General features: G+C 36.0%; 15 protein-coding genes and 7 long non-coding RNA genes across 38 annotated transcripts; 7 read left to right on the top strand and 15 right to left on the bottom strand.

Annotated features, from left to right (window-relative positions):
- The first annotated feature begins 19,345 nt into the window (after window positions 1–19,345).
- LOC6641965 lies at window positions 19,346–90,713 on the top strand. The gene is made up of 10 exons (XM_023175576.2): window positions 19,346–20,342; window positions 26,183–27,392; window positions 30,032–30,130; window positions 30,380–30,506; window positions 30,584–30,680; window positions 42,095–42,227; window positions 50,425–50,645; window positions 84,365–84,626; window positions 85,757–85,832; window positions 90,485–90,713. The coding sequence occupies exons 1-10, from the start codon at window positions 19,587–19,589 to the stop codon at window positions 90,711–90,713; spliced, it is 3,210 nt and encodes a 1,069-aa protein (XP_023031344.1). The 5' UTR covers window positions 19,346–19,586.
- LOC6641966 (caltractin) lies at window positions 20,520–21,345 on the top strand. The gene has a single exon (XM_002065575.4). The coding sequence runs from the start codon at window positions 20,649–20,651 to the stop codon at window positions 21,213–21,215; it is 567 nt and encodes a 188-aa protein (XP_002065611.2). The 5' UTR covers window positions 20,520–20,648; the 3' UTR covers window positions 21,216–21,345.
- Window positions 47,174–48,337, bottom strand: LOC111518538. Of its 2 annotated transcripts, none has more exons than XR_002723993.2 (3): window positions 47,914–48,337; window positions 47,613–47,830; window positions 47,174–47,543 (listed from the first exon to the last, which is right to left on the bottom strand). It is a non-coding gene; the product is annotated as an uncharacterized LOC111518538 (long non-coding RNA). The 2 variants fall into 2 exon arrangements; XR_002723992.2 differs by having other exon boundaries at window positions 47,613–47,850; window positions 47,914–48,336.
- On the top strand, window positions 53,830–56,876 carry LOC6641964 (receptor-type tyrosine-protein phosphatase kappa). Of its 3 annotated transcripts, none has more exons than XM_023175578.2 (2): window positions 53,830–53,855; window positions 54,013–56,876. In XM_023175578.2, the coding sequence occupies exon 2, from the start codon at window positions 54,115–54,117 to the stop codon at window positions 56,170–56,172; it is 2,058 nt and encodes a 685-aa protein (XP_023031346.1). In that variant the 5' UTR covers window positions 53,830–53,855; window positions 54,013–54,114; the 3' UTR covers window positions 56,173–56,876. The 3 variants fall into 3 exon arrangements, with proteins under 3 accessions (XP_023031346.1, XP_023031345.1, XP_002065609.3); XM_023175577.2 differs by having other exon boundaries at window positions 53,831–53,855; window positions 54,010–56,876; XM_002065573.4 differs by lacking the exon at window positions 53,830–53,855 and having other exon boundaries at window positions 53,887–56,876.
- Window positions 61,317–63,049, bottom strand: LOC6641963 (luciferin 4-monooxygenase). Its single transcript, XM_002065572.2, has 3 exons — window positions 62,903–63,049; window positions 62,334–62,845; window positions 61,317–62,274 (listed from the first exon to the last, which is right to left on the bottom strand). The coding sequence occupies exons 1-3, from the start codon at window positions 63,047–63,049 to the stop codon at window positions 61,317–61,319; spliced, it is 1,617 nt and encodes a 538-aa protein (XP_002065608.2).
- Window positions 66,663–69,132, bottom strand: LOC111518539. Of its 2 annotated transcripts, none has more exons than XR_002723994.2 (4): window positions 69,118–69,132; window positions 68,265–68,417; window positions 67,533–68,199; window positions 66,663–66,769 (listed from the first exon to the last, which is right to left on the bottom strand). It is a non-coding gene; the product is annotated as an uncharacterized LOC111518539 (long non-coding RNA). The 2 variants fall into 2 exon arrangements; XR_006954272.1 differs by lacking the exon at window positions 69,118–69,132 and adding an exon at window positions 68,724–68,738.
- A 3,234-nt stretch (window positions 90,714–93,947) lies between the features above and the next one.
- LOC111518644 lies at window positions 93,948–95,921 on the bottom strand. Its single transcript, XR_002724040.2, has 4 exons — window positions 95,804–95,921; window positions 94,815–95,725; window positions 94,151–94,752; window positions 93,948–94,087 (listed from the first exon to the last, which is right to left on the bottom strand). It is a non-coding gene; the product is annotated as an uncharacterized LOC111518644 (long non-coding RNA).
- A 254-nt stretch (window positions 95,922–96,175) lies between these two features.
- Window positions 96,176–96,721, bottom strand: LOC111518653. Its single transcript, XR_002724047.2, has 2 exons — window positions 96,593–96,721; window positions 96,176–96,518 (listed from the first exon to the last, which is right to left on the bottom strand). It is a non-coding gene; the product is annotated as an uncharacterized LOC111518653 (long non-coding RNA).
- A 352-nt stretch (window positions 96,722–97,073) lies between these two features.
- On the bottom strand, window positions 97,074–97,959 carry LOC111518643. Of its 2 annotated transcripts, XR_006954143.1 has the most exons (3): window positions 97,636–97,650; window positions 97,459–97,581; window positions 97,074–97,395 (listed from the first exon to the last, which is right to left on the bottom strand). It is a non-coding gene; the product is annotated as an uncharacterized LOC111518643 (long non-coding RNA). The 2 variants fall into 2 exon arrangements; XR_002724039.2 differs by having other exon boundaries at window positions 97,459–97,959.
- Window positions 97,960–99,782: 1,823 nt separating this feature from the next.
- Window positions 99,783–101,999, bottom strand: LOC6642060 (epsilon-sarcoglycan). Of its 3 annotated transcripts, XM_002065570.4 has the most exons (5): window positions 101,072–101,996; window positions 100,614–101,003; window positions 100,422–100,517; window positions 100,193–100,330; window positions 99,783–100,129 (listed from the first exon to the last, which is right to left on the bottom strand). In XM_002065570.4, the coding sequence occupies exons 1-5, from the start codon at window positions 101,638–101,640 to the stop codon at window positions 100,015–100,017; spliced, it is 1,308 nt and encodes a 435-aa protein (XP_002065606.3). In that variant the 5' UTR covers window positions 101,641–101,996; the 3' UTR covers window positions 99,783–100,014. The 3 variants fall into 3 exon arrangements, with proteins under 3 accessions (XP_002065606.3, XP_023031524.1, XP_023031525.1); XM_023175756.2 differs by lacking the exon at window positions 100,422–100,517 and having other exon boundaries at window positions 101,072–101,998; XM_023175757.2 differs by lacking the exons at window positions 99,783–100,129; window positions 100,193–100,330 and adding an exon at window positions 100,339–100,363 and having other exon boundaries at window positions 101,072–101,999.
- A 234-nt stretch (window positions 102,000–102,233) lies between these two features.
- Window positions 102,234–104,361, top strand: LOC6642059 (2-oxoglutarate and iron-dependent oxygenase JMJD4 homolog). The gene is made up of 3 exons (XM_002065569.4): window positions 102,234–102,444; window positions 102,991–103,525; window positions 103,586–104,361. The coding sequence occupies exons 1-3, from the start codon at window positions 102,360–102,362 to the stop codon at window positions 104,235–104,237; spliced, it is 1,272 nt and encodes a 423-aa protein (XP_002065605.1). The 5' UTR covers window positions 102,234–102,359; the 3' UTR covers window positions 104,238–104,361.
- On the bottom strand, window positions 104,311–105,510 carry LOC6642058. The gene is made up of 4 exons (XM_002065568.3): window positions 105,271–105,510; window positions 104,969–105,198; window positions 104,732–104,908; window positions 104,311–104,611 (listed from the first exon to the last, which is right to left on the bottom strand). The coding sequence occupies exons 1-4, from the start codon at window positions 105,475–105,477 to the stop codon at window positions 104,359–104,361; spliced, it is 867 nt and encodes a 288-aa protein (XP_002065604.1). The 5' UTR covers window positions 105,478–105,510; the 3' UTR covers window positions 104,311–104,358.
- Window positions 105,511–106,462: 952 nt separating this feature from the next.
- Window positions 106,463–107,534, bottom strand: LOC6642057. Its single transcript, XM_015178398.3, has 4 exons — window positions 107,328–107,534; window positions 107,042–107,274; window positions 106,811–106,987; window positions 106,463–106,756 (listed from the first exon to the last, which is right to left on the bottom strand). The coding sequence occupies exons 1-4, from the start codon at window positions 107,520–107,522 to the stop codon at window positions 106,504–106,506; spliced, it is 858 nt and encodes a 285-aa protein (XP_015033884.2). The 5' UTR covers window positions 107,523–107,534; the 3' UTR covers window positions 106,463–106,503.
- A 155-nt stretch (window positions 107,535–107,689) lies between these two features.
- On the bottom strand, window positions 107,690–108,979 carry LOC6642056. Its single transcript, XM_002065566.4, has 3 exons — window positions 108,725–108,979; window positions 108,247–108,650; window positions 107,690–108,183 (listed from the first exon to the last, which is right to left on the bottom strand). The coding sequence occupies exons 1-3, from the start codon at window positions 108,923–108,925 to the stop codon at window positions 107,919–107,921; spliced, it is 870 nt and encodes a 289-aa protein (XP_002065602.1). The 5' UTR covers window positions 108,926–108,979; the 3' UTR covers window positions 107,690–107,918.
- A 1,701-nt stretch (window positions 108,980–110,680) lies between these two features.
- On the bottom strand, window positions 110,681–133,573 carry LOC6642055 (protein sister of odd and bowel). 5 transcript variants are annotated; one of them, XM_047010801.1, is made up of 3 exons: window positions 113,108–113,246; window positions 112,861–113,052; window positions 110,681–112,703 (listed from the first exon to the last, which is right to left on the bottom strand). In XM_047010801.1, the coding sequence occupies exon 3, from the start codon at window positions 112,551–112,553 to the stop codon at window positions 110,868–110,870; it is 1,686 nt and encodes a 561-aa protein (XP_046866757.1). In that variant the 5' UTR covers window positions 112,554–112,703; window positions 112,861–113,052; window positions 113,108–113,246; the 3' UTR covers window positions 110,681–110,867. The 5 variants fall into 5 exon arrangements, with proteins under 5 accessions (XP_046866757.1, XP_023031608.1, XP_046866758.1 ...); XM_023175840.2 differs by having other exon boundaries at window positions 112,861–113,020; XM_047010802.1 differs by having other exon boundaries at window positions 112,861–113,073; window positions 113,124–113,246.
- A 12,822-nt stretch (window positions 133,574–146,395) lies between these two features.
- On the top strand, window positions 146,396–146,937 carry LOC6642473. Its single transcript, XM_002065563.3, has one exon. The coding sequence runs from the start codon at window positions 146,485–146,487 to the stop codon at window positions 146,812–146,814; it is 330 nt and encodes a 109-aa protein (XP_002065599.1). The 5' UTR covers window positions 146,396–146,484; the 3' UTR covers window positions 146,815–146,937.
- Window positions 146,938–168,207: 21,270 nt separating this feature from the next.
- Window positions 168,208–170,252, bottom strand: LOC111518600. 5 transcript variants are annotated; one of them, XR_006954224.1, is made up of 4 exons: window positions 168,974–170,252; window positions 168,822–168,895; window positions 168,628–168,699; window positions 168,208–168,559 (listed from the first exon to the last, which is right to left on the bottom strand). It is a non-coding gene; the product is annotated as an uncharacterized LOC111518600 (long non-coding RNA). The 5 variants fall into 5 exon arrangements; XR_002724014.2 differs by lacking the exon at window positions 168,822–168,895 and having other exon boundaries at window positions 168,974–169,108; window positions 169,165–170,252; XR_002724015.2 differs by lacking the exon at window positions 168,822–168,895 and having other exon boundaries at window positions 168,974–169,121; window positions 169,169–170,252.
- Window positions 170,253–172,331: 2,079 nt separating this feature from the next.
- LOC6642470 (peptidyl-prolyl cis-trans isomerase) lies at window positions 172,332–173,101 on the top strand. Its single transcript, XM_002065560.4, has 2 exons — window positions 172,332–172,954; window positions 173,036–173,101. Exon 1 carries the CDS (start codon window positions 172,440–172,442, stop codon window positions 172,935–172,937), a length of 498 nt encoding a protein of 165 aa, XP_002065596.1. The 5' UTR covers window positions 172,332–172,439; the 3' UTR covers window positions 172,938–172,954; window positions 173,036–173,101.
- A 12,203-nt stretch (window positions 173,102–185,304) lies between these two features.
- LOC6642468 (transcription factor hamlet) lies at window positions 185,305–209,601 on the bottom strand. Of its 2 annotated transcripts, none has more exons than XM_047010619.1 (8): window positions 209,544–209,601; window positions 205,120–205,631; window positions 200,376–200,507; window positions 200,002–200,254; window positions 193,614–193,758; window positions 191,076–191,232; window positions 186,751–187,746; window positions 185,305–186,681 (listed from the first exon to the last, which is right to left on the bottom strand). In XM_047010619.1, exons 1-8 carry the CDS (start codon window positions 209,569–209,571, stop codon window positions 185,380–185,382), a joined length of 3,525 nt encoding a protein of 1,174 aa, XP_046866575.1. In that variant the 5' UTR covers window positions 209,572–209,601; the 3' UTR covers window positions 185,305–185,379. The 2 variants fall into 2 exon arrangements, with proteins under 2 accessions (XP_046866575.1, XP_046866576.1); XM_047010620.1 differs by lacking the exon at window positions 209,544–209,601 and adding an exon at window positions 207,800–207,981.
- On the top strand, window positions 189,610–192,083 carry LOC124460200. Its single transcript, XR_006954137.1, has 3 exons — window positions 189,610–189,819; window positions 189,887–191,243; window positions 191,318–192,083. It is a non-coding gene; the product is annotated as an uncharacterized LOC124460200 (long non-coding RNA).
- Window positions 209,602–244,861: 35,260 nt separating the features above from the next.
- LOC124460183 lies at window positions 244,862–250,909 on the bottom strand. Its single transcript, XM_047010574.1, has 2 exons — window positions 250,680–250,909; window positions 244,862–245,835 (listed from the first exon to the last, which is right to left on the bottom strand). The coding sequence occupies exon 2, from the start codon at window positions 245,799–245,801 to the stop codon at window positions 244,935–244,937; it is 867 nt and encodes a 288-aa protein (XP_046866530.1). The 5' UTR covers window positions 245,802–245,835; window positions 250,680–250,909; the 3' UTR covers window positions 244,862–244,934.
- Window positions 245,945–248,974, bottom strand: LOC124460211. Its single transcript, XM_047010642.1, has 2 exons — window positions 248,846–248,974; window positions 245,945–247,975 (listed from the first exon to the last, which is right to left on the bottom strand). Exons 1-2 carry the CDS (start codon window positions 248,972–248,974, stop codon window positions 245,945–245,947), a joined length of 2,160 nt encoding a protein of 719 aa, XP_046866598.1.
- Window positions 250,910–258,930: the final 8,021 nt, after the last annotated feature.

Genomic DNA, 258,930 nt, shown 5'->3' with positions numbered 1-258,930 from the left:
GAAGGGAAAAACTTTCCTCGAGCAGCATGAGATGAAAAATTACAACAAATATTAACAACAACAATGACAATAGCAAATAGTAATGGTATTGCTAAACTAAGGGAACAACAACAACAACAACAACAATAACAATGTCAGAACTATTTGGAACAACAACAACAACAAAAGGGGAGAAGAGAAAAGATTTTTGAAGCTTGCCAAAATAAGAAAAAAACCAAAAAAAAAACAGAAAACCAAAGAAAAGAAAACCTAGAAGAAATGAAGGAAATCCAAAGGAACAATGTGACAAACGATGTGTGAAAGAGTCGCTGATGTTGCTGCTGCTGCTGAAAGCGTGAAGTGCTGTGAAGTGAATGAGGAGTTGAGTTGGTGGTGGTGGTGGTGGAGGGCAGTGGAGAAACAAATCTAACCACACGATTGTCATAGGGCCTTTACCAAGATTCAAGGCATTACGTATACGCAACGTTAGACTTGGTCATTTTTCATTCCAAGCAACGACGACGACGACGATGACGATGACTACAAATCGTGACAAATTCTTGATGCGGGTTAAGTTACACAATTTTTTTTGTACTTTTTTTTCTATCCGCCTTCATTTCATGCTCAAGCAAAATCCCAATTCCAAGTTCTTTGCCAACTTTTTGGCATTTGACTTAAAATACATGCTAAAATATTTTTGCCGTCTCTACGCATACATTTTCAAAAAAGGACATTGCCTAAGTCTGTATTTGTTTGAGTGTGTGTGTGTGTGCATGTCTCTGTGTATATCTAACTTTTGGCCCTTTTCTAAAGGGATGACTTTGACTTGTGTGTCTCGGTTATCCTTTATTCAATTCGCCTGCATGCAAAACCCATTAGCATGGCCGAGCCATAAAAATTGAGCAGGGAAGACGAAAGGACATCGTCAAGCGACAATAAAATGAAACTTTACGAAATTCAAAACCCACTGGAAAATGAATTTTAAATATATTTCGTATAAATTTACGCATTTTGTTGTCAACATCTTTGTCTATTTTTATTTGTTTCATACATCCAACAATTTAATATATCTAAAGAATAAAAAAAAATGTGGCAATAAATTAAATGAATGAGCGAGGACGAATGTGAGGTCAGAAAGTAACAGTGAGTCTTCGCTATAACAGCTAGATTTTTTAAAAGTATTCAAATATATTTTTCTAAATATCGAAGGTATATTAACTAATTTCGAATTTGAGAGTTTAGTTTCAATAGTTTACGAGTAATCGAAAAATTAAACTATTTTGGTGAAACTTGAAAACAATTCTACTTTTTGAAGGCAAAAGTCAAAGACCGTACTCAGAAATATCCCTTTTCAAATCCTGTTCTACAATTTGCCATAGCTTAATGCGTTATAGTCAGCCGGAAACTCATATTTTATGTTCTTAACAATATTACCTATACAAATTTCATAGATTTAACTTCGTTTAATGGAACTCCGTTAAAATTGTATTGACTATATCAAATTTCACAACATTCCCAGTAATGTAAAGTTCAAAAAACCGTAGATATCATTTTTTACCGTGAATTTATCTATTAAATCACTAGTTATTACTGGACTTATTTACAATATTCAATTATTGTTTAGCTTTACTGTAGGTAGACGGGACATGGTAGCTCAGGTCTTGGTGCCACGTCCCATTATCTCATCGGAGAAGCCGATTCAATGACAGCTTTTTTAATGCAATTTATGGTCGTTAAGGCGACAAAATATAATAAAAATGAATAATATGCCAACCAGAAACAAGCAAAAACCGCGAACCAAACGATGTACATATACTATGATACGTAGGCAAACATACGTTCATATGCCCGTACAGACATAAATACGCGTGGTTGCCTCTGAGCAACACGTGACAGAGTCCTGCCACAGGACTCGCGCACACATACACACACACACACACAAACACCCACAGAAGTCGAATTTATGGTACGTTGTAAATAAATCGACGCACCAAATGTGCGAAACAATGCATAACTCAAAAGGTTTTTGAACGGAAAAATATTGGTAATATATTTATGGAATGTTAGCCTTCATTAATAGAATTTAAACAGGAATTTCTGTTGATACCCGCAACGAGCATTCTGTGAAAATATGTCAAACAAACCAAAATGGCGGTTGACCAAAAGAGTTGAGGACCAATAATTGACAAAAATTTATATTAATGAATATTAAATGATAAATTCTACATAACGTGTGCACTTAAACACATTAAACTCCTCACTTTTGTAATGAAACTCGACATTAGTTTTGCCATTTAAGCTTCAGCAGCAACGAGACAATCCATCAATCCAACGCCCTTAAAGTAAATCAATAATGCATTTGCTTTGAAATAACACACATAAGCCTTTTGCTAAACATTATGAATATTTTATGCCTTACTCGTTCTGGAATGGGTATAACAAAGTGGGCTTGAATATCCTAAACCTGAAGAAGTTGTAGGGCAAGAGAAAATAAATCAATTTATTATAATAAGTTTTAAAAGATTTCATATTTCAAAAATGAAATCATTATAATTATTACAATGCTTAAGTATTTTGAATAATAGATATATATTTTGCATATCAAAGTTGCTGTCTTAAGCAATTTATTTATTACAAAAATAGGTATATGAATACTTTAAAGAGACATATTTTTTGGAGCTCTCATCTTTAATAATCGCACACAGTAAGTCTCAGTTATATACTTGGAATGAGCTAGAAATAATTGAACTTTTAATAGCATAAATTATTAGGGAAAGTCCCAATAAGCCATTTGATAGACAATTGCAACTAACCAGTCTTTGAACGCATTTTTCAATAGATATTTTTCTATTTTCTACAGATAGTGAGTGAAACCACATACTACTTTCAATCAATGCCTGACTTAATTTAAAGAAAATATATGACAATGAATTCCGTAGGAAAATTTGTAGAAAATTGATTGAAATAAGTAAAAGCAATTTTGATTTTTTCAACTGGCCAATACTATTAAATTTACGACACTTTTTCTACCACTTAACACTTTCCCTTTTTTCTTTAACTTTAGAGACATATCTCTCTCTCTCTCTCATTTCAAGTGACAACGGAAAAAAAAGCTTATGCTTATTTGCCTTGAGGCTTTAAAAAAAAAGGTTCACCAAGTCCCTGGGTGCTTTTTGGGGAGTGACTGTCGCTTTGTTGTGTGGGTTCCCTTTTATTTTTGTGTCTGTCTCATTCGTTCGGTCTATTTATCTGTCTCTTTTTCAGAGCGGCAGCCATTTTGGGCGAACTCCACTTACTTGCTTTTCGCAGGCTCATAAAATTTTATGATTTCGATCAACTCGAGTGCGGAAATTATTAAGAGTCGAATCTGTTTCAGCATCCTGCCGACTCCCCTGACGCCTTGTTACTGTAGTGTAGGCTCTGCTCTACAGACACACAGACACATACAGATACATACATGCATAGCTATCTATGTATATGTATGTCGTAATATCGTATGGCAGCTGCCAGAAGCCAAAGTGCAGGCAAAAGGCAGCCACAAAGAGAGGCAGAGCCAAAGCGACGCGTAAAGTGCGCAACATATAAACTTCATTGCCTTCCCCCGCCCCACGCCACACGCCACCATTCCACTCCCTTCCACTCACCTGGAGTGGCTGCCATTTTAATTTATATTGTAGCCATGTTAAAGTTCAACAATAATAATAAAAAAAAAAAAACGAAAACGAAAGTAAGAAAATAAAACCATGTGCATGTGTTTCTGCCTCTTGTTATTTTTTTTTGTTTTGAGGGCGCCTGCCACCTGTAAAGTGCGTTTTTATCTTTTGGCAGCTGGAAATGGAAAACTGAACAACGAAGAAACTTTTGCCAATTTCTTAGGGTCCACACATTTTATGGGGCAGCTGCAATAACTGACATTTCCACATTGCACAATACAAAGTTTTTATTACAAAAGAACTGAACTAGAGCGTTATATAACCGAAACTAATCAGCATTACGAAACGAAAATTCTAGTAAATGTTTAGCAACAAGCAAAAACCTTAAAGAGCAAAAACTTCTGTCGAATTGTTGATAATTTTAAAACTTGGGATAATCTCCAGAAATTCGTATTTTTAGAGTACTTTTTGAGATTCCACTAACTTTGATTTTAACTGAGGCAACATCCGTATGATGTCTACCATAACTATTTGAAAGTTTATTTGAGGTTTTGCTTATGCAATTTTAATTTCGCTTATGTAACTTTAATGTATACTGGGGCATGACCCGTGAAAATGAAATTAACGCTGCTATTTTAAAATGTCGCTGGGATTTACACACTCGGCAAACAGAAACCACAATAAATAACTTTGAGGGCGATTCGTTCATCCTTCCCCTCCGTCCCACTCGCCGGTTTGCAGACTAGCCTTCAAAAAAGTAAAACAAAATTGGACCCAAAAACCGAAAAACCAGTTGAAGCAGAAAATGTAACAACAAGTTCTCTGCCACCCTCCAGTCATCTCATCTCCTCTTTTGGAGGAGGGGCGGCCGGATGTTCCTGATAGGGACTGGTTGTTGCTAAGCCTGACCTATAAATTTTACACTGCCGAAGTTCACATTTGTATAACCCTTATCCTCACTCTCACTCACTCCCACTCTATCTCTCTCTCTTTCGGCTCAATGCCCCTTGTCTGAAGTTCCTGTTTTGCCTTTGTACCTTCCCGCAGCATTTAGTAAAATGACCGCAAAAGTTATTTTTAAAATCATTTTCAAAACACACAAAGTTTCGGTGAAAGATAAGCGAGGAGCAGCTGTAAAAAGCACATAAACATGCGTGTCGGGTCAGTTCAAACAAGCTGCTGACTTCCATCTCCTGCTCCTTCTAATGCCACTCCCACCCACCCATTTTCCTTTAACTTCATCCAACATTTTAGCCGTGTGTACTTTTCACTTTCGTTTTGCTGTTTGCGTTTTTTTTTTTTGTGTGCTTTTTTCTTGTGCTACTTTGAAGCTACTTAAGCCGTTTTGAATTTTTTATGAGCGCTTCCTTTTGGTCATAATGTTTTCTCTTGTATATTGATATAAATGTTTATACTCACATCAAGGTATGTGTGGGTGTGAGTGTGTGGGTGTGTGTGTGTGTGTGCACATGTGAGTACAGAGAGTCACTTACTCATATTTACATACTCACATGGAAAAGCGTCTTCTTTCAAATGGAAAGGAGCTAAAGGAAAAAGGTAACAATCAGAATTAGATTAGACTTAACTGAATTTTTGAATTTCCTAATTCATATTTCCCTTCTGAAGTTTTTTTGTGTACGGCCTATACCAAATAAAAAGTATAGTAAATAAACATGAAACCCGATTCCTTTTCCTTTAAATGTACTTTGCTGTATGACAAGTCACTTTTGGGGTTGGAAACTCTTAAAATTTCTATCAAATTGCACCAATTGCAAATTAAATTTTCACATGACTTAAGCTAACATTTAACTTAAGCTTTCATCACCATTTTTTATGTGATTTTAAATCATAAGACTCTTATTTTTTGAGCTATTCGACGGCAGCTGTTGGCTTTTGATTTGTCTTTTGTTGACCATAAAAGAACGCCTACACACTCATGGTTCATGAGTGAAGTCATTCATTTATTTGGTGCTTGTATTATTTTTTGTGTTCTCCAAAATGTTTGGCTACAAATTTTTTGCCATTACGTCGATTTATGCCCTGCTGGGAGTCAACTCAAACTGAAGGAGCAACTGCCCTTGCAAATAATGCACTTGGGAAATTAATTTTCCGGCTTCAACTTCAATTCGAAAAGAAAAGAAAAGATGCCAAGACAGAGACAAGGAGAAAGACAGCTAGAAGAGTAGAGAGGGGACGTCTATTTTTTTCCATTTGTAAATCATAAAGTTATTATTTCTTTTTAGGTAAAATGCTTTAAGTGGCTTAAGGAAATGTATAATTTAATTGTTCGTATACAGATGCCTCTTGCCTCTTTGCTTCTTGGGTCTCTCTCAGTCGCACAAGTCTCTCAATTAGCCACGTACTCAGACTCAAACTCCTTGGGTAACTAATTATGTTGTTTGTGCATTGGTTTCGATTCCGTTTTCAAGCTCCCAAGATGAAGGACTACAAGTTTTTGCCATTTTCTTACATGCTTGTGCCGCTCCAGGCGATATGCCAGCAATCCCAGAGCTAGAGTTAAAGCAAAAGTCAAAGAGAAAAACATGTTAACCGGGCTAGTGGCAGTAGATGCAAGCAAGCAGGAGCAGATGGTGAGGGTAGAGAGGGCTTTTCAGCTAAAAAGCATACACAAAAGTCAGTTCCAAGAAGCAACGTTATGTTTATTATGCCAGGCATGTGAGTTAATTCTTTGTATTGTTCTTGTTGTAGCTCCTACTGCTTCTTCTCCTTTTGACAGGCAACAGGAAAAGCCACAAAATGCCTCAACTCCACCCTAATCTCTCTTTCTCTCTCTGTCTCTATCTCTCTCTCTTATCTATCCTTGCTCGTTGCTCCTCTTTGTTGCTTCATGCTCATTATTTTTATTTCAGTCGCGTGCTTGTAACACGAAAAATGTTTGATAAAGATGTTAAGGCCAAAAGTTGAACATAGATAGAGATATAGGGGATAGGTAATGCAAAACCAGATCCTTCAGGGAGTTGAGACAACTACTTTAAGATGTTCATTATCATCGTCATTCTAGGCGAATTTCTCATAAACTACGATAAACATGAAATAAACCAGTTCACATTGTTGAATTGGTCATAAATTTCTGCATAAATTTTATTCAGTTGGAATAAGAAATAATTTCAGTCAATTAACATAGACAAGCTATTTTATTTAGATAATTTTAAGGAGACTTTAAGTTACTCTATTTGTCACACTTACCATTTAAGAATAGTCAATTTGGTTTTAACCTTCCTTAGTTCTATATTTCTTTCAATTTGACACTGAATGAGGAAAACTGAGCCACTGAGCAAGATATCTACAATCTTTATGTTATTATGATCCTAGATTAAATTCACACAAAACCGATTAGGGACTACACCTTTTACCGCCAATGAACATTATAAAAACAAACGATATGGCATATCGTTAGATAATCCCATTTCAGAATCTAATTAAAATGGTTATCACAAGTACTCGCGTTGTGTCTATATACCAAAATAAGAAGCTCATCAGTTTTACTTTCCCAGAAAGCGTTTTCAACCTCAACATCACTTTAAAGAACCAAGTCAATTTCTACGCTAACGACCGCATCGTTAACCCTCCCACCAGAAAAGAAAAGGACTTACTTATTACCATCGGAGAACAACCCTAACGGGGGAATCTCATTATCTCAACCAAAAACCAAGTCGAATTATCGACACGATGACTCCGCCTACCCCCCTTGTGTATCTGTAGCTCGGTTTGTGTCTGTGTTCGCTGGCCTAAACGAAAATTCAACTTAACTGATACATTTAATTTTATTTATAACGCACGCATGGACTGCTCTCTGGTAGTCCCAGAGACTGTCTTGGCTACAATCAACTGTAATACGCATATAAATATTAATGCACTCTCTCTCGCACTGCCGACGCTCTATGTGCTATGATGACGAGCAGGATGTGTGGGTGATGTGAATGCGGAACAGGTTCTTGGGCATACCTGCGAGAGCAAACTTATTGGCTTATTAAAATCTAATGCCATTTTTTTCTACACACTTCTGTCTATATCTCTGACTTGGTGTGTGTGTGTGTGTGTGTGAAGATGATAATGGCAGCCAACAACACCTTAGACAGGACATGGCCTCCATCAAGCCCCAGTTATCTCACCTTTGAGCCATCTTCAGACAAGTTCAACACTGCATATTAATGCCCCAAAAATTTTCTCTCTTCGGCTATTTACTATCAATGCGGATTATTACATGGCCCCATGTCCAAGGAGCTTATAAATATAACAAACTTTTCTTTCGTTTGGTTCATTTTTATACCCTGTGATTCAAAAAGTATAGAGTATATTAGACACACACAATTTACTATTTTCCATATTAACTAGTCAGTGTCTTATATCAAAGCAGCAAACATTCAGATTTCATTTAACTATAATAAATTTGACTTTGCCTTCAATGCTCAAATCGAAAAACAGTAGAAATTACACTCATTTATCTGATGTAGATCAGGAAGTAAGATTATATAGTCTACTTTTTAGAGGGTATAGAAAAGATCATCCTCTCCCCAATTCCAAAACATACCCAACTTTTCATCAAAAAAAAAAAAATGAAATAAAATAATGTAAGACACAGGGGAAACAAAGAAAAACACAGCAGCAGCTCTCGAGTAGCTCACAAAATGGTCAAAACTGTTTAAGCCGAGGCCAATATTGAGCATTAAGTAGGCTTTGATAGGCATTCATGAATAAGCAAGCAACTGCCAACTTTCTCTCTCTCTCTCTCTCTCTTTTGCTGCCTTTTATGATGGCCAAAAATCAAGCCAATAAAGTTTCCCGAACACATGCTGGCAGCAGACGGTCAAAACTTTTCAACTCAATTTTCTTTCTCTCTTGAATATTATGCTTATGTATAGTCACTTCTTCTTATTTTCTTCGTCGTTTTTTCCTTATTTTAAATATTTATGTTATTATGATGTGCTTAAATTTATGAATTTGCCAAAGTATTTAGTCAATAGCTTAAAAAAGAATACAACAAAAAAAACCGAATAACAAAAAGTTGGCACTTTTCCTGCCACTGCATATTTAATGTCCGGGTCTCTCTCTCTCTAATCGAGAATATGCATACTATAAGTGGAGAGCCCCATATTTATGAGTACGAGGTCTTGAATTTATGTCGAAAGTTTTTTGCTTAATGTTCGTCGAGTTCTTCAGAGTTTTGCTTTTGGCATCATGAAACGTTAGTGGTTAAGAATGGTCATACCCTCCTGTAGTTTGTTTCAATTTTTTTCTCCAAAAATGAGTTAAAGATTTATTTCTTTGAAAATTACAATTAAAATTTCTTTCTCGTTAACGTAAACCAGATTAACAAACATCAAAAAAGTAAATATCAAAAGATGTCAATAATTTTTGCCCAAGTAAATACACATTAAGCAACTGCCTTAAGAAAAAATTGTGACAAAATTCTGATACATACATATCTCAAACGAAAACAAAATCGAACAAAATGGAAATCAACTCAAAAATGAAATTCAATTAAATTAACGATGTCTTTGATGTTGTCCCAGTGCCACCAGAAGCGAAAGCAAACAAATGGAGAGGCTAATTGGGCAACAAGGCTTTTCGAATACCCTGCAAAAATTTCTTTAGCACTGGCTTCAAATATATTTAGATCAAGGATGGCCACGTAGTGGCTCTTTTGGCTCCCGTGGCTCTTTACCGGCAGAGGCTGGGCAGAGAAAAAGGTCACTTTTGCGAGTCGACGCACACAAAAATTTGTGTGCCTCGAGTTTTATGACGGGTCATAAAACGACCTTTTTTGGGTCGAGCGAGCGATCGTCGTCGAACTTGTGGGCAGAGAGACGGACAAGTCCCGAATTTTACGGGGAGGGGGAAAAAGGACCGCGATCTCGAGCACTCATCAAAAACAACCCTTATTTTTACTTGTCCCTCACTCCCTCTGCCCACAAGTTGCGAGCTCGAGATCGCGACCTTTTTCCCCCTCCCCGTAAAATTCGGGACTTGTCCGTCTCTCTGCCCACAAGTTCGACGACGATCGCTCGCTCGACCCAAAAAACGTCGTTTTATGACCCGTCATAAAACACGAGGCACACAAATTTTTGAGTGCGTCGACTCGCAAAAGTGACCTTTTTCTCTGCCAAGCCTCTGCCGGTAAAGAGCCGGCTCCCAAGTTAAATTTCCGTGGCCACCCTTGATTTAGATGATGGTCTTAAAATATCAGAATTTAATCATATTTATTTGAATATTTAATTAAAATAAATTTTTCTAGATAAAGTGATTTAAATATTTGCAATATTAATCATTATTAATTATTAGTCAATATTTCTTTATTGAAAAACTCACTTCTGTTCTATTTTCTCACTTTATAAAATTGCTTTAGAAGACAAATTTCATGATTTTATATCTATATTCTAAACTTTCGATACAAATTATCATACCTTATCTTTTAAAGAGCAGACTTTTGATGTGAATAAGAAGTAAAACATTGGGAAAAACGCATCTCTAACTTTTTAAATGCAATATTTTGTTTGGGAATGACAAGAATATTGAGCAATCTTACATTTAGAGGAGTTTATATGGTAAATTAGGTGTTAATGTCTTCGCTGTATTTTCTCTACCTCTGTTTTATTAAGCCAAAAGTATATTGTTACATATATATTAGATAAGATCGACATGTTTTCTACAGAATACAGGGTAACAATGAATGCAGAGTAGCAGCAAAAGTTGTTGGCCTCCCATTTGGTTAAGGGGACACAAAATTCTATTTACTAAGCTCGACCATTTGGAATTGAAATAATTTAAATGAAGCACTGGCACCACTACCACATTTTCACACACACATACCCACACACACACATGGTTGTGCCCTCGAGCGAGCCTTGCACTGAGAGGCTGAGTCCATTGTTTTCGTCCTTCTTCGACTCTAGAGCAGCATCAGCAGCAGCAACAGCAGCAATTTCCGCTCCAAATACTCGCCCTGGCAAGGGAAATTATTAAAAGCGAAAACGGGAGCGCTATTATTTTTGACACTGATAAATTTACAGCGCAGACCTTGGAATTCTAACCTCACCGCCCATGTGCTTGTGCTTGTGTTTGTGCTTGTGTTTGTGCTTGTGTTGTGGAGTGTGTAAGTGTGTGCTGTCTATGGCAGTTGCCTTCATGGCTAACGGGGAAGTAATATAAATCGAGCCCAAGGGATAAATAAGTTTGTGTTAGCTATCGCAATGTGTAATGCCACTGGCTGCTGTCCTGTCCTGCATAAAATGCATTTCTGTTATGGCTAACACACACACACACACACACACACACACGCACACGCATTGAGTATGTAGTTTTCATAATTGTTGGCCAACATTTCTTCATGGCTAGCATAATTATGCTAATTAATTTTATGCAAATTATAGGAAGCCATCGTTAAAAGGCAAAAGTATATTAAATTCCATTTAATATAAAATGAACAACAAGAATAATAATTATAAAATATAGATACAAAAAATAAAAAAAAATTAATTTATTCTTTATATTGCAAATTATTGGCAAAAAAGATAATATTTTTTTAATAAAAATAAAAAAAATTAAAAGATAGTCAAGAAGACTCGTCAGTTCATTTAAGATTAGGTTTTTGAGTCAATAATAACTATCTTAAAAAATATATTTATTTTTTACACAAAGATTGAAATAACTGGAGAATATGATGCTTTTGGAACTGAAAGTCAAAACTAAAGAAAGTCTCCTTTTTACGATTCTATTGTAAAAGTTTTTATTATGAAGTTTTTTGATTGTAAAAGTTCTAGTTTTAAATAGAAATTTTAACAACAATAAACAAATAAGTGTTTGTTGCTTAAATTGATAAATTTATGGTATCATGCTAAAATTTATTTGATCAATATAATGACTTTTTCAATTTATTATGACGCCTTTAGGACCAATAAAAAAATTTTGACAATTTTATTGTTATCTCTAAATATTTTGAGTTTTTAATGCAAGATTTTTTTTAATGGTCTTTTTCTTAAAGTTCTAAAGTTTTGCAATTTTGATTGATTTATTGTATAATAATTTTTTGATTCAACGATTTATCGTATTATTTAATGGATACTGGATATAGATCTTATTGGCTTAGAAAAATCATTAGAAAGTTAATGCATATATATTAAAAATTTATTTCTTGTTTCTTTACAGCTGCGACAAAGAAAACATTTTAAGCAAGTGGAAGCCAAAGTAAAAAGTCTGTGGAAACCGCAACGGAAGTGCAAGGTATGTAGCTAAATAAGTCACAATGCACTCGAAATGCGTGGACCATAAATAAAATAATAACAACGATTAAAGCTCAGCTTCTGCCACAAAATATGGCTAAAACAAAGCACAACAAGAAAGAAAACTTTATAAAGAAGAAAAAACTCTTAGCTACAATGACTTTGATATACTCTTATCTGCCAAGAAAACCAATAAAACTACATTTTTAAATAGGCTAACTGGAAATGATATTAATTAGTATCATTTATTAATGACTAGTTCATGAGTTTAGATACATTTCCTGAAATCCTTTCTATCAAAATCTCAGCCCAACAAACAAAACCAAAAATTTCTTATAACCTTTTCAAAGGGTGTTTAGAAAGCGGAACAAAAAGTGAAGCGACAAAAAAATTGTAAGTGCTAAACTTTTGTCGCCGACTGTCAAAAAAAGGGCAGAGGCAAAGCGAGAGACAAGGGATAATATAAAAAATGCAAAACTTGTGCTAAAGCCACGCCTATAGAATGCCCTAGCCCAGCCAACTCTTTTGTGGCGAAGTCAAGCTCTTGAAATATATATATATAAATGTCTCTATATATATGTACATAGATCTATATAGATATATCTGTATATATAAAAGCGTATTCATGTTAAATTCTAGTGCAAACGCGGCGCATTGTTCGACTTGAACTATTCGCAAGTTATTTCTTTATTTAAAGTCACGCGCATAGCCCATTGTTAACTTGTTTTTTGACCCGCCCACATACACACATACACAAATATATGTATATATATTTGTACTTATACACGCACAATTTTTATGCAAGGATTTTTTTTTAGTAAAGTCAAAAGAGGAAACCCTTTTCCTTCTTTCCTTTTTGTTCTTTTTTTGCATTTTTTGTTTTTTTTTCTGACATGCTTAAGCTCAAGCTTTATGAGGCCACTAAAAGGGAAGTGTATGAAGACAGGAAGAGGGACAATATATTAGTATGTGTTTGTGTGGTATATGTGAAATTGTGTGTGCGAGTGTGTAAGTCAGCTAAAAGCCTTTTGCCCCACCACTTGAATTTGCAAATGCAGCGTAACTTTTTAGAAACGGATGCAAGCCGAATTACCCAAAAACGACACAGAAAGATAGACCCCCTAGGAAAAGCAGAAAAAGGGGGGCAATGAGAGAAGGACAGAGTTAGCAACAGTGAGAGTCAGAGATTTTCTGCAGATAGCCAGTTGACTCCTTTTTGGGGGTTTTTTTTCCTTTTTGGCTTTCGCTAAAAGTTTTTTCGCTCACGCCAAAAAGTGCAGTCAACGCACTTAGCGTAAGTCTAGAAATATGAGTTGTGAATGGAATTGCATCGAAAGAAAGTACACACACACACACACACACAGACAAGGCTAAATAGAAGAGTGGGAAAAGTTTTTTTTTAAATAAATTTCGTTTGGTTTGACTCTCGAAGTTGAAGCCAAGATGCTGCCGCTATAATAGGTTAAATGTGGTGAAAATGACTTTGAAATTAATTAGAAAAATTTGTTTTTCAACATTTATGCATTCAATGAAAATTGAGAAAAATTTTTAATGGTGAAAATATATTTAGATGATTTTTAATGAAGGCCCAAAAGAAAAGCACAAGTGTAAGTGAGTGATGGAATGGAATGTGCCCAACTTGAGTTAAAAGAAAGACATTTTCAATGCAGACTTTTTATGTCTAGTGTTTGCCATAAGCTAACCTCCAGGCCAATGCTTTTTTACTAACAATTAACAAATTCTTGTCAATTTATTCATCGGAAAAAAATTTAATTACGAAGTGTCAATTGCATTTTTAGTTGATGTTTGTTTTCATTTGCCTTAAAGCCGATTTAAATTGAACCAATTATTGAAAACAGTTGAAAAATAAAAGCTAAAAAGAAGATTTTGTATAATTAATATTTTAAATTATTTATGAGAATACTTAGGACAAGCAAACAGAACTAATTTGTGTAGCATTTCAGTTTTACATTTCAAATTACAAAAAATGAAATTCAATCAATAATTAAACAAAATGTGTTTGTAATAATTGTTGAAATACAAACCAATTAGGAATATTCGTTTGACATTGATACCTATTTTTAAGCACAGATCAAAAAAAAAAACATAAGAAAGATCAGCTAAGCTTCTATACCTAATTTAAATTATTTAATAAAAATTTTTAATTTACAATATTTAAATAAATATGAGTTTTTTGTTTAAAAATTAGTAACAGTTTGAATCGAAAGTCAGAAAGATCAGAAAATTAAAAAAAAAGTAGAATGAGGCATTTCTTTTTACTTAAAAAACGACTTAAAAGATAAATATTAGTAATTAAGATATATAAAACTTTGTTTTTGGTAACAGAACAAAGTAGAATTGTTCTGTGAAAACTTCATGTTTTATATAAATTATTAAATGTTTCTGTTTCAATTCCTCATGGAATAATCAAGTCAGAAGATTTAGAATTGCTTTTCCGTTAATTGTTTAGCTTGACCACTTTTCCCTTAATAAATAGAATGCAAAAAACTAATTTTAATTTAATTCAAAATATATGTACAAACATATGTATAATCAATTAAAAGTTTTGTTGTAAATGATTCAAATTTATTTAGCTTTAAAAGTTCAGAAGTTTGCTGGTCAAAATGGAAAACATTTTTGTTGAACTCTTTCAGCTTTTTCCATGATGTAATATTTAGTTTTGGTTTTATGACTACTCGAGCTCTCGCTTTAGTTGGATTAATTAATTTTGTGTATTGATTTTATTTTTGGGCTAGTAAATGAATCGTCAAAAAGGGTTTTATATCCAGGTCATAAATTCTATGTAGGGCTTGAAATTGGCCAGAGAAACCCTCAAAAACCATCTCAATCTGACAACTAGCACCAAAAGCAAGAGGACAGCAAAACGAGCGACATACATAGAACGCCCACGCAAATGAAAATCTAATTTAGAGCAACACGCACTCAGCGAAGGATGAGAGAAAGGGAGAGATAGAAGCAGATGATGGGAATAAGGATAGGCGACACATACACACACACACACAAGCAAATGATACATGAGTTAATGGGTGGCAGTAAAAGCTTCAGTTCGCCTTTCATTTGCGTTTAAAGACCTCAAAAGGACTTCCGCTTGCAGTGGCCTACAAATTAACATGCCCCAATCTGTGACTCTGTGTGAGTGTGTGTGTGTATATGTGTGTGTGAGTGTCTCTGTATGTGCGTGAGTGTCAGCCTCATGAATTATGACGAAAGCAGTTGCAGACTTAATGGAAAATGCTCAACCCGGGCCAAATATTTGCTTGTTTTTTTGCTTTGCACGCAAGGCGTAAATTAGAAAAGAAAAAAAACGAAGCGAATGAAACGAAGTTCTTCTCTTGGGCTATAGCATACTTATTTGGGCACCCATACTGCGTATGTGTAATAAGTTGCTGTAATTCTCGCGTCGCTCATAAATTAGACGCGATCTATTACGATGAATTTTTATGCACGACCGAGAGCCAAAACGTCGGCACAGACACCACGGCCCTCCCCCTATTACTGCCCCTTCCCCTGCCCTATGGCAGAGTTGGGATAACTTGATAAACCCGCCAAACATTGTTGCATTTTCATTTTTGACACGTAGCAACCTCGAAAAACATGTGTTCTTGACATTGTGTATACGTGTGTGTGTGTGTGTGTGTGTGCTATGTGTAACAACGGGCGCTTGAAAATATTTTAAAATTCCAATTGCCAAACGGTGTGGAGAAAACATCGTATAATGAGTTCCTACTCTTGTGTTCTCTTCTGCTGGTGGCAAGCCATAAATACCATGTATGTGTGTCGCGCCCATAGGTAGGCTATAAAAATTTGTTTAACACCAATGCGTCGGGTACACACACACACACGCACACATACCCACACAGACATGCATACAGACAGTCTCTGACACACGCGCAAATCAAATTTATTTTATTTCATTTTTTCTGTGCTCGTAGCTGTCGTTTTTATGACAGCGCACCAAATTAATGAAATTTATGCAATAAATCATTTCCAAAGAAAAGTAAAATAAAGCAAAAACCAAAATGTAAAAATAACAACAAAAAAAAAAAAAGATTCCCATATAAATATAGAAAAGTGCACTAGGTAAACATTACAGACGGTAATTTAATATGCTCAATATTTGCAGTTGCAGTCAGCAAATCATTTAAAACAATTGTTTTGCCTTTGAAATCTGAGTAACTAGAGCAAAAAAGACAAAAAAAGCGAGAGACGCTTAAAAAAATAACATGGAATTAGCAAAAAAACATTTGATATCTTTTACCGTAAATGATCTGCAGAATGAATATGGAATTTAATTTTCAAACCAATTTAACATTTTTTAGTATTAAATTTTAAATGTGTTTTTTAACATCAAACGAATGGTCAGACCTCTTAAACACAAGTATTTAGTGAGATGGCTTGGGAAGCCGGGCAGGTAACCTATCAAACAACATAAATTTATGCAGGGCATTTAATACTTTATTTGGATATCTTTATTTTTTGAATTATTTATTAATGCCCACTATATAGTAGCGTTGGCACTAACTAATGACATAATGGCTTAAGCTGGACTAATAAGGTAATATTTGATTATAGCAAACAAAGAAATGCTTCTTTTCAAATAACAATCACAAAAATCAACCTAAAATATTCATTTGTATTACGCTCTAAGAAAGAAAGTAAGAAATTCGCCCTTTTAATACGTATTTCTCATATGCAACATAAATTCATTACTTTTCGTACGTCATGTACTGGTTTGATGATTGTTTTTAATCAACAGAATATTCCAAGATATCTTTTAATGTCTAAAATAATGAAGAATTATACTGCTTATTGCATCCTTTTGCAAAACAATTTCCCAACCCATTGAAATACCTTTATAAAATTCTATGTCTTACACCAAATTTATTAAGTTGCAGAAACTTATTTCTTTTGATATATATTAAATATTCCATGTCAAGCGTTCAAATCTGTAACAGAAAGCAATAACTTAAAATCTAGTACGCTTTAAAAAAGAATACAAAATTAAATAAATATATGTTCGAACATGTGTATAAGGGACATTATAAGGTCCAAACTGACCAATAAAATTTAATTACGCCTTAAATTCTCTTCCCTCTAATATTAAAGCCATAATTCAGTTCAAGTCTTATTCCTTTCCTTACGTTTATCGTTGCGAACGCAACAGTTTTCTTTTTTTGTTCCACTTCTCTCTGCTAAAGCCAATGTTAAACAATTAACTCATTACTCGCGCTCGTTAAACTTAATACGAAGAAGTTGATTAAAGCCTTCAAAACTTGCAAAAAGAATGCCGTGAAGGGTGTTTTTAGGGACCGCTGTCATGGCGCGAACGAGACGACAAACGAGACTTGTGTGACAAGTGAAGTGCCACTCGAAATATGCCAAAGATAAAAATGTTGGTGTTGTCGGTGTTGTTTCTTGTCGCCGAGGCGAGGAAAGTAAAAGTTACCGTGGCAAAAGTTCTTAAAAATACTTAAGAAGCGATAAATATCACAAATACACACTGACACACACCCATTTTCCCATACATGCACATGAGATTGACAAAAGCAGGCAGTTTGGGCGGGCAAATGTTTTGACTCTTGAAAGTTTACTCAAGTTGCCTATTTGTTACTCCTTCCACCGACATTCCTTTTTGCCTCTTGTTCTTGTTGTTGCTCTTGGTATTTGATTTAGGAAGGGGGGATTGGGCGGAACGTAGCCAAAGATGGGGTTGGGGTAGAAACTTCATCTGCCAAAAACACACAAAAATGTCAGCCACTTGTTGTTGCTGTTGTTGTTGTTCGGGCTGCCGCTGCTGTTGCTCATTATCTTTTAACGTTATTATTACATTGCATACTTTTAGGCTTTCCGCTTAGAGTCGTAGAAAGAATTCCTTGCCTGGCCAAGACCTTGTTGCTTGATTATATTTGTTTTGCTTTCTGTTCGTTTTTTTTCCCCATCGCCAAAGCTTTGCCTTATTAAAAAGTTGCCATCATCGATTATGTAAAAAGTTTGCTATTAAATGTTTCAAGAGAGAAAAAATCGTTGCCTAGCATAAGGCGCCATCGAATGAAAACTTTTTCCTTCTTTTTTTTTTGTTTCGTTGGTCGGCAACAGAAACAACATCAAGAATTTCGTTATGAGTCAAATATAAAAATAAGAGAAAACGAAATGGAAAAAAAAACAAGCAGAAATCAATACAAAAATAATGCAAATGATTGGCATAGAAGGAGGATTATGTCTTATTTGAATCAAATTCATTGACGTCAGCACGTGAAAACTTTCAACAAAATCAACAATTTGTTTTTATTTTCGAAACGTAAACACGTGGCTATTAAATTTCGATGTTGTTGCTATATTTCTGATTAAGTTTTTAGTAGCCTTGAGGCAAATGTTGTCACGCATCTTTGCCGTCAAGAAACTTCTTAAAAATCGCAGTTATGTCTTGTTTTGATTTCAAGTTTTGCTTTGATCTTACGGTACGAGCTTTAATATCTAAAAACAAAGTATTTTAGATCCTGGCACGTGGCAAAGTGTTTGATTTTGGGCACCAAGAGAATAGCGTTTGGTTAGTTAACTAGTAAAAGATTACACGCTTAGATTTACATAATAGAACAGCAGAGATTTTAATGGAATGTCGAAGGTTAAGGATGTTACACACACACATACACAATCATACATGCAAATATCCTACTTCTACATCATGATTTATCTAATCACGTTTCCAAGAGCTTGTCCACAAGGGTTCATCTTGAACGAAAATGATATCACCAAATAAAAATTTGACAGTTTTATAAAGAGAAATTGAACTTTTATTTAAAAGTGAACATTAACACCCTTTTATCTAGTTTAATGCTTAAAATGTACACAACCCCAAATTCGAAAAACAAATAAATTACAATTTTGACTTGGCACAAACTTGAAGCCCCAATTTTTTATACACTTCCGGTTTCTTTTTCTTGGCAAAACTCCTTCAAGAAAACACCAAAACAAACAAAAAAAAAGCCAACAATAAAAATCAATTTACCATTTACTTCAATAACAATTTCGCCTTTTTTTTTTTGCTTTGCTCTCTTTGCAGTTATTAGAAACAAACAAAGTAACTAAGCCAAGTCTATTAACAAAACAAACATACTTGGAAAACAACTGAGAGAGATTCTTAGCAAAAAGAATGAAAATGTAAGCGAATGCGAAAAGGGCGTCCTGCCAATGAGATGTCAGCGATTTAAGCCAAAAGCAACACCCACTGGAAGCACTGGAGGACTGGGAGTTCTACACAATTGAAACAGTTAGCTGGCAAATCGGATTGAGAATTTGCTGTATTGACATAAGGAAATCGTTAGCCGGCTTAGCCTCAGCCTGAGCTTCACTCGGAACAGAAATAGAGGAGCACAGGGGAAAAATTTTAAATTAAAAATAAAATAAATCAAAGAACGGCGCACACAAAGTGATATGCTAATGCCCGTGGAGTGGGCCACAGAGGCGTTTCTACATATATATATGTATATGTATGTGTGTGTACGGCATGAATATTTCATGAGCTACCAGCTAAGCCAGCCCCAAAAAACAGTGATGACAATAAGTACCAGCAACATGGCGGCAAGTCACTAGAGAAAACAAGAGTAAAAGTGAGAGTGAAAGAAAAACACTTCCTCCAAGTGGAAGAGAGAAAAAATAAAAACGCAAAAAGACGGGAAAAATACCTATACTTAAAATGACAGAGCTGAGAAAAAGCAACGGCCTGGACACGTCTACGCCCCGTCTGCATAAGCAACATTCGTTCCGAGAACGTGATCGACATCCAGGCCATCCTCTGCTGCATTCACTAGCTGATCATGGCTGCAATTTAAGCAGCGGTGGCAACAGTGCAGCCAGCACCACTAGCAGCAGTACGGCCACAGCAACCACAGCTCTGAATGGTGGTGCTGGTGGTGTTTTAACAGCAGCGGCCGCAGGTATTAGTATATCCTCGCAGCGTAGCGTTGAATTCGATGAGCATGACATCTTCTATGTTTCGCCATCGAAGCGAAAAGGCGGCAGCACTGGCATTGGAGTGGGCGTGGGCGTCGGTGTGGGTGGTGTGGTGGCACCCAGCTGCCCCACAATACGCCCCACAAACGCCTACGAGAGCAACAACCACAATGTGGTCACTTTCTCGAACTTTGTGAGCGAGCAGCGTGTTACACCAGCTTCTTCGCATCGCGGCTCGCTCAAGCGCAGCAAAGGACGTAGCAATCAATCGCTTTGCAGTTGTGATGCTGGCGATGAGGCACAACTTCAGCCAGATGCCGCACGACCGCTCTATGAATACAGCCTGGAGCGTCGTCGGAAAACCCATACCTACACCTGCGAGCAAAACGCACAAATACTCATGAGACTGGAACGCGAGCGTAATCGCAAATTATCGCTCACACTGACTGGAACTGGGACTGGGATTGGTGGAGAGGCAGGAGGTGAAGACCTTTTACAGGTGAGTTGCAATCAACATTCAAGTTTGTAGAGTAACTTTGTAGACATGAACAGCTGACGGCAGATTGAACGAAGTAACATATTGAAACTTGTTTGCTGAATAGAATCTTCTATAGACTTTTTTATTATTACCTTAAAAAACTCCTCATCATCGACTCAGTCAACACGTCAACTGTCACTGTTTAGTTTTGAAATTCATACTGCCTCATACACTATCCAGATTCAGATGTAAAAACATCGAGAGAAATAGGAATTTTCTGAAAGGGAAATATTTTTCAAGAACACAAAGGGAGAAAACAAACAAAAGATGGAACTGACCAATAGCAACTTGGGTAGCGTGATCTCAACGACCACAGTGATGCAATCGATGCAGTCGTTGAATAAGGTTCGCCAGAAGAAACGCACCAAGGGTTTGCCCACCTTCGATTTGTCATTGGAGCAGAAAATCGATATTAAGAAAGCCTTCGATCTATTTGATACCGAATGCACAGGATTTATAGAGGTAAAAGAACTTCGTGTGGCCATACGCGCATTAGGTTTTGAGCCCAAGAAGGAAGAAATTCGTCGCATGATGGAAGAAATCGATAAAGATAAAACGGGTCGTATAGCTTTCAATGATTTCTTGTATCTGATGCGTCTGAAGATGGCCGAGAAGGATACCAAACAGGACATTATGAAAGCATTCTCATTCTTCGACGATGATCGCACTGGCAGAATCTCGTTTGACAATCTGAAACGCGTGGCCCAAGAGTTGGGGGAAAATCTAACCGATGAGGAATTACAAGAGATGATTGATGAGGCCGATTTGGATGGCGATGGAGAGGTCGGTCGCGATGAGTTCTTGGCTGTCATGAAGAAGACCAATTTGATTTAGTACTAAACAAAAGTTAGTCCCACTTACAATGCAGACTCGTACACACACAAAACATACAGATAGGCAACTTCTATAACAACCTAATTTGAAATGGCACAATACATAAATGTCGAATGCAGCACAAAGCAAATAATAAGTTTTTTTATTCTGTAAAATCTCCAAATCAGATACAGATTTTAATAGTTTTAGTGAAAGAAAGTAAAGAGTCAATTGCGATAGAAATTTGACACCTTTTTCCATAGGTTTTTAATCAAATTCGAATACTTAGTGTTGGCTTAAGCCGTATGTTCTTAGGCTATGCTCAAAAACTAACCAGCTTAAAGTGTTAATCTTTATTACGATTTATGGCAATTTTCATCAGAAATATCTTTTTCCTAGTTGCAAAAAATATTTCTTAATTCTCCCTTTAGGCAAAACAAACAAAAAACATATTTTAAAATGTTTCTTTCACCACATTTTCGCTTATTTTGCAATATTTGCATAAAAAAATCTATATTACACTTACATAATTACCTTTTTCAAATACAAAATATTTCACAAAAAAAAGTCGCCTAGCATTAAATGAGGGCAAGAAAATATCAACAAATTGGCCATCCTGTAAAATATGCAACTCACGCCACTGTTAAATATTTGCATAAATTATTTGCGACAGGCGACAGCAAAAGAATTATACTAAAGTCTGCCCCGCTCTTGTCCTGTACCCATCCCTACCCTCCTAACAGTCTCTCGATTTATGTAATGAAAATATGAAAATTTCAATTTCCACTTAACATTGGACAAGACAAAGTAAATAAAAAATAATCATCGGCATGGGGGAAAAGGACACTGGGCACAGGAAGAGACAACAATAACAGGCCACGACTAAGGGCGCAGAATGAGGGGGGCGTGGTTGGGAATTTGAGGTAGAACATAAAGCAATCAAAATTCAAAGGAAATTTTTATTAATGGCAATGCGTTTCATACCCCAAGACCAGATCAGGCCAGACGACGCATCCAAATAAGAGAAAAGAGCAAATCAATGCAAATGTCTTTTACCGTAACAGAATTCAATTTCCAAATCCCAAGAGCGCGGCACAAGATACTGGGCAGGAGATGATGATGATGATGCTGATGGTGATGGTAATGGTAATGCTGTTCATGCTGATGATGAAGAATACGACAATGCTCATGATGAAGTCAAAGTCGATGCTGCTGACCGTAGCAAATTCAATTAGGGCGTCAACGAAAGCTACGCACTTGGAATGGGCTACTGGGGTTCCGACCAAGAAGATAAACCTTTTTCTTTGACCTTTTCGCACGCCCTTTATGGGCTTCCTCTTTTTTTTGTTTGTGAGTTCCTATTCTGAGATGCGTATATGGTGTCTATGGCATAATTAAATTTAATGTGGCCGAAGGCCAAAGGCACTGCATGTGCTAGTTACAGGAGCGGATCTGCATATCCAAGGTTTTGTAGGCCTCTGCAAGAAGTAAAGAAAAATGGGAAAAATGCGTTTCAAAAAATAGTTAATGCGCTTCTTGAGCAAAGAACATAATTTAAAGAGTAAACAGTTAAAATTAGCTAGAAATATTAAAGGCGTCTGAATTGTTCAGGCTACTCAAATGATTTAAATACGCTCCTGTTGAACCGAAAATCTTTTTGCGTATAAATTTAGTTTGGTTCGAATATCGAATTGATAAATTCAAGTCAAGCACTTTAAGAATATATGTTTGTAGCTTTTTTCTGCTGCAGAGTCATTAATTCAGTTTCGCTTGAAGAAGTCGGAGATGAATTTAAAGTCAGTCTGTCGAGCTTAGACAGAGACTAACAACTAAATGGGCGCTAAATGTAACGCATAGCGTAAATAAAAACCCTAAAAACGATGCTACTAAATTATGTTTGCTGTTTGAACCCGGCTTGTACAGTGGCATAACATTCACGCAGCCTCCAGGCCAAAAGACCCATGGACCACAATTTGGTAGCAACAACTCAAAGTGGAGCAGCTGCAGCTGCTGCTGCTGCAGAAATGCATACATCAAATGTGTCAAAGAGATTTGTTATGCATGACAGCGGGGCTTGTGTATGTGACTCTGCCTCAGTCGCTGCCTCTGTCACTGGCTGCAAAATAACGACAGTTCCGAACAAAAGCAACAAAGGGGTGAATAAAAAAGCAAGCGCTAAAACAACAGCAAAAACAACATCAAACAGTAACTGAAACTAGCACAAACTGGGCTGGGAGTTGGTAGTTGGATAGCATAGATAATGCGGGGGGTGGGGGAGTAAGTGGCCATCATTCCCAACCATTTCGTAATTGCCGAGCTCTGCTTCACATGCATGGAGTGATTCGTGTTAATTGTGACAAATGCCAGGTTAATTTCCAGTTTGAAATTTAAATTAATCTTTATTTACTTTTTGCTTCATTCTCCTTTTTTTTATAGTCCAAGGTCATTTTAATCTTGGCTTACAAATTTAAGAGAAGGCAAAAGCTTAGGTGAATACCATTTCACATAGTTTTATCTTTGCATTATAGCAACTTATGGATATCAATCTGGGTTGAGCTGTTTGTTTTTTTGAAATTCTATCTCCACCGAACCTCAAAAGAGTATCAAAAACCTTGTCCAAGTTCTTTTTTTGTTCCTTCATTTGTGCCATTATTATTTCTTTTATGTCCACATGACTACGTTCATATCAAAATGTAATATTTTCCCTTTTAAACCGTTTTTTTCAAACTCTTACTCAAAGAATATTCAAATTAGAATTTCTGATGTCATAAATACTCTTGTAGCTAGCTTAAAACGGATTTTAACTACAGTTATTCACGCAAAGCTCGCATATTTGCGGTATTCTCGTTTCAAGCTCGTTAAAATGCAGCCATTTTTTTCCCTGCGTCTGCTCTAACAGCAAATCACACACTAATTAAATGAATACTAGAACAAAACCATCCACTTTTGCATACACTATGCGCTGTACGCATTCGTGGGTATCTTTAGCTTCAAATAGCACTAAACCCCTTTGTATGTGCTCCAAAAAGTATGCAACAGTATATGGTTATTTGGCATTTATGTCGCAAATTTGACGTCATATTTATGTGGGATAGCAGCAGTGGCAAAACCATGAAATGGATTTCAGTTGCCAAAGGTCCCAACGGGAAGGGATATGAAGCTATGCTTAAGCTCGTTGGCTCTGCTTTTTGAGCATTAAATTGCTTGATATATCGTTTCAGTTTTTTTCTTTCAGTTTTTCCTGCAGTTTCCCGCGACTTTTAGCTATGCGGGTCGTCTACCCTTTCATTTCATTCTTCCTTCCATCTTTTTTGCATGAGAGCTTGAGCTCTTGTTCTGGTACTTTGGCTCATCTTCGTCCATGAATTATGCGTTGCGTCTTTGTCTCGCTTTAAATTTCATAATGCACATTTTATAATAATTTTTCGTCTACTTTGCTGCAATTTTGTGCAATTTTTTACCATAATTTATATGCGCGTATGTGTGTGTGTGTGTATGCAGCATCCATCTTTGTTGTTGCTGGGTTTCTTCCCTTTACTTTACTCTATATTTTTTGGTTCAACTTTCTTGTTACATTTACAAAAATTTTGCAGCGTTTCGAATATGCTATGTTTGTGTGTGTATGTGTGTGTGTGTGAGTGCGTGTGTGTGAGTGTCCGGGCGTAATGTTGAGTTATGGCAGTTTTGTAGTTTCGAGCAAAACTTTTTTCCAAACGTTTTTCGTAGTTGGAATGCTATCGCTCTCCCTCTCTCTCTCTCTCTCACTGGCTCTTGGCTGTCTAGGGACTAGCTCCATTCCGGGTATTTAGTTAAATGTTCGTAAAATTGAGTGTTGGTTATATTTTACTTGAAGTTTGGCTCTCCCCTCTGTCCAACTCTTTGAACACAATCGCCTTTAATCGATTCAGTAAAAGCAATAAGCAAAAACTTTTATAAATGTGCAAGTTTGTTTTAGTTTTTTATGTTGCCCTCCTCCTACCTACTTTTTTTTCGATATACCCTCCTATTTTGTAATTATCCATCAGCCTTTTAACTTTACGACTTTATCAATGGCCATTTCAGCTTTAGTTCGTTTTTGTTTCTGTTTTCCTACTTTTTTTTTACAAATTGGCCAAAAAGTTTGTAATTATTAGAGCTGTAAATGTTTTTAGAAAAAGTTTGTTTTCAAGATGGTCTAACGGCGCTCATAAGTAGGCAATAAAAATTCCCAAAGTAATTTGTCAATATGTTGAGCAACTCTTTGGAGCTCTTTTATGTTTCTCCTGTTGTGTTTATTGTTGGCAAAGTTATATATAAATAAATATATATGTATCATATAAATGCGATCATAAAAAACACTCAAACTCACAAAACTTTTCTAATTGGTTTGCTCTATTTAAGTGAAATATTCGGGTCAATTTGGTTAATAAATTTATTTCCTCAACCTGTGTGAAGTTAATTTTGGTTGAAAAGTTATAAAAAAAAACTTTTTGAGAAAACAAAGCATATGAGATTAAAGTTTTGGCAAAGGAAGCTTCAGCTAGAGACTCTCTAAGTCGTTAAATCCTTCAAACACAATTCCTATCTTAAATATCTTGAATAAAAGGCGTTTTAGATATCAAAATAGTTGAAATTATTATAAATAACTTTTGAATAGTTTAAGAAATTCAAAAAATCGACAAGTTGTATATACAAACATTTGAAACATTTTTCTAGATAGCCTTCTGCTACATTTAGTAGGTTAGGGATTTTATTTGATTAACTTCGACTTTTTCTATATTTATGTCAAAGATGGAATTGCATTCCTTTCGGTGTTTCCTTTTCAGCAAAACAAGTTTAAAGATCTTACTCTGGGAAGCACAAGTTATGTTGTCAAACCATCCTTGCCGGAAGTTGTTGATGTCTATTGATTTAATACGATTTCCTTTTGTCAACAGATGGTTAGCTATCAATTGATATGACTTTCTTTCAACTCTCTCTCTCTTTCGTTCTCTTTATGTTTGTTGCAGCAGTGCGATGCGAACAGCTTGTCGGATGTGGATATTATACCGCCAGTGCCGCCACCGCCAGCCATGAAACGAAATGGCAGCATGCGTAGTTTGCGTCTGTTGCAGCAGCTGCAACAGCACGCATCATCAGTTAGCAGCAACAGCGGTAGTAACACCATCAACAACAACAACAACAGCAATTTGGCTCAATTGTGTAGCAGTGATCTGTTACAAGATTGCACTAAATCAGCTTTAGATGAATGCACTGCCACGCTATTGCAATGCACCACCAGCAATGGCAGCACGAGCACCAACAGCAACAGCAACAACATCAACAACAACAACATTAAGCCTGATCTGTGCCAACCCACGGGTCACTCATACACCCTAAATAGGCCACAAAAGCAGCAGCCCCCGCCCCCGCCTTTTACTGCCCACGAGGAGGATGCAATATTTACACCGCATTCAAAGAAATCGGACCCAAGTCTATGTTTTCTAACCACAGCTACACCGCTATCCACCGCCTCTGCCTCCAAATACAATACAATCGGACCGAGTAGCGATTATGCACGCCACTTGGCGCATTATAGTCGCTACCTGCAGAAGCAACATCAGCAACAGCAGTTGGCTCACTTCCAGCAGCAACGTTGTCGTTGCTTTTCCCAATCGCTGCTTACGTTTCCCAGCAATCAGCAGCAGCAGCAGCAGCAACAGCACCACCACCACCAGCAGCCGCAGGGGGCTCAACAGCAACCCCCTGTCCAACAACAGCATTTCCAGCACCCACAAGACCCAACAAGACAGGCCATCTTTCATACGAGCAGCATGGATTGGTCGCTGCCAATTAATAGTCGCAGCTTTGGCAATTTAGCGGACATCGATGGTCCAAGTGGCTGTCGTTTGCCATATCAGAAAATGTCGCAGCATCAGTCAGCATCGGGGCCCGGTTTGGCCTCATCCACCTTTACCATGTCCTCGTTCGATAGCGATGGCGGCCTCAAAGACCGAGAGTCGTCACAGACACCGATTGGACTGCATAAAAGCCATCAACTCCACGCTCATTCGCATCATTATCATCCGCATCACCATCATGCGGTTGTCGGTGGAGTATCCGGTTCAAATACTCCCCAGAAACATCACCAACTGCATTCTAGTGTTACCAGCATCATGCCCTGGAAGCATCGTCAGTGTCCCAGTCGCGGTTCATCCAGTTCGGGAACGAATTCATTCCGTAAGTACTTTTTACAATATTTAATATTAAAAGAGTTATTTACTATTTACCCGACAACCTGCCATACAAAAGAATAAAGAGAAAATAATATGAAACGATAAATCCTTAAATAAAATGCCTAATTTCGATTTCTTTTACCTCGTTTCAAAAGAAATACCAAAAAAACCTACCACATGTGGCTTTAGGCACTTGGATAGGACTAAAACTAATGTAAAACAAAACTCTTATCCATAACAAGAAAAAACTGAACTTAAGTGACCAAATCCATTTGCCAAATCACTTAATCAATCAAATGAGATTATTTGAAGAACTTATTGATACATGCATATATTGTATGAGTTCATCTCGTTAGTTAGTCAGTTAGTTGCCAATGTCTTACAAAAGCAAATCAAATGAAAGCATTACCAATGCAATGGAATGTAAATGCAAATCTCATTATCGGATGTTGATCAAGTCTTTATATAGACATGGATATAGAAATATATATAGGTGGAGCTATCAATGGCAATGTCTGGCCATTTTAATTGCAAACCAAATTTGATTATGCAACCAAAAACGATTGATAAAGGCTAACTGAAAAGCCACCATTGCAGCTGGCAAAGACAGAGAGACAGACAGACAGACAGATGGAGGGAGGAGCTAAGCAAATAAACCAACTGAAGCGAAAAACTAGCTTGAGTTTAGTTTTGGGTTTCCCTTTGATTACTGTGCTTTGAGGGTAATAGTAGTAGTAGTCGTAGTAGCATGAGTCCAAAGTGAATTACCGATAAGCATGTGCAGACAGGGAAAGAGTCAGCTGCGATTTGCATAAATTCAGCACAGAACTTGGCGCTGGACAGGACAAGGACCGTACCGAACCGGACATGGATGGCGGTTGAGAGTTACGAGTTACGCAGTTTTTGATTGCTAACGAATTGCCAGTTGCCAAGAGACATGACGTGGATGATGAGTACAATGTTGGACGGACAATGATGCCGCGAACGACAGCAGCGACGACGACGACATGATGGCGATTGCAACGTGGACAACGTTGGCAAAGTTGTCGCTGATGGTGATGCTGATGAGCCCAAAGACTGTAGGGAATTGGCAACGTTTAACATTTAGCAGCCATGTAACGTGGAACGCAATCAAACGGTTAACGACTAAATGGCAGTGCCCCAAAGGGGGAATAGAAAATGGCTGGCAAAATATAAGTGCAATGCCATGTAACGTCTAAGCATCATGGCATGACTAGCAGTACATACATATACCTATATATATGTATGTGAATAAGTGTGTATAAGTGTACATAACTATATAAATGTCATAAACCGTCGCCCGTATCCCAAATATGAGTGTGCAATTTTACGTTTCGTGCCCCGGGGGAGGAGCTAAAATGACATTTTTGGAGCACTCAAATGAGGATTTTAAGCAAACGGCATTGCATTGCATTGATAGATACATTTCGATTATGAAAGCATAAATACATCGAAGCAAATGGGCTTTAGTGTGGATCAATAATCATAAAATAAATCTCTTTAAGTAATGCAAATTTAAAAAAACGATTGAGAAATGTCGACTTAGAAGAAAATTAAAATGAAAAGAGCATTTTGAGCAATAAAAAGTAGAATTCTTAAATAAGTACTGTAAAATCTCTTTTAATCGTTACTTCAGCACATGAATGGAGTGAATTCAGAATTCGAATAGAAGAGACAAAAATGGATGGAAATGATATTAGAATGCCAAAATGAGTGAAAAAAAGTTACCATAGCAATGTAAAGGAACAGAATGTCCTAGTCGGTCTCATTAATTGAATTTCTTTGTATTAAACAACTATATTAGAACCCGTGGAAAAAAGGGGATATGTTGTTGGAATTTTGCTGGAAGAGTGCCAACAGCTCATCCCTAGAAAATCCAAAACTTACACGTTTAATCCAAGAATATTTAGTTCAAAGAACTATCAAAAGATGAAATGAAAAACTTTAATTCCACCTTCGGTTATTTACGAAACTTCGACAATTTGATTTATCCTTTATTTGCCAATATTTCTAGATTGCTTGATTTATTTTTGCTATACAAACTGAAAAGAAAGCCAGCAAGAAATCAAACTCTTCTACTTCTTGAGGGCAAAAAAAGAAGAAGAAGAAGAAGAGAAACACAACTCTGAACAATTCAATTTTAAACGTTTAACTAACCATATTTCCTTATTATCTTTTTTCTCATTCTTTGCCCTTTTGTGCTTATACACAATGCTGGGGAAAAAACAACACCACAACTTGATGCTCTGTTGCTGATGCCGGTTACTGCTCGGGGTACTCCTTCTGTTCGTGCTTCTGGCTGTTCCTGATGCTGCTCCTGATGCTACTCCTGGTCCATTGTTGTTGTAATCAATGCCACTGTCACGGCAATTTGCACACACACAAAATGCAACACAAAACAACCAACAACAACAACGATGACGACGACGACGCTGCTGCTGCTGACGACGACGACGATGATATTGGTACAAACGACTTGGCATTGAACTGCCAATACCAACAACAACAACAACAACATCTACACCAACAATCCATGGTCATCATCAATGCTGATGTTGTTGCTCTTCCTTTCATTGCGCCCTTTTACGTCGTGGTCCTCTGGCTCTGATGCTGCTCTCTCAGGATTTGATGCGGCCAAGCATTGGCTGGCAGTCAGCTCGATACTCTTGATAATTGGCGCTGCCAGTGTGGCCGTGCCTTTGGCTCTACGTGTGGCAGCAAGTGAGTATCTTTCGCTCTCTCTCTCTTTTTCTCCCGCTGTATCTGTAGTAACCCAAGAACGAAAGTCCAGAGACAATAAATCAATTACCATAACGCATACGACACGTTGGTCAACACACGCTCGCACTCCCAAATGTGCGAGTGTGTGCGTGTTGTGTTAATGCATTTAAGTTAGTTACGAGCTACTACTACTAGATGGCTTTTCCTCTATGCTCCTCTCTACATACGTATATGGCATTGCTATTGCAGGTGCTCCGTTTGAAGAACGTTTGCGTGTGGCTGTTCAACTGCTGGATCAAGTGCCTTTAATCGATGGGCATAATGATTTACCGTGGAATATACGCAAGTTCCTGCACAACAAACTCAATGATTTTAAGTGAGTACATTTTCCGTCCGATTCATTGTAAGGAAATTAAATTAATTTTTTCGAGCGATTATTAATTTACTTTACAGTTTTGATGAGGATTTGCGCAACGTTATGCCCTGGGGACGAAGTCACTGGAGTCACACGGATCTCACGCGACTGAAGAAGGGCCGCATATCAGCACAGGTAAAAAAACGACAAAAATAAAAAATCTAATGAAACTTACGACAAGAATCTTAAAGTCGTAATTATTTTCAAACGTAGTTTAATAACCAAACTGCTGCTATACTCTATCTGAAAGTTAGACGTTAAAAAAGAAGACTGCGAAATAGCTATAAGCATAGTGAATTTGAAAAATCGTACTTATTTACATGATTTATTGATCTTAAAAAATTTAATTGAAACCATACCGTAGAATTAAAACTGTACTAGGAATCCGTTCCCAGACCTCAGATCGGATCACGTAGAACAGGATAAATAACGAAATTTATTACTAGTTGACTAGTTTAAGGTAAATGAGCGAAATCAAACTAAAACCACTAACCATAGAACACATAGATAGGACAAACTCATGATTTTTTGATTGCAAACGCTAGCCTAGTCATGGAACCCCAGAGAACTTCGGGAAAACCCGAAGGGGGAGAGGGCAAAGCAACTACGGAAAAATTTCAGTCTAGCACAGACTACAGAACGACGAAGGCAGGCCTACGTCGCTTGTGATTTCGTTCTGTCTATGTATGTGTACACTCGTCGGTACATGCTCAAGCTTCGTAGTGTGTGTGTGACGTGAAGTTGTACAACATCGCATTTCAATAGCTCGCTCGACCAAAATTTTTAATTTTCGACAAAACAGCGACAATGCGAATAAGAAATGCCCCTGTGGAAAGAATATCAAGAAATATTGCCATCTTCTTCGTATGTATCCCGGTGGCTGTGCCGATAGAGTGTTCGCTTGGGGATCTGAATGTCGCTGGTTCGATTCCCACTTTTTTTTTTCTATTTTTTAATAAATAAAAAATAAATAAATAATAAATGAATAAAAAAGAAAAATAAACAAAAAATAAAGAAACAAAAAATCCACAATAAAAAACAAAATTATAAAATAGAAAAAAACATTATATAAGCCAATGATTTCGAGTGGGGAATCGAACCAGGGACATTCCCCAAGTCACATCACGAAGCGAGCACTCTATTGTTACAGCCACCGGGATACATACGAAGAAGATGGCAATATTTCTTGATATTCTTTCCACAGGGGCATTTCTTATTCGCATTGTCGCTGTTTTGTCGAAAATTAAAAATTTTGGTCGAGCGAGCTATTGAAATGCGATGTTGTACAACTTCACGTCACACACACACTACGAAGCCTGAGCATGTACCGACGAGTGTACACATACATAGACAGAACGAAATCACAAGCGACGTAGGCCTGCCTTCGTCGTTCTGTAGTCTGTGCTAGACTGAAATTTTTTCGTAGCTGCTTTGCCCTCTCCCCATTTTACGCTCTCATTGAGAGTGAGAGCGTTCGGGTTTTTTCGAAGTTCTCTGGGGTTCCATGACTAGGCTAGCGTTTGCAATCAAAAAATCATGAGTTTGTCCTATCTATGTGTTCTATGGTTAGTGCTAAAACTCATTTGCCGGAAAGTAAAAAAAAAATGATTTTATAGATCTAGCAAACTTTTTTTATATTATTTGTTTTTTTCTCATGAAACATATCTATTATAATAGATAAGACCCTTTATCCTCTAAACAGGGATACAAATTTCATGGAATTTTAATGAATAGTTTCGAAAAAATCGGACAAAAGAGTTCTGTAATAAATAATTGGAAATGATTCTTTACATGTCTTTAAACATGGAATCTTTTCTTCTAGTTCCATTCATCGAAAGCAACAGTTATTTCCATTTTCGTGTCTTTCTGACTAAAATTCAAAGAATTTTATTTATATATTTACAATATAAGACGAAGTACTAAAACTTAACCTAAACCAAAATGTTATTACTAGGTACAAAACTCTAAAAAACACCGAAGTGCGACGGATTCACCAAGTTTTTTAATAAATTTGTTTAATCATAAACTAAAAACTGCATAACCAAATTCAAACAAAATCCAATGACTATGCATAAAATGTTATCGCCATCTTCGTTTTTTTCGTAACTTATAAACGAATGAAGAGAAAAATAGAACAAATTTTAGAGACTCAATATCCATAAACATTTTACTTATCATTTTCTTCTTTATACTGTTTTATAGTTTCATGTATAATAAATTTGCATTGTAAGTGATTTTTTAAGGCTAAAATAGATTTCATATGGACTTACTTGGCCTTTAAGTATAAATAAATTCAAACATAAATAAATTTTTTGCGCCAGATGGAGAGAATAAGCTTTGACAGCCTTGGGGTTTATGTAAACTATCAAGTTTTCCACAAATTGCAAATGAAATCCTATTGTAGGGTATTTGGACTTTACCATCTATTGAGGAAATGTTCATTTGTGTTTTTATCCGCGTCTAAGTCGTTGTCCTGGAGACACAGAGACTCATTGCACCGGTGGCTCCTGCCATTTGGCTTTTCATTCTGTCCGAGATGCTTATACTTATTCAGTTTACAGTCTTGAAAAAATATTAATTATGGTCCACTCCACACAAAAGCGATGAGCGAAAGCCAAAGATAGCTTTGCTTAGACGTTAATGATGATGAAGATGATGATACTGGTAATTAATTTTGCCATGGCTTCCCCCCACTTGAAGCACTTGACGATGATTTTATTGATTTGTCGTGCATGAGGTTTCAGGTGAATTTTTCAAGTGGTTCTAATAAGCAGATCAAATGAATGCCAAGTGTTTAAGCATTCTAGCTAATTGCCAACAGAAGAGAAGGTAACTTCAGAATGTATACATACTTGCTGGGCAGACATCAATCAATCAGTAGAGTTACCAATAGCTACGTGTGAGGCTTAAAGACACTGGGCAAAACTGTTCATAAATCAACTAAAAGCCACTGGAAAATCATTTTTCAATGGCTTATGCAGACAAAGAAAAGCGTTTCATCGCAACGATTTCTCAACTATAATGAAAATTAACTTTACCCATGCGTTTCGCACGTACAACATCCTACTTTAACATCATTGTTGCCACAACACTACGTTGCCCATACGGTGCACCACCTGTCCCCGTACATTTTATGCGTTTCGGTTTCAATGCCATAAATTTGATGTTGCATTTCTTGCAGTTTTCTTTTTTGCGGTGGTAATTGCTGTTTGCCAACAATATTGTAAAAGTTCGTGAAAAGCCGTACGAGAAATTCACCTGCACTCAATTTAATTATGCCCGCCAAATGGCGACAGCAATGCCGCGGCGTGACGTTCGATCCCGGCGTTTAATGGCGCAAAAAGTCGATGGCTTATTAAAACTTACCCCCACTTTTGCCCCTGGAATTCGATTTGAACTGAAAGTTCTTGATTTTCATGTTCGATAGCCGATATTGAGGTAATTTCTGGTTTTTGGCGCTGTGGCTAATTGAACTTGTTGATAGAAATTTTGGCGGCAAATGCAGTCAGCCATCAACATGACTTCCGTTGCCGCAATTGCACCACATTTGCACAGCGGTGTGCAAAATATTACGCAAGTCGTGTTAAGTATCAAGTGCCTCAAGTGTGCACGAGTTGGCAAAGTGAACTTATGTTGCATAATAAGCATAAGCAAGTAGGTAGTAAATGGAAGTGGTTAATGAAAAATGGCCAAATGAAAGATGCAGTTATTGGAACTAATTTCCTATGTTTGCAATAAAGGTGGAATTAAAGAGAGTTTTTCCGTGCTATAAGAGAATGCTTTTCCATATAGTCAAACACACTTTTTTTGATTTGAAATGTATCTCTTTCCGATTTTGAAGTTCCTTCTTATTGACATATCAATTATCCTATAGCTGAACTTCTTCCTATTAATATCATTATTCATGAGTTAACTCAATCCTTATTGAAAATATTTTTAAAAATTATGGTTTAACGAAACTTGTTTGAATTTCAAAGCATTTAAAAGAAATATCAATAAAATTTGTTAGAGTTACATTAGTGTCATTCTCGCAAAGTTAATAGTTTTTTCTCAGTATTATGAATCAATGTTTTAGTGATCAAAAATCTTTTTACAATTATCTGCAAAAGCAGAGTTCATAGCAATTGCTTATCCCACGAAATGGCTAATTTTTGAAGCAGCCCATACATTCGAGAGATAATAATTCTCATTATTATAATCATCTCTATCATTTGGATTATAGTTTATTTCTTTAATTAGCAGCATTGCCAATTTGAGAGAATTTGTATAGATTTATTTGTAGAGAATTTGTATTTGTCTTCTGCAAAATGTTTTACTTTGGTTGCTGACAAGTTTCTACTAATCTATTCGAAAATGAATGAACTGCACAATGAAATTTCACAATAATTGATATCAAAACTATTTCGAACAACTTTGGTCACATAGATTTTCGACAAAGATAAACTCAACTTAATTTATTTGAAATTCGAAATAGTTTTAAATTAAATTTGAATAATAAGGATTCTCAAAGTATTCAAAAACTTCGACTCTTTAACAAATTTCCTAAACTTTTGTGGCAATTATTATGAGTTTTTCAAAAAAATACATAACTATAATTTTTCCAATTATTTTAATTGCCATTATGAAGTTGTTTTGGTTGCCTCGCTCACAGTCTCTGCGAAAAACAAGTTTCCACACTGAATTCCCAAACAATAAGTAAACTCAATAATGCGAGTTTTTCTCTGCGAGAGTAACAACCAGGACAACAACTAACTAACTAACTAGTTGACAACATGTTTCAACAATTGTTGCCCAAAATGCCAAACGTGCTACGAATAAGCCAACGAAGAACAAAAAAAAAAAAAGAAGCAAAGTGAGAGGGAATGAAGTAAGCCGAAAATATATGGACCCAAAGCATAAAAAGAGAGAGAACGTTTAATAGACAAGCTGAAAATCACGTTTAGACCATAAAGTGCTCAAAAGCGTGTTGCAACATTTTTTAGCAATTTTAACGATTGCAAGCAACATCTGTGTGTGAGTGTGTGAGTGTGTATGTAGTATGTGTGAGTCTTAAGAGAGCTGGAGCTCGAGCTCGAGCAGGAGCTGAAACTGGAATCTGGCCTGGTCGAGTTTGCCTGGTCTGGTCTAGGCCGCATGTTTGTATTTGGCTAGGAAAAGAAGAAACAACCGAAAAGTTGATGAGCAGAGAAAACAACAGAACAATGCAGGTAACTAGTAAGCAACAATGTTGAAACATCATGCTAGTACCGAAAAAGTTAGCTGACTCTGGCATACTCTGGTCCTGTAGCAGGCCAGGCACCAGGACACGGAAACGTCATGTTACGGTTGTCCGGCTGCATGGCTGGCTGCATTTTCCTCTGCATTTCTATCTCTCCCTGGCTCACTGGTACTCGTTGGCATTTCGGGGAGCTGACTCCTCGTGCTCTCTAATGGAAAGCGCAGACACAGCAGTCAGAGGGCGGAAGTGGCCGCAACGATCCAACTAGCTGGAGGATAAGGACGCGACCGTGTTGTAATCTGGGCCAGGACACACTGACAGGATGGGACAAGACCGGGCGAGAACATGACCATAGTCCATAGGACAGAGCTGAAGAGCATAGCAGCAATGGGTTTGCCATGTTGTGTAGGGAATTTTAGAGTGCGGTTGGGAAATTGCAGCCAGCTTATCTTGTTGTAGCCTAGACTAGAAATTTATATTTACTTTTAAAAAGTATTTAGTGTTGGTTAGACAACACGCACACACTCACACACAAACACAAGTACACCGTCAGCTTACAAGAGCGGAAACCAGACAGACATCAGGCAGATAGACCAAGACTTTGGTCAACAGGCATTTTTCCAGGAACTTCCATTTGGCCCATTTCCTCAGTTTGGGCCTATGCTTAAATGATTTTTAGTCGTAGATTTACTCGACTGCATGTTGCCTTTTATTGTTGCATACTTTTGGGGGGTCTTCAAGGTGTTAGATTTGCGGCTTTTGTCTTGGCATCTGCAACCACAAGACTTATGAATGTGTGTGTGTGTGCAACATGCCTTGTCTAATCTTGAAGGCATTTTCAATTATGAATTGCATAACTTTGACCTCAAACCCAAGGCACAACCATTGGAATTTAACTAAAGTCGGAACGGTGCCGCACGGGTATTTGTGTAAGCAAATTTAACAGAAACATTTTGCAAAAGCAAATAAACCATTCTGAAGTTTGTCTTCATTTATTTAATAAGGATTTCAATCAGTTCAGCAAAACAAAACGGAGCTTAAGATGAAGTTAAAGGGTGAAAGAAGAGTTTCTATTTATGGGAAATGTTATTTTTTTAAAGAAATTTTTGCTTTAAATATTTTTTGTGGAAAACAACACTTAAAAGCCTGTTTACACTTGCAACTGAATATTGAGAAAACTTCTTCTTTACTGCATCCTTTAATCAACTATTGATTATTGTTTGCTGCTGAAATAAAATGCCTTTTCTTTATTTTTTTTATAGCCTTTTACTTTTCATTATCGAGTACACTTAATGCCCATTCATTTTACACTCAAGAAAAGTAATTTGCCATGAATGTGAATCGACAATGTAGATAAGTAAAAAATGCCAAAAGGCAGACAGAAAAACTCTTTATTTTTCTCTCAATTTTTCTTCATTTTTGTTTTCTTTGTAGGTGCTTTTAAGAATTTTCGTCGCTTTGCGTCATTATGGCGCGTTCTTAACGTTTCGTTGGGCCTTTTTTTTGTTGTGGTTGTGTGTAAGTGTGTGTGTGTGTGCTTTGTTAATTTTTTCTTTTTTTGTTTTGTTTTTGCTGTCGAGTGTGGTAAATCCTCTTAAAAAACACTGTCCGTGTGAGTTTTTTCGCTCGCTTTTCCCTCTCTTTCTCACTCTGTCTGTCTGTCTGTGAGGGTTTGATTGAAACCGCAGGAACTCGGACGTAGAAAGAGCAACAGGTGAATATGCTTCTAGATGAAGGTGCGATGCAATGCGCGTTGTATGCCGACATACATACAGACAAATGTGTTGAGCATTGTTCTGTCGCTGGGCAAATTTTCACCGAAGCTTAAGCCACTTTTTTTTTTCATTTGCAGCTTTCATCAAAGAAAATATTTCACTTATGCGCTACCTGTTGACGTCTATATATATAAATATACGTAGACCATGTATTTAACGTATGAGTGGTTAAAGGTGTGAATTTTACAATGCCAAAGTGCCATTGTTTGTTGTGGCATGGCATCAGAAGGAAGGAAGGTTATAGCGAGGAATGGGGTTTTGACTCTGGAGTGGCTCTGTTTTGTGTGTATTTGCTTTCAAAGACCTTCAAGTGTGTTTAAGCATGGCACTTTGCCATTAGCATAGCGCTACGCCCACCTGCTGGGCCATCATCAGTGTCGCCAAAGTGTCGTCAACATCTCAATGGCGTCGCCTTTGGTATCTCAGTGTGTGTTTGTGTGTGTGGATATGGGTGTCTGTGTATTGTCCTGTCCCCATGCCCATCAGCCTCGTCGTCGTCGTCATCATTATCATCATCATCATCATCATCATCATCATCAACGTCTCTGTTGTTGTACTTCGTCACAAAGCATATTAATATTTAAAGTTGTTTGGCGGCAGCAACACAACACAGGAACAACAATGGTTAGAGTCCCCTAAGGACAACATTTTGGCTTCAAGTTAATTGTGAATGCTTTAGCGTTGTTGCTCTTGCTGCGGTGTCCCTGGCTATATGCGTGATTTGTTGTCAATGGGTTGCACGTGCGAATGTCCTTCTGTATGTATATACATAAATGTTAATGTGTACGTGTGTGTGTGTGTGTGTGTGTGTGTGAATGTTTGCGTTTGTGGTTGTTTATACAATTGCGAACATTCATTTATTAAATGGCCATACAAGAATGCAGCTGTTGCTTGAGGTTCGCCATGGTCCAGATTTATGGTGTGAATACATAAATAGAATATTCAAATTCAAGATTTTCTTACAACCTTACCCTTCCCATACATATTCAATTGATTTAAACTACACAAATGGTTTATAATTTCAATTCAAGCAAATAAACATTTAATATCCCTAAAACAATCTTAGCAAATAAACGTTTTTGATAACCTTGAAAAGTAGGCAACAGTTTTTATTTTTCTTTCTGCTAACAAAGAAAATCAGTCAATTGAATTGATAATATTGGCGGATATGGTGGAAAAAGCTACAAAAGTAAATTAAATAGAGTTTAATATTTTTTTTTAAATTTCTAAAGGGAAATACAGATTTTTTTTGCTGATGAGAGTTTTTATCTTATATCATAAATTTTTTATACATAGTTTTCCAAAAGAATGCAAAACATTCTTAAAAACCTCCGATAAATCTAGTTTAAGAAAATTATTAGTTTTTATTAAAGTTTTTACAAAAACAAGGAAAAATTTAAATATTACCTTCATTCTATCTGCTTAAAGTGTAAATTAAATAAAGATGTTGAATTTAAAACTTGAAACTATTAAGCTCAAAACTAATTTAAGCACAAAAGGATAATAGACATACTTGAGGCATCTTTACAAACTCAATAATAGCAACATTTTATAAGAATGTTCGCTCTTTGTTTTTCCTAGAAGGCTACTTCTATAATTTTCCAAGAAGAGTTTACCACAAACACCGTAGAGACTGTTAACCTCTAGCATTTGAATTTGTGTGGTTAGGCATTCAAATAATGTAGCAAACCGTAACAATATTGAAAACAAAGGCTTAAAACAACTCCAGATATCAAAAAGTTAAGCAGTTTGGACATTTTACTTGCAAAATAAAAAACCTTCAACGAAAACGTAGAACTTTTTGAGAGAATTAGGAACAAACGCTTAATAGCAAAGATGATAATTGATTAAATTTGGTGGCTTGTGCCTTACAAATTCCTCAATCTCATTTAATTTAATGCGTTTTAAGAATTCTTCAAGAATCGTGTGGTGAATTCAAATTAAAATAGTTTTATTTACCAAGTTCCGGGGGAAAAAAAAGCTTTTTAATTGTACATTTGAAAAGAGAAAACATGGTTTCATGTACATTATAGGTAAATATATATAAATGTGTATATAAGTATTGCTATAAACAGGCAAAACTTTTGAGAAAAAGGCAGAAAAAGAAACTCTGGAAAAACCGTCTATCACGTTATATCATTAGACCAAAATAAAAGCACGTACGTGTCTCCTTGGACCAGGAAAAACAAGGAACCTTGTTGAGTGGGAAAAACAATTCCGAACATATAAAAAACAGAAGGAAAAAAAAAATAAAGAACAAAAAAAAAAATAAAAACAAGAAGAGAAAAGAAGAGCAATTAAAAAGTTTTGGCTTTTTGCTGGGCACACAAATAACAACAACCACATCAGCAGCAGAAAGAGAAGCACTGGAGCAGCCAGAGGTGGAGCAGGAGAAAAAGCTATGGCAAATGTAATAAATAATTTTTAATATAAATTCGTGAGCAGCTCTCTCTCGCTCTGTAGCTGGGTAAAGCCTCCTGGACAAGTGCCAGGAGGAAGCAGCATTTGGGCTAAGCACGTAGTCCAAAAAAGTATTCCAAGGCAGTAAATTAAAAGCAAAACAACACAAAACATTGCAAATGTTCATTTGCAGTTTTCCCCCAAAAATGATCATCTTCATGATAATGATGATGATAATGATGAGTATGCTCCAAGGATGCTCATGATGATGATGATAAAGTGCATACATTTAGGCGTAATTCATAGAGAAAATTTACGTCTCGTATCTAGAGACGACAAACGCTATGAAAAATGTAAAACTTTTCAATAAACGAAACGAAAATTTTTGTGTGGTCTAAAAAACAATTTGTAAAATCCCACAGACCAGCACAGGCAGACAGACAGACAGAGATGGAGAGAAAAGGGCAGAGGGAGATGGTCTCTTCCGCTTTCGGCAAGGTGTTGAGTGTTTGCCTGTTTAGTTGTGCAATTGCATTTTGTGAGTTTTTCGGGTCTGTGGAGGGTCAACTCGTTGACTTAGCATTTGTGCAATTTTAATTGTAGGTACAACAGACATAGAAATTTGTGGGGGGGGGGGAGACGAAGCCTCATGGACGACTGTAACATTCCATTTGCACAAAGCAGCGCAAAGTTTATCTTCCTGGAATTCCCAGTGTCGATTTTTAGTTAGTGTTTGTTTTTCTGTTTTTGTTTTATTCAACATCCTCTCATTTATGCAGAGTCCAAAATGGGGGGCAAACAGGAGAAGGGAAAAACGAGAGCTGAGTCCGGCGGTCGCTTGTTCCGGTCGTTGTTCGTAGTGTCAGCTTATCAGGGTTGAAAAGTACATGAACATTAGTTCAATTTGGGTTAATTGCACACACACACACACACACACACACACACACACACACACACACACACACACACACACACATTCACATACACACACACACACAAATTCACATACAGTGGCAATTCTGACTACTGACTACCTTCATTATCGTTTACGTTCATTTACCTGTCTCTCTCTGTGTATGTTCCATAAGGTATTTTTCGGCAAAATTCGGTTGGTATGTATCGTTATTGTTGCTGGGACTCATTTTCTTTCTCTCTCTCTCCCACTCTCTGCCTCTCTTTCACTCAGCTCTGCTGGATGCCTGGGAACTTTGGTCGAAATAATGAAATGCAACGATAAATGATAACTGCTGCAATGGGTTTTTCGGGTGCTAGGACATTTTGTGGGTGTCTTTCTCCCTCTCTCTCTCTCTCCCTCTCTTCCTCTCTCTCTCTCTCTCTTTCTCTCTTGTTCGGTTTGGCATGGTAAATGCGGTTGCAAGGTTGCCTGCTGAACACATGTCTGATAATCGTGTAAAACTTTAACCAAACTCACTTACAACTTAAGTCCTCTTTTTTTTTGCAAAAACATTTTACTTTCAGCCCAAAATTTCTTTAGGTGTCACATTTATATCGCATTTATTTATATTGCTACAAATTTTACTGTCTTTGGATTCTTAAAGAAGAAACTATTTTTCATAGCTTTTCGTTTTTAATTACATACTTATTTAGTAAAGAATAGTATATAGACTACGTTAGGGACATAAATTATATATGTATACTGGAAGGATCTCTCCCTTTAAACTTTAATACATTATTTTTCTCATTATTTCTTCTTTATGTAATAAGGTTCTCCTATATCGTTAGTTAGTGTCCATGTTTAATACTAATAAATAACGCCAGATTCCGCAGAGATTTTAGTCTAGAACAACAGCATTTAAAATAAATCATTTTAGATCATATTTATGTAGCTAAAAACTGCAAAACCTAGAGAACTGTAACCTGTAGGATCTTAGAAAAAAATGCAAATTTCCTAAATTTTTAAACAAATACTAATTAGCCCACCAACTAGTGACTAATGATTGTGTGCCATCATATGCTTGTAATAATAAGGCCTCAAAATCAAAAGTAATTTAATAAAATGTAACAGAAAGTCAGATGCATGGAATCATAAGAATTTCTGAGTCATCAAGGATCCTAAATAGCTCTAAGATAAATTGAAAATCTTTTATATAATCAATAACTCATTATGCTTATCAACTTGTATTCTTCTCTTACAGTTCTGGGCAGCTTATGTGCCCTGCGAAGCTCAGCATCGTGATGCAGTTCAGTTAACCCTTGAACAAATTGATGTGATTAAAAGACTAACCGATCGCTATTCACCGCAACTAACCACATGTACATCGGCGCAGGGTAAGTTTTTCTCAGCTTAACTAAAGAGAAGTTAAGAAGATAACTAAAAGGAAATGCCGAAAACCAACGAGAAAATTGTTTCTTAAAGTGAAACTATGCCGACAAACAAATACCACAGGCCACGCATGCTAGTTTACATTCCGTTCATGCGAGCGGGTTCTTTTTTATTTTGTGTGAAACTTTTCAGAGGAAAGAGTTTCTCTCCCACTCTCTTTGCTAGTTGTTAAAAGTATCTTGGCTGTCTAAAAAACAAAAAACAAAAAAAAAAAAACATCACATTTGCTAGTTTTTGCTAGGACTCTTGAGGTAGCTGCTTACTGCGTGCCATATTTTTGCGGCATTTCCTTTGATATACCGCCACTCACCTAGTTCCTTTTTTTTGCGGACCTCGTTTACACGAAACAGTTCATATTTCTTGCCTCCAAGGGGGAGAGGCCCAAAAAGCAACCAGGGGCCTTGTGGGAACAACGAGAATGAGAACTGCAACTTCTTCTTGTGACTTATGTTGCAAGACTCCGACTCCCCGGCCAGCATTCGAGTTTCCTTGTTTGTTCGGTTTGTTTTCCGTTTTGCATTTTGATTTGCACTACTCCTTCTGGAGTGGAGGCTGCATCGGTTCGACTCTTGGCAATCTTTTAGTGTGTTTTCTTATACGTTTTTCCTTCTATTTCTATTTATTTCTTTTTAGTGCAACAAATCGCTTCCGGCATTTGCGATGAAACATTTATGTGGCCGTAAATGGAAATGTCAATAAATCATGTTGAAAAAATATGAGAAGAAATATGAAACAGGAAAACTTTTAGCATGAAATATTATGGTAGAGTAGAGAGAACATTTTCTGATAAGAGTTTCCATACATATGTTTGTTTGTTTTCCAGTTTGTTGGTTTGCCTGAAAGTAGACAGAGAAGAGAAAAAGTGCAACACAAAACAAATGCAAAAAGCAAACAATTCCCACTCTCCACTCATGTTTACTTCCAATTTGCCATTTCTTAAGAGGTTCAAAGAGGGATTGCATTTTTCATTTAGTCAGCAGACAAAAAAAAATTCGTTTTAATTGTTGAAAATCCATAGGTAAAGATTGGAGAAAATGAATGCCTCAAATCTTTGGCAAATTGAGCAATGCTTGATTTGAAAGCTTAATGCAAAGCAGAGGACAAAACAAGAGGAAAATCATGCATGGAAATATCCGACAAAATTCAAGAAAGATGAAGTTATCAAGAGTCAAAAATGTTTTTAATATTCGTTCATTCGATCATAAGATGGTTGGATACGTAGATTAAGGAAACAACCTGCCAACCTTAAGTAACAGATCCTTTTGATGTTGGTCCTTGAATTTTTCTTGGTCTTTTAGAACATAACTTAAAACAAACCAGAAGAATTGCCACACAAATCTTTAACTGGTTAGAGAATAAGTTACTTTCAATTCATAAATCTATCCAAAAGTATTTAATTTCTCTTTCATTTTGAAATCACAAAAGTGTTTATCAATAAATATTAAACAAAGGCCATCCGATTTTTATATACGTTTTCATTGGATGGATATTTTACAACCTTGTTTAAACATATTTTCGTATAATCAAACACAATTCCCTTTGAGCTAACCGTAAACATGTCCGAATCAAAGGAACAAGCACAAAAATCAACCCAACACTTAAAAAAAAAATAACAAAAATAAAAAGACCAGAAAAATCAGAAACATATACTACAAAGAAATCAGAGCAAACAACCAGACATCATGCCAATACATTCTGTTTTTTCTCTCTCTCTCTCTCTCTCTCTCTCTCTCTTTCTTGTTCCCAACACGGCCGAAATCCCAGCTGCTGTTGCATAAAATAAAACCCAACATTTTATTTTAACTACTGCAAATAAATTCACATCAAATTGTTCTGCGCTCGTTCACATGTCGTGTAAATACAAAAGGGAAAACCAGCAAAGCGGGGGAAGCGGGGGGGAATATACCAAATGCAACTGACTATTGAGCAAATGCAGCAGGGCATGATTACGCCCTTTACACTCTTCTTACTTTACTCTATTGCTGTAGTGTTACGGCAACTGCTGCCGAGCAGAGTGATTGTAAAAAATTGAAAGCTAACGAACCGAAACACAACGCGACGAATGACGTGGCGTGTCAGTAGTCCCCTCGTCCATTCGTCAGTTAGTCCGAAAACAACTGCCAGTCCTTGTCCAAGTGCAAGACCAAATCCTTGTCTGTATTCAACTTTTGACTCCTTGCTTACAGCGACGACTAAACAAATGAGCGTTGCATCCTAGGATGGAAGGATATGCTGTTAAGTGCCTCCCACTTCTCGTCTCGGTCACCTGGCCAGCATTTTGCTACTTTACATTTTCCACTACAAATGTGCCAATGCTTTTTTTATTTGCCATTTTCAATTTTCACCTGCGAAAGTGTAAACTTCAATTTACACTCCAACAAAAAGAGACAGCATTCACAGTGAAATAGAAGTAAAAGTAGGGAGATAACAAAAGAATATTGAGAAAATTGCATTCTGTTTGAAAGAAAATGCTTTTCAGTCCCATTAAGCTTTGGACTTTGGATACACTTACTTCAAATGGGGTATGACGGAATGTTTCACATGCATTTAATATTCATTTTTAACAAGGTCAGGATTGTTAAGAGAGAGAACTACTGGCATGCTATATATGGGAATAGGGAGAGTGTTTTGAAATCTTAAACAAGTATTAACTTGCCTCATTTGTTCATATCTAACTTCGAATTAAGCCTGGCTAAAAAACATTCTACTCTCTCTCATTAATAATCCATTTTTCTATCCTCCTGTATGTGACAAAAATGGTTCGAAATTAATTTACATTTTCCAAAATTTAAAACATTTTTAGTCTCAGCTTTTGTTTTCGAAAAGATTCCAATCACCAAATAATGATTCTGATTGAGTCACCAATTTTTAAATACCAAAATGCTACAAGCAAACAAAGTTTTAAAAACAATAAAGCTGGAATCGAAATATTAAAAACTCTACCAGAATTTTCCAACTTCTCCAAATTTACATTTTGAAATTTGTATATTTTGTTTTATTTGGAATTTCATGTTGCAATTTTTGTAGAAAGCGTTGCACACTTTTCTTAAACTTATTGAATAAAATGCTTTAATCCCTAGTTTAAAGATGATTAGTATTATTTACAACAACACCAAATAAACATGAAAACACAAATGAATTTTTACCAAGTAGCTGTTATTTTGCAAATGCATTTGTCTGGCATTTGAAGAGCATCAAAATGCAACTATCTCAATATTTTGTGTTATTTTTTTATGGTTTGTATTTTTGGTTTTTTCTTTTTTTTTTTACTGCTGTTGTAAATTCTTCATATTGCTTCTGAGCTGGCTCCTCTTTGGGTTCTGCCGGCTTTGGTTTATTGCGTCAAGTGGCATTTGGTTGGGGATTTTCATTTTGAAATGTATTGGAAGCATTTTCCGTGCCATGGAGTATTGCCTCAATTCGCATCCGATACATGGGGCCATCTATTATACATTACAGCCAGCCATTGGTCGTCGTCCATCGGCAGTGGCAAAGTCACAGACAATTACATGCAGGACCAAAGAGTCAGCAAAGAATGGGCGAAGGTAACTGGCAAGAAGAGAAGTTCCCTGCCGTAGTCGTCGCATTCGTTGCGTTCACAAAATTGAACTTCTGCTCACGTGGCGCATTTTAGTGCCTTTGGTTTGCTTTCCTTTTCAATGCCACAGAGCACACAGCAGCAGCAACAGCAGCAGCAACAGAAATGGCAACAGCAACCAATAGTTGGCTCTGAACATTTGTTTATTTGCTCCATATTTTAGGGTTTTACGGCTTTGACGATGACTCCAAGTCTCGAGACTTCGACATCGAACAGGTTCTTGTGGCAGGTATTTGGCTGGCGGAAGAAATGGAGCAAAGAAACAGGGAGAGGGAGAGAGGGAGGGAAAGTAACAACAGCATTGAGAACAATTCCAGAGCTCCCTTTTTGATTTTGCGCAGCTTATTTGCTTATTGCCTGAAAACTTGCAAGCGGATTTTAGGTCCTTTTCCTGTTTCACTTTTCGTTTCCTTTTTGCTTACATTCTTCCCTCATTCTTCCTCTTGGCTGTGGAAAATTTATTGACTCGATTTTCTTTTGGTTTTCCTTTATATTCTTGTTATTGTATGTGTGTGTGACATTTGAAATGTTATTAAAATGGGGCGAACAAAATACTGAATTTGAATAGCTGCGACAAATTATGGCAACCTCATTGTGATTTCATGATAAGCGAACAGAACGAGAGAAACAGGGAAATTATGGAGGGAGGAAAAAGAGAAGCATAAATTGTCCATTAGTTTTTAAGTGTTTGATAGATTAATCGTACTCGATTTGTAATAATAAAAACAAAAATATAAGTATTTCTAGAGGAGAATTGATGCAATATCTTTATGTTCTTTTTTAGGCTATGCTCAAAAAGGTGGTCTTAGGGCTTTATTCGCTTCATTTAGTTGTAATTCCCCCCCAACTAGTTCTAGCTCTGAAGACATGATATAGCTACACTAATTCTATAGTTATTTAGCAGAATCTGCTGGTAAAATACAGACAACCCGCTGACATTTTGTGCTATGATTAAAAAACTTATAATTTAGATAGATTTACCGGCTGAAGCACAGTTTTGATTTTTCATCATATTTATTTGCTAACCGATTTTGACTCCAGTATGCTAATGTCAAATTAAATTTACAATATACAAATATACACATTTTTGGTAGGAATAAAATACCCTACAAGACAATAATTTTGACTATTGAAATTATTTCATTTAACATTATAAATTTTTCGCAATATAGTTATTTTTCATATCTTGCTGCAATTTACATTTACTGAAGGAAAGGTGAAGAATTCCTGATTTTAACAGAAATTAAACTCGCGCCATAAAAAGGATCAAAATATAGACTGAAAGACATTCACGACTTTTGACATTTTGAAATATTTATTTTATACAATTCTATAATTTGTGGCAATATCGTGCCTATGTTCCTTCTCATCTCGCGCCGTCATACAAAAAAATTACATATAATGACAAAATTCAGCAAGAACAAAATTTACGCCGCACTCGCCGAATACGATGGAGAATCTGTTTTCCCGTAGTACAGCGAGGACATCTTGTCATTGTGACCACCGTGTCAGCGAAAGCGAAGACAACGTCGACATTCAGGCAACTAAACCAAATTGATTGGAACCAAATTTGAAGCGCATAAAGGACTTGTGCTCTTAACGTCTTTTATCCGTGGTCTATCAAAACGGAGTCCTCGTCGAGAATAGATTGGGCGAAATATCTCTGAAATTATTGAAGGCCAAGGATGAAGTTTTGCAATATTGGGACTCTCTTTAAGGCAGTTTTGCTTACCTTGGTTTGCCTTTTGATGTCCTTGGTTGGCGATTCTATTTGGTTGATTGCCGTCCTTTTAGCTCCCACTAAATGGTTTTTTCCCCCCTTCTTTATAATGCGGAAGAATCGCCTCTTAGCCTGCAGTTAAGATGGCGACTCTTTATCCTGGCCAAGTAGCCGTCTTTATAATGCGGAAGAATCACCTTATGCAGTTTTTAACATGGCGACTATTTATCCTGGCCAAAAGTTAATTTAACTGGACAATGCATTGAATTGCATCGGGTGAGGGTGCTTTGAATTTCCAAATAAAAATACATACCACATCAAAAAAAAACTGCAATCGCTAGGCTCCTTTCCCTGGATCCCATCTCAAGGATACTTTACGCTATGGCGCCGATACGGAACCCTTTCCGTTTTCGTCCACTTCTCCGTCGGTATTTCCCGTCATTCTGCATTGTAGTTAAGGTGAAATTTGGAATCCGATCCTTGTGGCTCCTTTTCGGTTAGCAGCATTCCACACATCAGAGTTTCCGCTTTCGCCCGCACGGAAGGTACAATTACAGGAGATCCTCGCAGTACTAAGAACTAAATGATTGACTTAAATTTTTTGTCATAATTTGGATTGTTGAGATCTAAAAAGGACTTTTGTCTTTATTTTAATTTTTATAACATTTTCTAAAGCAGCACGAGATGAGATGAACGACCGTATCGAACTGAATGTTTTTACACACTGAATAAGAGCTCTCGGTGAGATTAGGTAGTCGAATTTTTCCATTTTCCAAATTGGCATTGCCTACTTGATTTGCATTTCTCATAGTAATGGAATTTTTCATAACTTCTTTGCTTACTTGATTTTAATTCATGCGATTTTTTTCTATCGTTATCGTTATCGAATGCGAAATGTAGAGTGACCGTTTAAAAAGAAATGTATTTGAATTCGCTAACCCTCTAATGCTCTTGACAAATAATGATGAATGAATCCTGAATAATGCTGTTTTCAAAATTTTGAAAATTTATTTAACTTGGGAATAAACATACAATTTTTTAACATAAATAAATGTCCCAAATATTTAGAAAAATGTTATTAGTATCGATATGAATGCACTTTTTTTAAAACAAATTAAATTACATTCTTGATAAAGCACAAAGAATTTGGTTTTCTAATTTAAAAAAAAAGGCCAACATTTTTCCGAAAAGAAAAGATATAATCTCATTAAAAATAAGTAAAACTGCTCACAGTCAAAGAGACTTATATTTATTTACTCCAATTAACTTTGTTGCTTAATTTTATCGTTTTGATAGCTAATTGCCATTCATAACTCTTAAAAAGTTTTCCTTATTAGCCCTTCGATTAATTTTGTCACCCAGACCTCGTATTAAATTTTCCACAATCAGCACTTTGCCATCCATATGCTTATAGCTTTCTTCCACATCTTCCTTTACATAATCCACCACATCTTGGGACTGAAGCCTGCAACCTTTCTTTTTTACTACAACAGCAGCAGGTGTATCAGCATTGGCATCTATACACAAGCCAAAGACACAGACTTCAATTACATCAGATATTTGTTCAATGACGTTTTGAATTTCATTGGGAAAATACGTCGATAAGTTGTATCTTAGCATATCCTCTTTTCGATCAATTATATATAGAAATCCATCTTCTTCTATTCCGACTTCGTTGTTTCCCAAGATATTGACCTGTTCGTCGAGTATCTTAACTTTGTAGCCAACTTGTAGACATCCAACCGAAGTGGATTTTATGTCCAAATGCAAGTTTGTGGTGACCATAAACCCAAACTCACTGAGTCCATATGTGCCTTTATATGGTCGGAGATGCTTCCTTCTATGCGTTGTACACTTCTGACCAAAATAAATATACCCTTTTTCCAAGGTTACAAAAAAAATACTTCAGCAATCAAAGCAATCGCAACAAAAGGAAGCTACTTTTCGCCAGATTGTTACTATGAGACAATTCTTTATTCTACGTTAATCAAATCATGCAGATCCACACAAATGTGGATATATTGACTCAGCTTATAATGCTGATTCAGAATATATATTTATTACTAAAAAGGCTTCTCTACGAATTCACAAAATGTACAAACAAAGAAGAAAATTAGATAGATTACGAAATAGATTTAATAAAATGAAAATATATATCCAATTTGATTGTGCAATTTCTTTCATTCCTAAAGTATGTCAAAGACCAACAATTTGAACTAAATAAATTTCTTTTTATAAAGAATTTGGAATAAAAATACTTTTATTCACTTGAATAAATAAGAAAAAAATTAAATTGTTTGAAAAAAGTTGCGTGTGACTTGTGAAAAAACTTTATGCAAACATTATTCTAGCTTGTTGACTGGAAAATAATAAAATAATGACAACTACTTGCAAAACAAAAGAACGCGGAGGAGCAAAATGTCAAGGAGAAGATCAAAGCTCTTTGGCCAAGACAAGCGTAAATATTGCACAACACAGCAAAACTGTCAGGCAAGGAGAGTTTCTTTTGGTCGTGGTGGTGGGGAGGGAGAGGGGAAATACTGACAGGACTATTGTACAAAGGGAGGGACAGGCGAGTTGGACAGACAGACAGACAGTTGGACAGACAGAGCGACATGGAGCTAGATAGAAAAACCACAATGAACAGAGAGCTCAACGGGGCAGCAAAACAAAATGACAGACCAGAAAACAACAAATGTTACTTTTGCTTTGCTTGCCAAAAACAATGCAAAGCCAAAGTTTAAACTGACTCAACCGCTGCACCACCCCCACCCTCTCACTCTCTCGTCACTCATATCCTTTATTCCTTTTCGACTATTTGCAGACATCATTGAGGCGCACAAGAACCAACAACTTTGCTCCTTAACCGGCGTCGAAGGCGGACACTCGTTGGGCGGCTCCCTGGCTGTATTGCGCACACTATATGCAATTGGAGTCCGATACATGACATTAACTTCCACTTGCCACACCCCTTGGGCCGATTCAAGTTATGCGGACGCGCCGACCTTCAATATGAAACACGGTGGCCTCACCATATTCGGCAAGGTAAGTGCCCCAGCTAAAATGTCTGTTACAGCTGATTTAATGCTAATTAGTTGAACGTCGGCAAGAGGTCCCAGATCCAAGAACCCCACCCCACAACCAGACACAAGGCCGGGGCTTACATGGGGATTTGGTTTGCTGATGATGACGCAAAACCTGGAGCTGGGGCTCGCTCGTTGTCCTCACTCATTGTGTAGTAACTGCGGTCAACCGCAGTCAACGCTTTGTTGGCTTAGTCATAAACATGTGCGGAACGGCAGCGGGCCACACTACTTAAGTACCCTGAGTGTTGGCCACTGCGAACTTTGGGGAGGGTTTTGCACGCTTAATGGGTCAACAGTTCTCAAATTAGGTGCCTACTACAATTTACAATTGCCAAGCGCTTTGCCTTTGCCTGTTGGATTTTCGTGCGACCTGAGAACCGTCTCGTATATTAAATTAGCTGTCGCAAGCAATTCGTGTGGTCGCCCTCTGAGTGGGCATCACATGTACATATTTTAGCATTACAAACGAATTTCCTATGCTTTTAGTTTGAATATTCCAAATTGTTAAAGATTTTACTTAAATTGTGGACGAGAGAGTTTCGAATATTTATAGTTATCGTTTGAAAACTAAAGTATGTAATGAGATTTAGAAATCCCGAGGATAATAAGTCTCAGTTAATGTTACAATTTAATAGATATTTTTTATTCGTGTCTGTAATTGTTGGACACATGACAAAGAAACACCAAAATAGTTTAAAGTCCTGAGTCTAATAAACATTTTTGCCTGAAATGCAAGATTATATTCTAGCTTAGAATTGTTGATATAGGTAAAAGTTTACAGTCATCTCTCTCGATAAAACACGCCAGGGATTCCCTGCTTAAGAATTATTTTATCACTTGCAAGCATCAAACTTAGTTTTTGTCATTAGGGAAACAAACAATAAATGAGTTTATTTAACGATGTTAAGAGTCAAAACTAATAATTTTGTTGCTTTTTTCTAAAATGTGCTTCATTGGGCTATATATTGTATTAAATGGATTGACATCAATAAGAACTTTATTAACAATATTAATAAGTGATAACAGCCCTTTTAATCCTCCAGGACCCAGCAAGTTGGAGAACTTCTTGTAGAATTTATTAAATTCATATATGACTTCTAATTTATTATAGTTAACTCTTAACAACTTCCCTTATGATCCAAAATTATTTTACAATTCAATATTTGTTTGCACTTTATAGTAGAAATTCATTCCTTTTGTAAACTGTCATAAGATATTTAACTTAAAAAATCATTCTCAATTGCTATGAAATGGCATGATCTTGAATTAATCTAAAATATTAAGTATACGACCAGCAATCTACAATTTGAGGTCATCAAACTCAAGTCAAGGCCATCCGATTGCATTGAGTGTGCTTCAACCATACCAACTATTCATATTCAATTACTTGATTCTATTTATTGTGTCTTTTTTTTTGCTTTTGTTTTGGCTTTTGTGACAAATTTTTCATGTAATTATTTTGCAATTTGAAATTACCTCGAGCGCCAGCTAAAACAACAATCACAATAATGATGATGATCATCATCATGATGATGAAGAGCATGGGGTTACGTTGTATCTGTTTGTTCTTCATGGCATGGCATGTCTCGACGGGCCACTGTCCGCTTCCTCTTTGGCTATGGGCTATTGCCAAATGCTATTTAGAGCGTCCCACAATGTGCACGCAAAGTGCATACGGAAATCAAATAGCAACCACAAAAAAAAAGAACACAACAGCAACAAATACTACAATAGCATCAGCTGTTCGCACGGTCGGTCATAACAGGAAATTGTAATAAGTTAACTGTGTACAAAATTTATAAAATATTTATGTAAGTATACAAATGAAGAATGTGATTTATGCATAATTTGACGTTGCCCAGTGACTGATCCAGGGAGCCCTGCCAATTAAATATGGAAAATACGTTCAAATTAAGCAAAAATTCAACGTCACTTCCTCATTTAACTTGCGGAATTTTCAATTACACATCTCAAAACAATAGCAACAACACCCAAAAGAAAAACACCAACAAAATAATGAATAATAATGTGAAAAGTGAAAAGCTTGCAAGGCGCAGGCGCCCAGAGAATTATACAAAATATATATTATATATATATATGTATATGTAGGGAATACACCAAAAAGGCGACAGAGATAAAGAGACAGAGTCGTGAGAGAGAACAAGCAAGAATTTGAGAGACCCTACCAAATGGGCGCTGTTTTGTGGTAAATGGAATTTTTTTCTTCCTCTGTTCTGTTTTCGCCGCAATGAAATGGCCAGGCAATGGGAAAATCGAAATTTTCATTCATACTATAAGGTGAATTGCACAGTGGCACGACACACAAATATACAGAAGTGAAAAGGAATTTTGAAGCAATTAGAAGAGGGAACAAATGTCTTAAATCAACTTATTAATAAATAATAAAAGCTTATATATTTGGGTTATTCTGACTTAACTCATTTATCATTCTCTTAAGTGTATTATAAGGTTTCCTAAGTCTGCGAATGCTAGATAATAATTTTTTACCTTGAGTTTACTTCGATACCCCTCATAACAGTTTATAGAGAATCTAAGTTGTGTCGTGATAATATTTATGATGAATTTCGAAACTGTAATTTACGGTTTAATGTGTGTTTACTGTTTAATGATAAAAAGTGCTACCCAGCACCTAAAAAAAAAAGAAAGCGATATAAATTTATGATAATAACTTAATTACACGCACATCAACTCGATTTTGGAGCACTGTGCCCACTTAGTGCTGTCCGCCCGCGCTGCTAAAAATACCCGTCGCTAGCACCCACGAAGGCGCCAGTTAGTCACATGTGCCATGGTGAAAATGGGAAATGCTGCCGGAGAGTTTTCTCTCTCTCGGACAACCACTTGGAGGTGATTTTGTAGAAAATTTTCATTCGGATGGCTGTTTCGTTTCGATTTTTCGGTGAATTGCCGTTCAGTCGACGAACGAGTTTCGCCCCAACGAGGCAGCTGAAAATGCTAGAGATACAAACACACGCCAGGCAGCAGCAGCAGTTGTCGTCGTCGTCGTCGCAGCAGTCGTGAAGTGTAGTGAAGAAGAATAAACGAGAAACGAATATACACAAAATAGCAAAAGAAAATAAAAAGGCGAGGAAAAAAAATATAAAAATTCTTTTGCCATTATATTTATAACAAACAAACATTGGAAAAGGTGAACAAATAGCTTACGAATACTACTAACCAAAAATCCATAAAAATGCAATACTAACCAAAGAATAAGAAATATGATGAGCCAAATGGACTAATCGACTACTTCCTCCTATACGACGCACTCTCTCATACCGTGATTGATGATGACAACGCAGCAGCTAACGGCAGCGGGTGAAGAAGGCACGTCTACGGGAACGGCGGCAACGGCAGCGGCAGGGGGTGTTGGGGGCTACGTTGACAACAAAGCAGAAGCTCTAGCCATGACAGCAGCAGCCACAACAACAACTACAACATCAGGTGGTGGTGGAGGAGGAAAGCAAAGCAAACCCAGGTCGAGGTCATCTGCTCGCTACGATGACGTGGAGAAGCAGCAAAGGAAAAGTCGTACCATTGTCTCCATACCGAACACCATCAAGCTGAGCATGCTAAACAGTGGTTTATTATCCTTTGAACGCATCAAATTGGAGGCACGCGATGCAAACAATTCGTTATCGAAAACCATACCCATGGGACCCATCGATATACGTCATTTTCTCAAACTGTGCGATCTGCGTCGCAAATTTCCCGTATTGTATAAATTGGAATTTCAAACGGCTGCCAAAGTGGAGACCAACACCTGCCGGCATGCCATGAAAAAGAACAATCAGGAAAAGAATCAGAATCCCAAGTGCATTCCATACGATTACAATCGTGTTGTTCTAGAGAAGCTTGGCGGACTACAGGACTCGGACTATGTGAATGCATCCTACGTAGATAGTTTACTCAAGCCCAATGCGTATATCGTGACCCAGGGACCCGTGGAAGAGACTGTGAATGCATATTGGCGAATGGTGTGGCAGGAGAATATCAGCGCCATTGTGATGCTAACGAAGACCTTTGACTTCGCCAAGGTCATGTGTGTGCAGTATTGGCCACCGAATATGGAGGTCCACGAGACATACGGGGACATACACATAAATATCGTAAGAGAAGAGCAACTGGCCAATTTCCATATACGCACATTTAGGCTCTACAAGAAGAACGAGCAGGGCGAGGTTAGCGATGAACGTTTAATTCTGCAATTTCACTACACCGAATGGTATTCCCATTCATGCCCATTTTCCAATGCTCTGCTTGAGTTTCGTCGACGAGTACGTTTGGTTGTGGGTAATATCATCAAAGACGAAGATGATATGCGGGGACCCATTCTGGTGCACTGTAGTGACGGAGGCGGACGCTCGGGCGTTTATATGTCCATCGATGCCAATCTGGAACTGGCCGAGGAGGAGGAATGTTTCAATGTTTTTGGCTATCTAAAGAAATTGCGGCAATCGCGCAAAGGCCTTGTCGAGAATGTGGAGCAATACAAGTTCATCTACGACACACTGGAGGAGCATATTATTTGTGGCAAGACATGGTTTCCCGTTTCCGAACTCTCAGATCGCCTTAAGGCCAAAGCTCGCCGCAATTCTGGCACCAAGATGAACGAGTATCAGTCGGAATACGATCAGATATGCAAGCAAACGCCCCGCTTTACCATTGGGGATTGTGCTGGCGGCCATCGAGCGGATAATCGTGAGAAGAATCGCGATGTTTTATGTGTGCCACCTGATAATTTCCGGCCGTATCTCACCTCGTTTCAAGGCAATGCCTTCACCGACTACATCAACTCGGTTTTCGTTGATGGGTATACAAAGCCAAGGGAATACATTGTAACCGAATGGCCCATGAAACATACATTGGGTGAGTTCTGGTCCCTGGTGTACGATCAAGAATGCTCCGCTGTGGTAGTTCTCTGCCAGCCGCCATCTCAATCGCAGCAGTATCCCTCATTCTGGCCAAACAAATCGAAAATGGAGAAATATGGCCCAGTTTTCTCTGTGCACTATGTGATGTCGAAGAGCTATACCAACATCAAGCAGTGGGAATTCAAGATCAATAAGAAAATCGTATCGCTCACCGAGATGATGGCTGGCGTTAAGGCACCCACTCGAACCGTCCAATTGTTTCAGTTAACATGCTGGCCAATGGGCCATAAAGTGCCTAGCTCCACCAATTCGTTGGTCTATCTGATGAATATGGTTGAGATATGGCGGAATAAGGTCGACTACGGGCCCGTCTGTGTTGTCTCGCCCGATGGACGCAGTCGTGCGGGGGTTTATTGTGCGGCGAATGCGTGCATCGAGCAGGTCATTCAGCACGGGGAGGTCGATGTCTTTCAGGCGGTCAAAACGGTGCGTCGTCATCGTCCGCAATTGGTTGAGAATATGACCGAATATAAGTACTGCTACGATCTAGTGCTTCACTACGTCCTCCATTTTCTCAACAAAAAGGATTGAGGAGACGATGCTGATGATGAGAGGAGAAACTTTTACTTCAAATGGTTAACACACATACAAATTGTAACTAAATCTTGTCCAAGTGGTCCACATTTTATGCCTCTTATTACTTAACATATATATTTACATATATATATATATAATTTTAGGGTTTGGCACCGCCTTAAAGCAATAATACTGAGTATTTTGTTTGTCCACAAAACTGAACGAAATGAAATTTCGACCAAAAAAAAACAAAAAAAGGAACCAACAATATAAATGGAGCACAAAACAAGATGTTAACAAATATTTGAGTTTTTATTATTTTTGTCAGGTCCCAAAAACGATCACAAATGATCTCATCTGGACCTTAAAATGAAATGAAATAGAATTGAAATCTATATACCTATATACCAGATATCTATATCTATATACTATATATATATATACTGTGTTTATGATCTGAACTGTATGTGCCATTCGTAATACCCTAGTTGTTGTTGAAATGAAACTATTACTATTAAAAACTAATATTTATTATAATTAATATTATAACGTTTACTCTTAAAAAAACAAAAAAGAAAAAAAGAAAAGAAGAAAACTTGCTACCTGGGCAATTGTTGATATATACATATATATCGACATATATATGTATATGTATATATATACCTATTTATATTTATGAATGTTATGTACTATATAATGAAAAGTCGCATTGTTTTTAACTGTTGGAAATTGTATTTTTTATTCATGTTAAAAACGCAACAAAATGAAATGAAACAAACAAATTTCGCAAAACAAATATTTATTGAAACGAAACATCAAAGCAAAAATTGAAGGATAACTTCAAAGAGATCAAATGAAACTCTTTTTACAGATTGTTTATTTATACAAATTTACACACACACACAAGCTCACACATATGCACACACACACACACACACTCATACACTCTGATAATTCTTCTCTTGTATTTTCGCATTTATGCATTCGAATGAATAATTAAAATTTTTTGTGTATTAAACATGATAATTGAAAATGGAAAGGAATTCATATATATTTATGTATATGTATGTACATAAATATATATAATTTGAATCCTCCATATACATATATACTACATACAAACAAACAAATCAAACAAATTCATATATTCTTGTAAATGTAATGAAATTATTTTTTTAAATGTGAATAAATGTGCTCATGTATTTTTGATCGATTCGGTTAACCAATATTGAAATGCAAAAATGTATTGCATTGAGTTCTCAAAACAAAACGAAAAGCGAACAACAACCATGAACCAGAAACAAAGAAACAAGTCGAAAAAAAAAAACAAATAATAATTTAAATGTGTTTTATTTCGATTTGCGGTTGAGGGTTTTCATTTGTGTGCAGAAGGGGGGAAATTGGAAAAGGGGTCGGCTACATAGACAACATTAATAATATAATTCCGTCATTTACATTTTCATTAGCTAATCAATGTCTATAATATTTTTAAAAAGTTTTCAATTTATTTTTTGAAATCTGTTCAAGTTCTCTTTGAACACCTTTTTTGCTTCCCTTCAAGAAGAAATTTTACGAACCGATAGACAATTTTCACAGTAAAGTAATTACCTCATCTGTAATTATAGATAATTTAGGTTTTAAGCCTTGTGTTAAAAAAATATATTGCAAAAATTGTGAAACTGCATATATTAATGCCCAACTTCAAGTGGACCATAAACATAAATAAATTTAATGAGATGCAAAATCAAATTTTTAAACCAAAAGAGCATAGAAATTTTTTTCTTATTTGAAGAAAGATTTTGTTCACTTATCATAAACTAGGTAATCGTTTCTCGAGATTTAACTAAGCTTGTTTAATTAAGGATTTTCAGGTTCAGGATTGAAAATGATCTTTCTTTAATAAACGATCTCTGGGCATAATATTTTCTTGAGTGCATCTGACAAGGGAAAAATCAATTACAATTTTGTTGTTCAACAGAAAATATTTAGCTGAGTCATAAAACCCAAAAAGATCAATCAAAATATTTGAGCATCGAAAATAAAAATCCATATTGAGTTGAATAATCCAAAATATACGCTTCGATATACGAATTGAAAAGTAATAAACAACAAAAAATATTTGGGAAAAAAATACATATTTACCTTGACCAGATTAATGCGTGCAAATCAAACAATAGAGATGTTCAAATGTATTTCAAATATATATTGTATCTATATATGTATTTGAGCAGGGCAGATATTGCGTTAGCGATAAGGAACGGGACGCTTAAAGTGAGGGAAGTGACGGGAGGTGGTTATGTAGGTGTGGTTACTATAAAATCGATAAATGACAGCACACTTTGCTTTAGTCAGCAATAAAATCAACAGCAATAATAATAAAACTTGGCCGCTAGCAATGACATCAGCAAAAAAAAAAAAAACACACACACATAGAGTCGAAGGAAAAGCTGGAAAATAGAAAAACCCAACCAAATAAAAACAAAAACACTAAACAGAAATATATGATATGGAAAAACTGGAAAATTGAGTAAAAACTAGTAAAACTGATTTAAAGCAAAACAAATTGGTAACTATCAACAATTTCGAGTACTTGCCATATTTTAGATTACCATTCCATTTGTCTTTTATAAGGGTATATGCGGTTAAGGATAATAGCAAATGTAAATATAATTCTTGAAAATTAGCAAAGTGGTTTTTCTTAGTCCAAATTGTCTATTCTTGATCCCTATAGCCAAGAAATTTAAATTTAACATCCAAGGAGGATGTTTTTAATGCTTATGTAAACTTCTTTCAAAGTAAGATATGAAACTAAAATGAAAAGCAAGCAAAGTAGGGTATCCATCAGTCGAAAAAAAAATAAATTGGCTTTACTCTCGTCGTATCGGAACTCATGCAGTGCTGCCATGAGGCAACCAAACAAATTTATGCCAAATACGTAACACAAATAAACCAATTAGATTTTCATTTTTCTTTATTTTTTTTGTTTTTGTATTGTGTTTTTGGAAAATTTTTATTTACGAGCTATAAATATGAAATTCAACGCGTGGCAAAATACAACAACAAGAGAAAAAGTTGTCAGAGTTTTTGTGTACACTGTGAGTGAGGGAATAGGCAATAACCGGGCTTAGTTTTAGTTAATTAAAAAGTCAGTGGCAATTAATTTAAGAACTATGTGTAAAATTTATGGCATATAAATTTGTAGTTGGTATACCAACCATAAATTAGAAATTTTTTTGCCGCGATTTAGATATTGCTAAAAAAAAACAACGATAGATTTTGTTATATTTATGCTGTACAAAATTTGTCAAAATTAGGGTTTATATAATTTAAATTGATAAATTCATCATCTTTAGAATAGAGATCTGATTGATCCCTAGAATCTGATTATTGAAAAATTGCATTATGACGGTAGTAAGAATAAGTATTAGATCATACTCTTCTTATATTGAAGAGTTTTATAACTTAATTTTTAGTGGGTCTAATGCAAGTGATCTAAATTATAAAAGTGTTATGGATTACATTTGAGAAGGGAACCTATGGACCCCAAACGGCCTTATCATCCTTAATTTTTTCACCACAGCCAATCTGCCTTCAACTCTGACTCCCAAGAAAAATATTTGGTAACTCCCCACATACAAGATCTATAAGCAGATTAATCAGATATACAGATGAATCAATAGGTAAACATACTGATATGCCTCTTTCGACTCAGCTTCTCATGCTGATCAAACTTTATAATTAAAAAAAATATTTTAAAATGTTTAAATTTCTCTTTTAGTACAACAAATCATATATATAGCAAATATATGTATATGTACGAATGTTTCCATATTCAATGTAGTCGAATTTTCGTGTTATATTTCTTGATCTAGTTAGCCTTCGCAAAGCAAATTGCTTGACGTCATTTACAATAAATGAAACCATTGATGTGGTTTATTGTATTGCACAAACTGAATGCAAACTGATTTCATTCACTATATCATTGTTTTAATGCTCGGACATTCTTCTAGTATGTGTCTACTATATACTATTTGTTTTATTGTCCAACACAGAGATATAAGAGTATATTTAGGTACATAGATGGATGGTTGAGTGGTTGAGGGCAGAAAGGTTTCAAGATGTTCGCACAGTTGTTTACAATAAGCCAAGCTAGTCGTCAACAGAGTGAGTGCCAACTAACCAAATGGCTGTTGCACAACCACATGCACATAAATGCAACTATATACCAATACATTTATATATATATATATCGATATAGGTAGGTACATACAGACATATGTGTGTATATATGTACTTATGCACTTTAAGTAAATACATACAACATCTGGCCACAGAGTCAGAGTCAGAGAACCCAAAGTCAGTCACTTAGTCAACTAGACGCCCGTTTCAATTTGTCAGCCATCAACAGAATGCAGTCTGCCTGCTTTGCTGTGTGTGTCTGTGCGTGTATGTGTGTGTGTGTTCTTGCTATTTGTATTGTGTGCATGTCAAAGTCTTCGTGTTAACATTAATTAAATCTACAGCAGGGCATGTCATTTCCCTCCTTCCCCCTTAGCCACTCTCTCTCTGTTTCTGTGATTGTTTGGCACTCATTGAATTATTGGTTTTGATTCGAATTTTTCATTAACTATATTCTCCTTTCATTTGCCATGGCAGAACATGGCAAATAACTCGACATATGTATATGGAATATTAAATTCCCATTAAGCAAATATTTATGGCCAACTTTTGTTCACTTAATACGACGCTGAAAAGTATGCTAATGCCCTAAAGTCACAGTTAACACAGTTAATATCGAATAGCATGATGAAAAACTCATTCTCTTAACACCAACACATTGAATCGAATTGAATAGTAAGCTACAAATTATAATCATTTCAAATTGGGCAATAATAGTTCAGTACGTTTAATTGAATTAAACTATGGTTTATAATCATAGAATAGTCTTACAGTGCCCTCTGCAGGACTTTACTAGCCCACTAAGATATATGAAGTAGAATCCTTAAATTGTTAAGACAAAACTACCAAGTCCAATTCATTTTTAATACTTTCAAATTCAGAGCATATATACACCGAATCAATTTTTAAATAATACCATATTTTATTTAATATGCAAATACAAGTTTATTATTATACATAGACCCTACTTATTGAGGGGTCTAGTTTGCTTTTCTTACTTTCAAGAAATACTCCTTGTTGGCTCTTCGATTCGTTTTGCCATTCGGACTTCGCTTTAGATCATCGACAATTAGAACTCCACCAAGCAATTGCTTGTAACTGGCTTTAACATGTTTCCTTACATAGTCCACTACATCTTGGGATTTTAGAGTACTGCCGATCCTTTTGATAACCGCTGCAGCTGGTTCATCTCCATTGACATCAGACCACACGCCAAAAACACAGACTTCGGCTACATCAGGCATTTGTGCGATGACAGTTTCAAGCTCATGAGGATAATACATAATGTGGTGGCATTTCAGCATATCCTTCTTACGATCGACTATGTACAAAAATCCATCTTCATCCATGTAACCCAAGTCGCCACTATGAAACCATCCATCAGAGTCACACATATTTCGCGTCTCCTGAGGGTTTCCATAATAACCAGCCCAATACTGACCATTACTCATGCACACCTCGCCCACTTCACTGGGTCCCAAAGATTCGCCTTGTTCATTGAGTATCTTCATCTTAAATCCTCCTAACAAACGACCCGATGAATCGGGTTTCTTGTCAAAATGGGAATTTGCAGTTGCCACACTGCCCAACTCAGTGAACCCATAGGTGAAATGCATGCAATCCTTTGATAAACGACTGCGTAAAAGCTGTTGTGACTGTAGTGAACACCGCGATCCTCCGTAGAGATAATGCTGTACACTAGAGAATTCGGCCTTGGGAAACTCTTCTGAATTCACCAATAAACTCATATGTGAGGGAGCCTGATGGAGCCAGGTAACTTTGTATTTCTCAACGATTCGCATTACCCGAATAGGATCGTAATCATTGTCGGCGATGATGCGAGTGGGATTAAATATTCCACAAAATATAGTCATGCCAAGACCCGCCAACCAATCCAATGTGCTGTGCGTGTATACGACATCGGCCGAGGTAAGTTGACTGCGATAAACACAAATGATGAAAAGCTTAAAACTAAAAAAATTGGTATCTGCACTTACTCGCTGAACTTGAACAAAGAATGACTATTTGATATAGTTACTGCTTTCGGATCACCAGTAGTTCCCGAAGAACAGAGTATGGCCAAATTCTGATTGGTTCCTTGCTCAAGGCGCACTGGTTTAAAGCCCTCTACTATGGGAGTAGTAAGCACTTCTTCTATAGTTACTGATTCACTTGTATGATTACGCATTGTGATAATTTTCACATTCAAATCCTTGGTCGCCGTTTGAACTTTCTCGTACTCATCGCCATCGCAGAAGATTAGAGAAGGCTTAGTTATTTTATAGAGGTTTTCAATTGTCTTTTCTTCATACTTGATGTTAAGTGAATGGAAGGCAATGCCATTGAAAAAACAGGCATAGACTACTGCAAATATGTGTGTCGTATTTCTGCCTATAATGCCAACAATATCCGATTGTTTTAAGCCCAATTGTCGCATATAGCTGGCCACTCTCATGGAGTTCAGGCAAAGTTCATTACACGTTAAAATTGTGTTCTCGGTGTCCGAAACCTATTGAAAGGCAAAACAACTTATTCAACAATTTCCCTAGTTATTTCTGATTCTCACCTGAGCTATAAGTTGAGGATGTCTACGCATTTCGTTAAAGATAATTTCTCCGACAGACAAATCCGGGGAAAAATAATTTTTCTGAGATAGCGGACCACTCCAAATTTTGCTTTCCGGATCGTAGGTATTTTCTGGTACGAAAGACATGTTGACGACTTTTAGCTAACGGTGTAACTGATAAAGTAATTCGACTGCAGGTGGCTTTTTATAGGATTCTTATATTACGTTCTTTATCTTTGTATTATAGTCTTATCTTTTTGAACTTTTCGATTGATCTACTTAGTCAGAGGTTAAGCAGAGGTAAACTGAGATTATTGATCTGAAACGTGCCAAAAATCTTTATAGACCTTTCGCGTTGGCGATCTTATCTTTATCGTTAATTGTTTAAAATTAAACATTTTGTGATAGAAGTTTAATTGTTATTTATCAGAGGTTAATGCTCAGTTGCAATTGTTTTTTCGGCAGATAAGGAATCAAAAAGAAATATCAACTTTCTTCCATAAGCAAGAGAGATTAAAAATCAACTTGTTAGCGCCGCCTGCAAGTATGCTATAAAAAAAATTTTAAATTTTAAATTTAGTTCATTTATTTTGCTTTCGCTTATTCGTTGATTGAACAAAAAGTATCAACAAATTCATAATATTTTTATTATTTATCTTAGGTCTTAAAAAGTGCTCCTTATTGGCCCTTGGATTGGACCTTTGAGGTCTTTTCGATGGTTTTAATACGTTCCTTCAAGTCAACATCTTAATTTTCGATTAAGAAACCGATTATATTTTGAAAACGATTTTAACTATATACTCATAGTCTACAGAATGAAAGTTAATTCTTTCAGTTTCTCTTTTTAGTTCAAACTTTTGACAATAATTAAATAACAAATATGTTTACCCATTCACTTGTCTTAACGAGTTTGAATTTTGCTTGGTTTTCATTGCTTATGGCATAAACACGGACATTATTTTTAACCATTCTAAAGCCTTATCCCAGCAAATCCATAAGTGACATTTTACAGACACATTTTTCATTAGACTTGAGTGTTGAAAATTGGTCAAAATACCTTTTAAAATATCCAGATAGTGAGAATAACAAATAAAGTAATTTTATCACTCACAATTAACTTTGAATTGAATTCCAACCACAAATTTTCTTGCTATAAATTAATTGAAATTATTTATTTGTGATGCTTTTTGCTATGCTTTATCGGCAAGACATTAAAGAGCAAAAACACAAAAAGCATTTGTTTAATTATTTAAATTTAATTTCATGTCATATCAAATTAGTGCCACTCATTTTCACTCCGAGCACGTGGAACATACAAAATACCCAGGGCCATGTAATATGCCATGTGTAGAGATGATTGTGCTTGTGTGAAAGGCTAAAGGCCAACACTTTTTTAACTCATTTCCATTACGTGCCCAAAGCCTCATTCAGTCACCAGGGACGGGTTGTGGCAGCAGACAGTTGATCCTTAGAGTCATAAGAAGACCATTTCTAAAGATGAGTCTTTAAAATTTTACAATCTTAGGCAACAATAATAAATGAGTTGGTATCCAGATTTTAGACCTCAGATTTCTATTATAGAAAAGGCGAATTTTTACTTAGGACGTTAGTTAGTAGGTAGTAGCTAGTAATTTGTATAAAATAAGGACTAAATTATGAAATATTATTATTTTGAGTTTATGGAGTTTCCTCACAGAAATTATTTGCTATGGTTATGACTTCGTTGAACTTTGAAAACTCGGGCTTAAGGAAGAGCTTGAGGAAGTCGTACTCCCTTCTAAAACTAAAGCGGTAGGGTTCGATCTGCAGAGTTAATATGTGATTCTCAAATCTCAACAATCTGTAACCAAATTCCTACTTCTTTCTTAGTCCGCCCCTGGTTCTTGTTGTTATTTGTGTCCCTCTTGTTCCTGCCTGGCGTAAATAAATGGCAAAATGTTTTTGCATTATGCCAGCTACCTAGATGTTATATATACATAATATAAACATATACTCATGCAGTCGTTTTGTCGCTTAACATTAATGATGGTGCTGCTAGTAAGGCAGTTGAGAACCGTCCATATGCGTGACTGACTGCGAACAAGTGTGTGTGTGTGTGTATGTGTGTGTGTGTGTGTAATGCAATTGTAGGCATCACTGGCATTGCAATTGCATTTGAGAGCACAAGGTACAAGCACACACGTAGACCAGATGCATAATTGAATTAGCTGAACAACAAAATGCTTCAAACAAAAGGGCTAATAATGCCAAGCTGAATGCCTGACAAAAATGCGGGATCCGCGCAAGGGGAATGTGGCATATAGAAATGTTGGAGAGCTTTGGGGAATAGTCTGGCCTTGCCTCTTGGGCCAGAACAATAAATTTATTTCCATAGGACTATACAATGAGTCTTTAGTATACAAAAGCAAACAAGAAGTGCAAAGAAAGCAACTAAAATTAAAGAAAAACTAAAAGAGTTGCCAACACCATTAAACTTGGTCGAAATTTAAAATCTTTTGTGTTTTTGGTTGCCTAACTCTTTAATTTATTCAAACCTATTCCGATTTGTTCAGTTTTTTGTGATATTCTTTGCTGTATTGGACTTAACAACAAAGTAAAGGACTTTTAAGGATTTTCTTATGAGTAAAATTAATAGTCGAAGAGTAACTTCAAATATTGATACGATCGTGTCGTAAGTAACTAATTTGAGGACTCGTCTTGTTGCAAATACAAATAATATTCGCCGCTTAGCCAAGATGATACTCTATGAAAAAGGTCTCAACTCCTAAAAAAGTCTCCAAGTTATAGATTTTATGTCAATTAAATTAATGATGTATCCTACACTTATTCCAAATGTTCTTTGTAACTATAACTGGTAGGCCAACCCTCTTGTCCTGTTATCCCTTACCATTGGGACTATTTACTTTTGAAAATTATAATCAAAATTGCATAATCAGAGTGCCAGCAGCTGGCATTTTGTATACAATATTTTACCACCCATATTGTGATGTAGTATAATTTATTCATGATATACGTCTAAATAATTGTAAATCAACAATTGTAATCAAATATTTATTGATTTGCCTAATGGCCAAGCCGTATCGACATATTGGCCTCGGCGAAAAGCAAAAACAAAAACAATATAAAACCAACTAATTATGTAAGGCAATTGCATTTGCAATTGCATAAAAACCCAACCACTAACGAAATGGTCAACGGGGGCCCACTAAAATGCCATTCGCAGCCAATGGCGCATAATTTAATTATAAATGAGATTTGACCATTTCACCCTGTAATTATAATATAAAAGAAGTATGTAAATGTTTGTCAAAATCAACGAGCCTTTAAGAAAATTAAAATACTTTTACTTATTCTACTAGACACTTTAATTCAGTCAGAGTAAATGTGAAAATGTTGTTTATAACATGGCCAATAACTTATGATGTAATGCCATAAGATTAAGGAATCTGTTTGTAAAAAGTTTCACTTTTAAAAATCGTGAAACTTATTACCTTGATCAGATCGTGCTTATTACCTTGGGTACTTCGCTCGTGAGCTTCAGGTACACTCAATTTTTTCCTAAATAAAATTATATGTTGCCTAATGGCCTCTGAAACAAACTAATTAAATATCATCTAGTTTTGTTTTCCTGTTAATAAGGTGTTAGTTTTTAGTTTTAGTTTTGGTCATTTTTTAAAGGAAATATGACTGTATATAGTTATAAGTACTTACTTACAGGCTAAATCATCGGGCTTTATTTTAAACAAGCGTATTTTTTATTTATTTTAAATCAAGTCATAATAATTTTTAAATACCAATAAATCATTAATTCAATTACGCTTACGGGTTCCCAGGTCTTTGGTGTTCGGTCGAACTTCAAGCATGAGCCTATTAAGGACACTCATTTAATATGATAAAAAAAAATATCAAAGAAGCTAACTTCGGCTATGCCGAAGTTAATATACCCTTGCAGTATACTTGGCAATAATATTTTTCCTTTTTGAAATTTCTTTCCCTGCAACTCAATTCATCAATACACAAACAAAATATTATTTCTCTTTTTACCACAAGTTTTTCTTCTTCCATCATTTTCTAAGCAAAGCACGGCACGCATACACATACAGTTCATGTAGCGTTGCGTCTGTGTGTGTATGCGTGTGCTCTGTTGATTTGATGATGGCAGTAGTAGGCAGCAAGCAGCGCTGCCGGCAGCGTTTGAACCGATTTATATTGACTGTAACTTGTGTTCTATTTATCGGATCAGATTCAAATTTTGGGATCTGAGATTTTATATCTATTACTATCATATTGGTAAATTTCATGGGGATACTCCAATTTTTGCAAAAATGTTTCTTCTAGAGCTATATGATATAGTGGTCCGATCCCAAAGATTTTCATACTTTATCTCACCCGGGTAAAAAAAAGCTCCCAAAAAAAATTTCATCCCGATAGCTCTTAAGATGGCTGAGTAAAACGCGTACGCACCGACGGACAGACGGACAGACGGACATGGCTATATCGACTAGCTTCTCATGCTGATCAAGAATATATATACTTTATGGGGTCGGAAACGTCTCCTTCTGTGCGTTACAAACATCTGACCAATTTTATAATACCCTCTGCAAGGGTATAATAAATATAGTTTACTTACCTTACCCCATCGCGGGGAATGGATAACAAAAGTCATAATCAGAAAAAGTGGCAAAATTATCTGGAAGTGCATTTTTAATATGTTTACTTTGTAAAACTTTTCAAGATTTATTAACAAGATATCAAATTTTGTGTGTTTTCAAGAGTGTGAGATTGGATTAGTTATGGAAACGATAAATTAGTGTCAGTCAACTTACATAATCAAACGAATGTATTTCATTTAGTTACGGGGTAACCTAAACTAGTTAGTTAACAAGGTTAACTAAGTCTATGATCGTATGAATTCAGATCACTAGTGGATATTGAGTGTCCAAAAAATTTAGGTCCTTTAATATATGTTTATTACTTTCTTTCAGTAGTTTGGTGGCTTTAGCTTTTAAGACCTTAATACGTATCAAAATAAATGAACAGAAAGACTAAAGACAGAGCGAGGTCGATTCGGCTTGTGATGCTGGATTAAGAATATACATATGTATGTTCCTTATGGAGTCGGAAAAGCTATTTAAAAATAAGATGACCGGTTTATCTTTTTAACAAGTTTATTTTTAATTTAATTGGAAAAACAACATTTTAAAAAAGACATCTGTTATACGATGATAAAAGAAATTGTTTATTTTTTTAGATTACGACTTGAAAGCATTTGAAAAACACTCAATCCTTTTGAGAGCCTGAAAAAGAATTATGATTAATTAATTAATTAATTGGAAAAAATACTGTACTGTACTGTACTTACCATGTTTCGGGGCATGGATAATGAAAATTAAAAACAGGATTAATGCTAACTTCATCTCGATGAACTCTTTTTACTTTATACTAAGTCTTGAAGGTTTATATAGGGGTTCCGACATTTGATTGGCAATGGAACATTCAAATTAGTTGCAGTCGACTTATATAATTGGAAAAAATCAAACAAATGTAATTCCATTAGTTATGGGATAACTTCACTCAAGGTTAGCTAAGTCCATGACTGAATGAATTGAAATATTATTGAAATATGCCTCTAAAAATGACTGAAGAAATCCAAAGTTGGAAAATTTCTAAACTTCGTACTGGGCATCGCTTAGTCGACTTTTCATTTATTATATTGCAACACAATACAAGGATATAGAATATGTGAAGGGGGTGTAGAAAAGCTGTCGACTAAGCTGCAAAATATTTAATTAAATATTAAACTATAATTTTATTATATTACACGTAAAGTTTCAAGTTGCTGCCGCCTTGCAAAAATTGTTAATGACATTTGGGATGGCATGGCTAAAAGGGATGTGGGATGTGCGTTGCGGATGACGTTACGGAGATGGCTGGGAAAGGGGAAGAAGACAATGCACGGGGTGCGACGAAAAAAACTTTTTCTCACTACTCCAACTTTTTGTGGCTTAGAGTTCATGTGTGTATTGCGAGTGTTGTAATATGCACAAAAGCGTAATTAAATACATAATGAACAACGAAACAATATAAACACAGAGGCAACAAGCAACCAACGAGGCATCCACACCGTGTGGCAGTGCAGCATGTCAAACATTTTCGTATATGTTGAATGCGAACACAAAAAAAGAACCTCTACACAAATTTGTTGAACAACCAACCAAGCTCAGCACAGGAAGCTCATTATGACTACAACTACAACTATTAACAGGCAAACTGTAGCTGCTGCATCAGAAATGTTCGTTTTTTTCTTCTTCGCTTGCAAATTAACTCAAGAACAAAAGATTTTGTTTGCTATTTCTGTTTTTGCTACAGGAATAATCAAAAAAAAAAAAAGAAAAATGTTGTTTTCTGTTTGAGGTGTAAAAACGTCAGCGCACTCTTGGGGTTTTACTCTGTTTCAAACTCATCAAGAGTATTACAAAATTTAATTAGTTTGAGAAGTAAATAAACAACACTTTGTGAATTTTTTGAAGGCAATTTAAGTCTAAACCTAGATACAAGAATGTGTGTTTGTTAAAGCCTTTGTCAAAAAAAATATTTTAAAGTCATTTGACTTTTGGCGGCAAACTTATCCACTTATCAAACTCGTCTCAGATCCATTCCGGCTTCAACTGTCTTAGGCTGCCTTTGTCTAGAGTTAAATACATTTTGAATTGCCTTTGGTCTTGCCGTTAGCTTTGGGCCTGCTGTCAGTTCCCACTATCAATCATCATCATGGGGGCCACATGCATATTTCATGGTTCAGTCTTCTACTACCACCACATGGTGCAGCTAACGGTAACTGAGAGTACCAAACTGGATACTGGATGCTTTGTTCTTAGTCCTTAGATTCACCCACTTAATTAAAGTTACAGAGCTTAACTTGCCAGAGCAGGCAAACCAGCCAGACATTGTGTTTGGGCCAAGCTGTCTAACAATCTGACCAGGATTGAGAGACCTAAATTGGCAGCATATTTAGTGAAGTTGTTGTTCTTGCTGTTGTCCTGTTTATCGTATATCAAAACACTTTGGATTTTAATTGAAAATTATTGTGTATTTTGAGTCAAGCTTGAGGGCAATTATAATGCTATGGCCGAGCATCGATTACCTTTCCGGAAAGTGCAAAAAGGGCGCTGGTAAGAGAAGGCATAGAGGTCCTTATTGATAGGTCTATTCCCTCTGGTCAGTAATTGTTTCATGCAAATCACGTTTTCATTGGACGCCAACTCACAAATAATAAGACCAGAATTTCTTGTTATTATATGTACATTCATGTGCATCTACGAGTATCCACCTGTACGATATTTAATGAAGTGTTTGACATGTTAGCTGACCATTATTGTTTGCAAATTTGACAAGGGCCAGAGGGTGGGCAATCAGTATTGAACATGCGTATGCATTGCAGTGTATTATTATCCATTGTATAAATGTAAGTACATTACAGTACATTACAGGAGCCCTTTGTTGCCAAGAGCCCTGAGAAGGACAGGGTAAGGATTTCTCAATATTGTTCAATATGTATACATATCTTAAGATAGCAATTTTGTATTTAATATGACATTATGTAAAGACTTGCATACAAATTAAAGACGAAAGTCCAAACTAGGCTACTTAAAAACAGCAATTCTCCTTCCAATTCAAGTCGTTTAGTTTCAGGTACCTCACTTTAAAGTTTTGGAAACGAATGAAAACAGTTTAAGATTTTTATTAATCTTTTAGTTACTGCACTAACTGACTCTTATCTTCCAAACTTTTATAATTTATTCTATTCAAAACTTCTAAATTATGTTATAATCGTTACTCTGTTTAGCCTTTGGGCAGTTTTGGGTCAAGCAAAGCTATGTTATATATACTGCAAGTGGTGCTATTTTTAGTTTCGGGTATTTTTTGAGTATTTGAAGAAAATCCCTGAAAAACTTTGAATACGTTAGATATTATTAAAATTTTTTTTGCTTCCATTAGTAGTAAACATTGAAACATTCAAAAACGTATTCACATGTTCTTTGAGCCTTAAATTGAAGCCAAGAATCCTTTGAACACATAACCTCAGCAAGTGGTGCTATTTTTAAGTTCGCAGCTGTATATGTATATATGATAGAAGACAAAGCTCTTCAGCATCACCAGTATCATTGCGTTTCCCCTGGAAAATTCTGAGTTGCACTAATTTCATTAAACATTTTGCTATTCCCTAACATGAAATACAGATCCAACCTTACCTTAAGCCCTTATGCAAATCTAAAGTTGCTTATGCAAACATTTCATAGGAAATTTTGAACCCCAAAATAATGAAAATCGGCTTAAAGGTTTTCATTTTACATTGGAATTAATTTCATGAGAATTCGACGTGGTACATGAATCTCACAAACTAGAGATGCTGTAAAGAAAAACTAAGAGCAGATTTGGGATCAGCCCACTGAAATTATCAGGAAAAAAATGCAGAAAAACTTCATGCAACCAACGAGATGTTTTGCTGTGTTTTTACTAGGAATTTTCGAAGGTTTTCATGTCTGTAATCTGCTTGAGAATTAAAAACGAAACGCCATGAAAATGTTCTCTTTAGCCTGGTCGCTACTAATGAGTATTTATCATGCACGCGTACCACATGTTGCCCAAAAAAAAAAGAGAACGTTATAGGTGAAGCCCACAGAGATAGAGGAGAGGAAAACAAAAATTCGCCAAAAAAATAATAATAATTTACATATCACAGATCAAAAACAAGAAACCCAACTGTGAAACACGCAGTCTACATACATATGCATAAATTTTACGCACAACTGGAGATGCGATGCGAATGCGGTTGATATGGCTAAGAATCAGCTGAAGAAGCTGAAGCTGATGTAGCCTAGTCATGGATGTTGTGCGATGTATGTACTGTAATATGTTTTTTTTTTTTTTTTTGCTTCGGCTGGATACGGAAATCAACACAAAAGAAGCTTGGGAAAACCAAAAAACAGACAGAGAGGGCGAGTTGGAAGACAATGAATGCCATAGAGAGTGTGTGTGTGTGTGTGGGTGTGGAAGTCGGGTAAGGGGTTATGAGGGGAGATGGAGAGACAGCTAAATAGACAGTCCTGACAGGTTGGTCTGGTTGGGTTTTGCAAAATTCAGCAATGCCGTCATTAATCTTTATTTGCGCCCCGGCGAACGCGTGAATAATTTAGCTACCTAATAATAAATCATTGCAGCCTGTGCATTAGTTGACTGTCGCTCATGTTGGCACACACACTCACACAGTCACACACACACATACTCAAACACACACAAACTTGTACGCGCACTTTATATCTCTCATCATCTCTTTATGCCCCAGCGGAAGTGCAGAGTTACATGCCTAAATGCTTATCAAATTTTATGTACACCTCTTATCCCACCCCACCCCATCTCACCTCACCTATCCACCTAACCTTGTCGCTTCGTTTTTCGACAAGAGCGGAAAGGGTGGGGGGGGGGGCCGTAGGACGGGCGGTTCCACAACTAATGAGCATTAATTAATTGCCAAGTCTACAATGGGCCAAAACCCAGGATATGCCACGCCTACACTAACTCATTGTCTGACTGAAAGAAGATATTATTATGGCGAATGACTATGTATATGCTTGTGTGTGTGTGTGTAGGTGTAAGTGTGGGTGGATGTGCGTGAATGCTTAAAATTTAATTTTCATAAATGAATCTTACACTTGGTTAAATATTACCTTAACTGATTTAACAAGAATCAAATATGTAATGAAAATTGTTCATCAAGATTCGTCTGACACGAATTCTCATTCTTAATTGTTAAATTAATAAAAACTTTTAGCAAGCGGCAATCAGTAAATAGATAGACTGAAATTCCCTGGAATAAAGAGTCATTTTATTCACAAGAAACTTTTTTGAAATATTAAAAAAAAAAATTCAAAAACCTCAAAATATTGATTCCAATTAAGTTTTTGAAAGGTGTTAAAAACTCCCAACAAAAATCGTATAATTCTGATTTATATATTTAAAGTATTTTGAAGTCTCATTTCTTGCAACTGATTTGAAACTCAACAGAAATGTATGGTAAAAGCGCTAAGAGTTATATTTTTAAAGTTAAAAAAACGTTCCGTAACATAACTTTTGCAGACAAAACTATCTAAGCAATCTATCTTACCAGAAAATCTATCTTAGGCTGCTAGTTATTTCTTACAGTGCCTCAGAATAGGACGTATCTCAAATGTTTTTATATCGTACCAAAAAGTTACCAACATTATTTCACGAACTTCTTATATTAAACATTGTCCGATTTCAGAGGGATCTCTTAAACTCTTTTAATTACTCTTATATATAAAAATAATAGACATAATAAAATTTAGCAACGAAACTTGTAAATTATTGGTAAATATTAAATCAGTTAAACCAATTTCAGGGCTTTTTGCGATCGTATTTCCAAGTTCCAGTGACTAAGAAGTATTGAGTCAACCATAGTTACTTTTTGTTACCATGCCAATATTCGATTTCAATCTTTTAGCTTAAATATTAGACTTGCCATTGAAAGTTCGTTGAAATATTTGGTGAAACAATAAAGTCAATTTCTGGTATGTTCAACCAACATAATTTGATTACATTGCAAATTGTTCATAGCAACAAAAAAAAAAAAGAATTCACCAACTAACAAATAAATTCGGAAAAAAAAATGAAATCTACTGAAAATAGATTGAAAATTCATTTTACAACTACCTACTATAAATAGGAATTTTAATTAAACTATGCAAAGAGAGAGAGTAGGCAACAAATTATTGCCTTAAAATTGTTTCTAGTCAGGTGGAATTTCAGTTGCAAGATGGACAAACTAACAAATAAAGTGTGAGAGTTAAAATAAGAGGACGGAAAAGTGTAAATGGTATCATAAAATATGCCAAAATGTTTTGGCATATGTTAGAGAAACACACAGAGAGAGAGAGACGGAGAGAGAGAAAGAGAGTTTTTGCGAGAAATGCAATAAAATATTTAAATGCCCAATCAACAAATTGTGTTGAAATATTCGTTGTTAAACCCAAACTCAAAGCACCTTTTTAGCCCCAAAGGAATTTTGTTGTTGCACATTTTTTAAATTGATATACTGGACATCCTTCTTGCAGATGCAATTGCAATTGCAGATCCACTTGCATTGCGGTCAATTGCAGTGTCAAAGTTGCAAATATTTTCAATTAAAAATGTTTTTTTCTCATCTCTCTCTCTCTCTCTCACAGTCTTCCTATCAGTTTTATGCCGATTTAATTGTGTGTGTCCCAGTGTATGAATATCCTATATATATGCGTATGTGTGTATTGGTTAGACAAATTGCACATTGCCCACTTGTGGTCAAAAATGGGCTTGGCAGTAAGTGTGTGTGTGTGTGTGTGTGTGTATGTGTGTTTGTGGTATGACAATTTTCGGAATATTCGTGTTTAAATGTATTTTTTCAACAAGAAACACAAATTGTTACCAATTTCCATGATGCATAATCAACTGAAATGCCTTAACATTCGAGTTTGTCATTCAATTACAATATATACTGTAAATTCAACCAGCTAAAGAATCCAAAAGACATTTTATTTTACAGCATTCTCAACTGTTATAAACCTAAATTAATTCATTTTCTAAAATTACTATGTTTTAGCCTTAATAGTAGATCAGAAATCTTTATGGCTAACCTCTTTTCAGTTCGGTATAGTGAAAGAGGGCTTGAAACCTTCGTGGCTCAAAGGAATAGTGGCATCAAAGTGGTAAAACCTTAGTCAAAAAGTTTACAGCAAAGATTAATCAAAAAAGAAAAGCAAAAGAAATCGAAGAAAGGTTCGCAAATTCTAATAATTTTTAATTTCTCCTTAAATTTTCAAATACGACACTTTCTTAGATCAATCCATCCCGTATTCGTTATACCAACAATACCATAACAATTACAAGAATTTGGCCCAAAGCAGAGAGTTAAGTTTGAACTTGCTCAACATCTGCGACTGCTCACACTTTCTAAATAAGTATTAAACCATAATTTGTCAAACGGATCTTAATTTTAGTCAAGTCATACTTTTGTTCTATTAGATATTGAAACCCCTGATTTAAAAGTCAGTAGAATCTGAAATACTAAAACCTAAATGAAATTCCTTGTTAAAATTTAGCTACCAACTCTTTAGTTTGCGCTTAGCATGGGTTTTGCCTAAAAATTTTCCAAGAAAAGATTTACCAAGCAAAAAACAAATTCTAAATTAAGAGCGAGAGCAGCAACAACAATCTGTTGAGCCACAAAAATACCTAGGGATTTAAATGCTATTTACACAGCTTTTGTTTGGCCAATAACATGCGCCAAAAGCAAGAAATGAAACTCCAAATCCAAGCCTAGAAAACGGAAACCTCATTTTGTATACTCCCCCACAAACGGCCCCCCTCTCACTCGGTGTCCCTTAAAAGTGCCTCGCCCAATTGTGTTGGCATTAGCCAGAATAGTTGGTGTTGACCTTTTTGGTATTGTTTTGGGGCGCACGTAGGTAAAAGGGCTAAAAATGTGACACTTGGGGAATGGGCAGCTTAGTTCCCTCACCAAACCCATCAAAGCTGGCTGAGATTCAACTGGAAAAAGTGCACACCTGTCGACACGAGCAGAAGGAGAAGGAAAAGAGAAAAAACGGGGCACGCTGAGCTGGGTGGGTGGCTGGTGGGTTGAAAAGCTTCCGACGACCTATTCCCGGTTAGGGTCTCCAGCTTGGGCACTGTTATTACCTTGACACATGTGTAACGGCTTTGTTTTCTTTGTATTGTTGTATTCAACTGTGGGCAACACCAACACCCACAGCAACGGCACAGACACAGAAACAGCAAAAGCAGAAGCAATAGAAAAAGGAAAAGCGGCTTTTCTCTTACGAAGGATTTTGCTTATTTCTCCTTCTCCTTCTCCTCTCCCTCTCGCTCACTCTTCGCATATTCAACGCATCCATCCATACCATTTCGTGTTGCTAATGCATGTTGAGTCTAGCTTAAGACACAATTTCAGTCTTTTGGCCATGATTTTTTTCTTGTTTGATGTTGTACAAGAAAAAAAACAAACGAAATAACCAGACGCCACAAGACAACAAAAATCCATATAAAAACCATTGTTCCACTTATCGAACTTCAATCAAACGTGTTGAACCGTTTACCAACACTTTTTATAAAAGTGTGAACACAATACATTTTAAAGTAATATTCCCTTTAGTTTTGCCCTTTCTACATTTTTTCAAATTTCATTTTTACAATCAAAGATTCCCATATTTTTACCTAGTTTTTATATATCCAACCAAATGTTGCATATTTCATATTATTTTCATAATTTCGATATTAAAAAAGCATTAACTTTCTCTCTAATTTTAAAGCCCGCCAGCGAATTCGTGTCGAGTGCATTAAAGCGCTATTTTCTCAAAAGGAGGAACAGTTCATCATTTCACCTAGATTGATTTTTTCAGATAGGTTCCTGCCATTTGGCAGGCCGTCTGACTGACAGGCAACGTGCCAACTGTCGTTTGCCTTAAGCAGCATCCAAAAAAACCAAAAACTAAAACCAACCAGGAGTCAAAGAGAGGTAGCTGAGAGACATCTCCTGACAAACTGTAGCACTATGGAATCATGTATTCATATATGTATATGTACGAATACCGACATCAAGCACTGTCTGCCACACTTCATAGCTCCACGTTCAACATGGCGTATGCATAATTTAGTATTTGAATGTGTGGTGAGATGTTGGCTGCTAGTTGAGTTAAAGTTACAGTTTTTACACTGAAACTCATTCCCTTTTTTGGAAATTAACTTCAATAGTTTTGTTTTAACTAGTTCGAAAACCTATTCCTACCACAACACTCATGTAATTAAGTTTCTAAAAGGGGCAACAGCTGGCATAACTGTGAAATATTTATCCAATTAATTTCTACCTGGTTGAAAAGCAATTTATTGCAACATTTTCAACATGCTTTCGTTCTTCTTCTCGCATATTTTCACTTGGCTTGTTTGCTTTCGTCTCGCTTATATCTTATTTCCCTCACTATCATCCGCTATATATGTATATATATATCGTTATTCCCTATGCTTATCCTGCCTTTCAACAACTGCAGTTGCCCTTGGGTTGTAATTTCAGTTGCAGTTTTCTTTGCTCTTTGATTGCTGCCTTTACACCTCTCCTTGCACCATTCTCCAAACTAAACGCCTCAATTATAGACTCCGACAGGCAGACAGACTCTGACAGTCAGGAATCTAAGGAACGCGAAACGCATCTGCCGCGACAAGCAAACATTTTTCTATGTGGATTCAAAGGGGAATTCTGAGAGCGGAAAAATGTGAGAAAGTGGTTATAACTTCGCGTATAAGTATAAGTCTACATAGATATCCTGCAGTCAGCTTGTTATATGTCCTGCCATTGAGCATTAGGTAAATAGTTAGTTACATTTCACATTTGATTGGTAATCATGGCCAATGCCCAGCGGCTATAATAACTAAGCAGCTTTATTTATCTACTTAATATTGACTGATTTTCAATTTCTCTTCAAAATTATCAAAACTTGTAATCAGGTAAGCTGCTTTGTGTTATTTTGAAGCCATTGAAGACTAAAACATAGTAAATGTAATGAATTTCACTAAATGTTCATCCTTATATTTGCTTAGATGGAATCTCAAATTAATGAAAAACATTTATTAGTTTTGTTAAATTTATAAAATGAAATTCTACTGCACTTGTACTGAATGAAGATTGGAATGTAAATCGAGGAAACTGTGTATATAAATTTATTTAATACTGGGCATTTCATAAGAATAATGTTTTCCGATTGACCAAGTTCAGTTGAACAATTTTGTTCGTTGTTATTTAATGCATTTTTCAACTAAAAGTGACTTCGATTAGCTTGCTAAAAAATTCATTAAAAACTTTTAGCTGCCAAGATAGTGAAGCTAGCTGCCGTTGAGTAGCTACGGTTACACGGGTTTAGGTTAAATATTTTATAAACTGTCGTTAGTGCGCATATCATGCCACTCCCCTCTCGTCCCACTTACGCCCAACCAACCAACCAACCAACCAACACTATCCTTTACACAAATTGTTGCAAGGAACAAGAAAAAGAAGTAAAAATAAATATATACATATATATAAAAGAAGAAAAATGAAAAAGAAGTAAACGTGCAGCAAAAGAAGAAGTAGAAGAAGAAAAAAAATCACTTGGCCAGACCAGAGAGTTGCAATCTCCAAGAGAAGAGAGATTGAGTCTGGCAAAGTGGGTGGAAGGAGGAGGTTTTCGGAGCTCCATGTTTGTGTTGATGGCGACGTCTAAGCCCCCAGGGCGAAAGCAAGAACGTGAACGTTTCGGCCAAGATGGATGACAAAATGTTTGGCCAAAGTATTTATCGGTGGGTGAAAGAGAACGGTAGAGAGAGTAAAGGAGAGAGTTATAGGTCAGCCAGTTGCAGTTGTCAGGTGCAAACGTGAGCCAGCTTAGAAAATTGCCAATGTGGAAATCAATTTCATCAATTTTCTCTTTCTCCTATTACCCCATGGGCAAGCAGGGCAAAGCACTAAAGTTCAAAAGACCAAAACTTGGAATATTATGTGAAAGATGGCACAGAGGAGGCCTTTAAATAGTTTTCAAGGTTCTTAAAGATTCAATTATGGAAATTTTGATGGTAATTGCAGACAGACCCAAAGCAAATTCCTATTGGATAGAAATTTATCTTAAGGCGGAGAGATATATATGAATTCTCTGTTGATTCTTTTGGTAATATCTTTATATTACATATTTATAATAACTTTATATTATATCTGGATGCCAAAAATAAAACTTTACTTATTTTTTTTTATCCCCAAAAGAAGTCAGGTTAAGAATCTACACTTATAAAGAGAAATGTCTTATCTCTCTGTTGCAAAATGGTATGAGATAGATATAAACGTCATAGCATGTTTTGTAAGATCAGAAAACAAATTCACTTAACATTGATGACTTCCCGTTTAAACAAACTTTGGAATTAATCTAAAACTTATCCAGTTGGTTATAGAGTGGTTATACTTATTATAGTCTCTTTATATATTACATAAAGGGTATATAATTGTCGACATTTTCATGGGGAGTATTTAGTTCTTGCTTGGATTTTATCTAGTTTATGGTGGTTTGTTTCTTTCCTTTTTTTCAATTTGTAAATAAGGTTTCATTGTCAGCAAAGTTTGTTTTGGCATTTTGCACAAATTATTAGCCAAAATAATGAGATGGCCAAAACTCGCAGTTGATAACCAAAGACCAATGCTTACACAGCACTCATCCCCCTCGATACCCTTCAGAAATGACCTAATAAATCCATTTTATGTCTTGCCTTGGCGCCGCCTTCAATTCGTCTGGCAAATGGATGGAAATGCCAGCAGCATTACCGCGCCTCGCCACGCGCTATTCGATTTATATTCAAATTCAAATTCAAATTGTGGGCGTGGCATGGCCATTTATTGTCTGGGCCATTAGCTGCACTAATGATCCGATCCATTCAGATGGCATAGAAGGCACGAAGAAGGATGGGGAGTACATACAAATATACGAGAGGTGCTGAGAGCTGGAGGACAAAAAGAAAACTCGGCCCATATTTAGCTGGCAGTCGGAATGCAAAACCAGACACACACCCACTCTTACACACACACATACACACAAAGCACTCGTGCACACAGACAGGCAGGCATACATCGGCATTGTCAATATGCTTAATGGATTTTCAAATATTTATACAGCATCGAGTAGTTGAGAACTGCGGTTACCCTTTACATTTAGTCAAGTCGGACCAAAGTCCTTTAAGTGATTCTTCTTCTTCTTTATCCTGATTCTCTGCTAAATGCATTTAAGCACATTTACACAATTTATAAATGCAAATAAATCGAACGTTATCTTAGTTTAGTTAGTTCCAAACAGTCAGGGGTAGAGTAATGCCTTATTGAAGACACATTGTTTGCCCATCCATTGGCTAATTGATAATAATTGGACCATTGATCTAGATTCACTTATACTTAACAATGTTTTTTTATAAATGAGTTGAACACAATTGCAGTTTGAGGCATTCAGAAGTAATACTTACTGACCTCAACTTCTATGACTGACTATAACTACTTAAATTCTGTTGGTAGTTATACGAATACTTTTAAAGTAAACCGACTATTTGAATGCGTTTTTTTCATTATAAAAAGTAAGTTAATACAGCCTTGCAAAGTGATAAAAAGAGAGAATTTTAAAAAATAAAAAGCATTAAGCATTCTATTTGTAAATGTTTCCTTAAGGTCAAAAATTTCGTCAATCAACAGTAAATAAGTAAACAGCAATTATTATTACTTGCCTAACAGATATCCTGATGTTAATTTCTCTTTAATTGTCTATTGTTGAAATAATAAAATAAAAAATATTTCAAAAATTTAATTTGTTTTAGTAATTTGTTGCGTTTCATTGCTGTCGCGAGTTGTTAACTTTTACATATTTTTATACATTTTTTTTCCTTCGCTTTTGTCTCGTTTCCGTTTGCTGAATTGTTAAATGCATTTTGACATTTAAATGAACAGAAATGCATATAAATATGTATTTTATTTTATTTCAATTTAAAGTTTTAATGAGTTTTTCCATTGTGCCCTAATGCCTTACGTATAAGTCTCTGTGTGTGTGTGTGTGTGTGTTTGTGTGTTTGTTGTGTGTCTGTGGGTAAAGGGCTGCCAACTTGCTATTCCGGCTTGGCAGTTGTTTCGCTCGCCCAGTTTATTTATGAACTTTTTCTGTTGCGCCGATTATTTTTTGGCAGAGGTTTTATTTAAACAATTCGTTTCACCCGTTTTTTTTTTTTGTTTTTCACTTCTTGCGGAGATTTGAACAAATTTTAAATTAATTTGCAAATAAATTCAATTTAAATGCGGCTTAGTTGTTATATTCGCCTTTGATTCTCAGCTCCATGGTTTCAACTAATTGCATTTTGCATGCAACTTTTATTTATGATTTTGAATAGAAATGAATCCATGTTAAATATTTTTGGTAATTTGTTGCATTTTTTTTTATTTTTTGGCAATTTATTTGCACTGAATACAAATCCAGAGGCTCGGGGCTAATCTATGTGAGAGTTAATTAAACAATGGCATGCAAAAATTAATAACAATTGCACACAATCTCTGTTCCAAATGGCTAACAATGAACAAACTGGCCAATAAGTATGTACCACAAAAAATGCTTCATGTCCACTCATTGTCAATGTGTCACTCCCAGAGCTATTGTTGATTCAGAGAATGAACGAGCAAGAGATGGGACTTCCCGCTGACAGACAGACATACCGAACCTATCGATAAAAACCAAAATGGCCGAAGGGCCACATGACATTAATGAGCATTTTGTGAAAACTTTCGTCCTCGCAATTTGTCCTGTCACTCAAATTGTTGCCCATTGTTACTTTCTGACTCTATTGTTCAGCATTTGAAGTTCTTACGGGAACAATGAAAGTACTATCCAATACATAAGTCATATATAAGTAATATCTCATAAAGTACACAGGAATTTTTGTATTATGTAAGTTTCAAAGAACGAGAGTTAAAGTGAGAAAGCATCTTTCCTATTAAAACAAGATATAATACAAAATATATTTCTAGTTGATGATTGCACATTCGTTTTGAGGTAGTTTTAAAGTATTTTGAAATCATCTTTTACCAAAAACGATATAACTGAATACATTTACATAGCCCGAGCACTTTTTTGGAATCAATGTGATTAGTTTTTGAATATTGTCATAGTCGAATTTTACAAAACGGTTCAACATATTCTTTCCCTTATTTATATGAACCCAACTAAATATTTGTGTTGCATACACAAATCATTTTATAATTTTTTGGATTGATTTTTATTCTGATTTTAAATCTGTATGCACAATATTGAAGACCTCATGCAAAAATAGAAAAAAAAAGATAATAGAACGGAGTTTCTTTAAAAAAATTAATTTAAGAACTTCGTAACTTACATCATTCAATGTTTCATTGAAAAATAAACAATAAAAAATACTTTTTAAGTAAATACATGAAACCTTTAATATTTCATTTAAAAAATTATACATGTTTTGGTTGTATATTGTAACGATCAATATACGTACATATGTACATATGGTATACAAACCATACGCCACTTTAAAGTTAAGACCATAATAATCAATGGAAGGCGGAGGGGAGGGTGGAAAGCCTCAATTAAAATTGCAATTAAGTGCACTTCTTTTGCCGAGCGACCGTCTGACTGACTGACTGACTGAGGAGCGAACAAAAAATAATATATTTCAATTGAATTGATTATAATTTATATTATTATTGTATAAACAAATACAAAAAGTGCTGCGAGGCGTGAAATTTAAATGCCATATGAATAAAATGCATATGGGCGGACACAAACTATTCAAATACATATAATTATATATGTATGTACATGTGTGTGTGCTTATAATTATAATTATTGATATATGAAACGTTTGACAAATTATTTTGATGACTATATGATGACTATGGACTAAGCAATTAATCACCAAATAATTTGGTAATTTTAATTTACTGCTATGAGAGCCATAAACAGTTCAATGAGCACACACACACACACACACACACTCACACACACGCGCAATCCCATGAATGCATGTGAGTGCGCAGGTGTGTATGCACCTTTAATTAAGATTTAGTATCCTACTGCCACCCACTCGATCAACCCCGCCCTTTATAAAACAACCATTCCCTCCCACCGTTCCCCCTTCTCTCTGTCTGCATCCCTTTTGACATTTTGTGTACGCAATTAAGCGACAATAAGCATTTAATACACATTTTCTCTCTAATTCAGACACAAACACACAGAAACAAACACCCTTCATTTGTTTATATTCGCTCTTAATGCCACGCCTATTGAGCATACAGCGCCGCCCCTTCTAGCGAAATAACAACAATTTGTTAGCTAATTTAAGGCCCACGAAAATGCCGCAGTCGCGTCTCAATGACCAACATTGCCCTGGATATTTATTTGCAAACACACACACACACACGAACAAGTAAACTTGTATAAGTATACACACATTTCAACACACACACAGAGCAATTAAAAAATTATCTGCCAGTCGGCATCGACCATAAAATACACTGAAAAATTAACATTTGCCAACGTTTTAATGGCGATTTGAAGGAGAATTTCAAAAGGCTTTTCGATGTCCAAGCCCAGAATATTGAGTCATATATGAATTTATATTAGATCGGATCGATATACAATGGGTTATCTAATCCATTTATGGGTTTCAAATGTTTCATTGTAAGATATTTGACCGCTCCATCATACAATTTTTTTCCAAACTAAAATATTTCTTGTAAGAAAATCAGCCTCAAGAAATTAAAAGAATTAATTTTCCTTTTTTGGTGAAAATTATTAACCCAATTCTTTAAAAACGACAATTTGCAATCAAAAAAAATCAACCTAAAAATATAAAATACCTATATTTCTTTGCCTCAAATAATTTTTCTCTATACTAGTGTTGGATCAATTAAATAATTCAGTAATTAAAAATGTAGGATGTGACTCATCCACTTACTCTGTTTTTTTTTTGTTTCCTCCTTCTCTACAAAAGACTCATAAAGTCAATTCAATTGTTATAAAACTAAGAAATCAATAGTTGAATCAAATAGTTTTTAGCTTAGAGTTTTATATAATGAATATATCAACCCATTACATAACAAAATCTTAAGCCCTAAAGATCCAATTCAAATCTGTTTAAACTTACCTAAAACGTGGACCAATTGTCAGTGACCCAACAAAAAAACCAAATATTTGCTGGTAAAAGTCAAAAAGTTTTAAAATCGACTTCTATTTGCCATTTTTCTTTGCGAAAAGAGCTTCGGTCTATGTTTGTAATTTGCTGATTTCAATGTCTAAATAGATTTCATTAATTTAATGTCCATGAAGTGTAATAAATTTTCTTACATAATTTGTCTTTTGCGGTTGGGGGCGCACACAACTTGCATCAGATTAGTAATTATGTAACAGACACACACATACATACACACAGAGCCACTACCCAATCCCATAAATCCGCGCATAAATACAAATTACACAAGGATTCATCCTCACATAGCTAAAGGGTCCTTTCTGTCCCTCTCTTTTACTCTTACTCACTGGGTCCAATATCAATTTACTTTCGACAGTCAAAGGTTAAATAAAAGTTCATGCATAATGAAACTGTTTAGTGTAGAGGCTTATTGTTGTTGTTTTTTTTTTTTGCTGTAGTGGCCTCATTACTTATGTTTTATGACATCGAGGACTTGGTTTATACTTTGGCCTTTTGATATGGAAGCCATTTAAGGACATTGTGATGATGCGTGATGCGTGGGGGATTAGCCTGCCACGGGGAAGCCATAGTTTTAATGCATTTTCACTAATGAGCTTGTTACCTTCTCTTTCGTTACAGACAATCATACGCGAAATGAATCGCCTGGGCATGATGGTTGATCTCTCACACGTCTCCAAGGGAACCATGCGCGATGCTTTGGAGGTGAGCGAAGCTCCTGTGATATTCTCACACTCATCGGCCTACGAATTGTGCAATACAAGTCGCAATGTCCAGGATGACATTCTGCAGGCATTGGCCAAGAATGGTGGCCTAGTGATGGTTAATTTCTATTCCAAATTTTTATCATGCAGCGACAATTCAACGGTTCATGATGCAGTTGGTAAGTTGTTTTAACTTATGTATATTTCTTACCAACAACAAAATCTTGGTAGTAAGCAAACTTTTTCCCAAGTTTAAAATTCTCGTAAGAAACTTATCCATAACAAACTAGTTTAAAACGAAAAAGTGAAAGATGTCCTAGCCAGACTTTGTAACCTTTTGACTGACATCAAAATTCAACGTCCGTTTCATATCCTATCTTCTCCCTAGGTACATACATACATAGTTGCTCACCATTAAATCCATCTTTGAAAGACACTCATTCATGGCTTCTTTTTTGTGCTTGAAAATCAATCAAAACCACTGACTTTGCCGCTGTCTTTTGTGTCCCTGATTGTTAGTCTATTGTTTCAGTTACATAGTTCATTATTGCCTCCCTCCATTTTTCTGCCCTTTCTCTCATTGAGATTCCTTTTTGGTGCTTTTTTCGCTTTGGATACGCCAGCAAAATGGGTCTTGTAATCACTTCCTGTTTCACTGACTTGATTTTTATATCCAACACGCACAGTGGCCCAAAATAATACAAACATTGACTTCGGAAATGTGAAAAACATGTTGGAAAACAAATTTTACAATCTTTCAGCTATCATATTATTAGTTTTGGTTTCATAAAATAATAAATACAATCCATGATATAAGGCGATATTTTTCCTATCCAAACTATAAGAAGTCGAATAAACATATTTTAATTTATAAATAAGTATTTGCAAAAAAAAGGTTGAGGTTTTTCGTAGCTTTTAATTTTGTATACCTACATTATATTATCCCATCCCTGTTTGGTTGTTTTGAACCACTGTGCCGATACTTTGCTTTCTGCATAGTGTGTTGTACCTATATTTAAATAATGGAATATTCTGATGAAGTTGTCTAATGCCATGTGATTTTACTCTTTCTCTTTTCATGCTCCATTGTTCTGGACGACACATTTCAAATTCGGTAAATTTTAATAACGCTGGATTATGGCAACAACAACAACAATGATAAACAAAACAACAACAATGGCAATGCTCACTTAACAATGGCCCTTAATGAACTTAACAACAATTCTGGTATCCGATATCCTGCTGCTGCTGCTCCTTCTCCTGCTCCTGCTCCTCCTCCTGTTGCTGACCAACACAAAAACAAACACAGCGCATATTAATCACATTAAGCGCGTAGCTGGCATCGATCACGTTGGCCTGGGAGCCGGCTACGACGGCATTAATTAGTAAGTAAAAGTCATTTATTTCACTTAAATGCGCATTTTCATCGGCCACACGGTTTACAGTGTGTACCCAAAAAAAAAAAAAGAAAAAAACAAAAGCCAAAAATGACCAACATACAAAAAGGCCACTGTGCCAGGTGGCCTTTTCCTTACACTATATATATGTATGTATTTGTATGTATGTATTTTTTAAAAGTTATTAATTGATTCTATTTAAGTCGTGGGTCTTATACAGTGGCATATTGTGAAAGGTGAAGCCATCGGCATCAATTTACCGCTCATTATGGCCACTTCTTTTCACAACTCCGCCACAAATAAGTGAAAGAGGGCGGAAAAATACATTTCCATTTTGCGCTTCATCTTTGTCTTCGTGTAATCAGTGTCAAAAGGAAGTCGCCATAGACATATTAAGTTCTCTGCTCTGATCTGATAAAGTTTATCTCACTAATTGGTTAGATTAAAAATTAAAATCAAGTAAAAATTGTTATATTTTCTCTTAACAGTTTTTAATTGCAAAAGTTACAAAATAAATAGCTTAAAAATTTATATTATAAATTATAAAAATAATTTCTTATTAGCAACATTTTGAGGCTGTAAAAATTTGGCCCTCTAAAGTATGCAAGAAACAGCACTAGAAAATAACCAGCTTGTTGCATACTTAAAAGGGCAACGTTCTCCCATTTTGTGGCTCTAGGTCTGCATATGGATTTATTTTAAATTCTTTTTAGCTAAAAACTTAATTACCTTTATTGAAAGTCCAAAATGAGCTTAACTAATTTGTAACATTTTAAGACTTTAATTTTGTAGTTAAAAGCTGTTAAATCATTTATTTTCTTTTTAGTTTTGTTTGCATTTTTTGAGGAATTAATGAAACAAATATTGTTATTCCTTTTTAATTTTTTCCTAAGAAATCATTATACGGACTTTATTTATTTGTTATTTATCGAAAAGACGTGTCAATTTATTTATTTATTTAATGTTATCGAATTTGTTCAAGAAAATTTATGCCACTGATAAACAAAAAGGTGACAAAGAATGTAAGGAAACACAAATAACTAAAAACAAATGGAATTCTGTCAAAATTGAAGGAAATTCCAACTCGTAACTAAAAACAAATGAAATTCTTTGTAAATTGTATTGCTTTTAAGTCATAATGATACGGATTCATGGTCCAACCACACACATAATACACCTTCATCATATTCTGGCCTAATCAGTTGAGAATTTTCTATCAGATTGTTGTCAATTATAATCAAATTCCCAACAAACAGCAGCCATGCCAAAATATCATGGACTTCATTAACCTAAATTTGGCAGGCTTCATTAGTATCTGAGGACAACAAGAGGACAACAAATATTGCAGCTGTAACTATAACCATCATCAGGCTCGGCATTATTATAATAATTATTATCATGATGTTGAGGGACAATGAATTTGCATAGATTTCCGATTGATTGCCTCATGGACACGTTGGAAAAACAAACAAATGTTTTTGCTCTGAAAATTTTGGATAACACTTCTTTCGTTCCCACAAATATGTGACCACCTCCCTGGCCTGGCCAATCCTTTCCTGATTCATGGACACGGCGTGTTTTTCAATTAAATATTTTTTCTACATATCGTACACATGCCACATTGTTGCCAGCATTTTGTTGTAGGTATATGAAAATTTTCCACAATTTTCATGTAAATCAATTTCCAGCGAAATGAACTTCATTTTCCTGGTTTAGTTTTTTAAATGGGTGTTTTGGTTTTTGCTAACGCGCCCACAGTGAGCAAACTACAAAAAAAAAAGAATTGGACCAAATAGAAACAGAAACAACATTCAAAAAACAACAAGAAAACTGAAATTGCGTGTATGAATATTTGTTCAGGCCACTCCCAGAAGGACATCCGTTAAGGGGCAAGGTAGCAGCATGGACATGAACACAATAAATAATCTAAAATTCTATAAAATTACAAAGTGTCAAATGGTCGTGTGTCGGTACACTCGAAACCACACACATGCATATTTATGTAGTAATCGCATACCCTAACAAAAAATAGGTATAACCACATATACAATTGAGAGTTCATTTGACCAAATGAAACATAAAGTCAGCCATTCTTCTATATCACAACCATTTGGTATCTATGTCGATTAACACATTAAAATGACCATCAGTCTTAAGCATAGAAATGCTATTAAGTCCAAGATGTTTCTCACATGGTATAACCTTTTCCTGTCAACGGAATGTTCTTAGTCGAAAAGTCTAACAATTCTTTCTATTACTTTAAGTTTAAAAAATTTGGTGCCTATAGATAAATTTCAGGCAAGCTGTAATGCTATAATCAATCACTCGTCTAAAATGCAGTAAAGGCAATCAGAATTTTTACCTCTTTTTATTTTTAGATAGCCAGCAATCTGAATCAAATTTTTCATGTCTATCGATGTTTCTTTTCAGAAAATATTAACATTTTTTATTATAATGAAACTGTTCCAAACTAAATTTGACTTTGATTTTATTAAATTAAAACAAATATGTATTAACATATTGAAAAATATATATTTCGAATGTGTTTCTAATCGTACTAAAGGATATAAGTCCTAAGTCCTTTACATATAGGATATAGAGTATTCCGTAGTCCATGAATCTAACAGGGAACAGAATGAAAGCTTGGTGACGACAAATTTATGCACTTTTAAATTGTTACATTTAATTATTGAACGAAATTTCCGAATGTTATTTCAATAGTTACGACAACTGTATCAACTCTTTTATATGTATATACATAGTATAAATCGATAGGCTTCATATAAATTTCTTAGTATAAAAAAAAAATGTTTTTTAATCAATTTGCATTTTAAAAATAGACAATAATTCGAAACAAACTCTTTGAAATAAACCCTCAAATGCAGATAGAAGACCATTTACAATCAAAATTTTAAAAAAGGAAAATTTTCTGCCAAAAATTTGCATTTAAGCCGGCTCGAGAAATATTTTTTCTATGGTATTTGACAGATGTTTGGTTAAAATAAATTTTATTTTTACCCATTTCAAGTTATTTAATTAAATTGCCATTACGATTGCGACAGGTTGATTATTGTGATAAATATATTTTGTGTGTTCCTGTGTGTGTGTGTGTGTGTGTGTGGAAATGTGAATTGAATGTTAAGTTCTGGTCAGCCACAAGCCACAAAATGAGTGCTATTAATTTGTTTGGAAAAAACAATTTTCAAAAATGGAATAGGAAGCCCAACAACTCAATGCTAGAGAAGGCACAACAAAATGCTGCTAACCAGAAATTGGGAATAGCCAAGGCAAATGACATAAATTGTTTTTGTTATGGCACTCTTATTTTGAAAAATGATTTCAATCTGAAGGAGGCTTGAAATATTTCATTAACTGCCCATAATATACAGGGTGTTTTGTGGCAATAAAATACAGTTCCAAGATGTGATGAAAAACAGAAGTCCCCTGAAAATATGTGTATCTATTCCAATGGTATTTGTATACCCTTAAAAAGGGTATTATAATTTTAGTCAAATGTTTGTAACGCAACGAAAGAATATAGTTTCTTGATCAGTATGAGAAGTCGAATCGATATAGCTTTTCGTCTGTCCGTCCGTCCATATAAACATTAGTTTATATTATCCATTAGAAAGTTAATTGATTGAAACATGGTATTGATTGTCCTAATTAAGTTGGACAGTTCATAGAATCGGATCTCTTTATCCTTTATATAGCTTTCACAGAAATTATCGATCCAAAAGCCTTTTTATATTCAGTAGGAATAGAACCCTATTAAAGTAAAATTAGTTTGTACCATGGATTTATTTGCTAAATAACTTAAATCAAATTGAATGTTTAAGTCAACCCATAAATAAATAATAACAAGTGACTTTTTCACATTATTGCACACCCTGTATTTTGGCATAATATATATATATTTGTTTATATGCAATAGAAAGGCATTTGTAGATGTCATTTAAATCCTGTTTTTCTAAAACGACTACAAATAAAAGTAAATTATTATTTATTTGTTGTACAATATAAATGCCTGTTCATAAAATATGATTACCGAGCACTTGAAGCGTGGACCAGAAATGTTTATTTATTATTTATTTTCCTTTGTGTTATTTATTATTTATTTGTTTTAGGTTTTTTTTTTTGTTCTGAATTGTTTGTTGTGGTCTTTTGCATAGTTTGCAACTTACTTTGAAACTGAAAATGAAGAATAAACTAGACTATGGTCACCAGAGTATAGGACCCTCTGGCCAAAGTCAAGTCCAAATTGCATACAACATACAACTTAATTTATTTTTTATGACAGTTTTGCACCAATTACCAGAAATTAAATTAAATTGTGCAGAATGTTTGAACAAATTTGTTGAAAGAAGGGATTGCATAAAGATAATATTTTTGTTTCGTTTTAAGACAAAAATAATTGGTTATGACAACGGGAAAACTATAAAATTCTTAATATTAAATACAAAATAAATAATTTAACTAATGCAATATTTTAGTTTATTTAATTTCTCAACTTTACCACAAGTTTTCTAGAATTTTAATTTCTAAAAAAGAAGGAAACTAGGAAATTTTTAAATGCTATTCTAGACTAGTTAATGGACTTTCTTAACATAACATTAATTTTTGTTCTTTCTCCTTTGCAGTACACCAAAAGGATTGGAGGATGTGTCCTCGTATCCAACATTATTTGCTGAACTTTTGGGCGGTGGATGGACCATCGATGAGCTAACCAAATTGGCCGGTGGCAATTTTTTGCGTGTTATGCAACAGGTTGAAAAACTGCGAGACGATAAAAAGGCTGCTGGGATCAAACCCTTTGAAGATCATCCAAATTTCCGCACTGACGATCCATACAATTGTACTTCCAGCTAATTACATTTTGGCCCCAAACTAGCAGAGGTTGTACAATAGGCCAGATCTTGAAATCTCAAACTGGAACTGGAACTGGAACTGGGACTGGAGCATATATGCAACGAAAGAAACTTAATTTGCTGCATAGATGAAATATATAGGAAATATTTATAATACATATTATATATAAACTATAGCATTAAGATTCTTAAGTGGCCTAGCTAAGATTTATATAAGCTTTACAAGAACTCTACATACTAAATAGTTTATAAATTCAATTTATGGCTAAATCCAATTTGGTTATTCTGTTACAAATACGAATTTCTCTTTTTTTCTTGGTGACAATCCACAGACTGCCAAATCAGATTTTTCCGAAAACTATATCTAACCACCCACAAATAAAAATGAAAGGAAATTTTCGAATACATTTATTCCAATATTTCTTGATATTTCATTTCAACCATAAAGAATTGTTCCATCTATATCTTGGACCAAGCGGTAATTCACAAGTTTTTACATATATAATTCTAGTTTTGTTTTTGTAATGAAAACTACATATCAATTTAAATGGAAAAAGAAAACAAAAATCATAATTATAATTAATTTTTCTTGCAAGCATAGTTAATGCAAAATGTTTAAAGAGTGGGAAAGCATACACTTAAATACAATATAAAACGGACAACAAAAAAGTAAATCAGAATTAATTATTTATAAACAAAATATCTTATATATACGTATATATGCATACCTACCTATATAAGAGTAATTAATAAATTATTTATATAATTAAATATTTAGTTGAATTTTTAAGCAGTTTGTAAAACATTGCATAGCGTAACGAAAACTAAATTAGAACTTAAGATCGGTGGACTATAAAGGCACTTGGTATGAATACAGAATATTTGAATAGGAAAGGATCAAGACAGGGAATTCCTATTTTAATGAAATTACAATATTTTTGCCTCACCTTCCACTTTTCAACACTTTCTTTATGGTTTTTGGTTTGGAGACACAAAATTTATTTAGTTTAATAAACCTTTTGTCATTTATCTATCTCGAATTTTTCACTAAAGTCTTGACGAAGAAGCTGATAAACCTATATATCCCAGACAGATTGTCACCCCAAATGTAATTTTTACTTTTCCATCTCCCTCTGAGTAGTCGAAATAATTACTGAGCCGAAAATCTGTACTTTTTTTATTGGTCCTTTCTTACTTGGGATAATTATTTTGTCTTTCGCTTCCATACTTCTAAAGATTCTTGAATAGATATTTGTTTTTTGAGAGAGTTTAGCAAATTAGTCTTGTTTTTTTTGAAAAGATTTCTGCTCTCGAATAATTTCAAATCATTTTCAAATGCATTTATGTATATTCTAGACGGATAGACTATGAATATAGTTTCACATTTTTTTATCAACCATGAAATCAACCATGATATATGCAATTGTTTCGTATTAAAGTAGAAAATTAAAATTTAATGAAAAATTTATTTAATATCTTACTTAATTTTTGTTTGTATAAGATAATGAAACACTTTGTAAATTACAGAAAAGTCCTTGAATCCTGTCCTAAAGTATTTCGTTTGTGCTGAGTGCCTGCCCTCCCTAAAGGATTATTGTATAAATGATAAGTATAAAATGTTAGGATATTGTATAATCGATATCACACAATATTCCCAGAACTTCCATTACGACAAAACCAATTTTCCCCCTTCAAATCCCTTCCAAGTAAACACATACACACAAATACTCACACACACACATACAAAAAACCAACCTTATATGAAAACGCTCTGTCAGTCTCTCTGTACCTTTTAAAAAGCACAACAAAATCTAGTCGAATGCATATTAAATTAGTAAATAAATATACAATAACTATAACTTGTAACTAAATTTAAGCCAGTTCAATAATTGTATAAAACCCAAAAAAAAGAAACCAAAAACACACACACTCACACACACATAACATTGTCTACATATGTGTATGTGGGGCAAGAAAAACTATTGTTACGTTTTTTATGACGTATTTTATACGAATTTTGTATATGTAAATAGCGTTTTTACCTTTAAAAACTTAAAACAATATTGCTCTAATTTATTTTCTAGCCTAAATAGAAAACAAAACAAAAAATACCAGAAAAAAATGGAAACTTTACTTAAAAATTTTGAATGAAAGGATTGTCGAATGTTAGTGGCCAATATAGTTAATAGATCTAATGTTTACGCCTATAAGGTGAAGGCATGCAATATCTGTAAAGATTATAAATATATAGTATATATACACATATATAGAAATTGCATATAAATACATATACCACACACACACACACATGAACGGATTACATGACACAAAGTTAAGCAATTATTTAAAAAATGTTTTTTTCATTATTATTAACCCCAACACATACCCAACACATACCCAAAACACAATCAACACACACTCACACACTCACACTAAGTCACACACACACTCACACATAATGCATACATACATATGTAAACCAAATTGTAGTTAAAACTTGAAAATGGTAAAATGTTTAGCAAATAAAATTCAATGAATAAAATGAGAAGCAGTGTATTAAAAAAAAAAAAAGACAAACCAAATAAATAAAACTATCCAAATCGAATTTTTATTTAATTACATTTTAATCGTTAACAGATTTACATACTAAACAAAATTAATTGCATATGTTTAGGCAGTGGTTTAGAATGAAATATAACCAATACTTATAGACTGGTTGTAAATTGTGGCTAAATTTCAACTGAAATAAAATTGCCACTCAAATCATATTATATTTTGGTTCATATCAACTAATGACTGTGTGTAGAAAATTATCTTTTTAGAAGACTTTCCAAAATGCAGACTCCCTTTAAAAAAAAATAAATCAACTAGATTTCTGTCATTACAACTGACATTGAGGATATTATGGCCAAGTTCTTACCAATTTATATAGTCAAAATAATAATTATAATAATTAGACACTTTGTGGAGATATATTCCTCTTAAGTCCTTGTCAGAGAATGCGAAATCAAAAGCTTAAAATGGAATGGCTCTAATAAAGGACTCTTCTTCTCCTTATATCAATTGTATTGAATAAAGGAATCGTAGAAGCAGAGACAGAAGAAAATTGAATTGTAGCAATTTGTTTTGCTTACGTAAAAACAATAATAAACTTAATTTCTTTCGGCCACGTATTCATAGTGGAAATCATTTCTTTTGCTCCCTTCTACCAGAAGTTATATTACGAGAATAAAGCTCACATTATGAAACAAATTCACTTTGTTTTCTGTTTATTTCCATTATTTGCTTCTAACTTTATCCTGCACTTGCAGAAAATATTCATAATTTATTTTCCATTTCCAGATTTAGGGGGTCGACTTTGATTGCTTTCATGTCCTAGAACAGATTTAGAAATATTTTTTACTGACGAACAACATTTTTATCAAATACTTTGCTTACCTGGCGGAAGATAAACTATTAAAGAAAACATCAACAGGAGACAGGCTGTATATACATTGAACCACATTTTTTAAGGTCAATATTTAATTTTTGAAAAGTAACTATAATCCAAACGTATTGATCTTGCCTATTTATAGCAGTTGTAAATTTACAATTACTAATTTACATTACTAATTAGTAATGGAACGAATTTACATTAAATACTTATAATCAAAAGCGAAATGAATTTGTTGTGGCTATTAGAAATGCATTCTTATGCATATGAGTATTCGCTCGAAAAAGATCTAGAACTTTGTTTCTTCTTCCTCTAGGATCTTTTCTTCCTCAAGTGTACGAAAAAAGTAAAAGCAAGTAAGTATATACATTTATGAAATTTGGAAGCTAATTGTTCTTGTAATAGTTCTCTAATTGTTCCAAATTGATACCCAAAACCATGAATGGAAAGCAAGGAAAGAATATATGAATTTCCTGAGGCTTTAGTTATGTCTTGATAAAGCGATTTTTTATTTCCATTATTTGCTTTATCATGCACTTTCAGAAAATATACATAATTTATTTTCCATTTCCAAATTTGGGGGGTCGACTTTGATTGCTTTCATGTCCTAGAACAGATTTTCAAATATTTTTACTGACGAATAACATTTTTATCAAATACTTTGCTTACCTGGCGGAAGAACTGCTATTATAGAAAACATCAACAGGAGACAGGCTGTATATAGATTGTACCACATTTTTAAGGTCAATATTTAATTTTTGAAAAGTAACTATAATCGAAACGTATTGATCTTGCCTATTTATGGCAGTTGTAAATTAGTAATGGAACGTATTTACATTAAATACTTATAATCAAGAGCGAAATGAATTTGTTGTGGCTATTAGAAATGCAATGAGTAATCGAGTAATCGTCTGAAAAAGATCTGGAACCTTGTATCTTCTTCCTTCAGGATATTTTCATCCTCAAGTTCAGGAAATAATTATTGGCACTATTGTCACTCCTTCTTACTAAAACCTTCAACCAAAAAAAGAAAACCAAAAAATTTGTTTCTTAAATTATGTATGTTTATTTATTTGTTATCATAACTAAAAGCAAGCAAAGGATATATGTGGGGTTGGGTGGGTAACGCCGAATGGCCAGACCACCTCAGAACAGCTGTTAAACGACGGTGTGGCAAGCGACCCACAAAACGACGATGTGGCAATGCTGCTACGAGACGACGAGGAAGAACAACTTTTAAGACGAGTCAAAGACGAGAAGACGTGTATTAATGAAGTTAAAAAGTATTAAGGACGCTCTCATTAAAAACCTAAAGACGAAACAATTACCATTCAATTCAATCATTTGTATAGTTACTAAAACCTAATTATAATCTAAAATAAAACCTATTACCATATAACTAAATATAAATCTAAACGGGGCTACACATTTCTACGGAATCGGAACCCAGTCCCACATATATGTACATCTAAAATAGTTATTCTTTATTTTCATTATTTGCTTTATTCTGTACTTGCAGAAAATATACATAATTTATTTTCCACCCCATAAATCCGGTCCCGGATTGTCGCTATTATGTCCTAGAACAGATTTTCATAAATTTTATGTTGGAGAAAAAAACAAAGTAAACATTGTGATAAAATAAATACTTTGCTTACCTGGCGGAATATATGCGATTATAGAAAACATCAACAGGAGACAGGTTGTATATAGATTAAACCACATTTTTTGAAGTTATTATTCAATCTTCTATAAGTAAATATAATCCAAACTTTTAGATCTTGCCTATTTATAGCAGCTGTAAATTAGTAATGGAACGAATTTACATTAAATACTTATAATCAAAAGCGAAATGAATTTGTTGTGGCTATTAGAAATACATTTGACTAATCGTCTGAAAAAAGATCTGGAACCTTGTATCTTCTTCCTTCAGGATATTTTCATCCTTAAGTTCAGGAAATAATTATTGGCACTATTGTCACTCCTTCTTACTAAAACCTTCAACCAAAAAATATTTTCACTAGGAAAAATTCAAATTTATAAATTATGTATGTATGTTTATTTATTTGTTATCATAACTATGGAACCTACATTAAAAACCTATTATCAATGACGAAATGAATTAGTTAAGGCTATTAGATATACTTATTTATCTATGAATTATCGGCTAAACAAGTTTTGGAAGCTTGTCTCCCTCCTTTGTCAAGGACTTCTAAACGTCCAATAGAGGAGCTGATATTTTGAATGGCAAGCAAGGAAATGATATATGATAAAGTTATTGTTTTTTTATTATTTGCTTTATTCTGTACTTGCAGAAAATATACATAATTTAATTTCCACCCCATAAAGACAGTCCCGGCTTATTATTATGTCCTAGAACAGATTTTCATAAATTTTATGTTGGAGAAAAAAACAAAATAAACATTGTTGTAGAATACTTTGCTTACCTGGAATAGATGCGATTATGGAAAGCATCAACATGAGATTGGTTGTATATAGATTAAACCACATTTTTTGAAGTAAATATTTAATCTTTTAGAAGTAAATATATTCCAAACTTTTAGATCTTGCCTATTTATAGCAGTTGTTAATTATTAATGGAACATACATATAATACTTATAATCAAGCCTGGAATAAATTTGTTGCGGTTATTAGAAATGCATTCTTATGCATATGAGTAATCGCTCGAAAAAGATCTAGAACTTTGTTTCTTCTTCCTCTAGGATCTTTCCTTCCTAAAGTGCACGAAAAAAGTATAAGTAAGTAAGTATATACATTTAAGAAATTTGGAAGCTAATTGTTTTTGTATTTGACGACTATTGTAACTACTTCTTACTAAATTTTATTTCGTTCGGCCCTTTTCTACCTTTTCTTTTTACCAGAAATCAGTTCACTTTAAAAAAGTTCAAGTTTTTAAATCCAGAAAATATGTTTTTAAATTGTTTTTATTTATTTCTTATTATTTTGTTATTCTGCACTTGCAGAATTTGTGATTCAAAATGGTGAAAGCCCATGAGGTCCATTCTAGAGGAGGTTTTAAAATACTGTGCATGATAATGGAATCCACATTGATACCAAATACCATGAATGGAAAGCAAGGAAAGAATATATGAATTTCCTGAGGCTTTAGTTATGTCTTGATAAAGTGATTGTTTATTTCCATTACTTGCTTTATCATGCACTTGCAGAAAATATACATAGTTTATTTTCTCTTATCAAATGGCCGGTGAAGTTGACTGTTGTCATATCCTAGAACAGATTTTCAAATATTTGATATTGGAGAACAACATTGTTATCAAATACTTTGCTTACCTGGTGGAATATATGGTATTATAGCAAACATCAACAGGAGACAAGTTGTGTATAGGTTAAACCACATTTTTTTAAGGTCAATACTCAATTTTTTATAAGTGAATATAATCCAATCTTGCTTATCTATTTATAGCAGTTGTAAATTAGTTATGGAACGAACCTACTTGAAATACTTACAATTAAGGGTGAAATGAATTTGTTAAGGCTATTAGAGATGCGTTCTTATGCAAAAGATCTGGAGCATTGATTCTTCTTCCTTCCGGATTTTCCATTCTCAAGGGCAGGAAAAAACATTTTGTATCTTTCTTGTACACTTGTCTATTGGAATTGTTTGTATGATTATTATAAAATTTATGATCGAAAGATTCTTTTGATCACAGGTAGTCGAATTATTGACTACATTCTCTAATGGATCTGATGAAAAGGTGGCGACGCATCTACGAGAAATGTTATCACGAGAAAAAATACAAATTTTAAACTCTTAAAAGTTTGTTTCATTTATTTATTTCTTCTTGTAGGTTTTTAAATTTTGTTTATTCCTTTCGCATTTTAGGTCCTGCAACTGATTTTAGAACTTTGTATTTAATAATGGAAACAATATTGTTAGCAAATAATTTTCCTACCGTTAGGTTCCCATAGCAGTATAGAAAACATTAACAGAAGACTCTTGTGTAGGTTGAACCATTTGAAACATTTTTGTATGGTCAATTTCCAATCTTTTATAAGTGAATATAATCCAAACTTATTGATCTTTATTATATATAGCAAATACAGTTATAAATTAGAAATGGAACGAACCTGCATTAAAGCAATCAATTACCAAAAGAATTAGTTGAGGCTATTAGATATACTTATTCATCTATGAATAATCGGCTGGAAAAGAGGTGAAGATTGTCTCTTTCTTCTGTCAACGTCTTTTAATCCTCCAAGAGAAGATGAGATTTAAAAATGTAAGTGAGAAATGGATATATGTATTTTCTGCGGCTTTAGTTATGTCTGGATGAAGTTATTCTTTATTTCTAATATTTTCTCTATCCTGTACTTGCAGAAAATATACATAGCTTATTTTCTATTTTTGAAGTTTTGGCTAGCGATATGGATTGATTTCAAGTTCTAGAACAGATTTTCAAATATATTTTATATTGGAGAACAACATTGTTATTAAATACTTTGCTTACCTATTGGAATATATGGTATTATAATAAACATCAACAGGAGAGAAGCTGCATATAAGTTAAACCACATTTTTGTAAGGTCAATATTCAATTTTTTATAAGTGAACATAATCCAATCTTGTTGGTTTTGCCTATTTATAGCAAATATAGTTGTAAATTAGTAATGGAACGAACGTACATACATTAAATACTTATAATCAAGGATGAAATGAATTAGTTGAGGCTATTAGATATGCATACTTATGCACTTGCAAGGGGATAGCCAGGTACCCTAGAGCGATAAATTTAGTAGGAATTTAAATTAAGATGTACTAAAAGAATTTAAGTAAGGATACAGCCCGTTATTCTAAGCCAATCGACGCAGAATGACTAGTGATCTGTTCCTGACCTCATTCAGAATTTTACGATTTTTGTTACTATTTCATTCTTGGTTTCTTTAAGCTTAATTTGTTCATAATTGAATGAAAAAACGTAATTCTAATAGCCCTTTTGGTTTTCCAATGTTAATTTCCTTTTCAAGGGATCAAAAAAATGAATTTTTTTTTATTTCTCCATTATTGGCTTTTTTCTGCACTAATAAATAGTTCATCAGAGGAGCGCTGCTTTCATAGCTATCCAGATTCTACAATATGTTTTAAAATATTATACAAGATAGTTCCCGTATCCGATTGAGCTATAGAAAACATCAACAGAAGACTCGCTGTGTATACACTGGACCACATTTTTAAGTCAATATCATCTAAACGTATTATTCTTGCCTATTTATAGCAAATACAGTCATAGTTTACATTAAATAATTATAACCATGGTTGAAAAGAATCTGTTGCGGTTATTAAAAACTTATTTATCTATGAATAATCGGAGCTGAGAATTCGAATGGACGGCAAAAACCAAGAACAAATGTCAAATTAATTAGTTAATGCAACTAGAAGTGGCATGACAAATGTCCAAGGCGATACTTTTTGTTCTGTCTTGATTGAGTGATTATATAATAAAATAATTATGATTTCGCATCTTCTTAAACTTACTACGTATACGCAATGTTGGCGTTTTCAGTTGCTAAACTATTTGTTTTGTTTTTAACTCGATGACATGTTATACTTTATGTCAAAAAATCGGACACAATTAACAGACATTTCCACAAAGTTATTCAAATATTAATAATTTATTTATGGCCACTAATTGAAACAGCAAACTAGATTATTATTGATTATTGTTAATTTGTAGAGTATTTATAAGTCCCATTATCGATATGGTTTATGCGCGTGTCTATATGCGTGATATAATAAGTTTCAATATTGCTTTGAAATTTTTTACTTTTTGGTTTTATTCTCCCGAAGTGTCCGTAGTCTTAGCAATAGAGCACTCTGGGCGATGTTTGTCATATATCCACACCGAGTCCATTGTTACCCTTATAGGGTGGAGGCTTGGGACGAGCATAGAGGCTGCCCCCAACAGAAGTGCCGCAGTCCAACTGATAGAAACTATTATTGGGACTAGAAGAGATAAAGAAAAATTAAATTTAATCAAGGGAAACCTTTTGGTAATGTCGGGCAAACCTTTGAGAACGAATGCTAGTGTTGTCCAAAAGGAAATTAGGATCCTTGAGACTCTTTAGAGTGGTGATCGGTTGAGCTGTCTTGGTATCCGAGCATTGTACCATTTGCACCGTCGACGACATGTCCAAATGGAGTGAACTGCAAGAAAGGCACAGGGAAAATTAATTCCATCTAAGTAAGGTAAGTGATTAAGTCTAAACAATTATTTTTAACACTAATAATAATTCACCTGTTCGAGCTGGTGACACTACTTGACTTTCGGTGGCAAGACTCTTCACAGATGTGAAAAATGTTTGCAAAGAAAAATTCCGAATGTGGATCATAACTACAAAAACAACAAAATACAACAAAAGAAATCAAAGAAAAGGAAAAAAACTCAAAGTCATGAAAATATTAATTGTAATACCGACTCAAGACTCACAACTTCTCATGATGGAAGCAAAGTACGGCCGATAGCATGCCCACAAGGATGGCAAAGATCACTCCCGGAATGGCAAAGGCGAAGGCAAACTCATCGATATAATTCCGCACGGGGACATCGTCACGGGAAATGCCCATCCAACGATCGATTGGCTGACGCTGTTGCTCCTCGTTCTGTTTGCCACTATGATAGAGTATCTCGGTGGGTGATTCCACGCCGACCATCTTGAAGGCACACCAATCCAGCTTGAAACCCACATTCTCGAAAATCTTCTGCACAGATGTCCGTTTGTAAGTGCAAGTGGGCAATTTATACAAAGGACGGACTTCCTCTTGCAGCTCCTGGAGGCGTGGAGAAAACTGAGCAAAGCTGCCTACATGAACAATGACCCTAGGAAAAATCAAAAGGAATTACATAGGGAAAGCCCATTTTTCCTTCTCTTTATCTATTTTGCTTACCCCTCTCGTTGCTGCGGCCGTAGGGGTAATCTTCCGCCCATATTGACCGCCGACTCCATAAATATAACACTCAGATCCTCTTTGCTACCCGGCCATAGATCTTTGCGGAATATATTTCTCAAATTCTCAACTCTGCCGGGATCCATGAAGTGCACCCAATTGAGATTATCAATTTTCATTTGCACCACATTCGGAGTGGGAAACTTGTGGGCCACAAATAACGAGATTACCACATGACGCGTCTCATAGTTCTGACGATTCAAGGCCACCACATCGAGATGAATGTGTCCGCCCGCAATGGATTTGGGTGGTGTCCCGTAAAGGAAGCCCGCGTGATACTCATGACTGTACATATAACGTAACCAACTGGGCAAATCCGGATAGCTCTTCAACGAGGGACGATAGCGAAACTGTTCGCTGATCACCTGGTGGGTCCAATTGAACAATTGTGGCTCAATTTTATAGGTGAACAATTCGCCCACATTGGCCTCCAGTTTGGTGGTGGTGTCCACCACAGTTGCCAGGCCAAAGGCAGCTAAACCAGCTATAATTATCAGTTCCAAGTGCATTTCGGAATATATTATTTAAAGATTTACATTGACCAGAATTACTTTTTGGCTTTTGTGTAAAAAGAAAACTTTTCTTCTTCTTGCAGATACATACATTCCAGGGAGAGCGCAGGCGCATTAGAAATCGCTCCGTTGCCACCTGTTGACTTAGGTCAGTTTTGTTTATCCATAAAATATATTTAAACAACTTAAATAAAACTTTAAATCTTAAAAGTAATTGCCAAAATTATATCGTTTTTGAATTTTTCATTAATGTAAACGTATAAATTTAATTTGCGTTTTACTCGCGCCTTTTAGTGTGAAACTTGAATTCACTGCGTTTGTTGGTTATGGCAATTCGCCCCTACTTAACCGGCGAAAAACAGAATGCACTGAGAAAAATCATTGCATCATATTTTATGGAAAATTATCCTAAATTTTGCCCTATGTTTATTCATTTATTTCTGTTTAACTAATGTTGAAGTAATATTTTAAAATTTCTATTTATATTGTATATATAATATGTATGGATAATAATGCTCCGCTCTAGAAAATATCGATGGTTTGGAGCGAAAATATCGAACTATCGAATAGCTTCAACGAAATTTTGCTCAGCTCTAGGAAAAAGTGGAAAGCAAAACATAAAGGAAAATAATTCAAATGAAATTAATATTAAAGTCATTTTAAGTTAAATCAACTTTGAGAGGTGTCTGCATGTGCGAAGCCTCGTTGGAAGTTTCATGGCAACAGAGGAAAGGCCGGGAGCGACATTTGAGCTCTTGGCCCTGCGACCAGCAACAGGCACCGGAATCGCAAGGACTACGGGTTTGTTTATTATTGAAATAAGGAAAAATAAATGTTAAAGTGAAGAGGATCTTGTTACTTCGATTATCCACATTTTCTGAACTTAAGTCAGGTGTGTGTATGCATGGCAATAGTTAAAAAAGTACAACTATTTCGCGGACAGGTGGCAATGGCCTTGGAGGTGACCCACTTGCTTTTCATTATCAAATGCAAGGTTTTCTATTGATCTTATGTACTTCTCATATATCTATCTAGGGATATATCTAGGGATCCCGTAGGGAGAATTTATCCTGCATTTTATAGTAAAAGAAATTCCGAAGACGTTAAGCACATTCCCGATCCGTTTTAGTCCTTTCATGACTCCCGGAGTGGCCTGGAGAGGCCCTTTTCTTTTCCTATATCTGGTGTGTTTAATTTAACAAACAATTTTATAACTCTTCTGATCAATTCAAACCACAACTTAGAAAGAGATCTATATATAGATTGATCGTGTGATTATTTAAATTTAAGTGTCGAATCTATTCTTATTGCTAGATTTTTACATTAATGTTTCTTCTTTTCCCACAGATTGTCTCGAGATTCTGCGTCGCTCCGCCCGTGATTTAGGCTACAATGATTTCTACTGGCAGTATATGAAACCCAATTGGCCAGTCATTATCACAGAAGTATCAAATGATTGGGAATGCCAGAATTGGACAAGCTTGAACGATGCCAGGAATGACAACAACACTACACAGACTGCCGGTATTAATTTTAACTACCTCAGGAAACACATAGACGATCGTCCAGTGCCCATTGCCGATTGCAATTCCATTTACTTCAATAGTCATGCCAAATTGGAATTGAAATTTCACGACTTTCTGAAGCGTTGGGAGCAAACAATTGAAGCTACCGAATCGGAGACGCAGAAGGATCAGAATAGCAATGAAACAAATCAAAGGGATAATCTCTACCTCAAAGACTGGCATCTGGCGGCGCAATTGCCCGACTATAAATTCTATAAGGTGCCCAAATACTTTGCCTCCGATTGGCTAAATGAGCAGCTGATCAATGAGCAACGAGATGACTATCGATTTGTTTATATGGGACCGAAGGACTCTTGGTTTGTTAGAGACTCGACTAGAATTTCTCATTGTGTACTAACGAATTCTTCTCTTTTTAGGACCTCATTCCATAGCGATGTCTTTGGCTCATTCAGTTGGTCCACCAATATAGTGGGACACAAGAAATGGCTGATAATGCCCCCAGGAGAAGAACTCAAACTGAGTGATTCTTTGGGCAATTTGCCATTTAGCATCGATGAAGAAGTGCTCAATGGCCTGAACATACGATATTTCACCATCAATCAGACGGCAAATGAAGCTGTCTTTGTGCCAAGTGGCTGGTATCATCAGGTTTGGAATCTCACCGATACCATCTCAGTGAATCACAATTGGTTCAATGCCTGCAACATCGAAATGGTGTGGATTAACTTACTCGCCAACATGCAGGCTGTGCGTAAAGAGATTTCCGATTGCCGCCAAATGGATAACTTTGAGGCCCATTGTCAGACAATGTTGCGGGCCAGCTTCGGCATCAACTACCTCGATTTTATAGAACTTTTGGAATATATAGCCGCACGCCGCATGGCAGCGGCCATCAACAACGGAGAAACGGAGACCACCAGATTTTTACTTTTTGATAGCTATAAAATGAATGATTATCATATTCAATCAGATCTCGAGTGTTTAAAGCACTTGCTCACAACAATGCTAAAGGAGACTAGTGAGGAGCAGCTGACAGAGCGTTGTCAGCGTTTACTCCACAAATTGTAGATAAAGTCATGGCATATTTTTTTACACCAAAGTTGTATTCATATACAAGTAAAAACCAACAAAAATTACTATAATATTTTATGAAAAATTTATGTTTAAAATATACGAAATATTTTAATAACTACTCGCCCTCGGGCCAAGTGAATTCACCATTTGTGGGCTCCGTCCGCAGCCAAAGACACTGATCGATCACCTTGAAGCCAAGTTTGTCAAACATGCCACAGGAAGCTGTGTTTAAGGGATTTACCAGGGCCATAACATCTTGCCCCAGACTAGCAATACGATGGGAAATTTCTCTTGTGACTAGGCTGCCAAAACCGCGTCTTTTGTGGCTCTCTTTCACCTGTAAAGCACCCAAATAACCGCCTTGTAATCTGAAAAAGGATTCATTAATTGAGTCAAAGCTTTAGACTACTTTTAGGAAGATTGATTGAATATTTGTTATGTTGAGTAACTTTTTAATATCAAATGAAACGTAGTGTGCTCTCACTCACCTTATACACCAGGCCAACAACTCTTCTGTATCGTCAGCATATAGGCCAACATTTACTGATAAGCGTATCTGACGTTGAATAAAATACAATGAACCCAAATGACGATTTGGCCATGCTTCGTTAACCAACTGAGCATCTTTTACATCAAGGGTTTTGAAATGGAATCCACGTGGAGGTCTGCATCATTCAAAATCTAATTAAATATCCTGAATCCGATTCAATAAACACTTTACTTACTCCACTTTTAGTTTGAGGGCCTCTTCTGCTTTAAGATAATATAAATTTGTTGGATCTTTGAATATTATTTTTAGATCTTTTTCTTTAATGACATTTTCCAGGGCTTGGGCATGTCGCATGGGGATGGAGCTGCACTTTAAGCCCTTCGACCAGTCCAGGACTTCCAAAGCCCGTTGAACTAGGCCATTTGTGTTGTTGTTTAAGCCACCAACAAACAACTGATAGCGATCCTATAAGTCGATAAAGTCGTAGTATTAATTTTATATATTTAAGTAGGGGAAATGTGTTTTTCTCTGTCTCACCACAATTAAAAACACGCCCTCTGTCTTGGCCTTCTCTTGTGTTAGTGTGTAGGCTTTTAGGTTTTGAATATTTGGTTGGCTTTTTAGAAAATTTATAAAGTTATCCAGACAATAATATTCCTGGCAATATTTGGGCCAGTCTTTGGTGAAATGTCTCTGATACTCCTGAAGTTCTGGCAAACCGATCTCAATTAATGACACAGACATTTTTGAAACGTACTAAAAAAACAATTCTTACTCAATGAGCCACCAAAATACAACTGAAGATTACAAACATCGTATATATAGACTTGTTTTCATTTTTGACAGGGTATTAAAGGGTATATACATTAAATTGTGATAAATATTGGAATATTTAATCAAAGATCTACATCTCTAAGATAAATTCCATTTGTGTAAATATCAGATTAGAAATGGAAATATCTAAGTGAGTTGAGAATATTTAACTTTACTGTGTATATCTATTATTCTTGATCTAGGGCAACCATAATTCGTATTCGTATTTACACTATGAATTTGAGATTAAGGGGTTACTCCCTCATGAGTGAATACGTTTCTCTTTGAGGTCGGTCAGTTTCGCTCTTAAATTAACAAACAATATCACAAGAGAAATACTCTCAAATTCTTCTTGATTACAATGATTTCTCCTTAATACTCTCTCTCTGTCTCTAAACAAGGACATCTGTCAATTACTTATGAACTCAATTTGTTGATTATTCTGAAAGACCATCAGCCAGAAGGCATCAGGATCTATTTAACCAATATTTTTTGATTCGGTCAAATTTATCCAGAACTAACAACAATAAAACATTTTTTAAACAATCACAAAAAGGACAAAAAATATTTTAAATATTTCCCACCGCGTTTTGGAAATTTTTCAAAAAATGGTTGATTGTGTTTCTAAAATATTTAAATTTGTTATATTTTAAAAACATTTAAGTAAATTGATCAAATATAATCTAATCTATAAACTGAGAAAAAGATTAAAAAAAATTTCCACTTTCTTTTTTCTTCTAATTAAGCATAGAAGAAACAGCTTACTAAAGGAAAAATAGATAATATTTCTTATGTAGAGTAAGCCCAATTCGTATTTATTCTTTCCCTTTGAGGTAAAGATAAACGAGTTCTTCTCTTAAGAATTAACTCAGTTCTCTTTGATTTCGCTCAGTTTGCTCTTAATTAAAACATATGGTCAATATACAAATACTCTTTAATCTTTATTGATTACAACCATCACTCGCCATCGGGCCAGGAAACATCCTTGATGGTAGACTTAGTACTCAACCAATGACATTGATCAATCACTCGAAAGCCCAACTTATTAAATAAACTGACCGATGCCTTGTTATAGGCATAGACCTCTGCGGTGACATCCTGACCCAACTGGGCTATACGTCTGGCGAGTTCTCGAGCCACCAGAACGCCAAAGCCACGACGTTGATAAGCTTCCTTGACGTGTAGAGCGGCCAGAAAACCATCCTGTGATCTATTTAACCCAAAAATTGAATTTTATGTGGTGAAAATATATTAAACAAGTTACCTAATGCACCAGGCCACCAGCTCGTGGGTCTCTTCATGATATAAGCCCACACTCGGACACATGGAAATCTGTCGTTGAATATAATACAGAGATCCCGGATGACTCCATTGCCACATTTCATCTATAAGTTGAGCATTTTGAATATCTAGAGCTTTCAAGTAGAAGCCAATTGGTGGGCTGTAAGGGTTTGTATTTAGTTAAATTGTTTCTTATTTTAATTTAATGACTTACTCAACAGTTAGATATAAGGCATCTTCGTGTTTAAGATGGTACAAATTGCTAGTGTGTTTAAAGTCAATAGGCAATTGCTTTTCCTGAACCACTTGAGCGGCGGCATTCAAGTATCTAGAGCGCAGGGAACTGCATTGTAGACCTCTTGACCAATCCAATTGACGCAAAGCCTGCTCCAAAATAAGCTGAGCCTTTTCACCCTCCAGACAGCCCACAAATAATTGATAGCGATCCTAGTTAAATAATATTAAAATAGGTAAAAAATCGGATAAAAGTGTTTACTTACCACAATGAGAAATAGACCCAATTCCTGATCCTTTATGGTATAGGCCTTAACATTTCTTGTATTGGGATATTTTTTTAAAAGATCTATAAAAAAATTCAAACTAAATACTTCTGTGCAATATTTGGGCCAATCTTGGCTATAGAGTTTTCTCAACTCTTCCAGATCGACAAAATCCAATGATTGCAACAGCTTCATTTTGAGATGATGTTGAATATCTGACTATCCAAATTTCTCGCAAAACTTCTGAATTTATAGAATTCACCTAATCTAAATTGTGGACTCAGTAAGGTTTCAAAAGATTAAGGTATTCCGGAATATTACTATGATATGTAAAATAATAATCTTTAGGTTTAGATAAGTAATTTCGTTCAAAGGGTTGTTTTTATTTTGAAAGTCTTTATCATTTCACAACTCTTAAACATGACTTTACTTTCACTGACATGTATCACAGCTTATTCTAGGATATAGCTCAGTCGATGCTAACCGTTTGATGTGATAACGTAATTTAAGTAAACATATATGTAATCCGTTTAGGAACAAATTGATAAATAAAGTACCCAAAGTTATCTCTGTTGCTATTTGCTATGCATTTTACTCGTTTGCTGGCCAGTTTATTGCATTACTGTCTTTTGGCAAACTCATGCTCCAGAAGTAATGCTCTTCTTGTTGCAATTGGAAATTCAACTTCTGAAAGATCTTGCCAGCTGATATATTATTCATATTAACCAAAGCTGTGACATCTTGATTCAACTGTTGGGCTATAAGGTGAGAAATCGCAGCCGCTACCACTAAACCTAAGCCACGTCGTTGATGGGTTTCCAAGACCTCCAGGGCGCCCAGAAAACCACTTTGTAGTCTAGAAAAATAAAAAGATTTTGACTATTTTCCTAAGAAATCATAGTTGTAATTTTCGTTCTACCTTAAACACCAAGCACAGAGTTTGCCAGAATCCTTCTCATAGAGACCAACATTTGTATTCTTGGTTATCAGTAGTTCAATAAGCCTCAGGGATCCTGGATGACGAGCCGACCACAGATTGTTGATCATCTCTGCATGCTCCAGACGCACTTTATCGAAATAGTAACCAGTTGGGCAGTTAATTTGTAGTTTCTTGGCTTCCTCACAGGATAGATAATACATATTGGTGTTCAGTTCTCGATCCATGCGAACTGGCAGGTCATTTAACAAGTCCTTGTAGATCTTGTGATGTCTTTCATGAATGGCACTCACTTTGTAGCCCCCTGACCAATCCAGCAGACTCAAAGCTTCTTGAAGCCGTTTTCCGCCATCATTCAGAGTGCCGAAGAAGAGTTGATAACGATGCTAAAAGCAGATCGTTTTAAATTATGTAATTATATAGAAACATTCATCATAATATTTTTATTTATTTACTATACCACCAATATAAAAAGTCCATCATCTTGCCAATTGTTGTCCAGTGTATAGAAACTCAAGTGCTTCGTATCCATCCATCGTAAGTAGTTGTCCAGCCAAAAGTATCCAACACAATGTTTGGGCCAATCTTTCAGATATAGTTTTTGTAGCTCTTTCAGTTCATGGAAATCTGTTATTTCTTTCAATCTGTGGGACACTGACATTTCTGTATATGTTTTTGCGGCAGAGTAGAGGATGTGTTAGTGGAATATTCCACAATACGAAAGCTTATCGATATCAGCAAAGCAAAGCAAATACATTTACTTTGTAACAGCAAAAAATTATTAGGGTGGACATTGTTAATTACAAATTATCGTAAATCTATAAAAATCTTTTGATTCATCGAAAGGGCCTTTCAAAATTCCTAAGTGAATCTTTATCTTAAATAACTCTTACATAGGGATAGTCCCTGAGAATATATGTAGTTTTCGAATAATTAAGATATATAGTAGTATCTCAAGCTAAATATTTTTAATTAATTTTTTATATTTTACAAGTATTTTTTACAAAATATATAAATCTAATTTTATTGACTCATTATTCATTTTTTAGAAAATCCATTTTTTCAACCTCATTAAACATTGCCAAGATTTATCTAACAATAAGCCAAAATAGTTTCGGTTTGAAAATATATATCCCAAAATTTCAGCTTTAAAATAAAATCATTCTATAAATAACTCACTTCAAAAGGTTTTAATTTTAAAATTTTAGATATTTTGTTCTTAATTACAATTAATCGAAATATTGTCAGATCTGAAAAGTGATCTATTAAATTTATTTTCAAAGATACTTTTGAACATTTCACTGTTAACTCAGCGAATTATTTTAAGTTCTGTTATCGCAATTAAAGCTTTGGTTCATAGCAACATTTACTGTTAAGTTATTTAGAGCTTTAAGCTGTGCACAACTTTGGAAGCCGTTGCTATGTAAACGGCATTGGATTTTCAAAAGAAGAATATTGTTGTTTTTAAAAGATAGTAAACAAAATTTAATTTATTTAATATTCTTTTGTAAAAATTTTCCATTAATTTTGATTTTATTTTCGTAAGTTTTTAAGAAATTCAAAAGTAAAAACTTAAAAAATCTTCATCTAAGTCATTTGCAATATCGAAACGTTTTCGAAGGCACACTCAAATCATATCAAGTATCTTTAATATTACCTATACAACAAACTTCATATGTTCCTCTGAACAAATTGGCGAGCTAAAACATGATTAACCCATTTTCATTCTTTGCCGTCCGTCGGCTTTTCGAACAGCTGATTAAGACATATTTCAACAACATTTTGTTATAAAAAAGGAAGTTTGTTAAATTAACTTTTATTAAATGAGCCAATTTACTAAGTTTTATGAGCTTTAGTCCGCTTACTTTACTTTCATAAGTGTGCCAATATGTGACTAGATGGCTAAAAGAAGTCAAAACTTTGAATATATCAAAATTGGAAAGTTTTTGTAGCGAAAAGTAACTCTTACCATCTTTTTGTCTACTATACATAGATTGGAAAATTCCTTTTGAATGTCCTCTCATGAACTGCTTAATGGGTGCAGACACCATAAAAGGAATGAATATAAGCCAATGTTGAACTTAATCTCTATAAATTAGAGAAATTTTTGGGATTTAAAAACTTAACAAAAACTTATTAACTGTTTCTTTTAAATTTGCCTTTTTAACATTCCAAATAACTATAAACAATTGAATTTTTAAAAACTTGTAACTTTTTATTTAAACAGTGGGTGCCGTTCATTAGCATACATTTTCAATTCACATTTTCTCGGTTTACATATACACATGCTACACATATACATATACATATGTACAAAAAACGAATACCAATGCTTAATAACTAATAATAATTATTAGGTGTATAGTATATTTATATATATAATAATTTGCCAATTCTCAATGTTTTTATTTTTGTTTTTGTACAAGATACATTCACATTTACATATACAACATTTATGATTTAAGTATTTACATCTAGACGATATTAAAGACGAAACATGTGGTTAGACATATTTTTGTTGTTGTTTTAGGGATACATGTTTTTTAGATAGGAAAAAGAGTTGTGTGTGTGTGTTTGTTTGTTTGTTTGTGTAGTAGGATTGATTAGGGCTCCTCTTCGAGCAGGGAGTTTGTTAAGTTGGACGTTGCCGCAGTAGTGGATGGTGGCATGGGAAATAGTTTAGAAGTCAGAGTCTTCTTTAGCTCTAGTATGGGCTTTGAGTCTTCCTCATCGTCGGCGAGAGAAGATGTTCTGGCGGCAGGATGTTCGCTGATATCATCGGCAGGCATTGTGCGTCGTCCTAGTTGATGATTGTCTGGTGATTCGGATTGCGTGGGCGTCAGTGAGGATGTCGGCGTATGCGAGGAGGATGAGCAAGAGGCGCTCGAAGGCGCCGAACTGCGAGGCGTGGCCACTGACTGAATCTGTTGGTGCTGTTGCTGCTGCTGCTGTTGATGTTGCTGCTGCTGCTGCTGCTGCTGTTGCTGGGTGACCTTGCCCATAAACGAGCGTATCTCCTCGAAATAGGACTCTTCCGTAGGATTCTCACAGAAACGACGTATGCAATGCATGCGATCGCTCACACCACTCAGAGCACTCAACGACACGGCATCCGATTCATGTTTCTTCAGATGCCTATCGAGATTCGTTTGCTGGCCAAAGCAGCGCTCACAGATCTCGCATTTGAAGGGTCGCTCTTTGTTGTGAATGTTGCGCACATGGCGCTGCAAATTCGACGATATGCTAAAGGAACGTTCGCAATACTTGCACTTGTAGGGTTGTTCGCCCGTGTGAGTTCGCAGGTGACGCGTCAAATTGGCGGATCGCGGAAAAACTTTGCCACAGAATTTGCACGTGTAACGATCCTTATTCCGCTGCGGCAGTGAACTTCCGCCTGAGGCACCACCTGCGTTGGTTAGGCCACTTCCACCGCCACCACCACCACGCGTTTTCGTCTTGCGTGCCTGCTGACGACTCTGGAAATCCTGCAGTTGTGTATGCCCCGTCAGGGGGCTGGGCTTACTGCTAATGGCAGTATTGACATTTGCTTGCAGTTGCTCATTCGTTGGCGGCCACGATAATTCACATTTTTTGAGTGCATGCCGAAAGGGAAAATCTCCGCCTGGACCTCCTCCTCCTCCTCCCCCTGGGCCGGGACTTAACGTTGCGGGTGCAAAAACATTTCGATATTGCAAAGGCAATGTCTTGGTCATGGCCTCTAAGAGTGTAGGATTCACAACTGGCGGACCGGAGGGTAAGGATGCAGCTCCACTTCCGAGGGTTGCTGTGGCCGCTGCCGCCACTGCTGCTCCCTCGCGCAGAGCTCGCAACATCTTGCGACTCATATCGAATCCCAAATCGGCCAAAGAGGCAGCTATATGATTGTTATTCATTTCCTTATCCTTCTGTTGGGCAGCGGCGGCAAACATTATCAGATTACTATTTTCATCTTCCATGGGACTTGCCGCCTCTTTGTCCAGTTTCTCCGTATCCGTGTCCGATCCGCCCATATCCGTTTTTCGTTTGTGGGCCAAACGTAAATCCAGTGGTTGATCATAGCTACTCCTTCGTTTGGCTTTCTGTTGTCTGGTTGCTGCTGATGCTGTTGTTGTCGTTGTTGTTGTCGTGTTGCTGAGCATCGACGATGTTGCTGTGGTCGCTGATGCTGCTGACAAATCATAAGGTACATGTGATATATACGATGTGGGTATTAATCCTAAGGCAGGGTAAACACAGCCCTGTTTCGGGCTAGGAAGCATCTTTCTTGGTGAGTGGTCTTTCTCTCTCATAACTGTGTTAACTCTTGTTCTGGCTGCAATTGCTGTTGCTGTCGTCGTTGCTGTTGCTGTTGCTATTGCTGTCGTTCTCGTTGCTACGATAAGATCTTTTGTTAAAGTTGCTTTCGATATTTTAAATAGTCGTCGACCGGTTTTATGTACCTATAAAGAAAAAAATGCAATATATACACAAATAAATTAGAATATGTTGGCCATTAAATAATGTTACTTTCAAAAAAACTAAAGTATATGTATATGTATGAGTGTGTTTTTTTTTTTTTTTGTGTGTGTGTGTGTGGGTCCTTTTGTTTGCACTTACAATTAAGTATTTTAATGAAGGTCTTTGAGATACTCAAGCATAAGCTTGTTGATCAATAGGTGGCAAAAAGATGTTTCTTTCTATTATTTCGCTTATTCGATTGTGAATGAAATTGAGAGTGACAACTGCTTTTCGGGGCCTTTGTGCTTCGAATGACGTACTACAGAAATTCCAGAAACCCATAAGAATCATCTTTTTATTAGACTATAAAGGCTGTAGATATTGGTTAAACAAGAGACTGACTTACAATTGACTTTGTTTACTTTCTTAGATCAGCAATAAGCCGTTGGCGTTATTTAAAAGCTTGCTTGGGGAAACCCCTCTAAGTAATTTAATATCATTCGATTTTGAATTCAAACTAGTAGATTTAAGGAAATGAATAAATTGTTATGACTGATTTCTCATAGGTCACAAGTTTGCTAGCCGTAAATATCTTCTCCGAAGGAATTACTAACCTGGGAACTATTTTCTGAGAGCTGAGAAAACACAACAATGGCAACAGAAAGGGCAATGATCATAATTTCAAACGTATTTGTAGATTTTTTCTTCAAATTTAATAAAAATTATCTTTGGCGGCTTGACGTTCAGAATGAATTTAATATGTTTATAATATTTGATTTTCATCAAAGATTTCTTCAAAAGATTTTTGCTTTTGTTTGTCTACAAATTCGAAATCTTCGTTTCTTTACTTTTATTTATTAAAAGCTAGTTTTAAAATGTAGTTCAAAATATACATGGACGGATCTCCAAAACTTCTTTATATGTTTCATTTCACCCTCTAGATCCGCCCATGGATTGGCAGAACAGCAAATTCAAAGTCAAAGTAAAAAGACTCCAAAAATTGAATTCAGAGTCTGATTTGGACTTACGCATGGACAAGAGTCCAAGGTATATATATTATTAATTTAATCACATTTTTTCTTCCAGTTTTCTATTAAACAATATACTTTTAACGTAATAAAAACTATTTTTTTAAATTACTAAAACGTAACAAAGCAATTGAACTGATGAGTTCACCTCGAAATCTTCTTTGTGGGGTGTTTCATAATAAAAAGTATTGATTGGCTTAGAACCCTTTTAAGGGGTAAAAAACAACTGAATTTAAATCTTTTATTTTCCACCTTTAGCAAAAATTTGAGACTCGCAGCGGCTTTTTCGTTTTGTATGAGATTTATTTTCTGTTAACGCTAAATCAAAGGCAGCAAAATGCGGCTAATTAACTTTTTGGCAACAATCAACAACACCAACAACAACAACAATAATAGCAAGAATAATAATAGCAACAACAACAAATGGCAAATGGCAATTTGTTGTTGCCATATCTTGTTAAATGCTGCAACAACAACAACAACAACAAAGTCTGTCAACAGACAACCGACAACCCACGAAAATGTCTCATGAAAAATTCTGTTCTAGATAGGAGAAACAGCTCCATAGATCAACTCGCCCACTCGGCAATGTGGCAGGCAGTTGGAGTCGGAGTCGGAGTTGGAGTTGCAGTTGGATGTTGGCAAATATCTACACTTTGTACTTGGTTCACATGGACATGGATGATGTTGATGATGGGCTGGTTGGCTGGTTGGCTGGCTGGCTGCTTTGTAAGCCATCTGCCAAGAGTTAACTCCGTTTGCTGAACTGCAACCTACGCAGTTATTTTTTTGTTTTTGTTTTTGTTTTTCTCTTCGCCTTGTCTACGCACCTTCAAGACAGTGCGGCTTGTTGCCAGTTGCTTCGACCTCCATTAGATGCCACTGCAACATAACACTCCTCTCCCTCTCCCCCTCCCAGCTAAGTGGGCTCTTTACATGTGTGTTTAGATGTTTGTCTTACTGTCTGCTCATCTGTTTGTCTTACATAATCGTCACTCTAGATAAAAAAAAAATTGACGAAAAAAAAAACTTTTTCAAGTATTTTTCCGTCCTAAAACAACACACAATAGAACAATTGTTTAAACTTCTGTGTGTCTCTGACGCTTTTGGCATTGCGCCCAAAAAACAAAAAAAAAATATATATATATATCTACAACAACAAAGCTGAAATAAAAAAAATTGAAGAAAAGATGTTATATGGAAATTGAAGTTCTTTATAACCGCAATTATCTTTTTTGGACCAGACCAGCATTTGCCGTTTCTATTATTAGAATAAAAATAAAACTCTTGGTCGGAATGTCAGATCATAAAGCATGACGTAGATGGAAATTACCCTAGATGTTACCCACATTGATCCATTATAAGACCCTCCATTGAATTGAATCTGGAACAGCTGTGGGAATCAAATATGTGACGCACCACAATTGAAAGAGTGGTAACTCGAATTGAGGGTTGGCAAACGGAAATTTTTATTTCTTATTTCTTCTTTTGGTTTTTTAACTGCAGTAGCCAATAGGAAGTTTATTTGTATACACCCAAATAAGTGTGTTTAGTTATATGCGAAGAAGTCGAAAGACTTGGCATGTGCAGCACTACTTATTTGTTGTTAAAACAAATTGAAAATAGAACACATCGACCAAACAAATGTTTCAATTAGTCCACGGAAGTTCTAAAGAAGAGAGCCAAGAGAAGAAACTTGGCAAAAGAGGTAAACATTTGACGGAGAAGAGAAGAAACTTGGCAAAGGAAGTAAACATTTGAAGAAGAGAAGAAACTTGGCAATAGAAGTAAACTTTAGAAGAAGTTTCATCTAAACAGAAAAGTTCAATAGGTACATGGGGCGTATGAGTGTTTTGAGTCGTAGGAAGAAGCATTAAGACCCAGGAAAGTTTGATTATCCTGTGAAGTACTTTAGGTGAAGCAATCCCATAAGGACTAGACAATTAACATATGATTTAAACAGAATACATAATGTTGGTCTCACTTTTCCAGTTTTGAAGATGATTAACTTTATGGTTTATCCCAAGTTCATCTTGAGATATTTTTATAAATTTAATTATAAACTTAACTTCCCTTGGGAAGATAAATTTTTCCTGTTGTGGGTTGAACCACCAATTATAATTGGTGAAAATTAATTTAACGCCAAAACTTGCCAACACAGATTGGGTAGTTGTGTATGTGTGCGTTTTCCTTTCAACTTGCACCTGAACTGTCAAGCAGCCAAGCTGAATCATATCAATTGAAATTTGAAATTTCACATGCACCCAAATCCCATGTGTTTTATAATTTGTTGCAAACGTGCCAGAGCGGTTGACAATTATGGCCAACGCTAAAGCTGGACGATATAGCATCATCATGTTGATGATCATCGTCATCCAAACGGATGCTGAAAGCAGATGAAGATGATGATGATCAAGCTGAGCGGTGAGGTAAAGTCAAGTAAGAAGAAAGAAGCACACAAAAAAAAAAACCAATTAAAGAGTAACAAAGTTTAAGCGGACCGACAACGAGAGCAATGAAGCACAAACGGTTCAAAAAACGGACGCAAACCATGGTGAAGGTACGACCAATGTTGTTGGAAGTCGTCGCATGTTGCAAAGAAAAGTGAAATCAAAGTTGTAAAACCGCGAAAAACGCAGTGAGCAAGCCAGCCAGCCAGCCAGTCAGTCAGTCAGACCGACAAACAGACAGACCAAAGAGATATAACAGCAGACGACCGTCGCTTCGCTCCAGATTGGAAAATGTCCAGTGGATGGTGGATGGTTGTTGACAATGTTGCTTGCGCTATCTCTTTAAAGTGCTCCGAACTGAACCGAGCTGATCTCCATGAAACTGTGGACAATAGTTTGCCAGTGTAAGGCAAAAATTAACTTTGTCATATTTTAAATGAACCCAATATACCCCCAGAAAACCCATCATCATAGTCATCATCATCATCATCATCATCATGACCAGCAGCAACAACAACATTTGCATCCAGCAGCTGCATAATTATCATTTATAATCATCATAATCATTGGCTTTGGTCTCGCTTGAGTGTCGCGGCCGAGAAGAGCATAATCAACCGCAACTAAAGCCAAAACAAAAACTAAAACCAAAGCTAAAGCTAAAGCCGGCTTTGGCGACATCATGAAAAACGAGAGTAAAAATCTGCAAAGCAAAAGCCGCTCACTGAAATGGAAAATTAAACCTTGTTACATCAGTTCTGCAGCAGCAGCAGCAGCAGCGGCAGCAACTAACGGGCAACGCGGCGACAACACTTTGTGCGGCAGTCAGGATCTCCCCGCGCATCTGCAAGCCATCCAATACCAAAGTGGATGGCTCTCTCAAAACGATGGCAACATGCAACCTGATACCAAAATCGTCACAGAAAACAAAACAAACACAACAAACACGCACATTCATGCTATATAAAGAAAAGCAAAAGAAAGAGATTTAGTCGATCGATCGAACTCTCAGTCGAGGATGGCTAATGAAGAAATGCATCTTGAGCCACCATTCGCATGGAATATCATTCACATTGTCCATGAACATATGTGTGGGACAACATAATGAGCCAACTCTCATATGCTAACCCAACTAGTCTTTTGAATAGATAGTTATTCAATTAACTGTTGGTGCCCTCTCTAATAATTTTACGAGAATACTATAAGATGATTTTAAGAAATCTTTAAAAAAACTGCTTTAATTTTAGTCTAATTATTTAAAGTCTAAATATTCCTTTTTCTTTAAAAAAACTGCTTTAATTTTAAATCTAATAACATAAGTCTAAATATTCTTTTTTCGAGTATTTATTTTGGTATTTACTAAGTCATTGAGCAACAAGCAATGACAAATCATAGGATTCGTAGCTAATAGACCAAATCTATTAAGTCTTTACATTGAGAACTTTACCAATTCTCAACAAAAAAAAAAGCAGAAGTTGATAGAAATTTAACTGCTAATTTGCAAATATTTATATAAAAGAAAAGAAAATGCAAAAGCATTTATTGAAATTCTAACTTTAGCCTAATGACTTAAGTTATTCACATTAGAAAAATTCACATAAAGAAAAATTACTAAATCATTTCAAAAACGTCTGTGTAAATCCTCCCTCAAAAGTACCTACAAAAAACTCTGAGTTGATAACAAATCTGAGGCAAGTTTGAACTATATTTTTATGGCAGCCATATATTACGAGAGTACAATCGGTAGCATCTCTATATCACAAAGATTTAAGGCAGACGTGACAGTAGACAGCACTTGACAAAAAAGAAAACTGAACTCATTTGTTACACAAACGAATGTATTACATTTGATGACATCTTTCGTTTAACTAAAGTTGTTACAATGAGCGACTTGAATGTATGAACTATTCATCTGGATGTCTATTGTGTTTCAAGTTAATTTTAGGAAGAAATCTTCTACACAATTTTAAATAATTATCTTAATATATATAAATCTCGTGTCAAAATGTTTGTCCTTAATGGACTTCTAAACCACTTAACCGATTATAATAAAATTCGCACACCATGCGCAGTTCGATCTAACCTGAAAGATAGGATGGTTTAAATCTCAAATTATAGTCGTAATTTTAATTTTTCAAAAGCGGGCACAGCGAAGCGTGGCAGGGTTTCTAGTATTTTTATATATTTAACAAATTCAGAATTCAATCATTTATAATTGAAAATAGTGTTGAAATTATTTTCAATACGTTGGATAGAAAACGAAGAAAAATTCATCAACATTTTGCAAACTAAATCCTTGCAGATGAATAAATTTCATAGATGTGTGTGTAAAATAAAAAAGGTTTTTGACTTTTGAATTAAACAAGCAAAAAAGCATGTAATAAACTAAATTTTTTTATAATGACTTAAAAATGTTTTTAGCTTGGCTTGTCCTTTTTTGTTGAATAAAAGTTTCTTACTGATGCAATCTATTCTTTATAGAGCAGCAAAAGACTTCAATCTAAAATCGTTTTATATGTAATTCAAGTGAGTTTTACTTGATGAAAGAGAAACTAAGAATCGGTACATTTAGTATTCGGATTTCTTTTGGGTAAGCGGCCATTAAATATTTATCCATAGTCCGAATAAATGAAGGATATAGACTAGTATATCTAAATATAAAGAATATTTGCCTACTCATCTCCCTTTTTCGTTGTAATTATAACGAATTTATTTAGACCTAAACATATAGTGATAGTCAAATGGATTGCCATTTATTAACTCTTTTTTATATGCCGAAATAATTAATAAGCATATGTCCTTTTCCGCTTTTGAAGTCGATAGAATCTTTTCTCTTTATTATTAGAATTGGTCAAATATTTTAAACGTTTTTGGTAAGAATTAGCGTTCTGCAAAAAACTAAATGCTGCGTTTCTCCCAATGAGACTTGCTTCCAGTTTAAAAAGAAGAAAATTTTAAAACGCAAACTTATTTTTGGAAACTTTATAAACATATCAATCGAATTAAATTGAAGTTAAAAAAATAATCATTGAAAATCCATACAATTTGATACCAATGTGACTCTTCTATTTCCTGTATTTCAGCCAAACTTCCAATACCAATTAGAAATTTGAAACAGACTAAAGAGGATTATAACTTGTGAACAATTGTTGAATTGTTGAAGGACTGTTTTGAGATCTAAAGATATTCGATATAGTAGTTGACAAAGTACAAAGTGTCGACTATATTCGATAATTGACATTACACTAAGGTAGTAATTAAATGAATATTCTACTCAAAACGACTTTCAATTACGTCTTTTTATCTAGTACGAGAAGTTGTTCATCATTTTAAGCGGATTACATTAAATCAAATTGATTATATTATTATTATGCAAAAAGTTGTTGTAATATTTTCCATTTTTTTTTAGGGTTTCGCTTTCAGTTGTAAATTGAGAATGATTTACTTTAAACTACGTCTGTGTGTATGTTTGTGTGTGTGTGTGTGTGTGTTTAGGTGTGTGCGTGTGTTGCAGCTGTTAATAATTAGTCAGAAAAGACGAACAGGTTAAAGAAATTGTCAACACATCATCAGAGTTGGATGCGTTTTGGTTAGCTTGAGATGATGGCGTTGATGACGATCATAATGATAATGATGATGATGATGATGATGATGATGCAGTTTGTTGTGACTGTTGCAGCAGCAGCAGCAGTGCAATCTGTACCACTTTTTCCTTCACTGGACACCATTGCAACAAGTGTAGCAGCAGAGGCAGCAGCAACAACAGTTGCAATTGCAACAGAGCAAACACATCTCCAAATCACGTCTTGCTTGTTGTTAGTGTTGTTTGTTGCCTGTTTGCGTTACATATCTCGTCGTCGACGTAGTCGTCGTCGTCTAGATTGGCTGGACGGCCGTCAAGTGAAATAAAAAGTGAGAGTGACATCGGAAATTGTTTCAATTTTCCAAACGAAACCCAACCAACTAGCAAACAGCCAGGCAGGCAGGCAGGCAGGCAGGCGAGCAGTCAGGCAGTCAGCTAAAGTTGCCGCAATTGCCATCGTCATCATCATCATCATCATCTCCAGAGTTAGAGCTCAGTCTGCAGAGCTGCGGTCGTTGGTCGCTGAATGAATGAATGTCGAAAACTGTATTGAAAACAATTTTTCTACGTATGCCCCACCGCCAAACTCAAATGCTTTCCAAATATGCTCCAAAAAGCAAGCCAATCGTTAGATGGACCAGTTGCCAGTCAGCCATCCAGTCAGCCTAGCCGCTGGCTGCATCCTGTTTTTTTTTTTGTTTGTTATACTTTGCCTTGTTTTATTTCTTAGTTTGATCTTTTATGTAACAAAAAAAAAATAATAATAATAAAACCTCACATGCAGACGACCGAGGTCCGTCGTCCATTCAGCTAAATGCCTATCGAAAATAATTGAAATATTTTTTTCGAGGTGCAAAATTTGGTTTAGAGCCTAAGCTTAAGCAGCGTTGCTTGTTGTGCAATTTGTGGTTAAAGTATATATAGTTTTTATTTTCAAATATCTTTTCGATATTAACCCAAATATTCCTAATTGCGATATCTAACGATATAAAGAAAACTCGCTTTAAAGGAAGCTATTTTAAATTAATTGTTCACTTTGTCTTTTGTAATAATTACTTTAAAAGGTTAACAAGAATTGCTACTTATAACCTACTTATAAATCGATCAATCTATTATAAAGTAATTGTTGAATGATGTGTCGTTTGCTCATATATTTTAGTAAGGATTGTAGTTGGTATATGAGTGCACAAGAGAAGTCCCTTCAAAAGTGTTTGGTTGGGAATTTAACTTGATTAGAGTGCGAATTACAGACAAGTGGTCGCACTTTTGACCAACTAATTATGGGCAGCAGTCGCAGGACAAAACGGTAAAAGAAAATCAGTAAACTTAAAATTAATAACCAAGCAAAGGACTATACACTTCTTTGATCTTAGTTGAAAAGGGAAGCCCAACTTGTATAACACTCCCAACAACTTTAGACCAGAAACATAATGATTGATGTGATTATAATATCGACTAAGTCAGCTGCAGAACTGCCCTATAGATAAATCCTTTCCTAGACTAAGAAAGACAATTCAAACATTGAAATTTGCCTCAACTTTCCAGGTTAATACCTTAAAATTTCTAGTAACTATGTTGATTTTTAATCCAAAGAAATATTAAAGGACTAAAATTATGTTTGTTCTTTGTATCTACGTGAAGTCGACTAGAAGGTTGAGCGGTTAGTTTTATAAGTTTAGGGTATAGCATTTGGTTGCATTGATTTAACGAAGAATTAATTTACTTTAAGATGAAACTTCCTTAGTTTCTTTTTGTTTTTAATAACTTAGTTGTACTTTATTTAACGAAGAAAATCTATTTACCTTTTCTTTTATTCGCCCAAACTAATTTTCATCTCGGCAAGACAGCAGTAAAAGATTATTTGTCGAGAAGGGATACCAGCTAGCTCTGGCTTAAAAGATCGTTAAATATAACTGATACTCATCAGAGAAAATAAAGCAACCTAATTTCTCATGAAAAAAAAATCGATTAAAATGGCGTTGGAATATCCTTTTTTGTTTTGCTTTTAGCTTCATCATTGTAAAAACTTTAAATACTGCCAATGTAAAGTCGAACTACATATTCAAGAGTGAATGGCGAAATTTGAAAGTATGGTAAATGGGGGAAAAAAAAACATACATACATATATGAGAAGGCTAACAAAAAACAAGCAAAATTGAACTAACCGCCGGCAGTAGGCATAATAATAACAACAAAAACAACAACACTCATCCGTAAAGTATTCGAATATATTTAATTGAAAAAATAGTAAAAACAACAACAAGAAATAATTCACATTTCACGACTTCATCAGTGCGAATGAATGAGTGAGTGAGTGAGTTAACCAAGTTAAGCCGATCTGAGACACTGAAAGAGTTCACAAATCAGCTACTACTCCATTTGATTGCCTAAACGTTTCAACAGCTCAGCATTTTTGATGCAATTAATTAGATTTTTATTTCTTCATTGAAATCGAACTGAGAGTACACACACACAGATGAGTGTGTGTGAGTGTGATGTGTGTGTGTTTGTGTTGGCTGGAAGCAACCCATTTGATTTCGATTTATTACCACACACTCCAGCAAATGATACAATTATTTTATTTATATGCGAGACGTCAACCCAAGAGCCAGAGAGGTGGCAAGCAAACAGGCAACTGGCTGTTAGCCAGGCAAAGAGCCAGTTAAGCTTGTTCTAGTTGAAAGCGATAGCCAAGCCTGGTTTTCTGTTTTGTTTTCTTTCATTTTTTGGTCTCGATATTGGCCAGCAGCTCCTTCTGGCTAGTTTTGTCGCCAGATCTCCGCGCATATATAAACGCTATTAAAAATAACGAAATAGAAGCAACTCAGTTAACAGAGAGAGCAAAAAAAACTAAAGAAAAAAAGCTAGCAGAAAAAGAAACCATATCAACATTCACATCATAAGTAAACCAGTTTGCACCTGAGAGAGGAAGAAGAAAGTTGTCTTGGCCATTTTTGTGTGAGTATGTGTGTGTGTGTGTTGGGGTAGACTTTTTTCTATTTTTTTCTCCTCTTCATATATCTACCTATGTATATATATATATATAGATTGCAATTTATATATAAATTTGAAGGAGTTTGGCCAGGCTAGCGGGCGTTGAACAATGGCCAAAACTAACTGTAACATGGCAGACAACGAACATATTTTTTCGTCCGTTTTTTTATTTTGGTCATAAGCATGAAATATTGCGCACATCTAAAAAGTCCACATATCCCTCTTCTCCCTCCTCCTTCTCCTCACCCTCGTGCAACCACCTGACATCCTCCACCATCATGTCCAAAAAAAAACAACAACAAAAAATATCCGCCACAGGCCTAATTATATTGCCTGAACGGAGTTGGAACCTCCAACCTATCATTCCCTGACACATGCTACCGTTCGAACACGTGCGGACTAACTAACAAGTAGGAGTAGGAAATATTATTTAACCATATTGACTAATAGGATACTCTAAGTATATATTAAACCAACATAAGTATAAATCAATTTATGTAAATTATTGGAGAGCAAGTAGCTTTTAGGCAATTTCCTTTGCTTAATTAACACAGCTTTCTTTAGTAGATCTTATTACTTTTAATCCAGTATGGAAAGGGTCTTTCTATTCTATATCTAGGATGTCATAAGCTATCTTCCATGTAGTACGATATTCAATTGTTGCCTTTGACTTTTCCCTACAATCAGTTGTTTGATTTCTTTAAGAGCAGAAATTAATATAATAATCAGAAATTATTAAGGCCTTTTTTTGGAGACAACTTAACCTAAACCTAAGACTAAGACTAAGCTAAGATTACTGAAGAAAATAACAAACAAAACAAAGAATTTGTTACAAACTAACTTTTACTTCAACAAATTTGTCTTTGATATTTAAGAATCATTTAATAGCTTTAACAGATTTTCTAGGAAAGTGAAATATTTGTGAAAAAAGCAAACATAAATATACAAATATAAGATTCGATTTCAAATAGTTTAAAGCCTACCAAAGAAATGCGAAAATAAAGCTTTGTATTCCTTTGAAATCTTTATTCATTTAATTTTTTTTCTATATTTATACAAAATATTTAAAGAGAAGATACATATAAGTCATATAAGTAAAACCATATGACCCTTAGTAAGTGTATAAACGGCTAAATCAATCGAGATGAATGATAAGTTTTAATACCATTAAAAATAAAATGCTTAAAATTTATCGCTTGGCTTACTTAAAATTAAGATGCACTTTGATGCCTGAAGAGTGATAATAAAAGAAACAAAATCGTTTCACAAAATGAGCTTTTATAAATAAAGGTGATGGTTTTTAGAATCCAATCTAAATTGGTTTGTTTCAGATTTTTAGTAAAAGTATTGTGACTTGTATAATATATTGAAAGATTATATAGAAGGCTAGAAAATGTTTCTAGAGCAGCAAGTTGCTACTAAGAGCTGACTCTTCAGGTAAATACTATACAAAATTTCTATATAAATCCAGATTTCTGAAAAGAAAATACATATATGCTTTCGTTATGTCAAGCCTTGCCTTAGATTCGACTGATCTCGAGAATGATAAGAAACGTTTTATTTAAGTTCATGAAATTCTATTATCGGTAGTTTTTGGCAAATTAAAGGTCCGACGTATACTTTAATGCCAAAACTAATTGAGAATTATCGTATCGCCCTATAAGCTTTTTTCTGTCTCCTTGTAAACATTGAGAATAAAAATCATAATAATCTATCGTAGTTTTCAATTCCACATCTAAAAGAGCGTCAAAAACTGTTTACATGCAGTAGTAAACATAGAAACAATCAAAGTAATGAAATTGGAATACCCACAACTTAAAGGGTATGTGGCTAGCAACCAACAACAAGAGCAACAAAAACAACGGCTAACAATCAATGAGCAAATTCCGAGGCTGGCTTAAAGTGAAAGTGCTCCAATTGCTGACATCGTCAGCGCAGCAAACTGCAACCGCGGATGCAACCAAGTGCTTTGACTCCTCCTCAGTCAAACATATACACGCTACGAATCGATTTAGATAAATGTATATATATGTATGTACATATATACATATGTATATTGGTAGAGTCATCCTTTTTACTGTGGCTCCACTTGTTGATAAGTTGTTTTGCTGCACCCCGTGCAGCCACGCCTTCCATTTCTCGCCAGTGTTCACATTGCAGAATAATTGCTATGACCAAGCTAAATTGGCCCACAGAGAGTGTTTGGAGGGGAGAGGACAAGGTGTGGAAGGGAAGCCTACGATTAGCTTTTCCTTGGCCAATTACTTTGGATTCAGTTGGATAGAGAGACAGAGAGAGCACCAAATGAGACTTCCTTCCGCAATTTGCAATTGACCATCAGAATTGCTTAATTCACAACTTTACTTACTCGCTAAATGTTCTTTAAACACTCCAACTAATTGCCTAAAACAAATCAATTAGGTTTTAAACAAAAATTCTAATGCCGCACCCTCTCAGCATCTCTCATTATCGTTTGGTTTATTCTTTTTTTGGTTTCACAATCATCGATCATTATAAGGGGAATTCTCCAGCACCATCAATCCATCCATCCATCCAACCATCCATCTATACATCTGTATTTCAGTCCCAGTAAATCGACTTAAATAACTTAATGATTACCCCACCCATTTATAAGGCAGGTAGAAAATGTTGTATGCGTATTTTGAAAGCAAAAGTAAAGTGTTTTGAAAGTAAACTACACTAATTTAAAGCTGTAAATTAACCAACTAAACAACAATAAGACCAACAACAACAACAACAATAACAACAACAGAAACAACAATACATTTAATGCAGAGCTCGCTCCAAGCCATAGATAACCTTGAATGCAATGAGAGCTTTAATTAATTGTGTGCTCACAATTAAAAAGGTGTAAAAAATACAACGAAGAAATAATTCAAAAGCCCAAATGGAAACCTTAACAAAAGGGGCGGACCACATTGGATTTTGTTAAGGGGGAGGAGGATAGGGAACTTGAACGGGGAGATGGCAAATTAAGTTGTATATAAATTGTCTTTCTTTCTAGTCAAATAAACGATAACTTAGAATTGAGGAATATAATCGTACCAAATATCCAATAGAGAGTGATATATTGGTTATTTTTAAAGCAAGAAATCAAAAAATTACATATTGTTCTTCTATTTATTTAAATTAGTTAAGCGATTAAGAAGTAAGAAGACTTTAACCTTTATGTTTGTCACATTAAACAGAAGCCAATTTAGAATTCCTTCTACCATTTTACACTCTTTACACAAAATTTTTGGATACACTGGCAGAAAATTAGACCCCTTTCTCAATTTCGATTACAAAAGTTGATTTTTGATTTAATGATTTTTTGTTTCACATATCGCTTTTACCCTTTAAGTCTGACTCAGACTAAACAGTTTGAGCGTTTAGAAAAAGGTTTAAAAGACGTGAAAATCAAAAGTCGGATTAATCTTGTTGTCTGCTTTAGAAAATTTTTTAAAAATTAATGACATTGTTGATGAAGTGCTGGAACTACACTAAGGGCAATAAAAATATATATCTAAGTTTCTAAAAACATGAGGAAAAACGTATTTTTTTGACGCTTTTCCTTTATAATTTAACAGAAATTTGTAAAGTTGGACTGTTCTGGGAGTTTATTATATAACTAATTTTATATAGACAAAATATAAATCATATTTTAAGATTTTGTGTTTGATTGAAAAGTAATCAAAAATATTCACAAATGTCACCTGTTCTTTTGTTGTACTATTAATTTGAAAAAGTTTTTAAAAGTTGGTAACCAAATAATAAACTGGAATTTTTTTTATGAGAGATTAATATATTTATCCACAAAATTGCATTAAAGACGTTAATTCATCTACCTTAAATTATATTTAGGCCAACTTGGATTAGTTACTAGTGAGAGTTTATTATATAAAAAACTAAAAATCTGGTTTTATGCAAAATATGCAAAATATATATTTTCGTTTGAACTTGTTGGATAAAATCGTTATAGTAAAAAGTGTCAAAATGTTAAAAAACTCTCCCACAAAGATAAAGAGGATTAAAAATTAAGTTTTTCATAACATAAATTGTTTTAGAACTTGTATTATTTTTTCGCTGAGTGTAAAATCAAATTGGAGCAATTGTCACGCTAACTAGATGAAAATGAAAACTAAATGAATAAATGTAATTTTGACATAATAAAAATGAGACATGGCTGGGTATGACTCCACATATAAGCCCAACACCTTTTCAGCCAACAAAATGCATGGCCCAGCGTCATTGTCGCGTTTGTCGCGTTTGTCGTGTTTGTCTCTTCCATCGTCAAAGTTTGTACTTGAAAATGAGTTGCCCAAAAAGACACACTCAAGATACAACAACAACAGCAGCAACAGCGGATGAAACGGTAGGCAGACCGACCCACCAACTACTCCTCCTCCTACTGCCTCTTCGACCTAAGCTATTCGTTAGACTCTGATGAGTAAACACAACCGTTGATTACAATAGGAAATAATCCCACAAATTGCTTTAATATTCACTGCAAATCAAATGAAGTTGTACTGCTGCCGCCGCGACACAAAAGTCGCAAAGTTTCTCAGTTTTTGGTTTGGTTTGAAGTTTTTTTTATTTTTTGCCTTTTCTCTCTTTTTTTTTCAAGTCAAAGCTTTTAACCTTGGACCATAAAACTCTGCAGACAACAACAACAAAAACAACAACAATAATATGTAATCATCGCATTGTATCTTAAACTCGTACTCCCCATATGAGTGTGTGTGTGTGTGTGTGTGTGAGTATCTGTATCTGAACAATTTCTGATTTTTTGTCTTCTCTTCTTTTTGCGCAAAAAAAGGAAACAACAGAAAAAAATTGTCTCGGCCTTTGATAATTGTTTCGCATTTAGCTTTTGGCATATTGTTTAGTATGCGTTGATATATGGGAACCCACGATAGGAAAATAAAGCGGAAAGCAGGTGTACATTACATTGCCATTGCCTGGCAGCGGCCGGCATTTTGCGGTCCATTGTCTAATCCAAAGTGGGCTAGTTTGTGGCCAATTTTGAAGAATTTGCCCAGATTACCAGGGTCTTTTTTTCTGCGTATGTGTGTGTGGGTTAAATGGTGGGTTGACATGAAAGTGCCTCATTTGCGGTCTTCTTTTTTTTATTGCCCCCCTCTCCTCGCTGTGGTCGGGAGTGTGTGGGCAAAGGAGGGCGTCAATGATAGTTAGGAGAGATGATGGGTTGATGAAATTAATTTTAGACGAAAAAGAGAAGAAAATGGGAGCAAAGAAATAAATTTCATAATTATCTTGAATTGTACAGCTTGAGGTGGAATTTTAAAGATCTTCAATTTAATTAAATAGGCCTCAAGAGAAATGAATTTATGAAGCTTGGCAGTTAAGGATGTGGTTTTAAATTATCTATGGAAGTTTTTTTTAACTTCGATGTACTATCAAAATATATATAATTAATATGCGAAGTCGCTAGAGTTCATATGGAATGTAAGTCGATTATAATAAAGGGTTCTTGATCTCATTTATAAGTGAGCCATTTTGAAAGATTAGATAGTATCTCATTTCAGAAATATTCTTATCAGATCACCAAATCGATTATTTTGTAAAAAGGATGTCATTGACATTGCAACAATCATTAAATAATTGTTACAGATTAGAATGATATTCCATAATATGTCCATAGAGAGATGAAAAACTATAACTAATTTTTAACTTTAACGAAATATATTACTAAAATATTATTTACAGAAGACATGCAACTTAACCCTCTAAGATTTAAGAGTGCCTCAAGGCACATATCGATACTTAATAAAATCATTAATTTTGATTATTATCTAAATCATTTGGGAAATTATTTAATGTAAAAAGTTTAATTTGTTTATTCCTAACTTAAATAAATTATCAAAACAGCATTAGTTTTCATTGTTTGTTATATTTTATGACAATCGATTAAAAACTCACGAGCTTTAGAGGGTTAACTAAGTTCTTTCAACAACTTCCAGGAGAAAATGGATGTTAAATGGTTTCAATTCGAGATATTGGCAAATCATAAGGACCAGGTTAGACATATCGTTTTGATATATATTATATTAACTACAAAGTACTTCCTTTTTACCAGGCGACACAAATTGGCAATATAAATTAGACCGGTTAGAGAGGTTCTTGATTCGTAGTTCATGGAAACTCAAGTCTCTTCAAGGAACTACTTTTTACCTAAGGCCTTTAAATATTATAAAACTGTACTTTAAAATATATAAAATTAAGGTTGAAAGAAAAACATTGAAATAAACTTTCCAAACTAATTAATAATTAAAAATTTTGCTCGCAGGAGTTATTAAGTTGTAAAGTTGTTGATGATTAAAAATAAAGTATGCCAAAAAAGTAGAAAGAAAACCAATTGTTTGATTACTTTCGAAAATCGATAATAGACAGAATATAAAAAGATTTAAAAAAAAAAGGAAGGTAGCTTTAGAAAATAATTGGTAAAGTTAACCAAAGGCAAAATCTCCCAACGACATGTGAATGGCATTGAGTTAATGTTCAAAGAGGATCTCTAGCCTTCTTTTTCAAAGCATTCAAAATAAAAGTGTTTGTCGAATTTGAAAAGCCTTTCTATACTGCTGCATTTGCGAATGATCAACTTGTATTTTGCCCAGATTGATATAAAAGATTTAACGACTTTCTTTTTATCACCATTTACAGTTAATGATTTTATATAGCTGGTAATAAATCCGAAACTGTCTTCATTATAACGTACCAAAAATATATGTACAGCGATCCATTTTCCCGAATTTATCATTGCAGAACATTGTTGTAGTCGCACACTGTGTCCAAATGAGTTAATGCCTTTCGATTTCGAAAATAAGGCAATATTTTATATCGATATACATATATTTGGCGGTGAAATTTCTGAACTTTTCATTGGTCTGAAATTGGAAATTATGGTTCATAAACTGAAATTTCTAAGAGACCAAAAAGACCATCAATAAAAAAGTCTTGAATTCAAAAACAAAAGTTTAACTGAATAAATTATTAATGAGTATAAAGATAGAAAATTTATATCTAAGAATTCTTATCTTTGCTGGAATTCGACAGTTTATTGAACGCTTCAAAAGTAGATCACAAAAGTTTAACTTTGAAAACGTAACTTTAGAAAACAACCCACTGTGCGTTTTTCTTTGTCCCCCTTGTTCCAGTTCAAATACAACTCATCTCCTGAATTGCATTTGCAAGAAACGACAGAGAAATAACGTTGTTGCATTGCAAATTGCAGCTTACATAAGTCGGGCGAGGCAGCAGCAGCAGCGACATCGAGATATATATATAGGTATATATGTACTATAGAGAGGGGACTGCTGTTTGTCGCTGCTTTTTTCCTGTGCTGCAAAATGCTTTTCATTTAATCGATTTGCGTATTTCGGGCAGCGTTGTAATTGTAATTGCTCGACGAACTCGGCGCAACTTTCATTGCGAGGCCGCCAATTGCCTCCGCCATCACCATTCCCATCCCCATCACCATCACCGTCACCCGCCGCCTCCTTCACCCCTTCTGGTGTCTCTGATGAATGTGGATTAAGCGTATGCCAAGGCATAAAGCCTTTGTCTTGATTTGTAGCATTCGAAGTTTTGGTTTGGCATAGCCTAAAGTGATTTGTTTTTTAGATTTTCGAAAAGCGATTGCGGTTATCGCTGACTCGCTTGGACTCGAATTGGAATTGGAGTCATCATCATCATCATCTCGATCATCATTGTGATCCTCATCATGAGCATCTTGGCTCACACAACGAAAATAAAGTTAAAAATTGAAAAAAAATCAGCGCACATTCCAGCACACAAAATAAAAAAGAAGAAAAAAAATGTGTAACGCAATCAAAGCCATCGCTTCCGGTTTAAGGCGCAATTAACTACCTTGGATTACGTTGTGCCAGTGGGCATCGTGGGGCTCTCCACTGCGGTCCACTACGTTCACCTCTCACCTTCTTTTCCCCCGCACTGCACCCCCCCTCAATTGCAATTGGCGCCCGACGGCAGTTAGATTTTCTGTCCATATTTAGGAGTCATGGTCATCATTTTGCAGATTATCTACAGCATTTCACTTATTTCCTCTACTACTCACACCGTAATTGGCATTTTAATGTTGTAAACAAATTTTGTTTTTGTGTTTTTTTTTTCGGTAGTTGAAATGATGAAATGTCATAATTTTCTCTCACTCAATCGGCCCAAGCGGCATCTCGTAAATGTGCGATTTTTTACTTTTTTCTTTTCAGAGGTCTTTGGGAATTTATTTGAAAGTATTTTTTTGATGAGTCCGAGACCATGAAATGAGAAATTTTCGGACTAATTGCAAACATTTCTTGAAAGAGTTTTCTTGGAAAATGTTTGAGATATGAACATATAATTCAAAAGATTTCCTGAGCAATATTTAGGTGTGGTCTATATAGGTCAGTGAATCTTTATCCACATAATAGAAGCTCATTGCTAATAGTAAAAGCATAGAAGAAAATTGTGATAGGTGCCAATATTTTGTAATATTTCTACATAAAATTGTAATAAGGAAATATTCTTTATGTTTCTATAAATAACTCAATTAAACTCATTATCAGAGTGTTTGTTTTTAATGGTTCTGCATCAATTATCTGAATTAGCATGCACAAACATAACATATAATAAATCTCATGTTAGTAGGGCTTTTTTAATGCTGGATTTTAAGTGTCTTTGCCCCTGAAGGTCGTATGTAACACAGTGTTTTAATCTAAGCACCCTCCATAAACTTAATAGACGTGGAGATTATTTTATTATATTTACTTTTAGATAGAATTTTTATGTTTTTTTACAAGGCATACATATAAATTTCTTGATTGAATAGTCCAATATAATTTATCATAGTTAAATCTTTATCGAATTCGAGACTGCATACAAAATATTTCAATAAAGTTAAAGTTAGTCGCAAGTTAAATCCTTAGGGAAAATAAGTGTTAACTTTTGTGAGGATGCTTTTAATGTCCTTCTTAATTGTGATTATCAATATTATGAAATTTGTAATTCTCTATAATTTTATTTTTAGGGAGTAACAAAAAAGAAGACAGTTTTATGTTTAGAAGTTAACAAGTATTAACTTATTGATATCAAATCGAAGACATAATATAGTATTTCAAAAATATAATGTTTTTAAAAGATATTTGCATACTAAAATATAAATTTTTCAAATGACTACAACACAAAATTTGTTGATGATATTCATTTCATTTCAAATGATGTTCTATATAAATATTAAAACGTGGATTAATGGGAAATAAACACCAAAACCTTATAATACTAATGCAAATTAAATGCAAGTCTAATAAGCAGGAAGATACTCTCTTTAAAACTCAATCTTTAACTTACTAAATAGCTGAACCTCCCTTTAAACCAATATAAGATGACCATGATATGATACTGAAACTATTTAGTTGACTTTTAATTTTGAAAACTGTGTAAAATAATCTAATGAACTTTTCAAGGATTGTTTCTTAGAAATTAATTTAAAAATTTGCGTTCTTCTTTGTCAGATAAATCACTCCAAACAGTTGTGCAATTGTATCTAAGAAACCCTCCTCAAAATGTACGAATAGTACATTCAATTCTTGTCTTGTCTTCCAATTCAATTTGTTTTATGTTCTGCGGCTAATGATGTCTACTTCAAGCTTCATTATTCGCTCTATCAACCTGTCCATTTGTTGGAGCCACTCACTAACCTCCAAAAACTTGAGAAAAAAAAAACGTTTAATTAATGATCCATTTCCATTTTTGTTGGTTCCTGTGTTTTGTATGAAGCTTCTTCTACGCCCATCTGCCACCGCACACCCATCGACTTCTATTTAAAATTAAATTAACCTGCTTAATTTGCCTCTCCTCCTCCTCCTTCTCCACAAGACGCGCCCAAAAAAAAAAAAACACATTCACTCGAAAAATGAAGGAAAATCGAAAGGCGCTACTAATCGCTTCAATGCCTGAAAAATATGCCCACTATACCATGCATCTATGTGTATCTATGGGATACATTCGAATAAACGCATAATTGGACAGTTTAGGTTTTTTTTTTCTTTCTTTTCTTTTCTTTCTCTCTTTCTTTCTATTTTTTATAACTTTTGGGATACCCTTTCACCCTTCACCGGGACTGAAGGCTGCTGCCACATTTAGCAAAATTTGATTTTGATCGCTCAATTAGCGTAAAAGTAACATGTCAAAGCTATTAATCACTTTCGAAAACAAAACGCAACTTTAGAAGAGATCTCCAACTGAAAAAATTTATATTGTTTCCAATTGTTGGTGATGGGGGAAGGGGGTGAAAAAAGTGCGTGCATTTCAAATATAGTTATATAATTGTAATTTTTTTTTTTCGTTTCTTTTCTTTTGATTGCTAAATTAAAAAGTATCTGTTAGATAGACAACTTTATTTACCCCATCATACCCTTCACCGCCCGCCGAAAAATTGTGCTGTGTCATTACTCGAACTTCAATTTCATTCATTCATCAATTACAATAGCCAGAGAAGCCTTGAAACGCGGCAAGCGAAAATGTTACGGTTACGATTACGGTTATATACAGAGATGGAAACGGTTTTGCCTGTCGAATGACATTAACTTTAATATTATAATGGACCTGCGATCCTGACTGATTGAACGATTGGACGATTGGACGTTTCCATTACATTACTTACATGCTTGAAGACGTGTGCTGGAGATGATGTTGTTGCCGCTGTTGCTGCTGGTCGTGGTGCATCAATTTGCCAACTTCTCCTAACTCTGCTTGTGCTCTAATTGCACAACTAGTTGTTGTTGGTGTTGTTGGTGTTGTGGTTGCTGGTTGTGTTGCTGCTGCTGCTGCTGCTATAAAATCCGCACGGATATCCGTTGGCCGGCAGGAAGAAATCACCATTTGAACACCGTTGTTGAAGCGATTTTTGCTTTTTTTCTTTTTTTTATGATTTTTTACGGATGTCGATAACTTATATGGCATTGGCTATACAAAGTAGATCTTGTTTGTGGAGCCTGTTGTTGTTGTTGGCACTGTCGAGCGTAAGTCATCCTGCAATCCAGCCAACAACAACAACAACGACACTAGCCGACGGTCGCGTGGGAAATCGAATTGAACTTTATTTGCCAAATAGATCAAAATTCTATTAACCATATATATTGAAATTTATACAATTTTCACTTGAATAAAATAATCTTTTTCTTTTCTTTAATTTATATTGTGATTTTCGATTGTTTATATCAAAGATGATATGATATTTCATATTCTATAGTTAATAAAATCAAAATTTTATCAACATTTGTTCCATATTAGGAGTTGTTATTTCAGTTTTTTAATTTTATTATTTGAATTTTTGTCTTTGATTTTTGTATTCAGTAATTTCAAATACCATAAAAAGTTTCGTCTTATATTTTATAGTAAGTTTTGTTTTATTTAAAAACTTTTGTTGCTGTTGTATTATTTTGTTTTTAAATTTTGTTTAGTTTATACACAGTTACTTGAATTTTAGTATTTGTATTACAGATGCCAAGTAAATTCACTATTTATATTATTTTCTAGTATTTTATTAAACAACTCGCCATATTTTTCAAAAAGTTGTATTAAGTTTTTCTTAGATTTTTGATTGATTTTCAGTTATATATTTTTATGCCTTTAGTTTAGCTTCAATTTGGTTAAAATTCCGTTTGTATTAATTTTAAAACAATTAAATTAGATTTTTTGGAAAATTTAGTTATTACTTTAAATAGATTTATTTAACGTTTTGATTCTGCACCTTTTTCTAAGTTGTTTTTTGTACACTTTTCACATTAAACTTTGATTTATGATTCCAGTTATTAATTTAGTTTATCATATGTATTAATTAAGTCTGATTGGAGCCCAGTTTTTAATTCCACTTGGTTGACATCAATCCAATCACAATCTGAGCACTTCCCAGTTTCTTGTTCGTTCTTCCTCTGACACACTCAGGCTATCTCTTTTCCGTGTCTCAGGTGAGGCAGTGAGCTTTTCATATTATATTTCTTTTTTATAATTTCATTATGGATTGTCTTTTAATGCCTGCCCATAATGATGATCAACCCGTACACATGGCTCCAATGTGTGCCTGTCTCTTAATACAGTTTCGCATTTACGCGCTGTCACAATTTGCATTAATTGCATTTAAGTATGTAGTTATCATTGATTTAGCTCCGATCCATATACAATACATGCCAGACACATGTAGTATATAATCCATATAGATGATGTCGCTACTGGACATGCGATCATTCGATTTGATCTATTTAGGTGATCAGAATGTAGGAGCTTTTCGTTAGGAATTGGTTTAGTTAGAAAAGGAATTGTTCTAGTTAGTTGAAACGATTATGTACACATTCTGGAATTGAAGATCCTTTTTGAGTTTACTTTGCACTTTAATCACTTCACCTTAATTAGCGTTAGATTTGAATATTTTACCGTTATCATTACGCGCCCGCGCGGACGTTTTGTTTGTTGTGGTTTTTGTTTCTTTTGTTTCGCCTAGAAATGTAGTATCTGATTTGGGTTCGGTTTTGTATTGTGGACCGAGAGACCAGCGACAACACGACCAATAGCTTTGAGACCGTCTCACGGACTGATGATAGGCGGCAGAGCCGATGCTTTAGACCCAGGCTTAGAGTCAGAGTCAGAGCCAAAGCCAAAGCGTTTTCGATTTCCTAATAATAAACGCAAAATAGACGCGCAGCGCGACGTCTTTCCACCAGTATATCCATGTATAGGTGCTCTGAATGAATACACAACTAGGCAGCGATGACTCCAAAACGAAGAAAAACGACAACAACATCAACATCACAAAAACATAAGAAACAACAACACACGATCCACAATAGAGCACTAAAGTCGCTGTTGGAGCAGAAGCAGCGACAGCGACAACAGCAGCAGCAACAGCAGCAGCAGCAGAGTGTTGAGGAAGTCTAGGCTGGCTAGGCTAGCGGAGACGATGCAATAAATCGAAGCTAATACACTTCTTTCTTAATGTAGAGCGATCCACACAATACGAGCTCGATCGCCGATCGCCTGACGATCGTACGAGCCTCACTCACGTAGCTGCTGCCTAGACAAGTTTCGTCGATGCTCAAACGGTAAATGAGGGGCAAACAAGATCGACGCAGCAGCAGCAGCAACAGCAGCAATTGCCAGCGTCGACGTCAGCAGAGTTGCATCCTGCACCGATCTGCCGAGCAAAGGCTGTTTTACTCAATGAAAAATAGTGGGACTGCAGCGAGCAGCGGCGTCGACGTCCAGACAACATTCCAAAAAGCTAAGCTTGCATCCGAAAACTGGGTGGAGATCTTCCGCCCCGGCCATAGACGACTACAACGACGACGACGACGACGACTCCAACAAGCCGAACTCACTCACACACACACTTAAACAAACGATCGTTGGCGTTCGTTTGCCATCCACTTGGAGTCCACAAAAAAAGAAAAAAGTGAGCGTTTTTGAGTCATAGGCAACAGTCGCAGGCAGCAGCTCAAGGCGGCAACATGTTGCTTGACCATCATCAGAAAGAGATAACACGTACTTGTACGTAATTAAGAGACCTACGTCATCAAGAGAGACAGAGAAGAGAATGGTGATGGAAAGTCTTTCACCAATGGTCTTTCACCCATTGCAATGGGGTGATTAACATACGACGATGTACGTTTAGTGATTCTACTAAATACATACATACTCTATAACTCGTCGTCTATGCCAAAAAGGAGAAGGGTCTTTGTGTCCTACTTCTTCTCGTTGGTTGTCGAGTGCCGTGTGGCACGAGGCTATGCCAATGGCCACTGCTCCTGCTGCTGCCACATTGCTATCTTCAGCTTCATCTCAATGTATGTAAAGACCTCCATGTCCATGTCCACTTTATGTCTGCGGTTGGGTTTTATTTTTCTACTGCTCTTGCTGCACGAAATCGATCAAATCAAAAATGACTTTGTGAAGTGACTAACTGCCTGAATGCCAGCTGCTGTAGTTGCCTTTGGTTGCAGCAGTGCCTTGGCCATCACCACCATCATCATCATCGTCAGCATGATCATCGTCATCGTCGTCGTCGTCGTCGTCGTCCGTGGCTGTCTAACAGTAGCTTTGCTTCAACGATTGCTTTGATTTTTCGGCCTCTCCAAAAAAACACATTCAGCTGTTTGTTGTTGTATGAGTTTGAGTACAGTTCATGTCCATGGACTTGGCCGTTGCAAATACACAACACTTCAAAATAAAAGCACATTCCCTTGTAGAAATTTTACCGTTACGCGGCAAGGTAGCTGCCAGCAGGTAAGAGTCATAGCCACCAGATAGAGCCAGAGCCAGAGCTAGAGCTAGAGCAACAGGTACCATCCAGGCTATGCCACAGGTCGTTTGTCCATTTTGACTGACTAACTGACTGACTGACTAGCGTCCTCCTCATCATCATCATCTAACATCCAACATCATCCAACACTTGGCAGCTTTATGGCTTAGATATTTGCAAATCTCGCGTTCCGTTTCGTTCCGCTTCAGTCTTATTATTGTAGCTGTTTGCTGTTTGGTTGTTATTGTTGCTGATGATCTACCATCATCTTTTTTTCTTCTTTTTTCGAGTGAAGAGAGAAGAGTCCAAGTGGAGCTCGTGATGCCGCCTGCTTCTGCCTCTGCCTCTGCTGCTGCCGCTGCCGCGTGCCATGGCTGTTATTTATTTGAGTCAATGAGTTCACAACTATTTTTCTATTTTTCCTTAATGGCTTTTTTTCCCCCGCTCTCCCCTTTCCCCAGCACTCTTTTCCACCTCGTGTTGTTGTTGTTGTTGTTAGTGATGTGGAGGTTGCAAGGAAGCGCCTTGTTGTCTTGCCTTGATTGATGGTTTGATAATGCCCAAGTGCCGAGAGATTCAGATACATAGAGTTAAGTCGTTTGGAAAGGATTTGTTAATGAGTTCAAGATGAGATCGTCAGTTTAATTAGTAGTTATATCTGGGTTATTTGATGAATCGATAAATGAACTAAATCAACTCTGATTTATATCCGTTTAACTATAAACAAAGACCTTTGAGTGATCGCATTTCTAATATTATATAATTACTAATAGTTACAACATCTAATTTGACATATACCTTTCAATAAATTGTGTGATTTTCTATGTTTTTTATTTGAATTTTAGTAACGATTAGACAATTATTACATCAAATGAATGGAGATCACTTTTAATGCAACTAAGGTGATTTCATTTGATCTCACACAACATTCTAACTAACTTAAAATCGATTTTTAAAAACCTTGTCAGTGTAAATCATAATTATATGCAATAGTTAGTTACGCTCGAAAAAGTTTCCTGTTTGGCCATAGATAGAGATATTTTCAAATGAAATTAAAACCGATAGTCTAATACCCTAAAGTTTGTTTGCTTGCACCAAATAAAATTTAAGCAAAGAAGTCTGGTCTTTGATTCAAATAACTTTTAAAAAGTTTCATACACTTACAAAAAGGTAGCCGATAATTAAAATAATTATTAGATTAAAATTTTATACAATAATTTACTGTAGACAAATATCAACAATATTTGCACATTTTCAAAACATTTATATTTTTCCCTAAACATTCCTTCTTATGTATTCAAATAATGTATATGAAATCATGAAATATTCTCATAACTTTACTCAATCTTTAAATTTACCAAGGATGAATTGAATTTAATATGTTTATAAAATACAACGAAAAATTCTGTTATCTGTTTTGAATATGGTAGAACCCCAAGTTTCCCTGATTAATTCAAGCAATTTAATATATTTTCTAATCAGAAGTAAAAAAATACTGTGACAACTACATTAAACCTAAGAGTTTACTTTAAACAAAAAAAAATAAAATAAAATAAGTTTCTTTAGTCTTATTGCCCAGGAAATGGTTTTAAAATACTTCACTTAAAAAATTAATAATATAATTCCGAAATTGGAAGAACCGTATCGAGGTCTCTCCATAAAAACATTAACTTAAAAGCAGCACAAAAAGGTAAGAAGGTTATACATATGTATAGATATTTAAGAACTACCAAGTTCTATCATTAGCAGACTTTGTTCAGGAATTTCGGAATATAAAACATGTACATTTTACAACATTGAAGAAATTATAGTTTATTCGATATATTGATATGAAATAGAAAGGAACATATTGACTTTAATTTCAACTTTAGAAAAATGCAATCAAAAACTAAAAACGTAAGATGCCAAGTGAATAAATCAGATGGAATCAAAGAGGTTCAGTAATCAAAATTGGTACATTATTATGAGCTTATGTTTGTCGTAATAAATAAATATTTATTTATTGAAGATTTGTACCAATCCGACCTATATAAAAATATGAATAGTTTAAAATAAAGAAAAATAATCTTAAAAATGCGTCAATTTTTTGACGCATCAATTTGGCAGCTTCAATAAATAGAGTCTTTATTTTTTTTTAGATATTGATATGAAAATAACTTAACTGTAAACATCTGATACCTCACAAGCTCTTGCACATTTTTAGCTAACTAATTCTAATAAGTAAGCCCCATTTAATTAGTTTACAGCCTCAACATATCATTCTAAGCCTAGTTTACATTTTAGTACCGATGATTAGGATTTCGCAATGCTGATCATAACGAATAGACTCCTTGGAGTGAGAGTATAACACGAATTTACGCCTGCAATCGGTACATTCTCCAGATATGTAGCTACATATATAAGTATTCGAGTTGGTATATCATAATTAGCTGTTGTACAATAACAAAATAGTTTTGTACTTCATCTGAATGAAATTTGCATAAACGAGGGCACGATGCATAATGAAAATGTTTATACAATTAGACATTAACAAATACGAAATGACAATGGCAAACAACTAAATAAACGCTTAGTTTGTATACCATCAAAACCAACTAACAATTTGATAAATTTATGCATGAATTTCAAATGAAATCGAGAAATGAAGCCAGTCAAGCAGCAACATCTACAAGCAGCAACAACATCGAGCGACAACCAGCAACATTTAGGAGCCTTAACACCTCTTATTAGCCCTCCATCCCCCATCTCTCTCTCACTCCCTGTCTTTCTCTCTCTCTGTCTCTCTTCGTGTTCCCTTCAACGGCAGCTGCTGCACATAATTGGCTTAAAAAATAAAACATGAAATGCTCGTAAACATTTATTTTTTATTCTTGTTGGTGTTTCGTGTATACGCAGAAGACCCGCCCGCCAGTTGAAGTTGTTGCTGATGTTTGTGTGGTTGTTGTTGTTGTTGTTGCTTTTGTTTTTTTTTTTTGTTTAAACGTTTTTCGAATCGCGCAGCGAATGAAAACGAAAGAAAAAATGAAATACATCGAAAGTGAATATATATATATAGTCAAGCGATGCCAACGATGTTGTCGACGTATCAGAGAGCACGACGCTTCGCAACGCATAGCGAGTTTTGCCTTGTTTGCATGGCCGATCGCCATCGCTATCGCCATCGGAATCGTCGGAGTCGCAATCGGAATCGGACTGTAACGTGTTAATGACCATCTCGTCTCCTATGTATATACACAAGTATATAGTCTAGCCTGGGTCTAGTCTGATGCCAACACTTAAAAACGCCTCTGCACCTTTTGCTGGAGTTGCTCTTGATCCCCTACACCAATATCATTCCAACTGATGCCAAATGAATGTCTAGTTTTCTTATTTGTTTAAGCTCTAAATTTATTATACTAAAAGTAATACAATTGAGTTATTAGAAATATTATAAATTACTACAAAAAACATTTGTTTTATCTTAATCAAGTTTTTCTATTCTATTTCACATTTGTTTTATCTTATTCAAGTTTTTCTATTCTATTTATAATAATAATATAATAATATATCTCAGCTGAAAAGATAAATTTAATAAGTATGTGTAGAGGGTTGACTTAAAACAGGCAGTTATTCTTGTAGTCCTAGCTTAAGAGTATCTGAAATCGCGTTTAGATCCAGATTGATTCCACAGCATTCTAAACTAGGACTTTTTTGCTTTTGACTACGTACTTTTCAGTGTATGTATTATAGACTAGAATTATTATAGATTTGTCCATAAATATTTAATATTTCAAATTAATGATTTCTTCCAGACAGCATTTTATTACGATTCTGATCGCAAACGAATTATCTTTCGGATGAGCTCATTCTCTGATTCTAAATGACTCCTTTATTGGGAGAAAAATGTCATGAGTCCTATGAGTTCCTAAAAGTCCCTTTTTTTAATCACTTTGGACTCCTTTTTCAATTGAATTTTAGAACTTAACCAAGCTTAAATGATTAACTCTAGAGTCATATTTTGATACAGGCGCGATTTTATTTCAAGTTGAATTTAATTAACACGATTTTATGTATTTTCTATTTTTTCTAATCTCTTTTAATTTGTAAATTAAATTATTAAGTTTGTTGTATATTTGCTCAGATGTTTCCATTTAGAGCAAAATCTGCGATGTTTTATGAAGAAAAAGAAGTAAGAAGTAAGTAAAAGAAGAAAAAGAAGTAACCTAGAATATATATCGTTGATACCCAACAATCTTTTACAAAATTCAAAATTAGAATTAAAGTTATTTCAATACTATAGTAATAAACGATTAGACAAGTTAATAAGAAAATAGGCACCTACTGGGCCTTTAACTCAAAGTTTATTACGAAAACTGTGCGTATTTCTGTAAGTGCATTCAATAGTCACCATTGGAGTTGACACTCTTCTGCTCCCTTGGTTCTAAGTGAGTTTTGTTTGTTATGTACATTGTTGAGTTATCTGTGTTTGTATCTGTATCTCGAGCTCTCGCTTATGTATAGCACAAAGCATTCTACAATTGGCTCATTTAACAGTCGTTTGCTGCGTAGCCCCCCAGTTGGAGTCAGAGACGGCCACACACACACACACTCACACACATACACATACAATTGTTTTAGATACTATTGTTGTTGTTGTTGTTGTCGTCGTGTTGTCGTCGTTGTTCGTTTCTAATTATACGATAGGTGCGCTATGAGCCATGAAACGTGCGGGGTCTGACCTTCTCGTCATCGTTTAGGAGCTGCCCCCAAACTGAACTGTATCTAGATACACCTAGATGTGTGTGTGTGTGTGTGTATGTGTGTGTGCGGCCAACTGCAGTCCAGAGTTGGACCCCAACAAACCCATTTCCAAACCCAAGCATTGCATTTGGCTTTGGGCATGGCGTCTTGAAATAGATTTAGTTTTCTTACTTAAGAGTGGATTATTAATTTTTTGTTTTATTTTTTTTCAGCTGTGCAAAAAAGCTTCTGTAGCGGCAGCTGTTATTAGCTTTAGTGCTTGCTTCATACATATTTAATTATTGCAATTTAGGCACTCCAGCTAAACATAGTCTATCATATTCCATTCAAGTAAATGAAAAAAAAACAGGCCACATTCTGAGGCGGAGCCCGAACACTTGGGTCACATTTTGGCTGGCCCCCTCCGGGCTAGCAATGACTAAGCCATCTCTATTTATAATAACTTGGCTAATTGATTAACTATTAAACTTGATTAGATGTTTTCAACAGAAACGTTAAATGCAACTAATTGAATGTAAAATGTTGCTATATATATCATATTTATGTTTAAACTTTAAAGTGAAACTTTTAGCTTAAAGTTAATTAAAGGAAGCAAACTGAGCACTTACGATTTTCAATCGAATTCAGTTTTTGTTGAGTTTTGAAAATAAAGCTAGAAACTGATTTCCATTTGGGGCTTAATTAAATAGGTACTAACCTATTATTAAGGTTAATTAAACCCCAGAAATTAAGGAAAATTTGAAATTTGAAACAAACTCTTACTTCATTTAAAACATGATATTCTAAATTGTTCGTTTTAGAAGTATAAAAAGGATCTGTGATTTTTCACACTTTTTATTTCGCCACGAGTTCAAGTAGTTTCTACCAAGATAAAGAATGGATTAAGATCCCATATCAGTGAAAAAATGTCGTTTAATATTTTGAGAAAAAATTTTTTAAAGGAGTAAGAAAAATTGTACTTCAAAAAAATTATCTACAAATATTGAATGAAAAATAGAAATAGCTAAAGAATATAAATTTGTCAAATAATTTTAACAAAAAAGTTTTAGGATGAAATGCTATCATATGTATGTTTAAAAGTCATGAATCACAACTCGAAGGATATATGTAAGTACTATATGCACTTAGATCTGAAAGTATAAACCTAAAAATTAACATAAAATGGGCGTTGCTTTCTTTTCGGTTTTGCAAATTTTTTTTAGATGAAATTAAAAACCAGAAAGTCGAAAGACTTAGCTCAATTCGTGTAGAAGTCTGTATACCCTTTTGTATTCAACTTATTTCCTACCAACAAATGTCCAAATCTTAGTCGAAAGCCCAAGAAATTTTTTGTATATATTATGGAAAATGGAAAACTAGATGAAAGTTTAATTATAATTTTAAAGTTACCCCCAATAACTGACACGCTTTTTTGTGTAAGGAATTATGTCGGCAATGCTTGAAAAATGTGTATTTTTAACACATAAAACAAAGGATCGTTAATTTTATGTTTGTTTATAAAGGAAAAACTAGAGAATTACATTTTTCTTAGACCAATAAGCCAACTCACATTTACAACACGTGGTAGTAAAACTAGAAAAACAAAAATCAATCAACAATTTAATATGGCAGTCAACCTAATCAAATTGAGTTGACTTTTATTTTCCAATCAGATCGATTAATTGTATCAAACGGTTGGCCATTCAATTCTACCTGGCAAAAGAGGCTGCAACACCTTTCTGACAGAGAAACTAAAATCGATATATATATAGACACAGGTGCCTATCATCAATGCTCAATGAATGCATTGGGCAATTAGACAATTATGTCTTGATGGTGTATTTTAGCGAATCGTTATAAATCAATTTGAATGTTTTCTTTATTATTTTTTTTTCTCTGTAAATATCATAAAATGTAAGAAGAAAAAAACTTTGGCTTGCATACTCTTTGTTTATGGACATTCCCAACTTATTTTTATTGTTATTACTAAACTATTATGTTTTGTTTTTTTATTTAGATTCTTTATCGTTTTTTTTTGATTCTGTTGGTTTTTATCTGTCCTCAAATTCGCAAATTATCATCAAATGTTTTTCATTTCAATCAAGTTAGTTTAGGTAAGTTCAGTAGTTTCTTAGGAATCACAAAATAAATTCAAGACATGGGCAGGTATACATTGGTTGATATTTTATAAAAAATTAGTATCATAACTTTATACTTTAGGTATACACCATACACATACATATGAACGAGTCCTTAATTTTAGATAATATACTTTATATAGACTAAAGATAATTTATTGGAAAACATGATCATGTTTGAATAGTTGACCTCGATTCTGTTTATTGGAAAAATTTGAAAACTTGGATACATTTTTTGTTAAAGAATGATCAGCAATTTAATTTTGAAAAGATCAAAATCAAAAACTTGCTTTGGAAAGTCCATTGGTATAATTAAATAATATATCTACCCAATTACCTTAAAAATTAAACTAAATTTATATATTTAGAAAATAAAGCTTCGCCTTCAACTTTGTTTGTCATCTTCCTGGCAGCTAAAGTTTAGACAAAGCATCAATTGATGAATGTTTGCCTCGATCGTCTTATGATTTATTTGTTATTTTCAATAACCCAAAACAAGTAATCTGATATATTTATCTAACATCTTCGGCATTAAGCCTCGCATAGAGTCACAACATTTCCGCATTTGATCCGACACACACACACACACATCCATAGACTTTTTTTTCATCTAATAATTATTTTTTGACGCCTACACATAAACTGAGACTTGAGGCTTCAAAGTAAGTACTTCAGAAAAGTCAAAGTGGATGAATGTGGTTGGGGTTGGGGATGGGGATGCTCTGCTCAAATGTCAGGCTTATTAATACTCTTTATTTTTCTCTCCCTCCCGTCCTCTCTCTCTCTATCTCTTTCTCGTGTGCTTATCAACATCGCTCTCTGTTCGGATATGGAGGATTTGTGCCATGTGCATCTTTATGTGGGAGCCAAAGACCCAATGACACGTCATTTCTGGCATAGACATCTTCGTCAAAATGTGTTAAATAAGTTGACTCAGTTCAACTGAGAAACTGAAACTGAAAACTGAAACAGCAAAACAGGTCTTCCAGTTCAACGGAACACAACAAAGTGTCAATAAAATGTCATGGAAAGCCACTTAGAGAGGCTGAATCGAAAGCCTTAGATGTGCCTACATACAAACGTACATATGTACATAGTTGAAGCTGAAGCCTCACCCAAAAGGCACTTTAAACTTTTTTTTCCCCTTCCCCTCTCCCTTTTTGTCCATATTTGTGTTACTCTTTATTGCCGTCAAAAATATTTGTCGATTCTTGTTCGATTTGTTGTTATTTGCGTCGTTTTCGTTCTTTTGGCTCAAGAGGCTCAATTATAAGTTTGATTTAAATCAGTCTACTGACCCAAAAGTTCAGCTACGGAAATTGCAAATTTAATAATTGACTAGCCGTTGCTCGGAAACTCTAAGAGAGACCAATATCGAAGCCAAAAAAAAAACAGATAAAAAACAAAAAATATGAAAACCAGGGGGCTTATTAATGCGATAACCTTGGCTGATTTAATTTCTTGTTGTGCCGAGCTGTGATTATCTGCAGACAAAAAAAAAAAAATACCAGTCAAGCAATACTAAAAGAAAATCAAAACTTGCACAATTTCGACACTAAACGATGCCATGTCCAAGTCGGAGTCTAATTCGTATAGTCGGTTGGTTGTTGGGCCTTCTGCCTCAGTTGCAGTTGCAGTTGCAGTTGGTCGCATATTTAATTAAGAGATTGAAGCCTACAAATAGTGTTGAACAATGGCTTTACAAGCTGTTGGTAGCACGAGTCTTGCCTCCCTCTCCCTCTCTCTCTCTATCACACACTGAGCGAAAATCTTTTTTGCCTAATTTTTAATGATTTCGTTTTAAGGATTTCGTGTTGGCAACTAAATGTTTATGGCCTGTTTGATGCTCAGTAGGAGGTAAAGTTATAAACAGGTCTATCTGTAACAACATGTGAATTGGCTTGAAAGTATAGCAATTCTGCAGCTATTTCATTTTTCATTTAAAATGCAATTATTTTGCAATTTTTGCAAATTTTTATTATGCTTTATGGTTTTTAGTATGAAATTGCACTCGTTTCTTTACGTTTCATAAATCAAAATCAAGTAATTTTCATATGGTTTACATAAATAAAAGATAATAACATTCACTTGATGTAAATTGAGAAGTTCCGGTTCAAAAACGTTTGATAATCATTTTTCTATACTTTTTAAAAACTGAAATTTATGTATAAGCTATTGACCACTTCTTTTTCGTTCCCACAGATATTAATATTTCGATATATCTTCAGATGAATTTCAAGCTTTTTAAATTCTTTGAACTTTCTATTTAAAGGATTATTTTGTTTTCAAATATTTCTTCAACTTTTTGGTAATCGAAACTGGATTTCCAATCTTTAAAAACTTATTAAAATCTTCGAACCGTCGCAAAGAATACAAAAAAGTTGCCCATTCTTTAAGAATTTGAGTTATGTTTGAGAAGAAAAGTTCTTAAATTAAGAAGTATATTTAGTTATATTTCAAATCTAGAATTATACACATTGCCTTTGCTGTCAAAAGATTTAACATTTTCAAACAACAAATACATATTTGTGTAAATATTTCATTAATTTTTGTCTCAATCGCAATGTTGTCAACAGTTGCCAACGATTTGAATGAAAATTTAATTTACAAAACCGTTTTTGAACTAAATGTGCAAGATGAAGATTATGTATTGCCTCGAATAGCTCAAAAGGCAGCTGAATTAAATGTACGCGGTTACATAACACGTAAACCAAATGACCTTAAGGCTGTAGGAGAAATGGAGGCCAATTGGAATAACCTTCATGAAATGATGAATTGGCTGCAAGAGGATAAATTCTCCAAGGTGGACGATGAAGAGAACTGGAAGAATCTACGTTTCACCAAATGCAAGTTGCAATCGAAACCCAAATACCATGATTTCTTTTACTGCTAAAGACGGGACTAGAACTTGGAATCGAACTGGCAATAAGTTTTAAGTTGAGTAATAAAATTTGCAGTGCATTTTCTTAAAGTGCATTTGCCATCTAATAAAGCATAACAATCAAGTTACTGCGAATCGTCGTCGTCGTCTATAGCTATCGAACAATGGATGACTAGAGCCGCGCAATAGTGCTGACGAGCGACTTGAGGCTGACTTTTCAAAGTCAAAAACGCGATTGTATCATCAACGGTTTTTTTTTTCTCTACTTTTGGGGGCGCCATTCAACTGCTTTGACTGTGATTTTTGCAGAAGTTGCAGATAACAAAAAGAAGGAAAAAAATACGCCGACTCAAACAATGAACTCGAGTCAGCAAGACAATCGAATCAATTCATTTTTCTAGGGCGTACTATGCCACTTGAACGTTGAACTGCAGACGCCCCAATGCTGACTACTGACTTGGGGTCTCTTTTGGGTCTCCACCATGATCAGCAGCATCTCCTCTATCCTCCAGCTCCATTGTTGTGGCGGGTGGCGGCTGCTGCTGCTGCTGTTGCCTACCCAACTACACCAGCTCTTTGGGGCTCTAGCTCTAGGTCTTGATCGTGCCACGGCACTAGTCATTTTAATTTTTCAAAATTTTTATGCTATTGCTATTTTTCATGGCGCTACTTGGCAAATACTAACTATTTCACAATCTCTGAACTCTATAAATTCAAGCTGTGGGTTCGTTTTTATTTTTGTTTTCTTACGTTTTACTGGAGAAGATTTATGGGATATGGCCAAATGGGAGCATACAGTGAGAAAAAATGTATTATTTAGATAGAGAATGAAACTTGGTTAAAAAATTTGAGACTAGAACATAGTGTGACTCATGACAACATTCAACATACAACTCAGAACTAAGCGACATAGTTTAATAAGAACATTTTGTATCTACATATGTTTTGGGGGATTCTTAATCTATAGTTTTATATGCTTTTGCTTAGAACATTTTCTCCATCCCTTTTGGGAGACTTTCCCTTTGACCTTTCCTGAATATGCTTGTAAATTGAATATAGTGGCAAATCACATTGTCTTCACTTTGATCTCTTTCAATCTAGTATCACTTGAGCTCTTTAAGAGTAAAATATTAACAAGCAAGATTATTATTTATTATCCTTAGATACGTCTGATAAGATAAGTCTGTCTCAGAATTGTCCAAAAAAGTTGAGAAACTCTGAATTTTGCTCTAATCATTGCAAGAACAAAACTAATTTGGGTACTCTTAGGCAGTTGCTCCATTTATATTGCACTCGATTGTATTCACTTATTTTACTTATGGCCACAGGATTAACATTGAGTTGTTCTATAGTTTATTCTACTCTATTGTTTATATTAAGTTATTAGCCTAACTAAAAGTCTAGTCTAAATCTAAAAGTCTATTAATTGAAAGCTCAGCATCTTTTTCTTAGAATCTGCAGCTTCTTTTCTGGCAGTGTAGGGAGCCGCATGCGAATAAAAATTCTCAGAGGATGTCAATGGGGTATGTACACACATATCCTCGATTTCGTTTTCGATTTCATAGTAATTCAATTAGGTCTAAATACTGTCAACATTTGAGCACTCTAATAACCAACAACAGCAACAACAACAACAACATAAGCCCGAACTATAACAACAACAACGAGCCTTTTAGCCAAGTGTCGTCTGGCCTGTGTCTGTTGCCACAATGTTGCATAATATTTTATACATGCAGAGCTCTCGCATATTGCAACATGTTGCCATGAGACGACGACTATAGACCAGGGACAACAGACACACGGACGACGACGTCGACGGCGATGATGATGATGATGCATAGCCTCAAGAACCGCAACGACAGCAAACGCTTTGGCGCCCCTCCCAGAAAATCCTGAGACATTCGTTCACTGGAGACGGCGACTTCCAGCTGTGAGCGCGAGGTCTGGGCCTATGCACAAAGTGTGTCGAATATTCAAGTGAAAATTTCCCGCATAGACTTTACGATATCAGGCGAGTTATATAGGCTTCGTTTTGCTGTTTTTTTCTTCTTCTTCTTTTTTTGTAGCCATAGGATGCCAGCCTTACAATTTCAGATCGGGCTCCAGCTTTAGCTTTAGCTCAGTCAGTCAAGAGTGCGGCGCTTCGTTGACGTTGTGTTGGTGTCTCCTCCCTTCTCTCTATCACCTCGTCTTTCTCTCATTCTCATTGAAATATATATGTATGTATATATCTATGCACATGGCTTTTATAGGTGGGTAGCTCTGGCTCTGGCTCTGCCTGCCTGAGTCTGGCTTTTGGACTGGCTCTGGGTTTTAGTCTGGTATGTATTTGATTGGACTGAGAGGCAAACTTGATCGCGTACGATTTCATGTTGTTGTTATTATTATTGTTGTTCTTGTTGTTGTTGTTGTTGCTGTTGTTTTTGTTGCTGCTTTGGCTCTTAAGTCGAACAATTACATTTTAAGCGTAGCACAACCTTGGATACCGTTATATTTTTTTGCAGTTGGTTGGGCGTGTGTAGAGCAGCCGACAAATTTACCCAATCAACAATTCGAATAGATTTTCAATTTGTCGAAATTGAATATACAAATATTACCTATTATTATATCAAATATGCTGTATATCGTAAAGCTGTTTCAGGTGCTTTTAATATTAGAAAATAGATGAAAGACCATTTTGTTCTTAATCAGGCTAAGTCCTATTTGTTTTATACTTCTATTTGTGTAGCCTAAAAAAAGGCTATATAGATATGTTTGTTATATCGGAAATCTGAAAAAACGTTTCCAATGTCAACATAAAATGAATTTTTATTCGAGACAGAAATACATAACGATATCCAGACAACGTATATCGTATATTGATATATTGTAAATTTGTATTTTCTTAAAGGAAACATATATTTTGTTTAACAACCTTTTGTAACCCATATTTGCAATGTAAAAAATAGGTTTTTAGTTAATTACAATTTATCAATTAATTGTTTCTTTAATTAATAACAATAATAATGAAAGTAATGAGGGCACTTTAAACTTTTAGGCTTTATTAAAAAGGAAAACCGCATATACAGCAATCAATTTTCCTTTTGAGCTAGCAAATTGTTCATTGGGTTAGTCTGTTTCTGGCAAACGCTTGGGCTAAACACGACTCAACAATCTGCAAAAACGTCGCTGGCTATGACTTCGACAGTCGCCAGATCGCCAGTCAGCGTCACCGCCAAACCCGATCAGACCAGACCAGACCCCAACCAGGTCGGGCCGGGCCGGGACGGGGCCAGCCGTCCTCAGCTGAAGCTTTAGAGCTCTAGAGAGCGAGTCCGACCACACCCGCACACTTCATTATTTTTATGTCGCCTGTGGTGGTACGATTTAAACGACAATGCGGCAGCCAGACTGGAGCTGGAGCTGGGCTGGAGCCACAGTCAGAGTCAGAGTCGAAGTCAGATTCAGAGACAGAGACCAAGACACGGACAGAGACAGCGACAGGCCATGGCACGACATTCAAGAGAACCCAAAAAGCAAGTCAAGAAATTAGACGCATTCGACGTTTTGGAACGAGCGACAAGTCAAAGTAGCAGAGAAACAAAAACACCAAAAACAAAACCAAAAAAAAAAACAGGCACGCTGCTCCTTGGAGGCACAGGCACAGGCTCGGGCTAAGGTTCGGGCACATCTCATGTTGATGTTACAATTGCTAACGTTTTTTTTTTTTTGGTTTTTTGGCTTATTTTGGGGGGCTTTTGCGATCGTGCCTTAACTCAAATGTGCCTAGTGGGTTTGGAAATTTGTAGCGCCCAAAAACAAAGCAGCAACAAAGCCAAAAAACAAAAAGAAAAAAACAGCTGCAACAACAACAATTACCACAATTACAACAATAAGAAAACAACGGCAGCCAGAAAAAGCTAAGCAAAAAAACATTTCTTTAACTTGGCCGACACATTTAGACTCTAGAAATTAGATGACATACGATATATGGCTTATTAACTTGCGATATTTGAAGCACTTAATATAAATATACGATATTTAAAACACATTTGTTAAATTAATATAAATATTTAAAACACATTTAAAACATATTTAAAACACAATTTACAAATTTACGATATACAGACTACAACTTAATATATAAATTGACGATATACAGACTAGTTTTCTTACTTTCAATCAATGCCCCTTCGGAGGATGTAAATATAAAACCAATTGAAGATTTTGCCATATAAATAAAAATACGATATATAGACTTTGGATTATTTAAAAAGGCGGAATACTAAGTAGGAGATCCTTCTCCCATATAGATATAGAAATTTAAAGATAAAGAGCTATTGCAATGCTAAAAATAATTAAGTAAATTCGTAATATACAAAACAGTTTAAGGGCAAGAAAGAAATATACGATATAAGAAGTTAAGAATCTTAGTGTAAGAAATCTGATTCAGTAGATTTACGAGTCCAAAGGGTAATTCTACGATCGATACAGATTCTGCGATATATTATTCTGCGATTCTGCTATACATTATTTGGTTATTCTCTCCTTTCCAAGTCTTATGTACCCTTTTTTAAGGGTATACCAAATCGTTAGTAGCTACATCAAAGAGATTCAGCCAAAGTTGCTAATGGTACAAGGGGATCGTTGGTGATGACGGTGGAGGCGGGGGCGGCGGCGGTTGTGGTAGTGATGCCCCTGGTGGTGGCGGTGGTGACTCTTGACTGGTCTCCGTCTGAGGGAGACTTCATTGTAATTTATCTTGATGTTTAAATCAATAATAACGCCGTCACTGTGCGTTGCTTTTAGCGACTTTTGATCGCTTTACCAAGTACCGCAACAATATTGCTGCCGTTGTAGTTGCTCCTCGATGTTCGATGTTTTAATAGTTGTTGTTATTATTATTATTATTACTATTATTGCGGGGGGGATTTCAATATGCGGCACGACGTGTACATCGATGACGACGACGACAACAACATCGACGAGTGTTTTGCCATAAGCTTTGATCTGGTTTCGTTCTCGGAGTGTGTGGAGGTCTCCATCATGATTCTGGCCCGATGTCTACGCCTATTCGTCTGCTCTGGTATTGGATTCTTTTGTTCAGCCATCAGGCTGAAGAGCTCTGCCAGATTTTGTGTGCTTTTTTTTTTCTTCTCTCTATTTTACCAGTGGGCAGAATTGTTTCGTAATTGTAAAATATGTTGTCATGTTGTAAGCATTGTTATTGCTGTTGCTGTTGCTGTTGTTGCTGATGCTGCTGTTAGCATTGCAATGCCACAAATGTGTGTACAGTTAGCTGCGGGGCAATCTGTTCTCTGTGGGAAGGCTCACACACACACACACACACACAGGAAATGCAGAAGGTGTAATGAGATAAAGATTGAAAAGTTTTGCCCCCAGTCTCATATAAAATATTAATCAGCCAAGTCTTTTCAATTTCAATCTTCTACAGCCTAAAAGAGATATATTCTCGGTTTGGTTTTCACTAGCCCCAAGGGAACTTCAAATCATTCCAAGTATTTTGTTTCCATTCGCATTTATCCCAGACCCGAGGGCAATTCATATTTAAAAACGCCAATTGATTCTAAGTACGCTGAATTGATCAGCAAAATAGTTATTGCCATTGTAATTTAAATGGAAATTGGTAAAAAGATAATACTTTTTACCTACCAAAAGTATATGTACTTTTTATATTAGGAAAAGATTTAATGAAATTTTTAATAAGTTGGTTTTGTAGAAGTTTTTATACCCTTGCAGAGGGTATTATAAAATTGATTAGATGTTTGTAACGCACAGAAGGAGACGTTTCCGACCCCACAAAGTATATATATTCTTGATCAGCATGAGAAGCTGAGTTGATATAGCCATGTCCGTCTGTCCGTCCGTCCGTCCGTCTGTGCGAATGCGTTTTACTCAGCCGTCTTAAGAGCTATCGGGCTGAAGTTTTTTTTCGGGGTTTTTTATTACCCGTTAAAAATAAAGTATGAAAACCATCAGGATCGGACCACTATATCATATAGCTCACGAAGAACTAGAAGAAACATTTTCATAAAAATCGGAGTATGCTATGAAATTTACATATGTGATTGTAAAATAATTGTAAAATAGAGAGTAAAATTGTTTTGTTTGTATAGTGATAAATTGAGTTGCAGAAAACAAATTTTGAACATGTAAAATTATTATTACCAAGGACTGCAAGGGTATATAAACTTCGGCATAGCCGATGTTAGCTTCTTTGATATTTATATTAAGAAAAGATTTCATGAAATTTTTAATAATTTAGTCTTGTAGAAGTTTTTTGAACTGAAAATAAGTTTATTGAATCAACAACGTCTTATATTAGAACTGAATATTTATAATTGTAATGGAAGAACTCGAGATGATATCCGAATATAATTCGATTGGATGAATTTAAGTACAAGAAAAATATTTTGTTTACCCAATTTAATGACTTTTCATGTATGCATCTAAATAATTTACATATATAAGGCATGATTCTTTAACTATACATAATTATAATTATATTTGTTAATAGAGGAAGATAAACTAAGAAGAAAGAGATTTAATAACTAAATATTGGCAAAAGAACATAAACCAAACGATTTAAGTCTAGTCAATCGCTGAAATCATTTGAAAATTTTAAATGTGATAAATCAAATCAAAAGTGTATTCACAAAATGACATCAAACATATCCACTACTTTGTCTATTATATAAGGACTGCACTGCTTGTTTTCCACATTTTGAAGTCTCAACTTTGTCTCTGACTCTACAAAGAGAATGAGTTTAATAACAATAGTCATCAACAATTAGTGATAAAGGACTCTAACGATTTAAGAGAGAAGTATTGGTTTAGTTTTAACTTAAAATATAATTGAAAAGAATCGCAAAAGAATTAAATGAATGAAATGATAAGAAGTGGTCTAAATACTTTGCCATCATTGATTGACCCACTGTGCGTATGAGTTTCGTCTATGGCAATCTTGATTCGTTGCGCATACGCCTCGCATGCCACACGCCGGTCATGCGATGCTTGGATATATATTTTTGATTTCAAAGTGAGTTTAGTTGCATACACACACACACACTCGCACACTCGCACACATACACCTACACACATAGACACACTGCCACGTTTTAGTGCCCATTAACGAGCAATTGCAATTTAAACTGGATCGCTCAGTTAGCAATTTGGAGCGTTGCTTTTATGCAACACACAACACACAGCATCGCAGTTGACGTCGTGGTATTTTGGACAAATGTAGATTTTCTTTTAACCAAACGACCAACGACAAAGTCGACGACGACGACGACTACAACGACTCGGACGAGTTGATGTTCAGTTTGAGTGGCCTGCGAGCATCGCATCGCATCGCATTGAACGGGCTCGAATGGACCTCAGCTGGACTGGACTATTGGGCCGTCCCCGTCCCGAAATAAAAAGGCAACAACAACAACAACAACAACGCCACGTACGCGGCAAGGCGTGCATAGTTCGTCCGTTTCTGTTGTTGTTGGCGGTGGCTTACAATGCATTTCATCAGCAGCAGCAGCAGCTGCCTGCCTGCCTGCTTGCCTGTTGCCTAGTTGCCTTGCCATGGCTAAGACACACTCTTGATTTTGTGCACCACCAGCACCACCACCACCGCGCCTCGCCTCGACCTCAGACTTAGCCACCGCGTTGTTACCTCAAAGATTATACGTTACGTTACGTTTCTTTGCGTTTTCTTGGACGAGACTGAGATATAGATATGTCTACTCTATACACTAAACAAAATATACAAACGATAGTAAAATAGTATATTAGTCATATATCAAGGACGTTAGAAAATATATTTCTTTAGAAAACTACAAGATATTACTAAAAATAATATGTAGTAAATGAATTTAAGAGAAGAGTTAGCTGACAAATGTTATTCAAATGATGCACTAAATACCAAAAGTTAATGTTGATAAAGTGAGAAGAAAATGGAAATGTAATAGCTTTGACTAAATCGAAATAAAGCCAAGTAAATACTTTAGCTTTTCGACTTCAAAGTAGCTAAAACCGTGGAGGAATCATAGAATCGTTCATTCTTAGTAACTAAAACTAAGGAGGAATTATAGAATCATACATTTGGGAATAAATTAGGACTATTTACTAGGTAAATACCCTGTTTATTCTTCAACCAGTTTTCAGTTGTTGATCCTCATCTGCAAGATTCATCCTTAGAACTTAACACAGCAACATTTAGACCTAGAATTATCCCGAAAGATCCATTGAGTTGTTAGCCTGTTGAATGTTTTAGAAATAAATGATTTTGTTTATAGACTCCAACAAGTTATTAGCTACCACTCTTATCTCTCAGTGTATGTGTGTTTGTAGATTATTTTTTTTTTCTTTTTTCATTTTGCTTTTTTTATTTTGTGGCTAATAGCAAAATGTTGGTTATACGGCCCTGCTTCTAAGATATAGATAGCATTCGATATTCGCAGTACCGGCTGCAGTTGCAGTTGTTAGTTGGTTAGTTGTTCGAATGCCTTCCTTGAGAGATAATCAGGCAGCAGCAGGCAGCACTATTTGCCTGTCCGGATGGCAGTTGTTGTTGCTGCTGCTGCCGCTGCGCCTAATGCAAAAATTCGATCAGCTGCATTTTGCAGATCTCGACCCATATTTCTGCTATATATTTGTAGGTATATATACATACCTATATACATATATATATTTATATATTCGTGTATATCTAGATAGTGTGCATATCTGTTTGGTGGTGGCTTAAACTGGTTTTGATTTGCATACACGTTGTTGGACGCAGGAGTGCGATGAGTGTGCTTAGTCATATTGGGCGGCCATTAGAATGCACAAAAAAAAAAAGAAGAAAAAAAAAAAACTCCAGCTCGACTCGGCGGCAAATGCAACAAAATCGCGCAGTAAAAGAATATCCATTGGACCCACCTAAACTAGTTTTAGTATAGTTTTTGCTTTTTTTTTGTTTTTTCGGTGATTTAGAGCAGAGCAGCAAAGAGCCGGCCACATTCGTTTCGTGTGTTGCTGTTGTTGTTGTTGTTGTTGTCGTTTTGGCTTGTTGCATACTGCAATCGATTGCGAAACGAAATGTGCGACCCACTGCGACTAATCTTCACAAGCTTTTTGGCAGGCATTTCGCCTCGGCTTGACTCTTATTGTTTCCTTTAAGCTCTTGTTTGTAATTAAGCATACGTCGTGTGGCACATGGGATGCCAAACGTCAGGCATTCAACCAGCCAACCAGTCAACTAGCCAGCGCCCCTCACAAGAGCTCTTGTATCGTATAGATACTTTCACAATTTGCTGCAGTTGGTCAACGAGCAACAACAGCAGCAGCAGCAACAGCACCACCTAACAGCATCGGCATCGGCATCGGCATCGCCATTGTCGACAACTTCAAATTGTAACACACAAATTCTAAGGTGTGTCAAGACGGCCATTTAGATTGTGAACAAGAATTATCTGTCCGTCTCCATGAGCTTGAGGTGTCCAAGTCGACCGCTTGTTGTGGCTGCTGCCGCCGCCGCCGACAGGGAAGGCCAAGAATTTGTCTGCTACTTAATAGAGAGAATGGCTGCGGCGGCACTTAATGATGCCAACTTCTGTCGCACCAACAAATAAATCAATAACACCAAAAACAACAACAACAACATCAATAACATATGCAACATGCAACAAAACTATTCGCAAACACACACATACACAGGTATATACATATCTTTCTGTCTGCACTTGTTTTTCGCAATTTCTTAAAAAACCGCATAAAATTTGCTTTATTTTAAGACTGATTTCCATTCGATATATTGTTAGTTTTTAACAAATTCCAAAATCATTTCTAATTCAATTATAAGGCAGATGTTTGTATAAAAATGAATGAGTGAGGGACTATAAATTGATATAACTTACACAAATTTTTATTGTATTATCCCTTATGATGACCTTGATTTGTTCAAGTGTATGTTTCCATCATCGCTTTATCAAAAATTATCTACGTAGTGATATATGTATGTACTTCGTATCTGAATATAAAAGAAGCAACGCCGACCAAGCGGCTTTATATATATACATAAAATTTTTGGGTTTCCAAGCAACCTCGATCATCATTCTTAATGCTATTGCTGGTCCTTAATATACTTCAAATACATTCGCCTCGTCTTTGACGATTGAAATATAATCGAAAAATCCAAAAGAAGATCCCTTAGGCTTCCATCGATTCATCTTGCTTTTAAAAAGTTTCATATCAATCAAAAAGTTGGTCAAATCAACTGATTAAGAAGTAAACATTAGAAACTATAGTTTCTATAGAACAATATTTCGAAGCAATTGCAAATATTTCTTGAAGATCAAATACTCTACATTATATAATAAAATTTTAAGACTAAATGCGGTCAAAATATTGTCCTAGGCTACATAAGTATAATCACATTATTTAAATCACATAATAAGAACTCTAGCCTAATAATTACAACACATAGAAAGTAGCCCCAATGTATGATAACCCTCATAACACCGATCAAAAGTGATTAAGTTGCTTCTATATCAACTCTATGATATCGATGATAAATAGGAAAAAAACTTTAACGTCTTCCTTCCTTTGAACACCTTCGGGTGTCGGACGTGTTTTAGGAGAAATAAATAATCTTATTTAACCTTAGCCAACCATTTATAATACTTTGACTACTACCATATATAAATACATATATATCCTTAATAACTAAATCTTACCCAATTAATGCAAGAGCTAATAAAGAAGTCTTTGACTATTTGAATCATCTACAATATAACTCATTAAAAGACAGAACAATTGTTAAATCTTGTATAACACTGAAAGTTATTTTAGATATTGCAATTCTGGAGTTCTTTAGCAAAGTCTGCGGATGAGAGAATTTGGTGGTTCTTGAAATAGCTAAACAGACAACCTGCTCACCTTTTTATGCTATCTTTGAAATAATCTTCTTTTGAAAAATTGACCTCGAGCCGGCTAAATTACGAGGTTTGAATTTAAATTTCAAATAGGTAGTAATCTAACCAGATTTTAGATATATTTAGAATATTTCTTCATTAAGAATAGTACATTTTTGTAGAATTTCAATTAAAATGATTTAAACAACTTTATTTCTTGACAACTAAAAAAAGAAATCTAGTCAAAAGATTAGTTTACAAAGATTCTAATGCTCTTGCTCAAACTACATTAAGCCTTCTTAATCTATATCCATAGATCCCTGGATTATAATCCACGGATATCCAGGGAAAACACTTTTAAATCCACCCTAGAAAATAACTAATGCAAGAATTACATTTTTTTCGCTCTGCTAATCAGCGAAATCAATAAAAACCAAAACTAGTTTGAAATACTAAAATATTTGGCCACGTTTATTAATACATTTTCGGTAGGCAAACGAAAAAAAAAAATGGCAATCATCTGCAAAATAAAAAACAAAAACTCAATCCAATTCGTACTCAATAACCCATCGATTCGATCGGTTCGATCTAGTGCTTATAAACAAGCCATAAGCATTTTTTATGATCTCTTCTCAATTAAACGAGCCTCACACTCCGTGACCAAGTGCCGTGTGCTCCATGTGCTCCGTGCGCCAAGTCGTTCAATTGAAGTTGAAGTTGAAGTTGAGCAAAGTGTCGCTGGACTGCATCCATATATCTAACTGTCCACATATCGTCTCTCGGCGCTGTTTATCGCCGCCAATCGAATACTGCGTTTGACGCAATTAAATTGTCACTTTTCGTTTTGTACAGACGATTTTTACCTTTTTTTTTTTCTTTTGCTATACTCTATATAGGCTATACTGGTTTTACTTGTTAGTTGTTGTTGTTGTTGGTGCTATTGTTGTTGGCATTATAGGGAAACATCGTTGTTATATATTGAAACAATTTTTTGCCGCCTTCCTGACTTCTTATCGCTTGTTTTGTATGACTTTTATTTACTTGGCTATAATAATTTTTCAATTGGCAAATTCTTACTAATTACTAAATTGCTTCAAATATATATATATTTATTATTTCAATGCGAAAAGCGCGTGTTGTATCGTTTTATTGCAAAGTTGTAACAATTTATGCAATGTTGTTGTCTAATATCTTAAATCTTGAATGAGGTATGCAACTAGCCGCGAGAGAGAAACATGTAAACATGCAGTGGAATTGAAAATAATGCATTTAATAAATATTTTTCATACATTTTATCACAATCTTAATAGAATTTATGTCGATTTTGTTTGGCTCAAACTAGTTTTTGTTTTGTTAAATTTTACATGAAATGTATAAAATATCATCAACTTTGTGAGTACTGTTGAGTACTGAATACTTTATTAGCCAATGTTATGGGTCTTTTTCTCCTTTCGTATATCTTTTAGTACTCTCTTACTTTTAATCTTTGATATTTACATTCCATTGTAGATATTTCTTTTTATAACCACCATCTAATTTTATCTTAGAGGACGTTCTCCTACAAGTCTGGGTACTTTTGTATTTTAGGCACAAAAAAGGACAAGCAGATAATATTTATAGCTACACCTATCTATGAGCAAAATAGGAAAGAATATATATATTTTGTATATATTTATTTTAAGTAAAGGAAGACTCTGAACAGATTATAGGGTGGAGGAGTTTGTATTTAGAGCAAAGAATCCCTAACTAGCATATACCTAGACAGAGTTAGTATAACATCGACTTATTGTTAGACTTAAAGTGAAAAAGGAATGTCTACTTTGTCCTATATAATACTGATAGATTAACCTGAGTCAGCTTATACATAAAAAGAACTCGAAACTTAATCACAAGAAGTCCTTACTCTAATCATCATCATCACAATATGTTCCTTTTACAACAACTACTATTGATTACTTTTTAATTAAACCCGAGCTTATTCTACTACTTTTTTACTTTAACTATGCCATACTCATGGATTGTCTCATTCATTTATTTATTCACTTAGTTTAATGTATATATGTATATATACTTATCATTTGTGAGAGCGGTGTTTTAATAATATAGCACTATGCAACAAATTGTAGGTTGCTGATATCCAGACCTTTTTTTCTGAAAGTACAAGAATTACTTGTAAATTCAAAATATTTCCAAAAGAGCTTAATTGTAGTTTTTTCGAAAACTGTAGCTGAAAAAGGCATTTTGGGTTATGTAACATTCATAAAATTAATTTATATAACAAGTAACAGTATTTCCACAACAAATGAGGATGATTTAGGTCGAATGCATGAAAAAGGAATCGATATCTGAGTAATTCTAGTTTAATCATTCCACTCTTTATGTCTCAATCTTATGGCTCCACATCTAATTTATATCATAAGACTTACATTTAATAAGAAAATATAGTATTCCTTTTTCTTTAATCTTTAAGGCCCACATGTTTAAATGATATTCGTCTTCTCACTCTTTAAGCCTTTTACTTTCCTCTTGCAATATCATTGGCCTCCCTGCCTTTCTCCTTCGCTTAGCCTTCTTTTCAGTAACCAACTTCTTCAGGATTTAACAGATCTATTAAACCTATTAAATTTGTGTACTGAAAAGAAGGCTAAAGTCGTAAGATCAAATTTTAAAGCCCATAGCTGTAACTCTATTTGCGTCACACATAAATCATTCAGATGATTTTGGCCTAAATTCCATGAGGGTTTTCGTTTTAACTAACTCATTGAAGAACAGATTATCGCAAAATCTTAAAGTGCCAGCCTGTTAGATCCATGAATGGCCATAAAATTACAAAACTTTAAAAAATTAAGCTACTGAATGCTATAAAAACTGTCAATCTTTGATCTACCAAATGATCGGCTACATATCGACATTGGCTGGACCTCTTCAAGCCGATCTCAGTGGAGGCACTCGACTAATTAACACGAAAGTTATGTCACTTTGCCATCGAATGAATGAATGCCTCACCCACCTATATGTTTATTCTAGCCGTAGGCTATTCCATTGTCATAGGCATAGTTACAAAAAAAAAAAAAACTCATGATACTCGCACACACACACACACACACACTCATACACAACTACGCACACTTGTTGCCACTTACTAAAAGCAATAACAGCAACTAAAAGTATAACCAAAACGCCATAAAAAATGCCGACGGCAGTTTAAAACGCTGTTGATCTGTTTTTGTGACCGCTTTTTATAGGCGTGCAAGATCTGTTTGGATGGAGGTTTTGTTACGATGCGACAGCACGATGGAGAATTGGATGAGATTGTCTGCACAGACGGTGATTTCAACGACTACCGAATTCTGGTGGGTGGGGGAGCAGGTTTTCGGGATCGGTAGCCAAGGGTTGAGGGAGGGGGAATAGAAAAAGTGGGTTGTTCGATCATCATCAGCGGCAGCTGACACCGTGACACCATGAATCACCAGATGGACATGGCCGCGTGGGTGATTGCCCTGGTACTTTGGCACTTACACACACACACACACACTCACAGCATGAAGCTGTTAAAAATTTGCACGATATTAAGTTGGCTTAATGACTCGACGGAGCTCTCTCATTTGGCAGTTACATAACCACAAGCCACAAAAAAAAAACAACTGACTCAAATACAAACAAACATACTATGCCAACAGCACGTGGTCGATAAGAATCGTCAGACAAATTTTGCGTTACGTATACGACACGTGTGCACCCATTCTCTGTCCAATCGGCCGCCCCTCATTGAGCCCCTCCGTCATGAATATGTATATCAAACGGACATATATCAGGCCAAAGCCCACGGATTACTCATTCATATCCGCAATTGTGTAACGGCAACTCAAACAGAGAGAGAGAGAGCGAGAGAGTGAGAGAGAGAGATGAAAGGAGACCTGAAACTGGAGCTGGACACCAGGTCCATGTCCAGTCCACATCCAGCTCCACGCAGTCATTAAAAAGTGAATCCAAAGCCAGCAGCTGGAGTCCGCGCCAAAGTCAGCCGAAAGTCAACCAATTTTCAAAGAAAAAAAAAAGAAAAATATTAGAGCAACAAATTAATATCAATGCAAACAGAGCAACAACACTTTTAATCAAACTTACTACAAAACAGGAATACTCTAACTAATCTACAATATAAATCTAACTTGGCAAAGTTATAGAAAATTCAACAAATTTAATAAAGTTGGTTTTTTAGGAAAATCTATTTTGAGAACGATATTTTACAATTTCTTCTGGCTTATGGTGACTGATTCCCTTTCTGAAGGACCTAACCATCTCTAATCTCTTTTAATAAAATTTTGCTATGAACTTTATCCTTTTATGTGCATATATACATAAATAGATTTCAGACATGTTCAAAGGTCTAATAAATCATTTATTTGTATTCTTGTTTTTCTAACATTCAGTTCTCCCAGAAACGAATAAGAGATTTGACTTATAATTAGTTAAAAAGGAATATTTTGGTTATTGAATGGTTGGTGATTTAAAAATTGAGTTTCATGAGTTCGAAAAGATTTCAAAAAGTTTCTGCGAAGCTAAAAGTTGGCCAATTCATTTGGTCTCATCACATTTCCATTATTTTCAATAAAAAACTCTGTAAATTCATCCTATTTAATAACCATAATATTCATTGTTGATTATATTCAAAGTATTCAACACATAAATAAACTTAACTTTATATGTACTTACAATTAGTAACTCAGAGAATTAGTGTAATTAAAATAAATTAGTGCAGAGTTAGAAACCTTTCGAGGCTTTGATTAGCTGTGAGATAAATGACGATTAAATCCTCCGAAAACTTTTGATTCCTGGCAATCAATAATCTAAAAACATTGATTGTTGATATCATTTGTGTAGTTATTAAAAATAATTTACATTTTTTGGCTTTCCAATTTCACAAATTTGCTTACTAAAGACTTTTAAGGACGTTTTTCACTAAAGATCATTCAAGATAACAGATTTTTTAGGATATACTTGATACTCTACGTGAATTTTATGGTCCATATTGAAATATAATAACTTGTTTGTATGTGCAAGCTACTCACAATCGATAATTATTGTCTTCTTCCCACATAAATTTAACCTTCTAATAAAGCGAAAATGCCCCACAGGCCTAGTGTATATGTACAATCCAGCTATGCCACTCGACTTTCAATTAAAAAAAAAAAGAAGCAAATGAAAAAAAAAAACAAGCAAGAATGACAATCTGATGTCGTCGTCGTCGTCGTTGTTGTGGTCCAAAGAAAAGCAAAAGCTGCTGGCCTGCAATGCATTTTTATTTTTTTTGCTTCTTTGGGCCGTCCGCAGGTCCGCAATGTCCGTAGCCAAGCCCGAGTTTTTTGAGGTCCCCAAGACCGAACGGCAATACAATTTACTAGCTTAGACGCTTTGGCATGAATAAATAAAATAGCCAAAGCACATTAACGCCCCGCCGCAGCTGCCAACTGCTGGCCGGCCACACAGAGCAGACCATCCGAGGCGAAAACTTGAATCACCCCACCAAGAGCCCACCACGAGCCCACAAGAGAGTCAGCCCAGTCCAAATGCGAAACCGGACCGATATTGAACCAAAGGCTCACCACCACCTCACCTCGGTTCAGTTCAGTTTCTGGCTCAGCCGATCAAAATAGCAAAGGCTGCGACGCCGACGACTGCAGCAACTGCACAATTACAAAAGGAGCAAATGCTGTCCATCGGCAGGCGGGCGGGACAAGGTGGGACAAGGCGGTGGCTGTTGCTGCTTTGGCGCGAAATGGCTAAAAGCAAATTGACGCCAACAACAACAACAATTGATGCCAGAGCCACAGTCGCAAAGGCAAAAGCAACAGTAACTTGGATCAGCTCAGCTCAGCTCAACAGCAACAGCAAGAGCAGCAGCAGCGGCGAATGGACCGGACCGGACAGCGATCGTAATTTTTTCTTCTTCCAATTCTTCGTTTTTGTGCTTTTTTTTGCAATCCAGTCAAGGGTGTGGTAGCGTCGCTGCCACAGCGCTGCCTTAGTGGTCGGTCTCGTGCACAAAAAGCCGCACCAAAAAACTAAGTAACTTTTCAATATTAGTCGACTTCAAATTACCCTCGAACTAGTAGTTAATATTAGTATATTAAGCCTTATTTATGAAGGGTTTTATAAAAGTTGTATCGTCCTTATAAATCACTTAGGTTCACTTTCGTCAGTATAAATATTTATGAACATCACACAATCACTTCATCAGTTGTAAATAAAAGGACCAAAAGAGGCAACGTTATTTATGAGACCAATATTTAGAGGTTTTTTAAATAATTCAAAGCTTATTTGATTTGTCAGTTTTCCTTAATGTATATTAAAAATAAAGTTATCTTAAGGTTCTATAAGCAAACTGCCGTAAAAGTGTGCCTCAAATTAGTTAAGAGCTTGGTTAATGGATTGCTCAAAGGTAGCCATAGGAAATCTTTTTATTTTTACGATTAATTTCTATATAGAACCCCTAAGTGCTTTCTGAATCGAAGAATTTTCCTTGAGGACTTATAATGTTAAAGATTTTACTTATAACAAAATTTTAGTTGCGCGATTAAAAATACATATACGAAATGTAAGGGTATTAAGTGTGAACTTATATACAATCTAAAATCATTTAAATTTCTTTTATCGCAATTAGACGATATATATGTAGATAGAACAATTACCATACTAAAATCTGCATTAATCGAATGTTGCTAATTGAATTTAGATAACAAGTCAAATAACAATTGGATACTTAATGTATATGTTATCCGTTAATCTACTTTAAACTGACAAAATAATGACAATACATGGACTAATCAAAAATTGAAATACCCTTTACTTACAGCACATTTACGGGGTAATGAAAATAGCAAAAAAACGAGTCACGCTCAATGCTAAAAACAAAAGACTTAGGCAAGAAACTCGACTTGGACTCTCCAGCTTTAGCTGAAACGAGCGGCCTTTGATACAATTTTCTACATCTCACTATGGATGTGGATGTGGCTCTTGGATGGATTTCGATGTGTTAGTGGTAATGGTTGTGGATTTATGTATGTAGATGCATCTGTGCTGGTGGTAGTGGATGGTGGATGAATGTGAATGTGGGCCCCCGCCCAGGCAGAGGCTGGCTACCGCTGCCCATAACGGCGTTGTTAGTAAGGCGGCGGCAGCAGCAGCAAAAGCAGCGGCAGAACAACGCCAACTGCTCTGTCGATTACCGTTAGCGCCAGTCTCTCAGTGTTGGTCTCTGGTCTCTCTGTCTGGGTTGCTATTTTTGTTTTTCTCTGATTTTGGTGTGGACTCTATTCACTTTGGACTCTCCTTAAACGTTCTCCAGCAGTTGTTCTGCTGGCCCTCTCTCTCTGTCTCTCTCTCTCTCTCTGTATCCCTCTCTTTGTCTTTGTCGCGGGTATTGTGTCTTTTTTGCGCTTTTTTGTTTGCTATTAAAAGCAAAAGTTTGCAATTAACAACGGGCGAAAATTGTTTCTGCGCCTGGGATATCAAATGTTGGCTCTGTGGCTTTTGTATTTATGCAACATGACATATAACATGAAATATTAGCAATAAATTTGTAAATGTTTTACCAGAAACGAAAGGTAGTGAGGGACCTGACGGAGGGAGGGAACGGAGGTATATAGTAACACCATGTGGGCTGGCACTTGTTACAATTTAATCAAAAAAATAAAAATCAAAATCAAAATAAAGTTTTGCGGTTTAAGTTTTAACTTCGAGTCCATAGACTCCTTGTGTCTCTCTCTCTCTGTTGTAGGCTGGCACCGATTGTTGGCGATGTGTTGAGATTGGGCTTGGAGATTAGATTGATATATGGCAAATAAAATCCATCAGGTTAGTCGAAAAATTAGAGAGACGTAGGCTGTTTATTTATGAAATTATCTAGTTAGTGGGTGCATAAAGAAAAACCCATAGCTAAAGGCAATCAAACGATATTAGTTGACAATTAATAAAGCAAAGGGATAGTAATTGTATAATCTTATCTCTTATATTGGGACAAGTCCAAATAAACTAATCAATGCTAATAAAATACTTTAAAATGAATTTGGAAAGAATAATACATACATACTTATATGACTTTAAAAATGCCTTTATTTAGTCAAATAAGATTGAATACTTTTCATTCGACTTCTAAATTAAACAATTTCTGGTAAGAAAACAGGCAACAAAGGCTCTTAAAACTGTTCATTTGTTATGATTTTGTATATCAACAGAAGCCAGGCAAAACCTTTTACTATATGTAAATGCCTAGATTTTAAAAGTAAGAATACTATGCCATAGAAATACTTGATTATAAGTCATAAATTCCTTAACATAAATTATGTCTGATCTACTTAAAATGGCAAATTGTTAGAAGCCTTTGATTTTGCTTCTGTATTCCTGGATTTCTTAAATATTCCTTGATAAACTCCACTTAAGAAAAGTCAAATATGAGATTGTACTTGATTCACACTTAAAAATAAAACCAATAAAAAATTAAATGATTAATCGAAATAGCTGCCTTTGTTCTTTTAAATTCTAAATTCAAGCAGAGCTCATAAAATTATCGATTAAAAAATTGTTTTCACACATTTGTCTTTTAATTTTGAATGGTTAGAAACCTTTCCTTTCGATCTTCTGTGTTAAGTCATTATAAAAGTAACTTTCTAAAATTTCTTACTTTAATTACTAGAATGCATTTGCAATGCTCAGTGATGAGCAGTCCTACTAACTATCTTAAATACAACTACAAAATATAGAGCTATAACTATTTTATGTCAGCCACAAGAGTATTGATTAGTTATACTTTTAAGTAAATGTGTAAAACGGTAAAATATTTTGGAAAAGTATTTAAGACGAAGTACCTGAAACATTCTATTGAACTTTCTTATTAACAAGACAAAGAGATCTTAGCCAAGTAAGTGGCTATGTGCTGCCAGTAAATAGTGAAAGGTTCTAGTCTAAAGGAACAATTAGTTATTTGAAACTACTCTCTAGGTTACGTTTTGGCTGTAAATGGCAAATAATTTTGTTGATTTTGGGTAGAATTTAATTAAATGTCTTATGTATTGTAATAAGCAGTTGTCTGTCTGTCTGTCTGTCTGTCTGTCTGTTTGGCTCTTGGTCTTGGTCTGGTCTAGTCAGGTCTTTTGAGTCTGTCTGTCGACAATTGGCAAATTGAATTAGATACGCTCTGGGTCTGGGTCTGTCTCTGGCCAAAATGGATGCCAGGGCTCGATCTTGGTCTTGTGTGGCACAGCTGTGCAACTTGTTTTATGGGGCGTGTTTCCTTGATGGTCGTGTCGTTGTTGTATTGTTCGAAAATTGGGTGTAACGCCTGAGTGTAGAAAGCTCCTATCAATGCCAAAACTCAGCAGCTAGTTTATAATCTCTCATATATATATGTATATATATATTTGAACGCATCATGATCCACCAAGTTGAGAGAGAGACTGAGTGTATAGATTCTATATGGCCTAGGAATGAAATGGAGAACATAACGAGCAAATAAATTAGAAAGTCCCATGTCGACCTCTAAACTTTATCTTTACTATACTATATACTATATATAATATATAGTAGTAGAGTGACTATGTGGTGGGGCTTTAGCTTTGGCTTCGGCTTTGGTGTTATTGCATATTTTATGAACTACAACAAATGCACAATTGATCTCTCTATGAGCTATGAGATTCAACTTCAGACGGCCAAGCGACCACGCCTGTAATTTAAATTAAATTTGTTTTGCTATATTAGGTGCCGCCGCCGCATAGATCGATAGAGACAAACACACAATGTGTTTGCATATAGTATATATGGATATATATATCCGTAACTAGGCGTTGCTGACTGACCACTTCAATGATGAGTTGTTGTTTTTGTTATTAAGACTGGAAGCAAAAAAAACTGAATTAAAATAAAAACCTAATGCAAAAATTAAGAGCTTTAATTCTCTCTATTCACATTCATTTTTTTTCCGGCTTCATTTATTTTATTTCGAATTAGTTTTATTTTTTCTTTCTAGTTATTTAACTATTAATATTTATTTTTTTGTTTACGTTTTTTTTTGCAATTTATTTATGAGCGTCTGTATTTATGTAGAAATGTTTTTTTAATGGGCATTTCGACATGAAATCCGACAACGACAAATGATTTATATCATTTTGCGTAAAGTGCGAAATGTGTCAGCCTGATGTAATACACACTCAATTTGATTGGATGGGGGAGTTGAAATCGTTTGACATTAGCCCGGAAAGTCATCGACAAAGCAGCCAAGTCTCTAACCCATGTGGGCGACCCTGTCTCTGAAAGGTAAACGGATGCAGGAACTTGGCCCAGACATACCGCATTTGCATATAAATATATTTTACTCACAAATAGTTAGCAATCATATTTCGGGTTGACAACTCGGTTCCCAAAAACATTTCTCACGGATTCATGCACTGATATGGGTCTAAAAATTGACCAAATTTGTTAAATTTTTCTTTACGCTACTCATAATTCATGACAAATTGTTAAATATATTAAATGATACATTTATTTCGGTCGTTTCTCATCTAGTGTCAATGGAAATTACGTAACGTACAAACAAATCACACGCCGCATTCGCCGAATACAGCGTAGAATTTGCTTTTTCCCCTACGACGGCGAGGAATTCTCAGTTGATTATCACGCATTCCAAGTAATGATAGTTCCCAAAAGTAGAGCCATCCAGCCATCCATGTTTCATCTCTTTCGAATCAAAATTTGTAGGCAGACGAGTAATGAAGGCGAAGTCGTCGAAACCGGATAGGGTAACCGCTTCGGCGCCAGAGCGTCAGTAGCTACTGAAATGCGATTATCATACGGTAACAAATCTTTGGTATGACATCCTGAAAAGATGGCATTGAAGGTATCAGTATTATTTTCATCGATTTTACAGAGTAATTAAAATATTTACTTTGAAGTATGAAAACGCGACGTTCCAATTTACCACAATCTTGAGGTTGAACGCATCCGCAAGTTTTTACTCCTGAAAAAAAGGACGAAAGAAATTAATAAACGGCTAGCTCATCTAAACTGTATTCAATATTCCATTTTGACTTTAAAGCTGTCTGGGATTCTAGTAAACAAAAGGCCAAGTTATAAATTTACATTTTGCTTCTATTGCTTTTCGATCCTTGGAGAAAATGTTTGGACGATCAATCAAGATGCCACACAATGAATTTCTATGCCCAAAGGTCAATCAAATGGATTCCAATTAAATCAATGAAAGTTTAAACCAATTGTTAGTTGAAAATACGAACCTGTGACTCAGCTACTCCAGCTTCAAGGTTCGTATATCCCGCTGGTTAGACGCTTCTTCCTTAACATCCAAGTGAGGTTAATTGACTACATCGCTGGACTTACTGTAAAAATTCTTCCACGTTTTCAACCAATCTCTAAAAAAAATATCTTCGAAAAATATTTAAATATGATTTCGATATCAAGCGTATACCAACTGCTGCTTCAATCGCATGTCAGGAGCTACTTGCGCTATGGCGCCGACACAGAACCCTTTCCTCTTTCAGCAACTTCGCCGTCATTGATTTTTCTTTGGATTGGTAACCCAACTTCAATTTAAATCCAGAGCCCACCGTGTCCTTTAATATTCGGTGAACATATACCATTTTGCTTGCAAGGAAGGTCCTCAATATCCTGATAAGCAGAGCCGGCCCTGTCCTTTAATATTCGGTGAACATCTATCATTTTGCTTGCAAGGAAAGTCCTCAATCAGGACAGAGCCGGCCGTGTCCTTTAATATTCGGTGAACATCTAAAAGGCGCATCGAAGGACCTCCATTTTGCTTGCAAGGAAAGTCCTCAATATCCCGATAATCAGCAGAGCCGGCCCTGTCCTTTAATATTCGGTGAACATCTACAATTTCGCTTGCAAGGAAAGTCCTCAATCAGGACAGAGCCGGCCGTGTCCTTTAATATTCGGTGAACATCCAAAAGGCGCATCGAGGAACCACCATTTTGCTTGCAAGGAAAGTCCTCAACATCCTGATGATAACAGAGCCGGCCCTGTCCTTTAATATTCGGTGAACATCTACCATTTCGCTTGCAAGGAAAGTCCTCAATCAGGACAGAGCCGGCCGTGTCCTTTAATATTCGGTGAACATCTAAAAGGCGCATCGAAGGACCTCCATTTTGCTTGCAAGGAAAGTCCTCAATATCCCGATAATCAGCAGAGCCGGCCCTGTCCTTTAATATTCGGTGAACATCTACCATTTTGCTTGCAAGGAAAGTCCTCAATCAGGACAGAGCCGGCCGTGTCCTTTCATATTCGATGAACATCTAAAAGGCGCATCGAAGGACCTCCATTTTGCTTGCAAGGAAAGTCCTCAACAATATTTCACCATCGTGATAATCAGCACTGCAAGAAGTCCTCGCCTTAATGTAAAGTAAACTCACGATTCACTAAATTTAGACTGTTTAAATCTAAAAAGGACTTTTGTGTTTGTTTTGTTTTAAATCATTTTTGTAGCACGAGATGAGATGAACGACCGAATCGAACTGAATGCTTTCACACACTGACCATAAACCCTCGATGAGTTTAGGTAGTCGAAATTTTTCAATTTTCCTAATTGGCATAGCCTACTTGATTTGTAATCTACGCCTACTTTGATTCAGGTGACATAGCAAAATTTAATGTTAAGAATGAAATGTGAAAGAAAATTGAAAACAATGTGTTCTATTTGTTGCAGCCCTGAAAGGGTAAGGAGTAAACCAAGCTAGTTGCGTCTCTTTCGTTTCTGAGTTATCAGGTTCTTCGCCACACTGATACCGCAGCAGTGTTGTGAAATACACCAAAATACTTTCATATTGGAAAAGCTGGAAGATATTTGTCAGCGTTGTCCTCGCATTGTTTCCAGTGTATTTGGTTTTATTTCAAATGAAGGTGGGAAACAAAATGAAACTAAACGAAAAAAGAACAATCATTGTCCAACTCTGTCAGGCTTTCTATGGTAATTTACTCCAAAATTCCATATAGGACCATTCATATAGGGGCTATCATTCGTTTGGTATCTAAAACAATTTGCAATTGGTCAAATTGTTATATATTTGCCTAGTTTCTATTAAAAAGTTTATTCACATGATGAGGCAGAATTATTATTTCTTGAGCATTTTGCATGCTGAACGAAAGAGTTCAAATCAACATTAATTTTTGCAATCATTTATTGCAACGTTCATTAGGCCTTTAGTTCTTTCCAATGGCAACAACTGCAACAGCAACGACAACAGGAACAACAATGGGCAATGGCAACGGTACAAGACTCTCGAGTGCGACCCAATTGCAATTGAATCGATGAAGAAGACGACTCCTCGACGACGACAACAACAGCAACAGCAATGACTCCGACTCCAACATCGACTCCTCGACCAAGATCAGGGCAATCATCTGACTCGAGATGTATAAGTATTCCGCCAACTAAATAAAGAAAGAGCCCCCTCTTAGAGAAGAGCACATACACACACACACACACTCATGCACACATTCACTCGGTTTTCATAGATGCAATTGGCAAAGAGGAAAGAAAGAAAGCACAAATTGCCAATCCAATGCGATGCGATTTCAGGAATTTAGCATAGTTTGTGGCTTTCATTTGCATTCAATTTGGATTTCGTTTCGTTGTTATTGTTGTTGCTTTTTATTGTCATTTTACGTTGTAGTTATGTATATGTATGTATGTCTGCAACCAACAACAACAACAACAACCCAACACAACAATAAATGCAACAGCAACAACACACGAATGCCACGCGCCTACTTATGTTGCCATATGGCATATGAAGTGGAGCCAGAGCCCAGAGCCAAGATCCCGTTCCCATTGCCTTGCTAGCTCCCATTCCCCCCTCCATGCCATCCTCGCCTCCTCTCTTTCGCGCACACTAAAATAAACGAGCCAAACGAATGAGCCTTAGATAGATCCACATCCACGAGTGGTGGAGAGCTCTTTTGGCTCCGCTAAATTGCAAAACACCTTTGCAGCGACACAGCCAAGCGGAGGTAGCAGCAGCAGCCGAAGGAGAGAAGGTACAGGTACCGCGAGATGTGGACCTGGAGATGTGTTTGGGTTTTGAAGGCCCAGTTGGAGGCTGCAATTGCTATGTATGCACTATATTCATGCCTAGATGATGCTGCGAAAGATGTGGGGGTAGCTTGAAAAGTATTTGAAATCGAACCATACACAAGATTAGACATAGAAATCATAACATTTATAGTTTTATATGAAATTATCCTGGATCTAGATCTTATAGCCTGCAATACTAGAAGCATTGAAATATGCAGACCTATTTCCGCGTTTGAATACCCTAATGAAAAGTAATGATAATGAAAAATCTATGGAATTTTTATTTTAAAACGCAAATTATTGCATAAAGTTTGAAAATCATTAAAAGAAAATGAATTTTCGAAACTCTATCGAAGAAAAGAATTCTGGATTTTAATTTTTATGGTTAATTAGATGGCAATTATAATGAAATAACTAATAAGATGATTATTTAAACATTAATAAGATCTGTTCACACTTTTCTATCGTTCTGGTCTCACTTTTCTGTCAATTTCTTACAATGCCTAGCATGGTCACACTTATTATGTTATTTCCGGTTCAGAGTAGGCCATTTCTTTTCGAAACGTGACAAAGTCGATACACGCTCTCCACTAAAAATCACTTGCTGATTGGCATTCAGTTAGTTCACACTTCCATACTCGAGAGCGACAAGAAACATGAGTATTTTACCAAAAGTTTTCTTCGACATGACCGCTGACGGCGAACCCATGGGTAGAATTACCATGCAGTTGCGCTCTGATGTTGTGCCCAAGACTGCTGAGAATTTCCGAGCTTTGTGCACTGGAGAGAAGGGTTATGGCTACAAGGGATCCGTTTTCCATCGCGTCATCCCCAACTTCATGTGCCAGGGAGGTGACTTCACTAACCACAATGGGACTGGCGGCAAATCTATTTACGGCAACAAATTCCAGGATGAGAACTTCCAGTTAAAGCACACCGGACCCGGAATCTTGTCAATGGCCAACGCTGGGGCCAATACCAATGGATCGCAGTTCTTCATTTGCACCGCAAAGACGGACTGGTTGGACAACAAGCATGTTGTTTTTGGAGAAGTTATCGACGGAATGGACGTGGTCAAGAGGATTGAATCGTTTGGCTCTCAATCTGGCAAGCCCAAGAAGAAGGTTGAGGTCGCCGACAGTGGCGCCCTATAAGCTACATTTGTACACAGTTTCCAAACAAATCGGGGGGGGATAGGGGGTTGAGTGTAAAACAATAAAAGGGGCGCCCTATAAGCTACATTTGTACACAGTTTCCCAACAAATCGGGGGGGATAGGGGGTTGAGTGTAATACAATAAAAGGGGAGATTATAGCGGACGTATTCTTGTTTTCTTTTTTTAATAATTATTACAAGTGTCATAGAGAGACAGAGAGAGTGTCATGTCAAAAGGTTCATAAAAACATGGGTGGAGTCTCGATCAATGGACAATTCTTCAGTTTGGTATTGTTCAAAAACATAATATGCAAATTCTCTTCCTAGAGAAGAGCTCCTAGAGCTCCTGCTCCAGCTTAAATTTTTAAACATATTCCCATAAACAAAAATTTGAGTTCTTAAGAAAAAACATATGACAATGTTTGAGTGTGACCGTTCAGTGAATTCAACGTGTGTCAAAAATGCAACCCTGGAAAAACGATGTAAACTCTTGTCAAATTTTGAAACGTGCCATTAATATTTTATGCCGTTCAAAAATTTGTCATCAAGGACATTTGTCCCTATTTCCATAACTTCGTTTCGGGACAAAATTAGTTTGTTTTTGCATTATAACAAAAGGAAACAAGAAATTATTTTAAACTTATTAAAATATAAATTTACATGTTTAATATTTGACTCCTTATATATTGCTTACACTTCAATCAGCCCTCTATTTATGCATATTCCTAGATTCCGGGTCCACATTGTCGTCTTCGTTGTCTCTTGTAGTTGCCCGATTTGGGGACTTCCTTTTCCTCAATCTTTTTTTCCGTCTACTTTTTTCTGTTGCTGCCACAATCACTGGAGATCTCAACTGATAGAGCAATGATGTGTAGCTGGAGCTGGTACACTGACATCCCATGGCCCAGACCAGACCAAAACGTATACTCCAGTTTCGTTGTTTTTTTTTTTTTTTTTTTTGGATTTTCCATTGCCATTTTTGGTAAGGCTGTGAGGCGTCTCTCATGTGGCAACAAAACATTGGTGGAAATTTATGTCATCCCTTGTTGTCGTGTTGAATCTTACGATGACATTTTCAACATAATTTAAGCCCACGCACACACACACACACACACACACACAGGGGGGGCATCGTCAACATCATCATCATCATCAAGCCGCATCGTCATCATCATGATCATCAGCATCATCATCAGTGTGTTGTTGCTTTTGGTAATGGGTGTTGAATGGCGTGGCTCCGTCTCAAGACTCGGTTTCTTTTTGATTACCCTGTAAATTTTCTTGTTGAAGCTTGATACAAATTTTTTTGGACTAAACATTTTTCACAATCTAATAAGTTTTGAGTTCATATTTAGGAAGAACATTTTTTTATATTTTTTTAAGTAATTGAGAATAGTTTTTATCGTCTCTTTAAGGTTTAGTTCTTACTTAAGTCTATTAATTCAAATTTTTGTACTGAAATTGCTGATAAAGATGCGAAACATTTGAATAAGAGCAGGTTTGCTTTATGTATATATTTTTTATAAGATTTGATTGGCTAAATTTTCGAAATTCATAGTTTCACTTATTTGTTTATTGATATATTAAGAGAAAGAATTGCTTTGATTTCAAATAATACCTTTGCACTTTTGACTCAATCGAACATAACTCTCAGCTATGGGATAGAATGACTTCTTGCATAAGAAGATAAGTAACTTCGGATGATAGAAGTCCAACACTTTGTCTGAAACATTTTCGGTTTAGCAGCATAAAGATCTCATTTCCAATGTGGGAAAAGTCGTTGGCTAAATACTCAGATTTTGTTTACTAGAATCTTAGATGAGCTTGAGATGAAGTTAACATTAGTTTCCCACTTAAAAGTCTAATTCAGAGGGCTTAAGAGACTTGTTATAGATGATGGAGTAAGTCCGCTTAAAAATAAATGTAAGTTGAGGTCAATTTCCAATACGAGATCCTCGAATTTCACACTTCATTTTTAATACAGGGTATTTTTATGGTGGGATCTTTTATTAAAGAATTTGAGTTTTTAATTTTTTGTTTGTTTGGTTGGTTGTCGCTTGTCTGGTGGTTGGCATTTTGGCCACATCGTGGCGTTGACGATGACACCAGCACCATCACTGGCATCCAGCACACTAGCACCAGCTAAGAGAACAGACATGACGATAAATTTGTTTCATGCGTGGATGGAGTCAAAAGACTCAAGACCGAGTTGGAGATGGAGCTGGAAGTGGAGTCGGAGACGGAGTTGAGTTGATGTGGAAGACGAGGCGTGGAGTCGTGAACAAATCGTTGGCATTGTAATTTAATGTATCAATTGCTTTGATTTGCCAATTTCAATGCTTCTCGTGCGTCGGAGGCGACCTGGTGACGGCACGAGCAGAGCTTGCTCCAGCTTATTTTGTCTTTTTTTTTTTTTTTGCTTCTTTCGTTTTTGTTCGAATCGGTTTTATGTTTGGTTTTTAGAAGAGCTTCGAAGCTGAGCAGCACTTGAGGCTTGATTAGTGTGATTTAGTTACAGGCCGTGTGCCAGGCGCATGACACAAGCTACAGCAGATTCAACGGTCGCTAACCAAAACAGCAACAACAACAACAACAACAAAAACGAAACAAAAGAAACACAGCATCCCGTTGGACTCTTCGACGTCTGACTGGGTTGGTGGCTTGTAGTTTGCACAATATTTGATTCCATCAGAGACAGAGGCTGGAGCTATACATAGCTGGGGCAGGGGGCTAACCCACTGTGCGCAATTTACTACACGAAACTGTGCCAAACATCTGCGCCTTTAAAAAAAAAACCTTTGCTTTGGGTGCTGCTTCGTCGTCAAGAGTAGGAAATGAAAACATCTGCTGACTGATTGCCCCCTGGTTGCAAACCAATGCTGAAATCTCCATCTCTCCCTCATTCTCTCTCCGACTGTCTCTTTGCTCCCTGTCCAATCACTCAGCTCAAGTTATGAACTACAGTTAGTTAGAGTAGTTGGAGCCTGGGCTATGTAGGTCTTCATGGATCAATGGGATACGCGTGATATCCTTCGGCTAGATTCTGTTTGCTTCGCTTTTTCACGTCTTCCGTTTGCTTGATTTCGTTTGCAATAATTGTGCCATTAGCCAGCCATCACAGCTCCCCCCCTCTCTACCTCCATGCAACTTAGTCTCTCTACATTTTTGGCTTGTGTCTACATTTGCATCCGTTTAGGTTTTTATTTTCGAAAGTCTCCAACGAAGGCTCCATGGGTTCAATCCTCTGCCTAATGTGCACATTGATGCGCGCTTTTGGGGCCCACAGAGAGAGGGAGAGAGAGAGAGGGAGAGAAAGATCCCATTCGGGGCGGTGGCCTGGTCTGAAGTTGGGCGTGTAACTGGGGCGCAACAAAGGCCATTTCTGTAAACTGGCACATAATCAACAGTTGCTTAGTCAGGGCGTTATGGTTCTGATTTTTTTTTTTGGGTTTTTCCTATTCCATTTTATCCATGCTCGTTATCATAATGTGTTGGATCATTTTGGCAAGGAGTCGGAGGAATAGAGGGAGTAGTCTTCCATGTGCATCAGAAGCCCCGGCACTCTGTAATCAGTGAGGTGTGAGTGACCTGAAAAAAGGGGGAAATTGTTGCGGCCAAAACCAGTAAGTGGAGAATGTTCAACCAAAAAGAAACTTCAATTTGAAAAGCTACTTGATCTCATATTAAAGCATTCCTTCCAGCCATAAGTAGAGGGATGCGAGGCTAGCAAGGTTCTCTGGCCATAATAGTATTTTATGGCGGCTATGGTCATGTAATGACCGCCAGGTATTCAATAAGACGCACTTACCTTGACGTTCAAAGTTCACTGCAAACTTATATAGACTTATGTCGATCGATCTTGGCCGACATTTTGATCTTTTACTTAAACCTTCATACCGAAATAGATGAGCAATAGAGTTTAACATTATCGATAATAAAACGAAAATGTTACACAAGTTTAAATATAAATTAAGATTGTAGTCTCATTCTAAGAAATAAAGAACCCTTGGGTCTCAAATGGTTACTGCTCTTAATCCATATTTTAACTTGAAATGGACCGCTGCTTAGTTAAAACGGACAATGACCGCAATTCAACCCACATGGAGTAGTGATTTTGGTACCAAAACTAAATTTAATTCATATTGGTCACGGGGAACGACGACAAGTCGAAAAACTTTCTGTGCCAACACTTTGTCGTACAGAACATTTCAATATTTATTTACAGCAACATATTTAGTATTAAAAGAAGAGAGACCAAAATTGAAAGATAAAACCTAATTCCTTGAGAGAGTAGTTTATATACATATGAGGCTTTCGCATTGGCAGCTTGTTAATTGTTTAAGAATAAACATCGTGTTCATCTGAAGCGGCTTGACCAAATCAGATGCACTAAAGAAAATATAATACAACTGTACTTTTGTCACAAACAACTAAACTAGCATATGACTTGAGAATTACAATCAGCCACACACATTGTGCAAAAACACTTGTAATTCTAAACTAACCCGAACGATCACAACGACAGGATGTCAAGTGGCCGACGCCAAAATAATAATAATTTTTCAACCCCCGAATAGGTGGGTGTGAGTCGTACTAGAATAAGATCTCCAATTGTTACCTCCTAGAGCTTAAGATAACCCTATATAAACTCCGTAAATAAAATCAGTTCATAATTTGAATTCAACGAATGAAGATTGGGTTATTTTCCTTCTCCCGGAATCCCTATTCATTAATATTAAACATTTATAAATAATTATCAGTTGCTGAAATTTCGAAATCCTGACGATTTTGTTTTTTTTCTAGGTTTGTACATAGTATATACATATGTATTAAGCGAACTCCACAATCTACATTCGGCGTGTTGATCGAGTTCTTTCAGCAAAGAAGTCTTCGTGTTTTCTGTAGGTTGCGAATTTGTATCAGATCTGGGATATATGTATATATCTGACACTTCTAGCAATTGGATTGTTTGAAGCAAATTGTGAAGAAAATAAGAGTACGATTAATCCTGATTGTAAATTAATTATTATCCGAGATGATTACTGTGGTGACTACAGTGCTAATGAATGTAATCCCAGTGTGAGCAACCTTAAAACATGCACAAAAAGAGAAAATCATGTAATCACTAATAAATACTATATTATACTATATACTATATATAAATACTATATTATAGATTTGGCAGATCTAAGAAAACTAAAGTTATCACGATGGTTTCATACACAATTTTTTTGCGGAAGTTTTTCATCAAAGTTGCCTTTTTTTCGAAAAGGATGTTTTTTTCAGTAGCTTCTAACTTCTAAAATATTCATTTTTTTACAAACTTTCTTTAGCAAAGTTTCTTAGAATATAAAGAGCTACAAAGCTAGGGAAGACATCTAGCCTCTAAGTCCGTCCGTTCGCGAGCTTTGGGACAAAATGTAAAAAAAATCGAATCTGGACCCAATTTTTTTTATGTTTTCTTTCTCGCATTTTGCTAATATTGAAAATTTTCCATTCGAATCTGGATCATAATATGAGAATTTACTATGCTCAATGGCAGTAAAAGAAAGACCGGACCTATCTAATTTACGATTTATATATATTTTTTTTTTTTAAACTATCACAGTGTAATGTAAAATGTAAGGGTTGCAAAAGTCTTCTTAATTGTATCTCCTAGAAGTAAAACCTAGGCTGTACCAAAAAGGATCTTGGATTTCCCATAGTTTTCTATAAATTTGAATAAAGTAAAGCTGGAAATTATAGTTACCAGACTTTCGCAGTTAGAAACGAGGCAATCGAATTGACTAGCAAATTGATTAGCTTACAGACTTAACAATTTAAACAAGTCCTCTTGGCTTTATTTTACTTAGAAAAGATAAAGAGAGAGAGGTGTTCTTTTTCGATTGCTAATTATTTTCATTTCCAAAATACTCATTTAACAAGAACTAATTGCCTTTCAAAACCCACCTTCTAAGATGTTTTAATATCATGCATTCAGACTTGGAACCAGAAAGTAATTCCAGGTGAAAGGCAAAAACCTGTTGCCATATATTGTTTTACCTTTGAATCTTCTTTTGGTTATCTAACCGAAATATAAAATGTATTTTCTTATTTCCTACAGTTGCTTATATTTTGAAGAAAAATTCAACTGAAATGCCATTGAGACAAATCATAGTCTAACCTAATAATTGGCCAACATATTACTACATTTTCAATTTTGCTTTTGCTCCAAATTATGCCTTCTTCAATTAACGCCCAAAGGCCACTTTGGTTTTTGTTGTTGTTTTTGTTTTCGGCTTGACTGTGACCAAATAACCGGCTAATATAGTTTGCCCGTCTAGATTCTTGGCCAAACCAGTGCAGGGCAGGGCGTTTCCATGTGGTGGAATGAAACCAATTACCAATTATCTATTGTTTTCTACACAAATTTAACATAATTTGGCCAGTTTTGCGTTCAAATTTGTGGCACAATTTGTGGAAGTTGGCTGTGGTCAGGGCCAACCACGAGCCACCGAAGATTATTACTTGTATTTTGGCTACCGGACCAATTCACCAACTAACTGACTGACTGACTAACTGTCTGTCTGTCTGTCTGTCTAAATGACTGCCAAAATGTAGGTACAATAATATTTCGCATAATCGAAAGTGACCGAACCGCAGAGTAGCAGCAAGCTATTTGACTGATCTTTTGTATGCCTCAAGTAACGGTCGGTGGTTTGCACAGGTTGCCCCAGCACCACCAGCAACACCACCACCAATACATAACTATGGCCAAAAACAAAAACAAAAAAAATGATTGATGCCAATACCAGCGCCCCGGCTAATACAATTTAAATTTCAGTTTAAAACAAAGCATTCCCCAAAAGACCAAACAAAACAATAATAAAAACCATTGGAAAAAGAAACACAAGAAAATAAAATAAAAAGTATTCATGAATATATGAATTCATACAGATAAATGTATGTATATAGTTTTAACCGCATTTCGCCGAAGGCGTAACACACTCTAAACCGGAAGGGTAATTAACTCGCTTTGCCGATCACGCCTTTGCATTCAGAGCAGATGGATTTAGATAGATGGTTGAATGTTTCGATGTGGATGGATGGATGGATGGATGGTTGGATGGATTGATAGTCGTTGCTACGTTGGATGTTGGGCTATCCGTCCGTCAGTCGGTCGGTCTCTTGTCTATATTAAAAAGCAATAATTTTTAAGTTTTTTTTTTCTCTTTTCATTTTTTTCTTTGTTTTGTTTTGTTTTGTTTCTTTTTTTTTTGGCGCTGTGCAAATGATTAATAATAAAAGGTACTCGATTTATAGTCAAATACGTTCAAATTGCTCAAGTTTGGATCTTCGCTGAGAATTGATGGGTGTATAAAGTCTTCTTTTATACGGTCATTCGATGTTTTCTTTAATGACTATATTATGCGGTTTAGTGAATAATGTTTTAGTCATAAATGAAGTTATTCTTCTTCAGCTGAATCAGCTGATTGATTCATATTCGAAATTACAAGATACATATTTTACAACACAAACAAATTGAGCTATTGGAATGTTTTTCTTGGCTTTGTTTGTATAAGATTCAGCAAATTACATACATTTTGGCGACTTTAATGTACCATTTCCCCTTGTGGGTGCATGGTATAATAAATTATCAGTTGCTATTTCTTTTAGATTTTAGTTTTTTGTTAAATTTAAGTACAGATTGGGGGGTTATTTTTGTTCTTTGGTTATCGTGGTTTTACATCCGCCTTCGAATAGCTTCGTCTTTGTTGTACTTTGTGAGTTTACATCAGTCAAGTTTTGACTTTCCGTCTGAGTTAATTAAAACGTTGCTAAATATGCGAAATATATTTTTGCTAGTCCTGGCAATTGGACTATATAATTCGAGAGTTGAAGGATTTAGGCGTTTGCTTAAGCGACCAAGTCGTGAATACAATTTGTTTAAAATTACAGATGAATACTGTAACGACTACTGTGCTAATGAATGTAATCCCAAGGCGAGCAACCATAAAACCTGCACAAAAAATGACAATCATATAATCACTGATAAATACGAAATATTCCAATTATATGGTGATATTTATATTACCTCGGAAACCAATTTGATCTATCTAACAGATTTAAAAAAACTGAACAAATCTCAAGATAATGTAAGAGCTAAAAGCGTCTATATAACCCCTGATGGATCTTTAGATGAAGAACAATTTCTTGGAACCACTCACATTTTGAGAGCTCTCAATTTACATCACGTGAATTGGCTTAATAGATCGAAAAACGTAACTCTAATTGAATGGGAAGTTGATGTTTCAAGTGGACCCAAAAGAGCAATTCTATGCAGAATATTCTATCCGGATAGAAATAATCAAGATTTCAACATGTCAACATATTTTAATAATTATATGTCGCAGACAATGAGCAATTTGAAGGATATAGAAGTTCGGGGTGAAGGAACAATTCGTTTCCGCAACGACACTTTTCAAAATAACACCCAGTTGGAGAAAATTGTATTTTTGAATTTGAATTTACTGAATCTAAACTTGGCGACTTTTAGTGACTTGACACACTTAAAAGAGTTGATATTCGTAAATTGCACTTTGGACAGCAATGAGTTCCTGAGGTTTGTATTATGCTCTATAAATATTAATTATATTAATCAAAAATATTTCATTGATTTCAGATCCATCACTCTTGAAAATAATTTGGAAACACTAGATTATGAAAATGAACAGAAATTTGATGTCAAATATTTGGAAAGTTACCGAAAACTTCACACCATTACGTTGAGAAATGTGGATCAATCCTATTACTTTCAAGAGTTTATAAATACTAACGTAACAGCTTTTCTTTGTTCCAACTATCCCGTGATATGCTACTTTAACTTTGGCATTAACGGCAAACGCTGTCCCAGCTCTTGCACTTGCTCCAAGATTGATCATATCTTCACTATAAACTGCGCCAGGCAAGGGCTCAGGAAAATTCCAGAGTTACCCATTCCAATCATAGGCGATGCATCGTTACATTTTGAAGGCAATGGTCTAACGCAATTACCTAACAATTCGTTGGAGGGCTATGATGGACTTCGAGAACTCCATCTGGCCTATAACAGTCTCACCCATCTTCATCTGGATCAACTGCCATTCAATCTCAAGGTGTTGGATATTCGCCAAAATCACCTCACAGGACTTGATGACAATGTGACACAGTTCATATCAACTCTCAAGGATGTTCAACTGTCGGAAAACCCGTGGCAATGCAGTTGCAAGTACATCAAATTTCTAGAACATCTGAGTCAAGATTATCCCTCAGAATACGTGGCAGCTCTACGCCGATGCAGTGGGCAAGAGTATTGCCCAGACCCATGCACTTGTTGTAAAGAAGAGGTTAGCCAGAAGTTTATTACCAACTGTGATAAACAGTAACACGAAAACTATGAGCGGCGATCAAGTTCCGGCCTTCCGATCCCAGAAACTATCGCAATTAAACGTATTCAAACCGAATTTTTATTAAAATCCGAAAAAAATAATAGCTAACTTATGCTCATAGACGTTTTTCACTAAATGGGCTATAAGGAATTTTATATACATTGCAAAAATAAAATAAAATATATTCGTTTGGTCTTATGCATTATACAAGTACTGCATTTTTTTACATTTTGCAGTATAGTTATTAACGTTTTAAACATGAATTACGTTATTTTTTTTTAGCTGAAGTCATTTCATTACAAGCTAGAGTTTCAACTAGTTTTTAGGTTTAGCCATTGCGAAGTGAAAGTACGACTGTGAGGGAAATTGATACGAACTTGACTAGTTAACCAATTCTTTTGAACCTTTTAAAATCTGTCTAAGGTCAACTTAAGTTCCATCCTCAAAGAATCAGGAAACACATCTGATTGCCATCATCGACTATCCGAGTGTTGAGAACATTCTTCAGCTACACAACACAAAACTACTTGAAACCGACTAGCTGATGCCCACATTCGCTTGTGTTGAGCAATTTCAGTTTGAATCACTCCAATCAGACCAGCATATGGGACAGCATATAACCTAGTTTGTTTTTGAAACGGATTGTTTTATAATTTTTTATTGTTCTTTGCTTTGTTTTTGATATTTAAAGCAGAAGTGCTTTTTAGTGCTTAACGATTTGACATTACTTTAAAATGATCAGTTAGGATCCTAATTTGCTCAAAAGGAACATAATTTCTTATGAATAATGAGTTTGAGTTCAATTCCCGAAAAAGAATATTCAAAATCAAAGAGCCAACTCAACAATGTCAAAATCATTTCATTTTCTTACGAAATATTTCGATTTATATTTATTACTTTTTGCGTTGTGATGACCAAGACATTGGTCAGGTGTTTTTTTAATATCGTAGAAAGATTTGAGCAGATCAATTTCAAAATAAAAAAGTTATGTTATTTAAAAGATTTACCCGTGTTAGCCATATATGTAACTAAAAACTCATTTACCTTAGCAAACGATATTCTGTCATTTGTCTTGCTCTCTCTCCCACTCAAGACTCATGCAATGCAAAAAATCAAAAAGCAGCCGCGAAAAATCACACGTGTGAACCGAAAGTCGACGTCGACGCCTACGCCTACGTCCACGCCCACGCCCACGCCTATGAAGTGCAACAATTAGAAATAAAATTAATAACCAATTTTTATGCTCTTTAGACCAAATGGAAACCAATTTAATTGCACATTTTTATAGGTTTTTCTGGTAAGCAGCATTATAACCGCAAATCGTCAAAAAAAAGGTTTGATAATAATGTTAAAATATGTATTTATTGCACTTAGCTACTGTCTACTGTTGGTTTGGGTAACAAATAGTTAAGATATCCAATAAATTTATTGAATATACTAAAAAAAGTGCCTCTTAACAATTGTTACTCAATTTGTGGCAAGTGAAGGTTTAAAAAATGCCTTTTTATGTTAATCTTGATGCCTGCTAAGAGAAGGCCAAAAGCAGCCAAGAAATAAGAGTAAGAGAATATTAAAAAATCTATTAACTTATAGTCGATAATCCAATAGAAAGTGAAATAATCAAGCTGATGTAGGTTAACACTTGACACACTGAGCACTTTTCAATTGTTGGCGAAATTTGGATTGGAGTCGAGTTAAATTTCATTGAAACTCTTTAAGAACCGAAGGTAGATCATTTAGATACATATATGTTAAAGCTAAACTAGTAACCTTGTAATACTCTAAAGAAAAGTGGATTCCTTTAGGCGACTTTAGTTGGTTGTTATTACTTACTTTCATTACTTTGTCATACAACTTCCATCCTAAAAGTTAAGCTTCTTTAGTGTTCGCCATAGATTTAAGACTGGACTGGCTTTTCTTTGAGTCTTGTGCAATAAATGTGTTTATGAAGGTCCCCTCAAGGTCCTTAAATATGAATATTATAAAAAGAAAACCCAATTTAATTTATGTGATTGTTTCTTTTATTGATTTTTTCACTTTTTCATAACGATCTTTCTTTTTCTTGTATTCCATTTACATTTATATATATATATTTATATATATAATTTTGTATATTTAAACGTTAAGTAAATATTATAAAATTTATGCTTTTGTTTGCATTTATCATTTTCATTATTTTCATTTTGTGTTGTGGTTTTTTGAGAATTGCATTAATTAGCCCTATATGTTAAATATTTAAATTTACTGCATTTCATTTGATACATTTATATATGTATCTGTATGTATATGTATGTATATATCCTATACGTTGCTTTTCAAATATTCATAAAAGTAGATTGAATTAGTCATTATTATCAGATATCATATACAAATCGATTACACACAAAATTTACAGCACACATTCATAACTAGAAACTTAAATTTGTGGGCTAAATTGTACAATGGCATAACTATTTATATATAATTGTACATATATATATATATATATATATATATAAGATATTTATAAGATAAGGTGGTTTAGAGTGTATACATATAGAATATATATTTTTATAGTTTTAATTGTATAGTTTATAAAGATTACTGAAACATTTTTGTTGTTGTTGTGTTTGGTTTTTGCATTTGTTTTTGTGTTTTTGTTTTTAATATCAGCTTTTGAAACATTTTGCTTGTTGTTTTTGTTTTGTCATACTTCACCGTCTTTTTCCATTGATTGCATAATATCTACTAAGATTAGGTTTTGCTTTTCATTTTTGTTTTGGGATATATATATATAGGCATACTGTTTGTGTGTATGTGTGTGTGTGGGGGTGTGATGAAAAACAGGAAACTACTTAAGGACTAAAATGAATTTCCCTCTCGGAGGCACTCTTAAGTAAAAGTTAAAGTAAATTTTCTTCCCCTTTGGGTTGGATATGGGGAGAAGGTTTTTGTGCAGAGAACTGACTTTTGAATTCTCATTCTCTATTAATAATTAGTTTTATTATTATTATAATTATTATTCACTATAATTGTAACGATCCTCTGTAATTCCTTCAAGTGCTTACAGCGATTAGTTCATTGCTGTTGTTGATGCTGCTGTTGCTATTATTGTTGTTGTTGTTGTTGTTGTTGCCATTCGTTGAAATTTCCTTATCGAAATTAACCGATCGACGTGTCGATACCGATATCTGATCATCACTGCCGGCATACTCCTCGGTATCGCCATCAGCGCCGCCCAAACTTGGCGGCGTATAGACACGATTCATGAATGTGCGCATATCATCGAAATAGGACTCGTACTCGGCCTCAGCCGAACTGCGTGAATCACCGAAGGCACCGCCACTTGGACCCCCGGAGCCGCCATCCGTTTCGTGCTTCTTCAAATGCCGATCGAGATTTGTTTGCTGGCCAAAGCAGCGATCACAGAGATGGCAGCGGAAGGGTCGCTCCTTGTTGTGGATATTACGCACATGGCGCTGCAGATTCGAGGAGATGCTGAAGGCGCGATCACAATATTTGCAGGAGTACGGCTGTTCGCCGGTATGAGTGCGCAGATGACGGGTGAGATTTGCCGATCGTGGAAAGACCTTGCCGCAGTACTTGCATGTATAGCGATCCTTGAGCTTGACACTGCGATTCAAGTGACCAGGAAATCCATCAATCGGCGGGGTGCGGCCATTATCCATAAGAGGGGCTACATCGTCAAAATATGGTTCGGGCGGAAACGGCAACGGGGGGAACTTTAGGATGTTGTTGTTGTTGTTGTTGCCTGATTGAGATGATGACTTTGTCTCAATACTTTGCCGTCCGCCCGCTGGGCCTAAAAAAGGAAACGGACGTGGTGGATATCTAGCCATTGAGCGTGATCTGTAGATCTCCTCGATCAATAGTGGATGCATAGGCGTATTACAGGCCATGGCAGAGTTGATCATGGCAGCGGAGAGGCCGGCAGCAGTAGCCGCGGCCGCGGGTTGTCCATTGTCCGACAAGCTACTCATCTCACCACCCGTACTTGTGGGCGGTGAGGGCGATGGTGTGGGTCCTGGTGAAGCACTTGGCGTGGGGCTACTTGTTCCCTTGTACGATTGTCGAGAAGTTGAGCTCTCTCCCGAGCTGTGGGATTTGTGAAGTTTCGTCGGCGGCTGATCTGACTCAGCAGTCTCATCGTCGGCCTCGATACCCAACTCTGGGGTGGATGAGCGACTGAAGCGCAAGGCGGCTGGCGGCGGTGAGGCTACTGAGGAGCTGCGACGTTTGCGACTAACCGAGAGATCCAGCGGAAGCTCCGCAGATGTTTTCGAGGACTCCGCAATAGATTCTGTTGGCGGTGGTGTGCTGACAATATCAATAGATTTCTGTAAAGAGCAAAAATTATGTTAGTCTATGAAGATCTATAATTTTAGGGGAACTTTTTAGACACTTACCCGATCGTCTTCGATCGTTTGTTGCTCGGATCTACTTTCTGATTTGACCCCCTTCAGTTTGTCCTCTTTCTTAACCTTGATCTCCTTGTCAGCCTTCACCTTCTCCTTCTCTGCTTCCTCCTCGTCGTCGTCCTCGTCGACATGGGTGTCTTCTTCATCCGCTTCCTCTTCGGATACTTGAAGATGTGGCTCCGACTTGAGAGACGCCACATCTATTTTCGATTCCCGTTCGCTTTTGACTTGCACTTGGGCCTTTTCGCGATTCTCCATCTTGAGGCCAAACTGCAACTGCTGGCGATAGGCTGCAGTGGGTGAGCTTAAAGGCGGAATACTGCAGCCCATATCCAATTGCGGATGCTTGGGAAACATGAAAGGAAAATTGGCACCCGGCAGAGGACTCTGCGGGAAGAGTCCATATGTCGGAAATCCAGGAAAGAACGGCGCTCCGGCGCGGAACATGAGAAAGGGATTCGGTGGAGTAGTCATGGCGGCGACGGCTGCTGCAGCAGCTGCTGATGTCGATTCACTGGCTGCGTCCAACGATTGGGATGAACTGGGCTGTAGGCTTCCTCCCGAAACTGCTGATGGCACGTGCTGCTGATGCTGCTGCTGCTGCTGATGGTGATGATGATGATGATGCGCTGGCAGATGATGCAGACGATTCGATTGGCTGCGAAAGCTGCCCGTAGAATCACAGAATTTCTTGTGCTTCGTCAACGAGGTGACCGTACTGAAGCTCTGACCGCACTTGGGACACTTAATCTGCATTCGGCAGGTGGCATGCATGCGCTTGTGGCGACACAGATTCGAGAATTGGGTGTACGCCTTGAAGCAGACCTCGCAGGCGAAGGGCTTTATCGATGAATGGATATGCTGATGTTGCTTCAAGCCCGACGAAGTGCCAAATGTTTTACCGCACTCCGGACACGGATGACAGCGAGCTCCGACGTGGTAGGTGCGAATATGACGCTGTAAATTCGATGGGTCACAAAATACCTGCAAAACACAGAGACACAGAGAGAGAGAGAGGGAGAAAAAATTAAACAATGAGTTACGATTGGTCGTCGCTTAACGTTTGTCGCACGCCCGAGTCTATGTTTGAGGGAGTGTGAAACAATCGTGATCTGGTTCCAGATCCAATGAAACGAAACTGAAATTAATCAATCATCTGCTGCTGCTGGCTAAACGGATCTATACACACACACACAACTAGACAATACTCCAACTGAGATTACGCAAAAGGTAACAGAGAGCCCAGAGCAGGGCCTAGCAACCTCCACCCACAACAAGACACCTTCGTCAATTATTACCATCAATTGATATACAATTGTCATAGCCTGAGCCCATCTATTCAAACCTAGAGGTGATCGTAAAATAAAAACCTGTGATTCCAGATCTCGCTTGTGATTGATCGTTGGAGGTTACTTTTTCAAAACAAAAAAGTTGTTGCTACTAAGAAATTTTGAATAGCTTTTTGACACTATTGAGTTTCATTTAGTGGACTTTAAGGGAATTGTTTATAACAGTTCCGGTTGAGTTTGTTTCATCAAGGACAATCAATGGGCTAAAGGGTCACACAACAACTTTCGCATTTCGGTTTTACCCTCTGCGTGATGAACGAAAGTCCATCCCTAATAAAAAAAAGCAAAGTTACTTTTCTAACGCAATGACAGATCAAGCCATAGAGCCATTCATTTAGACCCGTCGTCGGTGGGTGAGTAGTAAGTAGTGTGAGGGGTTGGGAAGAGAATGAAGGTAGTTGTAGATAGGCACGCAACGTTGCTAGTTTTTTTTTTTCGTTTTTGTACCCACTTCAAACTTGATTTCGGTCAACCTCCACCCGCGCTGCCTTTTACGAAACTGTTATGCCTAATCATGCTGTCATAATGCGCTACGAATTCATATCAAACGATGATCGAGGCAGCCTTTTTTGTCTATGCCGAGAGCCAAGAGCCGCAAGACAAGACAACACCAACCAAGCAGCCAACACCGCACATCCAAAAGCAAAAAAAATAAGAAGAAAAAAAAGCAGCGGTTGCGTCGCTGCGGCGACATACAAGAATAGCTCGTGCTATAACTACATCAAATGGATTAGATTCAACTACTCTCCAAAAAGGCGAAAAACGCCACAAAAGACAACAACAAAAGCCAGTCGAAGAGCCAGCTTCAGCATCGTCGTCGGAGTTGGAGTTGGAGTTGAATAAGTGTATGTAGGTGTTTTGGCATGCAGGCACTGGGAAGGCTTTTGGTGGTGGGGGGAAGGGGAATAAGGGGCCCAACAAGCTCTGAGCTCACTCTGTTGATGGCTTATGGAATGCGATTGTCTTGTAAAGTGAAGCTTGGGCCATGTGGCGTTAGGATCGTACGTGGGGTCAACAATAAGGCGTCAGCAGTAAGCCAAATGTCTGAAGATGAGATATTTTTTTCTCTTTAGTTTACCACCAAAAGGGTAAAATAGTCACGGAAGCCATTGCCAAGTCTAAAACGAGAATGGATAGGATCAGTGTAAAATTCTCTTTCAACTTTAATTAAAACGTAATACGTTTGCAGAAATTTCATCAAGAGCCATTCAATTTGCAAAAGTCTTAACCAGAGTATGTTCTTTCACTTAACCTCGAGACAACATTGACATATTTTCGTCTTCCACTCTCCAACTTAGAGATCAACTGCAGCCTCATCGTGTAGCTTACCTTATAGCCTAAGCTGAAAGTACTCTCAGTAAAATCCCAATACCCAATAATAGAAAACATTGTTGATCCGTGGCAAATCCCTTTTGAAACGCTTTAAGCTTGCTGTTTAAAACAAACAAAGCTGACAGCTGCCGCTGCCGCTGCTGCTGCAGACTGTCAGAGTCAGAGTTGAGTCAGAGTCAGAGTCAGAGTCGGGCCCAATGCTTTTTGGACCTCAGCGAAAGTATGCCCTTTTTTGTATGCCCTCGAATGGTGGTAGTAAGTAACCGTAACCGTAACCGTAACCATACGAGTTGCCCCAAAAGATCGATCATCATTTGTTTAGCTCCGAGTGGCTCCCGTTTATGTCGCTGTCCAGATGCAGATAGAAAACACTGCGGTGAGACTGGAGGGGGGTGGAGGTGGTTTGAATGCGTGCTACTTACATGCCACCGAAACAATTACAGAGCGCTAAGTAAACTAACTGTAATGCAAAGACCGCTCGGAGGAGAGACGAAGGGATAGTGCGATTGAAATACCGTTCATTTGGAAATGTAATGAAATGTAACAAGGTGAGTAGAGAGGAAGGGTAAGAGGTAGAGTAGGAGCCCAGGTGGAAAAATAAAAGCCAAGAAAAGCCAGAAGAAAAAAAAAAAGAAAAAGCCAAGCCTGACGAACGACTCTGGATTCAACTGGGCAATGCGACCACAAGATTGTAATCAACATGCCATTAAAACATCTTTTCGAAGATGTCGAAGTCGTCGATGACAATGACGAAGTGCGACGCACGAAACGAATCGCTTGATCGTTCGATGGAATGGTGGAAAGTCTTCCAGCTTCAAGCCCTTTAATTTCGCTTTGGCATTCAAATGCAGCGCAAACAAAGATGAACCACCACCACCACAAGGCGGCAAGGCAAGAGAGACGACGAGGGAGCAACAAAGTTTCTTCATTACGGAATGGTTAAGTGTTTTGGATGAGTACACGCCCTGATTTTCGTATTGCAAGCGCGTGCGATCAGGCAAAGCACTCGAAGTTGAGTTTTTTTCTTCTTTTTTTTTTTTTGTTGTAAGCCAAGTTAGCGGCAGCTGTGGAATTGCCCGCGGCTATTGATCTGCTAGAAATCAAAAGTCTTTTTATGTATGCTTCAAAAGCTGATACAATAATTAATGACTTGGTAAGTTTAGGGTCCCCAGCAGCATAGATCAACAGTTGCTAGGCGGTAGCTCTTCATACGATTGATCTACTCCGACATCAAACCCAATGATAAGATCTTCAGATGAACTCTCATGACTCAGATGGCTCATTAGGCACTCGACATGTTAAAGATTCTACTCAATACAATTTCGAAGTGCTAAACTGTAATGAAAATTGGTACTAGAGAACGATCTCTCTTAATAACTAGACAAAGTTAATACCTATATTTACGTTTTCGTATTGAAAGGGGGGGTTGAGGTGTTGGAAAAACTAAAACTACTCAATTGAATGTTAATACGAGCGAGAGTTTACAAATTCCTAAAAGAAAAGTTACTTCTAAGTAACTCATATGACATTGTGCAACACTTGTGCAAAAACCATCAACTATGACAGCTCAATATTCTGTGACTAGCTCCCTCGCAAAACTAGTAGTAGATAAAATTTCCTTTCAACACTTACCTTGGTGCAATTCTCGCAGGAATATTTTCGTATGTTATTGTGTGCTATAGCTCCGTGCTTGATCAGCAGAGGTCGATGGCAAAAACGTAGGGAGCAAAGCTCACAGGCAAATTCACCGCGTTTGAAATGATGTGCGCCCACCAGATGATCGTCCAAGCTGGAAACAAAGTAAGAGACAGGAGAAAGTAATACAATTAGTATGACATTTATTTTGTTTCTGTTATCTTGTTGCCTGTCATCAGGCAAATGAAATTAGCATTCTGACATTTTCGGCGACCCACAAAACAAAAAGGAGAAAAGGAAAGAATGGAAATAAAGGCGGCCGAGTGTCTCAATCAAAGTTGTCATGTGTGGCAGTTCACACGCCCAGGAGAGGCTACCCACCAATCCCCCCGGCTCTAAGTTTAGTATGTTTGTTGCCCAACTGGGAACGTCGAGCGTCAATTAGTCAAATGATGTTCAATATTTAATATGCTCAAATGATAAGCGATCTTTGGGAACAGCTGTGACCAATGAATGGTCGCATTCCTTGCGTCCACGTGTCCTTGATTGTGGGTACAAGATGCTTATCGTTGGCAGGCAGCGACGGCGGCGTGTGGGAGGAGCAAATGTCGACAAGAGGCGGCAACGTTGCCTTTTGCTTTGCCTGGCTTTGATTTGCTTTGCTTTAGTTTTGCCGTTTGCCATTGTCATCGACATGGAAGAGTTGACGATATGGACAACACAGACACTCACACACACACACACACGTACAGTGGGGCCCAGGTCTCAATCCCAGTCCCAATCTGCATTTGAAGTGTGGGCGTTTGTTTGCTTACAACAACAACAAAAGCAACAGCAACAAACTATGCATGTTCAACATCAGATAAATGGCAAAAGCCAGGCCAAACCTGGACACGCAGACACCGCCGAACCGGGGCCATAGCTTCCTTTCCATCATTGGTGGCACAGAGGTTGCTGCTGCTTCTCATGTAAAATTCAATAAATCACACACATTCACGAATATAAGTATGTGTATCTGTATATTTGTATATAGCTAGCTGATAAGTGCTTCGAGGGATGGTATGGGGATGGGATGGGTTGGGATGGTGGCGGGGAAGTTTATGCCACCCACTCACTCACTATAGCGGTAAAAGTTGGCCAACTAATGTTTGGATTTCCATCTCTCTTCTATATATACAACAACAACAAAAAATGAAACCAAATCAAAGCTCACTTTTAGCACTTCAACTAAGCCAACATTTGCTACCCCCCCCCAACCATCCCTTTTCATTATCCATATAGATGGATATATATAGGAAAAGGAGTTGGGGTAAGGACGGGATATAGGCATTTGCGTGTTGCCTTGGCTTTATTGTTGTTGTTGTTGTTGTTGTTATTTGGTCATTTATTCATTACAACGAAAAACATTTGTAAATATTGAACAAAAGTTTTGCATTAAATGATTGTCACCGAATTGTCTAGGACAAAGGGACAAGGAGTTTCGTAGGAGCAAAAGAGAAAGCATCGATCCAAAATTATAGGGAACTATAATTTGTATACAATTCATTTTAATTTCTATATCTATTTCTAAGCATTTGTGTGGCTTACAAATACATCTTGAGGTTTCTAGGTCTATTAAAAAATAGAAACTAAATGATTAGCTAATGATTAACTAGTGATAGAAAGATGATCAACAAATAAAGCAAGTCATTAACTAAGGATTGAAAAGATAAGATAATGAAACATTAAGCAAGTATGAGAAACTTTAAAAAATCTTCTATAAATTAGAATTATTTTTTAATGATCCTTTAAGGCTTTATGTGGCATTAGTAGTTTCATTTTCAGGTTTAGTTAAAAATCCTAGCCAAGGAGTTAAAGGAATTGATAAATTTTAAATATCATTGACCTAAGAGAAGTATAAATTTATGGAAATACAACTAAATGCTTGTAAATTTGATCTTTTCACAAGTTTTTCTAGTTTTCAGGCTACTAAAAACTTAAGCGATTAAACTAAAGTCAACACTTGCAGATGGTCCAATCTAACCAACCATAAAAAACGAAAAAAAACTGAACATTTAAGTAAATTTATTGGAAATGAAAATAAAGACACAAGGCAAATCAAGTCTAAGACCAAATTAGACCATTTCATTTCATGCCATTTACTCTCACTTTCAATTCACTTTTAATACTTAGTTTTATTGGCCAACAATTATTATCTTTATCAACTTTTAATTAAGATCGCCGCCAAAAGAGCAGCCAACTCGGAATACATACTAATCGCTGTGGCCTGAAAACCATTTAGCAACATTTGAAAATACTTTTTCGGCACTCGCACCCATAATTCTTATGAGTAAGTTGGAAGCTAATTGGTAGCTTGTCTTTTTTTTTTCGTTTTTGATTTAGATTATTTTTGTGGCTGGGCTTAAATGCCAAAGCAATTTGCAGAGTAGACATTCTCCAAAAAGCGAGATCTCTTTATGATCTCTGATTAATGGCGAATAAAACCAAGATGATCTGAACTTGGATGAACTTTATAGGAACTTTTCAAAAACTTACCGTTCTAGATCCGTGTAGACTTTATCACAAACTTCACAGCGTATATCGAAACCGTTTTCGTCGTCAATAAAGTCAAGATTGCTCTGACTAATTAGCGATGAGTTATTCTTATCTTTGGGATATTCGTCGCCACTATAATGGGAACCTGCAATATGAATTGGGAAAGAAATTCATTAAAGAAACTATATAATTTAGTGATTTTTTTTAAATTTATAAAAACTTTGAAAACTAATTGAAGGAAGTTATTAAATTTCGATTCGTATTACTCTAAAACCGTTTTAAGCAATTTAGTATTCCTTTATGAACAGAAAATGCAAATCGGTTTAGATTTCGGAAGATAAATTCTACTTTCTATAAGATCACTTGAAGATGACACTGCACTTTAAGATCATCTTCAGGAATTCCTCAACACTCACACAATGAATCCTTTTAGTTGCTATTACACTTTGATAGTCCCTCTCTCTCTCTGGGGAGCGATCTCACTTAAGATTGGTTTATTGGTATTTCGAGAAGGAGGTACTTGACACAACCGTTCGGTTTGGCGTTTGATGAACAAGTGTGTCGCAGCGAGCGCATTATGCCGCCGAGCTAATGTTTTGTTTGCTCGCTAACAATCTGCGGAAGGACCTAGGACCACTGGACGCACTGACATATGACCAACTCCAACCCACTCACTCACACACTTGCACACTTGCACACACACACAAAGGTAAACACGCAAACACTTAACACAAAATTGGTAGCATTGACCAAATCGTGTGCACTCATATATATCTACATACGTATACAGCAGGGCTTGACGTTGAATAGATAATTGTCCTAAATGAAAGTAAAGCACCCCTACCAAAAAAAAAAGGAACTCTTGACCAGCTCCTGACGGGTGCCAAGTACACACACACACACACATACAATGACAATCCCAGAGGGAAATGACTACACACATATGGAGTGAGCCAAAGGACAACCACCAGAGAGCGGAAAGTCGGATAGTTCGAGCCAAAGAATGCAACTAGGCTCTAACTAAGGGATGACGATGACCAAAAGATTATGCATACAAACTACACATCCAGAAAGGAAGAAAAAAAAAGGGCTCAAAGGGACTCTCTCACCCCCTGCGTCGGCGTCGGCGTCGTCGTCGTCGTCGTCGTCGTCGTCGTCCTCACTCACTCTCGCGGTTAGGAAGTTCGGTTCCATTGGACTGATTTCATATCAGAAGTCATATAGCACCTTACTGACTCAAAACACATCAAGTTTGTTGCACAGGTGTTGCCTCTCAAGGCAACTTCACTCACCTCCCTCCCCCATCCCATCCATCCACCCCTTGACACTCACCTCACCCACCCGCTTTTGAGGGTGAGTTCACATTTTTGATGAATATTTATGTATGGGCCAAGTGCAAAGGTTCCATTTTTTCCTTTTATTTGGTGTATGTAATTGCTGTGCGTTGGTGCAATGTTTGGGTCAAAAGTTAATATGCAACGTGTGTGCAGTATGGTCAAAGAGGGCGCAACACAGAGACACAAGTTGAAGGGAGTAATAAGTTGGCATTTTCATCAAAGATTCCCACGTAAAAGAGGTTCCTCTTTGCCTTGAACTTGCCTGCTGCCTGCCACCTTATGGTCAATTGATGCCAGTGGGAGGAGAAGGAGGAAAAATGTAGGAGTAATAGGAGGGAGTTTTCGTGGGATAGAAATAGGGCGAATTTGTATGACGACAGATGCGCCACTTCTAGACAGAGTGTATCCTGGGAAAGTTTGCTAATGCTCGAAAGAAATTATATTTTTTAATTGTTAGGGTAGAGAAAACCCTAGAAGCTTCCTAAAGATACCTTTTTTTGTCTTCTTAACAAAGTTTTTACTGTAAAGGTTACAACTATTAGACAAGCTCATATGAAATCTTCATTCTCTAAGATTAACTTTACCCATCCTTCCAATAATCACAAACTTGGAAGATGTATTGAAACCCATCCAATCTTTTTTAGCTTCTTTTAGTTGTAATTCCCAATTAGTTAAAGCGGTCATGATATGTTATGACAAATACAATTCTGAAGTAAAGTATGTCGAGGATAGAAGTAAATATGTTTAAAAGAAATCTCGCAAATAGCAGAAGGAAGAGTTTAGAGTATTTAAAAATACATGACTTAATTAACGAGCTAATTTTAACTAACTATTCAAATATACAAAAAAATTTCGTAACCAATTATAAAAAGCCTTTCAAACTTCATAATATTAGTTTTCTCTTTCATATTTTTGTAGAAGTTTCTTCTTATCTTTTCCAAAAAGTAACTTTTTATAATCATATTCAAAAGGAACGAAGTGAAAATGTTATGAAATTTAATGAATTTCTTTACATTTTATTTCGATTTTGCTTTATATTTGAGTTGTTAAACCGATTTTGCTTTATATTTGAGTAGTTAAACCTGTAATGAGCCAATTACTGACTATGATAATATATATTAAAACGATGCTAAAGTTATAAAACATTTACAGATAACAATTTGTTGAATGTGAAGAGTATTTAATTATATTTAAAGAGTTTTTGAGAAGATAATGCGGCAGAAGAGATTTCGATTGTATCTAGTTTAGTCAGTCAGACTTGTTAATTGTTGAATTCGCCTAAATTTTTGGAGTAGAATCTACAATGTACTTTATACAAGATAAATTGAAACTCATTGTTCTCTTTTTAATGAACTACAATTTAAATTCCATTTAAAAGTCGACTCTTCTATAGAGATTAACTAAGCATATCGAATTCTTTAAGCCTTTTTCGAGATGGCTTTCAGCTTAAGACGAACAATTGAAGAATTTAATTGAACTTGCTGTATATCTATTAAAAGACTGAGGGTAACTTGACTTGAGACCAATCCCAAAATCAAAAATCGAAATCTTAGCTAATGTCACACACACACACACACACACACACACTCGCACACTGACACATTGTCGCCACAATGAAATAAAAGAGAGAAGTATTGGATGATTAATGAGTTGGCATGTTATAAAAAAATAAAAAATAATACTAAACAATCGACCCATGTGTGTGTCTATGTGTCTCGTGTCGCCTCTTCTGATCATCGTGTGTCAATTTGGGCATCATTAGGAGTGTTTGTAGTAGCAGCAGCAGCAAGCCAAACCAATCAAACTCAAACGTACCGAACCCTTTTTTCTTTTTTTTTATAAATTATATATAGATAGATAGATATATATTGAGTTTTGTTGCTGCCAAATCGATTAGCAGGCGGATCTAAGTTTGCAGCAGCCGTCGCAAGTTGTAAGGTGTAAATAATTCAATCAATCATTTGTCAACAGTTTTGGCTTCCGTTTAACACTAGCAACACCCGACGGAACATTCGATTCAGGGTCACTTGATGGCAGTCAGCGCAACCAGTTTGACTATATAATCGGCATGTCAAAGATTGCCTGCCTGCCTGATGTTATCCTGTGATTCCTCAAACTAAATATCCACCAGCCCCGACAATGGGATCTCTCTATTGAATTGTCAGCAAGGCTGGCGAGTAAATCAATCTGTGCCTAGTAGCAGGCAAAGAGAAAGGCGTGAAAGGATTGAGAAATGCATACAAAGAGGAATGGCAATTGCCGATTGATAACATATTGATGGGAGAGAGTAATAGAGAGAGAGAGAGAGAGAGAGAGAGAGAGAGGGGGAGAGAGGTGGAAAGGGGCAAGTCTGATTGTCTTGCAAAGAAAATCTAAAAATAATCAAGCAGATACATTGATCCATCTGAATGGTTCTCTTTGATAAATTGTTAATCAATTATTTTGAACATTTTTCTAATATGAATCAGAAAAAATTAAATACACAGAAAGAAAATACAAACAAGAACTGAATTTTCAGAGAGGGAAATAAGTTTAATGGAAAATAGCTCTCCAGAAGCTGGGGATTTCATTTAGTATGTAGAATTTCTTTAGTATAAGGCAGAAATGGCAAATACTCAATATAAACTAGAGGAGAAAGCAATTTGCAAATTTAAAGGGCTTATAAGAAGCCATTTTTCAAGAATCGGGCAAGGAGAGGGCTATTCAATCGTTCAAAGTTGTTTCAGTTGCTTTTTGTTTTTCATTTTAAAATAAGGACCCAAATTAACAATTAGTTTAATTGGTATAGATAGCAATGTAGTGTCCCCCTTACTTATTTCGCGCACCTTAGCAAAGTAAATCTAATTCTTCAGCAGAAATCTTTTTTTATCTGGTTAGATACGACCTATAGAAATTTAAATCCAACTTAGCCGGCTCGAGGTCAATCTTACAAAAGAAGATTATTTCTTCGGTATTGTAGGCTTCCCCAACTTTTTTCGCTTCATTTAGTTGCAATTCCCAACTAGTTGTAGCGTTGAAGACATGGTATGGCTATTGCAAGTTCTTTAGAAAAGTCTGCTGATGATAGAACTTGGTGGTTCTTGAAATAGCTATACAGACAGAACCTGCTCACCTTTTTGTGAAATGCCTTTGAAATAATCTTCTTTTGTAAGATTGACCTTGAGCCGGCTTAGTTCGATTTTAAATCTTTTTTTAGTTAATATGTTTTTTGAATAAGTCTTCAGAATTAATGTTGGATATATACTGGAAGCAAATTCTTAAGTCAAACCTTGCATTTAGATATATAGCAATTTTAAATATGTTTGAATATTGAACTTATTTTCTTATATTTTAGTTTTAAAATAGTTAAATTTTTCAATGATTGCTTTAATAGCTGACGACTTGGTGTGAACTTGGTTTAATATTTTTACAAAATAGTTAAATAAATATAAAAACTTTCTGATATTAAGAATAATTCAATATCTTATTAAGAGATTGTACAAAACTTGTTAAAAAAATCTGTTAATGAAATTTTTGGGCTTCAAGACAGAACAACATTAGATATTAGAAGCATTAAGATTCCAAACTTGGTCTTTCGAAATCGCAATTTTTCGATCGTATATAAAAGACAGAATATTTAATATTAAAGAATCGGTAGGAAAAAGGAAACACTAGGACCTTTTTTGTAAATCTTTTTAGTTCACCTTTCAAATCGGCTAATATTCAAACATATATAAGTAATTAGAAATTAAAATTCATTGATAAATTGGATTTTAAACATACAGGAAGGAAATCAGATTAGAATAAAACTCTTCGTACTGCTTAAGTGAATGATTATAGGAAATGCGATTTGTGTAATTAATGCAATTCATATGACCAATTATATACGTTTCGCTGAAGTAACTTTTTAAAGTCATTTGCATATGCTTCAGTTACACGAAGCATTTTCTTGAAAATTCCGACCATTTTCATTAAGTATTCCATAAATGTAACGGCCAAAAAGCATGTTTGAACCCCTGACAATTCAACGATCTTATGGTATAATTTCCTACCACATTTCGTAGGAGTAGGAGAGTTTGCTTCTTACACCCTTGCGCAGGATAACCAACCAGTGGCACCCTCAAGGACTTTGTCTGCCAGGCCGCCTGTTCAGCAGGCCGTGAACTAAGAGAAAACTTGCACGAAAATACGTTAAAAAGTCAAGCAAACGAGTCCTTCACAGGTGTTGCTAATACATTTGTTGTGTGTGTTGTGTGTGTTTGTGTGTGTTCTCTGATGGGAAAGCCAGTTGGGCTTTAATTGAAAAACCAAAAAAAACATGGACAATTGAATTGTATGGAAATGCTTAGCATATATTCAAATTTTAAGCTGATGAGAAACAGATTTGAAATGTGTGATAACCAAAAAAATAGTGTGAACACACACAATAGAGTGAATGTATCATAAATCCCACATGTTTATAATCAAACACGACTCTCGCTCTGTCTGACTAGCTCTCCTCCTCCTCCTCCTCTTTGAGATGGATATTAGGGATGCAATTGAGCCTTGCCAAGGATTAGGCTTAAATTGAGCGTGTGCCATTTTGACGGCCAAACACAATATATCGCTGACATCATCAGCCATTCCCGTTGTTTGATGATGGATCCCTAATGAAATTATCAAACATTTTAATAACAAATGAAAACATATGCGGTTGCCTTATATTGCATGGGCGCATGCGCACACATAGACCCAAAATCCCAGCCAACAAAAAAAAGGGTGTCTAACTACATTGCGTTCAATTGAACAAGGGAAGCTGCTGCTGCTGATGGTGAGAAACAACCCTCATGATGTTGATCCCAAGGATTGCTGATGATATCAGATTGCAGGATCCTGCCCTTTTATTCTCTCGCCGTTCGCTGTCTCGCTCGTGCCAATAACATTGTCACGCGCATTTGTGGGTCAGTGGTTCCATCATGAACAGAAGCCATGCGTTGGTAATTGCTTTTGCACCACACACATGCCAAGGATTTGTTATTAGCCACACCAGCATGGGATGCATTGCATTTGCCCCTTGATTTTTAAGCACTCACCGTTATCACGATCGCTGCGATCATCGCTGGGTAATGAACCCAAGATGTTATTGATAGAGCCAGCTCCACTACTACCAGGGCCTCCTCCTCCTCCTCCTGCTCCTGCTCCTGAGGCGGCGGCCAGTACGGCGGCTGCTGCCGCTGCTGCAGCAGCTCCTATGCAATTATCATTGATTTCGTAGGGAGTTTTGGGTCGTCCATCGACAACAATTTCACTGCCAGCATCTATGAAACGATTCGTTTCGTACCACAGCTGTTGAAAAATTTGAAAAAACGAAACAATGTCAATAAAATTGAAAATTAAGTTGTAATTGTGTGCCTTTTTTTGTTTGTTTGTTTGCTTTGGCTGTGGCACGTGGTTAAATAATACTCACATAACCGCCCATTATAAAATTTTGTAAATTAGCCTCTTCAATTTCATCTTCCTGAACGGCGCGTATCTTTTTTAGCCAGTCGACCACATCGGATGAGGGTTCCAGCCAGCCGCTAAAATTACTAGCATGAACCTGCATAAAACATACAAAAAAAAAACAGAGAAAGAAATTTAATTTAAAGCATTTAATTTAACAAAGTTCATAATTCTTTTTTAATCAACAAAATAAAAAGTGTTTCAAATTAAGCGCCAATTTTGTGAGCTCAGTGGCGCCACAACACTGAAGCAGCAAACTGGCAGCGCCACTGTTGACTCAAAATGAGCTGTTATGTTAACTCAATTTCTGTTATGGCAAATTAAGTAACGGCAAAAGGGAATTTAAAAGAAAATTTTAAGAGAAAATACATTTTATCTTAAAATGTATAAATTTTAATTTAAACTTTGTCATTTAACTGTAAAATGTAAATTGTTCGAGAAATTAAATTTAATCTTAAAATCTTAATTTTAAATAACAATTTTAATTCTTGCTTTCCTTATTAAAATGACAATGCATTTTAATCAATTTCAATTAATAAATTTTAAAAAATATTTGAAATTCTATGAACTAGCAAATCTTAATACATTTTTATCCTAGTTTAAACCAATTTTAAGGTCACTCTGCTGCATCTTATTACATCCAGAAGAAAAATTTCATTAATTGTATTTGTTAATGTAAATTTTTTAGGTAAATCATATTTAACTTATAAGCAATTATCCACATAGAAAACATCTTTCATTATTATATTATGTTTCAAAAAATTTAAGTGAAGCAATGAAAAGTATTTGGTCAAGTCTTTAAAAGAAACTACATTTTTTTTAATTCCAACTTTGGGAAACGAATATTTGTTTTTTTTATCTTTTCAGACTATTTATTTTTTGCTGATTTTATTATATAAAAGTCGTCCTATGAACAAATTAATTAGTTTAATTTCTCTTTCTTCTTATCCCCAAAAACAAATTAGTTCTTTCATACTTTATGTAAAATGTTTGTCAAGCTCTAAAAAATGTATTGAAATCTGTCCCAATTTTTAAATATTCGCATTCCTTTTCTAGGCATTTAATAATGCCTTCAAAATTATGTTGTAATAACTTGAAAGATCCTTTAGGGACAGGAAAAAGATTATTTAGTAATTTTTATGGTAGATAAACATTACTTCTTAAATAAATAATTGTAATGAAGTTAAGGATTCCAGTTCCAACATATCCCGAGATAAGTTTTAACGAAAACTCCCACCTGCTCATGATATTCCTCAAGCTAAGTCAAAAAACGCTGCAACTGGCGTCGCCCTTTGTTGTCTGGCCACAACACAAAAAATCAAGGTCATTACGAAAACAATTACTTAAAAATTCCACAAATTGTGCAGTGGAAATAACAGGAGAGAAAAAGAAGAGGCAAACATACTCCACCGATAAAAAAAAAGACCAACAACGGTTTTTGTATATAAAACAAAAACAGCGGCGAATGGGCAACTCGAAATGCAATAACGGAAAACCTAAAACCAAATACGCATAATTTGCATTCGAATCTCTTCGATTCAGAAAAGCCTCAGGAGTAGACCCTGTGACGTCGAATTCGAAATCGAGCATTAGTTGTTGTTGTTGTCGGCTGAATGACTTTGCGTATGCAGCCCGTCGTCGTCGTCGTTCATCGTCATCGTCCCCGCCGTCGTTAGCCTCTTGTCTATGAAGTCATTTGGAAAAACGGCATTTTACAGTTTTTACTCTTTATTAAGTGGTTTGTGGTGCGTATGTGTGTGTGTGTGCGGTTGAGTGGGAGAGTCTGGAGAGCAAGCATATGTGTGTGCACGCTCCAAAAATTAAGTTAACAACGTTTCAAGTGGGCCTTGCCCCCTGGCATATGCAATGAAAACGCGCGAGCGTTTTTTATATGAAATAAACTTTATATTTTTATAGGAGAAAAACAAAAAAAAAAGAGAAAAAAGAAATACAGAAAACGTCGAATCAAGTTGCGGCTTTCACATAAGAGGATTGTACAAACATTTAGGTTGAAATCTGAGTGTCTGTGTGTTTGAGTGTTTTTTTATTTTGCTGGAACTAACCACAAGTATCATCTCCGGTAATGGGAAAATGAAACAGGCCTGGAAAATTGTTGGAAAATGACTAAGAGGAACTTAAATGAAGAATTGAATATCAAATTCCATACACTTATCTCATGAAATAGATGTAAAAAAAGCTTAAAAGACTCAAGTTCTTTGGGAATTTAAAAAATCTAACAGTGTATTGAAAAAAATTTTTTTAAGGGGTCATTTTAGGATCTTTCACATATCATTTAAGGATATAGATATGAAAGGCGATAGATTGGGGGTTTTAATTTGAAAGAAAGTAGAATCAAAGTTCTTGCTAATGACTTTGTTTATTTTTCCATCAAATTAGAAACTTTTTAATGGAAATTTCTATTTCAACCATTCTTCTCCAAAAGATTTGAAGTCCAAAACTGAATTATATGATAAGCATAAGAAAGTGGCCGTTAAATTAGAATTAAGTACTTGTAAAATCAAGGCCAAGGCCTGGTGGAGCTGAGAGGGGTAGGCTAATAAATAACTAACTACCTGTGAGATCCCAATGTTCAAAATCTACATAAACTTATGTCAGGTATCAGGTACACTGAGCAACAAGACAAGGCAAATTCTATCTGTTAGCATAAAAAGCATTTCCATAATGCAAAAACCACTTTTGAAATTGCATCAATATTTAAATAGAGGATAAAGTGGGATCTTCCAGTTGCATAGGAAGCCTAACATTTTTGTAACTACTAAAAAACAAAGCAAATTAATCGATTATTTAATAAAAGGCAAAAAAATGGCATCCTTACTCTTCCCCAAAGTATCAGTTCCTTTTAGTACGAAATTCTTCCCAAAAATCAAGATAAACTCAAAAAAAGTTCATCGTATTCGTATAAGTCAATTGTCCATATATATTTCCAAATATTTAAAACTAACTACTCTAATTAAAAGACCTTTTAATGAGATGAACTATCGAACTCAATAGGTAAATTCAAGCTCAGTCAAAGGTGGAAAGAAAACGATTACCAAGAACCAAGACCCTTGATTGATATTAACTTTTATAAACAAAACGCTTCCCCCCTTAGCTATCTCTATAACGGAAACTGTAATTTGAGGCAGCTACTAAAGATAAGATCATCGATAGATGGATTTCTAAAGATAGACGAAGGCTAAACCCCTATGTGAATATCTGCTGACAGTTCTGTCTGTCTCTCTCTTGTGTCTTGAATATAGTTATTTGAGTTGTCTTAATCCCAGAGTCCAGTCAGCTAACAACATATGAAATAAGGACAAACATGTCCTTGCTACCGTTTCTATTCATAACTTTTTTTTTCTGCACGCAAAATAAATAACATGACACAGTCAATGAGCAAGGAAAATATTTACGCGCCAGAGATAATCTCGAAAAGTGTTGGGTTCACACACGGAACTCGACTGGCTTCGAATTGCCAGAGATCCATATGAAGGTTTTTGAAGATCGCAAGGAAATAGAGACGAAGGAAGACGCCCAATGTATCTGTCAAAACGGAAATGTGAACGAGAGGAAAGTGCGCTTGATTGTCAGGATCATCCACTGAAAAATGGGATGAGGAGGAGGAGAGGGGGAATGAAAGGGAAGGGATCAGTCGAGACAACGATGTCTGTTTGCAATTTTCGGTTTTTGGCTCGAGTGGCAAAACAATATTTTTCTATGGGCAAAATTTATATACCTGAGTGACAAGACACTAGACTAGGTAGGAGATCTCTCCCTATCTCACTCTCTCTCTCATTGATTCTCCCTCCTCCTTGTCCTCACACACAAATTGTCAACAGGACTAGGCGCGATAATTTGATTGGATTGTCTGTCAGTTTGTCTGTCTGTCTGACCGAAATAGGGATCGGGAACGGGAATGGGATCGACTGGGCTTAGGCCCAAGCAAGTAGGGCGCAAAAAGTGTCAGTTGACTGAATGACTGACTGACAATCAATCGAAGGGTTCATCGTTGTCGGCTGGCCGGTTGGCCGCGTCCCAAAACTAATTGGAATCATCAGCCGGCCTCAACTTAAGCCTCATTTAGGGGTACACTTTGTGGATTTTTCGTCCTGGTTGCAAAAATTAGCTCTGGCCAGAGGATTAAGGACATTTGACTGACAATTGAGCCACATTCTATCTCATTCTCTCTTCCCTTCTCTCTCTAAATAATCAAATCTTTTTCCAATCGTTTGATTTTCTATAGAAAACACCCAAAAAAAAGGAAAAAAAAAACGGAACTGTAATGAAAACTATGCAATTCGGTTGCAATTTTTGTCATAAAAAAATTGTTTGCCCAGCTCAGCTTTGATGGGATTAGATTTCCCCAGACGGAAATTTGAGATGCCCGCACGATGCTGGGCGAAAAATGGGAACACATGCGAAAGGCTTAAGTGTTAGGTAATACAGATATCAATGCCAATTATTTTTTTTCTTGCTAATTAAATGGAAAATTTTTGTGGTGGAAAATCCACGTAACTTATTGAAGACCATCAAAGAAAAAATGAGTTGCCCATGGGAAGTTGAAACCTTTATCATAACGTTTCTATGTGAAAATATAGAATAATTCGCCTATATGATCTCAGAGAATACAGAAGCCAGAGTTCTTAAAATTGGTATACAGATTAGTGGGGTCTTTAGAAAGATAGTAAAATGATTTTCTTTACACTCACCCTCCATGCCAAATGTAAATCGCTGGGCTGTTGACACAGTTTGACTGGAAATGGGCCATAGCGTGTGCCACTGTGAAGATTTGTCTTGGCATAGACGCCACTCTCACGTATATCGAGTTCACAGACAGGTTCGCGCAGGCGTACCATTTCCTGCAGGAGTCGCTCTGTGGTAAAATGCTCCATATTGGCGGTCGATGAGGTGGAATCACTCGCTACACCGTGACCAGGGCCAGGGCCTGGACCAGGGCCAATCGAGGGCAACGTTGGTGGCGGTGGCTGTTGGTTTGGATGTTGCGGCGGATGACTTTGTTGCTGTTGTTGTTCCAATGGCGGGGACGTTGATGATGAGGCACCAGTTGTTGGTGGTAATAGATGGCGGGCAAAGGCTGACGATGATGCACCCAAAGGACCAAATGATTCCGCTGGTGTCCTTGTACTGAGATCCAAATGATGGTGATGATGATGATGATGATGGCGCACAACACTCGGATCGTAATCGTCACCGTTGGAACCTGAAAAACAAACATCGAAAACCATTTATAGACATTAGAGATAAAGGGGATTCGAACACCCGGCACTTGAGGTTTAATCCGAAATCTTAATCAAACCCAAGCTGTCAAGGCATAGAAACAAAAAGAAATAGAATAGATAAAGTCTGACATGACAATCTACATGGAATTCTATCATCCAAAAAAGAAGTACATATATTTCCTTCTGATTTTGCAATTGCACTTCACAGCTGATTGACAGACATAGTCATAGCCCAAGAACACGCACTACTACAAGGAGCAGTTGTCAATGTCCAAATGACAGTCCATAGATCTGGACAAGTGCCTCCCCCTCTGGTTGCTATCACTCAAACCATCGCAACCAAGAAACGTCCACTCACTCATCACTTGGTTACTAACTCACTCACTCATCTATCTCTCATACAATTGGTCTTAGTCTTGAACACGGGGCATATCAGTACATTTGTTTCACCTGTAATTGTATTGGGTTACCTTATATGCCAGAACAGAGCAGAGCAGCCTGAGCAAATAATGTAGTCTAGATTTATAGAAAATATCTGTCTTTACTTCAATACAGATATTTCAAATATTTCAAATATTTTGTTTACTTTTTGATTAGTAATTTTTATGTAAGTTATTCACTTTCACAAATGATGTGACTTGTTCTGCTTCTGCCAGATAGATAAGGAAAACCCATTCTATGACTCGAAATTGTCAAATTGTTATTCACTTGACACAAGACTCAATGACAGAGCGAGTGTCATCTAATTGAAGAATGATGTGAGCTTCGATTACCCCTATTAATCATCTTCGCAAGAAGAAACCAAAACACTGAGATATCGATTATCAAAATCTCAATAACCTTGTCCAAGTAATTAATTACTTTTTGCTAAAATTTAAAGCCCAAAATAATTTTTTTTTTTGGTTAACAAAACTTTGACTAAGGAATTATGTGTTTATTGAAGAAAAAAACCTTTTAAAGTAAACTGTTTAGTAGAAATTAATTTAATCCTTTTAAATATGATTTTTTGAATTTTTACTTTTTTTATACCAATTTTTCATTGATTTCATTCAATTGTATCCAAAGAGTTAAAAGTTCATATATTTAAATGATCTAAAACTCTCGAAAATATATTTATTCTATACTACACTTAATAAAACAGATCTTTTTGATCATATCTTTTCGAGAGTTTCAGATCATTATACAAATATAAAACATACAAATATGTTCCATAAAATTATTCTTAAAAAATTTAAATAGACTAAAACAAAACTATTTTTTGTCATGTATCATATTGAAAATTTGATTATCCTTTTCTAAATAAAATTATTTTTGCAGATAATTTTCTATACTTAACATTTCGGAACACTCATTTCATTTTATTTTTTGTAAATTGAAAGATTTCTCAGCATAATTCTTTTGAAAACTTGCTGAAGCATTTTGTTCTAAATTTTAATCTTATATAAAAAGATTTGATATATTATTCATCTAAAACAGTGAACGAGTCTTAAATTTTTATTGAGACAAAAACTTTTAAATCAGATATCCTTCTCTAGAATTGAATATACAATAAACTTGCTTAGTTAAGATATTAACAATATTGATTAAATTGTCTTCTTTGAAATTCGTTTAGAAATAAACAATATTTTGAGAAGATCATAGAGAATACTTTCAGCCATTTAAGTGTTAAAATATCTTTCCGATTTTAAACAAAATAAAATTGTATATTGTAAATGACCAATCCATAAAGTAGGGCATTTGTAAATACTCAATGACCCGAGCAAAAAAATAAAAAACCCCGAAAATCCCCCAAAAGTAACACGCACAAATTACGCACCGATTATTGATTCGTTTTTGTAGATGTTATTTGTTTAAGAAATTGGGTTTGGCTTGGCTTGCACCCACCTACCTAGCCACCTACCGACCAGCTATCTACCTGTCTGCCTACTGCCTTGTTTAAACACTTGAAACTAAATCGTAATTTGAGCTGTTAGACAAAATATGACAACGCTGCCAAGTGCCCCAGAAGATAACGGCCACCAGAAAAGATACTGGCCAGTCAATGGTCAACAGTAAAACACAAGAACCCAGGCGATAAGTATCGGCCATATAAATAAGCCACAAACAACAAACAGACAGACAAACAGACAGACATAAGGTGAACTCGTACCTCTTGAATACATATCCCTCAATAACCTGCCGCATTTCGCACATCCTTGGCACACGCTACATATACATGCACATATTTATTTATCCAGCATCCTTGGCCCTTGAGGTTTCGGCCTTCTTTTTATTGGCTATTTGAGTTGAGTCGAGTTTTTGTTTTCTGAAGTTTGATTTGCCGGCCGGCGGCGTCCGCGTCGGCGGCTGCGGCGGGTTCACACCGTTTAGTGAAATGTTTTTGATGTGCCCTCAGGAGCCGATCCACTGCCTGTCCTCGCACCTACTCTCACTCAATGTTACCTTCTCCCCCTTCTCTTTCTATCTACAAGTCTTTCACTGCTTTCTGATCCTTTGTTCTATTATTCACTTTTATTTGCCCAAATGTGTTTTAGTTCTTTCTAAGTAGTTAATTGGTTTTTTCCTTTTGAATAATCATAATGTTTCTGCATTTGTCATCAGACAAAAGTGGTTACTGATAAAGTTTACAGGTAGTTGAAAGTCTTTTCTAATGCTATAACAAAGAAGAAAGTGTGGACTTGGAACTCTTCTTACAATTAGTCAGAGAGTTTTTTGTGATCTATCACAAATAGTTTGATATAGTCTAATTATATTTTCCTTTGAGTGTGATAAGTTTAAATAATTCACTTTGAACAAAGAAACTTATTTTTAATTTAATTGAAAATCTTTCTACAAAGTATTTTAGCCAAAGATTCTGAGCTGAAAACGATCCAAAAAGATATTCCGAACTTCAAACCTTTCAATTGAAATGAAAATTTCAAATCATAAAAGTTTTGGGAAACAAACTGAAGTTTATCCAAATGTTCAGTAAAATTAATTAATATTTTTCTGTTCTTTCAAATTTAGTCTCAAGAAATATATGTGTGAAAATCTCCCAAGTGAGCCACCTAAAAAAACTTTTGCGTATTTTTCACTCAAAAGTATCTATTTCGATTCATATGAATATAGAAAATATTCATTTTGAACAGTTTTCAAGGGATTCAAATTATGAATTTTTGAATTAAGCATTTCTGTAAGCTCTAATCAAAAATTTATAAAAGTTTTCTTAATACTAGTTTCTAAAAACGTTGAAAATTTGTTAATGATCATTTCAGAAGTTTTAACATTTAAGTTTTAGGATAATACTAGAGATCTAAAATATCCAGCATATCAAAATTTGAATAACTTTTTTGTTTTAGGCCCAATTTAAGATGTAAATGTCTTAGAAAACAAAAAGATATAGCCAGGATTCATCGAAAAGTCAGACAGCTTAAATATTTTATAAAGGGCATTTCCGTGTAGTCATTTGTTACGCTGAATTAGCCACAATTTAGATTAGAAACATTTGATTTAAAGGTCAGCAATTTAATAACGCTTAGAGACAGTCGATAAGACAGTAGATAACTGTGGATAGATAGGTTATCGACAAGATTCACAATGTTGTTAAACTTTATGGATCGAACTGAGTCATAATAATGTCAAAGTTTGTCAGCCCTTAATTGAAATCGAAGAAAAAGACTAAAAATGAATTAGGGATAGAAATAGTGAAGAATCTAATAAATCAATTTGTATTTTGATGCATAAACCTGAGTCATGAGATTAGTTTAACTTGATCTACATATATATTCCGAGATTAAGCAAAGTAGTTGCCATTATCCACAAGGTTGCACATCACCATATATAGTATATATATATATATAACACCCAATTGCACAATATTTGAGATAAGGTTGTCTGTCATCATTAGAACCAACCTGATATAACATATCGATCGAATAGCATTTTGCCGTTTTATTTTCTTTAACAATTTCGCGCTTATTCTTATTATTTTTTTTTTTGGCTTTGTAGTTATCACAAATTATAAATAAATGCAATTTTATTTTGTTGATTTTCTTCTATAACCACACACGACGCGACATGATCAAAGATTATGTTTTGATTTGACGGCCAACGCGGCGTATGCTTAATATGATTTTTTGTCACAATTTGTTAGAGTTTTATTTTTTTTGTATTTTTGATGTCTTCGTCTCTATCTGCCGGTTGTCTTTGCAAGACTGAATACCCCAAACGGATACGCAACGCTGCCAGCGAAAAGAAGCGCCGCTGCCGATAGAGCAAGCAAAAACGGCGAAAGAAAACTGAAACTGAACGTAAAACGAACCGAGAACTCTGAAACGACAGCGACGACGACGACGCTGACGCTGACGTTGAGGGCGACTGCAGCGATTCCGATTGCGAGAGCGCAAAGCAACAAACTGAATTGACTATGAGGAACAGATGATGATGATGATGATGATGAGTCCCAATCCCTCTCAATGGGAATGGGTAGGAGTCGAGCATCTCTTTGGTTGGTTGTTTTGTCCTTTCCTTCGAAATGGTGGTGGGCTATCATCGACATCATCATCATCATCAGTATCATCATCATCATCTCCATCTCCTGCTCCTGCCTCACAGCTGGTATGATCAAGCAGTGATGAGGACTAAATGTATCTTTGGCAAGGGATGAACAGCAAGCAGCAGGAGCATCTGAGAGAAGCAACAGCATATGAAAAAGAGAGAAAAAGCATCCCTCTCCTACTTTCTCTCCCATCATCATCTCTCTCTCTTAGTTTGCTCTCTCGTTCTCTCTCTGTCTCTGTCTCTCTTGCTGGTTGTTGAAAATCTGTGTCAGTTTCATTATTATTTCCAACTTAAACTTCATTTGAAAATTTTCTGATAGGAATATTGCTAAGGGCAGTTTGGCCACAAAAGGATAGTTCACAAAAAGAGAGAGAGAGAGAGCGAGAGAGAGAGAGCGTGTTGGTGGCACTCTGCCTACCTCTTTCCTATTAGAATCCTGCTCCCGCTGCTAGCTACTGCCTGCCGCTGCTGCTGCTGGCTGCTGGCTGCTGCTTATGTATCTTTGAGATACATCTCTTAGTTCTGAGTTCTGAGTTCTGAGGGAGGAGCCAACAGGATAATAGGGCGGCACGCATACATCTTTGTGCATTCATTATGCCTAGATACAGATACACAAAACGAGAGATATACAGATACACAGAGATGCCCTATCTCTTTCTCACTCTGTCATCTCTCTCTCACTCTCTGTGGTTGTCTCTGTCTTTCATGCTCTCCCTCACTCTCGCGCTGAATGTTTGTTTGTTTGTGGTTGCCCACCCACCCAACCCCTCTTCGACTCATAACCTGTCGCCACCCCCCACTGCCCCACTCTTTGCCAATGCAGTCAGACAGTGGCAAGTTTCTGGCTTGTGGTTTGCCCATATCCTTAACATCCTGCTGGGTGTGTGTGGGTGGGTGGTGGAGGGGGGAGGTGGTTAGGTGTAGGGTTGGTGGCTTTTCAGCCAAAAGCTAACCTGCGTCTCTGTTCCAAAGCGTGCGCAATAAGCACACATTAGGCTAATGGCTCTGTGTGTATGTATTTGTGTGTGTATATGTGGGTGTGCTCTTTATGTGTGTGTGTGTGTGTGTGTGTACTGGCCACAATACTCATGGCTATAATTGAAAGCGACGACGACTTTTAGCCTGCGGCTGGCAAAAAGTAAGCGGGACTTCGTTTCTGTTGCGCTTTTTTTTTGGCCAGGCAAACATCAGGATTTTGCTTTTCTCTTTTTCGGCTTTTTTACATGTGTGTGTGTGTGTGTGGGGAAGGTTTGTGTACATGTTGGTGGGGAGGGGAGGCAGAGGGCCTTTTGTTGGCAACTTAATTTTCGTATCTGTCGTTAAACTTTTTTGTTGGCCAAGAAAAAGGGAAAAGGGAGAAAAGTTAAATGTGGTTTTTAGCACTTTTTTTAGGGGCTTTTGTGCAGTTTTTTTCGTTTTTTCTTTTTTGGTTTGATGCAAGTGAGTAAGCAAATGTGTGTGCTTGTGTGTGTGTGTGTATTTGTGGGTATATATACATATAAAAGGACGTCTACCCACGCAATTGTACTTATCTTTTATCACTTAAAAAACAAAACCCTAAAATTCAAAGAAAACGAAAAGGAATGACTAGTCGGTTTATCATTTTAAAACATTAATGAGTCAAAATTAAAATATATTAAGCATTAACTTTCAGGAAAAGTCGCGTGATCTGTTTTGTCTACTTTTGAGCTCAAATTAGTCGAATCAAAATTAAACTAATGCTTAAATTTATTGTTCATTCTAAAATATTTGAAATTTATGTGGTTTTTGTTTTGTAATAACTATAAAATAAAGTAAGTAAGTCGTCTCTATATTAAACAAATGCATTTTCACATGCTTTTTACAAGCATATCTAAGTATCTCGCTCACTCAAGCATACGAGCACCCTAGCGCCCCCACCAGCCAACAGCCAACTCCGGCCTTATGGAAAAACGTTTATATTCATAACTCGATTGTTTTTGATTTTGATTTTGATCAAATTTGGTATTTTGCTGGATATTAGTATCAAATTTAAGTGTACCAAATTTGATTGCACAAGGTAGAAAATTACGGGAGATAATCGAGTTTTTTTCAAATTACGGGGGCGGAAATGGGCGTGGCAAAATCTTTACACAAACAAAATGAGCGCATTTACTAAGCAAATATACATACCAAATTTGGTGGCTCTAGCTTTTACAGTCTCCGAGATAGATCTAGGTGTTCATACGGACAGACGGACGGACGGACAGACAGACGGACAAGGCTTTATCGACTCGGCTGTTGATCCTAATCAAGAATATATATACTTTATGGGGTCGGAGAAGCTTTCTTCTGCCTGTTACATACATTTTGGCGACTTTAATATACCATTTCACCCTATGGGTCTATGGTATAATTATCTCTGTAATATATTTTGATGCTAGGCTAATAATCTATTGATTTTGAATTTAGTTACTGGCTAATTATTTCCAAGTTTGGAAAAAGAAACTACTTTAATATACTTCAAAATAAAATTGAACACAGAATTCAAAAGAAATTGATGCTGATTCCTTGTGATGACTTAATGAATTTGTCAGAAATTTGATTATGACATACCACAAATAAAAATGCTCAGATATCATAAATAAAACCACAAAAATTCTAGAATATCTAAAGAGTTTGAGAATTTTGTTCATCGAGTCATCAGCTCGTACGTCTTTATAAGATAAATCAGCTTTAACGTGGCTTATCACATTTTCTGTTCTCCTCACACTCATCATGACATCCGACTCATTGCAAATGACATAAAATTACGTAAGTACTTGACGAATTATCAGGCTATTTATAAGTACAACAAAGTATTAATATTATTATCTTACGGAATTCCGTTTTAGTTTATAGATATATATACATATATATTGTCGTTCTCATGCTAATTTGCAAGTTGTGTTTTTTCCCACATATAAATAATATCATAACCCTTAAATAAAATCAATGCCAAAGCATTTGAATCAAAGACAGCAAATCATGTTCATATCTCACCCAAAGATAGTGAGGAGGAGCATTGTGTGATTGGGTCATAAATTTGTTCACTTGTTATTTATTTGCATGAGGAATATGCCACTTAAGGCAATCCCCCTAATAATTCTAAATGACAATGCGAAACATACATGATAAAAAAAGAAAGAAAACTCGATCATAAAATATGAATACGAGTCAAAAAGTGTCATTCGGTATTGGTATTCATATCGGTATCTATCTATTTGCGTTTGTCAAACAGCAGCAGTCAATTAGGACCTCAACACATACATATGTAGGTATGTACATACGGGTTAGGGGTAACGCCAGGGGTAAGGGTGAGCCACATCATCAGGGGTTGCAAGGGTCGTTTGTCGTTCCATGTGGAAAGGGTCTGACTTTCGGGTTTCGTTCCTTTCTAATAGCGTTAAATTAAAACAACATAATCGACAACGATGCGACACACGTTTTGAGTCCTGTGACACAGGCGTGAAGCCAGCAAGGAAGATACCAATACAGAGACAGAGACAGAGAGCCCATTTGGATAGGATGATTCTTTATTTGCATTTCGATTTGGTTAGATTTGTATAGAGACACATAATTCATTAGCTAACACGCCTCGAAAAGTCACATTTTTGGGCAAAGGGTTTAAAACAGGAAACGCCTCTCAAAATTTACCCTAAAGATAGATAACTTTCCAAACGAAACGAACATAAAAATCCTAATATTGTTTTTATCATTTTTAAATTCGTTGAATTTTTTGGCAAGTTGGATGAATTCGTTAGATAAGTCATTCCAAAGAAGCTGAAAGGAAATGACGCGAGACTGCAGAAATTTGGGAAGTTCAGTCAAAACACTCGTTCATATCTCTTTTATTTTTTCTTAGAATTTTTTGAATGTTTTTGCTAGTAACTTTATTTTGGTTTTGTTGTAGGATCTATGTAGATAATCAGTTTCTTTATTAGTTTATTAGTTTGCACTTCTTAAATGAAAGTCTAATCGAACCAAAGTTCAATAATAATGGGGGAATCCCCAATGTCAAGTATAGAAAACCATTTAAAGTTAATCTTAAATTGTTTTCATGGACAATATTTTGTCTGTCAGTTTTATATAATGATTTTTGAAATTAAATTTGGCTTTAATTTGTATATGACTTAAGGTTTTTGAGCTGATATCAAGCTAAAACACATGTTTTTGTATTAAGAAGTTTATAGATTCTTTCAAAAAGAACTAATGAAAGTTCTGATATTTCATTTTTGTTTGATTTTCAAGTACAATTTTGAAGTTTAATACTTTATTTTATGATAAGTGCTTAGTTAATTTTGAATATGATGTGATGGTTGCTAAGGATTTCAATATAAAAAGTCAGAAAATACCTTTTAGTAGTAACAAATTAGTTTACTTATGATAGTAATCTATAAATTTATAGTTTTAGATCTATAAAATTGTTGTTCTCGGGGTTCTTTCCCCCGAAGTAGGTAAAATTTCCCCTACTTTAAGGGTCAGGACCAAGCATTTATTCCAAATTTACTAACCATCCTGAATTTGACTTAAATGCTTGGTCCTGACCCTTAAAGTAGGGATCCTAGAATCCATTTATTTCCCTGTATACCTGTATAAAGATCTTTTTTTAATTATTTATGAATAATTGTAACAAAATTGTTGCATTAGAATTTTACGCGCCAAAAACTTCTGTTGGCCTCTGATCTCTCTCTCTCTCTCTCTCTATCTATCTATATATACATATATCTCCATCTCTCTCTCTTTCTTTCTCTCAGCATTAAGGATAATAACCCAAGGCACTTTTGGATCCTGGGTTGAACTTGAACACTTCCTTTGACTCGAAAGACTCGGAATGCCATTCAAACTCAGTGACTTTGGCTTTTTGTCTTTCGATATTTGTGTGTGTGTGTGCATGTGTGTGTGTGTTTGTGTGTGTATGCTCTATGCCTGTCGGCTGTCGGCTATAATTAACTCAGCTGGATAGCTGATCTTTGACTTTAACTGTCTGCTCCAGACTCGCACAAGGACAATAGTTTCGACAGGGATTGGAATTGTAGAGAAGCAGCTTTTACATATGTTTTGTAGGTTTTTGTGAAAAGTTCTTGAAGAAATCAAAAGTCGTCGGAGACTTCTTTGTTTGAGTTTCAAGTGGCCCGAGTGCAGGAATGCCCCTTTGCCAAGCCCAAAAAAAACTACCTTATATCAGAATCTGCTGATCTTGTAAAACTGCCGATTTCAATTGTGTGTTTGTCTGTGTGTGTGTGTGTTTGTGTGTGTCTTATTGACATGCCAGTACTCTGACTGCTGTTCTATTGTTCCCACTCGAGGCAAACGGAAGTCGTCCTTTCCTCTACACAACAGACGAAGAAAAAAAGAAATACCCCAAAAAATGAGAAAAAGTGAACCAAGTTCTCAAGTCAAATGTTGAAGCACAGACAGACTGACTGACTGACTGGCTGACTGTCTGTATGCTATTCCGAGGGTCAGGACTATAATTATAACGAGGTCAAATGCTGTCGTAACCGTTAGCAGTGGCATTGCATGCTGCAAGCTAGAGGAAGGGGCAGGGGGGCAGGCGTGTCTGCTGAGATATGGTAACTTAATACGATCTAAAGCTGCAAGACGCACGCGCCCTCAATTTGCAATGTGCATCCGAATCGAAACGGAAGCAGCGCAATGCACATAGAGAGAGAGAGAGATAGAGAGATATCCTCATCTTTATCCTCATCTTTATCATCATCTCATCATAGTTTCCTGGCACACTTTCGTTTACATCTGTCTCTTATAAGGGTGGTTATAACCTCAAATTAATATCTTATATAGTTAGATAGATAGGAAAATTGCAAATGTCACTCACATGTAACCCTTCTTCAGGTATCTACAGAAATTCGTTACGTTTTCTTGGGTTTTTCACTTCACTTTTTAAATTATTTTTTATTATTTTTCTCCTTGTTTTTTTTAATTAGCGTGAGAAATATATTTTATTTTCTTATTTTTTTGCACACTCTCTCTTAATTTTATTTCTATTTTGCACTAGATATTCTTGTCTTTTTTCTCTACACAGATTCATTTATCACGCTTCTTTGAAGCGATCTGTGGAAATGGACATTTTGCCGACGCAAAAATGTGTTAGAAACTAAGCGTTTACTTAGCTTGCTACTTCACAATTGATTGCCGTCTCCACCCTCCGACTAGAGGAAGGCTATACCCTAACCGCTCAGTGGGTCGACCAATACCAAAACACTTGCACTCACACACACTCAACACTTATTTCGGGTGACAATCTACATAATAAGTCATAGAGCAGCAGAGCAAAAGAGACTGAGAGCCTCTCGACGGCGGTTTTCTCAAGTGCCAAGATACTAAAACTCCTCCATGAGTTTTGGGTGGGAGGCCAGCAACAGCAAAGACGAACGAGAATGAGAACGAATCGGGCTTTGGGATCGGCGGGAAGGTCTATCGTCACGTCGTCGTCGTCGTCGTCGTGAAGCCCATAAAAAACCATAGGCACATGTATGCTATATAAGTGTAGTCTCTCTTCGATCGTCTCTATATATACATATATATAGAAAAGTGTACTATGCACTCCCTCTCTCATTTGCTATCTGAAACAATGTTTTACTTATTGTACTATCTATTCTCTTGGAATAAAAATAAACACATCACAATTAAAGGGAATTCAATATGAGGACAAGTAACAATAAATGGGTTAATTATATGGAGAATGCATTTTAGACTCATTTCTTCTTCTTCTTCTCGTATGTGTATTACACTTAATGAATGAAAAAGTTCCCAAAGAGCGTAACCGTAACCCATAAACCGTAACAGGTTTCTAATCTTTACTACATTTATCGCTAAAAATACAAAAAAAGGAAAAGAAAAAAAATTATCAACTAATTAACCAATGTTTTTATTTATAAGTCATGATAGTTCAATTACAAACTAATATGGTTACAAAATTGTAATCACCAGACAATAGATTATCTATTTTGTGAGAATTCTTCATTCGACTAGCCAACATACGAAAATCATTCACACTTGAAAGTCATATCTGTGTTTTTTTACAAAAGTTTTATCAAGTGTGATTTCCTCCCGTTTTATGTAATTTTAACACGCGTTTTCATGATAAAATACGAAGCGTGGCAGCTTTTTTTTATTATTTAAATTATGCTTAATATATTAGCTTAAGCTAATCTTAACTGATTGTGCAATATATTTTTTTATTTTTGTATTTTATCCAACTGGCACAAGCCATTACATTTAGTTCATGGATTATATTATATCAAGAACGAAACAAATTTTTAGTTTGACTTGTGCCACGGAACTAAATTTTGTTGTCAATGTTAAAAACAAACTTACAGTTTGTACACGTAATTGTTTAATACTCTTTAAACATTAGTTATATTGTAATTTTTGAACTGATAATTATAAAGTGTCCAGTTCCATTTGCGGAAACGTGTGCAAGCGAGAGGAAATGACAGTCTGTCGCCTGTGCGCGAATGAAGTTACAATCAAATTCGGAATTAAGAAATTTTGGATAGAAAATTGGCAAGAGAGTTAGATTACAGTTGATAAACCCAATCACTTAAAAGATCCTGGAAATTAGCTCTTTGCATTAAAAATCATTTCAAAAGTGTTTCACATCTTTTCGAAAAATCATTTGAGGATGTGCTTTAAACAAAAAAACTTAAATTCAAACAAAACTTGCAAAGATTACATATTTTTGTTTTCGTTTTTTATTCTTCTCGCTTAGTTGGGGAACGAAATATTTGAATTATTTATTATTTAGGATAAAAAAAACATCCAAACATTCAATTTTAAACAAATTTTGAAACTTGCCCTTGATTTTTAGTATTTTAAGAATGAATCTGCTTAAGGTTTTGTTGAGGGGTGGGAATGGTTTTGCAATTTTTTTTCTCAATTATTTTTTTTACATCTTTAGAGTTTCAAGAATGTTGTGTGAAAATTTGAAGTAAATCGAAGTAAAACAGACAAGGATATAGCGCTTCAACTGATTGGCCTTCAGTGAAGCTGTTTGATTATAATAAACTGTCCTCAAAACGACTTTTTCAATGTCCGTGTTTAAGTCATTTAAAAACTACTTGACCGATTCATGTTAAACTTAATGGACATATTCTATATATAAAATACCTCCCCCAACGTAGAGTTGTTTAAATTAAATGACTTTCTTATTAATGTTTATTGTCAGGTAAAAAACATTTATAGTTGTGATTTAGTCTAGGCAGTTAAACTAATTAGTTAAACTAATTTTAAATACTACAAAATATTTTATATTTAATTTTGATTGCAGTATTGAATTTTCAATAATTTTTGACAACTAAAAAGCCATAGAAAATTGACAAAATAGGAAATTATCCATATACACTCATGATGAAAATAATAAGTACACTTCAATTGACTAAGTTATATTTAATTTTTTGGTTTTCAAATCACTGAAAATCTATTTTTGTTTCATTATGTGATTAATATTCAATGAATTTACCCTATTTTTTACCATTACATTTTCCATCCAGTTGGGGATACTCCTAATCAAAGCTTGGCAGGACTCTATTGAAATCTTCTTCGACAAACTCCTAAAATTATCAATTGCTGTCACTTTTTTCTATTCTCCACCGATTCTATAGCTAACCCCACAAGTTATATATGAGATTATAGATGTGATCAATGCAATAGAAAAAAAGTTATGCAAATCTAAATTCAATGAAGTTAAAATTTATTTTATTTGCATCATGAGTGTATCTAGTTAGATATGTAAGTCCCATATAAAAATAGATGAGAAATACTTGTTTAATGACAACTAATCAACCTTTTAGTTTGTAAGCCAACTAATGGTGGATTTATTTTTAAATATGTCCATGTCCATACCATATATATGTATGTATATGTATTTATCAGTTGTCTTATGCTAGAAGCACTCGATTACAAGCCAACATAAATAAATCCCACACTCATAAACAATGAACCAGTGACAAGATACTGACAGTTACCCCGATAATGCCATTCTCTCAGACCACAAGGCGAATATCTTTTCCAAGAACCTCTTTTGCATCTAAATAAACGATCTGAGGGAGGCCAAGCAATTATCCAAGGCGACTTTATTTACTCTATATAGTATAGTAAACACGATCTGCCTATAGGTTTTCATTTCTTTCGTTTTTCTCTGTAAATATGACTCCGAGTGGGTCGGACAGATAAAACCGAAGCGAAGCTCGAAAAGCAACAATATTGGAAATCCCCCCCCCAGGAGAGAAGATGTTTACTACCTACTTGTACGACTTGGACTTGAAAATTGACACATACAGCACAATGGAAATACGAACTCGGACTGATTGACTGACTGGTACTGTCTTTTGAATGACAATTCGATTGATTATTGGCGAAAAAAACGGTGCTTAACTTTTTATTGACGGGCAATATTAAGTATACGCAGTGTGGGCTATCTCTCTTCTTCTATCTAAACAACAACTTAAACAACAAACAAACACTTTTGCTTTTGCTTTTGCTTTTCTGGACAGTAAAACGTCTCATTGAATGTTGAGAACGAGGAAAACGAGCAAATAAAGTGTTCAAAGTGTGTGTATTTGGTAATAAATTGTCGAAATTGGAAGAATAATTCGGGTGTTGTAAATTCATAAAAATATCAGGTGCGATGCATGTGCCTTTGCCTCTCTACCACCCCACCAGTCCCCCCGTCTATCACTCGTTCTGTCTCTCTTCTTCTCTTGTTGATGATATTTGGTTCTCTCTTCAACTGCGTTTCGAGTCGATGAAGCAACAATCCAAACGAGTGCACAATAAAACTGTTGTTAGACTATATTTTTCATGCTGATAGATGATATCATCAGGAAATACATATACCACCACGTCGCGTCTCGTCTCTTCTCTTCTCTTCTGTTCTCTTCTTTTTTTTGTTTATTTAACCCATTTTTTTTGGTTTTTTGAAAAAAGACATTGGCAAGTTTTATGAGAAAAAACAAAAGTCAAGTAGCTGAAAAGGAACTTCATAAATTATAGCTGCTTTTATAGAGCATCTGTGGTTTGGCTTACCAAAAAAAAAACAAAAAAAACACCAGCTATAAACATAGCTATAATAGAACTGATAACCACGTACAACACCACAGAAGAACAAGAACAAGAACAAAACTAATCTTGATCCAAAAGCTTATCTGGCGTTTATCTCCCTCTGCGCCACCTCAATAGAAAATAGAAAAGGTGCCAAAATAATCAATCCAAGAGACTTGGAAACGCGTTCTACATATTGTCTAATAGCAAATTGTATCTGGGGGTTTTCGATTCTACTCGTCTTTGTGACGAGTCTCTTCCACATTATCTGCATTTGAGTTGTAAATTCTGTTCCAAGTGCGACACTTTTATTTTGATATATTTATGATGGCCTCTAATTGTGTTTAAGGTTGATTGGTTCTGGTCTCCTTCTTCTATGCTCTTCGACTCTTCTACAATTCCAATTCCCAATTCGAATTCATTATCAGCTTCAGAATGTGCTATGTTTTATGATCCTATATATAGCTTTTTCTTGCCTAATTGAATGATATGATAGGAGGTTTTAGAAAATATTTTAATAGCTGTTAATACAATCGATTCACAGGTAATAAAATACTGCCTGATACCGATAGCAATTGCCGACAGTTTGGGTTCATTTCTTCATTATCATCATTATAATGATAATTATGACTATAATTGAAAATGTAAAGACCGAGGAGAGAACTTGATAGCTATCAATTGAAGATTATACACGCGCTAAGTTAGGGAATTTTGCTAAATGACTATGAATTATTATTTTTTTAATGACTACTCCTAGACCTTGTCTAATTGTGTTACTTTTATAAGGTCCAAAGGTTATGTGGATTAAGAATTCGGCAAGATGAGACAGCTCGTTCGTATGAAAAAGACAAAGGTCCTATGAAGAAGACAAAGGTCCTGATCTAATATTTTCAGATTATAACAGATTATAAAGACTTCATTAAACTCTGCTTAAATTTTGGTTAGTAAACATCGAAAAAACAACCTAGGATACTATTAAGAGATGTTGTAGAAGCCCACAAAATCTCATCTCTCATTTCTGAACACTACATTTTCAGCAAAATCTCAAAAACATGTGGAGATGTCTTGGAAAAAGTTCAATATTTCTAAGCAGATCTTGAAACAAAACTTTATTTGTTATCTTCGACCTTTTGAAAACTATATTTGTTCTTGTACAATGTTTCCAAAGTTTTCGACCGAAGTATCCGACCAGTGGAACTGGAGTCGATGAGGTACTTAGCTGCCTTGAAAAGCAGGCCATAGTTTTTGGTAGCCCGGTGAGGTTAACCTCTGACTGGGGAACAGCATTGTCATCCCAAACTTTTAAAAAATGCTGTAATAGACAGGCTATACAACAGGTGTACCTCGTGGAAATGGTCAAGTAGAAAGGATGCATAAGATAGTAGTTCTAATGATTTCAAAGTTATGCCAAGAGAATGAGGGAATGAGGGTACAAGTTAATAATACTGCTAAAAGAGTTACAAAAGTTACACTTTTTAAGATTTTGACAGGAATAGAAATGCTGCCTGATGATCCTGAAATAAGAAAGCTGAAGCGAGGAGATTAAAGCGGAGGCTCGAAATACAGTAAGAAGTATAAAAGAAGTTTGACAAAAAGAGGAAGTGGGAAAGAAAATCTTATTTAAATGAGTTAGTGGGGGACAGGACTAAAGTTGAGATGTAAATACTTAGGACCCTATAAAGACACAAAGGTGAGTAGGCACGGTCGATATGACGTTGAGAAAGTTGGCGATGGTGAAGGACCTTGTAAGACCTCAACAGTGGCGGAATGGATAAAGCCTTGGCTAGGATCATTCGGTTTGAATGACTTGTCAGGACAGTCGATTGTAGGAAATGATGTAACTAAGGGCAAATTAATATAATACATAATTGGGAACTAGAAAATATTGTCCGGGAGGGTCCGTTCAATTACTTAACATTTTCGTCTCACAAATTTCAGTAATTTAGCTAAGAATTCATTTTGTTGGAGATATTATTGACATTTCAAGGGCTGTCAAGACCCCCACAGGCTTTCCTTCTGGATTCGTCCTTGTTCTTAATATATTTTACTCAAAAGTTTCTAATTTTTTCCCATTGTAAGTTCATTTTTTTTCAATCTACTTTTAAGTCTTACCTAGATTTAAGCAATAAGGTCTCTTATTATCTTTTCTGGAATACTTTTCAACATTTCTTTGGAATATTAAACCTTAAAAAAGACTAAAATAATCTGAATGAAGGAAGCTTTTTGGCTTACTTAGTTAGTCATCAATCAAATAACTGCTGACCTTGGAATTATCCCAGATAAATATATTTTCCATGTTTCTCTTTAACAACATCTGTTCCTTGTACTCTTCCAATCTTTATTACAATCTCTAAGCCATTAAAAAGTTAAAGTAACAGTTTATGTTTTGATTTACGATTTTGAAAAATTCCCAATCAAATCCCATAGCCTCAATAAGTCATATCAAAAGTGAAAGATATATATGTAGAGAGAGAGAGAGAGCAAGAGAGACCCCCAAAGGAACAATATCAGAAACTCGCTGCATAATTAATAACCAAGCATATTTGCATCATCGTTTTAAATACACTCAAGTCTATATAAACATATATGTATGTATGAACATATATCTTCGTATACACAGATATACTCAAGTTGAAAAGGAAAGAGGCAATTACGTACATTCAATTATCCGGGAAGCTCGAAAACGACAAATTGATATCCAACTGATGATGAATTAAAGTGAAAGATGATTTGTAATGAATTCTTCGAAATGTATTTGATATATCAGCAATTTGAAATAGTTTTCCTCCAACTACTCCCCAGAGATCTGTGTTAGAAAAACTATTCACAAGCATTCAGTTCATAATTAAAATGTGTACATTTCGCAAGAAAATATTCAAACACAAGTTAGACCTTATCTTGGGCTCGAAACACTTTCAATGTCAGACAATTGCCATGCGTCTGCACCACTTCCACGTTGACGTCTCCGTCTCCGCCTCAAAACAGATTGCTAAAATTTGTTTCGGAAGTTTTGGGCTGATAAACCAGACTTGGCTTATCTAGAAACCAAAGCCCCAAAGCAACAGAAGAAAAAAATAAAAAAAAACGTTACTTTTCCAACTAATTGGCACAGATGGAGCCAGATGAAAGCAGATTAAGGCACAAGTTGAGTCTGTCCCGACGACTATAAATACTCACAATGGCGGGAAAAGTCTGATCACATGGGGAGTGGATTGAATAAAGTGCCTTTTGGCGTATTGTGATAAACTTTTCTTAAGAATTCACCAGAAGTTAAATAAAAGACGAAAACCAAAACTTAAATTATTTGAATTGGTCATACTTTATATACAAAGATCTAAGCAATCCTGACTATATACACTTAGTTACAAGTTATGTAAACTTGCAAAAATTCCATGAGGTTTTCTGTTTAAATTAGTTTCATTCAAATTGTTTTAGTTTGTATTCAAAAATTGGACAATTGGAATATATTCATTAAGCTAATCCTTCTATAAATCAGTATTAATTTAGCAGTGAACAAAAAAGCTTAAACTAAAATACAGATAACAAATTAATTAAAGAAGGTAGCTTAGCTTTATACACAACCAAACATCTCCGACCCTGTGGAGGTGCAAGCTATGCCCCGATTCACAGTCAGTGTGGTCAGGGATGGGTCCAAGTCCAAGTCCAAAACATTTTCAGCGGTTTCGTTGTAGATGATTGAAAAGTATAGCGCGAAGAGATGTGACAGAAAGATGAGGAGAGACAAGGTGAGAAAGGTTTTTAAAAGATTGGCATAGAACTAGAAAAAGGTTAGTGAAGAGAGTAGTTAGTCAGTCAGACATCTACTAAAGTGAATACGAAAAAGGTTTCTGGTCCGACGTGAGGGAACACAAAAATATAGCGTATCCAGTAAATTAGAAGAAATGACTTCACCGTTGACTAGTTTATGGAGAAAGAGAATGCCAAAAACGAGCCTACGGTTGTAAAGTGAAGGAAGATTAATAAGAAAAAGTCTGTCAGAATAAGAAGGTAGCCGAAGACTCGGGTCCCAATAAAGATCGCGTAACGCGAACTTAAGGAATTACTTCTGAGCCGATTTAATACTACGCTGGTGAACATCATATATAGGGCAATATTCTAGAGTAGGGCAAACTAACAAAGTGTATAAATTGTTATTCATTTTAAGTTTATAAAGATTCGTCGAAAATCATTTGAATTTTGTTTAATTTTATTACTATTTCATTGAGAAAAAATCATAAAGTAGACCTTAATAATTCATTATAATCATTATAATCATTATAATATATTAATCTTCAAAGAACAAATACTACTCAATCCTTTTGTTTGGTAATAAATCTTGCAACTGCCATTGATTACCTTTTCTTTATAAACAAAGTCTAGTCAACAATCTTACTAGATCAATTACAATCAACGGAATAGATGTTTATTTCCCAAAAAGATTCTATGATGTTTAAGTCAACTTAGTTTAATTGATTACTTTTTTCAAAATAATTGTTATTGATATGAATTCATTGTGGTTAATAGATCTCGATTGATAAACAGAGTACACTAGTATTGTAGTGCAGGTGCGTTCAGAATTCATTGAGATATAGTTATGACTTTTCAAGACTCATATATGATATTTGTTAACAAAAAGCTCTTCTCGGTAAGTTAACCTAAATAAAACTTGTTGAATTGTATATATTAATGTACATTATATAATATCCAAGGAAAGTTTTTCAAAAATTGTTTAATTTACTTTCTCATGTTGATCCAAAAATTAATATTTATTTATCTGGATTAGCCAGAAAATGCTTTAAAAGTAAAACTAAATCTTTTGGAGTCACATAATCACATAATTAAATGAAGATGTCTTTAAAAACCCCTTTCAAACCTTAATGAAACTATAACTTGAAGCGCATTTTTTCAGGCTAACAATAAGAAAAGAGAACAGCGGGTTTCAATATTAAGACCTTATTCATTTAAGATTAATTTTAAATACTACTTTTGATTATTAAACAGTCAACTTTATTAATTCAGAAAGACATCAGACATACGTCAATGCATCGAATTATTAGCCCGATGTTTTAAGCACCATCAATTATTAACATTAAAACCATCGATATATATGGACATTGATGTTTTTATTGAAATTTACATCACTAGTCTGAACTATAAGGTTCATAAGGTGTGCAATCTACATTGATCCTTAAGGATTGTTTAAAATACGCATGTTTGCAACATTTTATTATAGATTAAAGTAATATAATAATTACTTAAATGGTGTGTGACTGTTGTGACGAAATGCCGAAAGCTGTTGGAATTTAAATTGAAATTAGGCTATACATAATTCAGCTATAAGAACATATGATTTAATAGTGTTGTTAGGCACTCGAAGGGCTAGTGTAGAAAAGCGATCACTTGTTATCGAGCCGTGGAGAGAAAAGTGTGAGTAAAATTCGCTATTAGTTTTAGGTTAATTTAATATGTAAAATTTCTTAGGAAATAAAACTCTTTTATCAACTCTACTCAACAACTCCTCATCAACAATTTGGATGAAATTGGTTCCAGGGGCGCTGGGACAGGGTCCTGAGTTATTATAAGCGAAGGGGTCCACAGCGGCGTGGGTCAAGTCAACAACTAGACTGAACCATAAGGTTTATACGGTGGATAATCTACATTGATACTTAGGGATTGTTTAATATATGTAAATTTGCCAATTCTTGCAATATTTTATTATAGATTTAAGTCATATAATTAACACTTAAAAGGTGTGTGACCTTAATAAGTTTTTAAGAATTGCCAGATTGTTTTCAGATTCAACTTTAAGATTGTTTTCTTATAAATTTTGCAAAAACAGAATGTCAATTCATTCCAAATTTTGTTTAAAATTCATTAAATTACTTCATGAGCTGAAACATTGTACTAGATACTGTGGAGTTTCGACTTTCTATTTCAACTACTTCTTCAACTATTTCAACTAAAGTCTTATCATATTTTTTTAAAATTTTTTTCATACTCAATACTCCTACTCAATTTAATATTCCAATACTTTTCAAAAATGCTTCAAGTACTTATCTTGCAAAGAAAAAGCAACAAGAAAGGACTATTTATCATTTATTAAAGATATAAGGTATGAACGTTGTAAACTTTATGAGGTCTATGATATTATATTTTAAGGTACATATATTATCCAAATGTCAATGATCCTATAAAGTGTCGATTGTACTTGATGACTATAGACTTTCTATTTTCTTTGTTTCAAGGCGATGGACAATATTCATTTCAGAAATCTCACTCTCTGACAAAGGTAAACTGAAAGCTGAACTCACCTTGATTGTTGAATTTTCTAGCAATCGCTTTCGATCGCATGATAATCTCCAGTAGTGACGTCATTAATGTACAATTATTCTACTATTTATCCAAAAGTATATGAGAACACTGGAAACCCTTTAAGAGTTCAAGCCACATCCATTGGGCCATTGGGCCATTGACATTGACATACAGGTGAGCTGGGTTAAGCCTTTGTAAGCCTTGGGCTCACCCACACACACGTATGCACACTTACACAGTGAACAACTCACAGGGTAGCTCAAAAACAATTAGAAATCACTTTTTGCTTGTTGTTTTTCTTCTGCCTTTAATCAAAATACACAAACCGAGTCCGAGAGGTTTGGACACAACCGACACAATTCCATTTGCATATACATATGACTCAAGGGCTCAAGGGGGCTGGGAGCGGGGGGAGTTCTTAATGTTTTTTTGTTTAAATCTTGGCAATGTTTTTTGTTTTTTTCTATTTTGTTATGCACACGCGTCTCTCTGGGATGTTTGTGAGTTGTTTGAGGGTGGTTGTGGGGGCGGGTGGGGTGGCTGGTGATTGGGAAAATATATTGGTTAAAAAAGGCACCCAAACAAGCAATAACAACAATTATAACAACAACAACAACAAATCATCGGCATCGAGAGCAAAACGAAGACGAGAGATGTCAGTGACGAAGAGAACCGACGGCAAATTGGCAAATGAAGTTGCTTGATGTTTACTTGCAGCAGCAGGAGTAACTATTTTTTTCTAAGGCACTGTAAGGTCTACACTACGGTCGTACAACGTTTTAGGTCTATGCTCTGCCCGAGAGACGAAAACAACAACTGAAAACCATTGCAACAACAAAAACTTTGTTGTGTTTGTTTGTTTGTTTGTTTGTGTGTGTGTATGTGTGTGTTTGTGTGGGGAACAACTGGAGCGACTTTTTCTTTTAGTGGCGCACACACCTGCCCAACGAAGCTCCTCAGACGCGACTGACGACGACAACAACGGCGACTGACGACGACCAACGAGACACTACGACTATTTCGTCTATGCGGTGTTTGCTGCCTGCTGCCTGCCTTTGCCCTTGCCTCTGTGTGTTGTAGTTCTTTTTGACGGTCTTTCTTTTCTATTTGCTATTTTCTTTCTCCGCCGTATTCAACAAAAAACTTTTTTTTAGAGACTGACTACTCGGCGCGGTGACGGTGGCAATTATAAGCGGGTGGAGCAACCGCCAAAAACCCGCCAACCACCAACCACATCACATTCGGCTAGAAGGCCTGCAGCCAAAGGACACTAACGACGACGCCAAAGCCAACGCCAACGCCACCGACGACGACGTGGGCGACATAGTTCTTGAGGCTCTCACAATGAGGAGGGAGGGAGGGAGAGTAAAAAAAGCAGCGTAATTCATGCAAATGAAGTCACGCAAGTTTACAAACACACAAAAGTCGAGGAGTGAGTGTGTGTGTGAGACAGGAACTCGCCAGAGACTGGGGACACGGGCCAAGGGAACTGCCCATCCAATAGGCATTGACCAAGCGGGGTGGAGCAGTCATTAAAAGGAGTGGAGTGGGGGGAGTGCTTGAAGACAATGGCAAACGGAAGAACTGTTGCTCATTTTCCGAGAGAAACCAAAAGAAAAACAGGGAAAGTGACTTTTTAAGTCAACTCTTTTTCTTTAGAAAGAGATCATAATTAAGAAAAGTTTCAAAAGGCTCAAGAAATCGAAAGCTAAAGTTTTACAACATTTATATCATAATTAAACATTAAAATTGCTTTTTTGAATTAAACATTTAACTCTTAACCCTTAAAATTACATATACTCACACATATCAAATGTATGTATATATCAATATTAGTGAATAAATGAATGAATGAATAACATTCATAAACTTATAAATAGATCATAGTCTATTAGAGAAACGTTTTATGAAGAAGGACTCTAGGTATATCTTTTAGTAATATCACTTTGGTCAGTTAGTCAACGGATACCTTGTATCATTTTTTAGTTAAGTGGATCAAAAATGATTTCAAAGTTCGAGGTTGACTAATAGATGGATAATAACTTATTATTATTATTTAGTGTTAGCTTATACATACATAGATAAATCTATAGATAGCTACAGGGGGGACAGCCATAGCTGCTAAGGCTTTCGGCTGGTTTATGTTTAGATATTCATTCTTTTAATACAATTCATATAGTTTTTGCTTAGTCTAGATTATATTATTTTGTATGTTAGCTTATCTTATAAAGAGGTTCATAGTATTGGTTAGATTGAGGTATTTTATAATTTCTCTTAGATTTTCAGGGGTTGAGTTGGATAGGAGTAGAATAAGGTTTTGGTTTGGGATATGGTTTCGAAATGTTCTATATTCATACTGGAGTTTGTTTTGCAGAATTTTCAGTGGTTGGTGGGATTATTTTGAAGGAATCGGTGTTCGTGTGTTAGTCTCGTATGTCCTAGCAGTAACCTTATAAGTTTTATTGGGGTTTTTCTAGGTATTTAGCAAATTTCTAGTTTTTTAAGATAGTCATCAACATTGTATTTGTTATGTCTGTTTATCTCTTGATACCAGCATGATGTCTGTTGAATTAGTAGTGTATTTAGGTAAGAGAAGTGGGTTTTAATTATGTATCTGTTAATGTCTGTAACTTATTATTATTATTAACTTATGCTCATAGAAAAAAACTCATAATTTTGCCTAAAAGTCTTGATTCTTTTGCCATTTTAAATTTCTTTCTTAGAATTAGTTTGTCCAAATTCACAATTTATATGAAACTTTTTTTCTACATCTTTCAAATAGTTGAAACTAGTTAAGTACATTGTTTTTAGCTATTTGTGGCCTCCATTAAAGGTTTCTAGGGTTAATCCTGAAGGTCTGGACTAACAAATTTTCAAAAGTCATTCCATTGAGCCTTTAAGGATTACACTTAAAACTCCCCCAATTCGTGGGCTCCATAAAGGTTGAGTAAACCCTCCAAACACCACTCGTAATTCCGCCCCTGGTTGTTGGTTTTGTCCTTTTTCTGATGCTAGTCAACAACATTTTCTTTAATATCATTAACCTGATTATTTCAAGTCATTCTTAACCTTATTGTTAATGCTTTAGCTTGGTTCTGCTCTTGTTAGTTACCAATTTAGTTCAGAAAGTTCTTTTTCATTTACTTTGTAAAGCCAAAAGAGAATCTAGTAGCCTTTTTTCTAATATTGGTAATTAATTACAGCTTGAAGACTAAATGATATCCTTATTCTTACGTTTTATAGAAAAATCACATTTTAACCACAATTAATTGTAGTTAATGAACTGACTGAATGGCAAACAACTTAAAAGTCGTGTCTGTTGATCACTAAAACCACTCGAAGATGTTAAGCGAAAGTTTAGAACATTTTTCCGATCGTTTTTTTGATCATTAAGGATCTTATTGATTAGTTGCATCAAATCGATTTACCCTAAACACTTTCAGTTCCATTAAATTCCTTGAAGAACGAGAGCTAATGATAAAAACTGTCACGGATTCATCTACTTTGACCAAGACCAGGGTTAAGATATATATATGTATGTAAACATCTTACTATGGCCTATCACATCCTTCAAATAGTCAGTGTTAACACTGAAAAGTAGTTAAGAATTAGCAATTAGATGTTAAATAGATTGCCCCTTAGAATAAAGATTGCAATTTCATGCTGATCCAATTCCAATTCCCCATAGACTTATGTCTAAGGACATTACTAGTCAAGCTAGCTTCTTGTTTAGACTTTTCGGTTCATATTTATTTACTGGACTTGCAACATTGTGGTTAATTCTGACTCCAATTGGGACGGTGAAGCAAAAGTCGTTCGGCTAACCTTGCTATCTATGCCATCTATCTATATGGCAGTTATTAAAGCCCAACAACCCATGCACATGCCAAGCGAAATCCTGCTGCCCCTCCCTAGACCAATCTACCCCAACTTTACTTAGAGTGGAATGAAATTTATGGCTTGTCCTGTAGTGTAGAGGGAAAGGACCACCCTCTGACCAATGGCCACTCCACCACATTGGGCAGTAAAGTGGCCAAGCAGAGCTGAGGGAGACTTCTGACTTTATTTTGTGTCCTTTTGCATTTGTCGCCTGCTCAGGCCGCGTGTCAGTCGTTTGTCATAGGGCGGCCCGACTGACTGACTTCCTTGTCGTTCTCGTCGTCTTTCTTGTCTGGGGTTTTGCCCAGTTCAAGTACATGGCAATCAATATTTTGCTAACATTAATTATTCATGCACACTTGCCTCGCCCCTCCCTCCCCTAGTCGCCACTTGCCACCCACCTGTTCTAGGGTAAGTCTGGACTGCTTTAGATTTTAGACTTTTCTTTCAATTTTCAATTTCAATTTTTCCTTTTGTTTTCCGTTCTACGTTCCAATTCCAGCGCATTGCTCACATTTTTTCTTTATTACGAGCAGAGAGAACTCATAATAAAACCAAGTCAGGCGAGTGAAAAACATTTGTTTTTGTTTTTTTTTTTTTGTTTTTGCCATGTCGTAAAATGTGTAAAGACTTGGCCCGGTCAGAATGCAAGCCCCCTCCCCGTCCCTCCTCCCCCGATGCTGGAGCACTTTTGGCAGCTTTATGAAACGTATAATTGCTCGAATGGCTTCCAAAGAGTGCGATGTGCCTTATTAATAATCACACAATTCCTGCCAGTTTTATTTCCAAATTGTTTATCTAAGGTTTCTCCATGTAATTTGGGCGCCACACACGATTGTGCGAAAGAGAGAGAGAGCGAGAGAGGGAGAGGTGGCTGCAATCTGTTTCTGCTGGTGGTACAAAAGTCCATTGTTCTAATTTTAAATGAACTTGATCTTGTAAATGAAATTATTCACTAGCATATATAGATTTTTGTTAAGTATGTAGATTAATTTAAAAATACTTCTTCTATCATGGGGCACACACACACACACACAAGAGAATAAGTGAAAGAAAATAAATTTCCATTAAAATTATCAATCAACTGCATTAGAAATAATGTTTTTCATGGTCGAATGAAACTTAAACGAGGGCTTTCACTTAGTTTTCTGTCTTAACTACGCAGTTCGTAAACTCTCCAAACATATATCAACATTTGGGATAAATTGAAATCTTTTTCAGATCCTTTAAGGGATTATATACCTTCTTTGTCGAAGAAAAAGAGGAAAGTTTGGAATCTTTTTTAGGTATGTAGCAAATATTTCATTAGACGAATGTTTTCATTTGATAGTACAACAATGTTTGTGCAAAATTTCGTGGAAAAATATTGAATAGTTTTTAAGGGGTGGCTGTTTCCCTTAGAGGCCTTTTTTTTTGGAAGAGCCTTGCGGTGATAATTCCCCAGGTCGAACAGGTCAACCGAAACTATAAAAGTAAACAATTTTCATTAGTGTTGTGTAATTTCTTCCGATCGTTTTTATGATTTTTTTTCTTTTTGTGCAAACGTTTTAAGCTAAAAATGAATTTTTGGTCGCTAGAAATTTCACTAATGAATTCATTTCGGCGAAAAAAAGTTTGTGCGTAAAAAGTCGAACCTTCAAGCACAGAAAAATTTCCATACGAACATTTAAAAAAAAATTTGAAGAAAATCGGTTCAGTAGTTTTCCGCCAATTTACATACATATATCACCGCAAAGTCATTTTTCAAAAAACACCATTTCGAAATATTCGCGTTTAAAGTTTCCGCTCGGGTTCTGCACCGCGACGAGGCGCGCGGTTAGGATGGCTGAACTTTTTTTCTACTGGTCGAAACTCTATGAAAATTTGGGAAAATGTTCTCAAGGAGTTAATCTTTAAGAAAATTTTAGATTTTTAAAAATAAAAAATGTATATAACCCCTTAACTTTCAGTTTAGTAAGAAGTACTTACTTGGCGGAACGTGAAATCAGAATAATCTTTAGTTCAATGCAGTTCAACTTGAGAAAACGGGAGACTATCTAATAAATTGCTTACAATTCTATTAAAACCAATTAAAATTAGTTATATATAGGGATTTTAAAAGATCCTTTGATAATGGGATGTAAGTTTCAAAATTGACACTTCTAATCAGTCCAATTGTTTATTTCAACTACCAACGACCTTATTAACTAGACAATTTCCAAAATGTTCGTTATTGAATATTCTGAGTTGCCAAAACTATTAGATTTTCTAACATTTGCTAATAACTATATAACTAACTATTTATCTATCGATGTGTGTACATATGTATGTATATCTTATATTATGTATACCTAAGTAAATAGATAAGTTCTACTTTCTTCATAAATAAACAAAAGCGAAATTAAGTACGAAAAATGTAGAAAATCTTGGATTCACGAAAATTCGAGTTTCTGATCGTTAAAGTGGAAATCTGCCTTTTGTAGCATTTAAAACATCTTCAGTATGAAACTCGAATAACATTTTTTATAGATATGTACATTAATAATGACATATTAATTTATTTTCAATATATTTTTATTTATTTTAATAGAATCAAATTATCTAATTAAAACTTATTAAATATATTATTAATATTTCAAAAATTAAAAAATAAACTGTGAAAAAAGGAAGAAAAATAAGTTTAAAATAACACTCTGTTTTTCAAAATAGAAATATTTTAAGTTAAGAAAATATTTGTACTTACTGCATTTATAAAAGACTATTCAAAAAATCTACATATATCCCTGATTGTAATATCCCTGTTTTTAAAAAATCTCTATCCTTCTGTTTTTTGGCATTCATTTTATAAGAATTATATTTCCCAAAGAAAAAGCTGCTCTTACTGTGGCCATATATAAAGAAAAAATTGATACAATCTGTAGACTAAAATGGCAATTGTAATTCTATTCTCTATTAAGTTAATAGGTAAAAATCGAATTTTCAAATACATTCATAAGATTGTTTAGTAAACATTTGGTTTAGAAATTTGTTTCATTCATTTGGCTGGCCAACTGGCCCACACAGTGAGAACGTTTTGACCTGAATTGCAGAAATTTTGCTTGCCTCAATTGAAAAGCTAAAAATAAGAAATAAGCCATTTTTTGAAATTATTCTGAAGGCCTTTTTCATTAACCGACTTGTGAGTTTCTCATTAGAGAGCCAGCACCTGCTCCTCCCACTACCCCCGCATAGCCGCACCGACCCGACCGGATAGCCAGACATCTGAACTGTGGGAGAATGGCAAGAGAAATGAAATTATTTAGCTTACATATTATATAATAATCAGGAAATAACACACGAACACACACACGCACACCAAAACTCTCATGTGTGTGTGAGTGTGTGTATGTACATACATACATATGTATGTATATGTAGACGGACATTTATGTTATATAGCGAGAGATGCAATTTCCAGTATGAGGTAATCGTAAATTGCAGCGCTATCCCCCTTCTTCCCCCCTCCGTTCGACCCAGCCAACATGTCATTCTCCCACTGACTATGATTGTGACTCTGCACAAATACACAGATACCGAAGCGCTCACACACGCGCACAGAAAGCAACAAAAAAGGAAAAAAAAAACAACGAACGCTTCTGACTGGCGGGCATTGGATGGAATTCTTGTTGTTGTTGTTGCTGCTGCGCCATCGCTGCTTCTGCTGCTGCCGCCGTTGCTTGTGCTGCTTCACGCTGTTACCAGTCCGTCGTCTCCTTATCTCTTTGTCATTATCTCTCTCCCCCAACAACAAGAACAACAACCATAGCAATGACGACGACGCCAACGACGACGATGAGCGTGTCTGTCATTCGTTTGTCATCGTTTTACCTCATCCTCCTCTCTCTCTCTCTCTCTCTTTCAACACCCGCACACACATGCCAACAGTTTCTCGTAAAAGCAACAGTCAGCTTTTAGCTCTTTCTCTCTTGTAGATATTCATGCGTCTGCGCTTTAAAAGTTTTGGGGTGGAGCTTTGCGCTCACACACAAACACAGGAAGGCAGAGAGTTGGTCTGCGAGTGTGTGTATGAGTGAGAAAGAGATAAGAAGCAGAATAGAAGTGGAGAGAGAGAGAGAGAAAGAGTGAGAGAGATTTGTCTTGCACTTTTTGCTGCCTTTTGGCATATGATTAATGAAGTGTGTTAAGAGGCCACATCAGACACACACACACATATCTGAGCAAGGACAATGCCTGAAGAGGTCCTTGGCTGGAGGTTAAGCCTAAAGTGGCATTGGTTTGGTCAGACAATGCGTAGGCGTGGCATAGACAACGTTTCGCTGCTGCTGCTCAGTCAGTGCTGCTGCTGCTTGTGCTGCTGCCCCGTTATCATATCTCTCTGCTGGGCTGCTCATTTTGCGCTCTCTATCTATCCAAATATGGCCATCTCGCTTACACACTCACTCATCTCCATCTGTTTGTCTCTCTGTTGCTCTTTCGCTTTGACCAATGTGCGCCAAAATGTCGCCACCGTCGTTGGTCCATTGATGTGCGCTGATAGCGACAGTTGGCAGCGACTGCGACAGCGGCAGAGGCAGCGACTGCGAAACCGACAATCGGAGCATTTTGCAAAATGGCGTTTTCCTAGTACATAAAATGAGCAGCTCCCCCCTCCCTACCTCCTCCTCTTTTGAGCACATTTTATCTTTCAGATATGTATCTGTTTTCTTAGAGGTTTTCTGCAACTTTCTTGTTGGCTTAAAAAAATAAACACTGACTCTGCCCGATTCCCTCTTTCCACAAACAACAACAACAAGCTGCTGCTGCCTCAGTCTGCTTGTTTTTGCCTTTCTGTTTTTTTTTTTGTTTTGTTTTGTGTTTCTTTTATGACCCTCAGCTGCCGTAGAGCTGCCTCAGAGAGCTCCTCTGAGTTTTATGTCTTCATTAACTGAAAAAGTTATGAGCCATAGAGGGCAAAACGGCAAACAGTGGGCGAGTGAGTGAGTGAGAGCGAGAGAGTGAGAGAGGGAGAGAGAGCGCTGGAATAGGAGGATGACTGACCACAGCACTCATCTGTACGGCAAATTGGACTGACTGACGAACCAACTGACTGACTACGTTGACAGGGTTCCCTCTTCCCCTTCCCACCTTCCCACCACTCGGCACAAATCACTAACGACGCGTCGCTTCCAAGTCGTTTTCACGTTAAAGTCCAATGGAAATGGCAACAACAATGCATTTTTGTGATCTGCGTCAGGGTAATCAGTTTCACCTATAAGTATTTTCCAAGCATATTCTCAACTCACTGGCACAGTGGTTAAAAAACAACAACTTACAAACATTTTCCTCCTCCTGGGATAAAAGTCGGGTAGAGAAATTTCCATGACAGAGTGATACATGGACGGATCCATATCAAAATTTCGAATAATTTTGACTTTTTTAGCTTTCATATCCCCAAAATGTCATCATCGAAAAACAACTGAGCCGAAAATCTTGATTTTTTGATCGCACCCTTCCCGAAAATATTTTCTAGATTCGTTCATAATGGATATTTTCTTTAACAACCATAAAAGTAAATTGTATTATAGACAATTTTTAAAAATATTACAAAAACTAAGAAAAAAACCAAAGTAAAGACATGTCTAAAATCATTTTTTGGTTTTTTCAATATTTTCAATTTTATCATTATACTTATAGTAGCAGATTGAAAAGCATTCTTTAAAAAAATGAATTGTAATTGTGATGTAGGCGGATCTAAAGCTGCGAAATGGGGGAAGGCTGCCCCTTAAAGTATGCAACAAACTTGAAAAGTATGCACTGGTATCGGCAAACTCATTACTATTCGTATTCCTTGTAAGAAGTCTTTATAAACGAAAGCCTAGATCCGCCATTGGTTTGTGAATTCTTGATAGATTTATATAACTAACCTTTTCCAAAATTGTCATTAGGTAACATTTTCCAGAGGATAAAATGGGAAAATGTGGCAATAAATTTATTGATTTGTCTCTCCAATTTTATTCAATTCATTTCGCGCTATAATTTACTGTAAAATCAACAAAATTTGTTAGTTTCATTGTTGAAATTTGCACATTTCGAATAAATTGCAATGCATTTTGCACTACTGTAAGAAACTGTAAGGTTCTTTTCACGTTCAGCCTTTGTTGATAACTCATTTCACGTGTCTAGATAGTATTACATTACTACGACGAGAGAACTCTGCCCCGTCACTGCCTCCGTTGAGTGACTTCAGACAACGGACACTCGATGGGACAGATCGTTTGTTGTTCACTTTTTTTGAAATGCCCTTTCCAAATGGCGGTATATCAAATATGACAATAACTTTGCCACAAGTCGCCCATTATTTGCTTGATGAAAATCTGTAAAAAATTGAATAAACATTAAGAAAATTCAGAAAATATGCACAGTCAATATTTGAAATTAAATATTAGCTATTAGAATTTATAGTCAAATCTCAAATCTGTAATCCTGTAATATTTTCTCAATTTAAAAATTGTTAAAGAAATATTTTGGTAAATATTTACTTAAGTTAATCGGGCTCAAAACGCTCTTAAACTACATACGACCTCAGGTGCGCCTTAGCGATTTATTTTGTAGTTTTTGTGTAATTAACAAAAGAAAAATTATGTTTTTAGCGAGATTATAGCTAAAAGTAGCTATTTCCGGCAAAACAGGCTGCCAGAGCAGCCGAATATTCCCCAATTCTATTATTCAGAGTAAAATATTTATCTGTCAGGGAGGTCAAACCACTCGCCAAATAAAAATTAGCATTTACCAACACTGAAATCTAGCTTTAGCCGATTTTTTCACTTTTCAACACTGAAATTTCGAGTAGCTTAAGTAAATATTTACCATAAATTCCAACTGCACAGGATAAAGATCTGTAAGGATTAATTCGGAACAATTTTCAGACGTTTTTACTGCTTATTTTGACCTCCATTTTTTGAGACATTTTTTGTGTTTGGGATTGAAATAAAATAAGGAGGAATAGTGAAGAATCTTGCACAATTCTTGTATCCTTTTGATTGACGAGAACTAAAAAGATAATAAGAAAACATGCTGAAAAAATCTATTAATATAATGAAGAAATCTATAAAGAAACATGCAATCCTTTTCAATATCCATTATAAAGCTTATTGAGAAGGATTTTTCTAGTAAAACTACTTGTTAGGGTTTAGTTCTAAGTATTTTCCATAAAATAAAGAAAATTAACACCGATTTTTGATCAAAATTCCGAGCATTAAAACTTACTTGAACTTTTTGTGAGAGTGCAAAAAACTTCGTCAAAAGGAAAATAATTTGCAGTTCTTTTTGTTTTTTGTTTGTTGTTCTTTTTAGTGGCACTCGTAAAAGTCAGGCACAGTAGCTTTGTTGTTGTTGTCATCAGAGAGTGAGAAAAAACTGTCGTCGTCGTCGTCGTCGTCGTCGTCGACGTTGTCCATTTTCTATGGTTGATTCCACACAGGTCTCCCTAGTTAACTTCGCTTCACTGATGCGCTTTTTTCAATTTGTCACGTACAGTAGAGAGATTTTGGTTTTTCATTTTCAGTCGCTTTGGTCATTACAGAGACCCACCTCTCCCCTCCCCTCCTCTTGAAAGACAGTGGGACAGTTGAGAGTGCTGTAATGGAGGGACCTACTTAATTATTATTTATGAAATTCATGGGAAAAATTGTTCATTTGTCCTGCTAATCTAGAAAAATCACAGGACGTTTGCATGTGACTGGTCTATCTAATTATGCAGTCATCTAGATTTTTATACCCTCTCAAGTTCTTTGACTTCCTAAAACTAAACTAAACTAAACTAAACAGTTTTCTAGGCCAAATGATACTATATGTATATGGTATGTAAGAAAATATGATGTAATGTTGACTAAATTATGACGTTGGGAACGTGAGCCCAGGACATTTATCATGGTCTTCGGTTTGGCTCAAATTCTCAAAGCAAAAGCAATAATAACTTTATGTCTTTGACTTCTTGTGGCCACAACACGAGCCTTTTGCCTTTGAGTGCCTTCGCGAGACTATGATAGAAAATTGTGTCACGACAGGAAACGAGATAAGAGCGTAATTTTCTTTCAACGTCCCACTAAAACCCCCAAAAACCTGTACGTTTTCAGGCCAGTCCAGTTCACTACAGTCCAGTCGAGTCCATCGAAAGGACTAAGGTCCGGATGTGAGCTATCGTGGTTACCGTTAGTCATTTTCAGTGATTGTTCAACGTCGTCCACAGGCTGAAGTCGTCCACCCAGCGGTTGACTTTTAATGATTGTCACGCTCCCTTACCACCACCGCCCTCTATCTCCCTCTCTCTCTGACCACAACAGACAGGTGGATGGCCAGGTAGGACCAGGCTATAGGCCTAGCTGTGCTCCGAAACCTAATTTGCATTTATATTCATAATCTTAGGCATTGCGTCATGAAATATTGCATGTCCCGAACTTGTGACACTTTAATTGCCCATTTGGGTGCCACCTACAATACTTCATAGTCTCGTAGGGGGGAAGGGGGGGAAAACAGATCAATGCCACGTGCTTTGAGAAACTCTTCTCTCTTCAGTCCTCCTCCTCCTCCTTCCCTATCCACGCCCTTCTAGGTTCGCATAAATCGTTGTCTATATGGTTATATTATGAGTTTGTCTGTTCCGCTGACTACGTGACTTTTCAGCAATTTCTGTTCTACTATGTACTCTCCGGACTGGACTTGAGATCGATTTTCAGACAATCCCCCAAGACAGAGACAGAGAGAGAGACCCATGCGGGTGCATAAAAACAGATACACAAAGACATGGACTGGTCTGGAGTGCGTTGTGTCTGATAGAGACTGAGATGGAGATGAGGACGTAGATGGGGATGGAGGGGGGGGATAGGGCAAACTGGGCACAGACAAAACAAAGTTAAGATATTAAGTTGTTGCTTCGGTTTTGGTTTTTGTTTTGTTTCCCCTGATAAATGTCTAAAAATATAAACAAAACACAAAACCCACTGAGTAAAAGATACTTTCTTGCCGAGCCTTGCACTTACATATGATTTATTATGCGAGGGACAGTCGAAAAGTTTGGGATATGAGAAAAATAAGTAGAAAGGAGAGAGGAGAAGAGAGAAGAGAAGAACAACTCATTAGTTGTTCTTGGTATTATTTTTAGATATTTATGTATGTTAGAAACAAAAGTGCTAAAGGGAGCTTTAATTTATTTTTTAAGGTTATTCTTAGTTTCGAATCGTTTTCAAACCTAAATTGATAAAACGATGGATTAGTTTTGGAATTATGAATAAAATTTCGAAATTTTCGAAAAAATTTGAAAACTTTTGTTTTTAACCCTTTCAGACGAACTGATTTTAAGTTGCAAAATGACTTTTTTAAAAAATGAAACATTCTGCCTGTTTTAGTTTGGGATGAAACTGGTTCAAAAAATGGATTTGAAGGTTTATTTGAAGGTTTATTTTTGTGAAACTAACTATATACTTCCCTTTGATTGAAATATGCTCAAATAAAGTACAGAATCTTTGAAAACATACAAAATTTGCTGTTCGAAAAGTCGAACAGTGGTCCAAAATGGGTGAAAACCAAAAGTTTGGATGTTTTTATTCATAAAATAATACAAAAATTTTTTAGTTTTGAATTTTTGTATTCAATTTTTTGCTGTTAAATAAAGTATTTAAAATTTTGGTTGAGTTTTAAATAAAATATTAATTCAATATACAAGTATTATTTAAAGACCATTTCAGTACAAGTTTTTGTAGTTTTAGAATAAGTTTTTCTATTGTATTCAATCGTAATTCGCAACTAGTTTAAGCATTACAGAAAAGGCATTACAAAGAGCGCCAAAATAACTATTTAGAGCAGTGGCTGGCACGGCACATTCCCCGGACTAGGGCCTAGCTCTGCCGCAGCGCTGCCGTCTCACATACACTGTAAATGCTCGTGTAGGTTCGGCAATGGCACTTCGGAAACAATTTGACTCGTGCTTGTTAGAAAAAAAATGATTATCAAAAAAAAAAATTAGTCCACATGTCAAAAGTACACTTGAAAAAATGTTTGTTGACAATGAAAAAATTTATATTTTCTTTATCAAAATTTGAATTTGATGTGCAATGCGTTATTTGCCATCAAATTCCTTTAAAGGTGGTTATAATGCATTAAATAATAGTTTTACATTACCTTTATGACCTAATTATAATGTATTTAAAATTTTTTCGAAACATTTTAATCTAATTATTTTAGCCAAACAGTTTTTTTAGTGTAAAGCATAAAAACGTTTTCAACTTCGTGTTTGTTGTCACACACACAAATGCAATGTCTTATTTTTGATTGTATGCGTGCCTACCCCTGATTTAGAGATTTGTTTTAACGGATTATCTGGTCTAATCTAACTATGATTATATCTTAAATATCAGAAAAGGCGTTAAAATTGTCGATTAATTTACGTTTTATGGCCAAAATAAATATAAATTCAGTGATTATTTTCGAAAAGTTTTAAAAACCTCAATTTCTCAAAGACACTAGAGTGTTTGGGCAATTTAAGGACCAACCCTTGGTTGGCTTACAATGTAAAACAGCTGAGATACTGCGATAATTGAAATTGCACTTGAGATGCAATCTCTGCACTTTGTCGAAATGCATATTGACAGCATTATCACAACTCCACAGATTTTGTGTAATAAACAATTGAGTTTCAACATTAATCAAATATTGAACATGTGTTTTATATGCGACTCAGAGACCTAGCTAGAGTGAGGGAGATGGAATGATGGCCATTTTGTTGGGTAGCACTTTGGTTGTGGCACAAACGAAGCGTAAAGAGATGTAAAGACATGCTCAAGTATGCTACTCAATGTGGCAAGTTGCAGGCAGGCAGAATCCATCCATCCATCCTGGCAACAGGACAAAATGCCAAAACGAGCGTAAACTGCCATTTTAGCATTTCAAGCTGTGGCCCATCCCACAGCACAACAACTGGAATTGTATTTTAAGAAAAATATATATATATATATTTTCATATTGTACTTTATAATTTCATTGTATAGGTACATTTTACCATATATTTTAATCGGAGCGGGTAGCCATGGGTTGATTTAAGTGCCACTCCACCCCCCGCCCCACTCGCGCCTTTTTAGTGATAGACCTCGAGGGGCTCTCCACTTGCTCCGTTGCTTCTGTGGCCAGTAAATTGGCTTAATTAACATTTATTACCTATGCCTGGTTTAATTCTTGGCAAATACATATACTTATAAACAATTGGCCCCAAAAAAGGGCAACAGTTTTTCAACCAAGAAAAAGGGCTCTTTGATGCAACACTGGAGTTTCGTTTGACTCTACTCACAAAAGAGTTACATTTTCTTTCATAAGAACTTATCCACGAGTCCCTTAAAGGATCTGAGGTCGGAGAGGTCTATCAGCATCTATCTTTGAATTTAAGGAACGAAAACTATAGCTTCTTCAATGATTATAATAAAAAGTCTTCAAGTTACTTTAGAAACTCCTAATTTTGAACCTATTTCAATATAATAAGGAATAGAAAGCAGCCCTCAATTTCTAGAAGTTTATTTTCAAACAAAATTAATCGTCCAGACAAGGAAAAGGATCTTCTGTCAACGTTCTGTTAAAGCAATTGAGGATTCCATTCAAGATTAAACTTTTTAACAGTTATCAGTGAACAAGAAACAATAATGATTTATAAAACTTACCAAATTCTATGCAATTTTTGTTTAATCTTTAATTTAAAATGGTTTGGCCATTAGGATCTGTATTTTCATTGGGGATCAGCTGATTGACAATTCAAATTAATTCAATATATTTGCTATTCATTCATTCATTCATTCATTCATTTATTCACTAATATTGATACATACATTTGATATGTGTGAGTATAATGCTAAGGGTTAAGATTTCATGCTGCATTGGCATTTTCTACTTAAATATATAACGATTTGCTAGACATTGATGCTCGTTATGATATTATGAGATAAGTTGGGGAGAAAATTGAATTAAGAAACCCTTTGATTACATTTAGATAAAGCTTACGACTAGAACTAGAAATTATGCTATGATTTTTATATGAGGATAAGTTGAATACAAACATCTATTTTCAAAATTATTGTGGAGACGTTCGAGTCTCCCCGCCACCAGTTCAACATTTGTTCTATGGTGCAGTTCGCAGATTTTGAATCATTTTAAGTAATTTGTTTTGAGTGACTTGTAATATGGCAGTTCGCAATATCAGCCCAGACGTGGGGTTATTCATGGGTTATCATGGGTTATTAAGAGAGAGGGATTAGCTTATTCATTAATTTGGGTATATCTAAGGTCAAACTATTCGACACATACGAAGTCGATCTCTGAGAAAAAGAAAACAAAAAACCTTTTAAAACAAATTACTACAATATTAAGAACCAAGTTCGAATTTTTCTGAACTTGCAACTTTAAATGCAGTTGCCACCAACTCAAACCAAGGAAATTCAGCTCCATCCCCCATACAACTTTTGCCAACGATTTGATCAAGTGATTTTACAACTTTATTGCCCTTTTGCGCTGTCACAAACAAGTGTGAAGTGTGAAGTGTAAAGGCTGTCCAGAGAGGTTACGCCCACTAGCCACTAGAGGTTCCGCCCACAGATATAGTCAAAGGAAAAGCAAGAATGTCTCTGCATCTGCTCGATGGCCAATTTAAAATTCAATTTAATTTCAATTGATATTGGAAAATCTTTTACACTCTGAACAAGCAAACAAACACAGCAGGGGGGAAGGAAGGAAGGAAGCCCCATTAACACCAAAGGGAGGTGGGAGGAGGGAGGGAGTTTCCCACTCGGACTTTTGACTTTGTGGTTTGATAAATGAAAAGGTAAAAGCAAAAGTAAAAGCAATTACATGCCAAGGCATTATTTCTCTGTTAGTTGGGGGCACTTTATATAGCAACATGGCTTCATTCCCAGACAGAATCCCAGTATCCTGGAATCACAAGGATAAGGAAGTAGCAAAGAAACAATAAATTATGCACAGGACATAAAAGACAGAAGCTGGTTGAGAAAGAGAGGGAGAGAGATGGAAAAAAACCTGTGCAAACCATAACGACAAGAGCAAAAACAACACCAACAATGGGAATCCTGGCCACAACCCCAGCAGAAAGTTACACTAATTGCCTGAAGGGGGGAGGGGGAAGGGCGGGTAGTGCCAAGAGCAGCAGCAACAACAACAACAACAAAGGCAGCAGCAGCAGCAGATTGCTTTTGTTTTTGTTTTCTTAGCGACGACGTCGTTGTCGACGGGTTCGGGTTCACTTGGTCCTGCCGGAGGTCCTTATTTACCCTCTCTCTCTCTTTCGCTCTCTGGGGGCTATCTACCAACATATTTTCTACACGTTTCTGTAATCTCATAAATAAAAGGAAAATTTCATTAAGACAAATTATTGTCTATCAATATGTTGCCGCAACTTGTCGAGAGTTTTTGGACTCCCAAAATTTCAGGAGCGGAGCTACTTCTCATAATTTATTGAGTGCTTATCAATTAGTTTAAGGGATGGAAAAACAATGTTCCTTGCATTTGGCACTGAGTCTTAGAATCTCATGAAAATTAAGAATAAAAGGGAAAGGTATTTTCTTAATTCGGTGTTATCGCTCGGTGTTTCTCTTCTTATTTAGTTTTCAAAGAATATAGTTTGCTATGGATAATTCACTATATTACATTTCTCAGCAAATATGTATAGATATCTTGTAATAGATGTTGAGATCATCATAAGTATTAATCTTTCTTACTTGAAAGAATTAAGAGTACATATGATGGACTTTAACCTAGAGTCATTACAGACACTTAAATACCAAAATCTAGATTGCAAAAATAATGACAATACAGTAGAATCCGGTTATAACGATGTTTAAGGGACCGACGATTTTTGTCGTTATATCGGGAAGACGTACAAACCGGACGTCCTTTCATATACGTTACGACGGACGGACGTTATAAGCAGAGTCGTTATAATCGGAAAAAAATACAATAGAATTTTAAAGAATAGATTTTTGGTATATTATTCCATTTTATTCTGAACCTCATTTGTGAAGTAAAGGCATAGACGTCTAAATATACATATGTATATAAGGAAAAGGTAGATAAATTACAAGATATGGACATCAAAAATGGTAAGATAAATCGATATTCATACGTATTAAATTAACAAAAACTTCAGTCTAGTTGTGTATTCGTAGGGGGGTTGAATTTCCTAAGTAGGCAGCTAAATGAATTTTTTCCTTAAAATGTCTTCCTTCAAGAAATTGGGCACTGCAGCAATCTCACTTCAATGTTCTTTTTTATTCACTTGTAAGTTTGACACTAAAAACTAGCTTAATTAAGAGCAGGGCACCAAGCCCCGCTTGGAGCGAAGTGTGGGGAGTTCTTTCGTGGGGAGAGCGATGGGCACCATCGGGAGAGCGGCGCGAGGTGAAAGCTTCCGCCTCCTTTAACCCTTGTGTTGCCCGGTTGGGCATAAACATGCTCCCCCCCTTGCAGGAGTGCAAGACCCAGGCAGTTTAATGGCACGCTCCGGACAGGGTCCAGCCAAAAACTGTGCGCATCGCAATCGGCCGCCCGCCAACCCCAGGTAGACTCCCTTCTAGCATGACCTCCGTGATCACATCCGCGCCCAGGACCAGAGACACTGACGACGGTCGGTAGAACGTCTCATCCGCCAGGACGATGCCCTCAAACTTTTTGGCGATCTGTGGGTCCACCGGAGCGCTTGGAGTGCGGCAGCACAAGCCATCGACCACCTTCAGGATCGCCTCCAATCGCCATCCTTCACTGATTGGGGACCGGATCACTGCTGCCACCGCTTTCTCTGCCCCTATATTGACGGCTGTCAACTTGAAGGCCGTGGCCAATGACGTCGCCATCGACGATACCGCAGAACAAGGGTCCACCAGGGCCTTCACGTCGAAGGTTTTTCCCTCCGTCTCAATGCGCACCATCGCCGTGGGCATCAGATGCGGATTGCGGTGCTGCAGCAGTGTGGTCAAGGTCAGTTTCGGATCGGAGGCTGGCGTTGGCGCGACCCTTCGTCTGGAGGACTCGGGGGTGACTCGGCGTACGACGGAGCTTGGAGTGCGTCGACGTGGCTGTTCATGGAAGTGAAGCAGCGTGTGGTGATCCTCCTCACAGATTCGGCACTTATCACCGCTTAAGCAGCTTCCTCCGGAATGTTGGTGGGCCAGGCAATTGGCGCAGTACTTATTCGCCAGCACTGCCCTCATCCTCTTCTCCACGTTCAGCCGCAGGAAGCGACGGCATCGCTTCAGAGGATGGATTCCGCGACAGACTCGGCAACGGAAGGACTCAGTTCCTCGCGAACATCTGCGCTCCTCTTTCGATGCCTGTACTGAACGCGGTCTCGGAGCCATGGAAACGGGATCTAGGTTGACGAATATCAGGAAGCTGCCGGGACAAATAATGAAGAAAGCGGATTAATGTAGGACGATAAAACACATATTACTACTGGCAGCTCGGCCCTTCTTCCTTGGGAGGAAGGACCAAGTGCTGGACGCTACTGTAGTTTTACGTAATGGGTTTGAATTCTTTCTTCTGGAGGAAGAAAGATCAACTTTGCGACGGGACGCTTCACAATACCGCGAGCGGTAAGCAGTTCGACGACGCGGACATTGCCGTCACTGCCAGGGTGTGTCTGGTGGATTCGCCCGAGACGCCATTCATTAAATGGAAGATTGTCGTCTTTGAGTACCACCAGATCGCCCACTTCAAGATTTTTAGAAGGGAATCGCCACTTATTGCGCTTATGTAGCTCCTTCAGATACTCGTCTTTCCATCGGGTGCAGAAATGCTGACTCACGGCCTTCAGACGCTGCCACCGGTTAATGATAGACGGTACCTGATCCTTGATTTCAGGTTCCGTCACGGATAGCAATGGACCGCCAACTAGGAAATGGCCTGGGGTCAAAGCTAAAGAGTCGGTGGGGTCTTCAGACATAGGAGAAATCGGCCGCGAGTTCAAACACGCCTCTACCTTAGCCAGCAGCGTAGAGAACTCTTCAAAAGTATACCTTTGGTTGGAAGTGGCCTTGTAGAACAGAGTTTTAAAACTCTTAACTCCAGCCTCCCACAACCCTCCCATGTGTGGTGCCCCGGGAGGGATGAAATGCCAGGACAGATTCTGATGGCTGTAGTGGGATAATATTTTCTGCTGGGTAGAATTTAGGAAATCTTTTTCAAGCACTCTGGATGCACCTACGAAGTTTTTCCCGTTGTCGGACTGCACTTGCTGGGGACACCCTCGCCTCGATACAAAGCGAGCGAATGCTGCCAGAAATGCTTCGGTACTCAAATCCGAAGTTGCCTCAAGGTGAATGGCTTTGGTGGAAAAGCAAACAAAGACACACACATATCCCTTTGATATGCGGCAAGCGCGGCCGGTGAAACTCTTGATGTCGAAAGGACCTGCAAAATCTATACCGGTGGTCGTGAAAGGACGTGCGAAAGTAGTTCGCTGGGCCGGAAGGGTGCCCATTAGCTGTGATTGCAGCCTTCTTTTATAAATCACACAGACTTTGCATGAATTGACCACCGATTTTACTAGATTCCGCAGTCTTGGAATCCAGTATCTCTGTCGGATGAGACGGACTACCAGTTGGCTGCCCCCATGGAGAGAGATCTGATGCGTGAAAAGCACCAACAGCCGGGACAACGGACTTACTACTGGCAACAGAATGGGGTTACGCTCATCGTAACTAAGGGCCGCTGCTTGTTGCACGCGCCCACATGCTCGGATCACACCTGATGCGTCAATGAAAGGATTCAAATTGAGAATGGTGCTAGACGTGGGCAGAGATTTCTTCTGCTGTAGACACCGATGTTCCGTCGGAAAGTAATCACGCTGAGTGACTCGGATCAACGCCTGGAGTACTTGATTGATCTCGCTAGAGGTCACCTCCCCGGAGTAATCGTTTGGCAGTTTACGACACCTTCTGCCGAAACGGATCACATATGCTATCACTCGTAAGGCACGTGCCAGATTGGAAAAACGAGATAATATCTCGTTGGCTGGCTTAGCGATCGCGACGTGGACCTTCACTACCCGCTTCTCCAAGGCAGTGTCTAGTGGGAGTGGTGTCGCTCGCTGCCAGGACTCTTGTGGTTCCCGTAGCCATGGTGGGCCGTGCCACCACAAATCCTTGTGTACCAATTCCTGCGCACTCAGGCCGCGGCTAGGGAGATCTGCTGGGTTGTCCTCTGAACGAACGTGATTCCATGGGGCGTCATTTGTTGCCGTCACAATCTTTGCTACCCGATTTGCGACAAACGTTGTCCATGTGCAGGGTGGCTTATTTAACCACGACAGTACGACGGTGGAATCTGACCAATAAAAAGCCTCCGCATTATCAACTGGAAGTTGCGGAAGAACTGCAGCTGCCAGTTCCGCTAAAAGTGTAGCTCCGCATAATTCAAGGCGGGGCAATGAAACCGTTTTAACCGGGGCGACTCTAGATTTCGCTGCAAGAAGGCAGCATGATATGCCTTGGTCATTGCTAACGCGCACGTAAATTGCGGCACCATAAGCCCGCTGTGACGCATCGCAAAAACAATGGAATTGGATGTCGGAATTTGGGTCATGAAGAACCCATCGTGGAATTCGGATCTGGTCAAGGAAGGAGTAGCTCTTTGTAAAATCCTGCCACCTGTGATGGAGTTCACTGGGCAATTGATCATCCCACCCTAGCTCTTGTAACCAGAGCTCTTGCATAAACACCTTGGCTTGAATCACAAAGGGAGCCAGCCAGCCAGCGGGATCGAATAGCTTGGCGATCTGCCCGAGGACTTCTCGCTTAGTATAAGCTGACTTGACATCTTGGGGTGAGATGACAAAATAAAACTCATCCGTAGTCGCTTTCCATCGGATTCCCAGTGTTTTCGCTGTGCTGGCCTCTTCGATGTCGAGGAAATCAGCATTCAGTAAATGACTCTTTGGAATACAACTGAGCACGCTCTTCACATTCGATGTCCACTTGCGCAAGGGAAAGCCAGCTGAACCAAGAGCGTCTTGAAGTTCATTGACCATTGCGATTGCCGTTGTTTCATTATGAGCCCCTGCCAGGACATCATCGACATACATATAGGACTTGATAATATCGCTAGCCAAAGGAAATTTGGATTGTACATCACTTGCGAGTTGCTGAAGTACTCGGATGGCTAAGAACGGAGCACAGTTAATGCCAAACGTGACGGTATTCAGCTCGTAATCACCAAGTTGCCCCTCTTTATTTCGGAACAGGATCCTCTGAAATGGCGTGTGGATTGGATCGACCATAATTTGGCGGTACATTTTTGTGATGTCGGCATTGAAAACTACTCGGAAAAAACGCCACTTGAGAATCTGAGTAGTGAGATCGGACTGAAGTACCGGACCAGGGTAAAGTATGTCGTTGAGACTTACTCCGTTGGTGGACTTGCTAGAGGCGTTAAAAACTACCCGTACCTTTGTTGTGGTGCTGTCGGGCTTGAAAACCGCATGGTGTGGCAAATAAAAATTGTTATTAGTGCCGTCAAATGGAACCTGACGCATGTGGCCCAAGTCCAAATATTCTTGGATGACGGCGTCATACTCAGTTTTTGCCGGAATATTTTGGACTTGAAATGTAACTCCAAAAATACGACTTGGAATACGTGGGAATATTTTGGACTTGAAATGTAACTCCAAAAATACGACTTGGAGCACGTGGGAATATTTTGGAATTGAAATATAACTCCAAAAATACGACTTGGAATACGTGGGAATACTTTGGAATTGAAATATAACTCCAAAAATACGACTTGGAACACGTGGGAATATTTTGGAATTGAAATATAACTCCAAAAAATACGACTTGGAACGCGTGGGAATAGAATAAACAAAAACGCGGAACACAAATTTTTACCAATTAAATATTATTCGATTTTTTTCCTCAACGTGACCCTTCAACCTATATACCCCACAAAGTGCCTGCCAACCTAGGGTATACAGCACAGCTACTTTTGGTCGTTTGCTTTGTGCCGGTCTTTGGCACATGAGCTTGCAGCTGTGCTGGTATACTGCAGTTAAGCGGTACTTATGTATGCTCGTATGTATGTATGTATATAGGCTGCAAGGGATAGCGGGATTTGTTCGCGGTGGTGGAAAAATATATTTGTGTGCGAAAAAATTAGAAATTTTGTGGAATGTATGTATGTATGGATATGTATATGGGAATCAATATGTAAAATTTTATGTATGGAAAAAATATGTATATGTATATGGATATGAATATATATATGTAAAATTTTATGTATGGAAAAATATGTATATATATGTATGTGTATGGATATGTATATATATATGTAAAATTTTATGTATGGAAAAATATGTATATGTATGTATGTGTATGGATATGTAAAATGTTGGAGTATATATATATGTATTTAAAAATTTCTTTTTCTCTTTTTTCTTTTTTTTTTTTAAATATGAAAATATGGAATGGCGATATGCAGAGGTGTGAATGGATCGGATTTCTTTATATAAATTAATGTTTTTTTTTTTTTTTTTTAATATGATTTCTTTTGCTGTGTCTAACCGATATGCCCCCAACTTTATAGGGTGTCTGGTCACCAGAAATGTCTAAGTGTGGCTTTTATATGTGAGAGGGTGGTTCACTTTCGTTTTTTTTTTTTTTTTTAAAAATCTTTATTATTTGTATTGAAAATTTTCTTCTCTTCGTTGAAAACCACCTTTCACTGCGCGCACACTTTTCCCAGGAGTGGACTGTATTTGCACAAAACCTTTATTTTTGGATTTAATGTAGCACTGGATATGTTTGTAATTTTTGTCACATTCACACACTCTGCTTGCATATACATATATATATCTTATATGTAGGAGATCACTTTTTTCGTAGGTTTGATTCACTGCATACATACATATGTGTTAATATTTTTTTGAAATTGCGAAAAAATATATATTGGAAATAGGCAAATAAAATATGGCGCCTTATATACTTGGCCTATATATGCCAAAGTGCGAGGAAAAAACTTGAAGTGGGCGAACCAATATGGCGCCTTATGTACTGGACACATATATATGTATGAAAATTTGGGGACCAAAATTTTCTCTCCTTTGAGGAGGAAAAATTTGCGCGAAAGTAATTTTTACTTGGATTAGGAGAATCAATGGCAACAATTATATGTATGTGAGTATGGGTACGGATGCTGGAGGCATGTACATGTACTCATATACCTATAATTTGCAAAAAAATTACTTAGCTTGAAATATGGATGAAATTCCACCGATGCTAGTGGTTCGAGAGGATCTTAGTATCCGGCTCGAAGGACCAAATGTATTCGTAGGGGGGTTGAATTTCCTAAGTAGGCAGCTAAATGAATTTTTTCCTTAAAATGTCTTCCTTCAAGAAATTGGGCACTGCAGCAATCTCACTTCAATGTTCTTTTTTATTCACTTGTAAGTTTGACACTAAAAACTAGCTTAATTAAGAGCAGGGCACCAAGCCCCGCTTGGAGCGAAGTGTGGGGAGTTCTTTCGTGGGGAGAGCGATGGGCACCATCGGGAGAGCGGCGCGAGGTGAAAGCTTCCGCCTCCTTTAACCCTTGTGTTGCCCGGTTGGGCATAAACAAGTTGAAAAATGAACAGTTTGAATTATTATCCAAAGATATTGGGTTTGCAAAACTTAACCTCATTGAATATAAGCTAAAATATTCAATTCATTATTCAAAAATATTTCTATATTTCTTAGGAACTTCAACAATTGTATAAATGAAATAAGTAAGTCGTCTCGCCGACTTTGGTAAACCATTTAGGACCGCCTAGTAAAACACTTTTATACGTATATGTTGCGTGTCTCTAGTCCGAGTTTAATGAAATTTGGTAGATCGATAGAAATGAATAAAACTAACTAGTGTGCCTAATTTTTTTAGCATCGGTTTCGTTTAATCTAAAGTTTTACTTTTCCAGTAAACTCCAGTCTGTTTACCGAGTAAAATATTGTACAGAGTATCTTAAAGTTTACCCCCTAAGATAGGCAACACATTTAGCTTCTGTTTGTAGTGTCGCTCCTGTCTTGTTAGTGTATCAGATTGAGTTTAAAATTTACTTAACCGGAATGGTTACGTTAATTCCATAGACAAGCTTCACATGACTCGAGGGCTAACGGGATGTGTGTGTGTACGGGTGTGTGCTGCTGCTGCTCATTTGAGTGCCGCGCGACCATTTCCCGCCCTCGCATGTATTTGTATGTTTACATAATAATATTTGCGGCTCATAATTGCATAAATTTTTAAAATGAAACGCATTTGGGCTGTGAATTCAACCCACGAGTTCTCCTGCCATGTCCATTGTTTCGTCAACTGCTGCTCAGTTGAGTTCAGCTCGGCCAGGTCGAGTTGAGTTCTGTTCTGTTCGGTTTGGTTTCCTTTTAGGTGAAATACAGTTGAAATTAAATTAAATATGCCCGCGGTTAAAATGCCCTAAATGCATTTCCATCCATACAAAAGACCCTGGCCGAAACGTTTGTATTGAGACTTTAAATTGAATTACACTACACAAACACAAGTCGCGTGTTTAGGCCTATCCGAGGAAGGGTTGCCCTCCTCCAAGTGGCCAACAGACACTTTGACTATCTCCCTTGGAGTTCTCACAGTCAATCACCAGCACTTGACTTTCTCTCTCTCTCTCTCTTTTGGTTTTCCACTAATTGTAATGGTCGCATAAATTAACTTTTCCTCAAACTATGCGCTTGTCAGAATGCTCATCGATTTCCTCTTCTCAAAAAACAAGGAAAATTTGTCACACTCTGTGGAAAATAAAGAAAGGAAAACTAAACGAGTGTGAAATTCGATAAGTGAGTCTCTTGTAGTTGTCTACAAGAGAAGATGTTGAGATGAATCTCACTCTTCTCCTACTTCAGCTGCTCGTTGTTTGCCATTGAGATTGGGGATTGGGTTTGGGTTCTGGAGAAATAAAACTTGTATTTGAATTATGAATTACGCATCAGTTTATGTTAGTTTTATGATGGCCATTTAGATTTGTTTTTCGCCGTCAGAGCCATAAAAATGAACGCCAGTAAAACTTTGATTCATGTTTGGTAAAGTGGTTAGAGAAGTATATTTTTCTTTTCATTCTTTTCCCATTTTATTGATTGTCCTAAGGACTAGAAATATTTTCGATTATTAGACTTATGCCAGCAGCAAGAAAACCTCGAAATGGAGTCTTTTTTTAAGGATAGCCGAGCAGGCAGATAGCTAAAAGAGTTCCAGCTACTTTTCTTTAAGAAAATAAATATCAAAGAAGCTTTATACTCTTGCAGTCCTTTGGCAATAATATTTTTACATTTTTAATTTGCTGCCGGCAGCGCTTGAGCTGATTCATATTGATTGTAACTTCTGTTCTATTTATCCGATCAGATTAAAAGTTTGGGATCTGATGTCTTAAATCCAATACTATCACATAAGTAAATTTCAAAGCGATACTCCAACTGCTTCAGCTACTTTTCGTATATAACTATATGATATAGTGGTTCGATCCATGAGATTTTCATAACGTAATAAAAAGCATAGAAATTCAGCCCGATAGCTTTTAAAATGGCTTAGTAAAACGAATCTATCTATCCATCGAAGATAATGATATTGAATATAGAATTCTAAGACTTTGAGAAGTAAAATATCATTTATTAAGGGAACTTTCATTCATTCACATATATGAAAAACCCATTTGAGGTCAATATCCTCATATCCTATATAGAATATCCAAATTTTATCTTTGATTTATTATCAATTTTAGAGTTTTTCGTGAAACTCTTAAATAGCAAGTCTCTAATAAAAAAATTTAACCGACAATGAGATTATTTTGTTTTTTTTATGTATATATGAAAATAACAAATTAAAGCGTCTTAAGTGAAAAACTGTTATCTAAAACATTTATTTCTGCGTTCTCAAATCTGCAGAAGAATAAAACTTATCTGAAATTCAATTCTCAATCTGAATCTCTGGAAGGAAAAATGCAGCTAATGGTGAATTGGTAGGAGTCACTTAACTTTCTTTTGTTTAGTCACATCGATCTAGTAGATTGCTTACAAAGTTTTTTGAACTTTGCAGTAATTTCTTATTTTAGTTAATACTATGTGGCTAATGGAAGGGTTAAGGGTAGATGAGAAAGAAAGTTGTTGATGGCTAATCGGCCATTACTTTTCCGTCCGAAATAACTTCTCATTCTAATGACAATTCGAGAAATGATTTCCAAATGACCAAGCAGTTAGAATGCCAAGGAACTAGCTCTTGGACTCTTGGGTTAAATTAAATCGCTACTAAGTATTATACTATTTAGATTATATAGTTGGGTACGCATACAGTAACTGTACACACACACACACACACACTCGTATACATTTAGAGAACACTAAAGACACTAAGCACGACAAAAAGACATTAAACACGACAACGAAATAAAAAAAAAACATTGAAATTCCTTATCAGCATTTCCGCTTTTCGTGACCAATGTCTTGGACTGAATGTGTGTGTGTGTGTGTGTAATACACACTGTGTATGTGTGTGTGTGTGTGTGTGCGGGTCATAGAGTATCAGTTTCGCACGCTCTGCGAACCACCAAAGTTTCCTCAGCGCATGCAAAGGTTATAGAAATGGAAAAGCCAAGTCTAAGTTGAGGCCTCCAATTCCAAGTTAACCTGTCATTGGTGGTTGAAGTGGTTAAACCACATGCTTTCACCACCCATGGGCGTAACAATAAGAGGGGGTGTGCATAAATGTATCTTCAATAAATCAAAAACTATACCAGAAATGGAGAGAACGATTTAAGATCATAACTATTAACTCAAAGAGCAGTAAAAACGAAAAGAATTCTGGATTCATTATAAAATCATAATTCATATAAGTACAACAACAGAACAAAGATGATAGATATATATAGATATATAAAACCATATATATTCATATAGATAGATGATCAACCTGTAAGAAGTCAGATACACTCATGGACAAAAAAATAGGTGTGAGCCTTAGGACTTGACAAAAGTCCATATAAAAAATGTATGACAATTTGTACGATAGTAAAACTGATTCCCAATGATTACTGGTAGTATCATGAAGTAAAATAAGTCATTCCAGTAATTATTAACATTTTTTGGGACCATAATTCGTATTGTACCCACTTTTTCAGTTGGCCAGAACAAATCCGGTGAGACTTTTAAAACTATTTAGCAATGGTCCAATATTCAACTCAGTTTTGCTAAATACATTTAGTATCATAAATATTCACAACTATTCTCGATAATCTAATCCATATTCGTGGGCACAAAGGAGTTTGTTTACCTGCAGGGCTCTACAATATTGTTGCACCCTGTATTTTAGTATTTTTCCCAAAAATTCTGTGCTGTTAGGGCAAGTAAGATGAGAAATTGGTCTTTAAGATTGGTCTTACTAAATTTATATAGACATTTGTCAAGTCCTAAGGCTCACACCTATTTTTTTGTCCATGAGTGTATGTTTTCAGTTAAAATAGTAGGTTATATTGAAATGAAATCATATACAAAGATCTAATTAGATTTTTAGATATTTTTCAATATGCCAGAAATTATGGTGAACCAAATGCAAAGAGAAATCACAGACATAACGAGCTAAAATACGAACTTAGACTAGAAATACTTAGAGAATTAATTTAGTATTAAATTTAAATAATTTATATATTTTTAATAATTTATTTATTATTATTACAAATGTAACTAAAAATGGTTTAGGATCTGTTGATTTCTTTTCTTTTTCCTTTACGAATTTTGAAAATGTTCAAGTATTTATAATGAACCCTTTCTTTCTTCCCTTTTTCCATTTCCAATTACAAACTACTTCCATGTCGTGCTGGTTCTTAGCACACTTTGGTTATCCTTCATAAATATGCAAATATGATTCGACTTTTGGTGTATATGTAATAATAAATCCTTGATGCATGGCCAAAGGCTTCAGGTCAATTTTGGTGAGCGTGAGTTGGCTAACCAATTTGGAGCAGAGATCCCTTGGACAGGGTCCAAGCATGGTAATCACCGAGAGCATGTTTAGCACTCAATCTGAGGTTACTCCCAGCTAGAAGAAGGAGCCGGAGACGGAGCAGGAGCAGCAGCATATGCCACATTACCTCCGAAACAAATTAAATGAGACTCGTTAGGGGCGGCGTATTTCGTTGGCTCTGATGTGCGTTGCATGTGCTGGGCGTGGCACACATTCAATTGTGAGTGTGCATGTGAGTGTGTGTAATCTGTGGAAACCACACACATGCACATACACACACACACTCCGCAGGATATGCCAGAGAGATACGCGCAGATGCCTTGGGAAATTTTCAACTGGACATGGTTGAGTGTGAGAGACGAGAAAGAAAGCGGGCAGAGAGTGGGGTGGAGTGGGGTGGGAGGTGGAAATAACATAAATCATAAATTTTCTTTTTGCTCCATCTCCCCCCTTCCCCCTCTGGAATGCCCCACCCACAGCAGATCCAACCAGACTGTGTATAATGCGCACAATCACTGCCAGGACACGAAGTCGGAAGTCCTGTTGATGTTCTGCTTGAGAGGGTGGGTGGGGAGGGGTCGGGAAGGGGGACAGGTGGGGTTGCTGTTTGCGCAGCATAAAATGAATTTTCTTTTCGCCTGCTGTTCATGTCCTTTGGCATTGCCTTCCTTCTTCTTTTGTCTGCCAGAACGACATTCGTCGCTATCGTTACTTTCCGACATTCGACTTGGACTCGAGCTCGAGCTTGAGTTGCCCTAAGCAAACAAGCGTATAAATTGAGTTATAATTTGTTTCATACTCCTCCTTCCCCTCATTTCTTCTCTAGCGAACTGCCATTTTGTGTATTCCGGAAGTTGGCTTCTCCGTTATTTAAATGATTCCACACACACAGACAAAAAACAGAAGCAGAGCGAGACAAGGATACACATATATATCAAGGAATTGGTTTATTTTCTTTTGGGAAATGATAAGAAATTATGTAAACGTCGACTTCGGACATGTGGCAATTGGTTGTTATTTTCTCTAATCCTTTGCTTGACTGCATTCCATTCAAGCAAATTCGACACGGACTTGTCGGTACTTGGATCGCTCGTCGTCGACTTAAAAGGTCATAGTGTAACGGAACTTGGTAATTGAAAGGAAAGAAAAGGAATGGCTTCCATATAAAAGTGAATCGGATTGATTATGCAGGTGTGGTCACAGCTAATTGTCTTAAGAATCTAAACTAAAGATCAGCTATAGAAAGTACAAGTCCTTTAATGAATCTAAAGCAGAAGAATATGAAGATTTGGTCCGAAATAAGTAAGTGGGACAAAGACTTAACTTAACTCAATTGTTTTGACCACAAAATGCACTTAGATTCTCTTAAATTAGTTAAATAGTTGAACTCTTTGATTAGTCTTACAAGGCAAACCTCTGTATTATCTTTTAGAGCAGGGGTAGGCACGCATACAATCAAAAATGATACTTTGCATTTGTGTGTGTAACAATAAACACGAAGTACGAAATATTTTCTGACAAGCACGAGTCGAATTGTTTCCGAAGTGACGCTGCCGAACCTACACGCGCATTTACAGTGTATGTGAGACGGCAGCGCTGCGGCAGAGCTAGGACCTAGTCCGGGGAATGGGCCGTGCCGACCAGTTTTAGAGTTACCTCTTTCTAGCTCCTTGATTTTCTTGTAAATTTCATAATAATGTCCAAATTTATATTGAGTGTGACTAAAATCATTGAAAAATTGTTGTAATGTGATTTGATTCTAAAAGATCTGGGTTTAATTTGTATAAGCAGTCCAAGACATTTTCAATAGTTTACATTATTTTCCAACTTAAAAGATATTTCAATTGAAACAAGAGTTCAAAACAGGAAAAACAGTTTCCTCTAAGAAAATAAAGACCTAGTGACTAGGCAAGTTCATAACTCTTCACAATTGATTAAGAGTTAGTTTACATATTAGAGAAAATTTAAACCATTAGCCATTAGATCTTAAGAAAACCACAAAAATGAGTCTGAAATAGTCGAAGTACTCCATTGACTTTGTAAGTCGGTCGTTGCCCTATTAAAGGACTTCCATGAGTTAAATCTCAGCAAGGATGAATCTAACGTTCTATAACTGATCATGATCCTAGAAAGATTCAAGTAAAGGCTGTCTAAAGGTTAGTCTCACATAAGTAAAGTTCATAAAGTCATAACTTGGGCTAAAATAAAATGAGTACATTGCGGATAGCCATGATTAAGTGACTAATAAGTCAAAGCCTACTAGATAGTTGACAGGTGTGTCAATTGTAGCCCTGGTATTACCTTTGCAGCGGCTACAGATTGACACTTGGAATGTTGCTGGGAATGTTGACTTTGCAAAATTATTTGCTTTAGCAACATACTTAGGAACAAATGTTGAGATCTGTCTCCAGGCCAGGTCCTATATAAAGGGGGCCTCGGGATAGAGAGCCCAGGGAACTAGCCTAACAGTGGAAAAGTAAAAGTGAATATTATATTATGGGTGAAGTGAACAAAAGTCTTGGTGACCCGACATACATACATATATAATTATTCCAAAAGAAAAGTCTAAAAATGGAAATAAATTCTTCTTTAAAATATTAGATTTGGTAAAAATTACCGAAAACCTTTTTAAAGACGCACATTTTGCTCATTAAATAATTAATTCTTGTAAAATCTCCCAAAGAATATATTTCCAGACTACTAATCAAAACTGAAGATCAGATCTAACTGTCATGACTTTGCCATGACTTACCCAAAAACCTTAAAAGTAAATTGCAGCATATGCATAGCATAAGTTGAACCCACTCATTAAAGGGACAAGGCGAATGAGATGAAGGAGGACGACGAGGAGGACGATGACGAAGAGGAGGAGGAGCAACCAAAGATCGAGGGGATTTTCTGTTTCTGGCTAGTGAATAGACTTGACAGCGAAACGCCTCTTCCCTGCCCAACGAGCTCGAAACTAAACAAAAGTAAAAGTAGGCATGATGAACGACAACGACAATGAGTAAACCTCACTCTATGCATCATCATATATCCATCCATATATGTATGTATATGTATATGTATGTATTTGTATGTATGTATATTTCTTTGTTAACACAGGACCTCAGTGCTCTCTAAAACCTCACATCGTTCGCGTTTGCTATTGTCGACATAAATGCACAATTTGCACATAAAAGCACTGCCAGGGAACACACACACACACACACACATACTTAGACACATATATGTATATGTATTCAATGTACTTCCGGTGGCAGGACCTATGCAGAAACACACCGGTCCTAGGGAGTGAGTGAGTGAGTGAGTGGTATGAGTTTTCAAGGCCCTTTGACAGTGCGCGGTGTTACCTCACGGATAATACACACTTAATTGCTCAAAATGATGCGATTGTGGAGCGATGCATATGCCCAACCAACCAGCCAACGAACCAACCAACACACACTCACAACAAGTACTCATACATACACCCATTTATAT

This window comes from Drosophila willistoni (assembly GCF_018902025.1).
Source record: "Drosophila willistoni isolate 14030-0811.24 chromosome 2R unlocalized genomic scaffold, UCI_dwil_1.1 Seg167, whole genome shotgun sequence".
Taxonomy (NCBI): domain Eukaryota; kingdom Metazoa; phylum Arthropoda; class Insecta; order Diptera; family Drosophilidae; genus Drosophila; species Drosophila willistoni.
This window is presented reverse-complemented; position numbering and strand designations above follow the sequence as displayed.

What these genes read in the sequence shown, in the direction of transcription:
- LOC6642056 (XM_002065566.4), bottom strand. Translation starts at nt 108,925, where the DNA reads ATGTCAGTGTCCCACAGATTGAAAGAAATAACAGATTTCCATGAACTG. An exon ending in ATGGACTTTTTATATTGGTG is followed by an intron (nt 108,651 to 108,724) that starts GTATAGTAAATA and finishes ATCTGCTTTTAG; the next exon opens with CATCGTTATCAACTCTTCTT. An exon ending in CTCTGTGCTTGGTGTTTAAG is followed by an intron (nt 108,184 to 108,246) that starts GTAGAACGAAAA and finishes TTATTTTTCTAG; the next exon opens with ACTACAAAGTGGTTTTCTGG.
- LOC6642058 (XM_002065568.3), bottom strand. Translation starts at nt 105,477, where the DNA reads ATGTCTGTGTCATTAATTGAGATCGGTTTGCCAGAACTTCAGGAGTAT. An exon ending in AGGGCGTGTTTTTAATTGTG is followed by an intron (nt 105,199 to 105,270) that starts GTGAGACAGAGA and finishes ATCGACTTATAG; the next exon opens with GATCGCTATCAGTTGTTTGT. An exon ending in TTGTTGGCCTGGTGTATAAG is followed by an intron (nt 104,612 to 104,731) that starts GTGAGTGAGAGC and finishes ATCCTTTTTCAG; the next exon opens with ATTACAAGGCGGTTATTTGG.
- LOC6642059 (XM_002065569.4), top strand. Translation starts at nt 102,360, where the DNA reads ATGGCAACAGAGGAAAGGCCGGGAGCGACATTTGAGCTCTTGGCCCTG. An exon ending in CGGAATCGCAAGGACTACGG is followed by an intron (nt 102,445 to 102,990) that starts GTTTGTTTATTA and finishes CTTTTCCCACAG; the next exon opens with ATTGTCTCGAGATTCTGCGT. An exon ending in ATGGGACCGAAGGACTCTTG is followed by an intron (nt 103,526 to 103,585) that starts GTTTGTTAGAGA and finishes TTCTCTTTTTAG; the next exon opens with GACCTCATTCCATAGCGATG.
- LOC6641963 (XM_002065572.2), bottom strand. Translation starts at nt 63,049, where the DNA reads ATGTCTTTCGTACCAGAAAATACCTACGATCCGGAAAGCAAAATTTGG. An exon ending in ATCCTCAACTTATAGCTCAG is followed by an intron (nt 62,846 to 62,902) that starts GTGAGAATCAGA and finishes GCCTTTCAATAG; the next exon opens with GTTTCGGACACCGAGAACAC. An exon ending in TCTTTGTTCAAGTTCAGCGA is followed by an intron (nt 62,275 to 62,333) that starts GTAAGTGCAGAT and finishes TGTTTATCGCAG; the next exon opens with TCAACTTACCTCGGCCGATG.
- LOC6642060 (XM_002065570.4), bottom strand. Translation starts at nt 101,640, where the DNA reads ATGCACTTGGAACTGATAATTATAGCTGGTTTAGCTGCCTTTGGCCTG. An exon ending in TGCTTCCATCATGAGAAGTT is followed by an intron (nt 100,518 to 100,613) that starts GTGAGTCTTGAG and finishes TTGTTTTTGTAG; the next exon opens with TTATGATCCACATTCGGAAT. An exon ending in AGTGTCACCAGCTCGAACAG is followed by an intron (nt 100,331 to 100,421) that starts GTGAATTATTAT and finishes CCTTTCTTGCAG; the next exon opens with TTCACTCCATTTGGACATGT.
- LOC6642473 (XM_002065563.3), top strand. Translation starts at nt 146,485, where the DNA reads ATGTTGTCAACAGTTGCCAACGATTTGAATGAAAATTTAATTTACAAA.
- LOC124460211 (XM_047010642.1), bottom strand. Translation starts at nt 248,974, where the DNA reads ATGCGTCAGGTTCCATTTGACGGCACTAATAACAATTTTTATTTGCCA. An exon ending in CTAGCAAGTCCACCAACGGA is followed by an intron (nt 247,976 to 248,845) that starts GTAAGTCTCAAC and finishes GATGCGTCACAG; the next exon opens with CGGGCTTATGGTGCCGCAAT.
- LOC6641965 (XM_023175576.2), top strand. Translation starts at nt 19,587, where the DNA reads ATGACAGAGCTGAGAAAAAGCAACGGCCTGGACACGTCTACGCCCCGT. An exon ending in GAGGTGAAGACCTTTTACAG is followed by an intron (nt 20,343 to 26,182) that starts GTGAGTTGCAAT and finishes TGTTTGTTGCAG; the next exon opens with CAGTGCGATGCGAACAGCTT. An exon ending in AACGGTTCATGATGCAGTTG is followed by an intron (nt 84,627 to 85,756) that starts GTAAGTTGTTTT and finishes AAACAAACACAG; the next exon opens with CGCATATTAATCACATTAAG.
- LOC6642470 (XM_002065560.4), top strand. Translation starts at nt 172,440, where the DNA reads ATGAGTATTTTACCAAAAGTTTTCTTCGACATGACCGCTGACGGCGAA.
- LOC6642055 (XM_002065565.4), bottom strand. Translation starts at nt 112,553, where the DNA reads ATGAGAGAGAAAGACCACTCACCAAGAAAGATGCTTCCTAGCCCGAAA.
- LOC6642468 (XM_047010619.1), bottom strand. Translation starts at nt 209,571, where the DNA reads ATGCTATTCGATCGATATGTTATATCAG. An exon ending in CGATCGATATGTTATATCAG is followed by an intron (nt 205,632 to 209,543) that starts GTTGGTTCTAAT and finishes TTTGTTTTTCAG; the next exon opens with GTTCCAACGGTGACGATTAC. An exon ending in AAACGATCGAAGACGATCGG is followed by an intron (nt 186,682 to 186,750) that starts GTAAGTGTCTAA and finishes TGCTCTTTACAG; the next exon opens with AAATCTATTGATATTGTCAG.
- LOC6642057 (XM_015178398.3), bottom strand. Translation starts at nt 107,522, where the DNA reads ATGAAGCTGTTGCAATCATTGGATTTTGTCGATCTGGAAGAGTTGAGA. An exon ending in TGGGTCTATTTCTCATTGTG is followed by an intron (nt 107,275 to 107,327) that starts GTAAGTAAACAC and finishes TTATTTAACTAG; the next exon opens with GATCGCTATCAATTATTTGT. An exon ending in GCCTTATATCTAACTGTTGA is followed by an intron (nt 106,988 to 107,041) that starts GTAAGTCATTAA and finishes AAACCCTTACAG; the next exon opens with CCCACCAATTGGCTTCTACT.
- LOC6641964 (XM_002065573.4), top strand. Translation starts at nt 53,995, where the DNA reads ATGATGACAACGCAGCAGCTAACGGCAGCGGGTGAAGAAGGCACGTCT.
- LOC6641966 (XM_002065575.4), top strand. Translation starts at nt 20,649, where the DNA reads ATGGAACTGACCAATAGCAACTTGGGTAGCGTGATCTCAACGACCACA.
- LOC124460183 (XM_047010574.1), bottom strand. Translation starts at nt 245,801, where the DNA reads ATGGCTCCGAGACCGCGTTCAGTACAGGCATCGAAAGAGGAGCGCAGA.